The sequence below is a fragment of the Eubalaena glacialis genome, chromosome 1 (genome assembly GCF_028564815.1).
Source record: "Eubalaena glacialis isolate mEubGla1 chromosome 1, mEubGla1.1.hap2.+ XY, whole genome shotgun sequence".
In the NCBI taxonomy this organism is placed as follows: Eukaryota; Metazoa; Chordata; class Mammalia; order Artiodactyla; family Balaenidae; genus Eubalaena; species Eubalaena glacialis.
The window spans coordinates 1,689,739-1,978,096 of record NC_083716.1 but is presented as its reverse complement, the minus strand read 5'-3'; the positions used below and the strand labels follow the sequence as shown (position 1 = coordinate 1,978,096).

At 47.8% G+C, this 288,358-nt stretch overlaps 1 protein-coding gene across 1 annotated transcript; it reads right to left on the bottom strand.

The window, feature by feature from the left end:
* Positions 1-68,031: 68,031 nt before the first annotated feature.
* On the bottom strand, positions 68,032-258,825 carry TCERG1L (transcription elongation regulator 1 like). The gene is made up of 12 exons (XM_061191852.1): positions 258,456-258,825; positions 256,297-256,443; positions 255,361-255,541; positions 218,873-219,058; positions 132,868-132,959; positions 129,453-129,541; positions 118,700-118,854; positions 106,327-106,396; positions 87,450-87,585; positions 76,069-76,158; positions 72,029-72,147; positions 68,032-68,328 (listed from the first exon to the last, which is right to left on the bottom strand). Exons 1-12 carry the CDS (start codon positions 258,774-258,776, stop codon positions 68,172-68,174), a joined length of 1,743 nt encoding a protein of 580 aa, XP_061047835.1. The 5' UTR covers positions 258,777-258,825; the 3' UTR covers positions 68,032-68,171.
* Positions 258,826-288,358: the final 29,533 nt, after the last annotated feature.

The following is a 288,358-nucleotide window of genomic DNA, read 5'->3' as shown; positions in this document are numbered from 1 at the left end:
CCTGGGAATGACTTCAGTGCTTAAACACACAAGATTTCATGCAGACCATGCCTGTGGGTTTTTTATTAAGTCCTGGGAATGACTTCAGTGCTTAAACACACGGCGAGAATTTGAACTGGATTGTGATTCCCTGAGGGTATTTTGTTCATTTTTGAATGCTAGACCCTAACACAGGGATTAGTGCACAATTTCACACAAATCCATTTTGTGCATAGCTCAGACCAGTTAAAAGTCTTTTGTTTGCGTCGTTTGTGATGCCTTTTATTGCATCGTATGTCATCGAGCTGTTTTGTCTCCAGAAAGAGGCAGAGAGTATGGTCCCTTTAGGAAAGGACCCCTGCCTGCCTTCCTAGATGGAAAGGGCTCTCTGGCTGATGAACACTTGAAAAGATGCTCATCACCCGGGAATCAATGCAGGTGTGGAGAGCAGGGAGCGCCACAAGATTTCCTGTCCGTTTGCTGGGCGGGGCGGGCAGGGGGGTATTAATTAGTAAAATTACTTTGGGAAACTGTTTGACATTCTCTCCTAAAGTCAAATATTCATATGCCTTCTTCCACAGACATTTCACTCCTAGATAAATACCCAAGGGGAATTCCTGCCTATGGACACCTGGAGACACACGTTAGTATGTTCTTAGCAGCACTGTTGATATAGTAAAGCCCTGGAAATAAGTCAAGTGCCCATCAGTGTAAATGGATGGATAAAAACTGTGGTGTACTCAGCAAAGCATTTTCTAGAAATCAAAGTGAATAAACACAATAATACAACCTGATATGGCTTAATCTTAGCAATATAATATTAAGTGAACAATTAAATCCCTGAAGGTTACAGGCAAGAAAATAGCATTTTTTATAAAATTAAGAATAATGAACATTAAGAATAATGAATAATAAAATAAAACATGTAATTTAAAGAAAAATATGTAAATTGGAAAACAAAAGAATGATGAGTTTGGGATTGAAGATATTTACTTTGGATGGAAGGAGGCAAGGGAGGGGATGGATCCACCATAGGTTAGAGGTGGTTCCTTTTCTTTCTTTCTTTCCTTTTTTTTTTTTTTGGCAAGATCCTAATTTTTGTTTTTGACAGTGGATATGCTGGCACTTATAATATCATAAAAATAACTAAGTAAAATATAACTAAAGGAAAGAGCTACATGTTCTGATAAAAGGTTTCTCTCAGAGAGCCCTACTATGTGCAAGGCAGTACTTTAAGAAATAATGTAATATTTAATACCACAACTTTCTTATAAGGTAAATACTCTAAATTTCAAAGATACTATCTAAATTTCAAATCAGGAAACAAAGGCAGTTTCTAAACCCAGGCTGCCTAGAACACAGTCTAAGGCACATTTAAAAATTGCAGGCACAGCAAATTCATTGTTTTGAAGAACCACCTTGAAATAAAAAGTGTTTTTAGGAAAATAAAACCAGGCAAATTGACCACCCTCAAGCCCTGCTCTAGGGGATTCTAAGAGATGCACTTCAAGGGGAAGGACCACGCTCTCAGGAGGATGATCTGAGGGAGCAACAAGCCTGGTGAATGGGGTTAAATCTAAACAAAAACAGACTGTGTGAAAATAACGGATGCTCGGTTTCTGGCGGTAAAATGGGGGCAGGTGGTAAAGAGCCCAACAGGAAATGGGGAGCTGGGATCAGAGTTCAAGTGCTTTAGAGAATTTGTGTTTTTCCTGCAGAAGAGGGAACTATTGATTATCTAGTCTCTGTTCAGCCTACAGTGGACATTTCCAGGATAACCACGAAAGGACAGCACTGGAGCCTTGGGGAGGCTCTGGGGTGAGTGTCTCGGGGTAGGGGGGTTATGACGTGCGGGGTGGCGTGACGTCCAGAAAGGACAGCTGGGCATACGGAGGAGATCCCAGACAAGACTGGATTCCCTGTCTTTCAGCCATAGGTGGAGAGGGACAGTGGTGACCCTCCAGAAGGGCCTGCTTGGCTGGGCTCTGGGCGGGACCCGGGGCTGCAGTGTGCCCCTGGGCGAACCTAGCCCCTGCGCACCGACACTTCTAGCACAGGGAGCTCGCACCAGCACAAACATACTTTCAGCACCTCTAAGAGTGTTGTTTTTCTCACCTTAAGAATATAGCTGGTTTTTCTTTTCTAATATAATGGTAATTGTTGCCAGTTATTTTGAGCACAAACACCCGTCCCTCAGCTGTTCCACAGAGCTGGGCTGACGATCTGCTCTCATACCAACATACATCCAACCCGAATCCCTATTTCACTTCTGTGCGGCTTACTACTGTTTCAGAAAATGGAGTAGCTTTCATACTCTGAGAGTTTGTAAACTTCATGGACAAAGACTTTCTTTCCTTCTCTTAGCATTGTCAGCGGAAAATAAGGAAAGAGAACAATTTGACATAATAATTGTCTCTCGCAGACCATTAGCAACGACTCTGGAAAGGATTTTTGTTTTGCTTTTTACAATGAGAATTAGTCTTCTTTGGTTTTTGGACCCTGAAGTAGCATGTCAAACGCTCAGGTGACATCGCTCTGGGGAAAGTAAACCTCTTTTGTACTCAACCAAGAGCTAATCATCTTCTGTTATTTTCAGAATTAATTTTTCCCTAGAAATATTAATTATCTCTTCATGTATCAAGTTGTCAATACAAGTGATTCTAGGAGTCTCAGCTTGGGGGAAAAGAGAAACGGAGTCACATGAAAACAGAGTGAATTTTGTGTTTGGGTCAGTAAGACACGCTGAGACTGCAAACATCATGTGGGTGGATTTCTGGGAAATGTTTCCTTTGGTCAGAAGTGGTGCTTTTATCTTTGACCAGTACGATACTATCTATAGCAATTTTGTATAGTTGAGAACAGACTCTTTGCAGTAAAATGAGGATAACACTAGTAGTGTCTTAGACAGTTGTTCCTGAGATCAAATAATCTCCTGTGAATGGAAAAGTGGGTACATTTTAATTCTAAGTGTCTGGTTTAACTTTTTTGAAAATTTTGAACAGGGATCGTGCCTGCAGACACCTGAGCAGGCCTGAGAAAGGGGACGCGGCCGAGCCAGGCATAGGAGGAGTGAGGGGGCCCAGCGGGTGATCAGGGTCAGAGACAGAGGGCCCGCCTCTCCCAGGGCCGGGGGACGGTGGGAGGCTGAGCGCTGGCTCCCCACGCCCCCAGCCTGCAGAGGCCAGGCATCCGAGGGCCTCACAGGGGACTGAAGGGACTGAATCACCTCCCATGGCCCACCTTTGCTTTTGGTGGACCAGAGACCAGGAGCCGGTAAACACCTGCGTGTTGGTTTCCATTTATAAACTTCCTCCACCTCTTCCAAGGGCAGCGCTTAGGGCGAGGCCCCGCCGCATCGCAGCAGGATCGTCGCAAGAGCCCAGGGACCGAGGGCCAGGCTGGCCTGTGGGCTATCGAGGGGGAGTCAGAACGGAGTGAAGAGACGTGAGGTGATGAAACACTTGCACGAGACCCCAGCCACCCTGCAGGTCCTGTAGGGGCCCGTCCCGACCTTCGGCCCCGGACCTCCCACCCTGAGTCCACAGCCACTGAGAACAGGCCCTGTCCTGCTCTCCTTCAGGCATACCTGGGCCTGCACCGTTGTTTCTCCAGACTCACAGCCCCCGTCCCCCTGTAAACTCCACCAATCTTATGCCCTGGTTTCCAGATCCTTCTCAGCTGTCACTCCCTCTACACATGGCACCAAGAACCCGAGGTGGTGCCTTTCATGGTCTTCCCTGCAGGGAGGGAAGCCCGTGCCTACACCTGCTTAAATCTGGAGTCTGCTCTCCTCTGCGTGTCTGTGTCTGTGCCTGGAGGGGTAGGGGTGGAGGTAAACAGCCGGAGTCCATCCGTATTCCCCGGGAGGGAGGCTCAGGAGCAGAAGTCTTTTCCTGGGAAGAGCAGTGGTTGTGAATATTAGTAGGATTGGGAGAAGCTGGGAATCAGCAGAGAAGCCGTACAGGTCCTAGGACCGACGGCAACATGGGCTTGGCCACAGAGCAGGGGCCGGAGTGCTGAGACCAAAGGTGTGGTCCGTCAGGGCACTGACGTCAGCTCCCGTCCCCACACTAAATGCCCCTGTGCGAGAAGACCCAACATTAAGGCTCAATATTGCGTGCTGCCCTGGCATCTGAAATTGGGGGGCCTCGAACAGCTAATTGCTAGTGTCCCCTCTCATCTCCGCTCCCACCGATAAGGTCCCCTGGCCGAAACAGCCCTCCTTCTCAAACAAATTGAATACAGGCCCTGCCCATCCCTGGGTGGCGAGTCTTGGGTCCCTGCCATCCTGAAGAATTATCCAAGCAAGCCAATCACATCCTCCCTCAGGATCCAGGGCACCCGCCCTCTTGTCACTATAAAGCATCCTCTGGCAACCCCTGCTGGTTCACTTTGCTCCCCAGAGCACCTGCCCTATGACCCCGTGTGGCAAGCCGTGTCCTCTTTCCAGGAGCTGTGAGCACATTTGATGGATGAACTGTGCTGATCTCCTCTGTCTGGGGTCAGACGTGTGTCCGTCCATCCCCATAACCCTAAGGCAGAGGCTCCTCCCTCACCAAAGGGGTGAAGAGGAAGCAGTCAAAACAGCCACATGTGCAGCCCAGCCGGCACCCTCAGAGGGAGGCTGACCCAAGCCCGGGAGAACGGGAACCGCTTAAGCCCAGTACTTTGGAAAATGTCTGCTTGTCTTTCCCTGGCCTTGTTCTCCAATTGGATAACTGGGCGTTCATCACCTTCCCAATGTGGTTTCCCCAGGCACCTCCAACCGGTGACTGGGGCCCCTGCCCAGAACCCTGACCTGAGTCTGAGCCAGCGCACCTGCACCCAGACCTGCCCCGGGTTGCCCGCTGTCTGGCTTTCTGTCTGGGTGACACCTCTCTTAGAGTCGCAGTTGTCAAACTCTCCCTGCTGGGGACTGAAAGTTTATGTCCCTCCAAACTTCATATGTGGAAATCCTAACCCCCAAAGGTGGTGGCATTGGTAGGTGGACCTTTGGGAGGTGCTCAGGTCATGCGGGTGGAGCTCCCATGAATGTGATCAGTGCCCTTTTAAAAGAGGCTTCAGAGAGCTCCCTCACCCCTTCTACCATGCGAGGACCCAGGGAGAGGGTGTCAGCTACGAACCAGGAAGAGGGCCCTCGGCTGACCACGCTGGTGCCTAGATCTTGGACTTTCCAGCCTCTGGAACTGTGAGAAATAAAGTCATGTCATGTGTAAGCCACCCAGTCTGTGGCATTTTGTTATAGCAGCCCAAGCGAACTGGGACCCTACCCAAGCTGAGGCTTCTTCAGGCTTGTCACCACCCCGACTGGCTCTCACTGGCCATCTGCCTCCCTGGCCTCTGGAATCCACTCTTCCTCTGTGTTGGCAGTGCCTGCCCACTTCTGAGCCCTGGGACCATGCAGCTGGCTCACTGGATGCTTTTCCCAGGGCTTTGCCTGCACGTCGATGGCTGGCCCCACACCGTCTGCTCCTGCATCTCACGTTCCCAGTGATTCAGCACAGGATGAATCCAGAGCCTGGGAGCCACAGAGCCTGACAGCTCACGGTGGCTCTCGGGTCCCCGTGGGCAGAGTGGCCATTGCTAAGTGACCACGTGGGGTCAGTGTCTGCCCTCAGCTAGTCAGAGGGCGATTATTCCAATCCATTTTATTCCAAAAGCAAATGATACAATTCAGATTTCTTTTCATGTACAAAAATAATTTTATATCTTTAAATCACATAATCACTACTAATTGATTCTACAGGCTATTCTATTTTATAAATGGAGAAATTACTTTATACAAAAAAGCCAGGAAATATTCTAAAATGATATCAATTTGAATATTACTCATAAATGGTACAAAGTTTTTTAAAGTTCTTATTTTACAAATGTTAAGTGACATGGCCTATGAACATTTTTTTTTTAATTTTAAGGTTTTTACTGTCTAAAATTTAACAAATGTGTATTTTAAAAGGACCTTGTTTGGCTTTGGTTCAAGATAACACAGATGGCAAAGAAAGCCTGATGGTGGGTGAGGTTTCTTTGATTGAAAGCAGTGGAAACTCTCTATGATCATTTAAGAAAAAAGGAAACACATGGAATGATTCTGGTGGCTCATTGCGCTGGAGATGGTTAGACCCATGGGCCCCTGGAAGGAAGGAGAGCAGGCTGAGATTTCCTGCCATCTTTTCCAGGGCCGGGAGTCCTGTTGGCCTGACCGGGGTGACCCCTGCTCTAAGGGGTCACGGCCCCCAGTCAACAGACTCACCAAGACCACAGAGAATGTGTGGCTCAGCTCCCAGAGGAAAAGGAGAAGCTACGACCAAAGGGGGAAGGGAAGGGGTCCTGGGCAGATAAAACCCATGCATGCCCACGGATGGCAGATGTTTAGTGATGAGGAAAAAGTGGCCTAATTCGCAGCATTCAGACACAGGCACGTTGTCAATTTCAGATAAATGATCAATAACAGGTTAGGATTTAGTAGATGAATCATCCTTTTGTAAATTTAGAACATAATCATAGGATATTATGTTTAAAATATTTGTATTATAAAACACAGACTAAGCATAATTATAAAAATCATTTGGGATGGTGCATTTTTCTTAGTCGTTTGATAATTTTCTGAGATTGGATTCTCATACTCATCTCTAAATTGTTACCAGGACAATCTGCCATTTTGTAAGAGTAGAAGAAAAATTACAAAAGAATTCATCACGATGTTTACAAGCTGGGAGATAAATTTTGTGGGAATGTACCTAAAAGGATTCTTGGAGAAGAGTTCTTCTTGCGTTTGAATATTCATCTTATTCCATCGATAGGAATTTTCTTGGTGCCTCCCACATGCATTGGACTCAGGGGAATATTTTATATATTTATATCTATTTCTATGTCTAGTTATTGATCTACCTATCTGCCTGTCAACCATCTATCTATCCACCTCTCTGACGTCTGGGCTGACTACCTTTTGGCACCTGAGACATGTACATACAACTGACACATGTACTCCAACTACTGAGTCCATTCCAATCCAGGTGTGTATGAGATGGTCCCAAATGCAGGGGAAAAGGGAAACACTGTGAAAGTCATCAGGAAGCAGGCAGGTCTCTTTCACATGTGGCCGGAGCCCAGGTAGAGAACACCTAGGACTTGAAGGACTTGTGTGAGGACTTGGCCACACACAAGGGAGAAGGGAAAGTGTGAGGTGGGCGCAGCATGAGCTGAGGCTCCGGTGTGTGTGAGTAGAAGACGGGAAGGAAGCAGGTCTGGCTGAAGCCCTGGTTATATTTTGGAGTCCATGGGAGATAAGACAGTTTGCAAAGACCGAACACAAACATTTACCTCAAGAGCCCCCACTGCTCTGATGGACAGGTCCCAAAGAGAACAGAAACTTGCCAAGCGGAGGAATCTCCAGAAAAAGCTTTTGTTTTCAGAGATTCAGAACCTAGAAATGGGAAGAAGGGGAGCAGGAAGGGGGATCAAGGCAGGGCTGCCGTCCCTTGCCTCTGCAGGTACAGTGTCCCGGAGTCCAGATACCTGGTGGACATTGAGGGCCTCGCTGAAGGAAGGAGGGATGCCCTTCCTGTCCTGGTCCCCGTCCGTGCATCCCCTGGAAGAGTTTTACTCGTGCCTTTGTCGAGCAAAGTGTTAAAACAAACCATTGTTGGGTAAGTGCCAGCTTTCGGATCATACTTCTTCTTTCCCTCACCAAGGAATGCAATGTGAGCTCTTGCATTTTATAACGCACTCCAATTCTTTGCGTGTGTGGGATTGTAGATGTATTTGCTCTCTTCAGTTAAAAATCAATTTTACATGATACTTTTATTCTCAAAAGTCTTCTTTTTTTTAAAGTGAATAACTGCTCACCCTAACAAAAAATGATGAGCACCTTGGCTTTTCATTTGTTGTTTTAATCAGAAAAATGGTATCCAGTTTCCCATTACTGGTCCAGCCCACTTTTCTCATGAACAACAAAAACATGATGCACATTTTGCTCCATACTCTTTTTACAACACAGTATTATTTTTTTTGAGGAGTTTTCTACAATGGTCTGATTTTAAACCAGGAAGCAAAGTGGAGCTTTTGGTGGCTGCACTATTGGTGGCCATTGCTGTTGGGTTAGGGTGGCTGAGGAGAGAAACAGCGCCGACAGAAAAGACCAACTAAAATACATCACAAAAAAGTGCAACCCAGGGAAGTCTAGAAGGAAAAAAGCAAGGCACCAAAAACTGCAATGAATCTACCTCAGTAAAATCAGCTACAGATATTAAATATGCTTTACCCTCTGTCTTAATATAAAATGGTGCCCAGGAATAGCTAACTTAGTAATAACTCATATAAATGTGCGTATCACAATAGGTATGTACACAGATGTGTGTCTTCAGCAAAGAGAAAGAAATTGAACAAATAAGAAGTAATAGGCACTGTCTAAATTCTGCCAGGGGTTAGAACTCTGAAGCTGTGAATATTCATAAAATGAACCCCTCTTGTTGAAGTTCCCACTCAGACTGACAGTAAGCATAGCTTCCATTGCTAATAAATAAGTAAATGAGCTCTTCTTTCATTTTAATTCTGCTACTTCCGACCATGGAACCAATATTGTTGTTTCCTTTGATGCTGAATCTCTAACCCTATGAGGCTCAGCTTGGCTGCAAGTGTCATAGCCCATGGGGTCAGCAGTGTCCACATGAACACAGCCAGGGGTTCTCAGCGAGCAGTCTTACTTCCAGCACAGAGCTGAGCTCTGACTACTTCGAGCCAAAGGAAATTTTGAGCAGGAAATGAAGGAGCCACAGCACCTGCCCTAGACCGGGGAGCCCGGCTTGGGATCCCAGGCGGCCCTGAAGGCACCTGCAGGCTGGGTGAGGGACGCCACATGCTCTCCCAGCAGGAAGGGGTGGATGAGTGCCCCGGGACCTGATGACCATCTGCTAGGTCCCTCTCGTGTCCACTGTCAGAGGCTTGGGTGCGTGGGGTCTGTCTGGCTGAGGTAAGTTCCCTCTTGGGGGAGGGAGCCACTGCTACAGCCCTTTTAGCTGTCAGCTTTCCTGGTGGCAGGAACCACCAAGCAGAGACATCACTTTCACCAAGATTGCTCACACTGGGAGGGGCTGCAGCAGATTGGGAGCGCACAGTGAGGAAGGGACCATCCTTTTGGACCACCAGAAAGGAACAGGTATCCAGGTACGCTGTGTAGCTGGAGCACTGCAGAGAGCCTTCTCAAAGCTGATGGCAGCTAAAATACCCACTCGAATCTAAGAGCTTTTGAAGGTTTGCAAGTGTTAATAAACAAACCAAATATCGGACTCAATTTCAAGCCAGTGTCCTTTCTCTAAAAGACGGTGTTGCAGGCAGTCTCTAGGGCGCTCCTGTGATCCCGCCTCCTGGGGTCCACCCTGTGTGATCCCCGCCTGCAGGGCATGGGCAGAACTGTGACTTGCTCCTACCCACTGGAGTATAGCACGTGACAGGATGTGACCAATGCACGGCTGCAGTGACCGCCTGACACAGGCTCTCCCTTGCTGGCTTTGGAGAAAGAAGCTGCTGTTTTGTGAGCTGCTGTGGGGAGAGGGTCACATGGCACAGAGCAGAGGGCAGCCTCAGGCCATCAGCCAGCAAAAACTGAGGCCACAGTCCTGTAGCCACAGGACCTGAATACTGCTGATGAACACATGAGCTCAGAGATGCATCCTTCCCCAGTCAAGCCTCAGATGAGACCCCAGCCCTGGCAACACCTGACCTAGCCCCTCAGAAGACCCAACTGAGCTGTGCTGGGACCCCTGACCCCCCTGGAAATGAAAGGTGATTGTGTGTGCAGTTCTAAGCACTAAGGGTCTGGAAATGTAGTTACAGAGCAAGAGATAACATACAGCTGGTTAGTCATAACTCCCTGTGTTTCCTGTGGAAAACAAATAATCGTAGAACTGTAGGAGCTCCAGCACCCCTTACATCAACCACGCTTGGATGCTCAGGGCTTCCTAACCAGGTGGAGGTGAGGACCAGACCACATCGCCAGCCTGTGGCCCCCCAAACTCTGTGCCCCTGCCTGTGTGCCCCTCATCTTCTCTGAAAGCAGCTGGAAGTTGAGGTTTGGCAGTCTTACTGAGCATATTTGACATTTAGGAATAGACAGCACAGTCTGTAATCTCCTCTTGGTGTTTTTTGGCCTGTTGCCTATTATTTGTCAGCCCCAGTTGAAGATCAAATCTCTATGGGAGAAACAATTACAGACATAATGGCAGGGAAAAAAAAAAAAACCCAAAACCCTCCAAATGAAATATTTATCTGGCATCACTCATGTTTTTTAAGTTCTGCAGATCTTTTTCACAGTTGATAAACTGACCATTTTCTCAAACAAAATGGATACAAACAGGCTTTGAAGATAAAGTCGCAGCTGGAGCAGGTACGTTATTGTCAATGCTCCTTGGTCTGCTTCCCCCGCACCCCCTCAGCAGGAAGCAGCCTTGAATGAGGTGAGACAGACAAGGTCCGTTTGTCTGAGCCCCGAGCCAGGCACAACTTCAGGCTGTGTGAAGGTCATGAAGGTCAAAGCTCAGAATCCTGCCTCCTGGTTTAGAGAAGCACCTGCTTCACTTTTTTTTTTAAATTGTTTTTTGATCCCTGGGTTATGAATTAGGGTTAATTTGTAAGAAGTTTCCATCAATTTAAGTGAATAAATAAACAAGCAGGAGTTCTCAGCTTTCGGGGATCAGTGACCCCAAAGGGGAGAGTTGATGTCCCAAGGTCACAGCCCGTCCTGTCTCATCTGCAGTTGTGATGGACCAGGGCTGGGCCCTGAGGGCTGTCGGTGTGTCCCCCTAACCCCCTGCTGCACTTTGCTAAGGGCTGCAGCCCAAGTGCGTTAGCAAAGCCAAGAAGGAGATGACAGTGAGAAGCACGTTTGTCCAGCAGAGCCATTCCTGCCCTTCCTCCCAACCGTGAGCCCATTGCGGACGGCGGGCCAGCAGAACTGCTGTGTTGGGCTGCACTCCGTTATTTCTTGGTGATGGGCCCGCCCTGAGCTCGCTGCACTTGGGAAAAGGGCCCCGGGTCGCTGCTTTGTCATTTTTCAAACAGCGGCAGCTTCATATTTATCGGACAGGAGATAATGCTTCCTCACCGTTATCCTCCTGAGGTGTCACTGACAGGCGGGATCAGGTTCAGGAGGGACCCAGGAGATGCTGCTCTCAGACTCCCCGAGCATCTGCCCATGCGCTGTGTGTGCGCAACGTAAAAAGACTACGGTTTTTTGTCCCCCTAAGAAACAATTCTCGTTGCCCTGACATCCCTGTTGAGAATGCACGTTTGGACCAAAGGAGGCTTAAGAAACAGACTGTAACTATTCGAGTAGGACAAGGGCAGGGGAGGCTCGGGGAGGACGCCCAGGCCACGCGGCCCCTCAGCATAGGGACACAGAGGAGACAGCCGTGTGACATTGGCGGGGAGAGCAGAGTCATGCGGATGCTCTGCCAGCGTGGAGGCCGTCTAAGAACTCAGCCACCGTGAGAACCACTGGGACAGATACCTGGGTCTCTCTCCTCCCCCGGTGTCTCCTGCTGGGGTCTCCACGGCTGAACTCAGCTCTCCCTTGGACACCTCAGGCCCCGAGGCACAGGGACAGAGAAGGATGGAGAAGGGGGGTGGGTGGACCGGTGGAGACGCAGCAGGGCTGCAAGGCACCCTGCCGGCCTGCTGGCCTCTCTCTCTCCCTGTCGGCAGCACTCCCCAACAACCTGCCCCCCAGATGAAGCAAGCCAGCCCTGCCCCACCCCACTCTGCAAGAGCTTGGGCTCCCATAGACCACAGAGTTCATTCATGGCGGGCAGGACGTCGCCAGGCCTCTCTCTGGCTGCCTGCTCTGCCCACTGGACCGTCCACCCCAAGTGCTGTGAACTCATCATGTCGGGCTTTCCTCGTCCTGATCCTGCTGCCTGGACGCCCTCGCCTCTGAGAAGGGAAGGCGCCTTCCTACAGAGCACAGCTCAGTCCCCAACTCTGCTTCCGGGGCCAGTCCTCTGCAGACCCGCTCCGCCCCGGTGCTCCAGGATGTTCCTCTCACCGCCTGCGCGTGCAGGGCCCTAGGCCTGTCCAGGCGCAAGCTCCCTGGGCAGGGAGACACCACCCCTGTCTGTGCCCCTGCAGTGGGTTGGGGGCTGGGGGACTTGCCACATGGAGAGTCCCAGCAGACCGGGCTTCGTGGTGGGACGAGGGGATTGTCCCCTCCAAGGCCCTGTCCTCTCGCAGGGCAGGTATGGAATTGCCTTCCCCAGACAACGGGTATAACGCTGTCCTGAGTCTTGATGGGCTAGGAGTTCACCTGGGCAGGAGGGGCTTTCATCCATTCGGAACACACATGGCATGCTGACGCTTTCCTGCCACACAGGAAGCTCAGGCTCCAAGGCTCAGAGAGGGTGCTGGCCCAGTCAGCCTGTGCGCCCTGCATCCTGTGTGTCCGTCCGTCACCTCCGCCTGGGCAGGGTGGACGTCGGGTGTTGTTCGCACAGTGAGGCTGGCGTTGAGTCTGGGTGTTACCTATACAATGCAGGGGTGGAATCCCGGGGTCCTCAGGACCCACGTCCCATCCTCTTTTCAAGGCCGTGGCGGGTTCCATAACATGGCTCTCCAGAGCCCGCGTGGGGTGGTCTGAGGGGAACCCTTTATCCTGAGCTGCCCCATCAGCCAGAGCTGCCCCTCGGGTCACCCGTGTGCTGGAGATACTTGCTCTAGGAGAGTCTTTCTAAAGCCAGCACAAAAGGCCCATCTTGGAAGCATCCAGTTACCTATTCCCTGGGTTAGCCCCACCTTCTGTGGATACCCAGCTGTGCTGTGGATTCACAGATGCTCACACCCTCTTTCCTGCGTCCACAGGAAGAGGGGGAAGGTCCCCAGGCACAGCACAGGACCAGCTCGAGGGGAGGAGTGGGCCACTTAGAATCCAGGTGGGGGGCTGCCAGATCTGGGGTTGATCAAAGATGAAGTTGGACGAAGTCACCTTCCTTAAGAGACAGAAGGGAAGTTCACAGGAAGATAGCACGTGCATTCCACACAGTGACCAGGATGGAAGGACACCTCCCCAGGATAGCACAGCTTGGCCCCCAAGGAGCCAGGACAGCCAGGAGCCTGAGGCAGTGCCTTCCTGAATGCAGGCTGGAGGGGACAGAAGTTCATGACCCCCCAGGACAGGGCAGGATAGCAAGTATGCAGGGAAGATCAAAGGACGTGTCCCGGGGCTTCAAAGGGGAACGCACGGTGGGGTGTCCTCGCTGAGCTCTCTGAACGTGTCCATCAGCAGCCCTGGACGGGGTAGTCTGTCCTGCCCTGGACCCAGCTGCCCGGCCCTGGAGCTGGTGCATCGGTGGCCCGCTGCTGAGTGGGAGGGAAGGAGAGCTTGTTTTCCAGAAAGCGGTCACACGGCAGGAACCCCAAACACACCGCAGGAAGGTCAAGCTGGTGAATGGAACAAAGAAGGGGGGTCTCGTGGAGGAACGAGGGTGTCCAGCAGCCTTCCCTTTGCTGCCCCCTCACCCAAGGGAGTGAGCACCTGGGCCCTGGGTCACATGGAGGATGAGGCCCCACCCCAGGACGGCCCTCGGGTTGGTCCTTTCAGCTTTTCTGCACCAGGGCTGTCCATGTGCAGCCCCCGAAGACTCAGGATGGTGGCCTGGAGCCTGTCGGACGTGCAGGCACACAGGCAGTGCCTGACAACTCACTATCAGGGTCATGGGATGACGCGAATCTCCCAAATATAATTTTTTAAACTTGGCCCAAAATGCTGTCCATCTAACCCCATGTACCTGCCCCGCCCCAATCATTGCAGGGAAAGGATGGAATTAGCCGGCATTAGTGTCATATTAAAGACACAATCTTTTTAGCACATCAGGGAATCCATCCACCCAGGGCAATAAAACAGCAATTGCAGACTGGCCGTACCCTCCAGACACAGGTCTGCCTTAGAGAATGGGCCAGAGGGGCGGGGGCTTGCTGGAGGGCGGGAGGGAGACCTGACCTGGAAGGGCTGCTTCATCACCTCAAGGCATCAGAACAAAAGCCCAGGTGTGATCCAAGACCAGGTGGAGCTGGTCCTGGAGGAGACGCCTGCCCTGGATTTCACAGGGAGGGCTGTGATGCCCACTGAGATGAGACCGGGCCTCACCTGGAGGTGCGTGTCTGTCCCACGTGAGCTCCTGGAGGCCGGTAGTCCAGCCCTGGCACGCTGCGTGTGGCACAGGAATCGAGGCATTTCCCCTACACCCACCAGCAGAGAACTTCTCACTGCGGCACAGAGGGGGCCTGGGGAAGACGGCAGCTGCAGGTGCCGCGTTCACGTGGCTTCTTGGAAATTCTGAGATGGAGGCTGGGCTGGGAGCCTCGATTGGCTGGACAGACAAATTAGTCCCAGTTGGAATGTTTTCCCCAAAGAGACGCATTGTAGAAACTGGTTTGAGAGTCAAGTGCACCAATTTTGAGAGCCTGGGTAGGTAAGGAGGGCAAATTGGAGCTATCAGTGGGTTTCTCCTTTTGCATTTTAAGGGTGATAAACTGTAGAAAGGTGATTTCAGTGATAGTGCTTCAGAGCAGCATCCTGGCAAGGCTCTCAGGCCACCCGCCCCACAGAGCCGCCTGCACTGTGCAGGACACGCAGGTGTATGGGTTAGCGGGGCAAAGGCACATCCCTGGGACAGTCCTCAGGGCCAGGCTGGCGTCCACGGCCCTGTGGGATTTTCTGCACAGGCTAGCTGATGGGAAGCAGGGGCAGCCTGGACCAGCTCTTCTCTGGTCACCGTGCCTCTTGCCTGCAACCTACCTTGGTCCTGGTGGCCCTTCAAGGTCCTGGGCTGCAGGAACTGCACATCTGTCACTGCCCCACGCACACTACCCCCCCCCCCAAACACATGGGTCAAGAGTGTGGACTGGGGCTTTATAATAGGGTCACCACACGTCCTGCCTACAGGGACACTTCACTTTACGTCCATCGTGTCTCTGCAGTGACCCCCAGCCCCTGTTCTCTCTCTAAAGTGTTCTGGTCTGAACAACAGAACATAAGACTGCCCCATGAAGAACAAACAATTCGGCAGGGGAGTCTTTACTGGTCAGAATTCAGCATCCCGAGACTCTAGGGGAGACCCTGCCAGCTTGCCACCCTTCGGGGTCCAGCTCCTTGAAGAACCAAAAGTGCAGACACCACACGTGCTCGTCGCTGGGGTCCTCCCATGGGGGATGTGCCATCAGGACCCGGCGAGAGCACAGGCCAGGCCACACACAGCTGGAGGAGGACAAAGCTACTGAAAACTATCTCAAGAGTGACCATCTCTATTTTCTATATAGTGATGTGTATCTGTTAATCCCAAACTCCTAATTTATCCCCCCTTTCCCCTTTGGTAACCGTATGTTTGTTTTCTATGTCTGTGAGTGTGAGTCAATTTCTGTTTTGTAAATAAGTTCATTTAGGTCATTTTTTTTAGATTCCACATATAAGGGATATCATATGGTGTTTGTCCTTCTCCGCCTCTCTTATTTCACTTTGTATGATTATCTCTGGGTCCTACAACAGCAAGGACCTACTGTATAGCACGGGAACTATATTCAATAGCTTGTAATAACCTGTATAATGGGAAAGAATCTGAAAAAGAATATATATATATATATATATAAAAAACTGAATCACTTTGCTGTATACCTGAAACTAACACAACATTGTAAATCAACAATACTTCAATAAAAAATCTATTACTAAAAAATTTTTTTTAAAAAAGCTCCATTTACTTAGGCAGGCCACCTTTACTTTACCTTAAAAATGTTTTGTAATTTTCCTGTGTCTGACTTACACAACTGTTAGTTTTACTCTTTGATATAGGATGCTTCTTGATGCTAATGTAACTGGTATCATTTTTAAGAAAATGTGAGTTTATAATTTTATCTGTTATTACACAGTAACATATATTTATTTGTATATTGACCAGGTATCTAGAGACCTTGTTAAATTCATTTTCAATTCTATTTCAATAATATTTTGGATGTTCTATATACATAATAAGGTCATACGTGAATTATGACCATTTTCCTAAACCCCTATGCATATTCTTTCTTTTTTTTTTTGTTCCTTGCCGTATTGTTGAAGAGAGGACTTATCTCAACGTGGAGATAGTGGACATCCTCGTCCTGTTGCTGACCTCGTGAGCAAAACTCAATAGCTCCCTATTGAGTAGATTGTTTGTTAGAGATACATTTTTGTATATTTTTTAGTTGAGATCGAGCTTACATACAATACAGTGCACAGATATTAAGGATTCAGCCTCATTACGGTTTACATGTGTATATACTTTTGGAACCACCACTGCGTCAACCACCATTGAACATTCCAGTTGTCTCAGAAGGCTCAGGTGAGCCCCTTCCCATCCTCACCATGCCTCTGGCTTAGTGACTGAACCCAGCCGGTTCCTGATCTGTTCGATTCATCTGAAATGCGTGACCCAGAAAAGCCCCCTCTGGATGTGTCCTGGGTTAGCTCCTGTCCAGCAAGGACACTTAGCTGATGGGCTTCTACCTAATGCACACTTAGGAGGCCTTTCTCTGCTCTCTCGAATTTTGAGTTCCTAACTTCCCTATAATTCTTCTATCTATTTAAAAAGTTATAATACTTACTCAGCCATAAAAAGAAACGAAATTGAGTTATTTGTAGTGAAGTGGATGGACCTGGAGTCTGTCATACAGAGTGAAGTAAGTCAGAAAGAGAAAAACAAATACCGTATGCTAACGCATATATATGGAAGCTAAACAAAAAATGGTTCTGATGAACCTAGGGGCAGGACAGGAATAAAGACACACACATAGAGAATGGACTTGAGGACACGGGGAGGGGGAAGGATAAGTTGGGACGAAGTGACAGAGTAACGTTGACATATACACACTGCCAAATGTAAAATAGATAGCTAGTGGGAAGCAGCCACATAGCACAGGGAGATCAGCTCGGTGCTTTGTGTCCACCTAGAGGGGTGGGATAGGGAGGGTTGGAGGGAGATGCAAGATGGAGGGGATATGGGGATATATGTATACATACAGCTGATTCACTTTGTTATACAGCAGAAACTAACACACCACTGTAAAGCAATTATACTCCAATAAAGATGTTAAAAAAAAGTTATAGTACTTGAAGATTGATTTTTCATTTAATTCTTATTCGACGTAAATGGTGTTTGTTGCTATAGTCACATTTCCATTTTCCCTCTCCCCTCTAAGTAGTGACGATACTGTTTCCACGCTGATTGGGCTCCATATGACTGACATTGAATTAAATCAGGCGCTGGTGTGGCTAGCCAGGGAAGGTGAGGCCCACGGAGGCCAGAGGCCACCCCCAGCACCCCTCCCCCTTTGCAGCTGCAGAACAAATGTAGTTGATTCTGTGCTCATCTGTCTTCACCAGCACAGCTGCAATCTAAAAGTAATCAGAACTCTGACCTCACGGTGCAGGTTGCACTTTATAAGGCGAGGGGTTCCCCCCCTGAGCTGGTCACACGGACGCTCTGAAAGGTCACAGAAGGATCTCTGGTTGTTCTCAGAGACCTCCATGGCGAGCATGAGGGCCCCACGTGGTTTCTGAGGTTAGGGGTTTCTCCCCGGAAGGGAAGCGATACACAACATCACAGCGATACAGGACATCCCCAAACATGTTGGCTAGGGGGCCTCCCCCTCACCGGATCCCCTGGTTTTGCTCATGAGATGCAGGAAGAGGGTAAGTGTTACCAAGAGCAGCCTTGACTTAATATTTCCGTGTTCACGCCTCAAAGCCGCCCTCAGGGGCAGGTATTCTAAACCCCTTTGCAGAGGCACAGATGTGACCCTCCAAGGACGCACAGCTGGTGTGTGCCACTCTGGGCGCCGAACCAGGTGTGGGTGACCCCAGATTCACGCTTATCCCCTTCAGGGCACGACCTGCATGTGGGCAGCGGCTTCACCTGGATGACTCTCTCCCCTATAGAAGGCACCTGGGCACCTAGCGTCAGAGGGATGGAGGAAAGCCCACCGCAGAGGCACACCCAGACCCCGGAGGGAGCCCTGGGGCCGCCCGGCAAGTCCTGCAACTGCACCCAGGTCTGCAGCGCTGCAGAAGGAAGAGGGCCCCCGACGTCCCAGGAGCTGTGGTCTCACTGGGGAGATGGGAGGAACTTGAGTGAGAACTGAGCATGCGTCAGAACGAGGCTCTGCGGGAGGGTCCGGCTCTCCTGAGCACGTGTTGACCAGGAGGTGCTGCGCCCAGACCGTGCCGGACGTCGGGGTGAGCGCTGGGTGTGCACGAGGTCGCAGGGGGGCTCAGTCTCTCCTGGGGCACGTCCCGCAGCCGCAGGGTGGGAGCCCACAGGGAAGGCTTCTGTTGACACAGCCGGGGTCTGGGGCTGGAAAGAGGCCGGAGTGGGCAAGAGGAGAAATGGGAAGGACCCTCCAGACTGGAATGGGGGTGGGGGAGGGCAGAGGCTGGGCCCGGGGAGGGGGAGTGGGGGGTGGGCCTGGGATCCTTCTCCCGGTGATGGAACTCCCGTGGCTGTGGTGGTCCCCTCTGCTCCCTCAGATACAGCCAGCCACAGAAGAGGCGGTCAGGACGGGCAGAGCTGCTCCTCTTCCAGCGTCTCCCAAGGCCGCTGGCCACCCTGGTGAAGGCGCCCAGGCACGTTAAGCCAGCAGCAACCCACAGCTTCACCGTGCGGGACCCCAGCCCGAGACTCTACAGGCAGCCTCTTGGGAAACATGACTCAGAGGATGGACATCCGTCCGCAGTGCCCGGGAGGGAGGGGCTCTCAGAGCAGCGGAGCTGGGGGACCTGGCTGGGATCTGCTTCTCCGTGCAGAGACGGCCCAGGTTCCCTGGACCTGCGGTGGGTGACACGAACCAGTGGACACCGGAGGCTTGTGACAGGCAGAGGCAGCGGGGAGGCGGTGCCCAGCAGGCAGGTCAGGGCTCTTAGGTTTGAATGTTTTTATTAAGCTATGAAATATTTTTAAAACAAAGGAGCCCAGAGAATATCGTCATGAAAACATGGGACCCCTTCCCTGGCTGTAACAAATCTTAGCACTTCTGCATGACTTCTCCAGATTTTTAAGGTGTAAAACGTGGTGGATGCATTGGAGGCCCCGGCCCCTCCCCGAAGCCCCTTCCACTGTCTTCCTCGCCCCAGAGGCACCCCTGGTCCTGAGTTTGTCGTTTCAGTACCCGAGGGCTTTTAGATGTGGGTCATATCAGGTTTGCGCGAGGGCGCAGGCCAGGGCTGAGCGGGGCCACGTGAGCCTGCACCCAAGAGCCCTGCCACTTGGGTCCCTCGGGGGCCAGCCCCCCAGCACCACCCTGGGAGGAGTGGCTCCTTCAGTGCTTCCACGGAGGAGGTGCACCAACATGTGGCCATGTCGGGGTGCCCTGTGATTTCTGTGTAAATCCATAAGCAGTTTGCACGTCCTACAATTTTATGTAAATATCCTGCAGTCCTCCCTGCAACTGGCTTTGGAGATTTAGCCATCTTGACATCTGTGGCTCCTGGTTGCTTATTTAAACTGGTGTGTCATTGTGCATAGTTTAAGTCTACAGACTTTACCCGCCCATCTTCTTATTCATGGGAATTCAAAGAGTTTCAGCGTTTCATATCACAACACGCGTTCTGATACTCGTCCCCGTGTGCATATGTGGAGGACTTGGGGGGCATCTTCAACTTTACTAGTTTCTGTTAAATTGCTCTAAAACGTGGCTGTACAGTGCTCTCCTCCGTCAGTGTCTGAGCGTCACGCCGCTGGGTCATCCGAGCGGCTGAGTCCGATAGCTTCTCATTTCAATGTCCATTTCCCCAGTCGCCTAAGGCTCAGAAATGCACTGTATGTTTTTGGCCATTCGTGGTCCTTCATCTGTAAGTTATGGGTTTATGCATTGGGTTTTGCCTTTTATCTTATCGATTTATTGACCTTTATTTATCTTAGACATTGATTATATGCATTGCAAATACCTTCTCTGTCTGCACCTTGAGTTTCCATTCTGTTTATGGCATCCTCTCTTTTCAGAAACGTAAAACTTCAATGTTACCATATTTATCAGTCTTTTCTTCTACAATTTTTGTTTTGTGTATCTTATTTAAGAAATCTTTGCCTACCCCAGAGTCAAAGAGACTCTCCTAAAAGTTCTTCTAAAACCTTAAAAAAAAAGCCCTGTGTCTTTTACATCTCTGTTTCTGTTCTATTTCCGACACACAGAAATGTATTAAAATTATTTTTGAGCCTAGCTATGTTTCTCTGGCTTCCCTTTTCTGTACTGTATATGTCATTGATCTTCACTGGAAGCTGTGGAATGCATTGAATCGTAAACAGTGTCCCCTTTTGGTCAGAAGTCAGCTCTGATCCTCAAGGAGACAGCCAGGGTGGCAGGCGGGGTGGGAAGGATGCCTCCCCGTGACCTCATCGAGGGAGTCTTAAGTCTACAGGTAAAGTTTCCCTGACCTCTGTTCTCATTCCTGAGATCAGCAAAGCATTGTGGCATCTGCCAAAGTGGCTCATTTCTTCAGCGCGTTTCCTGGGTATTGAGTGTTTAGCTTTCCAGCTCGCTAATGCAATGGCCTCGACCTTTCTCTTGCTGGGGACCCAGGGCTCTGGCAGGATATAAGATTCCCTGTGACAACTTCTCCATCAGTTCTTCTCAGGCCCCACTTTCAAAGAAAGCCCCCAGGCAACAAGGGGGCTGGAGGGAGCCCCCAGCAGAAGGGCCCCATCCTCAGTGTTGGTCCACCGTAGTTCTGCAGCGGGGACCCTTTCTGCTGTTGACGCCCTGCCCTTCTGAAGCCACACCGATCCTGCACTCAGAGGCTGGTGCCTCTTCTCATAGACAAGCTCTGGTGCATCAGCTAAGCAGTGTGTGTGCGTGGAGCCATGGGTGTCACACCATGCTTGTCCCAGGAGTCTGTGTGTGACAGACGAGGCTGGTTTTGGGGGTGCTGGGTCCTCCCAGGCAAGGACTTGCCCAGCCCACCGAATTTTCTCTAAACTCCTTCCCCTCAAAGTGCACCAGTGTCATTTCCCATTGGGAAGTCTTGTTTCTTATCACACATGAACTCAGGAAGACGGGAATGACGAGGGACAGCTGGCATAGCTTTGGGGGCAAAGGTGGCCTCGTCTTCAAAGGCAAAATCAGATGCAGCCAAGGTCCTGGCTCCAGACATCCCTGGGGTCACCTCTCCTGCACTGGTGGACACGTCACCCTTATACGTCAACATCGAGCAGATTCGAGGCTTTGGTGGTCATGGCTGTTCGGTCTGACCTGCTTTCCTTCCAACGGGGACCCCCACTCCTCATTCCATGATGTCTTTCCCAAGTGCCCCCTGCCCAGCAATGCCCCCCATCTCCCCTTCCTACCACTTCAACACCCATCAAACTCGATACCCTCCTCCCTTGACAGCCGTCATTCCTGTCAAAGCATCACGATGATTATGTTTCTTGTTATGGCCCATCTCCCCATTAGAGGGTAAACTTTGCAAAGGCAGGCATGCTGCCTCTTGTCTGTTTTGCGCCCACACTGTCACCAGTGCCTAGAACATGCCAGCCACGGGAGGCACTGTTCTAGAACCTTTGAGTTACATACAAGGATGTTCTTCGGATGGGCCCCACGGCTCAGCACGACTCCAGTTTGTCTAAGAAGAGGTGACAGATCCAAACCGGCCTTTCAGAGCTCTTCTGGGGAGCCCAGGGAAGCTCCCTCTCCCTTACGGATCACAATCTGTAAGGACAGAGGCTTTGGGCTGCCGCCACCATCTTCCCCTCTACACGGAGAAAGCCCATCTCTGGCAGAAGCGCTCAGAGACAGCTTGAGAAGAGGCGCAGAACTGAGGGGTGAAGAATAAAAAGGAGGAAGAGAGAGATCAATGACATCACCTGAGCCCTAGGATCCAGCTGTTCCTGAAGCTGCCCTTCGAATGACAAGTTCCGTGTGTCAATCAATTCGCCTCTTGGCTGGGGATTCCGTCACTTGCAACTTTTGATGTACTGGATATTACAATGTGCCAGACTTGGGCCCACACTAGAGAGCTAACGGACCCCCACCCCCCAAAAGCATCTGAGAAATACAGAGCTTTGAGAAACGCCCACATCCGTGCTAAAGGAATGAGAGGTCAATTTCAGCCAGACCTCTGCCCCTCCAGGAGGGCACTCAAGGCTTCCCAGGTGCCTGGTCCCTGGGCTTCCCCCTTTAATCCATAAAGCTCCATGTATGGGACATGCCCTAACTCAGGTCTCTGTGCAGGAAGGTCCGATGTGAAACCTACCTGCCAGCCTCCAGACCTTCCCCGCTCCTCTTTCGTGTCACATAACCCCGACTGGGTTCAGACAGCTCTATGCTCAGCCTGGAGGCTAAATCAGGGTCTGCCCGTGTTGATCCTGCCACCTGCTGCCTCTTTACCTGAGATGGGTCTGGGATGGCGTACAGCCCAGCTCTGGCAAATGAGAAGCAGAAGTCTGCTAATCAATATTTTTTAACATATAGACTTAAAATTTGAAATCCCTTAAGACTGACAAGATGCAGCAATCCCACGGTGAGTTCCTGAAGCCCCTTCCCCCAGTCTCCCCCAGTAGTGGCGTCTTGCATAATCAGGTGCCTTGTCAAAAGCAGGAAATCGGCCTCAGTACCATTCAGTTGATTCAAATATAGTTCTTGTCCGGACTCATCAGTTTTTCATGGACTCTCTCTTGTTTTACGTGTTTGGCATATAGTCCTATGGAAACTTAGCATATACACAGATTCAAGTTACCATCGGTACCACCAGGATGCAGGACTGGTCCAGCACGACCTGAACAGTCATGAGTCATGTCCTCCCTCATGCTAAGCCCTGGCCACCATGTTTGTTCTCCATCACTATAGCTTTGCCACTTCTAGGATACCATAAAAATGGAGTTGGATGGCGTGGAACCATTTGAGCCTGGCTTTTGTCACTCAGCATGATGCCCTTGAGGTCCATTCAGTTATTGTGTGCCTTTTTACGGCTGACTCGTATTCCATCCTATGGACCCACCACAGTTGATTTATTCATTCAGTTCCTGAAGAGCATTTGGGTTGTTTCCAGTTTGGGGAGATTACAAATTAAACTACTATGAATATTTGTGAACAAGTTTTTGTATGAACATAAATTTTCATTTCTCCAGGATAAATACCCAGGAGTGTGATTGCTGGGTCATAAAGTAATGTCTGTTTAACGTCATAGGTAACTGCCACTTTTCAGAATGGATGTGCCATTTTGCATTCCCACCAGCAATATATGAGGATTCCAGTTGTTCTGTATTCTTGTCAGCACTTGCTATTATCAGTATTTTTATTTTATCCATCCTAATAGGTGTGCATAATTTTTTCATCCTAGAGCTAATTTCTGTATTATTCATGATTAATAATGGTAAACATATTTTCATGTGCTTATTTGTGATCTAATTCTCTAAAGAAGGGACAGCTATGAATCTTTGGTCAAGTGTCTGCTCAAATATTTTGCCAACTTTCTAATTAGATGGTCTGATTTCTCCTCACTGAGTTCAGAGTATCCTTAATATATTCCAGATACAAATCTTTTCAGATATGTGGTTTGAAAATATTTTCTCTAAGTCTATGGCTTATTTTTTCATTCTTTTATCATGAGCTTTCATAGGGCAAACATTTTTAATTTTGATGAAGTTCAGTTTATCAATATTTTAAATGGATTTTGCCTTTGGAATCATACCTAGTAAGCCCTTGCTTCAGAACAGGTCAAGAAAATTTTCTCTTATATTTTCTTCTAAAATTTGTACAGTTTTCCATTTTACATTCAGATCTATGATCCATTTTGAGTTTATTTTTGTGTAAGATATGAGGTACTAGCTGCTTTTCAGAAAGATTTACCTCACTGATATATTATAGAACTACCACTAGATGGCCCTTCACCACCTCCCTTTCTTTGCCAGTTTTGGATATTATTATGAAGATGTGATGGCAGGAACTGTGGCAGCTATTTGGGTATCATGAAGTGAAATGATTTAGGATGAGAAATAACATGACAAGAATGGGAGTAAAAGTACCAAAAAAGTCACCAAACCAAACTTGGGGCCTGATACCTTCAGACTTCTTGTTCAGTAAATGTCTTTATAATTTGAGACATTGTTTGGGCTTTCTTTAACTTGTAGTTTAGTGCATCCTAACAGATGCCCCATCCTGGTCAATGAGGTGTCTGGTATAGATGGATTAGTCATCACCTTTTAGTCCAAAAGTCCATATTCATAAGCCCAACAGAGAATGGAGGAAACTTCTTTCATGCCTGTCCCAACAAAGCTGAGGGGGCAGTCAGTCCCAGCCTGAGCTGTAGAAGTGCTCAGGAGGTCTGTTTTTGCCTGGTCGATGGTGAACCAATGAAAAAAGCGGATTCTGAGTTTGTAACAATCGATCATGAACCTGATCCCACCCAACATAGGATGGAGACAGGACACAGTGGGAGCTGTGCTGCAACAGAGGGGCACAGAGTCCCCACCTGGGCAACAGTGACAAACCAGACAGCCAGGGCCGTCACCAGGCAGCACTCCTTCTGGGCACAGCTGAATTCAACTGTGCCCAGCTGGGCTTTGTAGTAAAGTTCTTCACCCACCCTTCTTGGGACCAGGACTGTGGCCAACCCTGGATCATGTGGGTGTCCTGCCAGCTACAAAACCCATCAAACAGTGTAGGCTACCCAGAGACACTCCTGCAGGAATCTCCACCTACATCTTTTTTTTTTTTTTTTTTTTTCCACCTACATCTTTTATGAGCATATTTATAATGGATTTTGAAAGCATCCAACATTAGCGCTGTCTGTAAACCAGGCTGCGGCTCCAGAGTTCACAGCGTGGTTAATTGTGGCTAACAGGAAAATAGGGGACATATGCCAATATTTATGCAAATAGCAAGGCTGCCCGGGGCGTGTGCCCTGGGGACATCTGCTCAGCATGGCCATCTTCCAAAGATACAGGCCCTGCTTTCACAGGGCAATTTAGATTACTTTGCAGACTGGATGGAAATAAATTTTGAATATTAATGCCAATGGTGTCAAAGGTTCATAATCAGACTCTGTGGCCCTAATTTTAGACCCAGTAGTGTGTCTGTGGGAGAGAAGAAGTTGGGAGTGTCTACGGCCATCATGGGAGTGGTGGGAGAGGCGGTTAATAGCTCAGCTGTTCAGCATTCTGGCATCAGGAGAACTTGGTATGAGCACTGAGATGTGAGGATCTCAAATGCTTAAGATGCAATCTAAGAAATCCCCCAGACACCCAGACTTTATAAAATCTGCATAGCTACTGGCCCAGGTCTGGTCCCCCAGAAGCAGCACTGGGGATGGGAATGCATGGTCCATTGATGTGTTGTGGGGTTGGCCCTGAGGATGCCGGTGAAGGAAGAGGGTGGGGCTGGGGACAGCTAAGCAAGGGTGGGTCTTGGCTGGAGACTGGTTTCATTCTGAACTGTGGAATCTCCCAGGAGAGCAATGAAACTCCTTGCCATCGTCCCATTCAGGGCCCTGGAAGCCTCTTTCAAATCAGGAAAGAGATGGAGGGGAAACTTTCTCCCTTCTCTCCCCGTCATACATTCATTCGTCTGCCCGATGGTGATTTCATTCAGACGTGCTGGGTGATGTCCATCCCGTAAATATGCCTCCACCTCTGCCTTCGAGGAGGCTTGGAGGACGTGCTGGCTCCAGATGGTCAGAGGTGGAGTGGGCAGCAGGGAGCAAGTGGAGGGAAACTTATAGTCTAAGTAACGATAGCAATTCCTCATGTGTCCTGATGGGGGCGCAGCAAAGGAGTTTAGATAAGGGTGTGGAGACCACGAAGGCACCTGCCTGGTGGCCATGTTCCTCCTTTCCCTGGAAAGCATCCCTTGTGGACCAGAGCGCATTTCCTGACCACTGGAGCTCTGATGGGCTTCTCAATCATTCCCAAAGCAGCGCTCCGGGAAGCCATCACGGGTCACTCGGGGTGGGCAGGCGACTTGGACTCTATTTGCCTCGGCTAATCTAGTCCACAGGGAGATACTGAGGCGTTTTGATTAGGGGAATAATCTGAGTGATGCTTTCGTAAGACTAACCAGGCAGGAGAGATGAAGGAGCATAGAGACCAGGACCACAGACTGTTGGCTTTGACGGTCATCCTAGTAAGGGGTGAGGACTGCTAGGAAGTGGGTGGGTGCAGCAGTCAGTGCGATGGGAGTGGAGCAGTGCCTGCGTGGGTGGTTGTGGAGGGGGCCATGCTCTTGCCTTTGATGGAGGAGGAGGCTTCCAGGGGGTCCTCTACCCACAGCCTGCCCAGGAGAGCAGGATCTGAGATTCGGAAGCAAAGACTGCTGGGGGCAAGCACACTACCTAAATCCAGTCAACTGGGGCACCGCCTCTCCCCTTTCCTGATGGTGACAGGCAGGAGGGAAGGTGAGTCCCACTGCCACAGAATTGGCTCCCGGGCATTCTCAGGAATGTCCCCGCCCACACCCTCAGCCACTGTGCTCACTGGTGTGAAGCTGACAACTCACTGCCTGAGTAAAGGAGCCATCTCTTCTCCCCGAGAAAGGGCACGTGATGTGTAGAAAGACCATCAGTGGTTCTCCTTTCCGGGAGCCGGGGCTGCAACACTCACCGCAAGCTTCCTGTCCCCTGTCCACAGTGCTGTCCCAGGAACTGAGCGCGGCGAGGCCAGGCGTGGAGGCACCCCAGTGTCTGCAGGTGCACCTGTGCAGTTCCCAGGCTGTCTGTCGTAGGCTGGTCACTGTGTCCAAGGTCATTGGCGGGGCTCGTTTGTCTTAAGCAGAGCCACAAAACACTCGTTGTCAGGAGCCTTGCTGGACACTTGCCGGACACAGGCTGTGCCTTCCCGAGGACCTGGGCACCCTGGGGTCACACGTCTGTAGGAAGATGCTGATGCTTCTGGGACAAGGGAGTTCCTCCTGCTATTGCACGATGAGGCAGCTGCTGCCAGGGAAGAGACGCTCATGCTCCCGGGCGTTTTGTTAGCGCAAGTGAGGGACAGGACCGGGTGGCCCGCATCTGCACCTGCCTCGTCATCCCCAGGGACCTGTTCCCTGTAACATGGGCCAGTAAAGTACAACAAGAAGCTCAGGCCTTCTCCTTCTCCCTCTCTCTCTCCCCCAACCCCTACCCCTCCCTCCCTCCCTCCCTCCCCCCCACTTTCTTGCAGTCACCATGGCAACTTGAGCAGATGTTTTCATCTCTCTCCTTCACTCCGCCAGAGCACTTGGGTGGGTGCAGCTGAACTTCTGATCACTGATCTTTAATACTGCACTAATTATAGCCACAGAAATCAGGCCACAGGGGCAGGAGCCTACTGTGAGCCGGGCCTGCGGCTGGCGCCCTGACCCACGATGTCCTTGGATCCACGCCAGTAACCAGGCTCCAGAAAGGCTTCTTGTGCAGACCCTTGGTCCTGTGGCTGGTGCGTCAGCCCCCTCCAGGTGAGTGAGGACCCCCGCAGAGCCTGGGGAGCCGATCTGAGTCCAGATCAGGCCAGGGCACTGCAATGAGGAAGGCAGGAGGGTTCTCCCACAGCCCCGCTGAGGTCTCTTCCAGCCAAGATCATGCTGTTGGTCTACGTGGAACTCAGCCGCAAGCACCTCCAGTGTGAGGGGATGGGCTACCTCATCCTTCCTTTGGCATCTCATTAGAGGGAGAGGGAGACAGAAAGAGAGAAGGAGGAGGAGGGGGAGAGGGAGGGGGAGGAGGAGGGGGAGGGGAAGGAGGAGGGGGAGGGGAGGGAGGAGAAGAGAGAAAGGCGGGCAGTTCTTGTTCAATTTTTCCACCTTTAAGCATCTTGATCTGGCATCCTGGGGGTACAGCTTGTAAATGAGAACTTTCTCCACTAGAAAAATACTACAAAACAACTATTAAATAAGGGGAGCAGGTACCATTCATACCTTAACATATGACTAGAAAAATAGAGCAAATTTTCTAATTTTTGAGACAAATATGCATTTTGCATCTGCTCTCTGCCTGGCAAGTGTAGGTTCACTCTGGAGGGAAATAGTGACCAAAAAAGGTGTGGTTTCCCCAGCACTTCCTCCACTTTTGTATTATCTAAATTCTAGCATAGGGACAGAATTTAATCATAAAATATACATTAAACAAAGTAGTCATCTGATAAAATTATGCAGAGGAGCATGGATTTGCTATAACATTTCTTTTCCTATTCATGTTTTTCATGTGAAACACCCAATCAGTCACGGATTAGTTCCAAGGTGTTATGAAACCCAAATAAATCTGTTTTTTTTCCTACTTGCTTTAAGGCCCATCTCAGCCTAGTTCCACCTCTGAAAGAAATACATTTGCCTCTAGAAGCCTTAAAGTGCACATGAGTATTCAAGGAAGGAGTTCTTTGGGGGGCTGTACCGAAAAATGACATCGTGTAACTCAGAGCAAGATTTCTGCCTGATCCCCACACCATTAATCTCCTCACAGTGCCCCCAAAACCCCTTTCACAAGAAACTTGCCTCTAAATAACACTCCCCCTCGCTCGCTTCCCTCCTTGCTACTCCCCTTTCTCGCCACCACCAGGAACGCTTAAGACAAGAGTTTGGACCCTGTCATAACTGCAGTGGACCTTCCTTCTGCCTCCGAGAATCTCGTGGGGGAAGAGACAGAATTTAGGAGCTCAGAGACCACTCTGCCAGGCTGTCACACCTGGAGGGGGAACAGCATTGGCGAGGTGGGCCTCCAGGGCGGCCCCCATGGATGGATGCCATGTGCCTGGTCCCCCTGGTCAGGGGCAGAAGGCCACGCTGAGAGTGCTGTCACTGCACCCTGGACACAAGCACTGACCGTCCCCAGGCACGGCGGCCTTGTCCATATGGAGCCTCCACTTTCCTGGCCGAGCCGGGGGCCAGGGGACCATCCTGGGGAGCAGTGGCCAGGGAGATTGAGAGCCGGCCAGCAGTGCAGGGGGGAAGAGGAAGATACAGGATTACAGAGGAAAGAAGCTGTGAGAACAAAGGCTTGGGCGGGAAGTGGCTGCGTGGGCTGGGAGGGTGTTAACCACGGGCGGGGAGGAGCTTGCGATGCTGTGAGCACTGTTTGGAAGGGGCAGTGGGATGAGGGATAACTAGATGCTGGGCTTCGGGGGAAGGACGGGCTAGCCAGGTCTCTGGCTCAGGAAAGCGGGACCCCGGAAGCCATGGTTAGTTCCAGCGGGGGACAGAGAAAGTGGAGTGAGTCTCAAAGGAAAAGAGGTGGGAGACTTTCGAACACCTGAGTTTGAGAGGTTGTGAATGAAACTATGTAGATCGTCAGAAATTAGGGTCAAGAACAACAGGGTTGGGGTCTCATGAGTAAAAGATGGTATCTAAAGCCAAGACAGTGGATGAGCCTACAAGGGAAGCATTGTGATGGTGGCATGAGAGGAGGGACAGGGGAGAAGTCCTAGGCGGGCACGGGAGGAGAGACTCTGGGGAGGGTGAGAAGAACTTGCCAGAGATGTCGGAGCGGAAATGGGAGAATGTGGGGTTAAAGAAGCCAAGAGAAAACACCTTGAAAATTAAAGCATGGAGATGGTGCCAGCTTCCTCCAGAAGAGGGAGATGAAAGAGGGGAAACGTGCACTGGCTTTCCCACCGAGGCTGAAGCCCTCTTTCAGATGTCACACGTCGAGGGAAGAATGCGAGGTGAAGAGGCGAAGACCTAAAGCAAAAGCATTATTCTCCGTGATGCTTATTTCTGAAGGAAAAGAGTGTGTGGTGGGGAACCCTGGCTCTGGGCATGGATTCGAGAGAGAGATGTTTGACAAGAGACACAGCCATGCGAATGCCAAGGGGAGGACGCTCCTGGAGGAGACCTGGCAGAGATGCATGAAGAGCTCACCTGGAGGAGGGGCCCAGGTGGGAGGATGAGACAGGACCAGAGGGAGGGCGCCTCTGAAGCCCAGTGGATGGGAAGGAGCCAAGGAAGTTTCAGAGGCAGGAGAACCTGCAGGTTTGATGTCAGGACATTGCCGGGCTCCTGGAGCCCCATGAAACCTCCAAACTCTGGGTCCCCAGCTTGCTCCTCTCCTCCCAAAGCCCTGGGAGGGACCCTAGTGAAGTGTTCACATGTTCCTATATTTTTAATAAAATTTGTAAAATCTCTGCCACTCTGCCCCTCATGTGTGGTGGTGTTGGGTCAGATGTAGATATTTTTAGGATCCAACTAAGGAAGACTTAAGTTCAATAAGACATATTTATGGGTTTAGAGTTAGCGCCTGTCCTGGTGTAGGGGTGGCTTTGAGGAAGCATGACCTGCTCACCGTGGTGACTTCTCAGGTGTGGGGACATCAAGGTACAGGACCAGGCTTCTAGACAATGTGGACCTGGCTCATGGCACCCGCACTGGAAGAATATGGTTCACGAAGGAGGAAAAGGGCTGGAAATCTACAGAGCCAGAAGCTGGTCTGGGGGAAATTTTCCCAACCATCATCTGGGTAAAACTCTAAGAGGTGAATCAACTTTCATTAATACCTAGACAAAAGGGAAGTCTCTCTTGTCAGGTTAAACTCAATGACTGAGCACATACAATTGAAAACGTGTCATACACAAATGTGCCATAGATATATATTCTCTCTGGATGGATAGATAGGTGGATAGAATATATTCTCTCAGAATGTATATTCTGTATATTCTATGTCATATAGTTTCAATAAAAATAATTACATATATAATATATATGTCTATGTATATAGAGAGAGGTATATATAATTACTTTTGACTGAAATTGCATGGAATATAATTTATCAAAATTCCTATTCTATATGGCACACAATTACCAGGACTGCGTAAAGCCCCATTACCAACCCAGTTCACTGCTCTCATGCACTCACATAAACCCACCGGGGAAATATTTATATTCTCTGCTCAGATGACATGAACGTTTACATCAAAGAAGATAACATAAAACTCATACCGCATGAGTCCATCAGTGACAAACTAGTTAACAAGTGTTGACGACTCAGGGACTAATTGAGATTTAGCAGCTGCATAGGACACTCAAATGCCCTGAAGTATTAGGGTTCATATATGAAAGAAACCTGACGAGATTTTCCCACATTTGACTACAGTCCTAAAATGTGAACCACATTCCCAAGAAGTTGGGAAGCTGAAAGAAATTGTCTAAGCTATCAATTAAAAAGAAAAGAAGAAAAAAAGTTTGATCTACCATGCTAGAGGAAAGAACTGATTCATTTTACTATTCTACGTAGAAAATGTTTTGCAAAACCATGTTAAGAGTCATTGAAGAGTCCACAGTCAAATATGTAGTAAAAATAAAAAGGATCATATGAATGTCAGGCAGCTAATACATGTATGATGGCTTCTTTGTTGGGGGGAGGAAGTTTGTGATGTTTCTGGTATTTGTCATTATTTTCAGACTTTGTAATTTGTTGTGATTTCTCTCGTCATTATACATATGTATTTTTGTATCTAACTTATATTTGTCATTTCGTTGTCTTTCTCAAAGGTTTTTCTTTTTCCTCCCCATCAGCAGTGCCTGGCAGGTGACGGAGCAGCCAGGAAAGGACACCTCTCTTCCTAGGGAAGGACACGGGGCTCAGATAAAGTGACGCATTGCTGGTCCAGACCAGGTGGAGATGGACGTGAAGACGAGAAGGAAATGGTGGAGCAGAATAAGGCCCCGGGGCTGCTGGCCCTGATGAGGTCCAAGAGGGCTGCTGGGAACCAGGACATGCGATCCAGAATGACAGGCGCCAGGGCACATGTTAGTTTCAGGTCTCAGAGATGCCACCGTGCCACGGTGAAACTGGGTGCGGGGGCTGCAGTGTGTAGAGGTGACGGTAGCTGGAGGTGAGGACAAGGCACGAGGGCCAGGCATTCGGATGGCTCGTTCCCAAGGACCTAGGTCACTCTGGATGCAGGTGGGCATTCTGGCCCAGGAGAGCATCACCGTCCAAACACCGTCTTCAGGGCGACCAGGACAAGAACAGATAACAGATAAGGAAGAGGGAAGCTTTTCTCAAGAGAACACGAGCCTTGAAAGAAAAACAGAGCTTTGTGGTTCCTGCTTTGTGAAGAAAAATGGAGCATTACCTGGAAGGAAAATGAACATTCTCTCTCCTCCTCTGAACTTGGAGCAGCAGTTAACGATCACGGGAGATGCCTTTGGTGTTCAAGTCACATCCTCTCCACCCTGTTCCAATTTCAGCCACAGCAGCAGTGGATGGCACAGGCGCCATGCTAACAGCTGGGGCGCTTGCAGCTCAGACCACCCCCCTAAGCTCCCCTGAGCACCGCGGGGGAGGGGGGGGCGCCCAGAACTGGGGCTGCAGAGGAATGAGGCCTCAGTGTAGAGGGAAAGCTTGGCAGTACGCTCTGAAAGTGAAAGCCCAGCAGGCAGGGTGCTTTCAACACATACACAGGAACCAGCACTTTAGATCTGATCCCATTCTTGAGAAAAGATCAAAATCCAAATATCCCCCCTCCACTGTGGACATTGTGATGACATTGGAGATAATGCCCATCAATATATAACAAAGACTGCAGTAGCTGTTCTCACGGCACCCTGCCTTCATTTGCTCAAAAGTAAAGACACACCGCCACTTTACAGAAAAGTAGGAACGCTCCACGTTAAAAGGTAAATTCTCTTCTCTAAGAGTTTGCTTTTTATCTGCTTTATTGGAAAAAAACTGCCTCTTTGCTCAGTGAGCTAATGAAGGGTTTCCGCCCACCCACCTCCACTGCACAGTGTGTAATCCCTTTAGCATCACAAACGGGATAATGAGTCTACTCTTCCTCCAGGCTGCCCCCCACAGAGTTAATCTTCAGGATTGTCAACAGGAGGGGCACACTTCAGTGGGCCCAGCCGGTTGCAGGGGGAATGATGATTGGGGCCAATGACAATATTTTTCGATTACTCATCCTTTGTGCTTGGATGACTCAGGCTAAAGAGACCCCAGTGGGTGCTGCCCTGTGCTGTCTGGGTGCCTGGTCCCCGCTCTCCAGGGGTCCTGGTTCTTCTCCTAATCCCCCTCCTGGTCTGATTCTTCAAAGCAACACTTTACTGAACGATAGAAACGCTACCATACAATACAATACAGTTGTATTTTCCACGCAATGAGGCAAGCCACAAATATCACTTTTTAACATTTTTCTGAGGACTTCCCTGGTGGTCCAGTGGTTAAGACTCTGTGCTTCCACTGCAGGGGGCGTGGGTTCGATCCCTGGTCAAGGAACTAAGATCCCACATGCCGTGCGGCGCAACCAAAAAAAAAAAAAACCAAAACAACATTTTTCTAGCAGCCACATTTTAAAAAAAATGAAACAGGTGAAACTAATTTCAATAGTATTTTATTTAATCCAATATATCAAAAATATTATTGTTAAAACATGTAATCAATATAAAAATTGTTAATGAAACACTTCCCATTTTTTTCACACAAAGTCTTTGAACTCTAGCATGCATTTCGGACTTATAGCACGTCTCAATCTTGCTCAACTCCATTTCAAGGGATAAGTAGCCTCACAGGTCTAGGGCATCACTTGCCATAATCCTCTGTTCAAGAACTTCACTGACTTATTATTGCTTCTTCAGGGGTTCAGATTGTGGGTTGCAGAGTCAGATCACCTGGGCTAAATCCTGCTACACCTCCTCTTGGTGACCTTGGGCAAGCTGTTTCACATCTCCGAGACTTGGTTTCCTTATCCATAAAAATACCATAATACCAGTGTGTAGTTCATGGACCTCATGTGTCATGGCGTTTGTCTCATAGGAAGTGCTGAGTCTGGGCTCCCCAAGCCCGTTGGGCAAGACTGTGGGGCTGCTCCCCCTGCAGCCCTGGTTTTGAAAGCAACTCTTTTGCCCTTTTCTTGTTTGCCCATTCCTGTTCCCCTCTAACCTTAAAAGAACCTGATTACAGGAACGTGATCACTAGGCAATTTAACCTAACTCCTGACATGCTCCACTGAATGCGCACCATGCCTTACCTAACCTGTTGATTCTTTTCCTAGATTAAAAGAAGTAAGAATGAAGAATTAAGTAGTTAAAGAATGAATAGCTCTCTACCCCCAGCAAGCCCCCTTAGCAGTCCGGCAGGCAGACCACACAGGCAAGATAACATCTGAAGAAGGATCATGAGTCAGCCAGTCTGCATGGAAAATGATGCAGAATCCATCCTCCTGTCTCAATGATTTACTGAGATTCTTTCCCCTTTTTTCCTTTAAAAGCTGTCATGGCCAAGCAGAATCTTCACAGTTGGTATGGGACACAAGTCTGCCTTCTCCCCAGGTTTGCCAGCACCCTGAATAAAGCAACCTTTCCTTTCTACCAACACTTGCCTCTCGAGTATTGGCTTTTTGAGTGGCAAGTAGTCAAACCTGAGCTCGGTAACAGTTTGTGGATGTGTCTGAGGGTAGAGAATCCTGGACAGACCCTCATCCATCCCCCATCCCTAAACATCATCACAACCCTCCATGACTACCCCCCCCAACAACCCTTCCCCACCTTCTGGTCTCATTCCCCACCAACCTGGTCCTTTTCCTTCTGCCGCCTCCCCACTCCTCGGACTTTTCTCTAACCATAGTGAATTTACACAATTTCTCGTCCCATTAAGGAATTCACTGTGATACTGAAGCTGAGCCCCCTTAAGACCAAGTCCCTTGCTGAGTTTATGATTAACTTCCTTATCCAAAACTGTATTCCCTTTCTTGTCCTGCTTCTGTTTCCCTGAGGATTGAGGAGCAAAAGAAAAGGGGGGGGGGGTTGGAACCAAGCAGATCCCTGTGGGGCCTCCCAGGTACAAAGTCCCTCCTTGTCCCCTGTTTCTTGTTTGTAGAAAAAGGCATTAGTCTCCTAGGCCTTCCCTGAGTTCCAAAGAGCAGACTCCAGCACTTACTAATTAGAGAAGTACAGGAATGCAGAAACAAAGGAAAAGCAGTTAAGCCAGAAAAGTAACAACAGTAGTTCAGTGATAAAACAGAGTCTTATTTTTCCCTCAAGGGATATACATAACAATCTGACGCATATCTTTTGAGCACCAGCTGCCCATTCTCCTTGCTTGGCACCCTTCAATAAATGCTGTACTTTCCTTCACCACAACCCCATGTCAGGTTTGTGAAGGGTTGCCACCTTCTATATATTCCAAAGACTCTAGTGGATTTCATGTTAGTAATTACGAATCATTGAATGAATGGCGTGCATAGGGCTTGGAATAATGGTGCTTGTATTTATTGTTTAGGAAAAACGTTCTGGACCCGGCACTTTAGTCATCACTGAACACATGAATCCAAGCAGCTGCATCACTGGAGACAGAAATCATAGCTAGTGCAACACAGCAGAGCAGTACTTGTGCTAACTGTGTGGAGTGTGGAGTTAGTGCAGACCGCATAGGGCACAGCCCCCAGCAAGACTGTCCTCACTTCAGATGCCAACTGCAAGTTCAGGGGTCCCCAGGCCTCCTGAAATTCCAGCCAACTGGCTACAAACTTGAGGGTTTCATGACCCTCTCAGTTTCAATAATTCACTAGAATGACTCAGAGAACTCCAGAAAGTGGTATGCTTATGATTCAGTTTTATTATAGAGGATACAAATCAGGACCAGCCACATGAAGAGACTGCTGGGGAGGGACACAATTTTCTTTTGCCCTTCTAGGTTCTTCTGGCTGGTCTAATAAAGTGACATGAGACAGATTAACAGGAGAAAATCAAGCAAAAGTTTAATAACAGGTATGCATGGGAGAGACCCAGGAAGACTGAGTAACACCTCAAGATGGCACCTTAAGTACCATCTTCACACAGGACAGAAGAAGATATTGGGGGCTGTGGTTTGAGACTTCAAAGGGGAGAAGGGCAATTGACATGGAGAATAAAAAGCAAATTTTTGGTGTCTCATTGTCTCTCCAAGGCCCAGCAAACATTTGTTTACCAAACCTTTGCTTTTCCATGAATTACCTAGTTAGTATAAGCTCAGGTGTGGTCCCAGTGCCCACCATGAATAACAAAGACATCAACTCTTATGCTCATGAAATCCAAAGTGTTTAGAAGCTTCCTCCCAGCACATGGAGATAAAGGCTAGATGCATTATTTATTATGCACGTTAGTTATTCAAAATGCATTGGAAATAGAGTTCTTGTTACTGCCATTTCTAGTAAATCAAGAATTATTACGCTCTTAGTTCTCTCTAAAATTATGAAATAAAAGTTTTACATGGGCACACACATTTTATGTGCACTCACGGTATATTCCCAAAGTCTCTGGAAGAGCACAGCTCCCATAAGGTAATAGAAGGATAGAATGTTGTGCCACTTTATGCAGACAGAAATAACGAAAGGGCTGGAATTCACATATACAGATGTTTAAAACACAAAAATACAATTATTATGATATAGAAAATTCTGGTAATGGATAGATTTTTTGAGCCGAAGGATAATAATTTTCTTCAAATTGTGTAAATTGACATCTAGTGAGTGAGCATAGCATTACAGGTAAATAAAATTGTATTCCCATAAATTAATGGATAAGATGATGAGCCCTGTGGTCCTGTTACTATTTTTATTTTACTGTGACCATATCACAAGAAATGCAAAGTAGGAAAGAATTTGTAGAGCAAATCTTCAGTTTTTCCCCCAGAATTACTGCAGTTTAGAGTCTTATTTTTCTGTTAGGGTGGAAAGTTGAATTTAAAAAAAAAAAAAAACCCTCCAGAACTTAGAGGGTTCCTGGCAAGGGAGGAAATTTCAAACTTTATGACCCTTGATGATTTAATTAAACTGTGAAATTGTCTTTCTAAGTGCCTCCAGAACCTCCTTTATTTTTGTCCTAAGGCCTCTATCAAACCACTTCCAGTATAAAACACTAGTATTTGTGACATAGTTCTTCTCGATTTAGAACTTTTGCTTTCGAGAGAAAATAAGTAAGTCACTTTTCTGAGGTTCTGGTGAACTTTAGTTCCATTTTAAAGGAAGATTTTCTTGGTACATGAATATCCTTCAAAGGAAGAAAACAGGAGTTCTTTACCTAAGGTCTACTGGGGTACATACACCTTACTTGGAATTTTTACAAACTGCAATATCAAATGATCTCATCGGTTATTTGGTTTCATTTCTAAGCATGGGATGTGACCGGGCAGAATTATTGCAGGAAGGGGGACCCCTTCTAGGGCCCAAGAGTGGGCTCTTGTCTAACACTCGGAAATGAATTGTCTGAGGAGACACACGTGCCGATAAAGCAAGAGACTATTGGGAAGGGGCGCCTGGGCGGAGAGCAGCAGGGGTGAGGGAACCTGGGAGAACTGCTCTGCCACATGGCTTGCAGTCTCAGGGTTTATGGTGATGGGGTTAGTTTTCAGGTTGTCTCTGGCCAATCATCTTGCTTGGCCTGTATTTGGTCTGATTCAGGGTCCTTCCTGGGGGCACGAATATCTCTCATCCAAGAGGGACTCCAGCACGAGGGTTTTTGGGAGGTTGGCAGGACATATTATGGGCTGGCATCTCCGCCCTCTTGTGGCTCCTCCTGAATTCTCCCAGTTAGTTTTTGGTGGCGGCAGCATCATGGTCCTTATCAGACCTCCTGCTGTGAGACAAGTCATGCAAGTGGTTATCATTGTGCCTGGCCAAGGCAGTGGTTTCTTTCAACAATTCCCTAACAGAATCAGGTAAAATACCAATCCTTACCACCATGTTATAGCCTCTAATAATCTTTATGTCCAGCAGCCAGAATTTTTAAAACTGCTTTGTCATTATTGATTTTTTTTTAACATTTCTTTTAACATAATTGAGGTAAGCAAAGAAAGGAAAGCACAACAGAGAGAAAGTGTCCATGGAATTTACTTTTGTCTCTGAGTGGAGTGGGAGTCAAAGGGCACAGAGCTTCTTGTTAAGGTTGTTGGCAACTGACACACTTAGCAGTGATTTACTTCTGTGCATCTGCATAAGTACATTGGAGAATATGGATCATTTCAGAGGAGAATTACTCTTTTTGAAAAGACTGTAATTTAAGCAAAACTCAAACCGGCCCCAAGGCAAAAACCTTGCCTTGAAACACCCTGAAAGACTGCTCATTTCCTGCCGAGTAGAAAAAGCCGCATAAAAGTGGGGAGCCATGAAAAAAACCCTGGGTCCTGGAAGAAACTGGATTTGTAGCTTAGAGTGGAGGAAGGGAAGGGAAGCAGTGCCTCTGTTTAATGATGCAGCCCTTTCCAGAACTGCTGCCATTTCATGTGACACACCTGAGCGGGTGTCCCCTCCTCACGCACCCAGATGACTCCACTGGTACCTGCTTTCCACTGTGTCCACTTGTTACCAGACACAAGTTCACGTGCCCGACATACAGCGAGGCCAAACAAACTGAAACATCAGAGTTTGGAGCAGAGAAAGTTTTATTGCAAGGGCCAAGCAATGAGAACGGGTTGTTCATGGTCAAAAACCCTCACTCCGTGATGGCTTTGGGGGAAAAGCGTTTCTAGGCAAAATTTCAGGTGAGGGCTGCAGGGTGTGTGACTTTCTTTTGATTTTTTTTTTTTTTTTTTAGTGGTGAAGTAACAGGGCGGTGCGCCAAGGATCTTGTGCTCAGCCTGAAGTTAACCATCCTCAGCCCGGGTGCAGGCCTCAGTTCCTGCAGAAGAACTCAAAGATATTGTTATGTATATCCCTTGAGGTGGAACCAGGACCCTGCTTTAATTGTTGGACAACCATTTCTTGACTCTTCCTCCCTTGTTTCTGCATTCCCTCCCTTCTCTGATTAACAACTGTTTGAATCTGTCCCTTGGAACTCAGGGAAGCTCTAGGAGGCTGAATGATACCTATTTCCTACAAACAGGAAGTGGGGGACATGGAAAGGATTTGTACCCGGGAGGGTCCCACAGGGTCCTGCTTGGTTTCACACTCTGCCGTCGTGATCTGTATGCTGCCTGTCCTTGGCTTCCCTCTCCTGCTTCTTTTTTCAACTTCAAAGGATGTACATATCTTTGAAATTGTGGAAAGTTTTCATTCCAAGAGTAAGTTTGACTGTAATAAAAATCTTAGTATTCAATACACAGACAGAATGCCTTCTGTGTCTGGCAACCCATCTGGCTGTGCTGCTTTTGGTGTAGGAATAAGCGCCATGAGCCATCCTGTCTTTTCGCATCCGATATCAGATTACATGCCAACACTATCAATTATCTGGAAAATGCCTATGACCATGGATTTATCAAATTCATAAGAGACAGTCTTGAATTACTGCCTTTCAAGAGATTTTTGTCAAGAAATGGAAGTAGGATGTAAGATTTTTCTCCGCAGAAATCCTTTTGCTTTTCAATCCGTTCTTAAGTGCCCACTTGAACCTCATACATACACTTTGCTTTGCGGGAGAAGGGGAGCTGGCTCTGGGGACAGCTTGATGCGGGAGATGTAATTCACAGCTCGGCTCGCCTGGTGAATTCTGCTGACATATGGGCAAGGTAAGCAGTGTGATTAGAAGTCCCACCATCACCGCGTTAAGTGTGACTGCAAAGCTTTCCATGGAAGAGAGCCTTGTCCTGCTTCAGAAATTCAGGGCTGGGGCTTCCCTGGTGGCGCAGTGGTTGAGAATCTGCCTGCCGATGCAGGGGACACGGGTTCGAGCCCTGGTCTGGGAAGATCCCACATGCCGCGGAGCAACTAGGCCCGTGAGCCACAACTACTGAGCCTGCGCGTCTGGAGCCTGTGCTCCGCAACAAGAGAGGCCGCGACAGTGAGAGGCCCGCGCACCGCGATGAAGAGTGGCCCCCGCTCGCCGCAACTAGAGAAAACCCTCGCACAGAAACGAAGACCCAACACAGCCAAAAATAAATAAATAAACAAATTAATTAGTTAATTAATTAAAAAATTAAAAAAAAAAAAATTCAGGGCCGCCTCTCCCATATTTCTGCAGACAAAAGCCCAGAAGAAAATATCTTTCCATTTCTCTTTTAAAAGGAATCTAGGGCTTCTTCCAGCAAGATGGAGTAGATGAACTTTTCCCTGTGCATCCCACTAAGTCCACCACCACCCCAGATGCTGTGTATGTTATAGACACGGGAAGGCTGTGCCCTTGCAGGGAGCGTGGACTGGTGAGCCACCTCGGAGGTCAAAGATGACAGGTTGCCGTGTCCAAATGTCAGCTTCACTTTCAACTCACTTAAGTCCGTCTGTGGAAATCTTCTCATTGACTTTTTCTGTTATGCATTATTTAAGTGCACTTTTTTGTCTTACTGGTCTAACTAACATTTGTGTAAGGTATCTTACATAAACTGGAAATCAATTTTTGCATGAGGAAAAATGAAGGCTAAAAGATATTTCCTACAAAATGTGGTCATTTGTTTTTATTAAAGATAGTTGTCTCTGGTGCGATATACCACAACTGTATGCAAATTTCTATGAGCATGTGTTAGTAGAATGTAGCTTTTCTCACATTCACAGAGATCCATGATAATATATACATACATACATATATATATACATAGATAGATATATAGATAGATAGATAGATAGTGAAGAACCACTGAACTTCTAGACTTTAATAACCTGTAGAATTTCCTGGTAGGAATTACTTGCAGAGTGTAGTTTAGACCAAGGGTCCCCAACCCCTGGGCCTCGGCCTGTTAGGAACCGGGCCGCACAGCAGGAGGTGAGTAGTGGGCAAGCGAAGCTTCATCTGCCTCTCCCCATCCCTCCCCACCCCTCCCCATCCCTCCCCACCCCTCCCCACCCCTCCCCATCCCTCCCATTACAGCCTGAACTATCCCCCCCCACCCCACCCCAAGTCCATGGAAAAATTGTCTTCCACGAAACTGGTCCCTGGTGCCAAAAATGTTGGGGACCGCTGGGTTAGAGCATCTAAATATTATTTACTTAGGAAGGAAGATGAGAAAGAAGCTGCTGTCCTCAGGAAACAGAGACGCGATGCATTGGGTTCAGAGCAAGCTCACGCTCAGAGGCCCAGGTGGCCTTGATTGAAAGTGTCACTCAGCCCTCGCTGCTCTGCATCCCTGTTGCCTTTCAGAGAGAGGGTGCTCAGGTGTCCGAGACAATGACATCAGTCCCAGTCTAAAAATGACCCGCTATGGAATATCAAAACTGGAAATCTTTCACTCTGGGTGATAATCTCCCTCCCTTGAGTTTCAAGCAAGGGCCTTGGTTTCCTCAACTGTGACCCGAGCGGCAGATATGAGTTATTACTAAATCTCCCTGTGCTGATGCTTGGAGACCACGTGTTCCTGTATATGTTTGAAGCACCCTGTCGCTGGTTAAGCAGTATCACTTCTCGGCCCTCTGGGCCTCTACTGGCGTGGCTGTCTTTGGGTGGAGGGCTTAGGAGTGAGCTGAGGCAGTGTCGGGCTCAGGTTTAGATGATGCCACAGCAGCATTTCCTGAGTGTCTGGATCTTAAAACATAAGATGGGCTCGGCATAGGAAAAGAAAGTGCCAACTCCTGTGTGTCAGCAACACCACGTATGCCACCAGCTAGTGACCATGGGGTCATGCTCTCCTAGGGACCAGGGTGGACACCCACTATTCATCATAGGGATACTTTCACTGGAAGCCCATAGGGACGCCTGCGCATCCACACACAGACATCCCATCTCCCCACGAGGCTGTGCCAGTCTGGACAGTCCCACATCTACGTCCCCCTCTAGGGAGACACAGAGGCCTTTAGGATGTCTTCTCAGGCGGGATTCGGTGAGAGTCAGCATCCAGGAAAAAGCGAGCAGCCAGAGCAGGATTTAGGGTGGAGGCAGATGGTGGCGGGAAGTGCAAGTCTTCCCGAGGAAAGGACAAAGGAGCCCGTGGCTTAGCATCCAGCCACACAGCCCCGATCCCAGGGCACTCAGGGTGTCCTCTAACGCACATCACAGTGGCCTCTTTCTGAGCCCTGTGTTCCCACTCACGGAACAGCCTGAACCAGCCCATTTCTCCACCTGTGCTGCTTCCTCTGCCTGGAACCCCCTGGCCTGTTTCCTGTCCACCTGAAAAACTCCTACGTGCACCTCAAAACCCAGGTCAAGCATCACCTCGCTGACAAAGCTCTTCCTAGTTTCCCCAGTGCCTCACCACTTCCGGGTCATTCAGCTCACACGCTGTCTACATCAAAGAGCGTCCTTGAAGACAAATACCCCTGAGCAACTGAGTCTTACCCTGGATTCAGAGGGCCTCCAGGTGAGGGCTTCCAGGTAAGGGATGCCAGGTGAGGTTCTCCAGGTGAGGGCTTCCAGGTGAGGGCCTCCAGGTTAGGTTCTCCAGGTGAGGGCTTCCAAGTGAGGGCCTCCAGGTGAGGACCTCCAGGTGAGGGCATCCAGCAGCTGGGGCCTGACCCTTCTACAGGAGGGTCTTGTGGTATTCTCTGAATGAAGGGAGTTTAGCTGGAGGCCACTGTGCAGATTTCAGTGACCAAACACAGAGCAGCTGTGGCCAGCCAAGACAGTGACACCTGGGCTGGGGACAGTGATTTATGCCTTGGCAGCTGGAGGCAGACACGGGGAAATGCACAGCCTTGAGCCCACTCATTGGTTCAAACAGGGCCACCAGCCCTGCTTCCCAGGGTCAGGGTGGGAATCACAAATGTGGAAGTCCTGGCCTCTGTGGCTGGGCTCAGCCCCTCCTCTGATGGTCAGCTGAAGTGGGACAGAAGGCCATGGTGGGTCCTGAGGCACCCAGACAGGAGGGGACAAAACAGACTGGAAAATTAAGATCTATAAATGTGTAATGATGTACGATGAGGAGCTTCTTTAGTCAATAGAGAGCAGAATAGAATGATGTGATTTTTGCAGGAGGCTGACTAAGGCTGCAGATGGAGGTCCAGCCAAGAGGAGGAGTTGATTTACATGGTAACTTTGGGGTTTTGAAACTCAAGCACCCTAGCTCAGCTGCTAGAGCCCAATTCAGCTCTTTATGTAAAGGACTCTGGTTTTGTCATTATTATTATTTTTAGGAAGTGATACATACTTATAAGGAAGTATAAAGAAGAGACATGTTTTAAAGAAGAAATGTATTCTAAAGACCTATAATGCCATAACCCAGGGGTAAGCACTGTTAAATTCATCTGCATTTTCTGCTGGGCTTATGCACAGAGATTTACATAATTGGAATTATACTGCACGTGCAATTTTGTATCCTGATTTTTTTTCAGTTAATATTGTGTAGTAAAATCTTTTACATGTCGTTGACAATTTTCGAGAAGTATTTTCTTGGTGGTGTAATTATCTGTTGAGTGATCTAGCACAATTTAATTATTCCCTATGGTTGGACATAAGACTTTTGCATTTTTTCACTGTTATGGATAATATTAAGATGAGTACCTTTACAAAGAAGTCTTTGGTGGTCAATTTGACTGTTTCCTAAGATACTAAGAAAAGTAAAACAGATACTAAGAAAAGGAATCACTGGGTCAAATTTTGTGAGTCAAGAAAGAATGTGCCAGTTAATCCTTAAGTAGCAGAAGCAAGCTCACTGCACTCTTCCCTAACAGGTAATAACTATTGTCATTATTTTTAAACTTTTCTAATTTAGTAAGTAACAAATATCTCACTATTGTGATAAATGGTCTCTCACTAATCACCAGCAAATTTGAATAATTTTTAAGTTGGCTTATCAGTAATCTCCTTGTCAATAATCTACTCATTTCCTTCAACCACTTTTCAATTAAGGAAAACAAAAGACTTTATTAATTTCTCTTGAGTTTTTGTCACTTAGGAAATTGACTCTTTGTTTGGTATATTTGTAGAAATTCTCTTCCCTAACTCCTGCTCCCCAGGTTATAAATCATCTCGTGTGCTTTTCAAATAATGTTTTAAACATTTATTTAGTCCTATCCAGAAGAACATCCTCTTCTTGTGATTTCTTGTATTGTTTATCTACTTCAAACAAAAAAAGAAACAGCAAACAAGAAATTTCCACTCGTCCAGATATCAGGTAATAATCTCCTAAATTTCCTTCTTTTTCCCCACCCTCAGCGCTGTGTTTCTGCCTTTAGCTCCACATGGCTTTTGTTTTGTTATAATCGTGTAGTGTAAGAACCCTACGGCCCCCTTGTTTTTTTCAAGATAAGAAATGTCTTGGTAGATTACGCTGACTAATGCATCTCTCCCTGATGAGCAGCAACAATTCTCTAATTAAATATTAAGCCCTCAGACTCAGGTGGGTCCATCTGTGAAAAGTCTTTTCTGTTTCTCTGATCTCTCCATTCTTCCAAAAGCATCGCACTGTGCCAGTTCCTTCAGGCTTACAGCATCTGAAGACTTCTTCCAGAATGGCCCCAGCTCTTCTCACCTGCCGATTGTTCAAACACATTTCTCTGAATAACCGAGTGTAAGCAACTGTCCGATGGGCGCCTAAGAAAGGAGCGCTGCCCCTGCCCTTCATGGGAATTGCATTTTTACAATCCACCTGCAACCACAAGGGGGTGGAATGCTGGAAGCAAGCAGGCTCAAGGAACATCTAGTCCAACTCCTAAATCATACCCCACTCGAGGCCTGTGGCATTGCTGCCTGCCCCTGCCCTGGCCCCTGAGGGTCCCCATCCTTGGTGGCTCTCACGGTGACTCAGGGCTGCTGACCCCTCTGGGGCTTCCTCCACCCACAAGGACCTGAGCCCTCCAGAGCCACAGGGAGCAAGTCACTACTGCCCCCGTGAGGATGGTCCAGAGTCTATGGAACCAAGTTTGAAAACAGAGTTTACAGGGCGGGGCCTATCAGGATGCAGGCTCTCGGCGGTGGGGAGATTCTTTTGCTCCTTGGACCACTTAGGAGATGGATCCTGAAGTGATGCCTTCTAAGGACCAGACTTATGGTTTCTTCATTTAGACAGTGCATTGCATGAGTCTGGATAAGGAAGCTGGGCTGGGAAAATGTCATTTCTGATACAGAAGATAACAAGAGTGACTATAAGCCGATGAAGAAATTTGAGGAAATAACCTCGAAGGAGGCTGGAAGTGTGGATTTTCATCAGGAAACCTGGGGACACTTTTTGCAAAAGTCAGCCGTAAAATGTACACTTCACCTGTGTGCTGTCTTCCAGCAGGAATGCTAACATGATAAAATCCATGACTATTAGAAAGATAGGAAAAACTGTTAAAAAAATAGGAAAAGAGACTATGTTCTGCATACATCTTTAACTTAGTTCACAAAAGGAAAATTCAAGGTTGACCAGTGATCATTCAATGAATAAATTTTCTTGAGAGTTTTAAATACCAACATTCTGAGAGAAACACAGAAATAAGTAAGAGTGGTTCTCTGCCCTCATGTGTAAACAACTGAAAATAAAACAAGATTCCATTTTAAACTCTGTGGGGCAAGGACCGGGACTTACCTTCAGCCCGTGGTCCCCAATTCCTGGCACAGGCTACGTACTTGATAAGCGTTGTTGAAAGAGTAGGAAGCAGCCGTCCCGGCAACCTTCAGAGCTTGCTGTTGACGTGACTCTCCCACCTGTCATCTTGTTGGCGTCTCCAACAGTGAGTGGGGGATCATTCACTATTCCACAGCAGTTACTGAGGCAGGAGCCGACCACAGCTCGGCTCTGCGTCGACCTCTCAGCCCCACCAGTGCCCCTGCCCTCACCGCACATGCGCCAGGAACACTTGTGGTTGCGGGGCCGGCTCTCCTGGCATCCTCACCACGGATGAGGCGCCCTGGACTGTGGGAAGATCTGTTTGCTGATGACACACAGGAAGTGGGTATCTGGGTTGACACTTGGCTTTGTGGGGCCAGTAAGGACCAGGTGGTCCCCAGGGTCTGGAGTTCTAGCTCTGAACCTACGGAGCCTCAGAGTCACGCTTGGGACTCCAGCAAGGGGAGCCCCTGACAGGTGACCACTGTGGATCCTGCCCCATTCCCAGCCGGATCCCAAACACTCGGGGCTGTGTTACAGCAGCAGGGCCAGCACCTGCTCTGAGGAAGAGCTTTCCTCTCAGAGTTTTGTTGGATGGGAACAGTGGTCAGACATAGAGTGGTGCTTCCTGAAAGCTCCCTAGAAGCTCGGCCCCCAGAGCAGCCAGCACAGGATGAGTGCTATGGGGGTCATCTCTCAGTCACCTCCCACTCACACACAAGCACTTCTTCACGAACACTGGGGTCCAGAGCGGGGGAGCTTGCCATGAGATTAAAAACCAGCCTAGAGCACCGAACCGAGGAATTAACATAGCTTTTCTTTTCATTGAATTTACATCCTTTTTCTTTAATTGAGGTATGGTTGATTTATGATATTATATAAGTTTCACGTGTACAACATAGTGATTCACAATTTTTAAAGGTTATGTTCCATTTACAGTTATTATAAAATGTTAGCTATATTCCCTGCGTTGTACAATAGATCCTTGTTGCTTATTTATTTATTTTATTTTTTCTGTATTTTTTTTATTGAAGTATAGTGATTTACAATGTTGTGTTAGTTTCAGGTGTACAGCAAAGAGATTCAGTTATATATATATACTTTCTCAAATTCTTTTCTCATATAGGTTATTACAAAATATTGAGTATAGTTCCATGTGCTATACAGTAAATCCTTGTTGTTTATCCATTTTATATATAGCTTTTTAAAGAACTTAACCCCGACCCAACAATGCATTCAGCTGGCGCTCAAACTCAATGGGCACAATAGGTGTTCATCTAATGCCCGGTTTGCTTAGTGTTGAGGGAGGGTGCTGGCCGGGCTCAGTGCACACGGCCCTTTCCTCTCACAGGAAGTTCTCTCAGGAGCTGGGCCTCTCCCACCTGAGCATGTCTGGCTGCCATGGACAAGGGCCACCCTGCATGTGGGACACAGAAGCTGCGGTCTCTGCGCCTACAGTCTTTTATTCCTTTCTGCCGGTCGACCCAAGTCTTGAACGCACAGCTCCTGATCCATGATAGGTCTACGTCTCAGAGGTTGCACAGCAGGTGAAGCAGACACAGTGATCCCCGCTTGTTTTCACCCTGTAGTTTCCAAGGGCACAGTGCTTGGAGACAGCCCTGTGTGAAACTTCATGCTTGATTTGTGGCTTCTACAAATCCCAAGGCCAGTTCCTGATTAAAACAGCAACAACAAAGATGCTCCATTAGGTAGGAATTGATGGTAACAACCTTGACGTGATAAAGTATCCCTCAGTCCCAAAGCCAAGCTGTTTCCTAATAAGAAAACATGGTGAGACGCCGCATGCAGCATCTCCATGCCTGCTGGATGTTGCGCTGTTGCGCTGGAGGTGTCAGCCAGTGCAATCAGACAGGAGGAAAGAATAGAGGGGCAGGAAGAAGACCTCCTGTTTGCAGTGCAATCAGACAGGAGGAAAGAATAGAGGGGCAGGAAGAAGACCTCCTGTTTGCAGTGCAATCAGACAGGAGGAAAGAATAGAGGGGCAGGAAGAAGACCTCCTGTTTGCAGTGCAATCAGACAGGAGGAAAGAATAGAGGGGCAGGAAGAAGACCTCCTGTTTGCAGTGCAATCAGACAGGAGGAAAGAATAGAGGGGCAGGAAGAAGACCTCCGGTTTGCAGCTGTGTAAACATATCCTTAGAAAAGCCAGGAGGATCAAGGATAAAGCTAAATTTACTAAAGTAAAACTGAAACCTAGATGTACAAAAGCAAAGCAAATTCAGTGAAGTATCAGGATATAAAATTAACACAATAATAAATAGCTTCTGTGTGTACAAACAATGACCACATAGAGGGGATGGTGGATTAGAGAACACCATTTAAATAGAATAAAAAGAAAAAAAATACAAAAAATAAACTTAACGAAACTGTGAACTTATATGAGGAAATCTTTTAAGTACTTAAAAAAAAATAAAACTAGACTTGCCTGAATAGAAAGGCGTCTTCTCTTTTGGGGTGAGACTATTCAAAGTTGTGAAGATGCCAGGTCCCTCAGGTTAATGTATAAATTTCCTGCAATACCAATAAAAATACTAATGAGTTTATTTTTTCTGAAAACAAACAAATAGATTCTAAATTTCATATGGAAGCTAAAGCAAAAGATCTTTTAAAAAATTAAAAGAAGGACTTCCCTAGTGGCACAGTGGTTAAGAATCCACCTGCCAATGCAGGGGACAAGGGTTCGAGCCCTGGTCCGGGAAGATCCCACGTGCCGCAGAGCAACTAAGCCCGTGCACCACAACTACTGAGCTCGTGTGCTACAACTACTGAAGCCTGGGCGCCTAGAGCCCGTGCTCCGCAACAACAGAAGCCACCGCAATGAGAAGCCCGCGCACTGCAACGAAGAGTAGCCCCCGCTCGCCGCAACTAGAGAAAGCCCGCGTGCAGCAACGAAGACCCAACTCAGCCAAAAATAAATAAATAATTTTTTTTAAAAATTAAAAGAAGAGCAATGAAGGGAAACATTAGATATTAAAAATATGATAAAGCATCTATGATTAAAACAGTGTAATATTGGGACATGAATCAACAGACCAACAGATGAAAATAGAAATCTATAAATCAACATAATTATATATGGAAATTTAGTATATTTTAAAGTATATTTGACTATCTCTCCAATCTCTGGGGAGAATATAAATGTTGTTTAGTGATTTTAGGGACTTGACAGCCACTTGGAAAATTTGGCCATCCCTCTCATCTTTCATCATAACAGTTCAGATAGATCTGAAGATAAAAATAGATATATACAAACATTAGGGGAAAGCAGGGGTGAACTTCTTTGTAACCCAGAGATGAGAAAAGCTTTTCAATTTGGAACTCAAAATTTAGAAACAATAAAATGAAAGATTGATAAACACAACAGCATACTTTTAAAATTGTGTGGTACAAATCCCCATAAATGAATTCAGGAAAAGAGCAAACTGGGAAAACGTATTTACAGCTTTACTCATAAAGGAGAGTAATAAGTTAAAACAACGTGTTGATCCCATTTCTCACCTCTCAGATTAACACGAATTCATAAGTTTGACGACACTCCCCTTGGCAGGTAGGGGAAGGAAGGGCCCCTTCCCCAGTGATGGTTGGTGTACAGAATGCTACTTCCCTGTGATGGGGAACTAAACTAAATGTCTAAGAAAATGGCATAATCACACAATTTGGCCTCGGGGTGCACGTCTAGGAATCCCCTCAAAGATGAACTCACCTTTGCACACATTTACCAGGGCAGCGTTTTTCCCTCTGGGAATAGTGGAAGCATCCCGGGGATAGTCATGTGGACCACAGCACCTCCTGCTGGTGGGAAGTCAGGAAACCGGAGAAATGACCAGGGGCCTCTCTACGCTGAGAGGGCAGGACCTGTTTTACTATTACTTTTACTTTTTTAAAAAAATTAGAGTATAGTTAACTTACAATGTTGTGTTAGTTTCAGGTGTATAGCATCAGTTATATATATATATATTCTTTTTCAGATTCTTTCCCATTATGGGTTATTACAAAATATTGAGTAGAGTTCCCTGTGTTATACACTAGGTCCTTGTTGTTTATCTATTTTATATATAGTAGTTTGTTAATCCAAAACTCCTGATTTATCCCCCCCCACTTTGGTAACCATAAGTGTGTTTTCTATGTCTGTAAGTAAAAACAGAAACAAAAACAAAAAGTACAAAAAAAATGCACATAGTACACAATCACTTACTTTTTTACAAAAGGAAGCCCAGGAAGACTAAACTGTATGGTGTGGAAGGACACAGGGTGAAGGGGCAGGAATGGGTGTGAGGCTCCTCTGATTAATCTGTTTTATGATTTTAATTTTGAGCCATGTAAATATTTTCCATATTCAAGAAATGAAATTAGTTAAGAAAGAAAGAGGAAATAAAAGCAAGCCATAAAACTGAATTCAAACAGAACTACATGGACCCAAGTGTATATCAAGTTTATAACAAGAAACAAACAGGAAAATAATTCAAAGATCTTTTAAATAGTGCACTCTGTCTACCCTTAGTGGGATATACTTCGAGAACGAAAATAAAAAAGTTTTAAATTTTAGTTAGGTTTATTGTTGAAAGTGGCAATGACGTAGTAATTGTGAAATGATTTTGTGTGTACTGTAGGAGAGAGCAAATGAATGAGAGCTCTCACTGTGGCGGAAGGGAAATAAAACGCAGAACGACAGAGGGTGTAAGAGAAACCTGTGATGCTGGCTTTGAAATAGTAGTGTCGGTATAGCCTATGATCTTAAAGATATACATTCTTTAATTAAAAATATAAAAATAAAATTCCATGTACCTCTGCTGTAATTGTGTGTATATATGTGTGATGTGTGTGCCTATACGTGTATGTATATATAATCTCCTGTATCTGCCCAGTAAAAGGAATCAGCGTTCCTTGGAGCCTGGCAGAGGGAGAGTGGCACATGAACCCAGGACATCTCGTTGTCCCAGAAATAAGGCAGAGCCCGAAGCCAAAGGACTCCATGGCAAAAGGACGCAGATGCCTATTTCAAGGGCCTCCGACTGGCCACATCTGAAACCATTTGAGCATCAAAAAGAATACTGGTGATAAAGGGTGACAACGCATTGAAAAACCTATTTGTACAGATGACCATGAGAGAGGAAGAGGCAGAAAGGAATATTTCTCTTTACCAGTGTAACACACATGTCCCACTATTTTGCCGCCTGTGGTTCCCTAAGTGAAGGGTCGTGACCCTGGGAGGGAGGTGGCTGGAACCAGGCATCCATGCAGGCTCAGCCTCACCCACTGAGCGCACAGCACTGCAGAGCGCGTTTCCAAGGACACCTCCCAACTTGGGGACAGACAGCGGAGCAAGCGCCATCACGCGCCCCCTGACAGGAGGCAGGGGGAAGATGACATAGTCGAGTTCTGGGCGAAAATGCTGATTCCGAGGTTAACCATATGGGACAATCCGACAATCCCAAGGGCTGATGCTGATCTTCCAAAGAACCAAGGTCCTGAAAAATAAACAAAATACTGGGAAGCGAAGGGAGTTTTGGATTTTTAAATGTCCAAAGACAACTGACCACATCTAGTGAGTGAAATTGAATGTATCCTGGGGGAGGAAAAAGTCTGGCGTTTTTAGAAATAGGAAAAACTTGAATATGGGCCATGAGCTGATATTATTGCGTTAATGTCAAAACGCCTTAGGTGTGACAATGGCATTTTTGGCTAGGTGGGCAAGAGTCCTTATTCTTTGGAGACTCATGATGAAGCATTTAGGGGTAAAATGTCATGACGTCTTCAATTCACTTTCAAATAATTTAGAAAAAAGGTAAGTGTGTTTATAGAGGTGTATGTGTACGTATGTGTATACATATATAAAGAGAGAGCACAGATATGACAAACTGCTGAAAACTTATGAATCTGAAAAGTACAGCACTGTTTGTTTTACAATTTTTAATCTTTTTTTGTAGGTTTCAAAATTTTAAACTAGAAGCCAGGGAAAAAAGAATAATTCTATGTACACGAAGCTAGGTAATTTCTTTAATCACTAATATGAAAGGTGAGTCAGAGCTGATTCTGGCTGGAAAAGAAGGAATCCCTCAGAGAAGCAAGTATCTCAGGCCACCACCCGGCAGGGACCGGAATTGCCTCTGGCCCTTTGGGACACGGAGGAAGAGGGGCCTCTGGGCACAACGTGGCCGACGGCCGCATCCTCCTCCAGCCCTGGGCAGAGTGTCCTGGTCTCTGCCCTCCCATCCCTGGCTGGGTGGTTTGCCTTCAATGCCCAGAGGTTCCTCAAAAATACCCCCTTCCCTAAGCTGTATCCCTCTAAATATACACTTGTAAAATTGTTCAGCGCGAATCTACCTGCCCATGATTCCATTCATGCAACAGCTACATGATGTCCGATGTTTATGTGCTCACTACGAAATATTTTTATAGCAGAATAAAATTCATATTTCAAAAGGAAGTGATGCCTTTAATAATTTCTGTACCCAAATTATCTCACACTTGCATTTCCCAGCGTGTGTGGGTGTGTGGACACAGGGTGCACTGGGTCTTGTGTTGAATGGACACACATCCAGGGCTTTGCTCTCCCCGTTGTCAGGAAACCACAGGCCCTGCCTTGCTGCTGCCTGCCATCCAATCCTGCAGTCCAGGTGTGGACAGATCACCCACCACGTGGCACTCTTCTCCTTTCCATTCCATGCACACACAGACGCACACACACACACACACACACACGTGAGTCCTTGCTCCCCAGGTGCTCTCAACTCTGCGTTGCATGTTTAACCCTCATAGCTCAGACCGCGCAGCGGGGCCCTACGGCATCCATGCTTCCAAAGTGTGAGAGCTCAAAGCATCCCAGCCCAATGGGGCAGTGGTCCCTGCATCCTGGTGGCCCACACAGCTCGCGCTATCTCCACCGTGAGCACCCCTCCACCCAAGCTGGCCTGGCCTCCACTGCTGCCTGTCTGTCCAGGCTGAGCTCTGTAAATGTCGTCCAGGTAATTGAGAAAAGCAGAGTGAAATTGTTGGGTTGGGGTTCATGGCAACAGGCATGAGTGCCTGAGAGCCACAAGTCAGCAAGGACAGAAACGACCCTGACCCAGACGGAGAGACCCCGTGTGTGATGTTCCAGGGGAGGACCCACCTTAGAGCCCCGCTGGGCATGTGCTCTGGCCGTGGTCTCAGCCCCCAGGGACTCTGTTGGAGGGAAGGGTGTGGCATGTGTCCCTGCAACGCAAAAGGGGCTGCTGTGGCCCCTTGAGGACCAGCCCCAGGCTGTCTAGAACACGGCAGGAAAGAGCCCAGAAACACAGAAGTTTCCACCCAGAACCAGGCGGCTCTGCGGGGTCTGTGGGGCAGCCTCGGGGCTGTGCTCCTTCCTGCACATGACCCCATCTTCGGGTCGCTCCCCTTGGCTTCACTCCCTTCTCAAGCAGATCCCCGGCCCCTCCTCCAGATCTCCGCAGCCCACTCCTTTCCTGACGGCAAAGCGCCCCGAGCAGTCCCTTACAGAAGACCCTAGTCACAGGGAGAGTCCTCGCGTCACCTCCACGAAGGCTCCTGAAGCCAGAGGCGCACACGTGTCACCGTCACCGGCACTGTCCCTCCAGCCTCACAACTGCACACACGACCCTCCCTGCAGGGCTGCACCCGGGCAGGGTGTGTGGGCTCAGTGAAGGGCCTGGTTATGACGGGCGGACCTCAACCGGCCCTGGCTGCAGAGTAACTACCCTCCAATCCACTCAGAACACAAGCTTTTCTGTCCAGGGGTTTCGGGAGACATTCTTTTCCTGCGTTTCTGTATTGAGTCTGACCAAGAGAGTTCTCAATGCCTCTCTCGTAGAAAAGAAAGTCTTTTAGTTAATCAATAGTTTGTCTAACGACTCTGCTGAGACTATCAATAAACTTCTGAAGATGTAGATTTTGTCCTAATCTCATTATTGGGCCTTCATCACAAATTTCTATTTCGCGCAGCTGATTCTAAACTCAAGGAACAGCAGGAAGGTCGGCTGACCTTGAGCAGTGCGGGGCCAGGCCCTTGATGACCGAGGACCCAGCAGCACCTGAGAGACTGGGCCCACACGGACGAGTGGTTTCTGCACCTGCTGAAGCTTGTCTGCCCAGGAGAACCGGGCTGGCCACACCCAGATGTCACCTCCATGGAAACTGGTCTACACGGCACAACGCCGCCCAAACAACAAGTGCACACAAAACCGAAAATGAAAAGAAACATCAAACCAGCCAATGCACAGAGGACCCGGCGGGCCGAGCGGCTGGATTTCCGCGGGCCTAGGGAGGAGGTGGGCTTTGTTGGGAGGTGGACTTGGGCTGGTCATCCCTCGGCAGCACGAGGCGGGAGCAGGGGTCTGGGGGCCGGACTGTTTCTCTCTTTATGTCACCACCGCAGGGTCAGGGCCGTCTCCACTCTGGGCAGGGCTGACAGGGATGCTGATGCGGGGCTTGTGCCCGGGAGCCCTCCTCTGTCACCCCCTGACCCTAGGTGCTAACTCTGGAGTATGAAGTCTGGATCTGGAGGAGGAGGGGGCACCCAAAGGCCCAGCTATGGGGACTGGGGCTCCTGACGTGAGATTTGGGGTCCTGGGGCTCACTGCTTTCTCTCCACTCTTCTGCATGTTTGAAAAATTCCATCTTAACATTTTTTAAAGGCCGTAATTCATCCAGGTCAGCATCTCATCTAGGTCTGTCTGAGTGTTGCTCAGAAACAGGGAAGGGTGAAGGTTAGGACGTGTAAGGACTTCGCCTGTCATTCTTCTGGTGCCGAGTCAGCCCTCGTTCCCTCCTGGGACCTTGCTTTCCCCGTCCTGGTCTCCAGCCGTGCCTCCATCCAGTTCGGGCCATCACTGCTTGCCAAGAGGAGACGTGTTACTCACCATGTGGTCCCAGCCTCGCTGTCTCCTGGGTCCATCCGCTCCCGGGCTGAGCAACCCAGACGCGGCCAGAGCCTGCTGGAAAAGCAGCCCAGTCCTGGCCTGGGCCCCTCGGTCACCAGCGTGATCTGATCCGGCAGCGTCCCTTGCCTCCCTGTCTTTGCTCCCAAACAGCCTCTCGTGGTTTGGTGCGAGGACTGCTGAGAAGTGACTAATTCATGAAATATGCATAAAGGTAACGAGAGGCTCCACCAAGCTCAGAGCATTTCAGCAGGGCCTCTGCGGTGACCGCATTCACAGCCCGGGGATGCTGCCAGAGGCTGGGAGGCAGCACAGAACCTACAGAAGGAGGCTTGGAGATGATGGAATCCAAACCCTCACCTACGGGTGGAGAATTACAGTCTCACAGAGGAGGAGGGACTGATCGGCTTGTGCTGCTGGATGCCGCCCCCCCCCGCCCCGCCCCCGGCCAAGCCCGGACCAGGAGGAGGCGGTGCTGCTGGGGGGTGGGGGAGCACCCGCGAGGACACCGCTTCCCCCCCAGCCACGACCCCCCACCTGATCAGAGGCTCTTTAAAAAGCCACCCTGCACCTGGCCTGCTTTCTCAGCCTGTGGACGAAAGGAACAGTTAAATCCTAAATATTTTCATGTAAATTTGTCTTTAGACTTAATACTAAAACCACAAATGATCGTGGAATTGAACACATAGCTGAGAGGCTGATTTTTTTTCTGGAGATATTTTCATTATTTGATAAGGATATAAATGGATTTTAACTACCTCCCCAGATAGTTCTTTTTAAATGTTTTAATTTTAAGAGCTTCCTGGCTTCATATATTATATGGTACATAATCAGGTTACATATTCTCTATCCTAACTCTGCCTGAATAATAAGAAAATGGGATTATAATAATGCCTCTGCAGGGGCGATTAAATGCAGCAAGGCTGGTCTCCTCTCCATCTGAGCTGGGCGGGGGGGAGAATCTTTGTCCCCATATCCGCCATCTCCCTGACCTCCTCCGCCCCGCTTCCACTGTCCGCCTCCGCAGGCCCAGGGTCCTAGCCACGCCCAGTGCAGTCCAGACCCCAGGGTTCCTTCCCTGTGATAAGGACGTCTTGGAGGCCTAAGATATTGTGCATGTGGCATCGGCCGGGCCTGTCTTGTGCCAGCCACCTGCACGTGTGACCCCCTCGCCCTGCAGCCCTCACGAGACGGGAACCGCTATCTGGCAGCAGAAGAACCGAATTGCCTCTTCTGAGAGTTTACAGGGCCAGCCCTAGCTTGCTGGCTGCCCACCAGCCCTCGCTGACGCTCTGGCTCTATTCCAGACAACACTGAATGTGAGTCAGCCCTGGAGGGACCACGAGGTCGGGTGTGGGCTAGGTCTGTGGCTCTAGGTAAGTGACTTCTGTCTGAGCCTCAGAAGGCATAAGAAAGGACTCCTGAGAGCTGGGTGAGTGCGGGAGGGGAGGGGTTAAAAGGATTGATGGGGCTCTGGGCCCAGAGTTGTCATCACAGGAAGGTCTCTCTCCCTGGAGGTCACCTCCTGTCCTGACTGTGAGGGGGCCGTGTGGAATGGTGGCTGGACACCCAGGTCCTTGAGACAGCCAGCTGTGCTCCAGTCACTGCCCCAGTGCACACGGTCTCTCTTTGACTCAGTCTGCCCATCTATAAAATGGGGCGATAATCTTGACCAGCTCCTGGGTGCATGTGAGGATCACAGGAGTCTGCAGCGTGAAGCAGAGAAACGCCTGGCAGGGGGTCTGCACTGAGGACCTCAAGGGCCATTGTTGCCTTCAGCCCATAACACCCTGGACCTGGCTGTGCTAGGTCAGCACGGCCCCGTCTCACTTCTCCCTTGTCTCCACTGTGAGCCCTGGATGCAGGGGCTGGGTCTGCCCCTTCCATCCCCAGAACGTAACAGGCCCTGACACTTGGTGGGGATGCAGCATCTGTTTTGCCAAGTTGCCATGTGGGACCCAGTTGTCCCACCGTCCACAGCTAGAGATGAGGGCGGTGGCAGGATTCGGACAGCCGACAACCCCCTGGGCAAGGGGCTTCTCAAGTCGAGAACCCAGGGTTTGCTGACCTGACCTCATGGAAACCGTTCCGGCCGCCGGAGTTCATAGTCCCCTGAATTGGTACCAGGAACACTTTACGCTTTACTGCGAGCAGCCCTTCCCTTTGCCTCCCGGGCTATGCTGATGCGCTCATGGCGGACTCACTGGCTTCTTTATGGGCTGTTTCCATTTCTAAAATATGGTGTCAGTTGCCAAGTGATGATGCATGTGGCAAGAAATATTTATTATGTGCAGGACCGTAATAAATATTTCTTTTATATCCTAAATAAAACCTAAAACTCCTGAGCATTTTGTGGGCCTATTTTATGTCTTCCCATTATGGACTTTGCCCTGTGATTTAGCCAAAATTTAGTGGCCATGAACATGAGCTACCGTGGGGCTCCCCTGACCCCGGGCAGCTGTCAGCACTTGGTGCCCAGAGCAGGTTCCATCACCTTTGTCCTGAAGGGATACCCCTAGGGGGGCGGAAAGCAGGGGGACGTGGCTGAGAGGGACAGCTTTCAAAACACGGGAAGTGGCCTCTGATATGCTGATTCCTGCCTTCAGGAGCCATGGTTGGATCAGGATTTCTGTTTTCAGATCTCCGAGGGCAGTGCGTTGTGTAAAAGGTAAGAAAGGTGAAGACAGTATGTTTGCAAATACACCTGGATTCAGAGAGCGTCTCAGTGCTGTCGGTCAGACCTACAAAACATAGAGGGTGCTGGTGTGGGCCTCTGACTTGTGTATGGGGTGTGGGTATGGGCGGCAGAGTGGTGGAAGTTGGAAGGGGTGGAAGTGTGTGTCATTCCTCGACACGCTTGGCCAGAAGGTGATTTATCGTAAGAGGCGTGTGGGACGCCCACATTCTAAGGTTTCGCTGGCAGCATAGGAGGACGGGAACGGAGAGGTTCACCACGGACGATGTGGAGATGAATCCAGATGAATCCAGTAGCGTTGCCACCGACGCCACCACCCAGTTGGCCTGCAGCTGTAGGGGGTGTTTGTCCTCCCCTGGGAACCGTCGTCCCGTTTGTGGTCATGTTCTTAACTGTTATCCCCACGAGGTGGCAATCATCTCCCTACGACTGGTCCACGCAGGACCAAGACAGGGCCCCTAGAGGACGGCTCGCGGAAGAGAGTTCAGAGAACAGACATATCCAGGTGGGGCACAGGGGAACCCGGAAGCACTCACGGTCCCCAGCATCCTGCTGAGATGCTCACTCTAAAACAGCCTCTGAGGGGACGGACTGCCTAAGGACAGGTGAGTGGGCGACAGAAGGTGTAGGGACAGGGCGCTGTTTTGGTGCACACTTGTGCCCCAGGCGCTGTCATGGGGCTGTTCACACTCACACTGCACACGCGTGTACGCATATAGCCACATGCACACACCTCACACACGTGCACTCACTCACTGAGGAGGGAGCAGCGCGGCCTGCTAGCTCAGCGCCACTTCAGTGCTGGGACCTCCAGCACCGGCCGCCGGGCACACAGAGGCCTTGATGCCAGCTCTGCTCTCGAGGGCAACAAAGCCGCAGGGTTATTTCTCCTGATAACGCAATCAATCCTCCCGAAATGAAAATGTTTCTACGCCTTCTCGCCGCAGCTGGCGCCTCGACCCCCTCTGCCTTCTCTTAGACAATCCCCTCCTGCGAGGGGTGGTGGAGGCAGCGAGGATGGTTCCGGGACCGAGGGACGGACACGGAAGCAGGTGGAGAGGGTCCTCTTGCTCTGACCGGTGTCCACTGAGCCCGCTTCCTGTAGCTCACAAGGTCATAGCCCAGCAAAAGCAGAGAAACAAGAATCCAGACCAAAGGACAGGAGTCCCCCCACTTCAACAGAGACGTTGTTTTGGACCATCTGAGCCAGGCCTGCGTGAGCAGTGGATGGCAAGTAGGTGCCCATTTCACTGATGTGAACCTACCGGTGGAGATACTGCTTTAAAATCCCGCCTCTGGGTCCTCGCAGAAAAGACATGGTCTCACGTGGAAAAACCCTGCAAGGGAAGAAGCTGGCAGCGCGGTGAGCTGAGCACAGAGGCTGTGGGTCCCTGTCTCCTCCCGGCAGCTGGAGGCTGAGAAGGCCCTGGAGGAGCTGGTGTTTGGCTCTGGAGGAAAGAGACTCGGGCAGGGGTAGAGGAGGCGACACGGGCAGGTGTCCCCCAGGCTGGCAGGCCCACCGGGCACAGGTGCTCCAGGCCAGGGCACCTGGAGCCCAGGGTCCCCGTGAGAGCAGGTGAAGGGGCACATGTGCTGCTGGCCACCAGGCAGCAGGAGGGTCACCTGGGCTCTTCCCCTCAGCTCCGTGGCATTTCTGAAAACAAGGGACCTGCCGATATGTTACTCAATCCTTATTTCCCTTTCCTCCCGACCCCCGATCCACCGAAAATCGAAAAGTGACAAAGTTCAGTGTCCTCAGAGAACCAGCTGGGTGGCCTGCTGGAGCCCGCATCTGGGTCATCCCCACCAGGTGGGCGGGGGTCTCCTGACCTGAGTGTCCGGAACTCCCGGAGGATTGACGATATCCCCAGAGTCCACCGAAGGGGGCACGTGGAGGACTGGCCTGGACAGAAGGTTGGCAGATGGCTGGCTGAGGACTGACCATGAGGGCACAGCACCGCTGGCATGAGGCTCTACCTGCTGGGGGCAGTGCTCCTGGAGAACGTGGAGGAGGGCATTTGGAACAAAGAGGGAATGAGAATGGCACCTCCCAAGGAGATTCTCCATGAGCAGCGGCTGGAACTCGGCCGGGGGGCTGCTAGGGTCGCCGGGAGAGTGGTGCCTCCTGGGTACTGCATAGGACACCCTCTGCTGTTCTTGGGGTGACAAGGATATCCCAGATCATGCCAGCCTGGGAATAAAGCCAGGATCCTAGGGACAGGGGCAAAATGGAAAAATAGGGACCCTCTGGTTTAGGCCCAACCTGCTAATGCATGAGCACCCTTGTCACCCCCCCTCCACGAGATGATGTGGGCCATTTCCAAAGGTGTTGCTCTGGTTTCACAGCAGCTCCTGGGAGGGTCCGTCATCCAGCTGTGTTCGGGGTGCGTCCTGATGCCCTGGGTGGGATGGAGATGGAGTTGAATTTCGGCTGAGGGCTCGGCTTCTGCACACTCCCCGTTTTCAGGTTATTCTCTCAGTGTTCACAGCAAAACGCGCGTGCCGGGCTCTGAAGAGAATGAGTTGATAACGTCATCTGATTACAACTTTTCTGTGTCGGGGAGAGGTGTTACGGAGCCGGGGAGCAGCTGTGTTCATCTGTGGTTCGCAGGAGGAGGTCACCAGGTTGAGGGCATCTGGGTGAGGTGACTGGGCTGGGAGTAATTGATCATTTCAGGACGGTCTCGGCCGGCGCTGCCAATTCACAGCCACCTGACACAAACTGCATCTGAAAACCCGGCGCCTGTGCGCTGAGTGAACAGGGAGACGGCACAGCTAATTGGCTTTACTGTTTCTCTTACACGATAGCAGGGAGATGGAGGGAGCTGAGCAGCTGCCAGCTGGCGTCACCCAGGCCAGGGACACAGTGGATTTAAAGTCACCCCTTCCCTTTCCTGGGGTTAGAGGGCACTGACATCCCAGCCCCCGGGGCCTGAGCCTATGAGACCGAGGGCAGGGCAGGGACCGGATGAGAATGGTCCCGTGACTGGACCCAAATCAGACGTGAACTGGAATCAGGGTAAGGGCAGAGATGAGACGGGCTCTCGGCCAGTGACCAGCGAGGTCTGGCTCCGACGGGATGGAGGGCTCCGTGCTTCTGAAGAACAAGGGGGCGTGGGGCTTGGAAGACCTGGGAGAAAATGGGGCAAATACCAATGGTGCTGATTCAAGTACCGTCCAGGGTAGAGGTTGGGCGAAATGACCTTGAGGACCATGGGCGCCTGGGGGAGGCTGTCCCCTCACAGGGGCGAACGTGCGGCCCTCGCAGCCCTGTGGCTGACGCACCGCCTACAGCAGGTGCTCTCTGCTCCCACCACAACTGCCTCGTCCTCCCAAGAACCACGGCTCAGCAGGTCCACCCGCCCTGGGGTTTTGGTCTCACTGAGCCCTTGACCCGGGACCTGCCCCCTCCCGTGCCTGCCCAGCCCCATCTCCGCTCCCTGGGATGCTCCCCCTGACTATCTACACTGGGCACATGCCCCTGGACCTCTGTCCCAGCCACGACCCCTTTGTGACCCCACATACAGACCAGGTCATTCCTAGAGGGTGGGGTCACATCTCTTCGTTTCCTCGTTTCCTGCCTGGCACCTCCTAGAAGCTCACCAATATCTGTGGGTCAAATGAATGAATGAGACCATCCAACAATATGACCTTGCTGTCCATGGACACACATGTGACAGGCTTTGAAGAAGCCTCCCGGGCCATGTCGCTGACTCAGCCATTTGGTGTGTTTGCGCTGCATGCTTCCCCAGGAGGGGCCGGGCGCTGGGTCTTCCCTGGGCCTCAGGTGCATGAGACATGCCCTCGCGGGGTCACTGATGCTGGGACAGGATGTTGTGGGAAGTTCCCGGGGCTGATCTCGCCCCCCACCCCGCCTCTGAGCCTTTGCTGAGCTCTTCCCTCCCCCTCCACCCCTTCCCCTCCTCACGCTGCCCTGCGCTCTCCTGCAGCACCTACCTAGCTCTGCATTAACCGCTCCATCACGGGCTGACCCTCCTGCTGGCCCGGGAGCCGCTGCTGGGGTTTCCATCCCGCAGGGCCTGGTGCGAAGACACACAGTAAGCGTGAACGTCCCTGAGCAAAGCAAGGAAAGACCACTTCCGACCACAGTGGCCTGAGTCCTATATGCCCTGGTGGGGGGGGTCGGGGGTCAGGGAGGGTAGTGGTTTAGAGCACAGATTCCAGAGTCAGACCGGCTTCTGTGCAAGTCCTGCCCGCATCGCAGTCTAGGGGCCTTTGGGCAAATTGCTCACCCTTCCAGACCTGAGATTCTCCTGTGGACGGAGGAGGGTAACAGAACCCACTGCAGAGGCTGCTGAGAGGACCCGGGAGGCCCTCGGCCAGTGCCTGGCACGGAGCAGCGTTCGTGACATCAGCCACCATGATTGGTGTCTCCGTTACCTGCACATCAAGTGTGCTGGTCACTTGGAGCCAGGAGCTTGTCCCGGTTACCGAATCACTCTGAACCGCGGCGGCTCCGAGCACGGGCATGTCCCGTTTGGCTCACAGGCCTGCAGTTCGGGTGAGGCTGGTGTCTGCTCCCCCCAGGGTCAGCTGCTGCCTCTCTGAGGCCGGGAACCACGGGCATGGCCCCCAGCTGGGGCCGTGAGTGGGACACCCGCACTGGGCCTCTCAGAGGGGCCAGGGCTTCCGCACAGCACGGCGGCTCCCCGGAGCGGCGTCCCGGCCTGGAGGAGCTAGGAGAGGCGGCATCCTCTCCCCTCCTGGCCCGGGGAGCCTCAGCACAGCATCTGTCACTCCCTGCTGGTGCAGGCGGGTGCAGACTCCCACCCAGCTCCCACCTTGTTGGGAGTGTCAGGCAAGATGAGCAGGAGGGGTGCGAAGGGGGGCGTTCATTCTGGGCAAATGCGATTTGCCACAAAACTGCACCAGAGGGAAGTGTGTGAACTAAAAATGTCACTGCCGTATCAGTAAACAAAGGATGTTGCCGCCATCAAGCCATCACATGGCAGCCGCCCCACGGTGAGCCCAGAGGGAACTTGGGATAGAGGCAGGCTTTGTCGCCCACTCCCCACCTAGCTGTCAGCCCCTGCAGCCAGCGGTGCCCAGAGGAGACTCGGGGTGAGAAAGCACAGGACACCGGCCCCAGAGAGCCGAGGTGCCCATCAAAGGAACGATTTCAGTGAGCCCAGACTCCTGCACCTTCTCACACACAGAAAAGTGCTACATTCCTTAACTTGAGATGTCTGGTTTTCTTTATTTAACAGTCATCTTTTGGTGTTCTGACTAGCTGGTCTTTGTTGCAAAAATTCCTCTGTATCCTGGCTTCACCCTGACCTCTTCGGAGCAGCCCCTCAGAGCATCTGAGATGCTGTGTCCCGGGATTAAGTCCTCAGTTTTGTCCACCGAATAAAACATAACTCTCATCTTCTAGGCTGTGCATTATTTTCAGGCGACAAGAGGATGCTGCTGAGCCCTGTGTCTGGGAAAAGCACACCCAGGTCCTGGGAGAGGTCAGAGCGCCATGTTCTCCCACTTCTGCAAACAGCATGTATTCTCTTCATGGTCGTAAAAACATTCTTAAGTGTAACGCAATTTTTAAAGATTGTTTCTTGGGAAATAGAAAGTGGAGGTGGAGAATTATCACATGACAAAAATCTCTAACGTTCCATTTAAACAACCGTGTGCCCCACATTCCATGCTCCTGAGAGGCTGTCCGAGCCCCTCCCTCCTCTCGCTCGTGCCCACCCGCCCTCTTCTCTCCCCACATCGTCCCTCTGGCCCCCACCCCCCGGCTCTGCCTTTGGACCTTACAATTGTCTGTAAAGGCGAGCACGGTGGTTTTCTAAAGGCTTTCCTTTAAGCTTTCTTTCATAGCAGTGACCCCCTGCAAAATCATCGCTTTGTTATCTCGACAGTTGTTTCATGAATCATCAGGAGCCTTTAACCTAGTTGACACTTTAAATATTTTATGGGAAAAATATAAACAAAGCAAAGTTTACGTATTTGGGGGGAAAAAGACACAGGAACAACTTTCCCTCCTTATTGTTGATGCATTGTTTGAAGCCTATCATTCAAATGAAGCAACCAGATAATGAACAGTAAAGATAGTAAACATTTAGTAAGAAAACAAACACTCAGCAGATCAAGGACAAGAAATCTGTCACAGCTGTCAACAAGGAAAACAAGTGGGAAGGAATCCACTCGTGTTTATCATTCTTGCTCATGTCAGCAGACAGGTCAAACCTCCATTCTAATATCACTGCTCCGGGCCAGTAAGATCCAGGTCCAGGCCCCCTGCCCGCCTTCCAAGGACCCTCCCTGCGGGGCTGGGGACCCGAGGAGGGAGATCAAAGGGGCTGAGCTCTCCCAGGGACGTCTGCCCTGAGCGAGAGGTCCTAAGACGATGAGGAAGTGAGGGACATGGCATCACCAAGAAGGACTTGAAAACTGTCAGGTGGAGAGAGGAAGAGGGTCACTGCCGACCCAGGGACCACAGACAGGACCCCACCTGTGGGTGGTGTGTGGCAGGATAGCGGGGGAAGCACGGTCTGGAGGACAGGTTCTTGTCTGGGTGACACACGGGAAGAGAAGCAAAGGGAGGGGGTCAGGTTGAAATGCAGCAGGACCCTAGGGTCCTTCCCCCCTGACCCCATGTCCTCCACCTGCCTTTTGTCTGTGGAAAAACTTTAGCCAAAGAATAAGTTTAATCAGAGAAGTGAGAAAATGCAGAAACAAAGGTAAACAGTCCAACAAGACTAAATAATAACAGTTTAGTCATTAAGCAAAGTCAAGGACCTTTAGTTCCTCCTCAAGGGCTATAGATCATATTCTGAGCCATATCCCGTGAGCTGTCTTGTGATACTGAAACCTTCCACCCGCCAACTCCATGATGACCAGGCTGTAGCCATGACAGAAGCTGCCACAGTTCCGAGAACTGGCCTCAAGGAAATGGGAACAAACCGACCCTGGAACTGAAGATTCACTGTACCTAAAACAATCAAGAGGATGCTGGTCAGACCACCGATGACCTATTTCAAGATGACTGTCAGAGCTGTCTGGGCTGTTTCTGCATGGAGCCCCTTCCCTCCGCCTATAAAAGCTCTTGCCCCCTGATTGTCAGAGGCGGGGAGAGGGAGGGCTGGGGGGGGCCGGCCTTTGGACAGGAGTTCGCTCTGCAACCTCACCCCCGCCCCTGGTTACTGGCATCCAAAATAAAGCAAACTTTCCTTTCCACCAACTTGCCTCTTTTTTGGCTTTTGAGCGTCGAGCAGCCGGCCCCCACTTCCGGTTACAAGGGGACCAGGGGACCAGGACCAGAGCCACGTCGTCCCGAAGCTCTGGCCTCTGGGGCATGAAAGGAGGTTTAATCCAATGATCAACGACAGAAGGACCCACCTCTTCTTCTGATACTCATCTTTGTCCTTTGATTGGATTCGGTGTTAACTGATTGACATGCTCACAGTTTCCTGCTAAATTTTTTTTTAAGAGAAGACGCAGATGAGGTTTATGTTTTTTCTCTCCTTTTCACCCATTTCTCCCACCGCCACCCCTTGCCCCTGGCAACCACCCATCAGTGGTTAGTTTCCTACTAATTTTTAACAGCTGAGAAGTCACTACTGAGTTAACCTAATCTATGCTAGTGGCATTTAAAACGAAAGTGAAATGTGCAAAAATTAAAGGAACTTACCATTTAAAAGAAATCTTAGTCTATTGTATTTTTACGACTTAAATATATACAGAAGTCTAAAAAATGTTGATTACTTCTGGAGCCCTGAAAAGGAGCAAATATTTCAATTATAGTCCATGTACAAAGATAAACCAGCTTTTTTGAAACTTGCGTTTCTCCTTGAAGGCTTGTCTCATTAGACCCTAGCTGCCCTTTCCCCTCCTACAACATACTGATTTATAAGTGATAGGTGTGAATCTAGATGTAGATATAAAGACAATCATAGAGATGATCTGTCTATCCATCTACAACTTTAAACCATTTAATTTTCTTAGATTCAAAATCACGATTATGTGAACTAAAATGTAAGCTTCCAAATACTTGTGTGAAAAGCAAAAACGTCTAGAAATTTTCCTACAGGCCATCAGGCGCCTGTGTCTTTCTAAGCACTAAGATATGTATAATTTAAGCTTATAGGCAACATTCCTTTAGTGATTAACTTGTAGCAAAAGCAGTAGACTACAAAGGTTAAAGTAAAAGAAACAGATCCAATGTGGAGTCAGCTTTGTTCTCCCTGTTACAGTTTCAGCTCCAAGAGGAGTCGACATGGCCAGAATCCAAGCGTCTAACTGAGCAGAACCAAGGCGCTGGATTCTGCCCTTGGGCACCAGGCCCTCCAAACTTACCAAGCTGTGGGCAGTGGGGGTAAGAATTCCCTGCGTGGGTAACTGAGAGGGGCCCCTCCCCCCGCCCCCCCCACTGCAGTCGGCACGGGGAGACAACCCCACACCCCGGCCGCGGGTTCACCACCTCCTGTGAGAATCACCCAGCCTCACGGGGTCTGTCCCTCCGGTGGCATTGTGTCCACACCGTCAGCGGGCTGCCCAGCACTTCATCAAGCCAGCTGCTTCCGGGGGATAAGACCCATGGTCGCACCAGTGAATTTGGTGGGCAGGAGCCCATTGTTGCCTTGTTTCCGTTAAAACAAGTTCCGTGGTCAACAGGACGTCCTGTGGGAAGCCAGGACGATAGACAAGGCCTTCTGCAAGAGCGTAGACTGTGATGATGGTGGAAGCGCTTTGGGCAGGAAAGGAATCTATGTCTTAGGGATTCATTTCTTCACGAGGAGAAATTGCTGCCCCGCTAACAGCCAGAGGATCCACGTGATGTGCCTGGAAGGGCGCTGCAGAGGGGACTCAGAGCCACCTCTTGTGGCAACAGCGACACCACGGTGACAGCGATGTTGCTAAACTCACACACGCCCCCCCACCCCCAGCATTGCAGTCTCTCTGCAGGTTGGACCACGGAGCAGGGATCCAGAGGAGGACACGGCTGATGTCCCGCAGGACTGCCCACCTGGCCCACCTGGCGTTGAAAGCTCTTTGTGACGCTCGTGGGGCATCAGTACCCCCAGCTCTGTGGTGACCTCATCATCACCCATCACCCCAGCCACTGGCGCCGCATGAACCCCAGCCCAGAGCAGCGTGGATTCCTGCCTCGGGCCACCTCCCCCTTATGCAGCGGATGACGCAGTTTCCAGAATGGTTGCTTGGAACAGCCTCAAGCTCCCCACAGAGAGACTCTCCCTCCACTGGTGCTTTTGGGGTCTCTCCGGACCAGGGCTGCGAGGGGCAAACAGCAGCTCGTGGCTGGGGCCAGCGGCACGTGCGTTCGATCACTAACCCAGGCTGCACCTTCTAGGCGACGTGCAGGAGGCAGGAGGCAAAGCCGTACACAGGGAGAGGCATCCGGAGGGGGGCGTGGGTCCTCTTACGCCTCCAGGACGGCTCAGGCCCGGTCTCGGCTGTAGTCGTTCATTTTAAACGACGCTGTCATGCACATCTGGTGTTATGCTGGGGGATCAGACGGCAGTTCATGGAGGGCGACTCAGGCTGCAGACATCTGGTGTTCTGTGGTCAGGTGGTCAGCACCTCCCCACACCCCGGGCAAGAAGCAGGCAGCTGGCTTGGCAGATGGATGCTGCCAATGGCAGGAGAGAGCACTGGTTTCGTGCAAAGCCCCAGGGGTCCCCGGAAGCCCCTTACTGCAGCTCCCAAGGGCTGGGGAGCCATAGCCTCCCCTCCCAGACACCTTTCCTGGTGGTTCTAGACAGATTGCAGCTAATGAGACATGGCCACAGGGCGACCTTCCCCCAGAGGGTGGCTGACCAGCAGCTCCCGTCGGCTTCCTGGCAGTTCGCTCAGCCGGGCTGTGCCCTCTCTGGCCGTGTCTGGATCTCTGCGCTGGTGGGGAAGCTTGTCTGAGCTGGGGCAGGGCGTGGGGATGGCCGCTCCTTACCTCTGCTGTTCCCATGTTCTTCAGACCTGTCTCTACTCACAGCCCTCATCACCCCAGTTCCCTTTCTGTTCAGTTCCTCTCTTCACATTACAAGGGGATTTCTATCTCCTGATGGACCCTGTCTGATCTGGCAGTGGCATATGCATCTCAGGGTCCATCTCCTGCAGCGCTGATGGCCGCAGACGCCCAGCCCCACTGGGTGATGGTCTGAATCTGAGCCACGGCTCCGGAACCCACAGAGGTCACTGGCATAGAAGGTAACCAGTTAACAATACGGGTGTTAAGACCAGGGCGTACCCCGATAAAGAGAGAATCCCTCCTTGCCCAATTCCCTCCTAATATGTGTGGCAAAAAGTGTTCTTTTTTTGGGAACTGACTGATGAGAAAGAAGGTAGGTGGGGAGGAGGTGCCACTGTGAGCTAGGGACAAAGACAGGGTTAGTGACTCCATAAACCTGAAATCAGTGAACAGGTGTTCCATTGATTAGAATGCAATTAATTAGCTGGAGTTCTATCAAGTATGGTTCCACCCGGAACTCGTAATTTGAAAAGCAAGATTTCTATTTGAGTAGTACTTTCACAGCCCTTACGTGCAATCGTAAATATTTTTATGAATCTTTCCAAATAGAGTATCTTTAGCTGAAACACAGTTTTGTAGCTTAAGATTGTGTTGGAAGTCTAAGCCACAAAAATACACTGGTTTAAAATATTTATTAATTCAAAAAAATTTTCAATTTTTTATACAAAGATGGTGAGAAAAATCTCATGCAAACTCTGGGCATACAAGAAAAATAACTTAAATATTAATAGGATGATTTTGTACAAAATAATTCTCTTTTAAGTAGGACCTCCCACAGAAAGCACAGCCCCCTTCTCCAGGCCCGATGTCCCTGGAGGGGGATGGGGCGATCGCCCTTTGACCTGTAGGTGGTCCATGGTCCATGTGTCCGACGGTCACAGGCGTCACTATGATGATGAACAGCCTACACTACTACTCAGAAAACTAGACCCAGGGACCCGAGCCGGGACGTCCCAACACCACAGAACTCCTGAAGGATGGAAGGAACTCATGAAGAATTTCAGAAAAGTTTCAGATAATCAGCTCGACTCATGAAAACACCTTGAGATGGTTAGGGATGGTGTCTGTTTCTGCTGAGGTACAAACCTGCAGCAGATTTAGAATCCGTCTATATTACAAGTAATTTGCATAATTAAAGCAATTAAGGGAGCAACATATCACGGCAATTAGAAATGCATCAAACTCAGAAAGTTGTACCAAAGGGAGCTTCAATATGAAACAATAACCCTCTGAGAACGAAGCCCACGGCCCCTGGGGCTCCCGACCCGGCTGTGTGGGCGGCCGCCGCCCAGGCCTCCGCCACACTCAGCCTGATGGCATTTGCTCACACTCATCTCATTTTCCGGAGCCTGAGTCTGTTTTCCTTGTCCCGCTTCTTGAGAATAAGGATGAATTGGTTGAAAAAATGCTCCTGGTCCTTCCGTTTTTGGACGAGTCGAAATCTCTGATCCCGGCCGTACTTCTCAGCAAACTCCTTAAATGTGGTCCTGAAAGACCAAAAGCATCCTGAGACCCCTTCCTGGAGGAGAGCGGGCCCTGGTGCTCTGAGTACCTCCTGCCCGAGCTCAGGGTGGGGAGCTCCCTCTTCCAGGCCTGGGAGCAGGACCCTCGGCAGGAGGGCAGCAGGAGGACAGGCAGAAGGAACAGCGCTGGGCCTCCGACGCCACCTGCCTGCTCCCCTCACTGGCTGTCATTCCCCACTGGGCCCGGCAGGGGCCTGAGCCACGTAACTCACACACTTGCCCATCTCTGCATCCAACCGGCCTCTGGGCATGAGCCTGGCCTCACCTGCCTCCTGGGCCTGGTGTCACTGCGAGCTTCTCACTGCCCGCCCCCATCACTGCTCCGGCCACACAGGTGTTCTGTCCCCTTCTCTCACTGGGCTCCAACTTGCCATGGTCTTTGCGTATGCTGTTCCCTCTGCCTGGCACACCCTTCCCTCATTTCTTCACTCATCATGTAAAGCCCTCTCCTCATTAGATGTCAGCACCAGCCTGTCTTCCTCAGGGAAACTCGCCTTATCTACGGGTCAGAGAACTGGGTAGCATCTTGAGGAACCACAATTGTGCAATGTTACTCGCCCCTCCCTGCTCGAGTAGAAGTGTGTTACCTGCGTTGTTTTCTATGGAGCATCTCGACTGTCTAAGCCCAGTGGCCGGCATGTGCTCAGCACCCAAATACTGACTGAATCCATGATTGCCCGGCCAGGGAGTCCCCTGTAAGAAACTCAGTGGCACCAGCCAGGCCAGGCCAGAGCGGGTGGGGCAGCTCAAAGGGCAGAAGAAGTGGACGTGGCTTTGCAGACAAATGGAACCTTTGCCAGCATCGGGCCCCCACGGCTTCCTCGTCTCCCAGGCCGGAGCTTGAAGCCAGTGGTTGGGACAGCTCCAGGCAGTGGAGTGGGGGCGCGGGAGGGGAGGGCGGAGGAGAGAGTTCCTGCAGATGTGTCGCCTGCCTTCTGCTTGCAGAGAGCTGGGGCCGCCCGCCTTCTGCTTGCAGAGAGCTGGGGCTGCAGCTGCAGGAGGGGCCCAAGGTGAGGGAGAAGCGTGCTCGCCCTGTGCCCGGGGGAGGCCTCTTGCTCCTCTTATTTCTCTTTGTGGAGAAATTTATATATCATTGCAGACATTTAATTGTTGCATTAAGTTATTATAACTTAATGGTTCTTGTTTTATACGTGAATAACAAGATTATACAGACATGGCTGTTAGGAGACAAGATGAATAATTAGTAAACCCATCCTCACTGTTGTCACTAAACGATGAGTCTCATTCCTTCCTCACCAAGCACTGCTCTCCTCCCTGCACACGCCGGGATTCCACTTGCTAGACACTTCCCGAGGAGAGAAAACTCTTCTCTCTGGTTTTCAACTTTCTCCGTTCGTTCTTTCCTTCTTTTCCTCCCTCCCTCCCTTCCTTCCTTCCATGATTTCACAGTTGCCATGAGGTGTGACTAACACACACTTATTTGAGCTTCCATCACCGATCTTCTTGGGAAAAGTAAGATGCTGAGAGACACAGGGGGCTTGTTATTCTGGTCGCGTGTCTAGGGGGAGCCTGAGCATCTTCAATCAGGGGCTGGGCGGAGCCCCTTCTAGAGAGGTCCTATTCTGGGCACCTCTGAAAAGAAGTGTCCCTGAAAAGAAAAAAGAAAACTCCGACCCTTTAGCCGTGCCCAAGGGGACAGCCTGGCTTACTGCTGACCCTGGTGGACCGTCCAGTGAGCCTGGGGAAGTCCTCTGAGTCACCTGCACTGCGTCTCCCTTTCCCCTGGGGACGTGGCCACCCGCAGTTGAAGGAGGTGGCCGCTGTGGCCAGAGCACCAGTCCGCCAGCCCACGGGGAGGTCCCCGGAGGCTCCTCTCCCCTCTCCAAGACCCCGAGAGCCGGGCAGGGCTGGGATCTGGCCCTGGACTATCCCCACGGCTAGCATCAGAGCCAGGATGACTGGAGGCGGGGCCGAGGGTACTCAGGACGCCTGCGCTGAGCCCGCCTGCGCAATGGCAGGAAGAGAATGTAAAGAAGATCTGAAAAGGGTTTTGAAATGTTGCAGAATTAGCTACCTTTGAAATAAAAACTAGTTTTATAATTATAAAAGTAATATATGCCCAGCGTACATTTCTAAAAAATAGCAGGCAATTAAATCTAATTTCAAAGAGTAACTTCATTTCTACCACTGATTTTCCTTCTCTGTGTGTGTAATCTTGTTCGATATTGCTGAATACATTCTGAATATCTCTCCTTTGCCTTCATAACATATTCATGGCAGGGGGACTAGGTTGGCTATTGTTAACATTTTACCAATGGATGGCCAGAGACGATTAGCTGTCTTCACCGACGGCACCAGTGGTAATGATGGGAGCTCTCCAGGACCTGCCAGGCGCCATGTGTCTTGCCTACATGAAGCCCCACACACCATCCTCCTAGTGGCCCATGAGGCAGGGCAGCTACACCCCCTCAGATCAAGACACCTGAGCTGTGAAGGTCCAGTGCCTGACCCTGCGGCGGGGGCCAAGGATGGGCAGGGCTGCTGTGCACTGAGGCAGGGACTCTAGATCCAAGCCCCCCCTCCCACCCAGGGTCACCAGCTGGGGGGACAGAGCAAAGCCATGGCTAGAACCCAGAGTTCTCATAGAAAATCACAATTTACAAATCATCAGACCCACATTTGCTTTCCTAGGTTAGCATTTGGTGATGGGGATAATTCATGCGAATTTTTTTCCCATTCAGAAATTACCTATCCTTTAAATAGGCGAAGAAGTTTTCTGAGGCCTATGTAACCAACACTAAATTATATTATCCAGTTATTGGCCAATGAATTAACCAATTATTGATCAAAATGTAGATGCCTACATCTGCATAGAAGGCAAACATCATTCATTCATTAAAATGAATTAATGTTCATTTAAATATGATTTACTTATGCATTATTAAAAATGCATGATGTCAGCATTATTATAAAAAGTATAATGTGTAAATGTCCATTTAAAAATAATGTCCCAATTTAAAATGAAAATACATCAAAATCAATCATTTTTCACTCATAAAAGTTATAGTTGTATAATTAAGTAGTTCTTGTGCATTAATTTTTAAATGTCAATTAAAGTTAATTTTAAAGTCGAGTTCAGCTTATGTATTTTTCTAGTTTCTAACATCGTTTTCATATTAGTTTGTTTTATTTCATGGGAATAATGCCTGATTATCTTAGGTGAGGTTGACAGCCAAGTTCACTCGGGCCCTTTGCTGGTGTGTAGTGTCTTCACTTCACACTCTGGACAGCTGCCCAGGCGTGTGGAACCCAGGGGCTGGCGGGGTTTATTTTGCTGTTGCTGTGTATCGTTTGTTTTGCATTTGTATTCCTCCATCATTAGATCAGGGGAATTAGGCCCCATCTCACGAGGGCTGACCTATTGATGAGTTATTTTGGCCTTGGAGTCAGGGCTGCTGACCTGTGGAAAACCACCACGTAAGGTGGACAGAGCTGCCGGGGTGCCTTTGGTTAGCAAGCAGGGCTGGGAGGTTTGTTCACAGCCGGCACAGGGGAGAAGGGCTTCCCGCTCCAAAATTACATGTTTGATGTCTATGGAACATAGGTCACATGATTTAACCCAAACTGACTTTAAAAGACCCCTTACAAAATTTGGTAAATTTCCAGCCCCAGAAATCGCCTGGCCTTAACTCACTTTCCATACCTGGGTGAGAGTTTAGATTCCTCTAGAAGTTTTTTGAATTCTTCTTTGGCTAGCAGCAATTTGCTTTTCTTTTCCTTGTATTCTTCTTTTATTCTTGTCTTGACAAACTGTTCAAATATCTTAAGACACACACAAAAGAGAACTATTACAAGAATGCATATCAGAAATGAACTCTTGTGCTTCAAACACCACGCAAAAACACAGCAAGAATCTGAGATGAGCCTGTCTTTTTCACAGTTGCTGGAGCTACAAACTAGAGCCTTTAATCTGGCCTCTCCATGAAAACAAGTGTCTGGACAATTACGCCTGCTCTCCCACGAGGCCAATGTGCTTCTCCACGTCCAGGCACCATCTGGGCATCAAACAATGAGTCAGCCTGCTTAGAAATCCTGGGTATGAGTGGGCGGCCATCTCCAGAGGTGCGGTGGGAGCGGTGGACAGTCTGGAAATCCCAGCCCCAGTGCTCCGGAATTTCTTGCTTTGGAACCTCTTGAGCAGCACTTACCTGCATGCGTTGTCTCACCGACTTTCACATCCTGGCCAGCAGTACCATGACACATGAGAGTACGTACTTTGTTCTAGTAATCCCTATGGCAATGTAACTGGCATTTGAGTCTCCAAAATGACTTTGAACTTGTGAAAAGAAAGTCAGCCCAGCATCTCTGGTTTCCCACACTCTAGTCTTCAAGAAGACCCACTTGTGAACAAGGGTCTGGTTCCCCAGGGGCTCCTGTGGACAAGGTGAGTCTCTCCTGGGTGTCATGGAAACACCCAGTGAGGAAACCTGACCACCAGGCACTGCACTCCCACTCCCCAGCTTGATGAGAATGGGCTTTGAAGGCTACCTCAACAGGAAAACCAGCCCCTTAGCCTAAAGGATATGGAAATTGTCTGGTAGGCAAATCCATCCAAGACCCTGGAAAGGTTTCGTGTGGGTACTGGCAGCCGACATAACAAAATGCCACCAGGGAATCCTTCTTTGCGGTAGACCATAGTGTGAACCTCCCTTGCTTGGATTAAGACCGCTCATTGTTCTAATATCAGAAAATCGTCATTTGTAGACTAAAGCCAAAGGGAGGTGGAGACAGCTGTTTCATTCCCAAAGCTCTCCAAGCCTCAAGAACGTTAAAAGGAGAATAAACTGGAGAAAATTTAGACATGTGTACGAACGTAGATAAAAAGATCAACAAAAAGCCCACATCTGGTCCTATTAGGCCAATAAATAGCAGTTCTGCACCAACCCAATCAGTGGCCACTGCAGATACTGGAATCTGAGCCAAGAGCTCAGGGAATCTCCCGCCCTCCTGCCAAGGACATGGAACCAGGAAGCGGCGACTTGGCCGAAACCCCATCACTCCCCTGCAGAATGGGTCTCCCGGCTCTGCCTGATGGTTTCAGATTCCGTTTCAGTCACGGCCAGCCTTTACAGGAGTATAAATACAAAACGCTACCCGCCTCCTGAAGAATCATCAGCAAAATGAAATATTCAAGAGCAGGTTAGACGGAGAGCGTGCATATATATTTAAGTGAGAATATGATTGGCTTATTTCACCTTCAAGGCAAGTGGTAATGTAAACTCTCCAGTTCTTTTATAATTTAAGCTAATAAAAAAGGTAAATGTAGGGTTATTATCCAAATAAAAGCGTGTGGGTCCATCATTAGTCGGAGTTTTGCTCTATTAATTTTAAATCTGGATAGAAACCCTGGCTGGTGGTGGGGTCAGAGCTGGTGAGAAAGACCTCCTTCTCTCTCTGCCTGGAACCATTTATCCCTCTAATCAGATTTTGCTCTCTCCTCTGCCTTTGCTCTGCTGCTTTATTTATGCTGCTATAATTTAAAGTAACAGGGTTTTTTTCCCCTCCTCTTTAACAAATTACACCAGTTTTATTCAAAATGGGGCATGACTTTTTAAAAGAGAGACCATTGGCCATTATCTTGTCATGGCGTGTTCTAGTGAAATAAGATGGAACACTCTGTGTTACCATAGAAACAGGTCTGAAGAGCGCTCCCAGGACCCCTACTCTCTGTTTCGGCTCATTCACATCTCCTCTGCAGACCCCGTGGAAGGATGGATGCAATGCATACACCATGAGCCTCGGCTTTTCCCACGAATGCTGTGACAGCAGGTCCCACACAGAGTCCATGTTTGGTGCTTGCCAGCCCAATTCATTCATAAATAGGACTGTGTTTTCTGAATGGGGCCCAAATATTGTTTCCTTCATCAGTTCAGCTTCCGCCCCGTGCTTCTTAGAAACTGCAACACTGTCGATTTGCTGGGGTGGGGTTTCTCTTACGATGCAGGCATTTAATCTGAGGCCTCTCTGGTGCTGAAGTGCATCAGCTACGGGGAACCTGCTTCCTCCTCCTCCTCGTGGGGCTCTGGGACCACGCTGTGGTATGAACACAGGCCTGATGTTTCCTCTGCGTGATTTCACAGGGGCGTCTGAGGGCCCCCAACCAAACGGCGGAGTCTGGCTGTGAGCTGACCTTCTAGTCTGATCTGTCTGCCCCGAGAGCACCCTGGCAGTCACGGCCCCTCCCTGTCAGCGCCTGTCTCTCTCACCGGGGTTGTGGGCGTCCAGCCCTCCTGCTCCCGTGGGTGAGTCCTGTGCCATGACCACCCCCCAGACACCCGGAGGGCAGGAGACCCTGCCCTGCCCAAGAGCCTGGTCCATTCCGGGCAAACAGCGCCCTGAGCTCCCTGATGTCTGAGAGACGGGGCTTAAGCATTGAATCATCAGCTCGGCTTTTCTTGGGGGTGTGGTGGGAAGGGTCTTACTTCTTCACTTCTTCAACTTCCTTTAAAGGGCCTGATGGCCTCTAAAACCACCCATGGACTAGAGATGGGATAGCACTGATCACGACAGTCAGTGAGGCAGAGTCTACAGCTGTGCTGATCGTTACCTGTTACGGTTTAAAGTGATCTTGTCGCCAAAATAAACGGGCTTCTCTCTGGTCACAGCTGGAGAGCTGAACTTTGTGATTTGTAATAGGGCAACAAACGGGTGAGATATTACCAATGATTAAAATCACCGAGTTTCCTTGGCTGTGGGGAAAATAGATATAAAACACCCAAACACAAAGCGAGGCCCTGCCCGCTTGGCCTGCATTGAGCCCCTTGGTCTACACCTAAGGGAACTTCACGAGTTGATGACAGAATTGAAAATAAAATTGCACTTTCCATCCTCTTGGGCCGGGCTTTCCCAGACCCTACTGTCTGAAATCAGATGGATGCCGCCAGGGCCGTGACATCGGAGGTGAGATGACCCTCGAGGGCTTGTGTCTCCAGTGATGGCGCCTGGTCACCCACTTTCCACATGCATCTGCTGTGCACTCAGAGGGCAGAGGGAGGGAGACGCACGATTGGGGCGGGAACCAGAGATGCAGACGCAGAATCTGAGTCCTTCTGGAATTTATCTCGGGGCCCTTCTTGGATGTGCTCCAGGAGCCACCAGATCCTGGCAGGGCTGTGAAAGCTCAAGCGTCCCCACCGGTCAGCACAGCCCGTCCCTCTGTCTGTCTGCTTAATCTGGGAGACAGTTCTGGCTCCGTGACTTGACTTGTCAACAAGCCAGGGCGGACCCCTGTCAAGTGTCCATTTAAAATGACCTCCAGGCCAGCTATCTCTAATCCATTCTTGCTTTTCTGGGGACCCACTTTCTAGAAAAGTCCATCCTTTACTTTTGCTACTATTGTTCCCTGGACCGTCTCCTATTTCACTTTAATTATCTCAGATCTTAAGTCTTTTTAATACAGCCATCCAGGATGTGGTTAATGTTCCCCAGAGCTGAGTTTTCACCTCTGTATCTGTCTCACGGGGTCATGACCAGGCGGTTCGCTAACAGCAGGTACCAGGGTGGCCTCCCTCTGCGCCCGTAGCTCTTCCCATTCACGAGCTCACAGGCCAGCACTCAATTCTCATGGCTCCCCCACTGACACAGCAAAGATGACAGGCACCTGCTCGTCCGCAGAGATCTCGGGTGGAGCACCGCTTTAACTCCGTGTCCTCGAGTCCATCACCACACCTCCTACCACCTTACCTGTTTCCGCTCCTCGGAGTTCAGCAGGAGATAGCGCGGATCAAACACGATTTTATGTAATTCTTTCTCCCAGGTAGAAAACGCTGACACCTGAAGAAAGATAGTCAATAGAGTTGCTTTTAGCATCTCATGCTGAGCCTGGAGACACGCTGAAATGATCAATGGTGAGAAACAGCACTAAGGAACCAGGGGTTCAGGGATGTAGCATCGTTTAAAAGTGTTCAACTTGTCAAACTTTTAAGAAAATCAATATTTAGAGCATTTGAAAATCTAATTTCTAGACTCACGACACTATTTCCTCCCTGGATATCTTCCAGAGCCATGCATCCTGATCTAAAACCCCAATTATGCCTGTGAAGCTGGGACATTCTGAAATGTCACATTGTGAAAGGAGATATTTGTAAAAATTTTCAGGACACCGCAGGTCGTAACAGAGGAGAGTGTTTTAGAAATAATCAGAGTTTGGCACAATTTTAATTGATTTTTAATCAACATTTAAACCTTTTTTAGATAGGTAACCTTTTTAAACAAACTACCCTACTGTCTAATAGTTTTAGATTTACAGAAAACTTGCAAAAATATTATGAAGCTAACGTCTACCCCATACCCAGTTTCCTATATTGCTGACATCTTAATGTTAGTATGCTAGATGTGTCTACACTATTATTAACAGGAGTCCACACCTTACTCAGGTTTCTTTAGTTTTTGCCTAATTTTTTTTTCTGTCCCAGGATTCCACGCAGGACACCACATCACATGTAGTCTCATGTCTCCTCGGGCTCCTCTGGGCTGTACAGTTTCTCACTCTCCTTGGTTTCCATGACCTTGATAGTTCTGAGGAGTACTGGTCAGGTATTTTGTGAGATGTACCTCTGCTGGGATTTGTCTCAGTTTTTCTCTTGGTTCGACCAGGGCTGTGGGTTTGGGGAGGAAGACCCCAGAAAATGTGCCCTTCTTGTCCCAGCCTATCAAGGTCCATACTGTCAACGTAACTTATCAGAGCTGATGTTGACCTTGATTGACCAGCTGAGGTCTTTCTTCTATGAATTTATTCTTTTTCCCCTATCCCATGCTGTCCTCTTTGGAGGGAAGTCACAATGTATAGCCCACACTTAAGGGGTCCGGCTCCACCTCCTGAGATGGGAGTATCTGTATAAATTCCTTGGCATTCTTCTGGATGGGATATTTGTCCATTCTCTCACATTTACTTATTTGTTCAATCATTTGTTTATATCAATATAGACTCATGGATATTTATTTCATACTTTGGGTTATAATCTAACATGATTATTGATTTGCTCCTGGTTTGGCTGTCATGGTTGGCTCCTGTGTCCCTGGGACGTACCCCATCATTTTGTTTTCTGGGCCCTTCAAGATGCTCCAGGGTCATCTCATATCGCTCCTACCTTGGCCCTAGAATCAGCATTCTCCAAGAAGCCCTGGTCCCTCTTATTGGAGATCCAGGTGCCAGGTGAGCTCATTGCTGCTGGGATGTTGTTGATCCAGACTCTCTCAGCTGATGGAGCAGTGAAACATTTAAGTCATCCAAAAATAATGTATTCATTTAAAAGCATTGACCAAATATTGACTGTGCCTTAGGCCCCATGCTGGGTGCTGAGGGTTCAGAGAAAATAAGTCAAGGCCACTGACATCAGGAGGCCCACGGTCCAGGGTGAGGCAGAAAGCTAACTCAGGATCTCCTGGGGGGCATTAGTGTCCTTCCGGAGACATGCCCAGGAGCCAAGGGGACACAGAGAAGGGCCTGGGGAGAAGTTGTCTCGAACACTGGCTGTGCTGGAACCGGGCCCATGAAGGGCCTGGGAGGTGCTCACGAGGAGCTGTCTGTGGAGCGAAGGCCAGGCTCCAGGAACTGTGGGGAATGTGGAGATGACAAGGGCGGAACATGGCTGGGATGAAGGAGGCCATGCGGGGCTGGGAAGAGGCAGGAGAGACGGGCAGAGCAGATGCGCGGGACACTCCCAGACCCACTTAGGAACCAGGGCCTTGTCTGGAGAGCAACGGGAGAAGAAGAGCCAGACGTGATGTGTATCTAGGAGCCTGGGCAGGGGAGGGACTCCCGGGACGTGGGGAGGTGAAGCCAATGGGCAGTTTACAAAAACAAGATCCCTTCACATTCTGACTTTTGAGCAGGTTAAAACATTTCTGGTAGAGATATTATTTCAATAGGAATTGTGCTTTGCTTGGTGCACCATAACATAATGATTTTTCAAAATTGACAATTCCTATCTTCAATCATAAAAATTAAAGCCCTTTTTAATACTCATGAGCTCTTTTATCAGGCAGGGTGACCCAAACTCCACCCAGGGATTTTTTTCAGTTGACTAAAAACATGGTGAAATTTTGACACATTACAGGGATTGGGGGTAGGGTATCTGGAAAAGCATCAGGGAAGAGTGATTTCTCTATTTTTTGAGAGCTGACACTTGACCACGTGAGCATTAGGGTGGATATGGAGAGAAGGAAAGGCCAACTTCAATACAGCCCAATCAGATGGACGTCCATCCACCATGTAGGGACCTGTAAAGCCCTCCAAGGTCCTAGTTTTATAAGGAAGGCCAACGATTATTAGGAATTGGTGTCACATAACTGACTCCACCAGTTTGTTGAGAAGTTTTGGAGTTCTAGATGTATAATAAACTACATTTTAAAAAATTAATATATTGTCCTTGCCTCCAGAGGAATTTACAATCTGTATACAAGGCAAGATGAGCCATCTCCCCAATGACTGTAATTTGTGATAAAACAGACATCGTCACATAACCTGACAGCCACACTAACAGATGCTTTTGAAGTTCAGAGGAGGGTGGCAGTTCTGGACAGAGGGGCAGCCCGGGCGTGGGACCTGTGACAGAGGCTGGAGCAGAAGGGAAGTCTGGACAGTCGAGTGTGAAACGGGGCCCGTCACTGCCTGCGGGCAGGCACAACCTTGTCTGTGAGACAGACTCTTGCCAAAGAAGGACCCTGATGACTGTCGTTCCCTCGACTGAGACTCATTCTTGATGGAAGCCCAGTCTCCCTGGACCTGTGTCCCCACGGTCACGTTGTCTGGTAGGTTCATTCCATGGGGCAGGGGCTGAGGCCTCCCTTTTCTTGCTGGAGGCCTGCAGGGAGCCATTCTCCACTCCCAGGGGTCCCCAAGTTCTCCACGGTGGGCCCTCCACAATAGGTTGGCTTCCTTAAAGCTGGTGGGAGAATCTCTATATATGAGACCCAATCTTACATAACATGGTGTCACACCGACATGGGGGCGACCCCCCATCCTATATGGAGTCCTGCCCACTCTCAAGAGAGGGGGTTATTCAAGATGTGTGCCCCGGGGTGGAAGTCTTGGGGCCACCCTAGAACTCTGCCCACACAGCAGGTCCCCAAGACAAATGCACGTTCTTGCCTCTAACTTGGCCTTCGTTTCTCAGCAGTGATCTCCATCCCGCGTCTGCCTAACAGTCCTTGGAATCTTTGACATTTTACATGTGATTTGGTCCAGGATAGTGGAATTCTTCAGCCAATTTTAGACCCTTTCCTGCAGAAGTCCCGTCCTTCCCTGCAGCCTGACCATGTTGTGTAGTGATTCCGGCTCCCTTCCTGGGCCATGTTCTGTGATGTATACATCATCTCCTGACAGTTGGCAACGTATTCCTTCTCAGGGTGCTGACACCAGGTAACTCCGTGCCGTGGGTGAAGGTCAGCACTACTTGTCTTGCTGAGAGTGTGTTTGGACACTGTCCTGGCCCATGCCGCTGGCCTCTGGTTAGCACTCATGCACATCTTTATTTAAGCCCCCACTGGAACATCACCCTCTATGGGCTGGGAATCGGGAGACGTGGGCAGCGGGTCCCTTGAGCTGTGCTGGAGGCCAGCCTCCTGCAGTCTTGTGCTTCTCCTGCTGGCAGACTCCCCTCTGATTCATCTTCAGTGTCTGAATTGTGTTCCCTGCCATTTCTACAACAGAAGACACCAGAGCTGGTGGTTCGAAACACAGGCACAGAGAAGCAGCGGCAGCGTGGACCGGCCAGGGCGCAGTTCCCAAACCTGGACAGATGCCGCCATAAAGTGGAAACTGTCAGCAGGCGTCCACCCCCGGCAGTGGTCTGAGGCTGCCGCCTGGCTGGCTGACATGTGGGCATCCCACGTGGCACTGTTTGCACCTACAGGTGTCACTGCTGGAGGGATGACAGTTCCAGCGAGGCTGCAGATCAAAGGGGAGACACTGGTACCCTCTCTGTGGCCACATAAACCAGGCCCTTCCTGTCATAGTTGTTCTCAAGGTTCCCCCAGAAAAATAACCTTGTTTTAAAACCCCAAAGAATCGTGCCAGCACAAGTAGCAAAATGACGACCTCATCCTTGTCGCCTTTGGGGGTGGTCATCTCGTGCCTGGACGACCACAGTGGCCTCCTGATGGCTCCCCATCCCCCAGTGTCATTTTCCCTTGACCCGCAGCCCCCATCTTTCCAAGAGCCCTCAGACCAACGGGTCGGCCACTCGGCCAGCACCCAGGGCTCTCAGGTCTGGTCTCAGCTGTCCACCCAGCGTCCTGTCCAGCTGAGCGGCCCTGAGCGTCCCCCACCAGCGAGGGTCCCCGACGGTGCCCACGCCGGGCGGCTGACCCCTCCACCCCCTCCACCCGCGGGGCACGGCAGGGTGACGCCCTCTCGGAAGCCACCACGAGGTGACCCTTCCCCGGATAACACCGGCTCCAACCTCAGCCCCACCTTCACGGAAACCTCTCCGAAGGCCAAGGAGTGGGCCCTGCGTTGCTCCTGGGGAAAGGGACCCCGTTAAGTAACGTACTCAGAGAGCGTTGGGTTAAGGCTAAAAAGCAAGATAATAACACAAGTCCCGTGGGTGCCACGGGGCCACGGCTGTCCCCTCGGGGTCCTGCCCCCAGGCTGGGCACCCAAAGGAGGCAGGCATGCTTCGTCTCCGAAATCAAAGGCTGTTTTGAGTGCTTGTCAAGCCTTGGGTCACAGAAAAGGCCAGGAGCCGAAGGACGAGAGGAAGGCACCCGTCTGCCTGTCTGTCTGCCTGCACGTGCTGGTCGGACCCTCGGCTGGCATCCTCTCTCCCCTTGCTATCACCTCTGGTCTCTCCTGGTCTCAGGGAAATGGACCAAGGCCTCAGCTGGGAGGTGCGAAGGCCTCTCTCACCTGGGAAGGGGAGAAGCAGGTGTGGGAGCTCTGAGGGGGCACGAGGCCACTGCGGGGTTGGGGGGGGACCTGACATGCTGAGCCATGCAGGAGGCCCAGTGGCCCCTGAAGACGGTCCCTGAATCTCCCTCCAGCCTGAGCCCACTGCCCTCTGCTTCCAGGGGCCGGAGATCGTGGCCATGGCCCCTCTGTGCATTTGCCCAAGTTTGCCCTCCTGGCTTCTCTACCTCCAGCCCCCACCCTCACCCCAACACCACCTCCCTCCGTCGGCGCTCACCCCACCCCTCCCAAGCCCAGACCTACTCCCTGCCCACTACCTCTCCCTCCGGGGCCACCCTTCCTGAGCGCCCAGACCCCGCCGCCCTGACACCGCGGGTCACGTGTGAGGATGTGCCCAGCATCCTCTGGTCCTCTGTTCTGTCCTCCACGCCGCCTGCAGGCTCCGCTGATGACAGATGGCGTGTTGCTTGTAATTAGCACTCACGCCATTACCCTCTTTATCCAATTTCCTGGAACGCACAGCTGTGTCTTCTATTTCTGGCTCTGGAGCTCCTGACAATTAAAGGAGGCTTGAGGTGGACACAGCACAGGATGAAGTGAGCAGGCTGTGCTCCTGGCTCACCCTGGACGGGAGGCGGTGTCATCTCCGGGACCATCTAGAAGCAGCCGCGCGAAGGGAGCTTGGGTGACGGCGGCACATTTGGGAGGTGATGCCAGGCATGCAGGACACTGACACGTGGAGGGAGAAGAACCAAGGATGGTGCATAAATGGGCAGGTGGCCCCTGGGAACCGTGGAGACTCATGTAGAACACGCTGGAATCTGCCTGCAATTTGTCCCACCGAAGGCGGGGAAGCGGAGGTTTACCTCCTGCTCCCACCCTCCCTGGTGGAGCGCTGCCACTGGAGATGCTCAATCCCTAAATTTAGAGGGGGGAGTGGTCGGCATGTGGAAGGTTCCCCTGAGCCCAGGTGAGCCAGGTGACCCACAGGTGATCCAGAAGTGAGAAAGGGGCTGCGTGCTTCCCCCAAACTCTGGGACATGTCGATGCCTACCCTCAACTCCTAGTGCTCATGGTATTTTGCCAATTTTGGCTCTTTTTTTGGTATTTTGATTGATAAATAAAATTTTGCGCTGTTATTCCACCGTATCTCAGCTAATTTTACTTACTTTTCTTTCACATTAGGGATAGTTATAACCCCTTTCTAGGCATTAGAGTGGGTGGTCCACAACTCCCCCAAGGTCATCTTCATGATTAGACAGTGATCTACTCACTAACAGAGAGGTGACCACAGTAATATCTGCAGAGCTGAATCGCCAAAGGCCATGGCAGTTAACTCAGGAAAGAAAAACCACAGCATAAAAACCAAGAGAAAACCCAAATCAAAGGAAAAGAAGAATGAGATTCAAAAAATAATAAATAGTAAATATTTATACTTCTTACTATTCAGTGCTGGTGGAGCACGCTGGTCAAACACCGCTGGGAGAATACATTGTAAGAAAACGACTTTTTCCAAAACAATTTGGTAATACAGGTCAAATGCTGACAGCGTGTAGGAAACAATCCTACACACAAAAAAACCAACATTAATGCATCGATATGGTCATCAGAGTATTATTTAAACTAGCAAAACTGGGCAATAAACTAAATAAATGAAAAAAGGGATTTTTGAACTGACAATGAATTGACTACCATACCCTCATCAAAAATGTTCCCAAAGGTTTATAGTAATATTTTAAAAATGGGTAAAAGGAGAAAACAGTATACAAATGTATAAGTTAGGTTGAACCTTATGAAATTGACTATATTAAAAAACTTTGGTTCAACCATGTTCAACTACAGTTCAATCTTGGTTATACTATATAATACAAATGTTTATTTTTGCTATTTCTTTAAAATCTGTTTCTAGAAAGAAAGACTGGAAGGAAATGTACCCACTGATGATAATAATTGGTGTAGGGCTTCAGGTGATTTTTTTCTTATTTCTATTCTTTGTATTTTGCAATTTTCCTATAATGAGCATGTGTTCTTTTGAGAACACGATTTTATTTTATTAGTTGTATGTGCCTGGTGAGACTTTGAAGAGCTGCCATCGGAACACGAAGCGGATAAGCTTCCCAAGGAGCAAAGATTCACCTCATGGAAGAGACCCTGCAGGTGTCCACAACTCACGAGCTACAGCTCAGGCACCTCACCACCAGAGCCATCTCACCTGTGATGTGTACCTGCACCTGAGGGCGACTGAAACCCTTCCCCACATGTCTTGGCCCAAGTGCCGCTACAGCCCCGGGCAACACCACTTACGCATCTGAGTGAAGGAGCACCGGCCATCCCCCACGAGGGAGGGGGTCTTCCTGCCACATGGGAGAAGATGCAGCTTCCCTGATGGTGGGAGGACACCTGTAAAGAGCCTCTCCTTCATTTGGACCAACTTTGCACCAAAAACCTCATGGTGGACGCCTGTCTTAGTGCAGAGAGAGACCACTGTGGCTGGGCTGGCGAGGGCCTGCGGCCTGTGAGTTCCGTATTTCAACAGAGACTCGGACCCAAGTCCAGGGATCTCAGCTGCAGAGCTGGCCACTGTGCCAGTCAGTCTCCCCAAGGCTGCCCGCTGCTGGGAAGCTGGCTGGGGGTCACCCACAGAGGGATCCTGGAGTGCCTGAATCAAGGTCCAGGGTGATGGAAGAGTCCTTCTTTCTCGGCGCCTGGGAAAGCCACTTCCAAGGGATACTTTGCAGAAGGAAGACACCTTCGATAAAATGTCTCTAATGCATTTATCTAAATAGACAGGGTTAAATTAATCCTCTGCTACTCAATGAATCCTGCCCCTTTATAGACCAAAGTTTAAAAAAAGCCCTACTGTGGTTTATACTAGTGAAACAATATAAAAACAAAAACTTCCACTTACATATTTCAAAACCACAAAACCGAAGGCCCCTTCCCCAAGCCATAATCCCCATGGAATGCCCCAAACCATATGCCCTTTTTAAACTACTAGAAATCCACACACCTAGTGCCATCATTCTATAAGCACACGAGTTTCTGAGCTGAAGCACTGAACGAATGCAATAAAAAAACTTATTAATCACCCAACCTATGAAAAACGTGACCTTTCTCGGCCGCATTTTTAAGCAACTGGAAATCTGCTGGGCTTAGCTATCAACTCCTCTTGAGCATGAGTAACTCATAAAATCTGCTGGCACACTTTATAAAGTCCAGAAGTCATAAATGCTGGCTTTGCTTTACGACATCAGCAGTGCATTCAGGTTGGCCTTTTCTCTTCATGAGCAGCATACGGGCTTCTTCTGAAACCCTTGTAAGATAGGGGTCTAGGCTTCACCCCAGTCTCTCTCCAGAGAAAACCCAGAGCACTGGAGTTGGTGCCTCCCATTCCCAGGGTGTTTTTGCTGAGGCTCATGCATGAGTACCTAAGAATCAAAGGCTGAATGGAATCACCCACCTCAACGAGACAAGAACACACTGAAAACCTCCTGAGTAAAACTGCTCAGCTCAGGCCACTGGGATACATTCAGAGACTCACATCCTTGGGAAGGAGAGGGCGGAGTCTCCGGCAGCCCTGATCTCGCACGTGGGTTAGTCTGATGTTGTGCTGGTAAGATGCGCCTGGTTGGTTTCCAAAACAAAGAGGTGGAAAACTTGGACACTGATGAGATGAACGCTGCATCTATTTCTCAAATGCTCACAATGCCATCACGTCTCACGGAGGACGGGCCATGTCTCCCAGTTAACTCCACTGGGACAGACTGGCTGGGTCCATTCAGATACTCGGAATTATGACTATTTCTGCACTGTCCTTGCAATCAGAAGAGGTGTGGCAGCACAACTCAGGAGTATCCCTCCCAGTGGGTTTGCAGAAGAGAATCTTATTCTCAGTGGCTCCGAGGGGAGAGGAGCTGCTTTATCACATTCACGTGAGCGATGCCATAAGCCCTGTCGTGCAGATGCCTTGGGGCCACGAGTGGCGGAGAAGGAAACAGAAACAGCAGCTGCTCCAGGAGATAAACCCCCTTATCCAGGCTCATGGGCCCACTCTGGGATCAGTGCTGGGCCGGCCCGGGGCACGTGCAGCAAGACCAGAGCTCGGACACGAAGGGAGTCCTGGGAAATCATCGAGTGCCTCCTGGGAGCCAGGCCCTGGGAACTCAACGGCGCGTTGGAGAGTCCCGCGTCTCCAGGAGCTGCGAGCCAGCCCGGTGACTTGGTGATGTGGAAGGGACACAGAGCAGCCGTGTGGCATCATGTGTCAGCTGGGGAGACAGGGAGGCGAGGGAGGGAGGGCCTCCCAGGGAAGGGACCCCGTGCCAAGAGTGGAAGGTGGGTGAGGGGGCTGTGAGACAGCTGAGGGCAGCCACCAGGGATGGTGACCGGTGGTGACACTGGGTACAAGCCTCCAGGACGAGGAGGACACTGACAGCCACGGAATAAGCAACCCCGTCGAGTGGCAGTGACGACATCTAAATGGAGTCAAAGCCCTGTTGGCAGAATCCTCCCGGGGTGGCTGGAGAAGGGAACGCGGGCACTGGACCCATTTCTCTGCTGTAGGAACAGAGGGGCTGGACGGCCAGAGCTCAGCGCTCAGGCCTGTGTTCCTGGCCTCCTCTCCTTAGCCAGGTAGTGACACTGGCTTTGTCTGCACGTCTTTGCTGTTGAAGTGGGAAGGCTGAGAATGGGGTGAGGGTTGAGCAATGGGCGAAGGGAGAGGTCGGCCGGAGCCCTTTCCCAACTGCCACGTGGAGTCTTCGGTGGGTCGGGCAGGGAGCCCACACCACACACACAAACACACACACACAAGCATGTACACTCACAGGCGCACACACACACAGACACACCTCTCACAAGAGAGTCAGTTGTTTCAAGGCTATTTCATCCTGCAGGATTTGTTTAATCAAATCATCTCTATGTCTTGGTAAAAAAAAAAAGGAAAGTTGCATGGGGAGGGAGTCTTTCTTAAAAAATAAAATTTTAGCCTAGTAAATATAGTTTTTAAAATTATGTCTTTTTACAAAAACACGTCCTCCCTCTACACCAGGGACCACTCCAGTGTGCGTGTGAGTTCACGGCCTTCCCATTTTGCACTTCTGGGTTACTCGGCATATATGTGAATATAGGCTTAATCCATTGCATCGCAGTTTTAAGCTCACAAGCCTACTTTTCCTTCCAGGTCCTTGCGCCAAGGGCTGTATTTTATTTTTGTGTGAGTCTCTAGATAGATAGAGCAATGCATGCATTAAAATTCATGGTGCAGAGGAAAAGAGGTCTCCCATGGAAGGTGCCTGAGATAATCTCTTTCTTACTCCTAATTCTTAAGCGCTGGCACCGTTTAAGTTTCCCTGTAGCCCCAGGGCCTCACCCTGCCCAGGTGCCAGCACTGCTCAGACCCCCTGCTCTGGGGGAGAGGAGGTCTCCCCAGGCTGCCCCCCACCTCAGTTCCCAGCTGCACCTGCTCTGGGAGAGGCCGCGCAGGAAGCAGCCTTGGGTGGGTGCTGACTGCAGAGGGAATTTGCTTTTGAATTCCCAAGGCCATTTACAGTGTTCATTATAATTATCATTACACACCGGTTCCTATTACTGCCTTCTGCGTTCGGTCTCATTTTATGAAGAAATCCAACTGGGCTAAACTATTGTATCGGGCTCATTTTATACCCAAAAGCCAAAACAGGAAATAAAAGTCATTGGAAGGAGATTCAATTATAAACTGTTTTTTCCTCCTCAATTCAAAATGAGATTCAGAAGTCAACTACAATTAAGACATCCCAGGTGTACGAAAACCGTTGGGTTGATCCAGAGGTGTACGAGTCCCTCCCCAAGTGAAGAGGAGGGCTCGTACCTCTGGGGGTGTGCATCCCGGAAGCCAGCTGGGCTCCAGCAGGAAGGCCATCAACACAGACCAGTCATTTTTCCACATGGCCCCGGGGACCGTCCCTTCCAGGTGACCCACACCTGTTCACCTCTCAGCCGCTTCCTTGGACAGGTGGCGACAGCTACCCCACGATGCATCACACCCTTCCAAGCCTCCTTTCCCTTTTAGGACAAGAAGCAGGATCCATTTCCCTTTGCTTTGGCCTCACATCACGTGGCCCCTGAATGTCAGGCAGCGTGACTGCGGGCTCGGTGAGGAAGGGGAGGGGTCTTGGGCTGGGGGACAGTAGCTCAGCCACTCCCACTGAGGAGCGCTATCATGTGGCATCCTTACCCCTCTCTCCAGGAGCATGTCTCGGAAGTGGGTCACCCGCTCCTCCAGGGGGAGAAGGATCTGGGGCGGCGGCGTCTTGGCATCCGTGTCTTTTCTCTCTGCCTCCTCGGGCCTGGGACTCACATGGCCTTCCGTCCTTCAGGGCACAAGACACAGAGAGTCAAACGTGATCTTGGAGACCCAACTGCTTCTCACTGCAAGCTTTCAAAGGCCTCTGGGTAACCCTGTAAGGGGCAAAGATTCTTTGGACACATTGCAAAGCCTGGAACAGTCAGCCCAGCAAAGCAGAGATTTTGCTCTCGGGATGCAAACAGCTTTGCTGCCTTTGGGGCGGAAAGTTGAGACTGAAGCCCTAACAGGATGGACACTCTTGGGAGGGAAGGCAGCGGTGGGAGCCTGAGGGCCGAGGGCACCCCGCTGGGCCACCAGAAAGGAAGCTGTGAGTCCCTCACCGTTTCACCACCAGAGACTGGTCGTCACCCGAGGGAACGGAGCGAGCCTGTCACTTGAACCAGGCGGTGGAGCTTCAACCTGGTTCCGCTTTTGTTTTTAGATACTGCTTCATTTCGGATAAATGCATGGAAGACATTTATGGGGAGACTATTCTATCAACACTCAGGGGACAGAAAACATTGTCCCGACGTCTAACCTGCAAGGGAGATTTCAGTGACAGCGGGGAGACGGGATGCCACCTGGGCGATCTGCACAGGGACGGGGACAGCTGGGCAACGTGAGCCCAGAGACGGTCCGTCCCCCTCCACAGGGGTGGCCGCAGCCACGGCCCGGACACAAGGGGCAGGGAGGAGGAGGGCCCAGCGTGGGCCCAGGGCAGGGGCCAGGCAGGGCGGCTGGGAGGAAGGAGAGAGCCTGCTTTTACGAAGTACCAGCTCGGCAACTTGCATCATTTTATTTAACTGGCCATTTGATAGATCTCTTTATGGTTCTGCACCTTCTTCTGAAAGCATCTGGAAACCTCCTTCTAAAGCACCTTGACATTTGCTGCTGGAAGAAATCATCTGGCCAAATGCAGACGCGGTTACCCCCACTCCTGTCCCTCCTGCTCCCCAGCCTGGGAGTGGGGTCTGCCCAGCCCCACCCCCGGTCTCCTCCCAGGCAGCCTGTTCTCAGCCATGATGCACAGACCGGACCTCCACCGCCTAGAGAGCAGCCTTGCTTAGACACCCAGACCCCTCTGCGGGGCCTCCTCTCGGCCTAGCCCTGCTCCCCCAGGACCAGGGCCCTCGGGCAGTGACTTCAACAGGCTGGTGCAAACCTGATCCTGAGGCCACCTTTCTGATATGCGCTCAGGTCAAGTGAGGATGTCAAACCTAAAGAGCAGCCCGCTGGGAAGCACTGGGACTTAGTGTCTCTTGCATCCGGGACAGCGTCCTAAGTGCTTGGAGGTCCAGAACAGCAGGGCACACACACTTCAAAAGCCTGGCACTTCCCTCCCTCTTTGCAAAACCAACCTCAACCGGGGAATTGCAGGGTTGAAGGCGCTCACGCCACGCACATCCGGGTTTTCTGATGTAGGTCAAGATCAGGGCTCTGGCCCGGGTGGTTTGTTCCTGGGGGACTTTGGCAGTGTCTGGAGACATCTGTGGTTGTCACCACTGGGAAGGTGCTCCGGCACATAGGAACAGAGGCCAGTGATGCACAGGAAGATCTGGGCACATCTGCACTCCCGCGTTTCGGGAGAAGGAGACGGACCGTTCAGGTCATACAGTCACTTAACGGCTCAACCAGGGCAGCCCCACCTCCTGACGCCCACCAAATCTGCAGCTTTTCCACCTCTGTCCAGGGTGCTGTGAAAATATGCAGGCTACCAATTTGGGGACATGATGAGAACGTGGTATACCATGTGCTACGTCTAACAAGGGTTTTCACGCATCAGGGTTATAACGCGGATTAATCAAACCTCATACAAAGTGTGCAAAGAAAAAAACCTGCTCGCTCAGCCCATTAGGGAATCTTATTTATAGACCAACTATTGCAGGAGAACTTACATTCTTCGCTTCTTGTGCAATTATGCGGAATTTTGAAAAAAGAAAATTACCAGTGGATTTGCCATTGAATCACACTCCGAAGGGTATAATTAGGATTTCTTTGTAATAAATTTTCATTAGTTAAAAATAGAAGTGTGGAAACAAGCCTCGCATTGTTGTAACTTGAAATAAGATTAATAGGAACGTTGTGAGAGTGGCAATGATCACGGATTACAGCTTATTCCACAAAATATTGTGTTCAGAACCACTGGGCACCTTCCAGACTGCAAAGCTATCGGTTCAATTAGAACTAGTCAAAAGTAAATGAAAACTTGTTAAATATATTTTCAATATTCTTATGGCTGAAAAATTTTGGTACAAAAAGTAAATTCTGGGGGGAGCTTCAAGATGGCGGAAGAGTAAGACGTGGAGATCACCTTCCTCCCCACAAATACATCAGAAATACATCTACATGTGGAACAACTCCTACAGAAAAACCTACTGAACGCTGGCAGAAGACCTCAGACCTCCCAAAAGGCAAGGAACTCTCCACGTACCTGGGTAGGGCAAAAGAAAACAGAAATAACAGAGACAAAAGAATAGGGACGGGACCTGCACCAGTGGGAGGGAGCCGTGAAGGAGGAAAGGTGTCCACACACTAGGAGCCCCTTCGCGGGCGGAGACTGCGGGTGGCGGAGGGGGGAAGCTTGGGAGCCACGGAGGAGAGCGCAGCCACAGGGGTGCGGAGGGCAAAGCGGAGAGACTCCCGCACAGGGGAGCGGCGCCGAGCAGCACTCACCAGCCCGAGAGGCTTGTCTGCTCAGCCGCCGGGGCGGGCGGGGGCTGGGAGCTGAGGCTCGGGCTTCGGTCGGATCGCAGGGAGAGGACGGGTTGGCGGCGTGAACACAGCCTGAAGGGGGCTAGTGCGCCACAGCTAGTGGGAGGGAGTCCGGGAAAAGGTCTGCAGCTGCTAAAGAGGCAAGAGACCTTTTCTTGCCTCTTTGTTTCGCGGCGTGCAAGGAGAGGGGATTCAGAGCGCCGCCTAAACGAGCTCCAGAGACGGGCGCGAGCCGCGGCCATCAGCGCGGACCCCAGAGACGGGCATGAGACGCTAAGGCTGCTGCTGCCGCCACCAAGAAGCCTGTGGGCGAGCACAGGTCACTCTCCACACCGCCCCTCCCGGGAGCCGGTGCAGCCCGCCACGGCCAGGCTCCCGTGATCCGGGGACAACTTCCCCGGGAGAGCGCACGGCGCGCCTCGGGCTGCTGCAACGTCACGCCGGCTTCTGCCGCCGCAGGCTCGCCCCGCCTCCTCCGTACCGCTCCCTCCCCCCGGCCTGACTGAGCCGGAGCCCCCGAATCAGCTGCTCCTTTAACCCCGTTCTGTCTGGGCGGGGAACAGACGCCCTCAGGGGACCTACATGCAGAGGCGGGTCCAAATCCAAAGCTGAACCCCGGGAGCTGTGCGAACAGAGAAGAGAAAGGGAAATCTCTCCCAGCAGCCTCAGAAGCAGCGGATTAAAGCTCCACAAACAACTTGATGTACCTGCATCTGTGGAATACCTGAATAGACAACGAATCATCCCAAATTGAGGAGGTGGACTTTGGGAGCAACGATATATATATATTTTCCCCCTTTTCTCTTTTTGTGAGTGTGTATGTGTATGCTTCTGTGTGTGATTTTGTCTGTATAGCTTTGCTTTTACCATTTGTCCTAGGGTTCTGTCTGTCCATTTTTCTTTTCTTTTTTTTTAGTATAGTTTTTAGTGCTTGTTATCATTGGTGGATTTCTTTTTTGGTATAGTTGCTCTCTTCTTTCTTTCTTTCTTTTTTTTTTTATTACTTTTTAATTTTCTTTTAATAATTATTTTTTATTTTACAAACTTTATTTCATTTTATTTTATTTTATTTTACTTTATTTTATTTTATCTTCTTCTTTCTTTCTTTCTTTTTTTCTCCCTTTTATTCTGAGCCATGTGGATGACAGGCTCTTGGTGCTCCAGCCAGGCGTCAGGGCTGTGCCTCTGAGGTGGGAGAGCCAAGTTCAGGACACTGGTCCATAAGAGACTTCCCAGCTCCACGTAATATTGAACGGCAAAAATCTCCCAGAGATCTCCATCTCAACGCCGAGACCCAGCTCCACTCAACGACCAGCAAGCTACAGTGCTGGACACCCTATGCCAAACAACAAGCAAGACAGGAACACAACCCCACCCATTAGCAGAGAGGCTGACTAAAATCATAATAAGGTCACAGACACCCCAAAACACACCACCAGACATGGACCTGCCCACCAGAAAGACAAGATCCAGCCTCATCCACCAGAACACAGGCACTAGTCCCCTGCACCAGGAAGCCTACACAACCCACGGAACCAACCTTAGCCACTGGGGGCAGACACCAAAAACAATGGGAACTACGAACCTGCAGCCTGCAAAAAGGAGACCCCAAACACAGTAAGTCAAGCAAAATGAGAAGACAGAGAAACACACAGCAGATGAAGGAGCAAGGTAAAAACCCACCAGACCTAACAAATGAAGAGGAAATAGGCAGTCTACCTGAAAAAGAATTCAGAATAATGGTAGTAAACATGATCCAAAATCTTGGAAATAGAATGGAGAAAATACAAGAAACGTTTAACAAGGACATAGAAGAACTAAAGAGCAAACAAACAATGATGAACAACACAAATGAAATTAAAAATTCTCTAGAAGGGATCAATAGCAGAAAAACTGAGGCAGAAGAACGGATAAGTGACCTGGAAGATAAAATAGTGGAAATAACTACTGCAGAGCAGAATAAAGAAAAAAAAATGAAAAGAATTGAGGACAGTCTCAGAGACCTCTGGGACAACATTAAACGCACCAACATTCGAATTATAGGGGTCCCAGAAGAAGAAGAGAAAAAGAAAGGGACTGAGAAAATATTTGAAGAGATTATAGTTAAAAACTTCCCTAATATGGGAAAGGAAATAGTTAATCAAGTCCAGGAAGCACAGAGAGTGCCATACAGGATAAGTCCAAGGAGAAACATGCCAAGACACATATTAATCAAACTATCAAAAATTAAATACAAAGAAAAAATATTAAAAGCAGCAAGGGAAAAACAGCAAATAACATACAAGGGAATCCCCATAAGGTTAACAGCTGATCTTTCAGCAGAAACTCTGCAAGCCAGAAGGGAGTGCAAGGACATATTTAAAGTGATGAAAGGGAAAAACCTACAACCAAGATTACTCTACCCAGCAAGGATCTCATTCAGATTTGATGGAGAAATTAAAACCTTTACAGACAAGCAAAAGCTAAGAGAATTCAGCACCACCAAACCAGCTTTACAACAAATGCTAAAGGAACTTCTCTAGGCAGGAAACACAAGAGAAGGAAAAGACCTACAATAACAAACCCAAAACAATTAAGGAAATGGTAATAGGAACATACATATCGATAAGTGGATTAAATGTAAATGGATTAAATGCTCCAACCAAAAGACATAGACTGGCTGAATGGATACAAAAACAAGACCCGTATATAAGCTGTCTACAAGAGACCCACTTCAGACCTAGGGACACAGACAGACTGAAAGTGAGGGGATGGAAAAAGATATTCCATGCAAATGGAAATCAAAAGAAAGCTGGAGTAGCAATTCTCATATCAAACAAAATAGACTTTAAAACAAAGACTATTACAAGAGACAAAGAAGGACACTACATAATGATCAAGGGATCAATCCAAGAAGAAGATGTAACAATTGTAAATATTTATGCACCCAACATAGGAGCACCTCAATACATAAGGCAAATACTAACAGCCATAAAAGGGGAAATCGACAGTAACACAATCATAGTAGGGGACTTTAACACCCCACTTTCACCAATGGACAGATCATCCAAAATGAAAATAAATAAGGAAACACAAGCTTTAAATGACGCATTAAACAAGATGGACTTAACTGATATTTAGAGGACATTCCATCCAAAAACAACAGAATACACTTTATTCTCAAGTGCTCATGGAACATTCTCCATGAGAGATTACTACAAGTAACTCTATGCCAATAAAATGGACAACCTGGAAGAAATGGACAAATTCTTAGAAATGCACAACCTTCCGAGACTGAACCAGGAAGAAATAGAAAGTATGAACAGACCAATCACAAGCACTGAAATTGAAACTGTGATTAAAAATCTTCCAACAAACAAAAGCCCAAGACCAGATGGCTTCACAGGCGAATTCTATCAAACATTTAGAGAAGAGCTAACACCTATCCTTCTCAAACTCCTCCAAAACATAGCAGAGGGAGGAACACTCCCAAACTCATTCTACGAGGCCACCATCACCCTGATACCAAAACCAGACAAAGATGTCACAAAGAAAGAAAACTACAGGCCAATATCACTGATGAATATAGATGCAAAAATCCTTAACAAAATACTAGCAAACAGAATCCAACAGCACATTAAAAGGATCATACACCATGATCAAGTGGGGTTTATCCCAGGAATGCAAGGATTCTTCAATATATGCATATCAATCAATGTGATACACCATATTAACAAATTGAAGGAGAAAAACCATATGATCATCTCAATAGATGCACAGAAATCTTTTGACAAAATTGAACGCCCATTTATGATAAAAACCCTCCAGAAAGTAGGCATAGAGGGAACTTACCTCAACATAATAAAGGCCATATATGACAAACCCACAGCCAACATTGTCCTCAATGGTGAAAAACTGAAACCATTTCCACTAAGATCAGGAACAAGACAAGGTTGCCCACTCTCACCACTATTATTCAACATAGTTTTGGAAGTTTAAGCCACAGCAATCAGAGAAGAAAAAGAAATAAAAGGAATCCAAATTGGAAAAGAAGAAGTAAAGCTGTCACTGTTTGCAGATGACATGATACTATACATAGAGAATCCTAAAACTACCACCAGAAAACTGCTAGAGCTAATTAATGAATTTGGTAAAGTTGCAGGATACAAAATTAATGCACAGAAATCTCTTGCATTCCTATACATTAATGATGAAAAATCTGAAAGTGAAATTAAGAAAACACTCCCATTTACCATTGCAACAAAAAGAATAAAATACCTAGGAATAAACCTACCTAAGGAGGCAAAAGACCTGTATGCAGAAAATTATAAGACACTGATGAAAGAAATTAAAGATGATACAAATAGATGGAGAGATATACCATGTTCTTGGATTGGAAGAATCAACATTGTGAAAATGACTATACTACCCAAAGCAATCTACAGATTAATTGCAATCCCTATCAAACTATCACTGGCATTTTTACAGAACCAGAACAAAAAATTTCACAATTTGTATGGAAACACAAAAGACCCCGAATGGCCAAAGAAATCTTGAGAAAGAAAAACGGAGCTGGAGGAATCAGGCTCCCTGACTTCAGACTCTACTACAAAGTTACAGTAATCAAGACAATATGGTACTGGCACAAAAACAGAAATATAGATCAATGGAACAGGATAGAAAGCCCAGAGATAAACCTACGCACATATGGTCACCTTATCTTTGATAAAGGAGGCAAGAATATACAATGGAGAAAAGACAACCTCTTCAATAAGTGGTGCTGGGAAAACTGGACAGCTACATGTAAAAAAATGAAATTAGAACACTCCCTAACACCACACACAAAAATAGACTCAAACTGGATTAAAGACCTAAATGTAAGGCCAGACACTATCAAACTCATTAAACACATGAGTTGTTTATTTCAGGAATTTTCCACTTAATATTTTTGGACCTCGTTTGACCACAGATTAGCTGAAACTGCAGAAAGCAAACTCTCAGGTAAGGGGGGACAACTGTATACACATGTGTCGTTATCCCATCACCCAGATGGGCGGGAGCTCAGAGTACAGAGCGGAATGCATCAGGTCCAAACGTCAACTGGGGCAAACTGCAGATCTTCACGTCCTCATGTGGGGCATCAACAGTGCCCATCTTGTAAGGTCGTTGTGAGAATTCAATGAAGTAATCCAGGTCACTCCCTCAGGGCAACCCCTCACTCAGCGGGTGTCTCCCTCCCTCCCTTCCTCCCTCCCTCCCTCTTTCCCTCTCTTCTTCCCTTTCTTCCTTCCTTCCCTCTCTCCTTCTTCCTTCTGTCCTTCCCTCCTTCCTTTCCTCCTAACACTATACTTTGAGAGACTTTGAAGAAATAGAAGGCTTTTGATTTGACCATGGCCTGAATGCAGAACTTGAGATGCGAAGAGAAATAAATGCCAACTCAGGCTGAGATGGGCGACTGCAGCCCTGGTGATTCCATCTTCCGTAAAGACAATGCTGACATCTGAGCAGCACCTGGTTCTGGAGAAAAAACCAAGTGTGGCTGGTGGGGTTGAAGACACTTCCCAGGTGGGGATGTCTTGCTGCAAAACCTGGGGCAAATGATGGGAGCGCTCTGGACCTTTTTTTTTTTTTGGTAAAACAGATAGTTTGGACAGGATGATCTTTACACGTCTCCAAGCTCTGCAGTTCTGTGATGCAAATGTGATCCTGTTCTTTAGTCCTGTTGAAATATTTAAACATCTTGATTCTGCCATCAATTTATTAGCTCTGTCTCCCAATTTTGCAGTTCCTATAAATGTGGTAAGCAAGCCTCCTGCCTCTTTGTCCAATCCATGCTTTCCTGCTGGTGATGAGTGGGGGCAGGGCGGCCACCACGCCAAGAGGTCTGGGTGGCCCTGGTCTGCCTCCTGCACAGTCTGTGTCTGCTCGTGCCATGGCCACCGTCTGGGGTCCCTGCTGGTGGCCGGCCCAAGGTGGCCTCCGAGGCTGTGCAGCCCCAGGTAAGGAGGGCCACTGAGTGACTTGGGTTTTGTGCAAACCCACACTCCCTTCCTCCCTGCCCCGGGTCTCCAGAGATAGGTGCGAGCTACCTGCCGGAGGTGGCCGCGACCCCCCACTGGCCCTTGACCCGGCTCTCGCAGGTGTTATGTGGCCCTGTCTTTAGAGTTTGTCGGCTAAAGCTGAGAGGACTCCCCAGCAGTTAGAGGTCCTCAGGCACGTCACTGGAGCCCGTGTGGTCACCTCATCTGGCGACTCACGCTGCTGGCCTCAGAGTGCCAACACTGTCCCCCAACAGGTGACAAGTCACACTGGCCGGCATCCGGTTCCCACTGCCCCTGTTGCCCCGGTTTCTAGTTGCACCTGCAAGGTCACCACATGCTCAGCCCTGAGGATGGGCCGGGGTGCCCTCAGGCTGAGGATTTGGGGTGCGTCTCACAGAGGCTACTTCATCGCTTACATCACAACAACAAATAAGCCAAAACCGACCTCCTGCCTCTACTTGCTGCTTCCAGTGTTGTTTTGGGGGACATTGGAGGAAACGTAAGAGCCCAGTCACGTCCATCACAGGACACAGGACTCTAAGATGTTCTAGTCCTAAGATTTAAGACAAAACAAACCTCATGATGCGAAATAAAGCAAAGGCAGAGGGATGCTTTTCTATCTATCCCAGTCCTCACACAAAAGCAGATGGACCTGTTAGACTAAGAGAACAAGAAGCCTGCAGACAATGTCCTCCCAGACTAAGGGGTGAGGCATCCCAAGAGCTTACGCTGTGAGCGGGCGAAGCCAGACCATGGCACCAACGGACTCAGGGCGTTGGCGGCTGCCCAGGGAAGCAGAGGGGTGGCAGAGGCCTGTGCCAGGGCCCTGAGCCCCATGACCCTTTGATGTCCCCAGATGGAGGGGCAGCCACTGGGCTGTGGCTGCTAATGGGGGGGCACTGAAGCTGGAGGGGGCTTCCGAGCTCCAAACTGCGAAGGGGCCAAGGTGACCCACGGGGGTTAGACAAGAATAAAACCAGGGATAAACACAGAGAAACTGACATGGGCGTCATCTAAACTAGAAAAGACACCTAGGAAAGGGGAGAGGAGACCCTGGGAAAAGTGAGGGAGCACATGGGACAGACCCCCAAACACAGGGCACGTTCACACAGTATGACAACAAGAGAGGAGGGGCCTCAGGGCCCAGACACCAGCAAGGTCATCCCAGATCACCCTCTTTCTGTCACCATTCCAATGAACCTGGAACCACAGTGATGGGTACCATCTCACCCCACACCAAGTCAGCAAGAGAACAATGAGAATAACACAGAGTAAACACCCGCAAGGCAGAAGAGGCAGGAAGACAGCACGAGACTCTGATGAAATTTTAACGGACTCTGAAAATGAGCTAAAGTTTTCAAAGAAAATGGTGGATGCTAGAAAATAGCAGCACATATCAGATAGACAAATTCAGGGGAGAAAAAGGATATTGGACCAAAGAAAGATTTGAAAAGACATCTCAGAGATCCAAGAAATTAGAAATAAAAAAGGAAAAAAAACTTTAGAAATGAAGAATAAACCAGAAGTTGCACAAACTTGAGTAGAATAAATGCCACACAGGTAATGCCACACAGGTAACGCCACACAGGTAATGCCACACAGGTAACGCCACACAGGTAATGCCACACAGGTAATGCCACACAGGTAATGCCTTAAGCCTAACAGAAGGTGAGGAGAGGAAAATCAAAAAACAACAAGAAAATACATAAGAAGGATGCAAAACAAAGTGACACAGCAGAAGGGCAAAGGAGAACCAAACAGTATACTTGGAGTTGCCAATGCAGAAACTCAAAGCAATGAAATAGAACAAATACTAAAATGTAATTCAAAAAAATACCTTTATATAGAAAAGATGCACACCTACACTTTGAAAAGGTACATATCATACCTGGGACAATTACCCAAGAATCACCAAGATAGAGACATACTCTGTCATTTAAAGGCTAAAATTAAAAACAGAGATGGATTGAAACACATCAACTATGTGTAAATCTAGGGATTCATAATAAATTTGTCATCATTGGAGGATGCTGCTAGAGAGCTGACACAATATTTTGAAAATCAGTATTAAAGGGAAGGAATCAAGCATTTACCTTGCTTTTTCTATTTGAACTATACCTCAGTGGAACCAAATGGTTTATGAAGGTATGTTTTTCTTTATAAAAGTCGTTAAGGTAATAAATGCAAATGAAATAATATAATTAAAATATCAGCATGAAAATGTCCTTCTAGAAATAAAGGATCTGGGCAAGTCACCTGCTCACATCACAAAAGACAGACTACCAGACATCACATGCCTCTCGATAGAAGGAACGTAACACTACCATGAAGAATTCTTCCCCAGACAGTAATCAAACTTGAACTGACACAGCCTCCTGATCTGACTAGAGAGTTACAGAACTTACCAGAGCCAGGAGAACCAGTTAAAGCACACCACGGAGATTCAATGCTACCAGTGGGTCAAGGTCCAGACTATGGGAAACTCCACAGTTGAGAAGAAATTCTGATTTCTTTAAACACAAATGAAAAAAAAAAAAAAAAAGCTGGGGCAGAAGGAAGGAAACTTACAGATTAAAATAGATTTAGGAGAGAGCCACAGAGGGCTATGTACAAACTTAATTTAGATCTTGATTTGAAAAATAAAATTGTAAAATAAAATAAAACCGTCAAGGAAATTTGAACAATGTCTGGGAGGCTATTTGATAATAGAAAGGAATTATTATTTGTTGTTTATTTTTTAGGTGTGACTGTGGTTGCATTAAAAAATCCTTATTGTTTAGTTATGTGCTCTGATATATTTACAAATGAAATTTATATGATAGCTGGGGTTTGTTTCAAAATAACCTGAGCTGAGGGGGCAGGAGAACTAAAGATGAACATTGGCCTTGAGATAGTTGCTGAAGCTGGGAAATGTGGGATATTTAACCTGGGGGTTAAATATCCTGTTCCATTTTTTATATCGAAACTTTTCATATTAAAAAGTTAAAAGGGACTTCTCCGGTGGTCCACTGCCGAGGGCCCGGGTTTGATCCCTGGTCGGGGAACTAAGAGCCCATGAGCCATGCAGCACGGCCAAAAAAAAAAAAAAAAAAAGTTAAAAATGGGCAAATCAACTCTGACCTCTTCACTGGGCATATTGAGCCATTTTCACTGTGTTGGGACTTTTCCAGCACCATGTCTGACAGTGGAATAAACTCATAGCCGCTCTCTGTCTCCCCTCCCATCATATTCAGATCTCTTTGCCTTACTAGAAGTCATCTCAGCTGGGCCTTTTGAATTTGCCTGAGCTGCCTCTTCCCCCGGCGCTCATTTCTCTGTGGCCTCTCCCTGTGCTGACAGCAAATCTCTCACCCTCCTCCATCCTCTTCAGGACCAGCCTCCGTCCCCATCACTGGGGCAGCAAACGTCACGCTGAGCACGCTTTCCAGCAGAAGGCGTCTCAAGATTGAACAGAGTTACACCATTAATTACCACCAATAGAGCTCAAATACGTGGAGATACGACGGAAGACTCTCAGATGACTGCACAGTTAGACCTCCAAGGGGCGGTACAGAATGGGCCAAAATTCTTGATAACCAGTCTTGGGAAGAGGATGGTGGGTCGATGTGAGATGTACTCCCCGCCTGGCGATGTCTCTCTGTGTCCCTGCGATGAGGTGCAACAAACCTCTGGCAAACCATAATCACAAAATAAATAAGGATTAACTCGATCACACGGAAGGATTGCTGAAGACAGACCCGCCATCTGCAAGGAGGCACATCTCCTCCAATGCCCTCTTCCTAGAGTCCTCTGTTCCCTTGAGAAATCTGTCAAAATCCTACTTAAGACTCAACTGACACGTCACCTCCCCGATTGCCTGATGTCCCCATGGCCTTGTCGAAGTCCCCGAACTGCTGTATCACGGATACAACACTGGCCGGGATGCAATAGCTCCGGTGTTGATGGGAATCTCAGAGACCTGACCCCTGGGCCGTCGCTGCCCAGGGCAGGAACTCAAATCAAACAGCAGCTACTGCTCCAAACATGCAGAGACCCAGGCTTGTCCACCCAGAGACCCTAAGGAAAAGCCAGGGGCCCAGGGAGGCATGGGAATCAGGCAGCGTGCCCGGCCCCAGTGCAGGGGCGGCAGAAGGTCCCCGTGCCCAGGGGGAGGGGCTACAGCTCAGCCATATTCTCATGAGATCACCAGATTGTCAGTTCAAAAAGAAAGGGCCAGAAAGGGGAGTAGCGACATGGTGGGACATGGGGCAGGAGACAGAGATATTTCTGCAACTACGAGCTGGCAGCAGGGTGCTTCCAGCCAAGGAGATGGTGCGATTCCCGGGGTACTGCATCGCAGTACTCTCGCCGGGAAGAGCACATCTCACTGTGATCACCTGACACGCCATTAACACACCCTTTCTCCTGGGCTAGAGCATCTAGGGACATGGAACGGCACCTAACTGACCTGTATCCCCTGGTCCCCCACCCCCCCCCCCACACGATGGGTGGCAATAGACCTGTGTTCAATGCTTGTCCGAGAGAGAGGACGTGGTAGATGGGGGAGGGGCAGGAGTGGTTATAATCTGGGAATGCGGTCGTTTATTTTTTCCTCCATCTGCTTTGCCTGCCTTCCCGGGGCCATGACCTTTCATGGAAGGGCCAAGCCTCCTTCTTCCGCAATCAGTTGGCAGGTGATGTGAGCCTCACACTGTTCCTGAAAGTCTCCATCCCACCAGGGAGAAGGGGGCCTTGGGAAGCTCCCAGATGTGTCCCGTCTGGACCAGACTGGGAACCTGGCATACAATACACTGCATACAGCAGGCACTTAGCATCTGATAAATTACTGGTCAGAACCTCAGGGTTGGAGACGAAACAAGGTCTTCTGTCTTTCCATCTGGGAGTGGCTTGGTGCCACTCCGTGGGCAGGGGAAAGACCTGCCTGTGGGTGGGCGCCATGCTGGATTAGATGGTCATCAGGGGCTGGGAAGGCCCCCAGGTCCCCAGCAAATGCTGGACATTTGGGCATGCTCTCAACTGCTGAATGAAGCCTCAAAGAAGAAGATTCCACAACAGGCCCCTCCCTTATGCAAGGGAGGACAGACCTATGATGGATTCATCTCAGAGGTCACGTGCCTGCTGCCAGCAAGCAAGGGCCCCAGGAACGCCCGGCCAGGTCTCCTTCGTATTGGTATGTGAGGATACGTGATACGTGGTAACAGCTGAAGGCCAAGTGCTACTGAACAACAGGGCCAAAGGCAGTGAAAGGCAGGCTGACTTGTCTGAAAAAGAACCAGTGAAGACACTCTAAGGTCAGGGGCTCTAGAACCGATTCTAGGTTGGCCCCCTAGTGGTCAGATTTCAGATTTATCTCCATGTGGGTGAAAAGTTTCATGGAAACTGGAAAGAGAACTTGGCCTATTCACCCAAACTCTAGGAAACAACACCTGCCATAGTACACGAGGGCGTGATGCACAGGTCTCAGGATTAATGCTGATATCTGGTCTCCCTTCTCAGAAATTCATGTTTTATAATCCTTTTTGGAGAGAAAATAAATGCCAGGTAATATTTATGCTTCAATCTGAAAGGACAAATTAAAATCCCATGACAAATGACTGTGCACACAGTCTTCTCATGGGCAGGTATCAATGAGGCGTCCATCCCAGGTAGGATGCCCTAATGACACAGGGCACAGACTCCGTACGGTTTACAAAACCGCAGGTTTCTATAGAAACTAAAATCATGAACTATGTACAGAGACTAACTTACAAGGCAAGTGGATGTAAATAATTCATTTTCCATGCATGTCCAAGGCCACAAAGAGACGCACACTGCCCCATCTTATGAAGAAATCCAGACTCCCGGCACTGGCATTGGAGTGTAGATCATTCTCTTGTTATCTTGGGACACATCAAAGATGTAATTTTATAGCAATCTTAATTTGGATTCACATACTTTCTAGCATTACCTTAGAGCATTTCAGAGGAGCCATGCTCTTACTTTCTCGATAGCTAATTTTTCTGGGATTCTGGAAGTCATGTATATGGAAGTGAAAGAGCTGGTCTCACGGTTCATGTGAGGACAGGGCCCAGCATGCTGGCCCCTCCTTGCTGCCCACACTCACTGACCATCCTTTGCCTTTGCACCTCGGGTGGCGGCAGCAGCTGTCTGACTGTGAACAGAGTGTTTCCTTTCCTCTCTCACAGTTGACTCTCTCTAGGTGTGGGCTTGATCTGGGGACAGGCTCAGGGGTGGCAGCTACAAAACCTCCAGACACTAGATTGTTTGGTCTTGTCCTGTCTTTTGGATGGTGGTGTTCTTTTTTTGTCCTAGACAGATGCCCCCTGCCCCAGGTGGCCCCCAGGTGGGATGCAGAATTGCAGGTGGATGGATCATAGCCTCACAGCTCTGCGAGGGCACCTCGGTGTCACGGATGGGCATGGGGGCTGGGGACTACCTCCTCAGGCTGCCCCCAAATCCTTAAAGATGCATCCTGGTCCAGGGGACATGCTTTCAGTGTCACTTGGTCACCTTGGTTTGTCAAGAGGAGAGTAATGGAGGGCATATTTGGGGAAAGCAGAAAAATGCCACAAGGGCACTTCTTGCTAATTCCATGCTCTTGTGTCTCCAGCCATGGCTGTATATGAGTCCATGGAATCACCGACTGTAGAAGGTCAACTTTACCACTTACATCCAAGGCCATCAACGGGACTTCCCCAAAGTTTACGAGCTACCACAATAAACAATGTTCCAAGCCAAGAGATTTCTTTCGGTCACTTACCGTAAAAGGCTTCTGTACCAAATGGCCTAGAAACATAAATACATTTCCAAAGCCGTGGGGCCGATGATATTTAAAAACTCAAAAAAGTAACCGCACCCTGTCACGCTACAGAAAACCACTAGTTTAGCAGGAATCCCCTGGCTCGGCAACTGGCAAAAACTGGCACCTCGTGAAGGGGCTGGAAGCCGTACGTACCACTGACAGTTTCTTTACTAACGGGTTTTGTAAAGAGTGATAATTTCACTCTGGCTTTTAAACCAAATGACATACTTCTGCTGAATCCTTCAAATAATTCAACTCAATGATTTGAAATAAATTCTAAATTCTTTAAGTAGACAGCACATTTGAAAAGCAGGTCTGAACTATAAACAACCTACACATCAGAAACCAGCCGAACCCCTGGGCACTGCACACAAAGGGGAGATGCAAACAATCAATTTTCCAGTCCCAGGGAAGACGCACTATCGTGCATCACAAACACACTCCATTAAACAGTAAATAACAAGCCATCTGAAACAGCGCTTACCAGGTAGCTGAAAATATTTGGGTAATTTGAAAGCTTGTCATTGTGACATATTTCTCTTCCCAGGGAATTTTAGGAAAAGTTATCATTTGGACCTGAATCATATGCACAACTGATTTAATCCCATCTGTGTAAGAATGTTCAAAATGTATATGAACTGGGCCAGGGTGTGAAAAAGATGCAGGGAGCAGAGAGCAGCGTCCAAAATGTGCCTCGTAGTTTAGAGGCCAGGATATGGCCGCTGAAGAGTCATAATTTGCAGAAGCACTTAAGTGCTTTTTGATGTGAAAAATTACACTATGTATACGAAAGGGAAGGTCAAAATGGACTGATTTGGGCAGGTTCTCTGGAGCCTGGCCTCTTACTAGTTATGCAGCGTCTGCTAAATACAAGTGCCCAGAAGCAGCTGGAAGCTTGAGGAGTCCTTGGGCTTACTGACAACAACCTTCCCCAAAAGGACAAAAATGCCAAGATGATGCTGGGGTCCATACACCCGAGTGAAGAGCTCTGAGCAAGGGGCACGCAGGCCCAGGCTGGGAGGAAGCTTTGGAAAAAGCCACACGAGGGTGAAGCTTCCCCTAGACTGGGCGCAGTTTGCAAAGTGGCTCAGAAGTGAATGACCAGGACTCATGGAACGTTCCAGACCCTGAGTGCAGCCCCCCAACTTCCGCTGAAGCCTTTTCCTCCTGGATCTCAGTGGCGGAACAGAGTGACCCAGGGACCGAGGCCTGAAGCATGGCCGGAGCCAGGTGCCTGGGCACCTGAGGGCCAAGGGGGCTTGGAATCATATGATGGCCAAAAGCTTCATGCAAACACCCGTGTTGGTTTCAAAGTCAGTGCTGAGTCATGGAAGAAGTCTTTCAGATGATGAAAGCCGAGACTAATGCTTTGACATTATTTAAATGCCAAGTGTTCAGAGTTTGGGGCCAGTCCCACGGGAAAACGAATAAAACTGGGTGATATAGGCAGACATCCCCACTCCTTTGGAGCCAGCTGAGACCTCCCTCCTGCACGAGTTCAAAATGCATCCAGTAATGGCGAGATTGCTGTTTCTCTTGTGCCTCAGGGGGCTCATCTTGTTTTTAAAATTATATACATTTATCCAAAGATCACAGAGACTGGCTTAGCTGACAACCAGGGTGTGAACACAACAATAAAGAGATGATGCTTGATTTCCTTTCCTGGAGCCCTTGGTCCCCAATGAAGACACTTGGTGTCCATCCTCTGTGGCCCACGCAAGTGTCCTTTGACCCCAAAAGTGACTGTCTAAGCAGAGGATATGGGGGAGCAGGAAAACAGAGGCCTGTGCGATTGGGTGGGAGGTGCCTTGCTCCAGCGCCGCAGGGAGCCCCCGGTCCCGCCAAACTGCTGCCCCAGGTCGCCTTCACCCGTGGAAGGAGAACCCACCCTCCACCCAGACTGCCTTCCTGTCTTGGGAAGGACACTGCTTACCCTTCCCTGCATTGTTTCCAGAAAGTTCTGTGGGGTCTGCTTGGTACCAGTTAAAATAACAACATACCTGGGCCCTGGTCAGCAAAATAGTTTTGTGAGGGGTGCACAGTGGAAAAAGGTGTTGAAATAAAAGGAATAATGTACCCACTTAGGACTAATTCTGTAGGCTTGTGTCACCACAGGCACCCTGACCCCTGGCTGCCAGCCCTGCCTCCACTCTCTCTCTCCCTTCCTCTCCCACTATCTTTCACCAGGATGCCACAGGGCAAGGATGGAAGAGGTGAGAACGGGCACAGGTTCTGAGTCAAGATTGCATTTTCCTTCATCACTGCAAACATTTGTTACTGCAAAAGTACTTCTTCTAAGGCACATTTTTTTAAAGAGAAAATACGCACAGTGCAAACATCCTGACAGCTGCTCAGGGATTCCTGCCGCAGGCCTGGGGTGACTCATGATGGGGGCTGATAAATGGGCACCCGGTACAGGACTGAATGCCCTGCTAGGCTGGGATGAGGGCCATTCCCGCCGGGACATCGGAACCACGTTGGCTCAGGAAGCGGCCTCGTGGGTCCTTTTTAGATTCGCCTTCATCCTTCCCTGCCTCGTGCCTCCCACCTCCCCCTTCTGCGAACTTGGACACACAGACCCCTAATTTCACCCCTTTACGCAGAACTCAGTAGGAAAGGGACCACAGACCGGGCCTTCCAGGAGGGCCAAAGCGGGAACAACCGTTCCCTGCCCCCGGCTTGAAAGGAAGGGCGGATTTCCCTCCTTCCTGTGCTGTGGCCACAACCAAATCATAACAAGCAAACTTGGATGGAGAACTTATTCTCCTGGTGCCACAGGAAGTCACACGGGCAACATCTCACTAGGGCGTCACCCACTTTGCAGATGAGAAGTCTGATGTAGGAGTGAAATTACTTTGCCCAAAGTCACTAAGCGAGCAAGACAGAGAGCTGGACCTCCAACCCAGGGCTGCCAGACGCACAACCCACCCACCCCCACCCAGCGCACAGCACCACCTTCACCTCGGTGCTCTCTCCACTCCTCAGGGCCCCAAAAGCAAGGCTAGGGGTGAACGTGGCCCCGGGGAGGCCAGGGGAGGGGAGACGACATCCAGTGTAGACCCGGGGCACCCAGAGCTGGTTCTGCTAAGACAGACCTGGGACCTCCCGCCCTCTGTTTAGGGGTTGGATCCATTCTTGGCTCAGTCAATAGAGTCAAAGTGATCCCTTGTCTTTCTCCACCACCTAATCATCCCTCGAAGAAAGACGCACAGGAAAGGGTGTGGCCACCTACCGATTCCTCTTGGTTTTCACGTGTGGGTCTTCCCTGCCATCTTCGGAACGTGATCCATCGCCCGGCTTGGCTGAAAGAAAGCCAAGTTCGCCTGTTAGCACGGAGCCTGTGGCTTTGACAAGCCGTCGGGAAGCACCACTTTCAAGCAGACTCATCTCGAAATTGAGAAAACAGACTTCCCTTAAAGATGGACCTCAAATCCTGTAACTACGCTCTCAGGGTGCGCTCCTTTCATATTTCAGCAGAAGAGAAATCTGATGTGCTTTGGTGCAGAGAAGTCATCTCTAGCTGCTGGCCGTGTAGAGGCTGCTGGACCTTCCAGAAGGGCTGGAGGAGGAAGGGGCGTCCACCTGACCCCGCCCCTCACAGGACTTAGGCCCTGGACCAGCCCTGCTAGCCACGCTGCCTTCACCTTCTTGTGCTTGAGCCACAGACCCGGACTCCCCGCTTTGTCTCCTGCAATGAACAACCCAATTTCTCCTGCATGCGGCGTGCCCACCACCGCTGTCTACATGTCTGCTTTCTAAAAGCCAAATTGATTTTGAAGTCAGGTCCCCTACTTACATCCTGAAGAGGTTGGCCCTATAAATGTTTGATGAGCTTTCGGAATGAAAAAGTAAAAAGGTGCTTCGGTGTTTCATATCTGTCTCCAAAAGGAAAGAGGAAAAATGAGTATAAAGATGGTTCTAGAGCATCATTGTTTCGGTGCTGACAGGTTGAATGATGTCCAAACACTCCCTGGCATCACAACTGCCTCCTTGCCTGCTTTTTATTCTGTGTCTGTCATCCCCAAGAAACCACTTTCTCATAACCACGTCCTGTGTGGGCACAGGTGCAGGGTTCTGGGCTCTGCAGTGCGTGCCCCATGTCCTCACCCGCTGCCCCCATCCCCCAGGACTGCTTGAACCCATGTGCTTCCTGAGAAGGCTCTGTAATGAGCTCATAACGAATGTGAAGCTTATGGGAAAAAATATGAATTTCCACGACTGCGAAGCCCTCCACACCTTTTCTTTTTATAAAACCTGACAATTCTCCATACGCGCTGTTTGAAATCCCAGTAATGCCTCCTGCTCCAGCTCCAACCCCCATCTACTCTCAGGCTTGCTTTCAGCGCACAGTGTGGGGCTGCAGCGAGCTGAGGGGGGGGGTTCTGGAGGCGCCCAGCTCGTCCAGACCACCCTGCACCTTGGTTCTGGTGGCCTCTTCCCACCGACGGCCCGTCCACAGCAGGTCCTGCCCAGTACAGCATTGTGGGACCAGTGAGCGCTCCCTCGGTGAGAGCCCAAGCCCAGGTGGGCCTTTCAGGGCTCTCCAGTGGGGCCCTCCCCACCTTGGCTCCAGTGACACGTGGGGCTGGATGATGGGGGGTCCCGTGCACCTAGGGTATTGAGCAGCATCCCTGGTCTCTGACCCCCAGATGCCCGGCGCCCCTCCCAGGACTGACAACCACAGATGTCTCCAGTAATTGCCAAATGTCCCCCAAGGGACAGAGCCTCACCCCACCCCCTGCCCCTGATGAGAACCAGTGGTCTAGAGAGAGACCTTTGCGGTGACCGAGCTGACGGGGCGGGGACGGGCTTTCTTCTTCACTCCCATACTCTCTCCCCACGCGCCCATACATGGCTCCGACAGTCAATCCCCTCTCTGCTATGACCCCAGAAGGCACACTTACCTCCCCTGCTCCTGCCCGGCTCTCCACCTCCATGCCCCACGGGCCCCTCATCTCAGCACATTCAACCTGGATCTACCCTCGCTCCCACTCTCCCGTCTCAGCCTCCAGATCCACCAACACCCCTCCACGTAGGAGCTGGGACTCTCCCTTACGGTGCCACTCCTGGCCCCACTGGCTCTGGCTGGGTTTTGAAGAAGGAGTGGGTTGTGTTTGTCTGCTTGTCCTTCAGGTGGATACGCAGACATCAACATCAAGACATTTAATAAGGTGTAGACGAGGCAGACCCTTCCCCACACCCCGCACAGGACACACTTGGGGAGACCAAAGGCAGGACAGGAAAACTGAAGAAATAATGTTTTTAAATGAGGTCACACAATTATAAAGATGTTGGTTATTTTCTAGAGTGTTTTTGTTCATTTTGAAGAATTCTATCATGAGTGAAGTTTCCTGATCAAGATTCAAAATTCAGAAGTCATAAAGGAAAACACAAATTTGACTGCCTTTAAAAATACAAGACCAAAGGAACGTCAGGAAAAACGGTGGAATAGGGGACTCTCGGGTCCGTCCCTCCACCAAAACAGCTGCTGAACTGGAAAAGTGACTGGAGTCAAGTATTTGAGAACTCTGGAACCTTCAACATCAAGGGCAGTGCTGGCTGGGGGGAGAGGCTGCTGTCCTTCAGCTGACCTCAGAGATAATGGAACAGAAACTTCAGTTTGGGGACTGAAAGTGACAAGGAATACACACATAAAAACTAGTTTGGAGGGACTTCCCTGGTGGTCCAGTGGCTAAGACTCTGCACTCCCAATGCAGGGGGTCCGGATTTGATCCCTGATCAGGGAACTAGAGCCCGCATGCCGCAACTAAGACCCAGTGCAGCCAAATAAATAAATAAATATTTTAACAAACTAGTTTGGAAAAGTCACAAATGGACGGCTCCAACCCTCAACAAGCAGGAATCAGAAATCCTTGAGGAGCGGGAGAATCGCATTTCCAGTGTTGCCCCACCGTCACACTCAGAAAGTCCAGATCTCAATAAAAAGCTACAAAGCATACAAAGAAATAAGAAAGTATGGTCCATTCACATGAAAAAAAAAGAATTTGACAGCAGCCATCTCTGAAAAAGCCCAAGTACCAAAATTCACTCAAAATGGATGAAAGAGCTAAACTTAAGAGCTAAAACTATGCAAATCTCAGACAAAAATGTAGGGGGTAAAAGCCATGATGCTGGATTTGAAAAAGGTCTCTTAAATGTGACACCAAAACACTGGCAATAAAAGAAAAAAAATAGATAAATTGGACTTAATAAAAATTTTTAAATTTCTTGCATAAAAGGACACTATCAACAGAGTGAAAAAGCAAACCACAGAATGGGAACCACATTTGCAAATTAAATATCTGATAAGGGATTCATATTCATAATATATATAAAACCCCTACAACTCAGCAACAACAACTAAAACAAAAACAGCCCAGTTACAAATGGGCAAAGACTTAAATGGACCTTTCTCCAAAGAAGACATGCAAAAAGCCCATGAAAAGGTACTCAACACGTAGTCATTAGGGAAATGAAATCAAAACCGCAATGAGGTACCACTTCACACACTCTGATAGTAATAAAATAATAATAATAAGAATTTTAAAAAGGAAGACAAGTGTTGGCAAATAATATGGAGAAAGACGTGGAACCCGTGTGCACTGCTGGTGGGAATGCAAGATGGGGCAGCTGCTGTGGTAAAAGGTTTGACTGCTACTCTAAGAGTTAAACATAGAATTACCATGTAAGCCAGAAATTCTACTCCTAGGTATGCACCAAAAAGAACTGAAAACAAGGATTCAGATATTTGTATGCCAATGTTCATACCAGCATTATTCACAACAGCAAAAAAGTGGAAACAACCCAAGAGTCCATCAACAGGTGAATCAATAAATGAAATGTGGTTTATCCCTACAATGGAATACTATTCAGCTGTAAAAAGGAATGAAGCATTGACACATGCTATAACATGGATGGACCTTGAAAACTTTATGCTAAGTGAAATAAGCCAGACACAAATGGACAAATATTGCATGATTCCACTTACATGAGGCATATAGAACAGGCTAATCTATAGATATGGGAAGTAGAATAGAGGTTACCAGGGGAATTATCAATAAATGGTTACAGAGTTTCTGTTTTGGGGGAGGAAAAAGATGGGAAATAATGGTGATGGTTACATAATACTGTGAAGGTATTATTGATAAATGTCTCTGAACTGTGCACCTAAAAATGGTTAAAAAGGCAAACTTCATGTTATGCATGTTTTACCACAATAAGAAAAAAATTCAAGATCAATTAGTTTTATGGAAAAAAAATCAAAAGAAAAATATTGGAATCACACTATAGACAAAATATTGATCTCCTTGATTTACAAGATTCTGTATAATTCAATAAGGAAGACAAACACACACTTCACAGGAGTACAGAGCAAAACAAATGGCCAATCAACCAGTTGAAAGGTTCAATTTCACTCACAATTAAAGAAATGCCAACTGCCACAATGAATGGGTCTAAAAACTTAAGATTGGATGATCTACAGTGCTTATGAGAATAGGCAGAATCTATTAGTGGGCATGTGAACTGGTTGATCTTTTTGGAGGACGATTTAGCAATATCTGTCAAAATAAAATGCATGTACCTTTTGACCTGGCAATTCCAGTAATATGAATTTATACAAGGAAAGTACTCGTAAAAATGCTCCTAAGATAAATATATGTGTACAAAGGTGTTCATATCAGCATTCTGTGTGTGCATGAACAAACAGATGACCTAGAAGTCCACCAACTGGAAAGAGTCATGGGTATCCAGCCGAGAGAGAGGGGAGAGCGAGAAAGAGAGAGGAGAGATGGGCTATGGGGGGAGAGGGGCTCAGAACACGGGGAGCCGGAAAGATACCCACAATGGTGAAAAGCAGAAAGTGCAGCGTGTCAATTCCTCAGCTGTTCTACTAAAAATATATGCAATACATACTCACAAACATCTACCTATTTTCAAAATTTATTGTTTTATGCCTTTAACTGGCAAGGAAAGTCATGTACATTTTTTAAAAAAGGCACTGAGCATACAGTGAGGCTGGAGCAGGTGGTCAAGGTTCTTCTGAGTCTGTGAGGCAAATGTCTTCCCTTGGGCAAGTGGAGGTGATGACCCCTAGTATGCTCGGTCCCCTCTCTCAGAAGGGAAGGCACAATGTCTGGTTAAACTTGCTGGAGAACTGCAGGAGTGGATTTGTTGGGGGAGGGCATGTTTGCATTCAGAGGAGAACCCTGGTATGCGGCATACACCTGTGCCCCAGGCAGATGCGACTTGGAAAAGTCCAGGGCTGTAGTTGCCCCCGGGGATCTAGGAACAGTGGTGCTCTGGCCTGTGAATTGCGCGGAATCCGAAGTTCACTCCTTAATGGCAGGTGCTGGTCACCAAGGCTGGGGTCGCGTCCATCACCTGAGCGGGCTCCACTCCTCAGCTTCCAGACTCACTAGCTTTATCCAGGGGAGCCGTACGCCCTAAACGCAGATGAGCTTTCACCTTAACACATGTGAGCAAAGCACGTGACCTGAGATCTCAGGGAAGTTCTAGGGGCGTCTGCAAACATCTGCCTGAAAAGACTGACAGCGGGTTAAATAGCCTTGATATTCAAGAAACGCACGGGCTGCTCAGCAGAACAAGACCTCAAAGTTTCTCCACCCCTGGAAATGCTCACAGCCCACAAGGAGTGCTGGCCCGAGATGGGGCCGTCGTATCAGTGGGATGGCCCCTCCGGCCAAAGTTCGGTCCTTTCACCGGGGTGTCTGCAAACAAGGCAGTTTGGGAACCTAGCAGACAAAGTGATGCGGTGCTTCCGTCCCGGCCTCTGCGAGTCATCAACCCCTCGTGGGTCGTCTGCCCAATGAGGCAGCACTGAGCTGAAACCTTCGTCAGCTCCTGAGACTGTGACCTGGGAACCCTGCCAAGAGAATGTGTGCTCTGCCCACCTGGAATGTTTGGGGAAAACGGCCCTGGGTGGAAGCCTGGCTGGGCCATCCGAGCTCTACCTGCACAACGGCTGCCCTCATTCCTGGGCCAGGAGGGCAGGGCATTTGAAGCACTAAGTTCTGGGGGAAACTGCTTTGAAAAATGCTGTTCCTGTCTCACCTATTTAACAGTCCTGGGTCTTGAAGGCACAGAGACAGGACATAACCCTTTATCGGCACTAATTCAGGGTGGCATCCAGAAACCTGGATGAGCCCTGGCCCTGCCCGTCCAGCAAACTGAAGGTGAGTATTACAGAGCATCGTAAAGACCCCACGGTGCCTGCACGTCCGGCTCCTCCCTTCCCATCACAGGCTGCCTGGTAAATTCTGTCAATAAGTGATTCTCTGGAGGGATGACCTGTCTCCACTCACCTCCCTTACTTGTGGTCCTGTTACAGGGACTGACCAGTGTGGGCACCGATGCTGATAATGGCGTTAACAAGCCACCTGGTTCATTCGTTGTGCAAAGAGGAGGCGTAGGAGAGGCTGCCAGGTGGCGTCGGGCTGTGGATGCAACACGGGTCCCGGGTGATGGTCAGGGTTCCTCCCAAACAGCCGGGGCAGGTGACTTCTGCATGGGGAGAGCCCCTTTCATCCACCTGAGTCCTCGCGGATGAACAACGAGGCACATCTTTGCCACTTTGGAGAACACCCAGCACCTGTGTTTTCAGCAGTCCTGGGTCTTTTGGAGTTCCGGGCACCTGGTCCCACTGTGAGGTGGAGATCAATGCACCGTCCCTGGGCAAACAATGCTTGGGAACGTGACCCGTTCACAAGTCCTAGCTGGGTTTACTCACAGGGATGGTTTCATGTCCTCCTTGGTGAAATGCATGTCATTGTCAATGTACATTTGTCTTGAATATAAACGACTGAAATGTTTACAGAGCAATTGAAGCCAAGTGACTTCCTGCCACGTGGAAGCGCCAGGCTCCCTGCACCTGACTGTCCTGTGTCAGGCACAGGGAGCAAAATGATTTCCAGAAACTCCTTTTTTTTTTTTTTTTTAAATAGAAACTCCTTTTTATCGTATGCTCATAAGATGCCTGGCGAGGCCGCCCCTCCTTAGATCTGGAGTCAGACCCTCCAGGGTGCAAACCCTGGTCCCCCACTGGATAGAAGTGTGACCTTGAGCATGTCAGTTGATCTCCTTTCTTTAATTCCCTCTTCTGTAAAACAGGTATAAAGATGATGGATTGCAGAATAATGGCCTCCAAAGATGTCCACATCCTGATCCCTGGAACCTGTGAGTATATTAGGTTGCGAGGCAAGGGGGATGAAGGTTCCTAACCAGTCGACCTTCAGACGGGTGGTGAGCCTAAGACATCCAGATGGGCCCACTGTCATCACAAGGACCCTGAAAAGCGGAAGAGGGAGGCGGAAGAGTCAGCCAGAGAAAGAGCTGAAGATGCATTGCTGCTGCTTTGGAGCGGGTGGGCAGGGCCATGGAGCCCAGGAAACCAGGTGGTCTCTTGAAGCTGGAAGAGGCAGGGAACGAGTTCTCTCCTAGTGCCTCCGGAAAGAATGCAGTTCCGACAACACCAGTGAGACATAAGCTGGGCTTCTGAGCTCCAGGACTGGAAGGTAATAAATTGGTGTTGGTTTAAGCCCCTAAGTTTGTGATGATGTGTTACAGCAGCAAAAGGAAGCTGATATGGATGGCGCCCACCTCCTGCGGCTGCGGTGAGCATGAGGAAACAAGCGCCCCTTTTTCCCTCCAGGGTTCCCTCCCCCTTCCCCCCTCAGCACTTCTCGCCCCCCCCAACGCCCCCCCCCCAGCCCCCCTTCCTGTCCGCCTCATCCACTGGGAGGCACCCGAGGGAGACAAAAGGCAGGAGAGAGAGGCTGGGAGATAGTCCTCCTCATCTCTGCCCCTGCCTCCTGTCTCCCCCACCCCAGAGGATGGGCCCCCAGGCGTTTTATCCGATCACCCTCTGATACATCCCCCCGGACTGCACCAAACCCTCCCAGCAGAAGGGACGGAACCCGCTGTGGACGGTGAAGGTGACCAGGCAGCAGGTGCCCAGCCAGACTGCCGGAAGATTTCTACCTCGGACAAAAAAAGAGGGTGCCTGCCATTTCAGTCAACAAAGAATGTTTGTTTGATGGCTAACAAGCCATCAGCCATGGCAGCTGTCCTGATGGTGAGCCCTGAGGGGACTTCAGGATGGAGAAAAGCAGGGTACTGGCCCTAGATAGTTGAGATGCGTATCTAAGGAATGGTTTCAATGAGCCCAGACTCTTGGATCTTCCCACAGAAAAGCACTGGAATCATTAACTTGAGATGTCTGGTTTTTATGATTAGCTGTAATCTTTGATGTTCCATTAAATGTTTTTTTTTTTTTCTTCCTCAACAAAAACTCCTACATATCCTGGCTCTTCCCTGACCTCTTCGGAACAGCTCGTGATCTGAGAGGCTGTCTCCCTGGCTTATAGTCCTCTGTAGGTCCCCGAATAAAACTAACTCACAACTTTTAGTTTTCCTTCAGTCTACACTACCCATTGCTCAGAAGAGAGGTCTTTGGTGCTGCAGGTAAATACAATGGAAGAATTGAGCCTCTAAGAGATTTGAGAAATGCTGAAGCTGGCGGAAAAACACACATGAGCATGGTACCCTCCACACTGAAGTGCTTGTAGCAGCCCCGAGAACATCAGGACATAGAACGGATGTGGGGTGAAGGCTGGTACTTCTCATTTCACGTTAGTTCAACAGGCATTTATTCCCAACTAACAGTGTGTCTGCTAGAGACATAAAAAAATCTGGATGTGCTGCAAGATAATTAGGAAATAATTCAGGCCTTCATCTGAACCTCTCAGCAATGAAAACAGAATGGAAAAAAGGGGACTTTTCCCTTATCTGCTGAATGATGAACCGCTTAGCACTTGGGCATCTCTGTATCCTTTTCCCCGTAGTTGTCTGACACTCTTAGCTCCCCCTTCCACAGCTGACATTCCTAGTACACACACACACACACAAACACACACACACACACCCCTTCAAACCTACTAGCAGTTCAATGTGGCAGCGATTTTGTCAAATTCATTTATTTCATTTGCCTATTGAAAAATAATCAATATCAACTGGAATGTTTAATGCTTCCATTTCAGGCGAGAAACAGGCTTTAATATTCAAATCTATAATGACTCATACTTGAACAAAATGTGAAAAACAAAATTATACACTGAGAACAATCTCTTCTAGAGCTGGTTCTTATAATAATTAGGGTCAAATCACTGGATGAGTCACGATGGATGACCAGCCAGGGAAAAACGCCCCTTGCTGGTGGCCTGAGGTCATCAACTCTGCCTGCTCACTGCTAATTAGTCCTCCAGAAATATTTCCTGTCCTGTTTCGCAGCAAACAGAACAATTGGGGTGAGTGGCTCTTAGGAAATTAGAAGTAATGCATTTAAATGCCAATTCTACTCTGCAACAGCAAGTTGAGAATTGAGGTCATTTGCATATCTTTAAGATTCAGGTTAAAATACACTGGTTTAAGGCAGTGTCTTCCTCTTTTTATAAGAGTAAGTAAGGTTAAAGCTCATTTTGTAACTGCTTGTAAGTTTATAATCACCCATCTATCTAGATAGAGTAGTTAAGGGGCTGCCATTATAAAGGTGGCAGACAAAATGACTTGATATGTTAAATCTATGAGAATCAGGTATTTCCGGTTGTGTTTGTTAGATTTAAGGTTCTATTCTCCACCTTTTTAAGTGTAAAATGAGATTCAGGTCAGCAGAGTGAAATGGAGCCATGATCTATGACCCAGATAATTCAGGTCCTTGTTGCAATTAATTATACAAGGAGGCCATTGGACCAACATCTAAGCCAGTAGAAGCCTCAAGGTTACAAATCAATGGAAACGCTAAGGAGGACCAGTCTTGGCAGCTGGCTGGGCTTTACCTGTCGCCCATCAGGTAATTTCCTTTCTCTGCCTCTGTGCCTTCACTAGGTCAGCCTGCCCAGGCTCTAACCACTTCCAGTTTGGTGCTGCGGGATTGGAATCGATTTTTGCTCAAATGAACTCTTCGCTTTTCTAATATGCCTGTTACTCTTTTAACGCTGTCTTCCACGTACAGTCCTCACAAGCCTCAAAAGGGCAGAAGACCCAGTGGGGGACTCTGCAGACCCCTCTCTGCTCTCGCAGCCCTGACTCGACTTGGTCCAGAGGAGAGAAACAGGCCAACAACTGTATACTGACTGCTAATGAGTGCCTTCCTTTCTCATTCCTTCCAGGCCTTGGGAAAAAAAAAGAAACAGCACCCAATTATCTCCAAGAATGATAGCTGAAGAAAGGAGCAAGGAATCTGCCTGCATTGTTTGCGTCTACCAAGAAAATAAACATCATGGCTATGACAAACTGCACCCGACTGTCCTTGAGGGGTTTGTAGGTCTCAGGACACCCCCTCCCAGGGTGTGCTGTTCTCTCTTGCCCCAGAGTGAGGGCCTTGGGACATGGCTGTCTGTGAGGGGTTTTTGGTTCAAGCCTCCATTCAGCATGCAAAGCATCCCTTTTAAAAATGGATGCCACTTAATCAAAGGAGGAAGCAAAATCACAAACCCAATTCTTACTGTCCCTGAGCACAGCTCAGTGTTACAGACTCAGCTGGATGTGCACCTAGAACGTTCCTTTTTCTCCACATCAGCTGACCTGAGTTGACTCCCGGCAGCGGGTGGGGTGGCGGGCACGGGGATGTACTCTTTATCTTAAGTGAGGGGGACTATTAACCGTGTCAATCTCTCCATCCTAGCAAACTGCTACCAGCTTTGCAAGAGCAATCTTTCCCATGTCTCTTAGCACTGATAAAAATGTTAAAACTTTTATGATACCTTTTCCTAAGTTTCCATTCAAATACCTCTGGCTCTGACTAAACATGGGGGCTGGTCTCTGTCATCTGTGTTAGCCCCACCTGAGGCAGAATCAAAACTATCACTGCAAACCCAATAAAACACCCACAAAAATAAAACAAACACTTCTTCAAGGGGTCAAGATCCTATTTCCTGGCCTTTCAGCCAAGCTCTGCGGGTCAGTCAGGGAGAACTGCTGATCTCAAGTTTCCCCAGTGAAGCCAGTACTATTTTAACCCCCGTGCTCAGGGAGTGGGCCTTTGCCAACACAGCAGCTGATTAAAAATGTATGAGATCTAATCGGAAAGGATCCTTTCTGAAAATGTTAAGTGCTCTCCTCTGACTCTTGGGGAAACGAGATTTGCTGGGGCATCATCGGGAACAGTTACCACTCTGCAAGCATCCGATTCCTCTATAGCTGAGAAGAATCCTTCTCCTCTCCACATGCACTTCCACTGAAATCAAGCATCCCTTCAAATAAAGAACGGATGGATTTCATACAAAGCTCTGAAGTGGGTGTGTGAGGGGGAAGGGTTACGTGCTCCCATTCGTGACATGTGGTCTCAAGGGGCGTTCCTATGACATTTGGAACAAAAACTAAATGCTGGAGAAAAAAAAAAAAAGGAATTAGTACATCAAAATGACCACCATGGATGAGCTTGAAAGGTGAGACTTTTCTGCATTTTCTAAAATGTTTAACCAGTACACACTAATTTGATAGTAGAAAACAGATTTTAAAAGCAAAAAAAAAAAAAAAAAAAAGTTAAATGCAGGCTAATGTCTGTGCTGGAAAGGAAGTTTTGAGTGGCTGACAGATGAGAGGGCTTCCCCAGGTTAGTAACTTTATGTGAAAAAAAAGTCATTAGAGAAATGCAAATCAAAACTACAATGAGGTATCACCTCGCACCGGTTAGAATGGGCATCATCAGAAAATCTACAAACAACAAATGCTGGAGAGGGTGCGGAGAGAAGGGAGCCCTCCTGCACTGTTGGTGGGAATGTACACTGATACAGCCACTATGGAGAACAGTATGGAGGTTCCTTAAAAAACTAAAAATAGAATTACCATATGACCCAGCAATCGCACTACTGGGCATATACCCAGAGAAAACCATAATTCAAAAAGACACATGCACCCCAATGTTCACTGCAGCACTATTTACAATAGCCAGGTCATGGAAGCAACCTAAAGGTCCATCGACAGACGAATGGATAAAGAAGATGTGGCACATATATACAACGGAATATTAGTCAGCCACAAAAAGGAATGAAATTGGGTCATTTGTAGAGATGTAGATGGACCTAGAGACTGTCATACAGAGTGAAGTAAGTCAGAAAGAGAAAAACAAATATTGTATTTTAATGCATTTATGTGGAATCTAGAAAAATGGTACAGATGAACCGGTTTGCAAGGCACAAATAGAGACACAGATGTAGAGAACAAACATATGGACACCAAGGGGGGAAAGCGGGGGCAGGGGGTGGGATGAACTGGGAGATTGGGATTGACATATATACACTAACATGTATAAAATAGATAACTAATAAGAACCTGCTGTATACAAAATAAATAAATTAAATTAAATTAAAAAAAAAAAAGAAAGCCAGAGCCGTCCCCTTGGAAGGATCAGTGTTTCTGCAGAAAGCGCCATAAAAACTTAATGACTAAATTCTGAAACAGGGAACACGATTCCTTCAAAATCAATTGCCAACATAACCAGGAAAATTGTGCTTTCCTTTCATGCTCATTGGGAATGTACAGTTTAGACCCTTATAAAACTGGGTTCACAGGGCCCGTCTCTTAGTTACTTGTTGCCGCCTCCAGCTTGCGCTTGTGGGGAGGGTCTTCGATGATCCTGTTGAGGTCCCCGCGGTTTCTCAAGTCCATCGGCTTCTCCCAGACAGACAGCTGCATTGTCGGGTTGAAGAAGAAAACCCGGTCATCGCCCGTCCAGACCACACACCTGTGTGAATCGAGAAACTCCTCTTAGTTTCCCTCAAAGACCCTTGGCATGAGCCCTAACTCAAAAAGCCCTTCAGGGCTGAAATCCACACATTTGCAAAGGTTATTTACGCAAAGTATGAATGACAGTAGCAATGTCTGGCTTTTAGGGTGATTTACAGATATTTCTCACATGTTGTCTGTCTCATTTGATTCACAGGCAGACATTGTCCTCACCTTCGTTTTACCGGTAAGGACACCAAAGTTCAGAGAAGTGAGAGGCTTAACTGGACCCCAGGAGGTCTGAGCTCTTCCTGTAGGCCAGCTCTCTCCTTTTAGCGGAATTCCTGCTCTGGCCCTGGATCCAGGGACCGAGTAACATGGAGCGCGGTGCCCGGTAAACCTCCCCGACTGGGCGCCGCCCATGCGGCAGGGTTCACAGGCCCTGGAGGCCCACACAGGCCTGCAGCTCACCCCTCTCCAGCAGAGAACTAGCACATGGGCTGCTTGAATTAGCAGCCTCAGCCTCAGCTCAGTCCTGGTTTGTTTTTAGAAGAGCAAGGATTTAAGCTTTGTGTTTTCACATGTAGGATTCTAAAATCTCCGAAAGGAATAGTATGCAATTTTAAGACCTCTTATCTGTGAAAGGTTATCAGGGAGGAGAAAAAGATTACAAAGGAAAAATAGTGAAGAAAAGAAAAACAAAAGAAAGGAAAAGCTTCCTTCCTAAGGAATATGTCTGTAACGTGGGAATGCACACAGAAATTCGGATTTGGCCTCAATGTATCCCAACAAACAAGGCCAGTTAAGGCCACCAGACTGGCCTCTGGCTGTGTCCTGTGACCAGTCTTGTGATGGTGCAGAGAAATGAGCTCTGTACCTGTTTCTGGTCTGGGCCTTCCAGAAGATTCCTCTTGGGCAAGAGGAATCCTCTCCCCTTCCTGGACCTCAGCTTCCCCCAGTGACCTCTGAGGGCCCTGAAAGCTCCAGGACTCTCCTCGGGCTCCTCAGAAGCTGCGGGAATGGGCAGGACAAGTCCACGTGACCTGAAACCCTCTGATCTTTGATTTCTCTCTGGCGGGAGACTGATCAGGGACACCTCTGGGCAGTGCCTGGGCTCCCGGCAACCGGCTCCGGCCTTACCAGACAGACACACATGGGTGTCTGCCCTCTCTCTGGATCTGAGCCAGCACAAGCCACTCTGCTTCCCACAGAGAAAATCATTTCCACCCTTGAATCTCCATGCTCAGCCCAGCCGGCCACTTCCCATAGGCCGGACAGAGGGTTCAGGGGCTGAGCCTCATGTTAGGGAAACTCTGTACAGACCAGGTCCCTTTGTAGAAATGACCTTGAGTTGGTCTGTCTGATTTACTACCTGGCCAGGCCAGGTTCATGGGAGCGGTGGACCGAATAATGGCCCCAAAGAGGTCCACATCTGACTCCCTAGAACCTCTGAATGTTACCTTACATAGCAAAAGAGACCTTGCAGATGTGATTGTTAGTATCTTGAGATGGGGAGAGTAGCCTGGACTGTCCAGGTGGGTTCAGTGTCATCAGAGGGTCCTCATAAGAGAAGGGGGGGGGTCCGAGTCAGAGAAGGTGTGAGGACAGAAGCAGAAGACAGACAGACAGGCAGACACACGCACACACCTGGGGTGGGTGGGTAGGGGGAGAGAGAGATTGGAAGATGCTCCACTGCTGGCCTTGAAGTCAGAGGAAGGGGCTAAGGAATGCCGATGCTTCTAGAAGCCGGAAAGGCCTGGAACAGATTGTCGCCTGGAGTTTCCGGAGGGAACCAGCCCTGCCCACACCTGGATTCAGCTCCGTGGGGTCCGTGTTGGATTCTGACCTCCAGAGCAATGAGATGACAGATTTGTGGGGATGAAGTCTCTGAGTCTGTGGTAGACTACCCAGCACGCTTCACCCTTGGCCCCTCTCCATCCTGGGTGCCAGCATCCGGGCCTGCATCCCTCCAGCAGGGACCCAGACTCCAGCACTGTGCCCACAGCATTGGCCCCTGCTGGCCTGGTCAGCCAGGTGGAAGGCCACGACCCGCCTCTTCGGTGGACGCACCCTCCAGCTCTAGACCTGCCCTTGACCTTCAGGTGATCTTGAGAGCCACCCTCACCCTCTGTGGGCTTTGTTCCATCATCTGCACAGGCGGGGGTTGGAATGGAGATTCGTGTTGCTCTGACATGCTCACCGCTGTGGGAAAATTCAGGCAAGACGTGAGGGTCCCGCCTTTATTAGACGCTGGGTGGCTCATGGGCCCACAGGGGCTGGAAGTCGAGGGGCAACGCTGGCAAACTGGGCAAGATCCCTGCCTATGGATTGGATCCGCCCCAGCCCCAGAGAGCCCAGGCAGGGGACAGGTAACCTCTCGGGGCCTGGAGGAAGCTGCGTGCCTTTTGGTGCAGAACTCAGCTGGCATAGGACGTTTTTATTGAGTATAAAGCTGCAGATAATTATGCTGTGCTGTAGATTATGTACAATTCCGCCACTGAGTGAGCTCTCAAACAGGATTCTGGGCTAGCAGGGACCAGACCATAAACCCTGCTGGGGACTGTGGCCCCTTCCCTCTCGGACATGGCTCCGGTGGGTGATGGAGAGCTTCCTGGTGGGTCTGGGAGCTGCGCTCTTGGCAACACTGAGCACATGTTAGCTTCTGGGGACCATGGGGCAGGGTTGGGGGCGGTTGTCTGTTGTGAACGCAGGCTGTTTCCAGCTTCAACTGGATGAGAATGCAGGTGATGTCAAGTAAGAGGCAAGCAGACCAACAGCAGCACAGGGGTGATGGCAGGTCCCACCCGGGCACCTCCCTCCCTGTTGAGCGCATCAAATCAGGTTTGTCTGGGGCACAAAAGCAGCCAGTCACCTGCCCACGTGCAGGCTTCTGGAGCCTTCTTTGGCTGGGCTGTGGCTGGAAAGATTGCTCCAAGACCAAAGCTCCTGGCAGCCACCAGGGTACGTTTGTAACAGTCTGGCTTGAATTTTTTTTTTTTTCATGACGTTTGACTTCACTTGGCCTGAGTGAAAACTTCTAGAAGCATCTTTGGCTCCCTGCATCCCTGTCTATACACTTAAAAATTTAAGAGCTGCTGTGTGGACCCCAGGACCCCTGACCTCACTTGTAGGACAACGAAGTTCTGCAGCTGATACACCTGACAGGTACCGCTGTCCTGGCAGGAAGTCATCCTGTCCCCACCACCCATACACACACAAACACGCGCACACCAGAGATCTGGGCTTCACAGCCCAGCCCCCAGCAGCCTCATGCCCACAGCCGACTGGTCTATTCCCTCCTCTAAGAGTCACAGAGGGGAGCTGGGGACTGGGGGTGGGCACCCAGGAGCCCAAGGGCGTGGAGACCTGCCCTCCAGGACGGCTCTGTCTCTCTGTGTCTCAACACCTCAGACAGTGAATTCACTCTCCTGGGCCTCAGTGCCCTCATTCTTACAAGATGAGTGGACGAGGCTGTAGCCCCAGGTGATTTCTTAAATCCCCTCTGACTTGTATTCTAGCTTCTATTCTTTTCCCTTAATTTTCCAGTTCAGTCCAGGGCCCCAGTCATGGTCAGGTCAGTGCCCTCCCCGTGGATCAACCTTACGGGCAGGCGCACCCACCCCCAGCTCCCTGAGCTGGTCTGCCCTGGGCTCCGGATAATCGTGCTCAGTGGGTCACGGCCTCACCTGGAGACCATGCCCACCCCGGGGCAGCCTCCCCTAACAGCCAGGGGGTGAAAGCCTGGGACAAATCCAGGTGTTCATGGCCCAAGGCACCCAAGGCGTGGCCTCCAGCTGAGACCACATCCTCGCTTAGCCCAGCCCCCTCCTGCCCTGCGTCCCCACTGCCCCCTCCCTGGAAATCACTCCTCAGGTAACTGGTAACTCACAGGCACCCAGAGCACTGTCCCGGGTGTTGCTTCTGGGGACCCTGACTCAGGACAGACCCCAAAGGTGAGGAAGGACTAAGTATTCAGGAAGACCTTCCGAAAGCAAGGCAGCAGGTGATGTCTGGGACGGGCCACCCTCCCCCACCACCTCCCTCTTCCCTAAAGACCTGCACTCTGGGTTTTCAAAGATGAGACCTGGTCCCACCAAACACGGCCCCGCCATCGCTGCAGCAGCTGAGGGACCCGGGGAGTGACGTGCTTGCTGAGAAGGCGCAGTCAACTAGGATCTGCCGACGTGGGCAAGTCCGGGGCGTGTGACTCCGTCCCACAGGGGACAGGGTATTTCGGCGAGAATTACTGAGGAGCTGGCAGCCTCGGACGCAGAGGCAGGGAGGTGGTCATGCATCCATGGGCGCAGAGAGAGCAGCCCCGGGCCAACCCCCCAAAGGCTGCGAGAGACCAGCCTCAGCACACGCCAGCCCTCCCACTGGCTCTGGGGGGCGTCCTGAGGTCCTGGAGCCGGGGGCCTGCCGGACATGAGAAGGTTCTGGTCGGCGGGGGGCAGGGCCTGGGTAATAAGAAGCAGCTGGGAGTAGGTGAGTGAAGGTGTCCCGGCCCCTGGCTGCGGGGAATGGGCCCCGTCCTGTGCTGCTGGGGGGTGAAGAGCAACAGGGTTTCAGCTTTCAGCCCAGGCAGATGCGGACAGATGTCACCTCCACCTGATGCTGGGCTGAGGGCAGACGGCTCACCTGGGCAGGTGTCCTTCCCCGAAGAATCGGATACACTCAGACACAGGGAAACATGGGCTCCAAAAAGTCCCCCTGACACGAGGCCCCAGATGTTCTTTATCAGGTGGACACAGTTCAGTATCTCAGTTTCCTGGGTACCTGCCCCTCTGGCTCCAAGCCTGGCTATTAAGAAAGAAGCTTTCCATTGGGGGATTGACTTGGGCCAATTCTCTCTCGATGCTGGTTGGGTCTGTGCTGTACCTTTGTTGCCTCGGGGATGCACTGACTCTGTAAGCGCCCGGGGCTGCGTCCACGGATGCCCACACCACACCTTCATAGCGGGGAAGAGCCAGTGCCCAGGACCACAGTGTAGGACACATTCACAACCTCCTGCTTTCATCACCCACTGAGCCTCTCCAGCGAGGGAAGAGTGGAGCTAATTAGGGACTTAATAGGGGATTATTACCTGGGAGATAGAGGAGTGGCAACAATTAGCACGGCATATGTTCATATCTAGGCTACAAAAAACCCAGTTCCTGTGCAGTAGGGACACGTGTGGGACTGAAGCAAAGAGCTGGTGGCCAGGTAAATAAACATGATTCCCCAAGAGAAATCTGCTTATCCACTTGTTACGGTTGGTCTCAACTAGACCAAGCCAGCTGTGACATGCAAAATTAATTTTATGTATCGTTTTATGCACATTTTAAGTAATATGTATACGTTCCTCTGCTTTAATCACGCTGTATAATTTCTGGATGGTTGCCATATTCCCTCTTCTCTTTATCTGTCCGCAGATCCCAGAGGACATAATTAGTGCACCAGAGTTAGTTAGGCCTGGTACAAAGCATCCATACTTAGCAGCCCTATTATATGAAGATCTGGATTTTAGCAAATGGAAACGGGGATTGCTGGTTTGTCGTACAAAAGGATCCCCGCAGTCACCTTCACATTGCAAATCCAGATGTTTATGGGTTCTGCAAGATGGAAGTCATCTTTGCTTCTCTCTCCAAGCATCCATCTCAGCCCAGTGGGGAGAGGGGTACATGCCTTGCCACCCCCGATAAAGACACACGTAGGTCCCTCTCTCCACCTGTTGCTTGCCCCCAAGTGCCCTGTCCCAGGAGGAGTGTCCCATCGGCAGGACATTCACTGGGTCACATCCCCAGGGCTGAGGTCTCTGAACTGAAAAGGCAGCACCTCTGTGTCCTTTGCTCTCTGGTCCTCTCCTCATTCTGCCCACCTTTGTTCCTGGGAAGGGGCTGACCTGGAAGGACTGAGCAGCCCCGGCTTCACGGGGCAGGTTGGGTGAGGCACACTGGGGCCCGCAGACACGAAGATTCGAGGGAAAGAGTAGAAACCTCGCTCCCACTCTCCCTCCTGGGATATTGTGATTTATGCTCAGACATGTATATTTGGTCCCCGTCCCCGTTTCTGCACAGAGCTCCTAAACTCTTCCCAAGTGAGGAGGGAGGAGGGATGGAGGTGGAAGGAGCGTCTTCTTACTCACATCCCAGGCTCCTTCCTCCACGCCCGAGGTTATGTCAGTGAGGGACTCTGGGAAGGTCCCTAAGGAAGGGGGCTGGTGGCCAGGGGACCAAGCCTGTGATTAGAAGGTGGGAAATTTCTGTCCCCTCCCCAACCTCTGGGGAGGGGAGAGGGGCTGGAGGTTGAGTCAGTCACCACCGATCAATGATTTAATCAATCATGCCTATGGAATGAAGCCCCCCTAAAACCCCACAAGCACTGAGAGCTTCCAGGTTGGGGAACATGTGACACTTGGGGAGTATGATGCCTGGAGGGGCCATGGAAGCCCTGAGCCCCTTCCTCTTACCTCACCCTGCGCAGCTCGTCCATCTGGCTGTTCCCCAGTTGTACCCTTTTATAACCACCGATGACCTAGTAAGTAGACGGTCTTCCTGAGCTCTGTGAGTCGCTCTAGCGAATTAACTGAGCACAGAAGGAGGTGCTTCGAATCTTGATTTATAGCCGGTCGGTCAGAAGCACAGGCGACAACCTGGACCTTCACTCGGCATCTGAAGAGGGGGTACAGTCTTGTGGGTCTGAGCCCTGAACGTGGGGTCTGACAGTGTCAGGTGGGCTGACCTGCGGGACACCCAGCCGGTGCTGCAGAACCACTCCATGTGGATGGACCTCACAACCTGTGTCAGGAGTGAGGTCAAGGCTTAGGGGGGTCTTGAGAGCAGAGGACACACCGGCGCGTTTTTGTTCATCCTCTAAGCCTGGTCTCCAGCTCGGGCACCTCCGGCTGCCGCGCCCACCGACACCAATGTGCGTTTAGTGACCCGATAACCTGCCGGCTGGAGATGAGGGCAGTGGCCAGACACAGGAACGCCTCGCGTGTACCGGGGAAGCACCCGCGGGTCCTCAGCTCCCAGCTTGGGACACGGGCGCCTGGAAGGGCCCCAAGACCCTGGCAGCGTGGGAGTTGCCTGGAGGCGGGGATCCACCTGTGCCCCTGAAGGCCCCACTTGCTTTAACTTCTTTGTGAAGCTCCTGAAAGATGCTGCCTGGCAGCCCTCAGTCATTGACCGTGAACTTATGGTCCCATTTTCAAGTGGTGGAGACAGGGGACAGCACAGAAGCATCAGGCAGCCCTGCGGAGAGCGTGACCCCCACAGGAGGCTTGTTCTCACATCTCGTCCAGGACCCCAGGCCATCTTCACAGAACAAACGCCTTCCGGGCGGCTCCATCTCGACTACAGGCCAGGGCGTCCAGGAGAATCCGCCTTTGGGGACAGTAACAGTGTTTCCTCCTCTGCTGTCACATCAACCAGCCGCTGCCCTCAACCAGGCAGAGAATGTGCCGGGGACCCGCTGCAGAGTCCAGCTTCCTCAACCCGGGGGTCTCTCACTGCAGGGAGGTTTGAGCGCTGGCTTCCCTGCCAGCCTAAGAGGGCAAGATGGGGGTCGGCTGGGCGGGAGCGGGCCCGGAGTTTGACCGGCTGGGGACTTCCATGGAGAGGACGCACCACCAAGGGAAGAACCCAGTGACTTCGGACATGGAGAGGCACTCCGGGCGCTCGGCCATGAGAAGTAGAGACCCACTCGGTGGAGACAGCCGAGCTCCCCCGCGGCCCTGCCCACTCCTCTGGTCACTGCAGCCTCTGACAGCGCCTGGGGACCCGCCGGGATCCCTGGACTCACGTCTTACAGACCCAGTCACCTCCCCCAGTCTCCCCAGTGCACTGTCGTGTGGACGCCCCACTGTGAATCCCTGCTTACCAGAGAGTTAAAGGCAGCGGGTCCCTGGCACGTTCTCGGTCTGGGTGAGGGCTTCCTTACACACGTGGGCGAACTCAAGCTTCCTGGCCTGCGATGGCCGGCGGGGACGGCCGGTGGAGGAGCCAGCGTCTTGGCCTCCCGCACCTCCAGGAGGTCTCTCTGTCCTTCGCCTCCTGAGGACCTGGTTGACCCCAGGCGCAGACTGACGACTAGCCCACTCCCTGGACGGGGTCGTGGTGGGTGACCCGAGCTCACTGGGTGCAACAGGTGCAGCCCCCAGGGCGGAAGAGCTCTTCCCAGAGGCAGATTGCGGTCACACAGGGTGTGTCCTCACCAAGGCTTACGTGGGTGCAACACCAAGGTTAAGGACGCGTCGGACCACGCTGCACACAGCCTCCCCCAGTTGAGAGGGAGGGAGGCTGCAGGAGAAGCCGGTCTGGTGCTGCCCCTACGCCCCCCTGCTCCCTGCAAGGTCCAGGTCCCTCTTCCACTTTTCAGGGGATGCCCAGACCCAGCCTCCCAGGAGTGGGGTTTTTTATACACCGGCACCCTTTACCCCGGGCTGCTCAGTGAGGCCAGGCAGCCTCGCTCAGCTGGGACTGAGTCAGGAAGGCAGGGAAATAGGGGAGCAGAGGTGGGAAAGATGCCCAGGTCCAGCCGGCCGGCCTAATTCCCCCTCAGAAAGCACACCACGGCCTCGTCTCAAAGTCCGGACCGCGGCCTGGACACGCATGCCCTGCGGCACGACTTCCTCGTGCAGTGTGACAGCCTGAGCCACCAGCCTCCCTGTCCTGTGAGTCAGGAGAGGATGGCTCCCTCCATGGCTGCCACTCGGGCTGGAAGCCTGATGAATAATTCAAGGCAAAGGACCCACACAGAGGGGGAGGGGCAGCCGAGGACGGTGTGACTTCAGGATCCCAGGAAGCATTTTGTGCTGTAACACAGTATTATGGAGGAATCGAAACCACAGCTTCCACAGTTAGAAGCTTCTAGGGCCCAAGGTCATGTCTTCTCCCCAGTTATAATCCCCAAGGGCAGCATCACGTACACAGTAACAGGGCCACGCACCCGCGCTGAATTTATCCTCACCCCCAGTACGATTTGCGGCAAAGTGCGGTTGCCTTAGAAACACACGTGAGGAGTCCGGTTACAGAAGACCCCAAACAGCCTTCGTGGCGTCATAAAAAATAAATGGTTTAATTTTGTTTTGTCCCCCATTCGGTTCCTGGCACCAAGCTCCTAAAGCCCTTGGAATTAGCTAAGTGATTGAGCATCTTTTTTACTCATAAGGAGCCCCTCTGAGCACACTCGAGTTTGCGCCCACGCCCCATGCGGTGACCCTTGGGGGACGGCGCTGGGCCCGGAAGGACCCGCTACGTGATGAGAGGCTTGGTTTGTGGCCTCACCTCACGCTCTCCAGGAGGGGAGAGGGCGTGTCTAGTAATGAGACGTCCATAAAACCACCTTCAGGTCAGAGAGGTTGAACGTGGTGACCACATTGGTGTCCTGGGAGGGTGATGCCCCCAAGAGGGAATGGGGGCCCCGAGACCCCTCCCACACCTTGCCCTGTGCCTCTCTTCCACCTGGCTGTCCCTGTGTTGTGTCCTTATAATAAAACCGCTATCATAAGTAAATCACTCTTCTAAGTTCTGTGAGTCGCTCTAGCAAATTCTCAAACTGAAGGGAGGTTGTGGGAAGCCCTGAGTTCGCAATCAGCTGGGCAGAGATGCCGGCAGCCGGCTGGGTCTGAAGGAAGAGGGGTGGGACTGAGCTCTCAGCCTGTGGGGTTTTGGCTAACCCAGGAATTGGTGTCAGAAACCAACTGAATTGCAGGCCACTCTGTAGGCGTTGGAAACGCTGTGTCACTAAGTGTTAGCATAGGGAGCCCCGACCCGTGAGGCCTCCCCAGGGTGCCAAGCATTTTAGCTGAAGGCAGAGGGCGGGAGGCCCCCGGGTGCCGGCGACACCGACCATTGACCGGCCAGAGGAGCGGGTGCCCTGTCTGTCCAGTTAAGAGCACAGGTTCTCGCCGTGAGCAGGTGACCAGGGCAGGGCCGCAGGGCAGGACAGGTGCCGGAAATCACTCAGGACACCATGCAGGGCGAATGCCACGGCCGGGGACCACGGTCGGCTGCTGCTGCCGCCCTGATGATACATTAAGCGATGCCAATGGTTCTACTTCTGTTCTCTAAATTAGCTGTTCCTTCTGACTGTATCCTGCAATCTAATCTTCAGGTTTTAAAACTAATTTTACTATAATAACCTTTTTTTCTGCTTCCAAATTACTCCATTATAAAAGGACATTTAAAAAAATCAAAGTCAGTGGCTCCCTCGTGGAGGGCGCTTTGAGTGTGGCGTACTCAAAGATCAGGAATCCTCACAGGGCAGCTGCAGAGAGCCAGACACATCTTTAATTAACATCTATTCAGTTACGCTTTTTTTGGAGTAGAGGGAAAGGCCTTTGAAGCTCAAGGTGTGCTGCCGTTTCTTCAGACACTGCCTTTCACTGATATATATGCAACAACATTACTATTTTAATACATATTTGCAAATATATTCGAGCAGGGTAACTTATCACTTAAATGCTATTTTTCCGCAGAAGGTGACAACAGTGTGAAGCGCTACCTGCCAGGAGTTGCAAATTAATTTTTTAAAACAGCATTACCGATGGAGTATGCATTTCTCTTTCGTGACAACAAGCAAATGCTGGATCAGACAGGGCTCTTTCCCACAGCTCCCAGCCTCCGGGCATCTTACCAGGGGGATCCGGGCACCGGGGTGGAGGCCACGGGTCTCGTGCCTTTGGCCGCACTGTCTTCGCCTGTCACTAGGATCGATGGAGCCTCCTTTCAGTAGAGAGAGAAGGAGAGCACTTAAAAAAAAAAAATTTAAACAGTCCTCTTCAATTACAGGCAACCGAGTAAAGAATAACAAGTCTCCTGCAGACAGACCTGCCCACAGTGGCTATTAGATAATGACCTGCTCAGTAGAGCCAGCTAATGGGACCCGGCAGTCACGTGAGAATTTAGAAGTAATGGCACCACTGACCGTGTTGAGTGACTCAGACTAAGGCTTCCCTCTAATTATCTCAAATTGGCTCAGCTGCCTGCTTTTGTAGAAGCAGACACAGGCGGTGGTGGCTGAGAGTTTGCTTCTGGATGCCTTAGTGTCTTGGGGGCAGAAATTCCCACTGGATTTGTCTCTGGAGATGGGCTGACCCAGGGGCTGGAGTTACTCTACCGCCAAACACTGCCTTCAGTGGCAGGGAACCTTGGAGCGGTGAGGGTCCCAGGTGCGGCTGGGCTGGCCCGTCTGGTCCCTTGAAGGCAGGGGAAGTGACAAGCCTGTGTCCTTGCAGTGTTCCCTTGCTCCAGTGACTCCCCCCACCTCCTTCTAGAGCATCCATGTGAGGGCCGAGTTCAGGGCGTGTTCTACATTGTGCAGGTGACTGTGGTTCACAGTTGGGTTTGAAAATCACTCTGTCTCTGTCTTCATGTAGAAAATAAAGAATGTTTGAATATGACATCACCCAGAAGAAAATGAAGATTATTCCCTAAAGTTAAAAAAAAAAACAAAACCTATGGCTGGGACACTTGATCATTGTTCATTATGGACAGAATCTGGAGAGAAACAAAAGTTGTTTGAGATTAGAAAACATGGGCAATTATGACGCCAACATAAACATGGATCCAAGATTCAGATTAACTTATTTAGCTGCACTGATGTACGACATGTATCAGATTTTCTTAAACAAAGGGAAACAGAACCAAACTCCTACAGGTGGAACTGAAAAATCACCATGAGGAATTTTTTTTTTAAAAGTCAGTGCCATCTCAATTTTGGAGCAGCTATAAGAAAGAAATGAAACCATAGTGAGCACAATAAATTCTCGTGGTGAGGAAATACTTTTTTTTTCTTCTACCAGCGTTTCCATGGTTTTAATCTCAAATTTAGAATAGTATAATAAGGACTGTGTTCTCTTTCACAAAATCAGGTGAGATTAAAAGATACCAGTGCATTATTCAAAGCAGCGACCAGGTTCTGAGTTGAGAATTAATTTAATTGTCAGGAGCAATTAAAGCTCTAGATTCGTTTAAAAAGAAATTAAATGTCATCCTAAAATTTGAGGATCTGTTTCTACCATCGTCAGTGTCAGTGCTTTACGAGGTAGTGTGGGTGAGGAAACGGTTAGCCATTTGTGGGAATGATTCAAAGTCAAGGACGCCAACGCTGCCACGCCCCACGTGGGCACCGCTGCCAGGCCGGCTGCACAAGGACAGGGCAGTTGCACCAAAAGCCCACAGGCTTGTTCCAGGGCCCCCGAGGGCCATACTGGGACCAGTACTCATTCCCACCGTCCCAACCTCCTTTGAAACAGAATCGTTAGCAAGGAAAGTGTTACTTTATGAGAGCGCTGAAACATCAAATTCAAATATAAAGTGAAAAGATCACCAAGGGTCTATAAGGGTAGGAAAAACCCCCAAACAAGTCACGTGAACTCCGGCAAAACCACAGGCAACGGAGTGAACCTGCCTCCTGCTCACTCGGGAGTAGGGCCCACGACAGCAGGAGAGAACGGCCAGTGCCAGCAGAGCCAGGCAGAGGACGGACGGGAAGGGCCGGGATGAAAAGATCATCTGGACCAGGTCCAGCGCGGCCTCTGGGCAAGGACCACGGGGAACCGCATCAATTAAAGGTTAGACAGGTAAGATCCATGACATGAGGGGTGATCTCTTTCACGCCTGTCCATCCTGGTGTCTTACTGGGGTCTTCCTGGGGCCCTTCATTCACTGTGACGTATAATTACACTGACTAAATGATTTGTAATTTACGTAATTATCCCTAAGTTCATAAGTTGAAGAACAATCTTTTTGTAGAATTTTGGGGTAGTAGAAAATGTCTTTGTTTCCTATGAGAATATAACATAACTGGGAGTATTCAGAAACAGTTGTGTTAGAAATACATGTGTATATCAAGACCAGAGTTTACATTACTAATCCAATTAGAAAAACGAGGAGAGATTTTCATTATGAAGCTAATTGAAGAATGAAACCTAATGAGAGGCCTCTGAGTAGTAGATTTCCCCCACTAATTATTCAAGTAAATACGGTGGGACATGATTTCTGATGGGGACTAACACTTAAATTTGGCAAAGCTGGGGCTCTCTTGGTAATTCTCACTAATTACCAAGGTCGTCTTCTTGAGATGCACGCTGGTTATGATTTCCTGTTGGTGGTAAAAATGGCTAATCATGGAATAAAACTCCCCTTCCACACTGAAGTCATAAAAGTGAATTAGAGGCACAGAGCCCAGAGATAAAGAAAGTAGTTAAAACAGAAGAAAGACGATCTGTTTAATAAATATGTAATTCTGACACAGATGTTAATCTCTTACAGAGAAATCCTACATCAGGGAGCAACAGTTTAATTTACACTAGCGTTCGTGATCCATTTATACCATTTAGCATCGGCACTAATGATGGGGAGGAAGGCGTGGACCACAGCTGAGTGTGCCCAGGGATGTCACTAACGGGGAGCTGGCAGGACAACCGCGGGAATGGGGACGTAACAGGCTGAGGCAGAGACACACCTGGTAACAGCAAAGGAAGAGAGAATGTTCACACGACACTGGGGCAGACCAGAGGCCAGCAGTGTATCTGACAGATCAGAGCAAGTCAAGAGCCATTTGTGACTTCAAAAGCAGCAATAAAAGCTGATCTCTTGGGTTATCCGTGGGAAGAGAAATGCACCCAACACCTTCACAGTCTATAAAATGCCGTTTGGTAAACGAGCAAAGGGAAGAACCTGAGATTCTAATGTGTTCAGAAAACACAAACGTGCTGGTTTTCCTATAACAGTGAAACCAAACGCAGACCGCAGCCTCGCCTGAGGGGCGTCCAACTGCATAGCCTGGCTGCCCGCGTGCCCGTGCCTGCTGAGATGTGAGGACGGCGGACCCAGACCAGGAAGGGAAGGCCAGGCTGCTTCTGCCCGGCTCCCAGATGCACCTTCCCTTCCTCAGGGCTCTGGAGCTGTCCTGCTGGATCCGGCCCTGTTCCACACAGGGGACCGCAAAGCACCACTGCCGAGAGCCAGGTGGGAAAACAGGGGCAAAGGCCGTGCGGGCCCCGCAGCCCCCAGCCCAGGGTTTCCCGTCTTCACAGCCCACTGACCTTGGCTGGTCTGTCCCCCGCCGGGCTCTTCGTCTCCCCGTGCAGCATCAGGGCCGGAGGGCAGGGTGCCCGGCTGTGCTCTCTGCTTTTATCTGCGGGGCCAAAACAACTGTCGTTAGCATCCGTTTGTCCTGTCAGTTTGTAAAACTGAACAAGGACAAACAGTGGCTTGGAGAATTCGGAGTGGCGGTGCACACGGTGCATCCCACGGGAAGCTGTGCCGACTGTGGTGCTGACCACGCCTCCGCTGCGACCTCATGGCGAGGTCCTGGCAACCCCATCTGAGCCTGCACAGTGCTATCCACGGAGCACTTGGCCACGCACGCATCCTGGACCAGGCCACGTGGGTCACGATGGACGGCACTCAGGTCTCCCTGACAGGGGGGCCAACGCGGGCAGCAGGGCCAGGCTTCCGTAGGCTTCAACAGCCAGTGGCCGTGATGGGCCACCCTGAGCTCTGTCCCAACAGGGGCTGGGGGTCCATGCTGGCCAGACTTCCCGTTACCGTTGTTTGCCCATCATTGAAGTGGACCCTGGCCCCCATGGGTGGCCTGCACAGTGCTTTGACTGTGTAGACAGTGACTGTCTGGGAGGAGGGAGGGGAAAGTGGCAACAACCTGACTCCAGATATGAAAACAGACTTAGGCTTCATCTTATTCAGAGACGTTGCATAGCCTCAGACGTCTGCGGGCAGTGACGGACAGCAAGATTAACTGCGGTGTTAGGACCAAGGATTAGTAGAAACACCAAGCCACCTAAACACACCAGCCTCACAAATAGGTAAATTCACCAAGGAGACCCTGGAAGGGTCTGGAAGGGATTGCTTGACCTGGAGCTCCTGTCTGTGCAACACAGTTGAGAAGGTCCCAGGGTCTCTCCTTCCCAGGGGAAGGGAGGAAAGAAGGATTGAGCATCGCTCTGTGTGTGTGTGTGTCTGTGTGTTCTCATGAGTGTGCATGTGTGTGCATGTGTGTGCATGCTTGGGCTTGGCTCCCACTGGGGGCCCGGCCATGGTGCCACGGTGGGCATCGGTACCTGGCACCCTAGTGGCTGCAGAGCCAGGTCCAGGCTGCAGGGCAGCCGCCCCAGAGCCTGGATGAGGAAGCAGGCACCCCACTAACAACTGTACATCAGAGATGCAGCAGTGCCCCGGGGCCAGCTCTGGACTTGGACCAAAAGTCCAGTCCCCACAGAGGTGCTGCGTCTGGACGAGGCAGAAGCACGCGGGAGCCAGCCCTGAGGCCCCGCCTCCACCTGTCACGGACATGGATGGACGGACAGAGGTGGTTATGACCACAGCCAGGCTTGCTGTCACTCTGAAGAGTGGCCTGGCCTGCAGGCTCTCCCCAGGGGCCAGCTGGCTGGTCCTGGCTGTTAAAGGGACCTTAGCTCAGGCTGGTGGCAAACAGACCGAGCATGGACCCCAGACCTTGCAGCTTCCGACTGCCCTCACATCTCCAAACCGCGTGCGTCTGGAGCCTGGAATGCACATCCCCTTCACACGGGGGTGGTCAGTGCCGACCACTGGGCTCCCGGGCAGCTGTGACCACCACCCAGAGGCTTGCCTCGGGCCTGGCAACACCATGTACAGGGCCATTTCACCATTGGCCTTGGGGAAGGAACTGTAAACCAAACCTCAGTCAACAAACCACACCCCAGCCTCGAGGGCAGTGGAGCTACTTTATCATCCCTCACGGGGACCAGCAGAGCCCCTGGGCCACATTAGCGTTTCCAGAACCTGTAAGAATGACCCCCCATAGCCTGGCTTCTTGTCAAGGTGCAGAGGGCTGTGCGGGGCCAGGACGGCTCCATACCGGGCACTCCTGTCCCCGCCCCCTTCCTGTGTGTGCAAAACAGGCCAGCGCGTCACACCGTCTACAAGAGACAGAGGAGCCGATAGATGGGGAGGATTTAGGGAAACGGTAACTTGCTCGGTGACACTGAGGCTCTGCTTGAAAAAACAGAGGCAGAGACAAGTGTGGCCCAGAGAACAGACACCCCAGGAGAGGGGGCTTCGTCATGCGATCATGCGACTGCATCCCTCGCGTCTTACGCTGTGTGTGGGACAGCACGTCCCCAAGTCAACCACGCGGGCCTCACGGACGTCCATGTCAGACCACCCTCTCCAAGCTTCCTCCCGTGGCTGCCTGCTCCTCTCCTTTACTCGGAGACCCTTCGTGAGGAGGAGACCCAATGCTCTAACCCCCCGGCAGCCCCCAGCAACAAGATTTTCCTCGTCTGGTAGACAGAGCCATAAAGCAAAGGTGGATGGTTCCACTGAGTCAACAGTAGATTCTCTGACACCCTGTTCCCGCTCGTCCTGCAGAGCCCGGCGTGTCACGAGGTCTAGAGCCGGGGACCCCCGTCTGGGCTTCAGCTCAGGGCCTGATCCCACCAGCCACCAACTCCGTGCCAGACGGGAACGGGGGTTTGCCAGAGGGCATCCGTGGGGCAGTCCTGGAACCCAGCCCTTCCCGCCACTACAGCTGAGGAACAGGATGGGCGGCTGGTGCCCAAGGTGGGCAGAGGGGGTTTGCAAGGATGCCTGGGTGTGGGCAGCCTTAGCAAGAGGTCTACACCGGCCAGAAAAGCGCAAGGGCCTGGGCCGGGGTGGGGGGAACACTGAGGAGACAGCCACGGAGGGTGGTGTCTGAAGAGGCCACCAGAGCAGCTCTTATGAGAAAGAGAGGCCGGGGACACAGAGACACTGCCTTGCCCAGGAGACCAAGGCTGCAGAACCTCCCCAGAGCCGCCCGCAGGACCTGGGACCCTCGACCCCTGCTCTGTGAAGGAGGCCAGAGAACAAAAAAGAAGCTGAACTCCCCCCGCTCCCACCTCCCAGCAAGGCCCAGGGAAGGGGGAGAAAAGCTTGAACTTGCAATGAAGTGGAAGGGTCTGGGTTATGACCCTGGGCTCTACTTTCTAATTGCTGGACCGAGACCTGAGCTGTGACCAGAAATGAGCAGCTTTCCACCACCTGAGCACACGGTGTGGGCTCCTTCCCAGTCCGCACGGGCCGTGCCCGGAGGGAGGGGCCGTGTGCCAATGCGGGGGCTCCACACAGAAAGCAAAGCAATCGGGCGTCCCTGGAAACGTGAGGATCTTCTCACCTCATGCAAATAATACACGTTGTGAAAAAAGTGTGAGGAAACTGACCGCAAGGCCCTGTGCTCATCATAACGCAATTCTCAATGAGGGTAGTCTTGCTTGCGTGTATTCCCTCGTTATTCTGAGAAAATATATTAATTTTTTTCCCTTTATTGAAAACACTTCATCTTTGTAAAAATCAGCTCTTCAAATCTGGCATTTGGGCTCCATGCACGGCGTTGCTCGCCATGACGGCTTCTTTGCAAAGATGGTCCTGATCGTCACGCTAAAGGCCCTCACGGCACACGCGTCCCCCAGAGCGCCTGTGACGATGTTGAGCCTCGCCCTGCACGGCTTCCTTAAGAGCCGGCCCCTCCTGCAGCCGTGGCTCGCGCAGCCTTGCTGCTGGGCTGAGCCGGGGCACCCAGATCCCTCTCGTAACAGCCTGGGTCTCCACGTTCGTCCTGGAAGAGCCGATGCTACGTCTCCCCGAGGGCCGCTCCGGGGCCCACTCTGACCTGCTTAACCACGCGTGCTTTGGGCCTCTCCACAAACCCAGATGAAGCTGCCATCACATGCTCCCTTGGGTGTCAAAGAGAACTAGTTTGTGGAGGAGAAGCAACAAGTCTGAAGGCCTGGTGCTGAAGTGCTTACGGGCGTGCATGACGCCTTTCCACCCTGTGAGGGGGGGCAGGATGGTCAGATCTTTTGGGGCGGTTGGTCTATTGATCAAGCCCAGCCCTGAGAGGGGAAGAGCTCTCAGATAGTTTGCTTTTCCTCCTGGCAGGGCTGAGCGACAAGGAGGCCCAGAAAGGTCGCATGGAAGCCGGGAAGAAGAAAGGGGGCCTGTGTGAAAACTGCCACACAATCCACTGAAAACACGTATTTGCTGCTTGTACAGAATCCAGCACAACCCTGGCTGTTTGTGGGGAGAAGTGGGGGGAAGTGGAGTGAGCAGTTAGACAGCACGTTCCCTCAAAATGCTGCAGGAGTTGGCAAGGGTGACGGGAGGGGATACACAACAGCCCTCGGAAGGTGAAGAGTTGGCATAACTTGTCCCGTGGAACAAAGGGGACAGAAAAGCCATGCTCCTTCTCATAGGCGAGACTTAGCTGTGGAAACGCCTAGCTCAGCGATCAATCAACCTCGTTTCCCTAAAAGAAGAGTGAGGTGGGCTTGCTGTGTCCTAATCTGAGGTCAGGGGTCCAGGTCAGCTTCCCAGCATGTCACTTCTTGGTCATTAGTCCCCATCTAAGCCACCTGTTCTCTTAGAGTCCCGGGGACGTGAAGACTCAAAGTTATCTGGTATCAGGCCTCAGACCAAAGATGGCTCATATACAATGGTAATGGGACAATAGCTATACACCCAGAACTATATTGAACAAAGCACTAGGATTGTTTTAAACATTTAAGAATTGCTTTCTTAATTATTAACATAAAGAACCACTGCAGACGAGTCAAAATTGTCTAACTTGTCAAAAAGATATGAAAACACGTCAGCATCTTTTAATTCAAAAGGTGACTCTGAAATTCAATCTCATTTTAATCCAATACATTTTGCCCTCCCTTGGTCTCAGTTTCCTCATCTATAAAATGGACCAATCTCCTAAGTGTCTTCCAATTCTGGGATTCTGAAAGTCAACAGGACATCTGGAACTGTTTGGGGTATATTCCCCCAAAATAGAAGATATAAGCAGTGAACCTGGAGGGTCAGAATAATCTTCTGGTTTCCTGCTGGGGAAGAAGGAAATGGATTAACCCCAAGGAAGAAGGCAGAAGAGACAGTTAACCTTTTCTATCCTGAAAACCAAGAGTGGCTTCTGACGAATTCGGAATTAGTGGGGAATCTCCTCTTAGACCAAGGGGACCCCTGATCCACAGATGGTCTGCACCACACGACCCTGACTGTGACCTCCTGGGGGAGCCCGTGAGGTTGGGGGGACAGCAGGATGACCTGAGTTCCCTGGTCACTGCAGACCATCGGCCACGATGGGAAGGCTGACAAAGCCAGCCCACACCACTAAACCCCACGTGCGCACAGGCCTCCGCCTGCAGAGACTGGAAGTGAACAGACGGGTCCCTGCCGGAGACTGTGCTCAGAAACAGAGGCTTCTCTCCAGTGACCCCCCAAGTCCTGGAGAAGCCTGTGTAGGAGATGGGGTGCTAGGGGCAATCCTGGAGTCTTGGGGTCCCATTTTCTGTGTTTGCCACGATCTAGTGACCCCACTTCCATATATGAATCTTCGCACCTCCAAGAACCAATAGCGTATCACCCACTTAAAGAAATGTCTTAAGGAGAAAAATGAATGGTATTTTAATCTTGAATACTGTCTCCTGTAAGTGCTGCCTTAAAATAATTTCTGCGATGCTTAAGCAAAGTGGAAACAATCACCTCATTTTACACCTAAGAAAACTAGACAAGGCCTTCTAGCCTCCACTGTAACTGAAGATCACTTTCAGGCAAATGGCAAATCATTTGTGAGTCCTCCTACATTTTTCATAGGCAGTGATTTCCCAGAGTTGACAAGCTGCAGAGAGAATTCATTTTCTACCGGTTTGTAACACCCTGGGCTTCCCTTTGCAGGAACAAAGGGTTTTAAAACACTCACATTAGAGGCCTTGAACTTGGCTTCCTCCACAAGAAAGGATCATAGCACTGCCACGTGGCTCCACCCCTGTAACACGGCTCCACCCCTGTAACCTGACTGTTGCCCACTCCTGCAAAGTGACCACACTACACGTAGCTTGTCTCCATCTCCTCGGGCCCAGCCAGGATCTCAGGCCAGGGCTTCCGGACCCTGCTGCTGGCCTGACTGACTTAACAAGGGTCTGATGTCACCTTTGCCCAGAAGGGCGGTGGAGATGATGGGCCATCCTCACCAGACTGTCCTAGAGCCTGAAGCACGCCGGTCCTCTCGTGAAGGCAGGCCGCATTAGATGACAGGGAGCCACATTAGAACGGAGATGCAGGAAACCTGCCCGCAGCACGGCGAGCTGTTGAACACTGATGGTCAGAGCACTCCTGCCCTGTTTTCATCAGGAGACACGGAGAAGGGCACAGTCACTGCCTCACCTGGACGTGGGGCTCCCAGAGCAGAGGAATGTCAGGGTCTGGGAGGGAAACTGGCTCCAGTGCTGTGCCAGCCCAGAGAGCTACTCCCAAGGCACCCGGGCACCGCAGCCCCCCAGGAGCAGGCCCAGAGGAAGCTGGCACCCAGGGACAGTGTGTATCCAGGGGATGCTCAAGAGGGTTGGCTGCCTAGTCCACACCCCTGACCTCAGTAAACATGTGTTCAGTGGATGAATGGATGAATGGATGCATGAGCTGCATGTGAGTCCTGTGCAATTTCAAACACATGTTCAAAGTTCTAATTATCATCCCCAAATAGGGATATCAGAGGCAAAAGAGACGCATTAAATGAGACAATTTCTATAAGAAAAGAAATTAAAAATATTCTGTGCACTTCGTCAGATGTATGGTGAGCCAACTCGGACCAGGAAAAGAGGAGAGGCTGGATGGAGAGATGGAGGTGGAGGTGGAGACTGGGAGGGAGAGGAAGAGGGAGATTCCTTAGACTACAAAACCATCATTTAAAACACTTCTCTCTGGTTCAGGTAGAGCATGTTGCAAAAGTGCAGCATTCAACCTTTTCCAAAAAGCAGAAATCCATTTCACAGTCCCAGGCTGAGTTATGTCAGCAACGCCCACCTTTCAAGGCAGCACAGGAATTACAGCTGCTGAAAGAGGGAAAACACCCGCCCATCACTCTACGTCGCCCTGGGGATGCCAGAGAGCACACACCTGGCAGTGCTTGTTCCACCAAAGTGGGTGTCACAAGAGTCACAGCTGGGCTTGTCATGGCGGTTACCCTGAGGACTTGAGCTGGCACCAGGGGCTCAGGTGCCCATCCACCTGAGAGGCCAGGGTGCACCCCCAACACACACAGGCACATGCTTACACGCAGACAGACGTACACACGCACGTACCCACACACACAGAAAAGACTACTATTTTGATGATTTTTCAACCATCGCAGAAGTTAAATGCATTATACAGAAATCCACTGCTTAGTTAGGTTACTCTCTGGTCCACCCATGTCAGAAAAGAATGGAAAAAAAGATGACATATGTGTGCAGGAAGTGTGATGACTTTTTCTACAGCTGACATCAAAAATAAGTTGTCTCTGTTATAAGAACTATATATACTATGCATTGCTTTCAAAACACGGACAGCATCTTTGAAAATTGTCCTACGGTCTATCATTTCCCCTCTTCTGACTCCGAGGGCACTCTGCCACCTCCTCTTGCTTGGGCGCTCACACCTGCAGGCACGTGACGGGCAGAGTGTGTGCTGTGCCCCCGCCTCCAGCAAGCCTCCCGCGGCCACAGCTAACAGCCACCTCCGGGGCTGGCACCGAGCAGCGGCATGGGACAAACGTCAGCTGGTGGGCAGGTGAAAGGCTGGAGGGCAGGCTCCCAGGACAGGACTCCCCACGATGCCCCCTGTACGCTCCCCCCATATCTCCCGTCTCCACCGACGTCTGACCGTTCTAGATCCAGACTCCAGTTTCTTTTCGTCTTGAATGACATTTGCACTCCCAGACTGTAGCCGTCCAGCCCCCAAGCCCCTCTGCTGTGGTCCTTTTCCCTCTAGTAACAGGGCCTGCATGGTGCCATTTTTTACCTAAGGGGCCTCTACCTTCCTGGACAGTTATTAAGTCTCTTCCTTCTCTTTGTTCTGAGGCTTTTTCAAGCTCCCTCATGTCCCTCGCGGAGCTTTAACAAACCGCGGCTTCCACAGGGGACTGAAGTCACGGGGGAGGGAGGTTCTGACCTCGTGTGGTCAAAATGGCAAAGCCAGACGCCTCCCCGCCCGGCAGGTGCAGACCTCAGCCCATCCCCGGGCCCCTCAGAGCTCTGCCTCAGAGCTGAAGTCTCCTCGGGAGGGCCGCCTGAGGAAGCTTCGTCCAGCCTCGGCACCCTGAGGTTGCCTGTTTTAATAGGATAATGAATTTAAAACAAGACAACGGCCAGCGTGATGCTCCCAGGAGCTTAGCAGTGAGATTCTCGTGGGCTGGTGCAAGGAATGAGAAAGCCCGCCGGATGAGGTCCTCGCAGTCGTTTAGGACAAGGATGACATGGTTGGGAGTTTGAAGGTCTCTCGTTCCATCAGCTGAGCTTCAACAAATGTAACGACGAGCATCTCATGACTCCTGAGAGCTCCTCCAAAGGCCTGAAGGAGGCCCCTCGGGGCTGAGCGTGATTCCAGGGTCTCACTCGACAGGCGGGGCTCCTCCACCCTCGGGGACAGGACCCCCAGCTCTTGCGAGCACTGGCCTTAAGGTAGAACCTGGTCGTGGGGACTCTCCCCCATCCCCCAGACGTGAGGGCTCCCCAACGCTGGGGCTCCGGGGGAAGCACACGACACGGGGCGGCCTCCCCCCGCCCCACCTCCCAGGTGTCTCCAGATCCCTCAGGACCCAGCATCTGCCTCAGTGTAAATGCTGCCAGGTTGACTGTCCAGTTTCCACACCTGCTGGCTCTCTCTTTTATCAAGTTAAAGAAGAGAATCAAGAGACAGGACTCCACTGTACACTCCAAAGAGCCCCAGATTAATTGTTTAATGAGAAAACACAGCAACTCCAAGAGAGAAGTGTTAACTCCTTCATTGGACTCAAGCATTTAGTAACTCGACATGATCCTTGATGCTGGTTTTGGTCCCTTGGGGACACGCTCCTGTATGGTCCCCACCGAGGGGGGCCTATGATTCTCTCTCCTGGGGACACCGGGTAAACATCCCTCCCTGGGGGACCTGTGTGGGCACCTGTCAACACATCCCCACCTGCCCTCCCTGCGGTGGGAAGGGTGAGTGGGGCCTCGTCACAGAGTGGATGGGTGGGGTCCCCAGGCCACCGGGGTAGGAGCTACACCCGTGAGCAGCCCCGGGGGAGAACCTCTCTGTTTCCTTTCCTGGGTCCTGGTGACAGCCCATGCTGTGCTTAAGGGCAGGACTGGCTCCAGTTAAAAATATACAAACATCAAATTGGTATCATTTAAGTTAATTTTTAAACTTTCTTCTCTATTCGATAATGCACTAAGCAGAGGTGTCAAGACACCGCTGTTTAAAGCGCTGGGATGTGAAGAGCTCAGCCTGTCCTGTCCCACAGGCCACTGGGCCCCCCCGGGTTCCCCTGGGTGTCAACCTCACAGCAGCCAGGAGGCCAAGCCAGCCTAGCCCCAGGAACCTGGGAAGTTCAGGCAAAGCCCAACCACCAGTAAGACCACCATGGAGGGCTGGGAGACGGGGGCTTCCAGCAACTTCTTCAAATCCAAGGTCACTAAAGCAAGGATCACAGATTTTTATTTGATTTGGGTTTTGAGGTTAATGGAAAGGTTACTAATTTCTGATCTACAGCAGACGAATAGAACCTGCACCGGCACGTCACAGTGATGGAAACAGTGCCCACACAGCGATGGTTTTGTCACACTGCTGATCAGGGCGGGTCCTTCCGTGAGAGGGGGCCCACGTACCCTGATTCCCCAGAAGCCACTTCTGATCTGACCGCAGAGGGGTGACTGCCAGTAGGTTCAGTAGTCACCACATTCTTGTTTCTGCACCTGGTGACAGCAGTGCTCCAAAAGGCTCACGACAGTTTCTTCATTTTTTGGTCAAAACATGTGGCAGGTATGGCCCTGCTCTAATGTGGCATGAGGTACAAGGTGGGTAGAGGGAAAAGAAAGGCACGTGAGGACTTGAGGACATGGGGAGGGGGAAGGGTAAGCTGCGATGAAGTGAGAGAGTGGCATGGACATACATACACTACCAAATGTAAAATAGATAGCTAGTGGGAAGCAGCCACATAGCACAGGGAGATCAGCTCGGTGCTTTGTGACCACCTAGAGGGGTGGGATAGGGAGGGTGGGAGGGAGACGCAAGAGGGAGGGGATATGGGGATATATGTGTACGTATAGCTGATTCACTTTGTTATACAGCAGAAACTAACACAACAATGTAAAGCACTTACACTCCAATAAAGATGCTTAAAAAAAAAAAAAAAAAAGGCACGTGAAGCCAGGTGAGCTGCAGGCCTCAGGACCAACCAACCTTGCAGCCAGGGGCGCCTGGGAGTGGACAGGACAGGTCCCTCTGGAGCTGGCAGGTGAATCTACAGGTGGAGGGAGGGTCCAAAGATGGATAGGGGTTGGGACAAGGGGGCGGGAACAACTTATGGAGACAAGGAATAGCAAGTTCCAGAGCTGAGACCCACATCCGGGATAGGACTCGGACCACAGGTGCCAGGGTAGGTGACAGAAGGCAGGGCCCAGTGGGGAGATGAGGCCACTCAGGCCAGCGAAAGAGCAGCCATCCCCCTTCCTTCCGCCCATGTGGATATGACAAGGAGCAATGAAAGCTAAAAATACGAGGACAATGGCATATGAAATTGTCAATATAAATAATGTTATACATACTACATTATACATAGTATATTATAGAGTGCTTTATACATGTAACAAAATAATTAAATTTTATTTTCACACTGAAGATTTTTTCAAGGCTACTAGCTACTGTTACTATTATTTCATAGAAAAGGAATCTCAAGAGAGGCCTGTAGCAGTCTTAGGAGCCTTTTGACAATGCTAAAATTAAATGGTAGAGTCTTAGAGTTCAGATATCGTATTTAACACATTAGTTATCTTGGCATAAGTATTCATGGCCTCAGATTTTAAAACATTCTCAAAGTACATTTTTATATAACCTTTAGTTATATATGGAAGAGAAACGCATGATTAAATATATTCATATTCTAAATTACATCATTAGATTTTATTGAATAGGAACATTTATGTCAAAAAAAAAGAAATTCAATATTAAAGCAATTGTAATGTAAAAGGGAGATTTGTGAAACCCTTGTTGCTGGAATGGGAATTATGATCACTGAGCGTGTTCTATTATTAGCAATGTCCAGCCCCGTGAAGAGGAGGTGTGTGGCTGGGCCCTTGGGTTTGATGTGGCCGTTGGAGGGGATTCTCATCTTGAGGAACTTTAGGGCTCAGGACAGGGGGGCACAGCCTCCCCTCAACACACTGCCCACCAAGGAACTGAAGCAGCCGTCCCGAGTCTGAGGAATCTCCTGGGTCTGTGTGGTTGGGACATACCCTCTGGTTCTCCTGCCGGGGCTGGGCCCTCCCCCAGCAATGGGTCCCTGGCCTGGGAGGAGGGAGCTGCAGTGGGGTTCAGTTAGGGACCACCCTCTCCCTTCACCTGGTTTGGGAAGCTCAGGAACCAGGGAGTTTGGCACAGCAGCCACTGCATCCTGGGGGACCAGACTGGTGTTGGGCTCAGCACAGAGACTGGGGTTCGGAATCAGGCAGGCCTGGGAGTCTAAACCCAGCTTAGCCACTTACTAGGCCTGAAATATGGGGACAATCTCTCACCTCCTTTGAGTTTCAACTTTTCCAACAGAACAGGAAAAATAATACCTTAGTCAGCTCAGGCTGCTATAACAAAATACCATAGATGAGGTGGCTTAAACAACAGACATTTATTTCTCTAGACTCTTCTGGAGGCTGGAAGTCCAAGATCAGGGTGCTGGCACTGTGGGGTTTTGGTGAGAGATCTCTTCCTGGCCTACAGATGCCACCTTCTCCAAGAGTTTTCATATGACAGAGAGAGACTGCTCTGTGTCTCTCTTATAAGGGCACCAATCCCATCATAAGGGCCTCATCCACATGACCTCATCTAAACCTAATGACTTCCCAAAGGCTCCACATCCAAATCCTATCACATTGAGGGTTACGGCTTCGACATATGAATTTGAGGGGGTGGGCAGGAACATTCAGTCCATAGCAGGAACATTCAGTCCATAGCAGGAACATTCAGTCCATAGCAATACCACATGAAGATTCTGGCTGTGGACAGAGATACTGAGTATACTACAGAGCTGAGCACAATGTCTGCCAAGGCGGCTGCTCATGCAATGGGATCCTAGCAATAACTGGGGCAAAATCATCCTAAACTAGCCTCATCTACTGCACAGGGTCTGCCTGCCATTGAGCAGGCAGAGAGGACCCCAGCCTGGACGGAGACCCAGGAGGGGCCCTGTGAGTCAGGAGCAGAGGGGCTCCCTGCGTCCCTGCTCCCCACGTGTGCAAACTCAGCCCCAGGTCCAGTTATCTTCCATGCAAAATACAGCTTGTTCTTCTGGCCAGATCTTCAAAAAAATTGTAGTAGCAACTATTCTATCATGAAAATTTTAAGGGAAAGTTTGTCAGCCCTTTGCAAATACTATAGGAAAGACCATTTATTGCTCCCAAAGCATCATTGCTCATGTTAAGATGTAGCTGCAAATCAGAACACAGAAGTCAAAACCATTCTGGGGGACCCACCACCAGTCCCTACCATCAGGAAGCTTGCACAATCCTCTTAGAGAGCCTCATCCACCAGAGGGCAGACAGCACAAGCAAGAAGAACTACAATCCTGCAGCCTGTGGAAGGAAAACCACATTCACAGAAAGATAGACAAAATGAAAAGGCAGAATACTTTGTACCAGATGAAGGAACAAGATAAAACCCCAGAAAAACAACTAAATGAAGTGGAGATAGGCAAGCTTCCAGAAAAAGAATTCAGAATAATGATAATGAAGATGATCCAGGACCTCAGAAAAAGAATGGAGGCAAAGATTGAGAAGATGCAAGAAATGTTTTACAAAGACCTAGAAGAATTAAAGAACAAACAAACAGAGATGAACAATACAATAACTGAAATGAAAAATACACTAGAAGGAATCAAGCAGAATAACTGAGGCAGAAGAACGGATAACTGACCTGGAAGACAGAATGGTGGAATTTACTGCTGTGGAACAGAATAAAGAAAAAAGAATAAAAGAATGAAAAGAAATGAAGACAGCCTAAGAGACCTCTGGGACAACATTAAACACAACAACATTCACATTATAGGGGTCCCAGAAGGAGAAGAGAGAGAGAAAGGACACGAGAAAATATTTGAAGAGACTATAGTTGAAAACTTCCCAAACATGGGAAAGGAAATAGCCACCCAAGTCCAGGAAGTGCAGAGAGACCCAGGCAGGATAAATCCAAGGAGAAACACACCAAGACACATAGTAATCAAATTCACAAAAATTAAAGACAAAGAAAAATTATTGAAAGCAACAAGGGAAAAAATGACAAATAACATACAAGGGAGCTCCCATAAGGTTAACAGCTGATTTCTCAGCAGAAACTCTACAAGCCAGAAGGCAGTGGCATGATATATTTAAAGTGATGAAAGGGAAGAACCTACAACCAAGATTACTCTACCCGGCAATGATCTCATTCAGATTTGATGGAGAAATCAAAAGCTTTACAGACAAGCAAAAGCTAAGAGAATTCAGCACCACTAAACCAGCTCTGCAACAAATGCTAAGGGAACTTCTCTAAGTGGGAAACACAAGAGAAGAAAAGGACCTACAAAAACAAGCCCATAACAATTAAGAAAATGGTAATAGGAACATACATATTGATAATTACCTTAAACATGAATGGATTAAAGGCTCCAACCAAAAGACACAGGCTTGGTGAATGGATACAAAAACAAGATCCATATATATATACTGTCTATAAGAGACCCACTTCAGACCTAGGGACTGAAAGTGAGGGGATGGAAAAAGATATTCCATGCAAATGGAAATCAAAAAAACCTGGAGTAGCAATACTCATATCACATAAAATAGACTTTAAAATAAAGAATGTTACAGGAGACAAGGAAGGACACTACATAATGATCAAGGGATCAATCCAAGAAGAAGATATAACAATTATAAATATATATGCACTCAACATAGGAGCACCTCAATACATAAGGCAACTGCTAACAGCTATAAAAGAGGAAATCAACAGTAACACAATAATAGTGGGGGACCTTAACACCACACTTACACCAATGGACAGATCTTCCAGACAGAAAATTAATAAGGAAACACAAGCTTTAAATGAAACAATAGACTAGGTAGATTTAATTGATATTTATAGGACATTCCATCCAAAAACAGCAGGTTACACTTTCTTCTCAAGTGCACACAGAACATTCTCCAGGATAGATCACATCTTGGGTCATAAATCAGGCCTTGGTAAATTTAAGAAAATTGAAATCATATCAAGCATCTTTCTGACTACAACGCTATGAGATTAGAAATCAATTCCAGGGGAAAAAATGTAAAAAACACAAACACATGGAGGCTAAACAATATGTTATGAAATAACCAAGAGATCACTGAAGAAATCAAAGAGGAAATCAAAAAATACCTAGAGAAAAATTATAACGAAAACACGACGAACCAAAACCTATGGGATGCAGCAAAAGCAGTTCTAAGAGGGAAGTTTATAGCAATACAAGCCTATCTCAAGAAACAAGCAAAATCTCAAATAAACAATCTAACCTTACACCTGAAGGAACTAGAGAAAGAAGAACAAACAAAACTCAAATTTAGTAGAAGGAAAGAAATCATAAACATCAGAGCAGAAATAAATGAAATAGAAACAAAGAAAACAATAGCAAAGATCAATAAAACTAAAAGCTGGTTCTTTGAGAAGATAAACAAAATTGATAAACCTTTAGCTAGACTCATCAAGAAAAAGAGGGAGAGGACTCAAATTAATAAAATTAGAAATGAAAAAAGGAGAAGTCACAACAGACACCGCAGAAATACAAAGCATCATAAGAGACTACTACAAGCAACTCTATGCCAATAAAATGGACAGCCTGGAAGAAATGGACAAATTCTTAGAAAGGTATAACCTTCCAAGACTGATCCAGGAAGAAATAGAAAATATGAACAGACCAATCACAAGTAATGACATTGAAACTGTGATTAAAAATCTTCCTACAAACAAAAGTCCAGGACCTGATGGCTTCACAGATGAATTCTATCAAACATTTAGAGAAGAGCTAACACCCATCCTTCTCAAACTCTTCTAAAAAATTGCAGAAGAAGGAACACTCCCAAACTCATTCTATGAGGCCACCATCACCCTGATACCAAAACCAGACAAAGATACTACAAACAAAGGAAACTACAGACCAATATCACTGATGAATATAGGTGCAAAAATCCTCAACAAAATACTAGCAAACAGAATCCAACAACACATTAAAAGGATCATAAATTTGTATGGAGACACAAAAGACCCTGAATAGCCAAAGCAGTCTTGAGGGAATAAAACGGAGCTGGAGGAATCAGACTCCCTGACTTCAGACTATACTACAAAGCTACAATAATCAAGACAATATGGTACTGGCACAAAAACAGAAATATAGATCAATGGAACAGGATAGAGAGCCCAGAGATAAACTCATGCACGTATGGTCAACTAATCTATGACAAAGGAGGCAAGGATATACAATGGAGAAAAAACAGTCTCTTCAATAAGTAGTGCTGGAAAGCTGGACAGCTACATGTAAAAGTATTAAATTAGGACACTCCTTAACACCATACACAAAAATAAACTCAAAATGGATTAGAGACCTAAATGTAAGACCGGACACTATAAAACTCTTAGAGGAAAACATAGGAAGAACACTCTTTGACATAAATCACAGCAAGATTTTTTTTGATCCACCTCCTAGAGTAATGGAAATAGAAACAAAAATAAACAAATGGGACCTAATGAAACTTAAAACCTTTTGCAAAGCAAAGGAAACTACAAACAAGACGAAAAGACAACCCTCAGAATGGGAGAAAATATTTGCAAACGAATCAATGGACAAAGGATTAATCTCCAAAATATATAAACAGTTCATGCAGCTCAATATTAAAAAAACAAACAACCCAATCCAAAAATGGGCAGAAGACCTAAATAGACATTTCTCCAAAGAAGACATACAGATGGCCAAGAAGCACATGAAAAGCTGCTCAACATCACTAGTTATTAGAGAAATGCAAATCAAAACTACAATGAGGTATCACATCACACCAATTAGAATGGGCATCATCAGAAAATCTACAAACAACAAATGCTGGAGAGGGTGTGGAGAAAAGGGAACCCTCTTGCACTGTTGGTGGGAATGTAAATTGATACAGCCACTATGGAGAACAGTATTGAGGTTCCTTAAAAAACGAAAAATAGAACTACCATATGACCCAGCAATCCCACTACTAGGCATATACCCTGAGAAAACCATAATTCAAAAAGACACATGCTCATTGCAGCTCTGTTTACAATAGCCAGGACATGGAAGCAACCTAGGTGTCCATCATCGGATGAATGGATAAAGAAGATGTGGCACATATATACAATGGAATATTACTCATCCATAAAAAGAAATGAAATGGAGGTGTTTGTAATGAGGTGGATGGAGTTAGAGTCTGTCATACAGAGTGAAGTAAGTCAGAAAGAGAAAAACAAATACAGTATGCTAACACATATATATGGAATCTAAGGGAAAAAAAAAAAAAAAAAAAGAGGTCATGAAGAACCTAGTGGCAAGATGGGAATAAAGACACAGACCTACTAGAGAATGGACTTGAGGATATGGGGAGGGGGAGGGGTGAGATGTGACAGGGTGAGAGAGTGTCATGGACATATATACACTACCAAATGTAAAATAGATAACTAGTGGGAAGCAGCCGCATAGCACAGGGAGATCAGCTCGGTGCTTTGTGACCACCTAGAGGGGTGGGATAGGGAGGGTGGGAAGGAGGGAGATGCAAGAGGGAAGAGATATGGCAACATATGTATATGTGTAACTGATTCACTTTGTTGTAAAGCAGAAGCTAGCACACCATTGTAAAGCAATTATACTTCAATAAAGACGTTAAAAAAAAAAAAAAAAAAAAAAAAAGACACATGCACCCCAGTGTTCACTGCAGCACTATTTACAATAGCCAGGTCATGGAAGCAACCTAAATGCCCATTGACAGATGAATGGAAAAAGAAGATGTGGTACATATACACAATGGAATATTAGTCAGCGATAAAAAGGAACAAAATTGAGTCATCTGTAGAGACATGGATGGATCTAGAGACTGTCATACAAAGTGAAGTAAGTCAGAAAGAGAAAAACAAATATTGTATATTAACACATACATGTGGAACCTAGAAAAATGGTACAGATGAACTGGTTTGCAGGGCAGAAATAGAGAAAAACAAAAACAAAAACCGTTCTGATGCAGCAGTGAATCTAAGTGCATCTGTGTGCTGTGTGTGCTCTGTGTGTGTGTGTGTGTGTGTGTGCATTTCTAGGTTTTAAACCAAGTCATGCTGCTGAATATTCTAGACCCTTTCACAGGTCCCTGAGTCTCCGGTGTGAGTGGTCATAGGAAAAAAGGCCTGAAGACTTTTCTCATGCATCTTAACAAAGTTCATCTTGCATCGTCATTGTATAGACAAGAGGAGAGCACACAATGAGGGTCTATCAGCATAAAGACAGCGAGGTGCTTGGAGCCTCACTGGGTGGCTTTCTGTTCCCTACATCTAGCAGGAGGCCTGGCACCAGCGGGGCCTCATTAGGTATATATTTAATAGGAATAAACACCTATTTAAAATTTTTTTCTTAGATATAAATCATGATATGTGATAAATTCATCCTAACCTAACCCATTGGTGCGATTTAAATGAACAGATACTTACAAGGGTATATGCCCAATGCACAAAAGTGTCCTTATGTTTCTTAAAACTCTGCATGGCTAAGGCAAAAGGTGATTTGGAAAGAGCTATGCAGATTCCCTGCATACTCGATGTGGCAGCCACGGATTTATATACCCACCGCTTTAGCATTTGTAGGCTGGTTATTCTCCCAAGAACTCATACTGAGGCAGCTCTGACTTTCTGCAGACTAATCTATATGAACCTGCAGGCCTGGCTGAGATGATTTATTTTCACATTTAGATGTAATAAAATTAATAGTGCAGTTCTATGTCAGTTGATGAAATTAACTCAGACTTTTTTTGGGGGGGAGCCAACTTCTTTCAGTTATTTTCTTTATTTTCAAAAGGGAAGTTGTTTCAGTCATTTGATACAAATGGCTTTAATTAGTTTAAGGCAAACATAACCTTTAACAACAATACACGCTGGGGACTGCAGGTCTGTGTGCTACGGGAGAAAAAATGGTGCAGTGCTCACGAGTTGGTTTGTCATGGCTGCTGCATAATCCGATTTGGTTCGACGTCAGAGTCAACAACCCATCACCTGGGAGAATGATTCCTCTGTTGAGGCCATCAAGAAGCCAGCCCATTCCCGCACACAAACGTATTTTTATGACAAGTGCAGGTGCATGGAATGATGGGGAGGAGGAGATCCATTGCATCCATGTCCTGTCTATTCCGCTCGGTGCCACCCAAGACAGGGCTTGCACTGGCTGAGAGCATAGGCGACGTTTTCTAAGGGACTTGCATTTTTAATGACTAGCTCTTTTAAAGGTATTAAAAATTAAAAACAGTCAATCCTACACTTACCATGAAGCATCTGGTAAAAAGAGACCCTTTGTTTTGGAAATACTCAAATGAAAGTTCTTATCTTAGGTTTACCCTTCCCCAGTTCTATGGGGCTGGTTACCACCTGGGTCAGCTCTTTGTCAACTAGAATCAGAATTATTGGTCCAGAAATCAGCCCTTCTGTTGTAAATCTGACCTTGGACCTCTCATGCCCTTCAGTGGCACCCCTTCCTCCACAGGACAGAAGCCAATCCCTTCTTTCCTTGTCCTAGGACTTGTCAATCTTGTTCTCTAGGATGCCTGCTGCTCTGAACCCCTCCCCAGAATAAGCACAGGGTGCAGTATCATGTCCCCGCTGTGTCTGCAATGATTTCCTGCAAAGGCGGCTCAGGGCTCATCCTCTCCGACACAGTCGATGACTTTCCACGTTGAGCAGAGCATCCTTGCTCTGCCCTGTGCTCTGTCCTTTTCTTACCTCTTTACTGAAATTATTGGTCGATGCGTCTCTCCTGGAAGATAAACTCCATAAGGTAAGAGCCATGCACCTACACTGGCACTGGTGTTCAGCGGGGATTCTCTGACCCCTTTGGCCAAAGTCACCTCCCCACTTTGACTATTCCTTCTCTCTGCATCTGGTTGGGCTGGGCTGTTGGCTTTTCCACACTCCCTGTGTCTGTGCCTCTGCACTAGAGTTTTCTGTTTGCTGGAATTTGCTTCCCTCTCTGCCTGACAAAGTCCTTCCCTCCTCCACAATTGCCAGCACCACTGTTCCTTTCTTCTGCAAAGCCTGCACCCAGTGCCACTCGGAGTAAAGACCTCATGTCCTTCTGTGTTTTAAAATCTGTGATACATATTTCTATTCCCGCATATCACTTTTAAATGACTGATTTCATAGCTGTGAGCTCCTTGAAAACAGAAGGAGCTCTTTTTTTTTTAACACCTTTATTGGAGTATAATTGCTTTACAATGGTGTGTTAGTTTCTGCTTTATAACAAAGTGAATCAGCTATACATATACATATATCTCCATATCCTTCCCTCTTGCGTCTCCCTCCCACCCTCCTTATCCCACCCCTCTAGGTGGTCACAAAGCACCGAGCTGATCTCCCTGTGCTATGCAGCTGCTTCCCACTAGCTATTTTACATTTGGTAGTGTATATATGTCCATGCCACTCTCTCACTTCGTCCCAGCTTACCCTTCCCCCTCCCCGTGTCCTCAAGTCCATTCTCTACGTCTGCGTCTTTATTCCTGTCCTGCCCCTAGGTTCTTCAGAACCATTTTTTTTTTTATAGATTCCATATATATGTGTTAGCATACGGTATTTGCTTTTCTCTTTCTTACTTCACTCTGTATGACAGACTCTAGGTCCATCCACCTCACTACAAATAACTCAATTTCGTTTCTTTTTATGGCTGAGTAATATTCCATTGTATATATGTGCCACATCTTCTTTATCCATTCATCTGTCGATGGACACTTAGGTTGCTTCCATGTCCTGGCTATTGTAAATAGAGCTGCAATGAACATTGTGGTATGTGACTCTTTTTGAATTATGGTTTTCTCAGGGTATATGCCCAGTAGTGGGATTGCTGGGTCATATGGTAGTTCTATTTTTCGTTTTTTAAGGAACCTCAATACTGTTCTCCATAGTGGCTGTATCAATTTACATTCCCACCAACAGTGCAAGAGGGTTCCCTTTTCTCCACATCCTCTCCATGCCTTTTCATCTTTAAATCTACTTTAAATCAACTGTGAATGACACAAAGTAGGTGCTTAATAAGTGTTGAATGGTTGAATAAATGTGCACACAGATGGATGAATCTACCCCCGGAAGAGGTAAGTGCGCTTGTCAACTGTCCTCTCCCTTGTAGAGAGCAACCAAACGAAGAGGAACAAATCAGCAGACAAGCAAGAGACTGGATGCGATGTCTGGCAAGAGCCAAGGCAGCTGGTGTGGGGTTTCCACTCCAGAGCAAAGCCCTCTGCACCAGTCATCTAAGGAGCCCACTACCAAAGGGCAAGCTCCCAGCACACCCACACCCAACCTCAGGTGAGATCTGTCTACAGAGGCTCTGTGGGAACACAAGAGATCACAGCGGGAGCTCACTTTTCTACTGGTTGATTCTAAAGTGTGGATGGGCAGCCCAGGACTGCCGGACACCTGAGCAAGTCTGCCGTGTGAAAGAATAAGGTCAACTGTAAACACAGGGCAAAGAGTGACAGTGAATCTCAGATAACAGAGGAAAAGGCAAGACATCCCACCGAGGGTCTATTCATGTTTACATAGTGTCCTTAGAGGGACTGGAGAAGGTACTTTATCCATGAAACAAGAACAAAGTGCTATCAAAAAATAACAATCAGAAAACATAAATAAGCTCTAGGAAACTATATATATATATATATATATATATATATATATATATATATATATATATATCCTATTATATTTATATATACTTATGTTTATATCTCCCAAAGAGCACTTTCTTACTCTATAATGTATATAAATATATGTATATATTTATATTAACATATGTATATTAATATAGATATGGATATATATCATCCAAACAGAAAAATAATAAATAGAGGTTTGAAAGGCAATATCAAGTAAATATCCCCAACTAGAGAAGAATGTGATAAAGATTTTAAAAAGAGAGACATGAACTTGGACTTGGCAATGGATTCTTAGATATGACACCAAAAGCATGAGCAACAAAAGAAAAAAAGTAGATAAATTGCACTTCACCAAAATTGAAAACTTTTGTGTATCAAAGGACAATATCAAGAAAGTGAACTTGGAACTGATTTGCTTTCTCAACTTAGTCTGGAAGATCAGAAGAGAGTAGATGCACTGAATGATGAAATTCGTCAACTTCAGCAGGAAAACAGACAGTTGCTAAATGAAAGAATTAAGTTAGAAGGTATTATTACTCGAGTAGAGACTTACCTCAACGAGAATTTAAGAAAGCGCTTGGACCAAGTAGAACAGGAACTCAACGAACTGAGAGAGACAGAAGGGGGTACTGTTCTCACTGCTACAACCTCAGAACTTGAAGCCATCAATAAAAGAGTAAAAGATACCATGGCACGATCAGAAGATTTGGACTATTCCATTGATAAAACAGAAACTGGAATTAAGGAGTTGCAGAAAAGTATGGAGCGCTGGAAAAATATGGAAAAAGAACACATGGATGCTATAAATCATGACACTAAAGAACTAGAAAAGATGACAAATCGACAAGGCATGCTACTGAAGAAGAAAGAAGAGTGTATGAAGAAAATTCGAGAACTTGGATCACTTCCCCAGGAAGCATTTGAAAAATACCAAACACTGAGCCTCAAACAGTTGTTTCGAAAACTTGAACAGTGCAACACAGAATTGAAGAAGTACAGCCATGTTAACAAAAAAGCTTTAGATCAGTTTGTAAATTTCTCTGAGCAGAAAGAAAAGTTAATAAAGCGACAAGAAGAGTCGGATAGGGGGTACAAATCAATCATGGAACTGATGAATGTACTTGAACTTCGAAAATATGAAGCTATTCAGTTAACTTTCAAACAGGTATCCAAAAACTTCAGTGAAGTATTCCAGAAGTTGCTACCTGGTGGCAAAGCTACTTTGGTGATGAAGAAAGGAGATGTGGAAGGCAGTCAGTCTCAGGATGAAGGAGAAGGGAGTGGTGAAAGTGAGAGGGGCTCTGGGTCACAGAGCAGTGTTCCATCAGTTGACCAGTTCACTGGAGTTGGAATTAGGGTGTCATTTACAGGAAAACAAGGTGAAATGGGAGAAATGCAACAGCTTTCAGGTGGACAGAAATCCTTGGTAGCTCTTGCTCTGATTTTTGCCATTCAGAAATGTGACCCAGCTCCTTTTTACTTGTTTGATGAGATTGACCAGGCTCTGGATGCTCAGCACAGAAAAGCTGTGTCAGATATGATTATGGAACTTGCTGTACATGCTCAATTTATTACAACTACTTTTAGGCCTGAACTGCTTGAGTCAGCTGACAAATTCTATGGTGTAAAGTTCAGAAATAAGGTTAGTCATATTGATGTGATCACAGCAGAGATGACCAAAGACTTTGTAGAAGATGATACCACTCATGGTTAATTGGAAAATACTTCCCATTGGTTTGGAAGATGTGTATAGTAATATGATCCTCATACCCAGGAACTGTAAATTTAAACCTAAATATCTGGTCATTATTAATAGTTTTCAGACTTAGAGCATATATAGCCCTTTTATATTTCTGTCATTGTATTTTATAACATGCTCTTACATTTCTACTTATAGTTTAAGAATTTTATTTCCCACACAACTTTTTGTAAAGTGTCCTCCTACTTTAAATATTTTAAAATGAGCTAAATAGTCTTTCCTAATTATTTTATCAATTATATTGCCTCTTTTTTATAGCTTCAATTAAATAATTGGTTTTATGACTAAAAAAAAAAAAAAAAAAAAAAGAAAGTGAAGAGACAACTTGCAGAATGGCAGAAAATATTTCCAAATCAGGTATCTGATAAAGGTTTAGGATCCAAAATATATAAAGAACTCTTGCAACTTAACAAGAAAAAGACAACCCAATTTAAAAATAAGCAACAACTTAACTAGCTATTTCTCCAAAGAAGATACATAAAAGGCCAACAAGCACATGGAGAGATACTCTACATTATTAGTTCCTAGGGAGATGCAAATCCAAACCACGGCTAGAGACCACATCACACCCACTAGAGACCACATCACACCCACTAGAGACCACATCACACACACTAGAATGATAACAATAAAAAAAGGAAGGTAAGTGTTGGTCAGGATATGGAGAAACTGGAATCTCTGTACATTACTGGTGGGAATGTAAAATGGTGTAGATGCTGTGGAAAACAGTTTGGTGGTTCCTCAAAAAGTTAAACATAAATCAACATAAGACCTGGAAATTCCACTCCTAGGTGTGAAATTTTCTCAAAAAATTGAAAACAGGTACTCAACAGATACTTACAGACAAATGTTCATAGCAGCTCTATTCATAATAGCCAAAAGGTGGAAATAACACAGAAGTCTTATCAATGGATGGCTGGATAAACAAAAAGTGGTCTATCCATACAATGGAATATTATTCAGGCATAAACAATAATGAAGTACTGACACCTGCTGCAACATGGTTGAACTTTAAATAGTATGCTACATGAAAGAAGCCAGACACAAAAGGTCACCTTATGTGATTTCATTTATATGGAATATCCAGATTAGGTAAATCCATAGGACAGGTCATAGCTTGGTAGCTTTGTGGGGCTGAGGGAGGGAGGAGTGGGGAGGATTGACTAATTAATGGATGAGGGGTCTTCTTTTGGGTGATGAAATGGTTTTGGAACTAGATAGAAGTCGTGGTTGCACATTTTGTGAATGCACCAAATACCACTAAATTGTTCACTTTTAAACTGTTAATTTTATGTTATGTGAATTTTACTTCATTCAAAAGAAAAAAGAGAAAATGTAAGAAACAAGGAGACATAGAGAATTAATCCAGGAAGTTGAACATCCAATTAATAGAAGGCCCAGAAAGAGAGCAGAGAGTGACAGGGGAGGGTTTCTGAAAGCTTCAGATTTAATGGCTACAGAGTTACATCTGGATACATCAAAGAGACATTTTGGAGCACCAGTGATAAGGATCAATCTAGAAAGTTCCAGAAAGAAAAAGAAAACCTATTTTCCTACAAAAGGATGAGGACAGATTGCAGGTAGCCGAGCGTTAAACGTGGTCGATAGGAAGACCCTTGTCCTTGTGCATCAGGTTTGAGGACAGGCAGAATGGCCTCAGCACAGAAGCTTCTAGACCTGGGTCTGCCCCTCTACACTGGGCATCGCACACACCACTGAGATGCCCTCAACATCCTTGTTGCTCATTGGCTGGTTTTTGCCTTTTCTCACCAGTCTCACCGGGATGAAGGTAATACTTCTGTTTACCCCACAGAACGGCTGTTAGCCTAATGCAAGGTGATATTTATGCAAGAGTTTTGAAGAGCTGGAAGCTGGGGATGAGAGAGGCATCTGGGGGAGCCGCCACTGGCTATCTAATCCCCAACCCACACTGCCAGCTGTAGGTCAGTGGCCTTTCACCCCACAAGGGTCCTTTCCCACCCAGCCCACTCCCTCACTCCCTCCAGCACACAGCTCTGGCCCTGTGACCAGAGGCAAGTCCACCAGAGCTGACACACGCAGTGGCTCCAATGGTAACAGAGAAGCATAGGCTGAAAGCTGGACGAAGGACAGAGTCTTGAGATACCAAAGACAGTGACCTCGGTGACGGCAGGGCACCTGGGTCAAGTTCACTGTCACCGCCACCCTGACCCCAGCTCTGGGGCAGGAGGGTCTTTTGGAGGAGGGGGTGATTCACGGAGGATCAGGTATTTACTAGGGCTGTGTGACCTCGGAGTCAGGGTCCACGCTAACCCACAGCTGTCCCGGACCCTCCCGTCGTCCAGGACACGACAATGGACGTCCAAGAGGCCCAGCAGGGAGCATCCCACCTGGCGCTCCACTCTGCCGATGGTCAACCCGGTGGCCTCACTCAGGACTGCCCGGTCCCTCCCTGTGCTCCTCGTAAGGAGGGCAGGTTCGCAGGAGGCAGCCAATCTCTCCTGCACTGTGTCCTTAACTCCGAGACGGAAAGCCAGAGGCTGAGGTATGTGCCCCTGTGGCCGGAGTGTCCTCGGTCTTCCTCAGGTCCTCAGTTTCCCAACTTCCCGCCGGCCCCCCTCCCTATCCCTCACCCACAAAACTGCCCTAAATGGTGGTGTCTGGGTCACTTGGGAACTCTCACGCAGGCCCGTGCCGTGCTCCCCTGCGACACGCTCTGTCCCCTGCTTTGGGGGACTCAAGGTGAACAGGTCAAAAGAAGGAAAGGACCACATGGTCTCCCGCAGAAGGGGTGTCCCGCACAGCCTATACGGTCAGCACGAGCCCCACACCTTCTCAGCCTGCCTCCTGCCTAATGGATGGAAGGGGGTCCATTTGGAGGTGAATTAAGTGTGCGCTCTGCATCCCAGGATGCGGCTCCTCTCCTGAAAGGCAGCCTATCCTTCGTCCTCAGCACACACTGCGCTGGGAAACCGCAGACGCCCCCAGCGCCCGCCTCGGTGCAATTAGAGCCAGGAGCACACAGCTTTTGACAAGAAAATGGAGGGCTTGGCTGTCGTGGCGGTTAATTGGGGGTGTTATTTATGTGTTTTGAATGCTTGTGATGTTCCCTGGCTGTTTCTGATGCAATTAGTTTCATTGACGGCCAGGATTACGAGGTGAAATAGTGGGAATCAAAGTACCGCCTGATACAATACAATAAAAATTAGTAGGCTCTGCTGATTTCTATGCAGAACACCTAGAAAATGGGTTTCAAAGTTTTTACAGGGAGATAAAATCTCCCTCTTGCCTACACAATTACTTTATCTACTTTGGAAATATATAGGCCGCAGTCAGGGAGAAATGAGCTTCTGAAATAAGAGGCAAACATAAACGAAAATAATTTTCCTGGTAAGGCAGCTCCAACATCTAATTAGCGTGGCAAAAACAGCTAAATTTCTACATTTCACTTACTTCTACATTCAGTAATGGGCACATAATTAACATGAATTCAGGACAATTATTACAGAAAAATTCAAACGATGTCTCACACAAACATTTCAGTGGTTTGACTTTGGATTTTTTGCATGTGTAAGTAGGACGGGACTCTTCTTTTTAAATCAATTAAAATTTTTATAGATATACGACTGTGTCTTTGGGATCCAGGTGAATAAAGCACACACTGACCTTCTGAGCAGCTCAAGATACCCATTTCATGGATGCACCAGCGTTTGTTTTCTCTAGTCTTTTGTTGTAACATGCAGCCCTGCACACACCCACCCGGCACCAGGGAGTTTACTGAAGCTCAGTCCCCTTAGGGGAGTAGCTGGGTAGAAGCTACACGTACTTGTGATTTTGATAACGTGGCCAAACTGACCATCTCATCTTTAATTGTAATGAATGACTGAGCCTCCCACCTGGAGGTGAGTCCCTGGCTTCCTGCGTCCTGGCCTCACAATGGGACATTCATGACCTGTGCCAACCTGAGGAATGAAAATGCAGGTCTTAATAGAGATTCACCTAACTTTCACTCCTCCATTCAACAAATACTTTTTGAGAACTTACTGTGTCCCCGGCACTGTCCTTGGCCTGGAAGAGCACAGAACAGATAAATTCCCTGCCCCGTGGAACTCACATCCTGATGGTGGCAGACAGGGTATCATTACGATCGAGTCGGAACTCACATCCTGATGGTGGCAGACAGGGTATTATTACGATCGAGTCCGAGTACCTTCCCTAGGCTGACAACGTTGCTGTGCTGTGCCTCCTCTTCCGTGACCTACACACTCGCGCTTCTGCTCTTTTCCCTTTTGGGTTGTGGTTCTATTGTCTTAAAGAGTTAAGGGCCCTTCTGTCTAGGATAAGAATGGCAAAATACTGTTTTCCTTCTGACTTTCCTTGTGATTATGGTTTCTACGCCCCCAGTTTTTTAAGGGGTTAAATTTACCATTCTTTTCTTTTAGAGCTTCCGGGTTTTTGTTGTCTTGGGGAAGACCTGCCTCACTCCAAAAGTTGGTAATAATTCTCCCGTGATTTTTCTCTGGGAGTTTCACGGTTTCATTCTGCATGCCATTGTTAGGTCCATCTGGACTTTGTTCAGGTGAAGGTGTGAGGTGTGGATACACCTCTGTAATTCACCAGGTGGCTTCCCTGTTTCCTCAACACCATCACCCTGACAATCCATTTCACCCCTTGATTTGAAATGCCTTCTCATCATACACTAATTGCCCGCAGGGACCTGAGTCTATCCCTGGACCTATATGCACATATTTAGATACAGGCAGACCTCGTTTGTTTTATTGCACTTTGCTTCATTGTGCTTCGAAGGTGTGGTGTTTTTTTTACAAATTGAAGGTTGTGGCAACCTTGCACTGTCAGACGATAATTAGCATTTTTTATAACGGAAGTATTTTTAAATTAAGGTATTTCCACTGTTTTTTTAGACATAATACTATTGCACACTTAATAAACTGAAGTATAGTGTAAACATAACTTTTCTGTGCACTGGGAAACCAAAACATCTGTGTGACTGGCTTTATTGCTGTATTTGCTTTATTGCAATGGCCTGGAACCAAACTCGCAAAATCTCTGAGGTGTGCATGTACTGTCCATATATTTTTGCATACACACACATGCGTGCACACATGCTATTTTAAGATGGTAAAATTCGGCTGATGATACACATGTTACTAAATCCAACCCACCAAGGTTTTTACCATTCCATTTCTTGAGGTCCCTGACGGAGGCAGACAGCCCTGGAGAGCCAGCCCTCCTGGTGTCTGCAGAATTCACCTTCGAGACAATGGCCCAGGCTGCGTTTCAAGGTCAAGTGCTTGGGACTTGTTCTGACAAGTGCGGGTAACAGAGGTGAAATGGCGATTAGCAAACCCACGCGGGAGCCTGATGTTGTGAGCACCGTGTCCGAATCACAGCCTGTTTGTCCTCACCTGGCAGGTGGGCGTGCCGTCTTCCTTACATGTGGGTGCACATTTCAGTTCAGAAACAAGTGCTGACGGACAGAAGGGCACCTCACCAAATCCCTCATCTCAAAGGCTTAGAACATCGTGAGTATAACCAGACCGGCCAACGAAATCAAACTGAAATTGAAACAAGGAACTCCCCTAATTTCAAGGTTGATTAGCATTGGGAATCCCTTCCTGAAATGGACCACAAGGAGGCTGACTTATTTCTAGAGAGGCTCCCCTGGACGGTCTTCTCAGCTCCCCTCCCTGAGGGCTGCCAGGGAGGGGCCCACAGGACCAAGACAGAGCCCCGCCTGCCCCTGGGTGCCTGGAGCGCCCATCAGCCGTGGGATGTGGTCCCCACACACCAGCCCTCTTTGTGGGCTTGGTTCTTCCCTTGGCCTGGGATGCTTCACTGTGGTTCCCCAAGCCTATTCTTTCCTCCTGCTCTATGCACCCTATGAGGGATGCCTGGCTCAAGCATCGCCCCTCTGCAGGGTCCCCCTGCACAGCCGGGGCAGTCAACTTTGCTTACGCCTCTCTCATCCCTCTGGCAGTGCAGAGGGGGCGAGCACAGCCGCTTGCGTCCCAGGCTCAACTGGACTGGGGGTCCTCGAAGAACCATGTCACGTGGGTACAGGAAGCCCGTCCCCAGAGCCTGGCCCGGGGCTGGTGCGCAGTGGACGCACTAAACCAGAAGGATGAAGGTCAGCCACCCTGACCACCGGCTGTGCCCCCATTTTCGTTAGCCCCACTGGGGTGCCAGCTGGTAAAGAGTCCAACATTCATGAAACTCAAGTTGTAGGGGACACAATAACAAGGGAAAATTAATGGAGAAATGAAAGTGATAAGATGTTCTGAATACAGTATAAATTAATAACAGACAAAGCAAGCTCACGACCAGTCCCTGGGTGGATGCCGGGGTGTCAGGGCTACAGCCTCTTGATAGCCTGCCCACCGGACAGCTTCAGTTTGCGGGTAACCTCTGTCTCCAGCAGCTGTGGGTACGAGGTGCTTTATGTCAGGGAAGAAAGTAACTTCCGCGCACTGTAAAGTGAGTCTCCATCTGTCCCAGCAGATGGAGATCTGACCTCTGCCCTGGAGACGGGACTTTCATAGGCTCAGCGCCATCTGCATACCTGGTGACAACACCCTCTGGTCACTACTCGTCCAAGCCTGGATGATCACTGTCTTCCTTGAACCCGAGACAGAGGTGCAGGCATGTGGCCTCTGTACAGTCACCCCCCACGTCTGCAGGCGTGCGGGCCCCTCCCAAGAGGAAGAGGAGGCAGGACGCTGGAGGCCTGGGTCACGGGCGCTGGTGTGGCTGGTGGCAACCACGCCTGAGGCTGGAGTAGTCCCTGCAGATGGCCGGATGTGTCGGGGACGTCTCCGCTCTCTGGGCTCGGAAGGGCCAGTCTCCACGGTCCTGAAAGTCTGTGAACACGGCCTGAGCCCCCGCCGGTGCAGACTTAGAGACAGGGCAGGAGGGGCCATGGGGGCAGGAGCCCACCTTCCCACCCCCAGGGTCACTGCCCAGAGTCTCAGCTTCTCTGCGGCCTGAACGGATTCACTTTGCCTGGCCAGACTGGCTGGGATGCCACCACCGAGCAATTTTTAGAATTAATAAACATCCTAAAGACAAGCACCAATCACTTCTACTAACATCACGTAGCAGTTATTCACCTCTTAGTATAAGTGGGTAAATTTGTGTTGTTGATACCAGCGATACTAAGAGAAGAGGAAGAACTTTTTAGAGTAGGAGGTACTAAGGAAGGGCCCTGACTTGGTCCTAAAAGGGAGATAGAATGAGGGAACTGGGCAACAGGACAGCAAAAGAGTCGGGGCTTCTCCAGGGAAGCAGAAGGGCAATAAGAAGCTGCCGATGGGAGCACAGCCCAGTTGGGAGACCCACCCACACACGCCTCCCCTTGCTGCACACGGCGCTTCCCTCCCGGTCCTTCAGCATCGGGGACCAGATGTCTCATCACAGCTTTCAGTGGGGACCCAACTCGGTTCCCTCTTCCTAAGCATCACCCAAGTGTTTCCTTCTCCCTCTATTTTTCTCTGACACTAACCGCAGAACGTTTGTCAAGGATCAAAATGCAAAATGAAGCAAAAAAGAAAACTATCCATAATCCAGTATTAAGAGACAATAACTAAACCCTAGTGAATATTCTGTTTACATTCTAACCTTTACCGACAAACACACCAACCCAGTTGAGATGATTCAGGGTAGAAGGCTCATGTAGATGCTGGGCCCTCATTAAGAAAAATAACATAAAAGTATATGTAATGTATATATATCACCAAATATTATATATATGTATCACCAAATCCAGAAAAATAACATAATATTTACATCAACTCCCTTTCATTTTTCTAAAATTATTTTTGCTCCTACATCTTCAGGCTGCATCCTTGTCAAATGCTTCTTCATGTGATCATTTTGTAACATCATTGCATCACTCTATAGAAGAATAGAAATGTAATTCCATTTTCCTGTAGTCTCACTGGTAACAGTCGCCACACCTAAAGCTGTTTCCACACATGCGGCAGACATGCTGGGCGGGTGCAGCGTCCCTGCCCAAAGGCACAAGCATTCAGGTAAATTCTGTTTTGTGGCATTACCGTCATTGTACATGCTGTGTTATAAAATATAACTGGACCAAAGAGGACTCGTATTTGACCGGCTGTTGTTGAGAAATGAATCCTCATCTCACAGTTTCTATGTCATACAGTTTCTATGTCACTGTATTTTGGTCTTCAAGGTACATTGCTAAGTAAAAAGCCAGAAATACACGCACTATACAACACCACGCTAGTTTAAAAAAATACTTCATGTTTTTAAGAATACATGTGAATGCCGTAAGGAGTAGGAAATATTTGATTATCACACCAAATTGCTAATAGAAGTCTCCTTTATGAGAAGAATAAGGTTGAGAGGAGCGGAATCTACACACTTCTAAATTGTTTCCATTTCTTAAATAGAATATATTCACAATTTATTGTTTAATTAGAAAAAATGTAAACATTTAAATAATTAAGTTTCTAGCCTACAGAGACACACATCTCAGCTTAAAATTGCCTGGTGACTTATGTTAATCAGTCTCCATCCTAAGTGGCAGTTTGGGGTGAAGAGGCTTCCTCTGATTCCTGGATGATGAGAGGTGGGAGGCGGGGGCAAAGACCCTGCGGACGCGCGTCTGTCTGCTTGGTTTATCACAACACCGCTGGGAGCGCCACTTCTAAACTCAAGAACCACTGAGAACAGCCCTTGAAGAGTGTGAATGACTGTGACAGCTTCTCAAGGAGCGGTGACTGCATCTACGAATGACGCCTGAGCCCCATCGCCAGCCTCAGAGCTCCGCGCACTGCATTCCCTGAGCGCAGCCGTGTGGGAGGAGGGTCTGCCTTACGACTTTCAACGTGTTCCACGGTGACGCCCACGGGGGCTCAGCTCTTCGGACCAGCTTATCTCGGTGAAGGACGGCGTGTTTAGTGAGGTTGATGACGAAGCAGTCCCCAAGACTGCTCTTTTGTCTTAAGACAAACCGTTCCCGGTGGAATACCCAAGTTGGCGCCAGGCACGCATAGATGTTCTCACCTTAAGAAAATGCAGTCTAGGCCTTGTTAGCTCTGCCACGAAAATGTCCCTCTGTGTCAACCCACTCAGGTTGGAGATTAGTCATCCCGTGTAAGAACCAATGACTCAGGGCCATGGTCCCTTCCTTTGGGGGTCCTGCCATCCCCAGAGTCTCAGAGGAGTTAGAATGAAAGTTAGGTGGGGGACAAGAGTGGAGAAGGCAGGTCCTGTTCTTGGCCACCGTGCCGGGGAGCTGGCCTCGCCACTCTGCTCAGTCTCCCGGTCTGTGGTCCACCACCGGTCACCTCAACTCAGGGCAGCAGGGAAATGCAGTCCTGAGCCAGCAGCCACGTTCCAGCTACAACCCTGCACCTGGCAGGGGGAGCAACCTTGAGTGGATGGCTAGTGTCTCGGCACAGCACAGCTGGCACGGAGAGGGGGACATTAAGTCACAGGCCAAGAAGTGGGCTGGTGTCACGGGCTCCACCTCTCAGGTCTCCACAGATCACCAAGGCTCCTGGGTCTCGGCATCGCTGGTAACCCTTCAGGGCTCCCCCGTCAGGGTCCTCATGTAGGCCCCCTTGAGCATCCAGGATGGGGGTCCAGGGCATCAACCTCATGCCCTCAACTCACTTGGTGGCTTCAAGGGGTACGGAGGTGCACTGTTGTAGAACACCGGCTCACCCAAGGATAAAGCGGGTATTTTTGTAGGAGACAATGGATTATACTGTTTGCTCTTAATTACTGTCATTTTAATTGGGTCATTTGGCCTTTGGGTGTGCTGCCACCCAGCGTGGATTCCATTACGTCGTAGAAATAAGTGGAATATTTTGATGAAGTAGGCCGTGGGCGTGTAGCTAAGGATATCCAGCCATACTGGGCTCCTCTGTTGAATGTCATTCACGTCCAATGTCACGGCACCTTCATGAGCTGCCAGCGCTGTTACCAGGCCTCCAACAATAAAAGGTGCTTGGGCCGCAGGTGTGCGCCACCCTCTGTGCAGTGGGAAGGGTCCCGCCGGGCCCTGGCTGGGAGGGGCTGGGTCAGCCTGCCTGGTGGGGTCTGCTCCCTCCCACCTACGACAAGCTTTCTCTTCTCTGTGGCCTGTGCAAACTGAGCGTATTCTGGGTGGAAGTGAAGGGGGTGGCCAGGGAGGGGTTCCAGGAGAGAACGTTGACCATGAACCAGAGCCACCACTGGCAGGTTCCGAAAACCCTGCCAAGTGGCTCGTCCTCGTCACCTCCATATGCACGACTGAGAAATGGGGTGAGAGGGTCAGACCCGCCCCAGGCGCTAGCAAACACCTGTCCAGCCCTTTCCAAAGGGAGGAGTCCTATCAGACGGCAGCAGAGCTCACAGCTGACCATCCTTTTAGATCTGTGGGTGGAAGGATGGGGTGAACCAAATGCACGTGTCCTCAAGTTGAAGGACTTTGGTGGAACATTCTTCCTCTGGAGGATACAACAAACCAATCAACCTGCAGTGTTTTCAGAGCAGAAGCCTTCAGGGAGAGGCCCCTCTTTTTTTTTTAATTGGGGTATAGTTGTTTTACAATGCTGTATTAGTTTCTACTGTACAGCGAAGTGAAGTTCCCTGTGCTATACAGCACGTTCTCATTAGTTATTTATTTTATACATATTAGTGTATATATGTCCATCGTAATCTCCCGATTCATCCCACCCTCCCCTTGTCCCCGCCCTTGTGGGGTGTATTTTCCATCAGCCCTTTGCAACCGGCCTGCAAGGCCAGTGGGTTGCCTGGGGACCAGACCTGTGAGAGCCTGGACCTCAAAGGGTCTCTGCATAGATAAAGCAGTGCAGACAGACTTGAAGATGCAGCAAGACTTGGGGAGTCGGGGGAAGATGTCTAAGGCGGGGGGTGGTCACGATGTCCTGTGCTGTGTCATATGCATCACACATCCCCCTAATTTTTCCAAAAAATGTCACATTGCCCAGTGTATTAGTGTCCTGGGGTTGCCAAAATAAATTACCACAAACTGGTTTAAACAGAAATTTATTATCTCACAGTCCGGAGGCCAGAAGTCCTAAGTCAAGGTGTCGGCAGGGCTGAGATCCCTCTGAGGACCTAGGGGAGGGTCCTTCCTGCCCCTTCCAGCTCCTGGTGGCTCCAGGCGTCCTTGTCTTATGGCCCCATCACCCCCATCTCTGCCTCTGTCTTCACATGGCCTTAGTCCCTAGGTTTCTGTGTGTCCCTCCTTTTCATGTAACGACACCAGTCCTTACATTGGGCTTACGGTCCATCCTAAGTCCAAGATGATCTCAAAATCCTTAACTAATGATATTACAAAGACCCTCTTTCCAAATTAAGTTCCATTCTGAGCTTCCTGGTAGACATGAATTTGTGGGAGGGGACGCTATCCAACCCTGTACACCTTCTGAAATAGATTTCTTCCTAGAAGAGGTTACAAGGATGGTTCCCGCTTCCAAGTCGGTATAAGTTGAAACCATCAAGGGGTTTGCACAGGAATGAAAACACTGAGATATTCAAAGGTGTAAACGTTACTTGGTCCTTTGTACTAAGAAGGGATCTGGGGAATAATGCCGCCCACTTCCCGGACTCCAGGGTCAGGTTCCCGGGAGGCCAGGGCTCAGCCTGCCTATATTCGGGATCCAGACTCCGTCTCTGTCTCTGGGACTGACCCCCCAACCCTGCCCCTTTGCTTGTCCTGGGGCGGCTCTGAGAACCCAGCCGAGTCACGTCAACTGGCTCATTTTGTTAGCAGACCCACCCTCCCTCAATCCAATCTCATCACACCTGCTTTATTGCCTTTTGTGCCTGATAAGCGATTCCCGTAAAAAGGGAAAGAAAATGTTCATCTTAGTGCTTTATCCTTTCATCCCAACAGATCTCTTTCGTGGGAAGCTGCATAATTAAAAAGGGAAGGAAGGTCTCATTGTGCAGCATAAATTAGACGCATCCTGGCTACTGGCTGTGTCACTGACTTCTAAAATGTGAAGCAATGAAATCTAATCAGGTTTTCAATTTCTCCTAATGTCAAAAAATGGCAATAAAATCAAAAAGTGAGAGAAAAAGGGGGAAGGAGAGAGACTCGGGAACAGCGTCCGCCCGGAAACGACATCAGGTGTGAATTATTCCCACGATGATTTCTCTGCAGAATTGCCTCATTCCTGCCTCTCTCTCACACTGAAATGCTTTCACAGGCTGAAATTTTATTTGGAAAAAAATAAAGACTTCCTCCTAAGTGGCCCAGCTGCAGGGGGCACTGCTTCCTGGGACCGCGGCACCTCGCCCCCGACCCAGGGGCCTCCTCGCTGAGGACACCGGCCCTTCAGGCCCAGCATTGCAGGGACTTGACCACTTCTAACATGCAGTGCCCAAGGGGGCCAGAGGCAGAGGGAGCCCCAGACACAGCGTCCGGCACGTGGCCGACGGCGTAGGGCCCAGGTGACAGCTCCCTTCCCATGCGCCCCACCCTGGAGCCTCTGCGGGGTCTGCAGAGCCCTGGGGATCTCTGCAGGGGCAGAGATGGATGGATGTTGCGGACCCCCACACCTGCCCTTAGGATTCCCCGGTCTGGAGAACCAGCTGGCAGCTCTGCATTCTAGAACAAAAAAGCACAGACGGCACCTAAACAGCGCCTTGGGCACCAACCGGCCTCACAAGAGAGGGGCCTCACAGGAAGGGCTGAGGGGTCCCGCCAGAACGGCTGGGCTGGTGACCAGGATCCATGACCCCGAGGGCTGAGGCGGCAAGGAGCAGCAGAGGGTCCTCCAGTGGACACAGGCTGCCGGTTCGGACGTGGTACGTGGAGAGAGAACAGCCTCAGGGAGCTCGGACCCTGCCTCCGCGGCCCTCTGACAACTGGGACGGGCGGGACCGGGCTTCAGGACACGACAAAAGGCAGAGTAGTGGACCTTTCGTGCGCGTACCAGCGTTTGTGGAGGCCAGCTGTGAGCCAGGCGGTGGGGCTCGTGGTCCCTGACAGGGACCCGCGTGGCTGAGCTCATGGCCAGTGGGGAGAGTGGCTGTATCCCCAGCGAGTGACCGCGATGGGAGCCAGAGAGTCATGAGAAAGTGCCCCCTGCTCCTGGAGCCTGGAGGGAGGGCTGAGATCAACGAGGGCCGGAGGGGAGCCTGGGGCGGCCCCGGGGCACAGACCTCCCTCCCGGGAAGCAGCTCAAGGCCTGGGTTCACTGCGCAGAGGATTAGGAAGGTGGGGAGAGCATGGGGTGCATCCAGGCAAGGCGTGGGGCATTGTAGGGTTTGGGACAATCACTTCGCTCCCAGGGAGGCCAGGAAGGGCCGGGGAGCAGACGGTCCTCCAGACCCTCTCCTAACCGCGGAGAGGTCTACGCGGCACCCGTGGCTGGCGCCTTCCTCAGCGCTCGGCCTCAGACCCGATCCAGGGATCTTCCAGGGCTGCTGTGTCCCTGTCTGTGACTCTCGGACTGGGCGCTCCACACATGCTGGCCGTCGGCAGAGCCCAGAGAAAGCTGCACGCTTATTCGTGGGGAGGTCACCCCCCTCTGATCCCAACACCTGGGACCCCACTTCAACCTCTGCTCCAGGCAGGGTGATGCCAGCTTCCCCGAGGAAGGAAGGTTCTGTTGGAGACATAGTGATGTCACCTGTGCTTTCCAAACCAGCTGAAATCGGCAGAAGGGTGGCGCGTGGAGAGGGGGCTGCTGCTGACCGAGGCCGAGCTGCCAGGAGGGGCCCAGGCACAGTGCCAACTCAGTCCCTCCACCAGAAGCCGGGCACAAAGTGCCCCCTTCCACTCAGCCTGGGGCATTCTCTCGCCTCAGTCGCATCCATTTTGTCCTGTCCTGGCTGCAAGCAGTGGGCAAGGAAGAGCCGCATGGGGGTTAAGAACGCGGACTGGCAAAAACTAAAAATGGAGAGAAGGGTCATGCAGATTGGGAACGTGCATCCCCAGCCTGGACGCGAGCACCGCCCCTGCAGACGCAGGGCACCCCCGGCGACCATCCTCGGACACAGACTCGGCAGGCCCAGGGGCAGCCAGCTGTGAAAAACCAAGGTTCCCGAGTGGGTCTTTGGCAGGGTGGCATTGACGGAAGGAAGAAAGAGGGCACCAGTATCAGCTGGGGACAGGCTTGACCTCCGAATGAGAGCCCCCCCCCAGGCCAGGCAGCTTCAGGGCTGAGGCAGGAGGAGCAGGGCTGGGAGACCCCCAGGGGCCTGAACTGCCCCGCAGGCCAGCCCACCCCTCCCACCTGGGCTGTCCCACCTTTTTCTCTTGGGTACCGGTGGTCTGTTTAGCCTCCATGGATCACAGGGCCAAGCTAACAACTTCTCCTGGAGTCCCTGGTCTGGAACGCACCTTTCTGAGCACACCAGCCAACCCAGAGTCTACACCACTCCCAACCTGCCTCCACAGCAGCCCTATCTCCCCTGCTGAAGGAGGCCACCCTCACCCAAAGCCCACCGAGACCATTCAACCCACCAGTCCTGAGCCCTCTCCCTGCCCCTCCTGCTCTCTCCTGAGGAGCCACCATGAAGCCTCTGGACTTGGCAACAAATCCTTTCAGTGGCACTTGTCTCTCCATGTGGTCACAAGTCATCTCTATGAATTAAATCCCAGACACAATGTTAACCAGCCTCACCCAAGCCCGCAGGACCCCGAGGACTGCAAGAGGACAGGCCTGAACTTCATCAGCCACCATCGCCCCGTCATCTGAGTCACACTGGCTGCAATGCCCAGGAGGGTCAGCAAGCCTGGCCTTCCTCCACTGACCTCCTCTGCGGCCCAGTCCAACACCCCTCCACCATGAAACGTCCCCAAACCCAGTGCCCCTCCCCCAAGGGATCCCCTAATCCAGTGCCCCTTCTGCAGGGAGGATCTCCAGATTACTTGAATTGCAAAAGCTCTCTGCCTGAGCTGTGACAGCGGCGTCACCTGAGTTGCCCTGGCCGCCATGCCTGGGAGGGTCCACGGTCCTGGACTTCCCCAGCTTGGCTCCCCCATTCCGGCCACGTCCAGAAGCACCAGCGCAGTAGAGATGATGCGCTCCAGCCTGGGCTCTGAGCGGACCTCTGTGGAGGTGACGTCTTAGCAGGCAGAGTTTCGTGGTCAGAGTCAAATATAAACAGCACTGATGTCTGGGTGCTGTGTCATCTGTCCCCCGCCTGACCACAGGGAAACACTGTCTGCCTGCAGCAGACCTCCCCTTCTCAGCCCATCCTTAACAGATACGAGAAAATCCGGGAAACCATGAATCATTTACGTACAAACGCAAACTTAGTTCATGGATAATTTCCAGTGTAACAGTAAGGGAAGTGTTTACCTGCATACTGCAATTATGATTAAAAATAGCAGTTTTGTTTAAAAATCATTAAGAAATCACTATTAGAGCTTGAAGGAATGGACATTTTTATATGCACATGGCATGATGAATACAATAATTCTATTATCACACATGTAAATGTTCTAGATAAATGTACTTAGCAATATGAAATAAATAATCCCTACCACTTGTGAGACCTGCCAACCTTCTCTGAACAATCATTCAAATTCTGGCAGCTAAACACCCCTATCTGTCTCCCCCGCATAATGACCGGCACCACAGAACAGCATTACAATAATCACTATATTTTATAATTATTTAAATACTTATTAAAATAAGTTATGAAATAAAACATTTTAAATTATCTAAATAAATATAAGTATTGATTTTAAGCTGAAAGAATACTTTATGTTTTTAATATTAATTTTCAGAAATAACTGCTTTATAAATATCATTGTTTAATATATCAGAATCTTAATGATACGTCAGCCCAAATAGCTATATTTCGAATATATTGTGTACCTACAAATGCAGCATTCATGGATCAGACTGTACGATGAAGATACCATAATTTCACTGGGCTGGTCAGGTCATACCAACAAAAGTGAGAATTTTGAAATCTAGAAAAATACTTTTCTTTTCCTAGTTTTCAAAAAGGTATTTTTGTAACAAATATCCATGAGATAAAGATTAGCAGGAGAAATATAAAAGCCCTGATCTGAAATTCAGTATAATACACTTTCACGCATCCTGACACCCTCTCTCTCTCATTATAGCCATAATTTCAAGAACGCTGGGGGCTGTTCTTGTGCCCATTTTGCAGATGCAGACACTGATGCTGGAGGGACGCATTTTCCCCAAGGGCTCCAGCTTTGTAAGAAGTGTCAGCTCACAGGCCGACACCAGCACCTCCTGGTTCCTCGCCAACCCCCAGCCCTGATCGCACCCCAAGCAGGGCTGAGAACCTGCCCTCCTCGCTTTAGCCCCTGCTCTCACCTGGGCCACCTCTGAACGGGACCCCTCTGCAAAGCCGCTTCTGGCAGGGAGACAGCAAAATGGGAAATGCCAAGGGGGAAACAGGAGAAAGAAGATCATTTGGGGAAACTAGGGGGTGTGCATCCAGGCTGTGCCTCTTACAGGTGGTGTGGCTTTGCTGAGCCATTTAAACCTGGCGACTCTGACACTGAGGACACTAGGAACATGCTTAGCCCCGGGAGCATTACAGGATGAAATTCTGGGTCAGGAGGAGCCCAGCAGGTCTGTCCTAGGGCCACATCCCCCTCTCCCTCTCCCTCCTGGTGCCCACCCCCTCACCCACATCTTAGTATTCCTTCTTCCGGCTTTGCTAACCACCCCAGCAGGCCCAGGTTACAAACATATTTTTCTCATTAGTAAAATTAAATCTGCAGTCGATAATTCATTTTCCGAAAATTAACTTGGGAGCAACAATACCCAGCTCCCTATGTAAAATCAAGTAGGCACTTCAAGCCTGGGAAACACCAAGCCATTATTTCACGTTCTTCCTGTTTTCTCATTTTCCTCCAGTAAAGATTTACAATTTCCACGAGGAGCTGCCACACACTTTAATGTTTTAATCAAAATAAAATGTCTGGAGACTCTGCATTCAATCTCGCCTTCGGACTCAGTCCCACTTGGGGACCTGCTGATGCTTGTTTCGGACTCTGCCTGCAGCGCGTGCATCTGTGCTCTGAGGTCGGCAGCAAAGGGTAGTGCAGCAGGGCAGGGAAGACTGTCCGGGGATGCCGTGTGGGTGGTGCAGTGCGGTCAGGCCCAGTGTGGCCCAGGGCTCGATGCCAGAGGCACCACAGCCCTCCAGCTGCAAGCACAAAAACTAGGACAGCCTGGTGGGGACAAGGGCCATCCTGGGCCCTCAGGCCCACAGCAGGTAGGACTAAAATTAGACCAGATGCCCCAAATCAGGACAGTGCCTGGGCACCTGAACGTGCAGGTACCCACGGCTCTGTCCTACCCCACCATCGCCCCAGGAGATGATGAAGGGCTTCCTGCTGCAATTCCTTTCCTGGTGTTCTGGACCCAGCCTGTGATGGGGCCCTGCCCTTAAACACAGCACTTCTACCAACACTGACATACATCATCCACCACTGCCACCATTGCTACCAGCTCCACCACCACCACCACCATCATCACCATCATCACCACTACCATGACCACCATCATCACCACCATGGCAGCTGCCATCACCATCTTCACTATAACTGCTCACACTTTTGGAGCTTTACGTGGTACAAGGCCCTGCATTAATTATCCTCACTTGTAGCATTTAATTTAATTCTTCCCTCTACCCTCTGCACTATAAATATCCACATTTTATAGTAAAGAATCTGAGGAACAGAGAGGTAAAGTAACTTTCCTAAGATCAAACAGCTTTTACATGATAAAGCTTAATTTTGAACCCTAGACCTCTGACTCTAGGACCATGGTGGCTAAGCCCTAAACCATTCGTTAGGGTCCCCGACACTGTCCAGTGCTAACCAGTTTCATTCTCCTCATCTCTGGGCCAGACGTCTCTTTTCTAGTACCAGACCATGATTGATGGGAAGGTGAGGCTGCCACCCCCGACTCCCCATTGACCTGTGGCCTGGACTCCCATCCAGGTCCCACTCCTGGGCATCCCTCAACCCTTGCTCGTGTTGCTGTGTCCTGGAACTGAGCTGGAGGTGTCATGGTCCTCTGGACAGTGGCTGGTTTCCCTGCAGGGAGAGCAGAATCAGCGAGCCAGTTCTAAATGCCCACCTCACCTCATGCATCTATTCCCTGGAGCCTCCTGAGTCTCCCTGAGCTCTGCCATGCACATTTGACTATCACTCCATGTGGTTCCCAGGGAGCAACCCCTGGCCAGAGACTGAGCACGGAGCCACAGGATCGGGGGTTCCAGGGCGAAAGAAGGGAGTGCATTGGACACTGACACAGGCCGGCCTCCGCCTGGAAGTCAAGGCACCCAGAGGAGAGAGCCCATCCGCCATCAAGGCCCTGCAGGGGATGGCATCCCGGAAGGAGAGTGTAGATGGGCAGCACAAAAGACAGGTTCCCATGGAGTGTCCCCTTTACATGGCCTAGCCCCTCTCCCTCCCTCCCTCCCTCCTTCTCTCTCTGTCTATCTCCCTGCCCCATCTGCTCTGCTTATCTATGGACCCATATACATAAGACTGGGAAGCAGGTACCTCCGCCACAACCTGCCACATCCCATCAGCAAAAGGAGACAGTTTTAGAATGAAATCAGACAACATGCAAAGTGATACAGAGAACCACAATAATTGTTTGCATGTGGACAAGTTAAAACCCACTCTTGGAAAAGCTTATGACGTTTTGAGGGTCCATCAATCCAAAGTCACCAGGTGTTCTCGGAAAGCTCCTTCCCCCTTCTGCTGAGTGCCTCAGTGAAGTCCTCCTGCACTTTGAAGTTAGTAACTGAAGAGCAGGGGCTCTCAAACTGAGGAAACAGCCCCCAAGTCTGGAGGGGTGGTGGGGGCTTCATGGACCATCTTCCATGTTTCAGAGAGCACAACCTTCACCCATGAGGATCCTGGGGCGACAGTGTACAGGTGAAGTGAAAGAGCTCAGCACACTGACAAAAATGGTGAACTCTCCGAAAGAGAAATTAAGGAAACAATCCCATTTACAATCACATCAAAAAGAATAAAATGCCTAGGAATCAACCTACCTAAATGAGGTACAAGACCTGTATTCAGAAAACTATGACACTGGTGAGAGAAATTGAAGATGACACAAACAGATGAAAAGATATACCATGTTCTTGGATTGGAAGAATCAATATTGTTAAAATAATCATACTACCCAAGGCAATCTACAGAGTCAATGCAATCCCTATCATAATACCAATTTTTCACAGAAATAGAACAAATAATTTTAAAATTTGTATGGAAACACTAAAGACCCCAAATAGCCAAAACAATCTTGAGAAAGAACAGAGCTGGAGGAATCATGCGCCCTGACTTCAGACCACACTACAAAGCTACAGTCATCAAAACAGTACGGTACAGCCACAAAAACAGACACATAGATCAATGGAACAGAATAGAGAGCCCAGAAATAAACACTTATGGTCCACTTATCTATAACAAAGGAGGCAAGAATATACAGTGGAGAAAATACAGTCTCTTCAATAAGTGGTGCTGGGAAAACTGGACAGCTGCCTGTAAAAGAATGAAATTAGAACATTCTCTAACACCACATACAAAAATAAACTCAAAATGGATTAAAAACCTAAATGTAAGACCAGATACTATAAAACTCCTAGAGGAAAACAGGCAGAACACTCTATGACATAAATTGCAGCTATATATATATATATATTTGATCTGTCTCCTAAGGCAAAGGAAACAATAGCAAAAATAAACAAATTGGACCTAATTAAACTTAAAAGCTTTTGCACAGCAAAAGAAACCATCGACAAAATGAAAAGACAATCTATGGGATGGGAGAAAATATTTGCAAATGATATGACCGATAAGGGGTTGATATCCAAAATATATAAACAGCTCATACAACTCAACAACAAAAAAACAAAAACCCAATTAAAAAATGGTCAGAAGACCTGAATAGACATTTTTCCAAAGAAGACATACGGATGGCCAACAGGCAGATGAAAAGATGTTGATTCAAATTAGAACCATTAATATCTAATTCAAATTGGATAAGGAACTATGACTTTGATGCAGTTTATTTTGCAGGCAAAATCCTTTAAAACAAGAATCCATGGTGTGGAGAAGTGCAGCATAATGGGAGACCCGTGGGTGGTAGAAAGTTGCAGGGCCCAGGACTCAGGTGCTAGATTTGATAGAACCTCATAAATTGCCATGACGTGTTACACCTTGGGGCACAGTGACACCTTCATTCACCTCCCAGACCCGTGGAAGAAAAGCCAGGCTGCAGCCCAAGTTCCAGCCAAAGGTGGAAATTTGTAAGAAAGATTTTAAGTGGCTTCTTTCATGCATACAATGTACGTTATTAACATTTAGAGCTTCGAACTGCCCTAATGCTGCTCTAACTGCTCAGCCATGTCACAGGAATTGTCCGAGCGGAGGAAGATGACTCTGGGATGTGGACTCAGGCCTCAGGGTGGGCTCTGCCCCAGGAAGTGCCAGAGAGCTGGCTACCTGGCCATTCACCCATAGGCACCTCCTGGACACCCAGTGGCTGGAAGCACCTATTTCTCTGATTGAAAGGATTATGCCAGAACTGTAAAGCATCCAAGTCATCAAATAGACAGAAATGTCCATAGCATTAGTCCTGGGGAAATTCCTCTTTGTGCTACTGCTGAGAGGGTATACAACCATTCATAGATTTTCTTATTTTTTCCCAGGTTATGAAGCAACAACAGATGATAAGACACGGTAAGTCTAAGGCTTTGTGCAGACATGTACACGAACACACTTAGGGCCATGCATTCTTTCTGTGGAACCTGGTGCTGCCTGGGGAAGCACAGGGAGGGGACTCCATGGAGAAACCACTCTGGCCCTCTGGCTGTGTGGCCCCAGGAGAGAGGCACAACCTCTCTGTGCCTCAGCATCTGTATCTGGGGAGAGGATCATAGCAGCACCTACCAGTGCCTTCCCCAAGGGCTTGCAAGGTGAGCAAGATAAATGCTGTTACTACGATTATTACTCTCGTGGGATTATTAAAAGTTTCACCAGAGAAGCCTAGATTATTTTAGGGGAGCACTTTAGCATCCTGAGTTGGCTTAGAGAGAATTGTATTTCTGGGCTGGAAGCTTACGTTTGTACCCACTGCTAAAATCTCCCAGCTAAATTTAATTCTTGGTTTGGCTCTCACTCTAGCAAAACTCAAAGACACAACACACAAAGGCTTTGAGACACAAGGTGCAGTGAGCCACATTACCCTCATCTCTCAGGTGGACAAGAGACCGTCTCATCCCCTGAGTGATGCACTGAGGTGCGGGCAAGGTCAGCCAAGCTGTGTCTGCTTCCCTGTCCTCTCTCTCTGCCTGCTCACACCATCTTAACTCAGACTCAGAGACCAGGCAAGAAAGCCGTCCCCCTCCCCATTGCCCTCAGACCCATGGCACAGTTTATTTTGCAAGGTCTTATAGAAAAGATCTTGAAAATCCTCCTCAATGTCCACATCCATGACCTGATATTGAGTATCCCAAATGCATGATGGGAAACTCATTCATCCAGCCAAATGCATGATGGGAACTTTCATTCATTTAGAAATGGCACCTGTAAGATGATAATTATGAGACCTTACCTAATGAACCCATAATTAAATTTAGCATGCAAAAAGGAAGGGAAAATAAAAGAGGCGAGGTTCCAGGTGATTTGACAAATGTGTGTAGATAATTCTTTGAAGGGTCTCTGGGTCCCTCTAATTTGCACATATAGAAGTCTGCTTTTCCAAGATTCTTAATTACACCTGAAACTACTAAATTAGGCCTGTTGTTTACTGATGGCTAATAAAACAACTAATTAACTTGTGAATGCTATGAGTAACCACAGATGCAAATAAAAGCTCATTTTACAATAAGATGAAAATTGCTAAGGCGTGAGTAGTTAGGACAGTTTAAGAGGATATGGTGCAGGCCCTGGGTGACACACGCTATGATAGCTGACAAAGGTGCCCCTGCGGGGCTGTGTCCCTGGAGCACTCTTTATAGAAAGGTTCCAAATACACCCTCCCCATAGCCCATTGTTAGACCTTCAGTGCTTGTTGGATCTGCAGACTTTAATCACTAATCAGCCCCCAAATGCCCCTGTCCACTCCTGCGAGGCAGGCAGCCCAGAAAACCATTTCCTAATCGGCCTCAATCAGAGGCGGCATCAGCAATGGGGGGTGTGGAGCGGCTGCAGCCCCCTAGAGTCCAGGCGGGGCCCCTCCTGTGGCTGGTGCAGTCCAGACACCCCGGAATGTCTTGCATTTCAGGGTGGGAGAAAGTATCACCCAGACTCTATAGAATCAGCACCTGCATTTCGATCTTCCCCGAGATGCTGGGAGGGCTGGAAATCCAGGACATTTCTACAGAAATTCAAACACTGAAAACAGATATAATTGGAGCCATAGCTCATATTATAAAATAATCCTTCACTAGGACCAGCCATTTGTGAACTTCTATAAGGTACTTAAACATGATTCTGTTCTTCAAATTCCTAGTAAACTATCAGAGAGCAGCTAAGAGCTCAGACTCCGGGAGCCCTGCAGACTAAGTCAGGTTCTGGCTCAGCTGGCCGCCCTCTGTCTGTCCAGCCAGGCTGTGTCTCAGTCCCTTTCTGCAGATGTAGACAATCCCCAGAGCTGTGTCCAGTGCTGCTGGGGAGGTTCAATGAACTTATTTAAGCAAAGCACTTACAAGGGCATCTGGATCAAGGTAAGCCCTGAACAAATGTGATTGCTGTATCCTGCTCTCTGCTTTGTTTGCTGAACAAATGCCTGATTCAAAGACCGATCTACACGTGAACGTGAGAACTTAGGTCAGCAGAAGCTTAGGGCTACTGATGTGCTGAGCTCCAGAGACAAAAAGGGGGAAAACCGGACACCTGCCCCACAAGAGGCTGGGATGCTTAGCGGGAGGACTGTGCATTCCCGGGTCCTGAGAAGCCCTCCCAGGTACCGGTCTGTCCTACAGTGGGGATGCTGTGAATCAGTTTAACCCAGCAGAGGTTCCCTGTGTGTCAGAATGGGGACGGGCTTTCAACGTAAAACAAACAAAATGAAACAAAACTCAGTGACTCTGTTGACTGAAGAACTGGGCATTTTTTGTGTGAATTCCCAGCTCCTTGCAGATACCTGCAGGCTTCCTGGCATCCCCTGCACGTGGCTCTGAGGTCCTGCCAAGTGAAGGGTGGGGTTCTGAGGGGCCGGGGCTCACGTCTGAGCCAGCTCGGCTGGTCCTGAGCTCCCACGTGAAGCTGATTCACCAGACCCCAGGGTCCCTTCCCATCTTCAGTTACCCCTCAGTGGGTAACTGTGGGACCATCAGTGTCAAGAGACATTTGGGCAAAGCCAGGTGGGTTATTGGAGTAGCTCTGCTGTCCCAGATGGACCTAGATCACTTCCAAAGTCACCAGGTTGTCCTCCACAAAGACACAAGCACGTGCTCTGCTGCCCTGGTGCATTCCAGCCGCACTGAAAATTCACAGAGTGGCCAGAGTCCCCTGCTTCCCAGACAGCCCTTGTCCCTTAGAGAAGTATAGTATGTCCTCTGCATCTTTCAGACCCTGACCCGGATGCCGCCTCCAGGAGCTGCCCGTCCTCCTCCCGCCTGGCAGAGCCCCGGCCGCACTCTTGGAGGACCAGACCACTCTCAGACGTATGCGCACACAGGGGCTGGTTGGTGGACTTCTGGTCTGAGCCGTCCCCGCCAGCAACAGGCTGCCTGGACACTTCCTTCTCTCCCAGGTGACCCCTGTGCTGGTCATGGAGCCCGGCACACAGTAGGTGCTCAATAAATATTTGTTGGGGGCTGAATGGCCCTTGGCCCAAGACCAGTCAGCAGCCCATGGCCTCCGACCCTAAGCTACACGGGGTGTGGTGCTCAGGCCCCTGGGCGGCTTCCTCGCTGCTCTCCGTCCACATCCCCAAATCCCCCGGGAAAGCTTTCCCAGCAGGCCCCCCCAGGAGTCTCTGGGGCACAAAGTCCACCGATGGGCAGGCACCCCAAGGCCACGGCCATGGGAGTTAAGGCTCATCTACCTGCATCTCCCATTTATGCCACACTAAGTGATTTAAACCAGAGTTGTCACCACAAAACAGCTACCTAACAACTGGAAGGCAAAATTAAAGTCGATTGTTACCATAAATGCTGTGGTTGAAAGACCGCCCTCTGCCGCCCTAGGACCCTCCTGGGGGGTGGGCTGAACCCCAGCCCTGGTGGAGCTCTGCCTGCTTGGCAGGTCCCTGGCACCCAGCACAGAGCAGCGTGCGGGACACACACACCCACACACACACCACGCACGTGCACAGACAGAGACACTGTCTAGATTCTGCCATCCTGCCTTTGTAACCTGGAAAATGTGCCCGGGTCTCATCCCACTGAGATGCTGGCGAAATAAAAACAAAACCCAGAACAGAACCCAGCGGTGCCAGCGACGCCTTGGAGCCCTCCATCCCTTTCACACGCAACCCCTGGCTCCCCAGACCCACTGTACATGTTTTACATCATGAGCCAGAGCACGGACTTCGGCTCTGGACTCACCACCTCGGAGTTCTTCCATAAGCTACCTGGGCTGTGGCTTCCTCTCCTGGAAAATGGAGGTAAGACCAGCACCTTCCCCGGCTTGTTTTGAGGGTCACAGGAGGTAAGGTGTATAAAGAGTGCGCATCACGGACTAAGTGCTTAATAGGTGCTGAATTAATACTTGGCTAAGTAAGTGCCGAATAAAATGCTCGGTGCTCTGTAAGCGTGATTTTACAGTACTGGCTGATGCCCTGTCTTTCCTAGACTTGCTCAACACCCCAGGCATGGACCAAACAGGGGGACCGTTCCCTTTGGCCTGGACTGATCGGAGAATGAACAGAGAGGACACTTTGACTGACAGCCTCCACTCTGCAGACACCAGAAAACTGACCCCAGAACACAAGTGTGGGTGGGCAGGTCACACGTCAGCAGGTCACCTCAGATGCAGAGCAGCTTCTGTCTCCAGGTAACAGGTGAGGATAGAGATCCTGGTCTCCGAAGGAAAGAAGGAAGTAAATTAAAAAGTGTTTTTCTCTCCATGACTGAGACCCAACGTCCCACCTAATTCTCCGGAAAGTTTTCAGCTCAAGGAAAGTGCTGATTCCAATGTTCATCAACTGATTTTAGAGAAAGAACACATTCAGAATTTTCAAACCTATGCCTTTTAGAGACATTTTGAGCAGAATGCATCTTAAAATTTTATCAAGGAAATCATCTCTTTATTAGCAGCAAATTTCATTGGTAATGCCAATTGTATATTTCTATGCATTTAATTTATAAAGATTCCTAAAGGAGATATTTCCTGTGAATTAAAAAATTTAACCACACTTCTTCTTTTATGCTACACTAGTCTAGTTGTGTATATACAAACACAGTTTTTATGCTGAGAAACATGCTGTTATGCGTTAGGGAGGAGATTCAGTTCTGAGATGGTAACACCAGTACATAGAACCGAGGGGCTTTCCTCTCAATGTCAACTTCTACAGAAACCGCCAAGAGGTGCCGTGAGGAGAAATCCTCCAGGGAGAGAGCAGGGAAGGCAGTGGAGAAAGACCCTGCCCAGGAGAAAAGAGCACCATCCCCAGAAACCCACCTCCTCCTCCAAGCAGCAGCAGGCAGCCCGCGAAAGACGGGGTCTTCCAACCAGGTCTCCAAGTGGGAGATTTCCAAAAGGTATATAACAGGCATACAGCATCCAAAAGTAGTACACTCTTAAAATATGCCAAACAGGTTAAAAATCACATGTGCTTTTATTGTTCATTAAAAACAGATTTGAGAACTTCCCTGGTGGCGCAGTGGTTAAGAATCCGCCTGCTAATTCAGGGGACACGGGTTCGAACCCTGGCCCAGGAAGATCCCACATGCCGCAGAGCAACTAGGCCCGCGCACCACAGCTACTGAGCCTGCGCTCTAGAGCCTGAGTGCCGCAACTACTGAGCCAGCGAGCCACAACAACTGAAGTCTGCGCCTAGAGCCCGTGCTCTGCAACAAGAGAAGCCACCGCAATGAGAAGCCGGCGCACCACAAAGAAGAGTAGCCCCTGCTTGCCACACTAGAGAAAGCCCGCACGCAGCAACGAAGACCCAATGCAGCCAAAAATAAAGAAATAAAATAAAATATTAAAAAAAAAAAACCCACAGATTTGAGCTCTTTGCAAAATGAACTTGGTACCATTTTTTACAGCCAGGCAAGTCCCCAGGCTGCCACTAAACACAGACCCCAGGATGCGTCATCCTCAGACAGGAGGCAGCGTGGCCAGTCTCTGCTGCACTGACATCGTCCAGGAAGCAGTGGGGGTCCCTCTGCGGACTGCTGGCCCCGTCTCGCACAAGAGCCTGTGCGGCCACCCACCTACAGTGACCTCAACCTGCGGTGAATGGAGGAGCCCAGCTGCGGTCACAGGGCGCTCCCTTCCACCCGGGTCCTCCCAGGCCCCCAAGTCCTAGTCCTCAGAGAACACGGAAACCCACTGAGTCCCTCAAAGCCCTGGGAGCAGTCCACATTCTGCAGCAACCCAAACCCGGCTACCTTCCTCCGTCTGGAGCTCAACTGTGTAACGCGTGATGCGGTAAAAATGAAACAGTCACAGGTCCCAGGCCGCTGAGGTGCTGTCTCTCTGCAGGTGCTGGTTTTATCCTGGCAAACACGACGACTCATTCAAAGATGCCTCCTCCGGACCCCGAGTGTCCCACCTCTGACAAACGCTTCAGAACTATTCACACAGGGTGTTTTTGTTTGGACAGCGATGGCTATATTTGGACATGCTCTGCTTACTATTCATGCGTGAATTCGTGCTGCTCCAATGGCCCATGAGTCTGAAAAATGCGTGGGCTCCTTTACGCAAAATTCAGCATTCTGAGAAAGATGCGTATCTCTATTGGCAGACGGGAGACTCACTGTAATTCCTCCATCTAAATCAGGAGGCAACCACAGGGTGTGTGTGTGGCCAAGGTACTAAGTTTCCTGATGAGAGAGGAGAAAGTTTGAGGTTTTCAGATGGTTTGTTCAGTGCAGTGGATCTTTACAAAGTGAAGCTCCGTGAAACAATCAAGATGTGGCCTGACTGTTTGGGACCGTCCCTCTCAGGAGAGGACATCACGCACACAGCCATTGGCATGGCGTCTCTCACGTGGGCATTCTCGCCTGGTCCCCTCCTGCCCCCTCTCACATGTGGGCAGGGTCCTTCCCAATTCAGAGCCTTCTGGGAGGTCATGAGAGGAGCCCTGGGGTCCCGTCAGCCGGGGCCAGTGGCTATGCCCAGTCTGATCACCTGCCCTCCCTGTCCTCTGTCACTGACCTTGGGGCAGAATTCCATCCTTGGTGATGACCTGTCCCCAGCCCCCTCCCTGGGGCCACAGAGCATGCAAGCGTAGTTCTTAATTCCCCATGAATCAACTAGGAGGGGCGGGGACCCAAAAGTTCCCAATCAGCTGCGCGTCTAAGGGAGCAGAGACCATACATGATTTGTGCACTTCGTCAGAGCTGCGTTTCACCATTTCCCTCGGTCAAGTTCCCCACTGTTAACTAATGGCTCCACAACAGGCCTTCGCAGCCACGGGCCTCAGAGATGCCCCAGTGGGCAGTGGGGCAGAGGATCAGCCGAGCCTCGTCCCACTCAGCACAGGAAGACCCGCCAGAGGCCCACCGCCAGGTGCCTGGGGCCATCTCGCCTCTCTGCTCCCCTGGGCTTCGCCCCTCAGGGCTCCCCCGGGCTTCGCCCCTCAGGGCTCCCCCATTACCGCAGCTGGGCTTGTGTTCTGCCCCTGGGAGGGTGAAGTGACACCACTGTGCTTTATTCAAGTATTCTTTGAAGACCACCTTTTTCTGTGTCTTCAATTGCTCTCTGTTGACTCTTAGAATATAAATAGATCCCAAAGTCTTTACCCTAAAAACCAATAACTACAAAAATTAAACAAAGTGTGTGTGCACACTCACACAGGGTCACACAGCACTCCGACACAGAGGCTACACACACACACACACACACTTTGACCCAGTTGGGGTCCAGTTACTGCTTGGTCAGCTTTCTTATTCTAGGGCACTTTCCTGAAACATCAGACTCTATTCTGAGTCCGTGTCCTGCCCCCTTTAACCCCCGCCCCAGCCAGTGACAAGATAATCAGATAAACTTTGCTCTTACTGCAGTGACTTTACAGACAAAGGTCGCAGGGTCTACCCTGGCTCTGCCCACATGGCTGCTCTGAGACCGGATGCTGGTGACGGGCGTCCTGGGGAAGCATCGCTGGGACCCGTCGGCCTGCAGGTCTGGTTCAGCTCTCGGGTCAGGGTCAGGGTCACCCCCTCACCGAGCCCCTCCAACACCCGGCGTTGCCCAAGGGTCCTCCTGGCTACTCTGTCCCGAGTCCCTCCCCCAGATCTCCCAGATAAAACGTAAGAAAACACCAATAATCTGTGCAAATAACCAAAAAAAAAAAAAGCAAGTCTGGCAAGTTTCAATCTTCATAAAATCACTGTTTCTACGCTAATGAGAGCACTGCTGCTTTAGGAATTCTGAATACAGTGATAAGCAGAAAGTGTTTTCTGATCATTGGAGACAGTAATAATAATTTGGAGATCACATGGCAATGACAACATGGTTTATAACAATAAGAATAACCCACATCACTCTGCAGTGTGTCTGTCCCGCACCAAGTCTTGGTCCGGGCACTTTTGCTTATTAATGCCATCAGCATGTCACTGAGGGGAAATCTGCTCATCCCATTTCACAGGTGGGAACCAGGAGGTGCTGAGGGCACAGCCCTTGCTCAGGATCCAAGCTTGCAGCAGTGGGATTCCAACTCGCTCCCCTTGGACGAGCGCCTTCCTGCTGCCTCAGGCATCTTAGCAGCTTAGCAGAGGACAGCCAAACTGCTACAGGCTGATGAAGCTTCCTCTGTGAGGGACCACGTACCCCAGACACGAGCATCCAACAGCGAAGCCCAGAGACAGTGACCTGGCCGAGCTGCTCAGACCGGAAACTATAGCCCGAATCGTCAATAATGATCTAAGAAGACTGGCACCTGATCTAAGAACAAGCACATTCAGAACGGGGCGGGTGGGGGGGGGTTGGGGTCGGGGAGAACACAGGCCGTCCTCATTTTCCTCATTTTCTTAACGAAAGGACTCCAAGGACACCAGCTCAGAGCCCTGCCCTTGTGACACTCCCACTTGTTTTTATTCCAGACAAGGATATACTTTGATTAATTTCAAGACCCAGTTGCCATTTAATGCTGACATCCAAAGCAACACATCAGAAGGAAACCCCCAAATCTCACAACCAGTACAGAAGTGGTCCCCCCAGAGTACTGGAATATGGACCCCCTGAAATGCAGATGAAGAAAAATTCCCATGTCGCTGCACATCCCTGGATATCACACACCATCCCTCACATAAGCAGTGCTCTTATTTGTGTGTGTAACGATACCCAAAGTTAGGCTACAATAAGTGTTCTCGGCTGCATGAATGCAGATTCAAAATTAGTGACTTTGTTTTAAATCATTTTAATGAGATGAAATGACTTAAAGGACACACACTTCAGTGTCACAAACTCCAGACTCCAAATATGAATGTCCCTTAAGCACCTAACTTGCCCTATATTTCTCCACTCAGAAGAATTCTAGTCAGTCGTAGAAACAGGTGACCACCTTTCAAAGAACAGTGGAGAATCCAGAAAATGATTGGGTTTTCAAGTTTTCCTTCAGAGCCGTAAAAATTAAGATTAGAGCCAGGGAAATCAGCATTCAGGAGGAGCAGTTTTTTCTGCTTCGCAGCCGAGGAACCGAAGCATGGTCTTATTAAGCAGACAACTAAAGCAACAGCTGGTGTGAAAGAGAGAAAAATACATCCGCAAATTCAATTTCAAGGCATTCAAGGTAAATTAGCCACATAGTAAATACACGTAATCAAAAATAATTATCGCTTATAAGTTTAAAAGCCCAAGCAATGAAAACTAGGTTCATTTTGAACAAGAGGAATCCTGTTTTTGCCTCAGGGCTTATGGACAGAGAAAATGTTGTATTTTAATGTTTGTGCAAAATTTGGAAGGAACTGAGGTTTCCTGCTTCAAAATAAAAGCACAGAAACCAAACAAAGACCGGAATGCGGGACATTCTTACACCTGCTGGCCTCTGTGTCAGCTCCCAGCTGCGGGAGGTCGCTGCTCCAGGCCAGGGGGGCTCCAGGGGCAGGAGGAAGTGCCTCCCACTCTCTCCCCGGCGCTCACCTGCTCCCTCCGGTGTGTCCCCTGCCTCTGGCCTCCTCACCACAGCAAGGTTGGCGGCCCCAGGAGAGAGCCACAGCCCATCAGAGGCCTGCTGTCCAGAACTTTCCATGGCAGTGGCCACGGGTCTCAGGCAGGGAGATTTCCTTTAGTGAGGAGTCACCACCAGGTGTGAGCCGCCAGCACCTGTCCCCATGGAGGGCTCCCATCTCTGTGCCCGGGCAGGTGGTCTAGGGAAAGACTGCCCCCATTTCTCAGCCTCCCGGGCTGCACTCAGAGCTGGGAAACTGAGGAACAGAATGCACTTGGGGGTCATGAGGTATGGGCAGCGATGGAGGTTACTTTAACCTTTGTATTCTATTGCTTTTGTTGCAAGTTAAGAATGTGAAATATATATTCTCAAGGCTTTGACCTTTAAAGGTATAACACTTTTCCATTCACACAGAGATAAAAAGTTGCAGAACAGAGAATAACATTTGTCTTGTTGGAGGTTTACAGGAACATCATGACCTGACCTACGCAGACAGCTGCAAGAACAAAGGATTCTAGCACCAAGAAGTCTGCGGCAACCAACCACACCCCCTCTCCTTTTAGTATAAAAGAGGACTAATTCTAACTTGAGGAAGATGGTTCTTTGGGACACTAGTCCACCATCTTCTCAGTTTGCTGGATTTCTGAATAAAGTCACTATTCCTTGTCCCAACGACTTGTCTCGCGATTCCTTGACCTGTCGCGCATCAAGCAGCTCGAGCTCGGGACTCAGTTACAAAACCTCCTCCATAGCCCCTCTCCCACCACCCTTGTCTTAGCCTCCCTGCTGGCCCCTGAGTGCATCAGACTCACTCCTGACTTAGGTCTCCATGGTGGCTGTCCCCTCTGCTGGAATGGTCTTCCCCCGCTGAGTCATGCAGCTGAACCCCTCACCTCTTTCCAGCTTTGCCCGAAAGGTCATCTCCCCAGTGAGCCTACCTGCCCCCCATTTAAACTGTGACGGTCCCTCTGCGCCCCTTTCTTCCTCTTCTTTTCTGCCGGTCTGTTTTCCGTAAAGCTATCACTTTCCAACATTCCATATAATCCCCTAACATACTTTATCTTTTGTTTATCATTTGCTTCGCCTGCTGCAGTGTACACCCCTCAAGGGCAGAGATTTTTATTTTGTTTCTCAAGGTTTTCCAGGTACCCAAAACAGTCCTGTGCACATAGGTGCTTAATGAGTATTTATTGAAATGAGTGAATGAATAAAGGAAAATAAGTTAATGCATCCACTAATTTAATATTTACTTGCATTGTACCTGATGAACTAAAATTGCAGATGGATAATTTGAGGGACATAAATAAAATTCCACCATTTTGTGTAGTACTTTAAAAGGGTACTGATGTTTTCCAAAAGGAAGCGTTACATCTCTCAGGTGTACCTGAAGTGGGTGTGCCTGGTGGTCTGTGGCAGTAGGTGTTTTTCATTACTTGCAGAACTGTGTTCTTGGCAAGGCCAGGGGCCACGCCACTTAGCCCCATGTCCTCTGTGCTGACGTGAAGCAGATGGGCAGTAAATAAATCTCTGCTGAACGAACAGAGGATTGAAAGTGTGACCATGTCTTGCTTGGCCGAGCCTATATCCGGGCAGAGACCGAGGGGTTCCCACATCTCCCTTTCAGAGAGTTTTCAGGGATATGACGAAGCACCGAGAGCAAAATATTTCACAGCCTTAACGCAAATGGCGGGGTTGGGGCAGTTTCATGGTTTATTTTGAGACACTGAAACAAGCCAGTGACTTTAGGCAGGTCTGGAGAATGTGGCTGGGATTCCTAATGGCCAGACCTGTGCTCGCACCTGCAGTGACTGGGGAGCCGTCCACGCTCTTTGCTTGAGCAGCTGGTCAAGGGGTCAGCTGGTACAAGAATGTCAATCTCACAGTTCCACCGGCCAAATCGCTTCTCTTCTAAATACTCCCCTGCAGGTGGAAAGCGGCTGCACCCAGTGACACCCAACAGTTTGCAAGTTTCAATGCTCTTTCACCACACGTACTGATAATTGAGTTGTATTTGCTCATATTCATGTGCTCTTTGATTAGGTATTTTATCCATTTTTGAATTAGAGTATTAGGTACAGCCCTCCCACCCCCAAAGTCTTAATTTAGAGCATTCCTAACTCAAGCATGGTGAAATAAATGACTTTATCTTCATCAAAATACTTTTTTGTGTTTTGGAAAATCATGGAACTATTGGTGACATTGGGGTCTGCCCGATTCCTGCTGCCCTCCCAGCCCCCCACTGCAGCCACCCCGACCCGGGCCTGGGCCAGCCTTGCCCTTCTGTCTGGCGCTGCCCCATGGCGGAAACTTGGGGTGCATCTCTGTGTGCTGTCCAGTTTGCAGGGCCACCTCATTAAGGAATCTTCACTGGGGCACAATTAACACTGGTTGTTCCCTGGCTCTGATCTTTTGAAACATTTCTGAGAAGGTACACAGCTTTCACCCTAAAAGAAGGTCTGATGGAGCAAGCCAGCACCAAATGGGGGGCAGGGGCTCTCCCCTGAGACCACCCGAAGCCCAGCACGCGCAGAAGCTCGCACACAGGGCGGCATCAGTGCTGGGTGGCGAGGCCAGCGAGTGGGCACCCCATGAAACATCGGGAAGAAGCCTCATCCGGGGAGAGGCTTCCTGGAAACTGCGCGTGTGTCCGTGCCGAGCCTCTCTCCGTGTTCATCTCCACCGCTGGGTCATTCGAGTGTCCCAACACTCCGTGGGAAATAGGAAATGATGCCTGCACTTGTGATCCTGCAGCATCCGTGCAAGCGATGAGAACCAGGGCCCGACCAGAAGTACACGCCTGGGAGTCTGGTGGTGATTGCTCTAGAAGCGCCAGGGCCACCGGCTGGAAACAGGCCCCCGGATGGCCCAACCCTCTTGCCATCACGAAGGCTGGGCTGAAGGAAAGGAGGGCTGGCTGCAGCCTCCACCCGGCACTGCAGGGCCCAGGGCCTCTCTGCCCGCAGAGACCGCGCCCTGGGGTGGAGGGGGGCGAGGAGCTATTTTTCCTGGTCACGAGGGCGTCCCTGGCCCACACCACGCACCAGCGCACAGGCCGGCTGCCCCGGGACCCCTTGCCCGCCACGCACTTGAGCTCCGAGAACATAAAAGCAAAGGCCCCAAGGAGCGTGTGTGCCCCTGCATCTGCTTCCGGGCAAGCCGAGCCCTCTTCCCAAAGGACAGGCCATGGGGGCCGCAGGACCCACGCAGCTGGGACCCAGTGCAGCTCGGAGCCGAGCTGGGACAGGCCTGCGCTCTCACCAGAGACACAAGTCATATCTGCAGCCCCCTTTCTGCAATGTAATTCCACGCCTTCACTTGAATGCAGCCTTTATCAGACATTAAAATAAACGAACAGCAGTCCCTAAATTGTTTTCTGATATGGAAACCAAAGATAGGCAGATAGAGGTACAGCCGCCAAAGACATGTACGGGGCACCCAGAATAAAACCGAGAATTAAATGTCAATGTATATCTTATCTCCCCAAAATAAAATCATGTCAAACAAAGAATATGTTCCCTTTGTTATCTGTTTATTTATTACCTCAAAAGAAATCTTTTCACAGATTTTGACAAGTGGTCAAATAGCGGAAACAACTTTGTTAATAATCAGATATCTTTCCCGAACGTCACAATCCACAGTTTCTATTTGTAGGGACTGCCCAACGCCTGTGCCGTTCAGAGCCCAGCTGCTGAGACACAGAGTAATGAGAGGTCAGCGGATCAGCAGAAAGCAGAGGGGTTCTTAGGGGATTGACCTCAAAGCCCTCGACGCCAGGCACGCCGGCGAGAAATTGCTTCCTGCACTGTGGAAATCTAGCCGCTTGACTTTCACCCAGGCTCCTGCAGAAAGGGGGTTGTGGCTGCTTCCTAATCGGCAGAGACCCTGCACCAGCTCGGCTCAGAACCAAGACCCCTCCAGGGTCCTCACGGTCCCCTACAATGCGGGGGGGGAGGTCATAAAGTGCCCAGAAAACAGGATTGCGATCCCAGCCGGTCGGGCACAGGTCGGGTGGGGTCAGAAAATGCAACCCTGGGGTTGGGGAAAGAGTCCTTCCCCTGGACCACTCTCGCTGCCCGTCCCTGTGATGGGAGGTGACCCTGGATCTTAGAATGCCGTCCCTGGAAGCCCAGGAACACCATGTCACCCCCCGACTTTAATTCTGTGCAGAGACATGGCCTTGTTTGGGGGACACAGTGACCTGCCATGCCAGTCCTGGGCACAGAAGCTGCTGGGACCAGAGGCAGTGCCCTGGCCATGTGGCCGCACGGCTGTGTCCTCCCTCTGGCTGCAGGCGTTTTGTTATCAGCACGGGAGTTAGGGATGTTTTTCTCGTGCCCAGTGCTGTCCCCTTCATTCATTTACTGAGTACATTTAGGGGCTGATTTATTGTGTTTACTATCTGCCTCCTCTTGCTACCCTGGCAGCTTCCTGAGAGCAGAGAGTTTTGCCTTTTTCATAGACTGACAACCTCAAGCACCCGACACAATCCCTGGCAGCAGTAAGACCTCGAGGAGTATCTGCTGAATGAATGAATGAATGAATGATGGTCTATTCCTGAGACCAGGTGTGGAGATGTGACAATGACCACCAACGCAGTCCCCACCCGGATGGAGTTGAGTCTCGTGGGAGGACATGAATCCAATGTTCTCAAGGACTAACGCCCATCCTGATGCCTCGAGGTTATGGAGAGGTGCCTGTGCCTGCTGCCCAGCCCTCCCGAAATACAAGCACCAAGAGGATGAAGCGATGAGAGGAGGGGGAGCCGGGGGCTCTACCAGGGGGAGTCCACAGGTTTCAGGGAGGTGAGGGGCAGAGGCAGCCAAGGCCTCAGGCCCCGGGGCGGGGGAGGCAGGGGCATCGGGTAATGTGGCTGAAACCTGAGAGGCTCTGGCCGTGCTGCTCCAGCGCAGAGGAGACCCTAGCCTCAAATAGGAAGGAAGAACCGAGCATGGGAGGGAAACAGGAAGAGACCCAGCAGTGAGGGCAGATAAGGTGGGGAGCTGAGCAGAGCTGACAGTGAAGCAGGATGAGTGGCCGCATCCAGGGCGGGCGGGGCAGAGACGCGACATGAGCCACGGGACCAGGAAGACGCGCTTAGAGGACGCGAAAAGGTGCTCTGACGCACAGACAGACATTTAAAAAAATTCAATAGATTTGGGAAACAAAGACAAGGAAGTCTCCCAAAATGTGGAAAAGAAGTCAAAGAGGCAGAAAACATGAGAAAGAAGAAGAAGAGACCAAGGGGAACAATCCAGGACAGCCAGCAGCCCAGTGATAGGGACCCAGAAACAAAGCACACACGTGGAGGGGGGAAATTACGTAGAACAGATCATTTATGTTATACTATATATCATACGCATTTTATACTACATGTTATACAATATACTATGTTATACTATATGTAGTATATAAGCTGTAAATATAGCATAAAGATGTAACATATACTATATATTAACAGCATGTGTGAATATGTGTGTGTGTGTGTATGTATAAATGGAAGAGAATTTCCCAGAGCTAAAGAATATGAATCTTTGTATTGAAAAAATTCATAGAATTTTCCATGAAATTATTATTTTTAAAATGTGTAGATATCCTTAGGAAATCACTACACGTCAAAGAGAAATGTGACACCGTTACCACTGTATTTTTTCACAAAGAAAACACAAGTCACCTATAAAGTAACACCAACTGGAACACGTCTTTCCCTTTGAGAGTTCAGAATTTAGGTGATATTAGAGGAATGTCTTTAAAATTTCTAGGGAAAAACAATTCAAGCAAATGTATAATTCGACAACCTATCAATCAAGTTTGAAGGCAAATGAGAATTTTAAGCATCAAAGACATCAGAAGTATTTTGTATTGGGACGTTATTTCAGGATATCCTCCGGGAAAGGGTGGCCGTGGACGAGGAAAGAAGTTCTGAATTTGAGAAATCGAGGCTCGGAGCCAGCAGAGCAGTGACATGGGGCTCTAGCATCCCAGCCCCGAGGGAACTGCCAGGAGGATGTGAATCACAGAGATAGATGCTCTGAGGAAGGAAGGGCCCGGGGGAAAAAGAAGAGGAACAGAATAGAAAAGTACAGTGAGCAATTTGAAAAAGATATTGGCAACATGTGAGAGAAAAGAAACGAGGAATGGCAGGACAGCCAACCAAAGACGTAAGAAAGCCATGGCTTTACCTGGCATAATTTTAAGCAATTAGAGGTGCGTCACACATCTGTCTGGCTCTGATGATAACGCGTAGTCCCAAGTGGGGTGGAGGGGGGCTCTCCGGAACAGCATCTACTTAATTATAACATTGAAAATGTATTTATTTATCTACTTATTTATTAACTTGTAGAACCAGTCTATGAATGAATCCAGAAAATCTCCATGGTTCCTGTAGAATATAATAATTAGCACCCTTGACCAGGTAAAAGTGTAGCTGACCCGAGGTTAGCAATGGGAAGGCTGGCAGGGAAATGGGGAGGCTGAAACCCTCATGTTATGAAAAAGAGAGTCACCATGTTAGGGAAGAAACTCGCCATCTTATGGAAGAAGAATTGGAAGTTTAAGTGTTTTATTTACCTATAATTTAGTGAAAGAGTATTTAGTTTGGAATATCTAAGACAGTATAAGCATCATGGTGTGGGACTGTGTAAGTGAACTCACTTCTTGAGAGGCAGTGGCAGTAGACAGCAGACTCCTGTTTGCTCACACCTCCCTGTGTCCAAGCCCCTTGGATGTGCACACACCCCAGCCCTCACCTTGACCATCAGACCTGCATCGCTAATGGGACAGGAGCAAATGTGACACAAGCAGAGACTCGAAAACTGCCCGCCAGTGAGGTTTTCCCCTTCTTGCTGCTCCTAGCATCCTGCAACCTCCACGTGGAAAATGCGGTCTCAGAGTGGAGGGGCACGTGGCCCATCCCCCTTCCTCCCAGCTGAAACCAACCGACAGGCGTGTGGTTAATACCACCCTGGATAAGCCACCACTGGGCAAAATGGCAGCTGACAGTGATGCATGAGGGACCGGCCGGGCGCAACAGAAGAACCACCCAGCTGAGCGCGGCCCCAAGTGCTGACCCAGGGCATCGTGAGCTAAATCAACAGCAGCTGTCTTCAGCCACTAGGTTTTGGGGTAGTTTATTATGTAGCCGTAGGTGACTGTCACAGAAAGTGGTATGGAAAGAGCCACCAAAGCAAAAACCTGAAAAGCGTGGCATTTACATCAGGACCGGTCGGAAAGTAGATGCCGGATCCTGTTATGTAGCATTGAAACCATCAGCAAGGCCATGGCCTGTGGTCATTTGGAAGATGGAAAATACACTCAGGGACCTGAGTCACTGACCTTGGAAGATGATTTGCAGGCCAAAGGCTGCAAGTGCCAGACAGCCCATTGTCTGCGGGTGATGAGACGTGAGAGGAGGACAAGCTAAAGGAAGAATTGTGCGGTTTGCGAGTGGGATTGAGAGGGGCTATGACCTGCTGAGCTGGAAAAAGCACTCTTTCTCATTCCCAGGCCCCCAGCTGGTAAGTGATCTTCAAAGTGAAGTGAAGCCTCTGCCAAAGGCCAAAGAAAAGAAGTTACACTTAAACACTTAACACTTACCACTTAAACACTCTGGTAATAAGACCTCTGAACGATTTAGGGCGATGCCTTGCGGCTAGATAAAGAGGCTTCCAAGCAATCTTGCAGGTGCAATCCTACAGAAGCCTAACTCTGTAATTGTTGACAGGTCTATCTTAACAATACACGTGGGTGCGGCTTTTGTTGAATCTGACGCATGGAAAACCCACAGAGTTTTTGAGTGTTGTACCAGCAGAAGAACCACCTGCCTGAACCCAGTCCAAATTGCTGACCCACAAAATCGTGAGTTAAATGAGTGGTCATTCTTTTAAGCCGCTACACGGGCTGTTTGGTTAGTCATCGAAAGCTCACTTTTCCGTTACGCAGCCGGAGATGACCCACAAAATTCTTCATCTTTCATATGACATCAATAGCCATTGTCTAAAACTGAGAAATCAAGAAATAAAAATATCAACAGTCTAGTTACAGTGGAAAAGTTAACTGACAAAAATACAAAACTGAAAAGTAGCAGCCACAGAAAGAAGCTGCCTCTGGGGTGGGGCAGGAGGTGGGTGAGGTCCTGGGGCAGGAGACCCTCACTCTTCATCTTGGTCTTCTGTCCCCATGTGCACAGAGGCATAAGTAAAAATACACGTGAGAAACCTATGAAATTAGAGCCACAGATGAGAAGTGCTGGATGCATCAGGCCATATAGCGGGCACATGCTTTATCTGGGAGTTTGGGCACATGTCCATGAGAAAGGGAGATGTGGGTTCAAATCGGGCAGCCCCAGGGACTGAACTGTGTAAAGTGGGAGGGGTGGTTTGGGGGTGCCTGAGGGAGGCAGCCTGCAAAGGTTATTTAAGGTGTGATGGGTAAAGGATACAAGTGTGATGTCACCAAGATTTACAAAAAGGGGGCTGGAGGTGCAATTAAAATTAAAGTTTGCCTGGAGAGCAGCCAGCAGCCAGCTCACTCACGATGTTGTGTCCCCTACCAGCCCAGCCGCGACTTCAGTGTCAGGGTGTCCCAGTGTGGTGGGACATCCTTGATGGGTTCTGGTCAAGACGACTGGCTGGGGAGGGCTTCCTCCAGCTCATGGCCATTGAAATCATGGAGCAATCTGAATTTTCTTTCCCTCTGGACAGAGTCATCTGTGTGACCACAATAGCACCATAGACTAAACAGCCCAGGTGTCCCCAGCCCAGCTCAGCTGCTGCCTAGACTACTGACGTCGTTCCCCTTGCAGGTTGGGGGAACCACGAAAGACCTGGCACATTTCCGATCTCACAAGCTCACCTGGGGCCAGGTGTCTTCCTGGCCCGGACACTCTGGCTTTGGGGCAGCAGCCCGAGAGCAGGAGGACCTGAGGAGATTACAGGAAGACGCAGGTCCTGCAGGGGACCCAGGAGAGAGAAACCCCATTCAGGGCCGTTGTGGCGACGCCTGGAAAAAGCCATGTTCCAGCCCCAGAGACAGAGATACACTGGCGGCATCACTGTCAACCATGCCCAGACCCTAGGTAGGCTCACTGGAAATGAGCCTGACTTCAGTCCCATCCTCCCCATTGGAGAGATCAGGATTCCTTGGTGACAGATCTGCACTGACGAAAGGCCAGCAGGACCTCACGCTTTCTCGAAAGGGCCTCATTGGTATTTCTGCCACTGGCGTGCGGAGCAGGGCGCCACGACCCACAACACACTGGAAAAAGTGTCGGTGAAACATAATTACAGAGGCAAGTGAAAGGAGGCTGCAGGAGCGATATTAACTCCAGCATTTAATCCATTGGGCAGTGCTGCCAGCTTAACCTCTTCGGAATTCTTTGAGTTCGTCTATGATTAATTGTTTTTGGAAGTAACTGCCAACATCATAGCTTGTTAATAGGTTTAAAATAATAAATGAAAACAAACACTGTGAGAGGTGTACGTCGGCTTTAGCTTCCTAACTGTCCGCAGTAGTTTCCCTTGTAAAGCGCATCCCCTTCCTCCCGAGGCCTCCTCCTGCATCTGCATCCTCTCCCCACAAAGGCGCGGCTCTCCTAGTGCGGGAACAGGAGGTGCGCGAAGTCAGCGGCTCATGACCCTCCCAGAAAACCACGCGCGGTTCTCCGGGGTCCAGACCAGAGGTGGGGCCGCCCAAAGCTGCCAGAGTGATTTGTTCTGGTTAACAGTTAGTACCAAGTCCTCACACAGAGCTGGTCCAAGGTCTGCGTTGGCGGCGGGGATACGGTGGGCGCTGCATACACTTAGGAAATGTGCGTGGGCTGTTTTAATCTGAGCAGGATGTCCTGTGCCATGGGGATGATGGGGACTTGGAAGGCTGGGCTAGAAGCCCGGCCTGGGCGGCAGAGGCCTCTATGGGGGGCAGATGTGCGGGCGGAGGGGCTCTGACAGTCACTATCTCCCATGAAGATGGAGCGCCTCCAGGCTGAGGTTGTCGCCCCCAGGATCACTGCTGGGGGGCGAGGCTGTGACCACCGTGCAGCACGTTCATCCCGCCACGGTGCTGTTGGCCACCCTGGGTGCTGGGCTGGGCCGGGGCAGGAGGGAGGGTCACGCTTCATCCGGGCCCTCACAGGCTCACAGTTTGGTGACAATGGACAACGAGGGACGGGCACAGTGCTGAGCAGAGCACACGCAACCCACGTGCACTCGGGGAGGCTCTCTGGGGCGACACCAGCTGAGCGTTCAAGGCTGAGCAAGTGTCGGCCGGGACCACCACGGAGAGAAGCCTGGGGGTTCCGAGAGATGCAGTGAACGCTGGGCCTGGAGAGAAGAGCCAGCACGGTGGGCGGGCTGCAGAGGGAGCAGAGGCCGGGTGGGGACAGGTCCGCAGGCCAGGCCAGGACCTGATGCTGGGTGTGCAGGGCGGGGACCACACGGCTGGGGCGGCTCTCCGGCTGCAGTGTACACCTGGCCGTGGAAAGAGTGGGCAAGCCGGTCGGAAGGAGCCAAGGGGCTTTACCAGTGGCACAAAGGATGGTGGAGCAAAGGGAAAGCTGGGGGGCCATGAAACTCCCCTCCACGCCCTCATCTGCCTTCATGCATCAGTTGGTATCCCGAGTTATACTCTCCAAGGACAGAGTCACCAGTACTCTGTGTTCAAACATAAACGCAGACCCCTTCCCTGACATCCTTGGCACCCAGCGCTCAGGAGCCTGGGCTCAAAGAATTCCCAAGTTCACGCGTGTGCAAAGATGCAGACACGTGAGTTCATTCAACACTGAACATGGATAAAACAACACCATCTCAGGTAGGGATGGAAACATGAATTATGCATGTGCACAGCCATGAGAGCACACACCCACCCCACACATATCCACACCACACCACACACACCACACACACAGCAACTGGCACATTTTCACTAGAAGCAGCACCTAATGCCACATGACTCAAACCTGCCTTATGCTGGGCTGGAGCAAAGCGTCTATGTGCGTAATTTATTTCAATTAATTACTAGAAATTATTATGTATTTGAGTATATGCGTTAGCTGTTCTTGTGCACGGTTATCACATTTTGCGACGTGTGCACACAGATCTGTGTGTCCACAGGGCACGTGTTTATCCCCTGCTCCCTCCAGGGGTCCCTCCCTTAAATGACCTCACGCACCCATAGCCCTGACGGACGAGCCCCATGGGGCATGGAAACAAGACAGGGTTTCTGAGGCAGAGGAATTTACAACTTGATAAGAAGGACAAGATAGGACAAGATGGGACAAAAGTGATGAGAAGAAGCACGAGTGAGTAAAACTCCTCCCGGACGAGAGCACATCAGGGAGATTTTAGGACAGATCCTCTTGGACTTTTCTCCCCACGTCCATCCTGGACGGATCCCCAAGCCTCGTCCGTGCACTGTTTCCCTAATGGCTCCCAAATCTGCCCCTTAAAGCTCCCTCTCTCCACTGCCCACCAGCACCAGCACTGGTCACCTGGCCTCCAGCCTCGGCCTAAATCACACCCACACACAGCACGCACACTCACATGTCATCTCACACCCTGGGACACACAAGCACACACACGTTTGCACACAATTGTAAATCTTATGTGAGTCACTGAGCAAACCAGAGGAAACATTATGGATTCTGGAGAGAAATGCCAGGTCCTCTGACCCCTATAATCTTTGAAATGAGTAGGACAGATGAACACAGTTCCTGGTTCTGGCTCACACGTGGAATGAGTGTGAGGTTTCCCACCTGAAGGGTTACTGATGCGGAGGCTATGGAGACGCATCCCCCAGCCACACCCTCATCCTCGGAGCAGGAGCCACGACCCTGAGCATCTAGGGGCCCGGCTTCCTCCACAGCTCCATGGGGCCTGCCCTCCCTCAAGAGACAGGAACATTCCAGAAGGGCTGAAGGAGGGGGCAGACCTGCAGACACAGGGATTTAGAGCCCGGGGGACAGGCGGCTGCCAGGAGGGGCTGGAATCCATCCCTTCTTCAGGCGGTGCTGTCAGCCGTGTCCGGGCAGTGCTGGGCCGGAAGGGGGCTCCCTGTGGACGGACGCCCCGCCTCTGCTCGGCTGGAACCTCACCCAGCCTGCCTCTGCTCTCCCCTACTGAGAAGGACACGGCGCCTCTTGCCTGTTCTCTGGGGAACAATGGGAGCTACCGACCGTCCCGACCACAGCCCGCAGCCTCACCGCCAAAGTCCAGTCCAGGGCACTGGGGAGGGCAGGGCGTTACAGACACAGGAGGGAAAGGCTCTTTGGATTTAAAAAAAGAGGGAAATAAACAGCAGCTGTGGTAAGCTCAGCCCCTCCCGCAGGCAAAGCCTGTGCGTTTCCAGATTTCACTCCTTCTTGAAGTCAATGAAGGATCTCCAGAAGGTTTTAGCCGGGACCGTTAGCTACAAGCAAAGCTAGACTAGAGGCCACCTCCCCATGTTACTCTACAGAAAAGGGACATAGGGAACGCTCCATAAATGTGCATAAAAACGCTAAAATAAGTTTCTGTGCCATTGGGAAAACAATAAAGTCAATTTCAGGTCACAGGTTTACCAGTTACTTAAATGTGCCCGAGGATGTGTGTCTGCTGACCAGCGTGCACATCTGGTCCAGATACGCACTCTGGTTACAGGTCCCCTTAGCAGCGCTCCTGGTCTCGCCTGTAACAGGTAAGGACTCATTCCAAGAGAAGGGCCCCGGGAGGCCCTGCCGGCCACAGCGCCCCCTGTCTTCACTGCACAGGAGCGGACACTGCCAGAGAGGTCAGCATCCGCCTCCCGCTGACGGGATCCGGGCACTGCCCAGGCCTGACATTCCACTGCCTTTGAGTCCTCTCCCCCATCCCTCATCCCTCCATCCAGCTGACCCACAGCCTCTCCTCCTGAACCTCCACCCCTCCATCCCAGCGCCCAGGGGACCCTTCCCCGATGGCGAGGGGCCGGAACCTCAGGTGGCCAGACCAACACAGCGGGGCAGCTAGGATCCCACCTCTCAGGGCCTGAGCGCCCCTTTCTAAAGGACCCCGGCCTCAGGTGTAACAACGGCTACAATCATCCAGATCTGCAAAGCTACCAGGAAAGGGCTGGAAGTGACCTGAATACGTATTTAAATAGAAAATCATGGAAATTAATGGGCTTGACAGACCACTCCTGCTCTCCCTCCAGGAGGGATGTTTAACCACTGGGATCTGAAGTGGTTTTCACATGTCACTTTATTCCAGAAGGACGCACTGCAACTCCCCGCGAAGCTGCACACGGCGGGGGGTGGGGGGGGTGGGGGGGTGGGGGGGAGGGGAGTGAAATGGGGTTGTGTGTATATTTGTTTTTCTATTACACCTTTATTAAGATATAATTCACATACCGTACAATTCACCCACTGAAAGTGTCCAAGACAGTGGTTTTCGCTAGATTCACAGAATGGCAACCACCACCACAAACCATTTCAGAATATTTTGTCACCATCCCCCCCCCCAACCAAAGAAACCCCGGGCCCACTAGCAATCACTCTCCTTTTCCACCCAGGCCTCCTCATCCCACCCCTCACCCTAGGCAACCACTAATCTCCTTTCTGTCTCTATGGATTTGCCTATTCTGCACATTTCATATAAATGGAATCATACAATGCATGGTTTTTGTGACTGGCTTCTTTCATTTAATGTAATGTTTTCAAAGTTCATCCATGTTGTAGCCTGTGTCAGTGCATCATTTCTTTGTATTGCTAACTAATATTCCATTGTTGGATCCACTACATTTAATTTCCCCATTCATCAGCTGATGAACATCTGGGTTTTCCCACTTTGGGGCTATTATGAATAGCGCTGCTGTGAACATTTGTGTACGGTTTTGTGCGGACATGTGCCTTCATGTCTCTTGAGTATATACCTAGAAGCAGAACTGCTGAGCCTTACGGTTAGTCTATGTTTAACCATTTAAGGACTTGCCCGGCTGATTTCCAGAGTGGCTGCACCACTTTGCATTCCCACCAGCAGCGTATGAGGGTCCCAACTTCTCCACATTTTCACCAACACTTGTCCATCTTTTTATTTTAGCCAAGAAGTGAGTAAGAAGTGGTGTTTCACTGTGGTTTTGATTTGCCCTTCTTGACGACTAATGTTGTTGAGCGTCTTTTCACGTGTTGATTGGCCATTTGTATGTCTTCTCTGGAGAAACATCTATCAGATCCTTTGCTTATTTATTAATTGGGTTATTTATCTTGCATATATCCTTTTATAAGTCCAAATGAATCTTTAACAAATGTCATGACTCTATGACATGTGGCAAATGACAGCTACACACACATAATGAACGCACATCGGATGGCGTGGGTAGTAAACACAAGCTCCTCTCTGTTAGACCAGGGCCTCCTACCAACGTCTACACAGCCTCTCCAGGAACAAGGGCACAGTCTCGGTGACCACAAAACTACTACCAAAGGATGCCCAAAGAGCCACAAGTGTCCCTGCCTCCCGCCCCCAGCCGTTGCCCCTTACATACCCTCCACTTTCATACCCTACATCCCCTTTCTTTTATTTTTCCCCAGTGGCTGCCTTGAGAAAAAATGAGTAGAATAAAAATTATAGCTTATTTGTTGGAATTATAAGGACGCTTGGGCACAGTCTGAGATCTGTTCAGTGTGAGGTGGTTACTAAACATACAAGTAGGAATGTCGTGTGGACTTCTGGACACGCGCGTCTGGAACTGGGCGGGTAACGCTGTAGAGGTGACAATGTAGCCATGAGACTGGGCGATTTCACTGGAAGTTGTACCCATCAACTCAGGCGGCTTTGTTGGAGAAGCTGAGTGGAGACTGTGAAGGAATGAACACAGGTTGGCTCCGTATTTGGAGGATGGGGGGTGGCCAGAGACACACAGCACAGACACGGGGAGGTGCACCCAGGAAAGTGGGGTAACCAGGCTCATGGTGACCTGGTGGCAAATCCAACAAGGGCGTGTCAAGGAGGAGAGAGTGATTAACTCCGTCAAATGCCATAAAGGTCAGTAACAGGAGGACAGAGAATGCACCATGTGAATTTAGGAAAATCCAAGTTGTTGGTGACGTCTATAAGAGCAGTTTCAGTGGAGTGGAGAAGCCAAGACCTGCTTGGATTGAGCTCAGAAGAAAATAGGAAGACAGAAATTATACCCAGGAATAGGCGGCTTACTTGGAGGAAGGTTGTTTAAGGAAAGAGAGACGCAGGCTGGTGCTACAGGAAGAAGCAGGGTCAGGAAAAACTCCGGATCTGCCTTCCCAGGACAGCCCTGCTCAGATGGCCCCTGTGTGATGAAGGGCGTTTCCATTCGCTCAGTTGCTCAGGACAAATCTTCGATGCCACCCTTGACTCCATCTTTCTCGCACATCCACAAACATTCGGCAGCTAGTCTGCTGAGTGGACCTTTAATTCGGACCCCAACTCAGACCACTCCCCAGCCCCCACCATGATCTGCTTGGTCCAACCTCTAGCATCTCACACTCGTGTCACCTCGGTAGCCCCCTCCCTGCTTGGCTGTCCAAAACAGAATAAACTAACCCGATAACGACTGCACAAGACCCTTAAATACACTACAAAGGCCCAACAGGGTTGATGCAAGAGCATTAAACCAGGAAGATATTCACAAAAGGCTGCACCTGGCATCCTGGCTGTGGTCTGCCCTGACCTTGGAAGGTGCCAGGCTCCTGCATCCCTGCACCGGGGCGCATGGACCCTGCTCTGTGGTCTCATGGCTCAGTAGAGCCGGGAGCATCTCAGGGATGACCTCACTCTGGCGTCTCATTTCACCGCTGACCAAAGCAATGCCAGAGAGAGAAGTGGACGGACCCCTTAGATTTCAGAGCCCTTTCGAACGGGATCCCCAGGCTGAAATCTCTTTCTGCCAAGATCTTTAACATCACGGCGCTCTTTTGCCACGGGGCTCTTCCTGGCTCCACACACACTCCAGATCCCCACTGCCGCCCACTGCGGGGCTGGGACTTGGACCTCCGTAGACCCCTGCTTTCACGGTGGTTCTGTTGGTGTTTTCTTCTTATGTCCACAGGCACCTCTTTATTCAACGGGCACTCACTGAACACCCACCGCGTGCTGGATGGTTCCATGGGCTGAGCCCACTCCTGGCACCCATCACTCAGCATAGCCGCAGCTGCTGCCTCACCTGGCTCCTGTGTCTGCCTGGCCACTGCCACCGCCCCGTCACCCAGAAAGAGAGCTGTCCTAAAGGTCAAGAGAAGCCTGGGGGAGCCCTGAAGAACGGCCTGGAGTCTGTGGGCCTCCTTCCCCGGCCAACATCTCAATTCACTGTGAACCAAGGGAGTCCCTTTCACTGTTTACACACAGGATGGCATGCAGGCCCCACAGCCACACTGGGTAAGAAATGTCACAGCTGTGAGAACAGTCCACAGGTCTTCATGACCTCACACTTCATCTTTGGTTGTTATGACCTTTAGAGAGGTCAGGTCACAAAACCAAGCAAGCCGCATCCCTCCTTGCATCCCTGGGAGCTTGGCTCTCAGAGGGTCCACAGTCCACAGGCTGCCCCGCCACACTCCAGAAGCCCTCACCTTCCCATGAGGCCAAAGGCCTCCTCCTGCGACCACGAGGACTGACTCTCTCTGCCTCAGGGCTGTGTCTGATGGGGGGCGGTTTTGGCCTTGGTGTGGGGTGAGCAGAAATGCCAGGAAATTTGAGCCATCCGGAGCTGCCCTCAACCAAACGCAGGCAGACGTTGATGGGAAAGAGCCTAGCTTCTTGCCTCCTTGCTAGAAGAACGTGGTAGACCCCCTGCTGCCTTGTTGCTTTCCTATCACTCTCCCCCTCCTCCACCCATGCTCACATAAAATCTCCACCCCAGAGTCTTCTTCTGGGGCCACCCAACCTGAGACAGCCCTCCAGGTCCTGTGTACCTGGGCCGGCTCCTCGCATAACGACCAGCCCCCAAAGGGAGGGATGCAGTGGGCGCTGACCTGGTCTGATCCTGCTCAGGACATGTGGGGTGGCTGGTTGATCTTTTGACTGGGGAACGGGACGACTGAATCTATTTAAGAAAATTCAGATTTTTTCTACTCACTTTGCCCCTGCAGCGTCCATGATCCTAAGTAGATCTGAGCAGGTTGTCCCTGCCACCTTAGCGAATGCAACATCCCAATTAAAAAACAGAAAAACAAAGGGAAGACAGCCCGCTCGGGAAAGCCATCTTCCAGGCTCACAGAGCATTTAAACGTCAGTGCCACTGACAGCGGGCTCTGCGGGCTCCAGGGCATGGTTTAAAGCCCAGCGTCTGGAAGTCCCAGACGAGAGGGGTCCTTTTCAGCACAAGAAGCACGTTCTGGGGCTTCCCTGGTGGCGCAGCGGTTGAGAATCTGCCTGCCAATGCGGGGGACACGGGTTCGAGCCCTGGTCTGGGAAGATCCCACATGCCGCGGAGCAGCTGGGCCCGTGAGCCACAATTACTGAGCCTGCGCGTCTGGAGCCTGTGCTCCGCAACAAGAGAGGCCGCGATAGTGAGAGGCCCGCGCACCGCGATGAAGAGTGGCCCCCGCTCGCCGCAACTAGGGAAAGCCCTCGCACAGAAATGAAGACCCAACACAGCCATAAATAAATAAATAAAAATTAAAAAAAATAAAAAGAAGCACGTTCTGTTCTTTTGGTTACTATCACAGTTTCAGTGTTTTCTTGAAAAGCCTCAGATGTACGTGTTTTCCGTCCATGTGTGTAAATTAGCAAACTACATACATATATCTGCTGTCAGAACTCGGGGAGCATGAGTCCCTGCTGGCTCTCCTGGCGCGTCCTGACCTTGGCCCCCGCCCGCGTGCGCACACCGGTGGCTGCTTTAGGCGACAGCTAGCGGAAGCCGAGCCCTCCTCCCTTTCAGATCTTGCAGGACAATGAGAGCAGCTGGGGACCTGGGAGCAGACAGTCCTGTACAGCGCTCATAGAATAATTCAGACACTGCTCTCCTCCTGAGAGAGCTGCGCTCACAGAAATCAGCTCACACCTGCCCGAATGCCCAGACTGGACCCCGTGGGCAAGCACTGCCCCTGGGCCTGTGGTTTAACCACATGCTTGACCACGAGGGCTGCCAGCCGACCTGACCAGAGTGGAGAGCAGGAAGCTTTCCCAGGCTGGGCGTGGTGGAGAGGGCGGCGTGGGGTCTGGACCATTTTGTCAGCTCTTTTCTAGACGATCAGGAACTGTTTCTCTGTCCTGAAGCGATGGGATCGCCTTCGCCTCATCTCCTGGGATCCAGACCTCCCTGGCTCTGAGGTTCCACCTGCCCAGCCTTCCCTGCACCCCTCACCCCTTGGGACCAGTGGGACGTAAACACCTGGCACCTGGCCGGTCCAGGCTCCTCTCCAGCCCACACTTGAGTGCACGGTGATAGGTTATCCTGGGCGACTTCCCAGCCCCAGTCAAGGGAAGCCCCCAGATGTGGGTCATTTGTGAGCACTGTGGGCCTTCTCGGGCTCTGTGCCTTTAACTCTCTTTTATGTTGAACGGCCCAGAGCGTTGCTGTTTCCTCTCCAGCAGAAAGCAAATGAGATGTAGCCGATGCCTCCTTCTGCGGCCAGAGGTGGGATCACAAGTACCACGTCTCCCCAGTGAGGCTGAGCAGCTGTGTGCAGGGAAACACAATAATACCTTTAGGAGGAAATGTACCGGATGATGACTGTTTCTTTCTTCAGTCAGTAGGACTGTACTTACACAGCGGAGAACAGGAAAAAACATGTTCTCTACATGTTGTATAAACAAGGAGGGGGCTATTCTACAAAGCGATTTAGTTGTAACAATCCAGCCTAACTTGACCGATGGAAGTCACTGCATGTCCTCTAGTGGCCGAGCCTCCCATCTGGGAAATATCCTCAGAGCTGGTTTAAGTGCTGAGCGGGGAAAGAGCCAGCCCCGCGGCCCGGCCCCGTGGACGTTCAGCGTGGGGAGATGAAGCGCACTCTCGTGAACAGCTTGGCTGTCACTTAAGTGGCAGGTGAGACAAGGACAGGACAGGAGGTTGAACGCTGGAAAGGTTTTGCTGGACCGAAGGGGTCAAGGCAGTCACCACGGACAAGGTCAGCTCTCAACTGGACTTCCAGTGAGAGGCCAGGATGTGAACAGAGCAAGAGGAAAGACCATGGAAGCAGGGCCAGATGGGAGCCCAGCAGTGAGCATGCAGGTGGTCGTTCTAACATCCTGTCCTGACTCCTTTCTGAGGGTCCTCCCAGGAGCATCCTTTTCATATCCCTTTTCTCATGAAGGTGGGCCTGTAGCCCGTCCCTGGATGGGCCCAACCTGCGCTGAGACAAGGTGCCAGGGGGAGCCTGGGACCCAGCACAAAGCGGGGGCTCCGTGCCACCCCCCCCCATCAGTCCTCCCAAATGGAAAAACGTCCTGTGCATCCGATCTTGAGAAGTCTCATCCCAAGAACCCTGGGAGCTCAGGAGACACACGGGTGGTGAACTGAATCTTGGACGTCGGTCATAACCTAGGTTCGAGCACAGCCATTCTTAAATACATCAGGGAAGGGGAGGCGAGTGGTGAAAGCCAGCGTTGCCCAGGGTCTGCTTCAAAGCAGCGCCCTCCCCTCTCCACTCCCTGCAGTGGCTGACAGGTACGGCTGTTAGTTGACTTCTTAAGGAAATGAGGAGCTCGTAGGCTGTTGGCTAAGTAAGTTCGCTCTCCTAACTATCGGCGTCTATAAACTGCAAGCCACCGAGAGCATATTTCAACGGGGCGCGCCTTCCTCAGCTAAAGTCTCCTAAGCACTCACTCCTCTCTCGCGTGGCCCAGCATCACAGGCAGCACGGACACAGACCCTGTGCTGGTGTCCTCGCCCTTCCTTGGCTGTTCTCCACAGCTGCAGCTGCCAGAGGACTGGACGCCTTGAGGACGCTTCAAGCAGCCCCCCGTGGGCCCCGGAAGTTTAAGCACCAGGAGCAAAATGCCAGCTCCCCCCCTGACTTGGGCCAGTGAATAAACACCGATCCCGCACTCCCGCAAGGCAGAGCCCTCGGTGTGTGTGGCCCTGATCTTACTGACACACCAAAAGCGTCAATTCGGGAATTAAGACCAAAGCAGCGGGGCCCGAAGATGCTCCCAGGTGCTTCCTGGACCACGGCCTCCAGTGAGTGCACGTCCAGCACCTCATCCCCTCCTGCATCCTCAACTAGATGCCACGGATACTGTTTCCAACGGCGCTGTTATCACAGATCAAATGAGACAGCCCAGCCCAGGAGGGGGCGGCTGCTCTCGTTACAGGGAACTCGCCAAGACCAGGCTCTGACTTGTGGCTGTAGCAATGGGACCTAACGTGGCAACCAAGGATGCTCTCTTAAAGGATGCTCTCCATTAAAGCAACAACTGTCAGGGCTCCTTCCTCCTTCCTCCGTCCGCAGACCAATCTATCTTCTCAGTCTTTCTAGGGTCTCTTCTAAAAACGCCCACCCGCTGGAAGAGCCCAGGCCCGTTCCAGGGATCAGACCACATGCATCACGTGTGTGTGTGGCCTGGCCGCCCTCTCTGCCTGGGCTGGTCACAGAGCTGAATTTGGTCAACGTCCCTATAGCACCAGCAGCCCAGCCAAAGCCTCAGTCATCAGGTCATGGGTTCTAGCTCAGTGGCTCTACGGCTCAATGTGAACTGTGGCTAGCGGGAGGGATCGATGGTGGGAGGGGTTGATGGTGACGCCTACGAAAGAAAGGCAAGGCCCTCAGGAAACGCGGCTGAGTACCAGGTTCGCTCTGCACTTCTTGGCTTTGGAACTTAGGTAAGGAGGTCTTTAATCACCTCCCACTCTGTCCCCCAGTTTAAAGAATGGGATCAGCTGCATGGGATCCATGCAAACTTTCAGGGTGAAAATCTGGGGTTTCAGGACACACCAGTCTTCAAGGATGTAGCAACTGGGGGCTGGCCGCTCCTTTGAAGTCCTTCACAAAGCAGCCTGGTTTTCTGCTGGGCATCCTGACTGGACGTCCCGATCGACGCCAGGATGGACAGCAACGTCAGCAGCCAGGTTCTGCGGCCGTGAGCGCCGCCGAGGAGCCCTGGCGTGTGGATGGTTGCCCCAGTTCCCACCTTGTCTGTGAGGACTGACTGGGCTGGGGCGGGGGTGCTGAACGAACACCTTCAAGCAGGCCCACCCCCTCCTCTCTCTCATCGAGAACACAGGGAGCAGACGTCCTCCTGCAGCAGAGGCAAGGGGAGACCGTTTGGCCCCAAGCACTGACCTTGGCCCTGAACTCATGGTGAATAAGACACAGAGGCCCCTGCCATCCTGGATCTCACATCCGGGGATGGGGGAGGGCAGCAGAGAGAAACAAGCCAGGAACAGACACTGAGATGATTCCAGACAATGAGAAATGCTACCAAGGAAGTAAACAGGTGATGAGAGGGAGTTGATTCCCAAGGGTCCTTAGGATGAGAAAGTAGGGGTGCGTCTCAGCTGGGCCTGAACGGTGAAGGAGGGCCTCTAAGGCTGGGCAGTGGCCAGTGCAAAGGCCCCGAGGCAGCCAGGCTGGGTGTGCTCGAGGCTCGGTGGGAGAAGGGAGAGTGGTACCAACAGCAGCAAGAGCACAGGCTGGGGCCACAAAAGGGGGTTCCAGAGACTCTGGGGAGAAGTCTGCAGTTTGTTCTAAGCTCCAAAGGAGACAATCAATGGGAGTCTTAAGCAGGGGCAGGCTTGGCCTGCTGTACATTTTTGAGACGGGAACTCTGGCCCCTGTAGGAAACAGTGGCTGATAAGGGTGAGTGGAAGCAGAGAGATTTTGTGCAGCACCCTCAGTCAAGAGATGGTTTCGGTTTGGACGAGGAAGTTGGACTTGGGATGCAGATTAGGAGGGAAGCCAGCGCTGATGGGTGGATGTGAGGTTATCAGGCAGAAGGAGGAACCAAGGATGACCTCGGGGTGTTGGGTGCAGACTGGGGTGCTACTTATGAATGAGAGAGTGCTAGTGGAAGAGGGGTTTTACCCAGAAGCCTACAGGAGAAACCAGTTGTTTTGCATTGTTTCATAAGCAGGACCATGGGTAGGAAATCAATACTGCTTTTAGAGAAGAGTGCAGCTTGAGGTATCCATCAGAAAGTGCATGTGTCCAGTGGGAAACTGGGTCTATCAACCTAGCACTCAAGGGAGAAACAGGGACTGACATAAAGTCGGGATTAGTTACTACCTGGGATAAGAACACTCGGGACACCAGAGAGGGAGGGTCCTGCGCACCCCAGACTCTACAGATCTGTGCAAAGACCCCCCCACACCCCAAACCTGGAAGGACTATCAGAAGGAGAGGAAAGTGCTTCCAAAGGGAAAGAGGGGGCAACTGTTCCTGACATTTCAGGAAACAGTCCAGATGCCACCAGTAGCGGAATGGAGGATGCATTGCGTGGATTCATACAAACCAACAAATGCTATGCCACAGTGAATGCGACTGCATTACAACTACAAGCCTCAGTGGGGACTTTACAAAAAAAACAATACATCATTTTGAGCAAAGAAGGCAATCACGGAAGAATGCATGAACTATGATGACATTTATGTAAAATTCAAAAAGCGCCTAAACTATGAAATATATTGTTTAGCAATAATGCTTATATGTAAACGTATTTCTCAAAAACAGCACAGCAACGATTGGCACCTACTTGGGAGAGTAATTATTGCTGGGGAGGGCTGAGGCTCCCAGGAGCGCTAGGGGTACAGAAACATCCATTTCTTGGGCTCAGTGGGAGGTACTTGGGGTCTACTGTATCAGCGTTCTTTATACTTGGCATAGACATAGACATGCTTTTGTGTGCGTGCTGGGTTGCCAATTTTTCTTTTCAAAGAAAGAGTGAATTGGAGCTAACGGTGCAAACGAAGAATGCAGCTCAAGTGACAGCAGTTCCTCACGGAGGTTGCAGCAGACAGGTCACAGGAGGACTTTTCTAGAGGGACAACCTTAAACAAGCTGACTTGCTGATAGGAAGGGTTCACAGCTGGATCTCCATTTAGACACTTCTGCACCCAGCACAGCTCAAACGCGTTAACACCTGCTTGACTGACTATTTGTATCTTGCATCCACAGTATGAGTTCACTTGTGGATAACAAACTATACAAAGTCCTTTTTTGTTTGTTTAAATCCAATAATTTTTCTACTAAAAGCAGCTCATTCTCTCCATTAGAAACACATATGTCTTTCTCACAAGCCAGCTGAGTCTCAGGCACTCTGGGGTATAAGTAATTACGTTGCAGCAGTATTTTTGTCTCTACAAATCTCCAAAATGTTAATATGTATTGTGACATTTTTTATTACAGTGGAGGAGGAAACAATTCCTGGATAACAAGAGAAAAGGCTGCATCCCCAAATGGCCGGGTTACTGTGGTTACAGAGCCCATTTCAGCATCCTTGGATTCCGCTAATGGGATGAGTGGACAGCCCCACAGAGGCTGCATGGAGAGTCTGCCTTGTTATGTAGCCTGGTTGGTAAGTTCCTGACTGAAAAAAGAATCGTCACTTCCCAGCTGTTCTGTGGCAGGACAAAATGTTAAATTTAGACCATTAAATTGTTCTGGAAGCAAAAGAACAGGTGGTAAATGGCTTCCAAGGCAGATGGTACTTTTTAATAGTTGTATTTGCTAGTCACTTGCTGTACTGGAGACCACAGCTCTCACTCATGTTTTACCTTTTTCACTTCAATGCTTATGAAATGGTGGGCTAAGTTTTGAAAATAGCTGCCATCATTCTTAAAAAAGAATCACTTCGTTTATTTCATCAAAGAGGGGCAGACGCCGGAGTTGCCTGGTGCTTGTATCCTCCTGAATGTGGGCTCCTGCTTCCCACTTGCCTGTAACATTGAGGGGGCAGGTGAGGGAGTGCAGGTCCGGAGGGCTCCAGCCTGGAGAGTGCCAGGAAGGCAGTTCCGTTCCCTAGGGCAAATGCTTCTGCACGCCTTCCGTTCCCCCCAGATAAACTCCACCTTCACCTTAAAAACTAAGAAATAGACAGGATACAAGATATGCTTTCCCCCCGAAAGTGTTCCTTCTATAACTTGAAATTCCAAGGCTTCAAGGAATAGATGGGAATGAGGCAAAGTGCATTAGCTGAGACCTGCGGGGGGGAAACGAAGAGAGCAGCCCACCCCCGCCCCCGTATGCTCATCCTCCTTCAACCGCCGGCTCCCAGCCCACGTCTGAATGCCCAGACCTCTCCTGGTAAACACTCTGCTCTGCCCACGCTTCCCTCTGCCGTGCCCCTGACTCAGGAGCAAGCATGAGAGAAACAGCGTTAGAGATTACGTGAATACGTGGAATCAGCTGGATTCATCCTTTGGATGGCCAATACAGAGAATGGACCTTAGGTTCGGGAAACCACCCGGAGCCGCTGCAGGCTGGGCAGGGACAGGGCGACAGGGCCCGCCAGCGGGTGACTCACAGGCGGGGAAGGGGCAGGCGAGTGAACAGACGGCCATGAGCATGAGGCCAGTGGGAGGCCCCGGTGTGCACGGGCTCCTGCGGAAGTGCAGCAGCAAGGACTAGCTTGGCTGCACATGCTGGCGACACTCCGGAAGAGAAAACCCACTTTCCGATTGAATTTGGAAGTGGTCAAGGGGTTTGTATGTATGTATGTATTTATTTATTTATTTGCCTTTCTTCAGGTTTTTTTTATTTTTTATTTTTCATGTTATTTATTTTTTTTACAGCAGGTTCTCATTAGTTATCCATTTTATACATATTAGCGTATACATGTCAATCCCAATCTCCCAATTCATCACACCACCACCCCATCCCCCCGCCACTTTCCCCCCTTGGTGTCCATATGTTTATTCTCTACATCTGTGTCTCTATGTCTGCCCTGCAAACCGGTTCATCTGTACCATTTTTCTAGGTTCCACATATATGCGTTAATATACGATATTTGTTTTCCTCTTTCTGACTTACTTCACTCTGTATGATAGTCTCTAGATCCACCCACGTCGCTACAAATGACCCAATTTCATTCTTTTTTATGGCTGAGTACTATTCCATTGTATATATGTGCCACATCTTCTTTATCCATTTATCGGTCGATGGACACTTAGGCTGCTTCCATGTCCTGGCTATTGTAAATAGAGCTGCAGTGAACATTGGGGTGCATGTGTCTTTTTGAATTATGGTTTTCTCTGGGTATACGCCCAGTAGTGGGATTGCTGGGTCATATGGTAATTCTAGTTTTAGTTTTTTAAGGAACCTCCATACTGTTCTCCATAGTGGCTGTATCAATTTACATTCCCACCAACAGTGCAAGAGGGTTCCCTTTTCTCCACACCCTCTCCAGCATTTGTTGCTTGTAGATTTTCTGATGATGCCCATTCTAATTGGTGTGAGGTGATACCTCACTGTAGTTTTGATTTGCATTTCTCTAATAACTAGTGATGTTGAGCAGCTTTTCATGTGCTTCTTGGCCATCTGTATGTCTTCTTTGGAGAAATGTCTATTTAGGTCTTCTGCCCATTTTTGGATTGGGTTGCTTGTTTTTTTAATATTGAGCTGCATGAGCTGTTTATATATTTTGGAGATTAATCCTTTGTCCATTGATTCATTTGCAAATATTTTCTCCCATTCTGAGGGTTGTCTTTTCGTCTTGTTTGTAGTTTCCTTTGCTTTGCAAAAGGTTTTAAGTTTCATTAGGTCCCATTTGTTTATTTTTGTTTTTATTTCCATTACTCTAGGAGGTGGATCAAAAAAGATCTTGCTGTGATTTATGTCAAAGAGTGTTCTTCCTATGTTTTCCTCTAAGAGTTTTATAGTGTCTGGTCTGTTGATTTCTCAGCAGAAACTCTACAAGCCAGAAGGGAGTGACATGACATATTTAAAGTGATGAAAGGGAAGAACCTACAACTAAGATTACTCTACCTGGCAAGGATCTCATTCAGATTCGATGGAGAAATCAAAAGCTTTACAGACAAGCAAAAGCTAAGAGAATTCAGCACCACCAAACCAGCTCTACAACAAATGCTAAGGGAACTTCTCTAAGTGGGAAACACAAGAGAAGAAAAGGACCTACAAAAACAAGCCCATAAAAATTAAGAAAATGATAATAGGAACATACATATTGATAATTACCTTAAACATGAATGGATTAAAGGCTCCAACCAAAACACACAGGCTCGGTGAATGGATACAAAAACAAGACCCATATATATGCTGTCTACAAGAGCATAGGGACACTTCAAACCTAGGGACACATACAGGCTGATAGTGAGGGGATGGAAAAAGATATTCCATGCAAATGGAAATCAAGAGAAAGCTGGAGTAGCAATACTCATATAAGATAAAATAAACTTTAAAATAAAGAATGTTACAAGAGACAAGGAAGGACACTACATAACGATCAAGGGATCAATCCAAGAAGAAGATATAACAATTATAAATATATATGCACCCAACATAGGAGCACCTCAATACATAAGGCAACTGCTAACAGCTATAAAAGAGGAAATCAACAGTAACACAATAATAGTGGGGGACATTAACACCTCACTTACACCAATGGACAGACCATCCAGACAGAAAATTAATAAGGAAACACAAGCTTTAAATGACACAATAGACTGGGTAGATTTAATTGATATTTATAGGACATTCCACCCAAAAACAGCAGATTTCACTTTCTTCTCAAGTGCGCAGGGAACATTCTCCAGATAGATCACATCCTGGGTCACAAATCAAGCCTCAGTAAATTTAAGAAAATTGAAATAATATCAAGCATCTTTTCTGACCACAACGCTATGAGATTAGAAATCAATTACAGGGCAAAAAACGTAAAAAACACGAACACATGGAGACTAAACAATACGTTACTAAATAACCAAGAGATCACTGAAGAAATCAAAGAGGAAATCAGTAAATACCTAGAGACAAATGACAATGAAAACACGATAATCCAAAACCTATGAGATGCAGCAAAAGCAGTTCTAAGAGGGAAGTTTATAGCAATACAATCCTACCTCAAGAAACAACAAACATTTCAAATAAACAATCTAACCTTACACCTAAAGCAATTAGAGAAAGAAGAACAAAAAACCCCCCAAAGTTAGCAGAAGGAAAGAAATCATAAAGATCAGATCAGAAATAAATGAAAAAGAAATGAAGGAAGCGATAGCAAAGTTCAATAAAACTAAAAGCTGTTTCTTTGAGAAGATAAACAAAATTGATAAACCATTAGCCAGACTCATCAAGAAAAAAAGGGAGAAGACACAAATCAGTAGAATTAGAAACGAAAAAGGAGAAGTAACAACTGACACTGCAGAAATACAAAGGATCGTGAGAGATTACCAGAAGCAACTAAATGCCAATAAAATGGACAACCTGGAAGAAATGGACAAATTCTTAGAAATGCACAACCTTCCGAGACTGAACCAGGAAGAAATAGAAAATATGAACAGACCAATCACAAGCACTGAAATTGAAACTGTGATTAAAAATCTTCCAACAAACAAAAGCCCAGGACCAGATGGCTTCACAGGCGAATTCTCTCAAACATTTAGAGAAGAGCTAACACCCATCCTCCTCAAACTCTTCCAAAACAATTGCAGAGGGAGGAACACTCCCAAACTCATTCTACGAGGCCACCGTCACCCTGATACCAAAACCAGACAAAGACACTACAAAAAAAGAAAGTTACAGACCAATAACACTGTTGAATATAGATGCAAAAATCCTCAACAAAATACTAGCAAACAGAATTGAACAACACATTAAAAGGATCATACAGCATGATCAAGTGGGATTTATCCCAGGGATGCAAGGATTCTTCAATATACGCAAATCAATCAATGTGAGACACCATATTAACAACTGAAGAATAAAAACCACATGATCATCTCAATAGATGCAGAGAAAGCTTTAGACAAAATTCAACACCCATTTATGATAAAAACCCTCCAGAAAGTGGGCATAGAGGGAACTTTCCTCAACATAATAAAGGCCATATACGACAAACCCACAGCAAACATCATTTCAATGGTGAACAACTGAAAGCATTTCCTCTAAGATCAGGAACAAGACAAGGTTGCCCACTCTCACCAGTATTATTCAACATAGTTTTGGAAGTTCTAGCCACAGCAATCAGAGAAGAAAAAAAATAAAAGGAATCCAAATCGGAAAAGAAGAAGTAAAACTGTCACCGTTTGTGTATGACATGATACTATACATAGAGAATCTTAAAGATGCCACCAGAAAACTACTAGAGCTAATGAATGAATTTGGTAAAGTAGCAGGATACAAAATTAATGCAGAAAAATTGCTTGCATTCCTATACGCTAATGATGAAAAATCTGAAAGAGAAATTAAGGAAGCACTCCCATTTACCACTGCAACAAAAAGAATAAAATACCTAGGAATAAACCTACCTAGGGAGACAAAAGACCTGTATGCAGAAAACTATAAGACACTGATGAAAAAAATTAAAGATGATACAAACAGATGGAGAGATATACCATGTTCTTGGATTGGAAGAATCAATATTGTGAAAATGACTATACTACCCAAAGCAATCTACAGATTCAATGCAATCCCTATCAAACTACCAGTGGTATTTTTTACAGAGCTAGAACAAAAAATCTTAAAATTTGTATGGAGACACAAAAGACCCTGAAGAGCCAAAGCAGTCTTGAGGGAAAAAAACAGAGCTGGAGGAATCAGACTCCCTGACTTCAGACTATACTACAAAGCTACAGTAATCAATACAATATGGTACTGGCACAAAAACAGAAATATAGATCAATGGAACAGGATAGAAAGCCCAGAGATAAATCCACGCACCTATGGTCAACTAATCTATGACAAAGGAGGCAAGGATATACAACGGAGAAAAGACAGCCTCTTCAATAAGTGGTGCTGGGAAAACTGGACAGCTACATGTAAAAGAATGAAATTAGAACACTCCATAACACCATACACAAAAATAAACTCAAAATGGATTAAATTCCTAAATGTAAGGCCAGACACTATCAAACTCTTAGAGGAAAACATAGGCAGAATACTCTATGACATAAATCACAGCAAGATCCTTTTTGACCCACCTCCTAGAGAAATGGAAATAAAAACAAAAATAAACAAATGGGACTTTCTAGTGTATTTTTCATTTCAGTTATTGTATTGTTCATTTCTGTTTATTTGTTCTTTAATTCTTCTGGGTCTTTTTTAAACATTTCTTGCATCTTCTCGATCTTTGCCTCCATTCTTTTTCTGAGGTCCTGGATCATCTTCACTATCATTATTCTGAATTCTTTTTTCTGGAAGGTTGCCTATCTCTACTTCATTTAGTTGTTTTTCTGGGGTTTTATCTTGTTCCTTCATCTGGTACATAGCCCTCTGCCTTTTCATCTTGTCTATCTTTCTGTGAATGTGGCTTTTGTTCCACAGGCTGCAGGATTGTAGTTCTTCTTGCTTCTGCTGTCTGCCCTCTGGTGGATGAGGCTATCTAAGAGGCTTGTGCAAGTTTCCTGATGGGAGGGACTGGTGGTGGGTAGAGCTGGCTGTTGCTCTGGTGGGCAGAGCTCAGTAAAACTTTAACCCGCTTGTCTGCTGATGGGTGGGGCTGGGTTCCCTCCCTGTTGGTTGTTTGGCCTGAGGCGACCCAACACTAGAGCTTACCGGGGCTCTTTGGTGGGGCTAATGGCGGACTGTGGGAGGGCTCACACCAAGGAGTACTTCCCAGAACTTCTGCTGCTAGTGTCCTTGTCCTCACAGTGAGACACAGCCACCCCCCGCCTCTGCAGGAGACCCTCCAACACTAACAGGTAGGTCTGGTTCAGTCTCCCCTGGGGTCACTGCTCCTTCCCCTGGGTCCCGATGCACACGCTACTTTGTGTGTGCCCTCCAAGAGTGGAGTCTCTGTTTCCCTCAGTCCTGTCGAAGTCCTGCAATCAAATCCCAGTAGCCTTCAAAGTGTGATTCTCTAGGAATTCCTCCTCCCGTTGCCAGACCCCCAGGTTGGGAAGCCTGACGTGGGGCTCAGAACCTTCACTCCAGTGGGTGAACTTCTGTGGTATAAGTGTTCTCCAGTTTGTGAGTCACCCACCCAGCAGTTATGGGATTTGATTTTATTGTGATTGCGCCCCTCCTACCATCTCATTGTGGCTTCTCCTTTGTCTTTGGATGTGGGGTATCTTTTTTGGTGAGTTCCCGTGTCTTCCTGTCGATGATTGTTCAGCAGTTAGTTGTTATTCCAGTGCCCTCACAAGAGGGAGTGAGATCACGTCCTTCTACTCTGCCACCTTGAACCAATCTCCTTCAAGGGGTTTTTTAAATAGGGTGTCTTACTCGAAATCCTAAATCTTGTTAAAGGCCTATGATTCAGCCACTCTCATGGCTGATCTTCTTTCCAGCACAGAGCCTTCTTCCTTTTGGGTCCTACAGTTACTGGACCAGAACTTCTTCTTCATACACCAGTCCTGGTTTCCACGGTTTAGGTGGACATCTAGAACACGAACTAGGGTTTCTTGATGGAGGCCCTACTAACATTTGGGGCCAGATAATCCTTTACCACAGGTGCTGTCCTTTGCTGTCAGATGTGTAGCAGAATCCCTGGTCTCTATCCTCTAGATCCCAGTAGCAACCACCAAGTTTCAATGACCAAAAAATGTCTCTGGTCACTGGCGAGTATCTGCTGGGGACAAAACTGCCCCCAGTTGAGAACCATAAAGCTAAACCACATAGGGCTTCTAAGGTTATCTGGCTTTTATCACCAAGCTTAGGGTGTAAATAAAATAGTTCAACTCATTTATCTAAAATGGGAATTATTATCTTCTGAATAGAAGCAGGATTATTCATCTGTAGATAAATTAAAGTTCACGTGCTTTTATAAAATCAGTTTGAATATGGAGCAAACTTCCCAGAGAGGTGCGTTTTTCTGGGCCTGTGAAATCTCTTTTTCTGTCGATGCCATTCTATCCCCTTGGCCCCCCTCCCTCCACCAGCCCTCCTTTCTCCTATCCCCATCCCTCCTCCACTCCATTTCCAGGGGGGTTAGGGATTTCCGAGCAGAATACCTGGACCTCCACTGAGAATCAGGACAGTCCACTCTTCAATCTCACTGGTTCTCATTCCATGGGGCTACTGACAGGGGTTAAAAAAACCCAGCTCTGATGGACAAACTGTCTGCCCTCAGTCTCCTTCAAGGCTTGGTTTTCAAAAAGTATTCAAGGGAAATTCTGAGAAGGTTTTCATCAGGGACCTGGCCAGTCTCTCTCAAATGCCTTCTTCTAACATCAAGAGGAGAGCCAGGACAACCCTTCTAGGTGGGTAGGTGGTCCTCCCTGCCAGAGAACCACTTACAGGGGCAGCCCTGGCAGTACCATATCCAACACTGGGATTGGCCAAAGAGCTCAGGGACCGCCCACTGGGCTGGGGTCATTGGTCCAGACCCGCAGCCCCAGTTTCAACCCCTGTAGTGATTGGGGTTTTCAGATCAAAGGGACCAACGCCAGCAAGACAAAGGCCATTTCAAAAGCCACCTGTTAAGTAGGGCCCCTTCATCTTCTGACCACCCACTTCGGCAGTTTTGTACACGATAGATCACACGGAGGTTGTCTTTTTCTAACTGAATGCACATTATGGCAGATTTGATTATAGAGCCTTATAAAATGCCAACATGGAAAGACGCCTAATGATTATGTCACTTGATAAATCATGTAAGAGACATGAAGAGTGAAGCCGCCCCTGGGGTACACAGGGTTTGGTTTTGGGTTCTTTCTAAGATTAATTTGCTCAGAAAATAGTAAGTCATCCTTAATAAATGCCAGTGGACTGATGGATTTTAAAACCAGAATCTTGACACAGCTGTAAATTATGTTCCACACAGGAGATTATCCATGTGTTTTATTTATTTTCCCCGTCACACCCTAACTGCATGTTCACTAACACGCTGAAATAGAAATAAGATTTTGTTCTTGAGAATACCACATTCTATTGACCAACTAATTTATCAGGTCAACATAGAAACACAGAAGCCAAGGTCCAGTGTTGAGAAGACCACATCAGATTTACTAGAAACACGACCAGAAAACCAAAAACACTCCCCAAACCGGAAAGTAATGAAACCAGGTTAATCTATTTCTACCATGAAAAAAAGATATGTATCTCACAATCTAGAGATGTTTCTATCACTGATAACCTAGCAATTAATGACATAATGCTAGTATACAATTCTAGGGTTAACTCTAGTATAGAATTAATATTATAATTCCACAGAATTTCTATCCAAGTCTTACTGTATCATGTGAAAAACTAAAACTCAAGTAATAGTCCTGGCTCCCAAGACTCCAGTACTTACTAAAGGTCATTCCAAGTCAACGCTGTTTTTGCAACATTTAAGGACGGACCCAAACATGCACTCACCAGGACAGCTGGGACACGTGGAGTGCTGGTGACAGTTAGCAGATGTGCGCGTACAGCTGAGAACACGTTTGGACAACAGAGTTGCAACCAATCCAGGACCAGGCCTTCCGCATCTCACCCTGCATCTCAGCATCGCTCACAACACCAGAATGTCTGCCAGCCCCGCCCCGCGGACTTAGAATAGTGCACCCGCTGCACGGATGAACTCCAAACCTTGGTGGCTACCCTGTCTCTTCCTCAGCCACAGGCTTCGGTGGACCTCTGCACCGGTTCCGCCGTGGTGGGGAGGACCCCACCCCATGTGTTCAGAGCAGGCCCAGCGGGCCAGTCCAGGAGGGCTGGCTCGGTGAGGGCCCCATGCGAGTCTGAGTTTTGTACTTTTTTGTGTTTTATTAACTCAGATGCTTAACTGTTTTCCATCATGTTGCCTTGGCTTTTCTCCAAGCCCCACATAAGAAAATTAGAAATTTCTCCGTCATATGCATCACTCCCCATGAAGAGTTAGTAAAGGAATGTCTCATTTCTTCAAACAGAAACTTTACACTTTGCTTTATGGCAGAAAATGCCCGGGTTGACTAACATGACCTTGGCCAAGGGAACTGAGGTCCGTTTGCGTGATCTGAGGATGAGCCCTCCCCTGACGCCCCCAGCACGAGAACGCAGGAAACCATGAATCCGGGGGACGGCAGGTCCCTGCCTTGGTCTCCACGCTGTGCACTCCGAACCAGCCCAAGGCTCTGAGAGACCAGGCTGTGTACTTACCAGAGAAGGGTGTGGTCCGCAGGGGTATTTTGATGGGCGCCAGGGTCAGGAAGTGGCAGGGCTGCACGCTGGAGGGGGACGGGCCCCCAAGTCCCTCGGGGTCCATGGAGACCATGGTGGCGGTGGCAGTGGTGATGGCAAAGGTGGGGCCGCTGCCGACAGGCTTGAGGCTGTTGTGATGACCACCTGCAGGGGGGGACAGGGAGGTCAGCACAGGATGCCCGGTGTCCCCTGGAGACGATGCCATTTCATCATGCAACATACGAGCAGCCAGAAAACAAGGGCGTGGTAACCCCCTTTCTTGGAAGCCCGTGCCCTGGGCCACTGTCCCCGAAATAAGTGTGATGAGCGCTTTACCCACCCGAATGTCACCTGTGCACAGAGCTGTGTGCCCTCACAAGGCTCACAGTCACCAGGGGACACTCCTGCCTTAAAGAGAAGTACTTTGCTGCAGCTCACAATACAACGCTCAGTAAACAAAGCCGATTACACAGTCATTTCCACTTCCACACTATGCAGTCGTTTCCACTCCCACACTATGCGGTCGTTTCCACTCCCACACTATGCAGTCGTTCGGTCAACAAATTTCATTTGGTCAATTAGATGCCAAGCATGTTCTAGCTCTTAGGGACAGAGCCACACGTCTCTCACTTTAAATCAAAAGGGCACGCTCACTCCCAGATCCTTGAATTTCTCTTTATTTCTGTTTTTCTGTATTTTCCAAATGTCCTATGATGGGCATTTACAGATTTTTAAAATGTAATTTAATTTTTTATAGAGCAGGTTGAGGGTTACAGAAAAACTGAGCGGAAAGTACAGAGAATTCCCACCTATTCCCCCACACCTGGTTTCCCCTCTTACCGCCCTTTTGGGTTGGGTGCTACGTTTGTTACCATTAACGCATAAACCAACACTGATACATTATTATCACCCAAAGTCCATAGTTTACATTAGGGTCCACTGTTTACGTTGTACATTCTATGAGTTTCGCCAAATGCAAAACTAAACATCCCGTGTGCTCTGCCTTTTCATCTCCACAAGCTAGAAATGATTGAGCTCAGTGAGGAAGGCATGTCGAAAGCTGAGACAGGCTGACAGTGAGGCCTCTTGGACCATTAGCCAAGTTGTGAATGCAAAGGGAAAGTTCTTGGAGGAAATTAAAAGTGCTACTCCAGTGAATACACGAATGATAAGAAAGAGAAACGGCCTTATTGCTGATGTGGAGAAAATCTGAGTGGTCTGGATAGAAGAACAAACCAGCCACAACATTCCCTTAAGCCAAAGCCTAATCCAGAGCCAGTCCCCAGCTCTCTTCAATTCTATGAAGGCTGAGAGACGTTAGGAAGCTGCAGAAGAAAAGTTTGAAGTTAGCAGAGGTCGGTTCATGAGGCTTAAGGAAAGAAGCCATCTCATAACACAAAAGTGCAAGGTGAAGCTGCAAGTGCTGACGTAGAAGCTGCAGCAAGTTATCCACAAGATCTAGCTCAGATCATTAGTGATTTTCAGTATGGATTAAACAACCTTCTATTGGAAGAAGATGCCATCTAGGACTCTTATAGCTAGAGAGGAGAAGTCAATGCCTGGCTTCAAAGCTTCAAAGGACAGGCTGACTCTCTTGTTCGGGGCTAATGCAGCTGGTGACTTTAAGCTGAAGCCAATGTTCATTTACCATTCTGAAAATCCCAGGGCCCTTAAGAATTATGCTAAATCTACTCTGTCTGTGTGTATAAATGGAAAAACAAAGCCTGGATGACAGCACATCTGTTTACAACATGGTTTACTGAACATTTTAAGCCCACTGTTGAGATCTACTTCTCAGAAAAAAAAGATTCCTTTCAGAATATGATTGCTCATTGACAATGCACCTGGTCACCCAGGAGCTCTAATGGAGATGGAGAGGAGATTAATGTCGTTTTTGTGGTAACACACATCCATTCTACAGCCCATGGATCAAGGAGTTATTTTGACTTTCAAGCCTTATTATTTAAGAAACACATCTCATAAGGCTATAGCTGCCAGAGATAGTAATTCCTCTGGTGGATTTAAGCAAAGTAAATTGAAAGCCTTCTGGAAAGGACTCATCCTTCAAAGTGCCATTAAGAGTACTTGTGATTGGTGAGAAGGGATCAAAACATCAACCTTAGCAGGAGTTTGGAAGAAGATGGTTCCAACCCTCATGGGTGACTTTGAGGGGTTCACACTTCAGTGGAAGAAGTTACTGTAGATGTGGTGGAAATAGCAAGAGAACTAGAATTCAAAGTGGAGCCAAAGATGTGAGTGAATTGCTGCAATTTCACAATAAAAATTTTAATGGATGAGGAAGGAGTTGCTTAGGGATGAGCAAAGAAAGTGGTTCCTTGAGATGGAATCTACTCCTGGTGAAGATGCTATAAAGATTATTGAAATGAAGACAAAGGATAAAGAATATTACATAAACTTAGCTGAGAAAGCAGTGAAAGGGTTTGAGAGGATTGACTCCAATTTCGAAAGAAGTTCTACTGTGGGTAAAATGCTATCAAACGGCATTGCATGCTACTGAGAAATCATGCTTGAAAGGAAGTCAACTGATGCGTCAGATTCACTGCTGTCTTATTTTAAGAAATTGCTGCAGCCTCCCCAGCCTTCAGCGACCACCACCCTGACCAGTCAACAGCCGTCAACATCGAGGCAACGCCCTCCAGCAAAAAGATTACAACCCGCTGAAGTCTCAGATTGTGTGGGCATTTTTAGCAATAAGGTATTTTTAGTTAAGGTATGTACATTGTTTTACACATTATGCTATTGTACACTTAATAGACTGTAGTGTAGTGTAAACACAACGTTTATATGCACTTGGAAACCAAAAAAATTGCTTTATTGCCATATTCCTTTTACTGCAGTGGTCTGGAACCAAACCAGCAATATCTCAGCGGTGTGCCTGTACGTACTTAAAGTTCCTTTGTGTCTTTTCATGGCAAGATAGCTCATTTCTTTTTATTACCGAGTAATATTTCATTGTCTGGATGTACCACAGTTTACCCATTCACCTATGGAAGGACATATTGGTTGCTTCCAAGTATTTATGGTTATGAATAAAATTGCTATCAACATTTGTGTGCATGTTTTTGTTTGTACGTGAGTTCTCAGCTCATTAGGGTAAATACCAAGGAGTGTGACTGCTGGGTCACATGGTAAGACTACCTTTCGCTTTGTAAGAAACTTCCAGACTGTCTCTCAAAGTGGCTGCACCGTTCTGCATCCCCACCAGCCATGAAGGAGTTCCTGTTGCTCCACATCCTCACCGGCACTTGGTGTCAATGTCCTGGATTTTAGACATTCTCGCAGGTGTGTAGTGGTGTCTCATTGTTGTCACATGCAGATTTTTTTTTTTTTTTTAAATTATTATTTATTTATTTATTTATTTTTGGCTGTGTTGGGTCTTCGTTTCTGTGCGAGGGCTTCCTCTAGTTGCGGCAAGTGGGGGCCACTCTTCATCGCGGTGCGCGGGCCTCTCTTGTTGCGGAGCACAGGCTCCAGACGCGCAGGCTCAGTAGTTGTGGCTCACGGGCCCAGTCGCTCCGCGGCATGTGGGATCCTCCCAGACCAGGGCTCGAACCCGTGCTCCCCGCATTGGCAGGCAGACTCCCAACCACTGCGCCACCAGGGAAGCCCACATGCAGATTTAAAGTCAGCAAAATACCCACACTACGCAATATATATTGTCTTAATTAACAATAAAAACACATTATAGAAAAGGTATAAAATGGAGCAAATAAGCATCTAAAAATGTCCCTATGGTCCCCAGCTGAACACTGTTGATCGTCTGTCATGCAGCTAACCAGAAGTTTCCAGAGGCATGGTCTGGCTGTAGCGGTGATGGACCACCAGTACACTGCACACACTGCTCTTCCACTTCTCCTGTCATTAAGTGGCCTTCCCAAGTCCAGTTATTAATCAGAGACTAGTATTCCAGGCAGGGGAACCGCCACACAAATCTGCCATGCTCACTTAACCAGCCCCCATCATAATAGGTGTTGCCTATTATAAATAAACATGACATAAACAACTGTGTGCACAAAGGTTAATTTCTGCATTTATTGCCCATTCCAGGATGGTTGTTCAGGGCCAAACAGGGTGAGCGTTTTGAGTGTGCATGTGTCAGTTTAATGAGGCAATTCTGTGAAAGTCCGCACACTATGAAGCTGTACACAAATATTTCTTTGTAAATTCAGCTTCCCTCCTTCAAGATTCCTTTATTTATATTATTTTACCACAGGTGTTTCCAATGCAATTTAACCTCTTGTTGGCCCTGTTCAGAGACAGACCCATTGGTGTGACAGAGGGCTTCAAAGAACTGCGATTCTCAAAGCCAAGTTCAATGACCTCAGTGATAGGCTACCTGATGAATTTGTTGAATGAACTTGATCTCCTGTTCAAAACGAAGATGACCCTTCAGCAAAGAATGAGAAAGTAACAACAGTGACTTAAAAGAAACAGTGCCACGGCAAGAGCATTTTACAGATGGAAGTGTGGGAACAGTTTTATCATCGCATGACTTTGCTGTCAGAAATGATAAGTCAACCAAAAAGGAAAAAAAAAATAAGTAAACCTTATCTGCCTCTTTAAAAAAAGACCCTGGAAAGATAGTTTTTAACCTGCTTTGCATCCATCTGGGTCCATATAAAAATGCACCACTCACCAGTTAGGTCACAAAATCGACTGCATAATATCAGTGGAGATAAAAAGTTAATAACCAATGTCGACAAAATTACTGTCATAATTGGTGGATGAGATGAGATGGAAAGAAGGGGTCTTATCACTGCCAAGCTCCCACCAGCTTCAGGCCTTGCGCAGGTGCGTTGTGTGTTGATATTAGACCCAGGCACCTGGTGTGGGAGCAGGATCTGGCTCCCAACCTCCAGGACACAGACAGCACAGATGAGCTCAACCCTGGCCGGCAGGTGGGAGAGGTAACGCGCAAAGCGGGAGGAGGGGCTCAGGAACCTCCACTGACCAGTGGTAACCCCCGAGCCCCATCTGCAGTGCCGCGTGGGCGGGAGCTGCTGGCAACTTCCTGCTTCCCACTCCATCCCCCCGCCCCCAGCTCAGGCATTTATGGAGCATCTCCACCTGCCAGATGGCACACAGCTCGGCCAGGAAGACGCTACCGTAGGAAACACTGCTGCAAACAGATAATCACCCGCCAGGAGGCAGGCGGGGCCGATGGGCCCTGGGACGCCAGCTGCTCCCAGAGAGATGCCTCTTGAGCTGAGTCGTGGAAGCTGAGCAGGCACTCAATAAACTGTGTCGACTGATAAGTAATTATCATAACTTGCTTTCCCCAAAGGACTGCAGAGAATCCCTTAGTTGAGTAAATAAACTGAGATAAGAGGCCCAGCCAAAAAAACCTGCTAAGCCAGCTAAGAGATAAGCCACAAATGCAATCCCATCAGCATCACTAATAAAAATCAATGTTTTAGGCAAAACAGTAATTAACTGTGTGCTTCTCTGCAGGCAGGTAGCTGCGGGGGGGCTGCAGCCTTCCCGCCCTGTGCTGCCCCTTCCGTCATGGCCACCTCCCTCCAGATCCCTCTCTGATGGCCCAACTTGCAAAGGGGCTTTGTTTGCATTTTTAGTCTGAGTGACCCCAGGATAGCTGGATGAAGGAGAACTTCTGCGGTCCCTGTTTGTCGCCGGAGAGCAGGCCTCAGTGAGGTTCAGGAGGCTCACAGGAGCCCTGGAGAAAGCTGGCACCGACTTAAGGCCAGGCGTGTCTGCCCGAGTCCCTCTGCAGGGCTGGCACTGGGGCCCCACCTGGCCGAACGCGTGCCCCATCCCAGCTAGACTCCTGGGCGGGCTGGAGCGTCTGGAGGACTTTCTCCTTTGTGCCACCAGAGGCCACCCTGCTGCCCACACAGGGGCCTTCGGTCACTGACACACTGATAGACTCACAGGAGAGGGCGGGCAGGCTCTGCGCGGCCACCTGTGCTCACAGGCACCCTGACCACTGACCTCTCCCGGTACCTGTCTCCAAAACTGGAACCCAGCCAGCAGCTGGATGTGCTTTTCCCAGGATTCAACAGAAAAAAAGGAAGAGAAAGGCTGGTGGCCCTGGACGGCGGGACAGGCAGGGGCTCTCACCATCCGGCCTCAGGCTGAGATGCTAACTGGGGACTGTGCAGGTTCAGGGGTGTCCACTCAGGCTGGACAGTCTGGTCTGTTCCTGTTCCCTTGGGTTTTCTCTTCCTCTTAGGCCTGCGCTGGAACAGAGCTGCTCTCAGCCCCAGGTTCTCTGCCACTGGCCACATTCCCCAGAGGAAAAAGGGGAGGGCAGGGCTGGAGACAACATTTACCGCATCCCTACTGGAGGAACACTCGGTGTGGAAGGCCTGCTCTGGCATCAGAGGAGCCCCAGAATTATAACCACTAGCGGGCTGCAGAGTAGAAAAGATGCTAGACATTTAGCTTCCAAATCTTTACAAAAGAGCAGGATGAAGGCCTCGCCTGTAGCATCTGACATTGAGGACACCACGTAGAGAGGAAGATCTTTATCTTGGGATGCAGAGGGTATGGAGGAAACACCAGGATGGCGGCAGGTCTTCCGATGAAGAGGAACCTCACCTGATACACAGGAGATGCTGTGCTCTCCTCTCAGCCATGTCCTCAAAACAGCAAATAGTCATCGGCTAATTTAGTTTATTATGTCCGTTTAGCATATGATTCAGCTCTGGTGGAATCATTCAGGCGGTGTATCTGCCAACTTGAAATTATTTCTGCAAACAGGACCGGTCAGGGGGTGACTTCAGGCAGTGGTCCCTATGTGGAGGCTTCGCCAGGAGGAGGGTCTGGGGTCTCTGGCAGCACGTGAGGCTTTGACAACAGGCAGAGGGGAGGGAGGGGGGACAGAGTCAAGAGCACAGGCTCTTCCTTCCTCCCCTGTGCTCGGAGGGCGTCATGTCCCTGTGCCCTGACCCCCAGCTCTGGGGAGTAAGGAAATCTGTCAGCGCTTACCTGGCTCCTTTTAGGAAGAGCAGTGGCGGACCTTGGTGTCTAAGTGACAAGCCAGCGCCCAGCTCCTGCACACGTGTTTGATTTTGCTTGCCTTTCCTGGTGTTTGCTATTCCGGCAGTTTTCTGAAGGAGACATCCAGTTCCTGGTTTTGGTAAAGTTTTCCATGTTCCGAGGAAGCAAACCCGTAAGCTGGGCTGGATGGTCACCCAAGCTCCAAGGCCGCTCTCACCTTGCCCAACAAAGTATCTGTTTCGTGATCGGCTCTGGCGGGTTGTGAGCTGCTCAAGACACGCACCACATTTGTCTTTTCTGCCACCCCGGCACCTAGGCAGCACGCCGGTGCTGACGGAGTGTCTGTCTGCCAAGAATACCCATGGGTAGCGGGTGGGCGACCCTGGCAACCTGCACTCACAGCTCACTGACATCGCCCTGCTCCTTCTCCCAGACTGTGCCCTCCCTCGGAGCCTTTGTAACCGGCAAGCTGGATGGGGGGGCTCTCCCCTCCCCCTGCCAGAACCGCCAGCCCCCCATACCATGGAGCAAGCACAAACCCCTTCCCAGGCGACACCTCTCATCTCCCCCCAACACCCCCGTTACATGCTGACCCACAAGTAACAGAGTCTCATACCTTGCTGCCTCCTGCCCCGGAGGGAGGGCTCTGACAATGCCCTTTGACCCAAGAGCCCCCTTTCTGTGTCCCCTTTTGACACAATCACCTATGTGTGCATCTGCCTCCCCCAGGGGACCCAGAGAGCTACAGCGCTCAGCTGGTGGCCTAGGTCAACCGCGATGTGAGCCTGGGCATAAGGGGGTGAGCGGTTGCCTGGAAACCCCTCTTCTCCATCTTTTCAGGAAATAGGAAAATGATGTCAGGATGTGTCCCTAAGTAAGAGTCAGCGGTGAGGGGGATACGTATGCCCAGTTTGCTGTGAGGAATGCCCCAGGAGAAGTAAAACTCTCTGTTTGAATCTCCCGTTTCCCACTGTTTGGATGCTAGAACAGCAGTGTGTTGGTTTGGCGTGTCATACAAAAGTGACAGCCCTCGGAAGTTTCGCCCCTCATTTCCCCTGCTGGGCTGTGACTGCACCTACCTCATGGTCCTGGACCTGGAAGCACTGGAAAGGGAAGACTGGGAAACAGCATTTCTAGAAGGACCCACGTCTTCACTTTCTAAAGCATCGTTCAGTTCCTAAAATGACGCTCAGCACAGAGTCCAACCTGTGGACCGACGGAGCATCACACCACCACCTCTCAGGGTGACGCCCGCTCACGGGAGACGCGCCAGCGTGGCCAGAGCTGACACTGGATCACCGATCAGAACCCGGTGCCTCCCTGCCCCCCAACAGGAACCAACGTAAATCTTTACGTCTCGGGGTCTGGAGACGAAGAAAGGAAGCTACACGGAGAGAAAAACAAAAACCAGATGGAACCAGCTGGGACCAAGACGGTGATGAATCTGACCTCCCCCAGACCCCGGGTCTCATGCTAGGCTGATTTTACTACATTAGCGACTAAATGACACACCCAGCGGAATGATGCCATGACTGGAAGTCGGGGAGTGGAAGCCCTGCCCTTCCCCGGAGACTAACGCATGGGCCTCCCCATCTTCAGCCTCACCCCTCCTCCCTTTGTCTTGACTCTAAAATCAAACCCCTCCCCACGTGGGCAAGAAGTCGACCTGTGAACCAAGTCCCTGCTTCTCCATTCTTTGGCCACTGAATAAAGCTGGCGCTGCAGCCATCTCAGCTTCGGTTTCATTATTTGGCTACACAAATCTGAAGGGGAAAAGAACCTTTTTCCTCCAAGGCAAATGGTCCAGCCGGGCTAGGGGTTATCCATACAACTTAATTCGGTAACACAAGCCCGGCTCCCAAATGCACATGTTCATTTCTGCTAAACCCATCTCGGCTGCCTCCCCTCATTTCAGACATTTGGAAGATGACTTTCCCGTACAAATCCTCTTCATCTACCCACAGAGCCCCCTCTTGGTTCTTCTTGATGTGCAGGCATGTCTGGCACAGAACTGCTCTGCAAAGGGTGGATTTCAGTCTGGCTGTTTCACTTAAAACTACACCAGGAACCAGCCCTTCCCAAGGAGGCACTGCAGCTATTTGACTCATTTTACTCCAGCTTTGTCTGCACATCCGTACACATCTTCAGCTACGCCCCAGCACTGGGACACCCCAGTGACCCCTGATACATCTAGTCTGTGGGCACCGACCCTGAAGACCCCATGGTGGTGCTCGGAGCCCCCCACCCCAGGACTGATGAGCCCTCCAGGTCCTCGTCCCCGACCATAGGATGAAAGGTGCTCCCGGCCCTGAAGCTGGCACTGAATCCCAGCCGGGATTCGTCTGGCCCCTTCCCCTCCCAGCCTTGGGGACCCTCTCAGCCGGGTCCCCTCCCACAGAGCAGAGAAGCAGATGGCATGGCTTTGATGTGTGTCTCTGTCGGGGACACTGATGACACAAGCACCAACGGTGTGCTGGACCCACTTGGTCACTGTGAACCAGCACCCACCCCCACTGGACAGAAGTCCATGCACCTCAGCCGAGTCACCCCTCGGGAGGGGCATGCATCGCCCAGGGGAGGGTGGGGTGGGGGTTGGACCAGCCCTCCCCCTCCGCCCCCCATGGCAGACGGTGCCAGTCAAGGACATATGAGTTACCTAATGCTAAGAGGGGGAAAATTCACTTAGCTTTGTGCATCAGCTTAGAAATACTAATTTATTGTTATTTTTATGACTTCATGTAACTTGGTACACAATAATTTGAATATTCACTTTATTAAAACTAGAGATTAATTACACTGCCCCGAAGAACAAATTGCCACTAATACTGGGTAATCTAAACGTCCTGATTGCCGTAATGAACTGAGTCAGTGAAGAAGAGGGGAAGACAGCAGCGTAGGAACTATCTTCATGAGGAAACAATGGACCGGCTGACACTAACATCTAAGGAGCCCCGGCAGCATCGCCTCCCGCTCTGGGCCCACACCTGCTCTGGAATCCCAGGTCCATTGCAGAAGGAGTGGGGTGTGCAGTTCAGGGGCCTGGGGTGGGAAGGGGCTGGGACAGGGCCGTGCACTCTGGCCAAGCAGACCCCAGGGCTGGACCCCAGGGGCTGGACCCCAGGGGCTGGACCCCAGGGCTGGGCCCCAAGGCGGGCTCAGCAGAGCACCTGCCCCTCCCACAGACACACTTTCTACCAGAACACCCAGACCACACGCTCATGAACTCCTGGAGGGCAGGACTGTGCTCATGGGACACATCCAGGTACCAGGTATACAGCAGGTGCTTAACAAATCCACATCAACCAAGTGGCTCCCAGGCAACATTTGTCTCCTGAAGGATTCATCCCGTAAGGGGTTTCCTGGGTTCAGTAGGTCCAAGCAGATTCTCCAGCCTCTGAGTTTACTCTTAGCAGGGTCACCCTCGGGGGTCCGGCCACACCTGTCCCATGGAGGGTCCCAGGGTGCACGTGGCTGTCCCCAAAAAGAGTGTCATTTTCTATGGAACGCAGTGGCATTGGCAAAAACGTAAACTTCTGCCTTGAAATAAACGCGTTTCCCCGTGAAAGCTGCAGCAGATGGATTCTATCCCTCACAGGCAGCCCGAGGTTTTGTTGACCTTCAAACAGGACACAATCCCGTCTGTCTGCACAACAACACAAGTCGTGGGAAGGGCTTCTGCGAGGCGTTTACCAAAACCGTGCTGTTCATCACCAGGCAGCTGTTTTCCAACCACTTCATTATGCTCAACGCACACGATTTACACTCACCTCTTAGCTGTCTCGTAACATCCCGTGGCAGTAATAAAGCACGGGAAATGATACTCAGCTTGCGTCTTTCTCTTCGGAGACACATTTAGACAGCGACGCAATCAACCAGCTGACGATTTTTAGGAATCTTCCTGCTTGACGGTGTCTCTCCTCATTATGAAATTAAGAAGACTGACAGCCTCGTAATGGGGACACCAAACCCGCCTTTCCCTTCAGCACCTGCCAAGGGCGGGTTCCGCCCCGAGCCCCACTCGGGTAACGGTGTGCGGACCATCACAGGACTCGTTGGGGCGGCGAAAGGGGTTTTAATGGGTCACGTCCACACTGACATCTCCGCTCCTCAAAACCCAAACTCTCTCCCAGGAAACAGCCACTGGATCAGGGCTCCACACATAACCCCAGTGAAGATGCCCGGTGTTTGAGAACAGGAATGTCTAAGACAGGAATTTTCAGAAACATGTTCTCATCATATGTAGCTGCTGCTAAAATGTGCTGCACTGAATCCATGTTTCAGCAACTAGGGTGCAACTGTGCCTGTCCTTGTGGAACTGATGCCCTAAGTGAGATGAGTATTTGAGTTTGCAGAATCAAAGCATCCATCGGTGGGGATGGGTTGGGGGGTGATATCCCTGCTGACACAGCTACAGGAGGGAACAGAATTCTCCCCTCACACGCAGACCCGGCCCAGGGAGCCTGGGGCGGGCTCAGAACTGCCAGTTCCGGCAGCCCACGTGGGTCTGGTTCGACACTGCCCTCCCGGAAACTGGCCCAGCCTCCCCGTAGAACGAGTGTCCCCCAGGGCAGGTGAGGACAGTTACCTGCTCCACAGCGGCCTGTGAGGGTTCGGTGAGGTCATCCCCGCGCACAGCAAGGCCCTTATAAAGTGTCTGCACGTAGTTCATGTTCAAAGAAAAACTCGTCATTTTTCTTACAATTTTAAGGCATTCTACACATGTGCTGACTTTACAAAGGGACAGAGGAAGGGAAGGGGGAAGAAAGAAAAAAGGAAGGCAGCAGTTGGCAGGCAGGCAGGAGAGTAATTGTTTGCTGCAATATATTCACCTGTAACTGTCATTCCTGCCAATAACTTCCAGGGATCCTGTCACACCTAGATTTCTTATGGCCTAAAGCATCCCAGGAAAGGCCAAAGAAAAGTCATACCATCAGAGCTGAGAGCAAAGTGAAGGGTCCCTGGGAGAAGTGACACTGGTGAGACAGACTTATGTTGCACGTTTACTGTGCCCAACGCAAAGAGAAGACTGTGGCCACGTTAGCCTGGAATCCATGGACGTTCCAAGCAAAGGAGATAGAAAATCAAGATGGACCTGGAGGAACGCCGGCCATCCAGCATCCCCGAGAGGATGGTCATGCTTCAACAGATCCACCCCGACCGTGACAGGGAAACAGTCCATAAATAGTCCGAAGGCATAAAACATGGATGCGTTCACGGCTGCAGCGGGTCTCAGGTGTGGCCGTGACACCCAACGCAAACGCGTCCAAACCCACTTCCAGCCCCGCCTCCGCCTTCCATCGCCCTGGTGAAGCCACCCTCTCAGGCGGTGTTTCCTCCTTCCATCGGGAATTCCCACTGGGAATTCCTTGATGAGAGAGTCTCCCTTTGTAATGGAGCCGAGCAGAGCCAGCCTGCATCCTTAACACTAAGCTACCCATGACATCGGTGCCTCTGGGAAGATACACACGCACCTGTCTCCTTCGTGTGGAAACAGCCACATGTTTACCTGCGTAGCCTTCGAGAGGCACCTGTGGCAGGCTCAGAACGGGCAGCGGTGGGACTTGTCACCAGAGGCTCTGCGGCCAGAGGCACCCTGAGTCAGGGCTCCTGGGCCCTGTCTTTTCGCATCCCTCCAGCATACAGAAAAGGTTCGTCATCCACGGAATCCTGTGGCCCTGCCCTTCCTCTTGTGTCTCAACATTGATATCTTGGCCTTCAGCGTCCATCACAAGGTTTCAGTTATAAAGTCCCCGTGGTCCTCTGAGGACTCCTTTTCGCTCATCCGTCAAAGTCCATACGCCTCTTAGGATCTCAAGGGCAACAATCTACCACCAACAGTCACTAGCCTTCTTCCTTCTATTGCAAATGGTAAAACCCCATTCTCTGCATCCCACATTGCATCCAATCTTCCTTTTCCTGAATCAACGGACATTTGTGAGTGTCCATCACATGCACGGTCTCGCAGTAATGCCTCTGACGAGTGCCCTGCATTGCCTGCATGGCATGAGGAAATCTACAAGTGGGTTTGTCTCTCTATCACAGGGAATGGATACACATAGGCTAATTAGTTCAGAAGAGATTCAAGGTTCATTTCCAATGTAAAAAATCCACTCTACTGAGGATAATACTGCCTGAAATGAATACTTATTTTCCTTAAAGATTGAATAATACGTTGTTTATATAAACGGCATTTGAGTTGATGCCAGAGGAACAAGGAAACTGCAAGTAAAACTCAAGACCACCAGGTCATTATCACAAGAAAAAATGCAAGGCTTGATTATTGGGAAACACTCATATTTCTATTCTTGCCAAAGGCAGATAGATCTGCCTTAAGCTGATGAGGCTTGAGCTCCAGGGTCTTCATTCATACAAACTCTACCAAGGCTCCAGCCCTAATTCCGACTAGTGATTTCGTATTCTTTTCCTTAAAGAGGGCAGAGAGTTTTATAAATGTCATGGTCCAAAACACCTGGTCTGCCCCTGCTTACCACCTTCAAAACCTAAAGGTAAATACTGCTGGATACAAATGTAAAACCATTCTTCTACAAAGGCACTTAGAAAGATTTTACCCAAATCTTCATCTCCTAAACCTCATGTGATAGCTAGACACTGAGATCTTAAGCTTTCATGCGTCTCAGAATTCTAACTGAAGTCACATTTACATGCATTCAAGAAATACCGTTATGACAAAGATGGCCATGACATGCAGGGAGTTTTAGGAACACACATTATTTTTTGTGATTCCTGATGCAGTTTTTTTTGAAGACTTGTAGTGTTGGTGATATTTGGAAGCAGAAGGGAACTGATTCTTCATTACAGACACCAGGGACAGTAGCCCCAAGGGTCACACCTGAAAGACTAGGTCTCCCTATCTGAAAACTTCCCACTAAGAGTATTTTAGTCTAGTAATACAACAAGTGAGACACTAAAATATTAACACAATAAGCTGGGCTGTAAGACCTAGGGAAGCAGAAGTTTTAATCGGTTTTATTTACTGCACTATCCACCAGCACATATGCCAGCGCATGGTCCATGGTAGGGCTCAATCCATATTTGTGGTATTGATTATTGATTTAATATTTGCCATGTTCTTGTTAGAGACAAGACACTTCACCAGGCGCTGGAGGTTCAGTAGTAAATTAGACAGACAAGGCTACTGCCCTGTTAAGAACACATATTCTTACCTGAATGACATTGACACTGAATGCTTAAAGGAAGAAAATCATGGTAGGGGAAGCTGAATATTTAATTTTCATCAAAACATTATTTCTCACCATTTATTTCTTATAGGCCTTGAACCTAACTTTTGACTGAAATAAAGTCCTGGTGATCATCTGTAACTCAAGAGAAATCTAAGAACCTATCTATCTAGCTCTTTTCCTGGCTATCAGACCACAAGGGTATGTAATCTGAGAAAAAATGTATACTCTGATGAATATTTCTTATTACACAATTCTAGAGATAAGTGGGTACGGGCCACTGGGCTGACCAGTCTTTTCAGTCATCTCTAAATTACGATAACAAAACGTAACCACTGGCGAACTAGGAATGGAATGAGCTTTCCTAAGCTCGAGGAAAGGTAGTTAATAAAATCTACAATCCATGTCATTGATAGAGGGAAGTATTAGCAGCATCCCTTGGAAACGGGAACTGCAGAGTCCCTACTGTCACTCCTGCATTAGATGCTGCACCGAAAGTCCTAGACAGCAAACGTAAAAGCGGAATTTTAAAAGTGAAATTAAAGAGCTCGAGAGTAGAAGGAAAGAAACAAATCCTTTTCCTGTTCATCAACTCTTCTGTGGTTCTGCAAGGCAGCCTTGCATCCTTTAAAGCAAGTGAAAGACTCTGACAATTTAGATTAAGATGCCTGTAAGAAGTCTCAGAAAGCATTATAAACAAATGATGCCAAAGTGCCTACAAAATATTTACAGACAGTGAAAACTTGGAAATCGTTTTCTCTGGCTTCTGATGTTAAGTATATTCTGCCTCATCTGCTGGATTTTGAAATATTCATTCAAGATGACATTTACTGGGCTTCCCTGGTGGCGCAGTGGTTGGGAGTCTGCCTGCCAATGCAGGGGACACGGGTTCGAGCCCTGGTCTAGGAGGATCCCACATGCCGCGGAGCAACCAAGCCCGTGGGCCACAACTACTGAGCCTGCGCGTCTGGAGCCTGTGCCCCGCAACAGGAGAGGCCGCGACAGTGAGAGGCCCGCGCACCGCGATGAAGAGTGGCCCCCGCTCGCCGCAACTAGAGAAAGCCCTCGCACAGAAACGAAGACCCAGCACAGCCAAAAATAAATAAATAAATATATAAAAGATGACATTTACTAATTTATGCTATTATTGAGAAGTATATATTAAAATATTAAATCACAGTAGAATGCAAAACTGTGTTACAATAGTGCATCATGTATGGCAAAGCACCGATACACTAGCAATGTTTGTAAATATTTAGTGGAGTTGAAGCGGAGCAGGACCCTATGGTCCTTCCCCCCCCATGTCCTCAGCCTGCCTTTTGCCTGTGGAAAAAATTTACCCAAAGAATAAGTTTAATCAGAGAAGTGAGAAAATGCAGAAACAGAGGAAAACAGTCAAAGGAGACCAAATCGTAATAGTTTAGTCATTAAGCATAGTCAAGGACCTTTAGTTCCTCCTTAAGGGCTATAGATCATATTCTGAGCCGTATCCTGTGAGCTGTCTTGTAGATACTGAAACCCCCGCCAGGTGGAGGAAGTTAACTACATGATGACCAGGCTGGAGCCATGACATAAGCTGCCACAATTCCAAGAACTGGCCTCAAGAAAATGGGAACAAACCTACCCTGGAACTGAAGACTCACTGTACCTAAAACAATCAAGATGATGCTGGTCTGGAACTGAAGACTCACTGTACCTAAAACAATCAAGATGATGCTGGTCTGGAACTGAAGATTCACTGTACCTAAAACAATCAAGATGATGCTGGTCTGGAACTGAAGACTCACTGCACCTAAAACAATCAAGATGATGCTGGTCTGGAACTGAAGACTCACTGTACCTAAAACAATCAAGATGATGCTGGTCTGGACCTGAAGACTCACTGCACCTAAAACAATCAAGATGATGCTGGTCTGGAACTGAAGACTCACTGTACCTAAAACAATCAAGATGATGCTGGTCTGGAACTGAAGATTCACTGTACCTAAAACAATCAAGATGATGCTGGTCAGACCCCCGATGACCAATTTCAAGACGACCACCAGAGCTGACTGTATTGCTTCTGCATGTAGCCCCCTTCCTCTGTCTATAAAAGCTCTTACCCACTGGTTGTCACGGGGGGAGTCGGCCTTTGGACAGGCATCCCCCCGCCCCAGTTGCCAGCATCCAAAATAGTTTTCTCAGGAACTGGAGGGAGGCCTGAGTACACTAGCTGGGTGGAGGACAGACACTAAATTGGCCACCGCAAGGCTGAAGTGCCCTTGAGGGTTTCCTGTTACCTCTAAGAGTCAAACACATTTGCATCTTCCCCTGAAATATCTGTTTTTCCATGATAGGAAAGTAGAGTGTCTCCCCCAACTTCCTAAGTAAAATTGGGGACCTGAAAGGTTTATCTGTTTATCCTTTTCCTCCAGAAATCACGAGGCATGGGGTCACCCCCCCACCCCCAGTCTGAGGGCTGAGGCAGAGGGACAGCGGGGACATCATAGTTTGACTTGCTAGTAAGTCGGGCTGATCCCCGACTAGGAGTGATTAGTCTATTTACACTTTACTCCTCCACACCCACACCTGCGCCAGCATCTGGACGTACGATCTCAGGTGAAGTCAGACCGGATCGTTCAGGATGGGCGCTCTGTGGGGACACCGCTGTGCTGCCACCTGCGCTGGACCCCAAGGCACCACGGGGTAGTTCCAAGGAGGAAATGAGAGACCTCTGCCCAGCATTCTTCCAGATGTCTAACGCTGCGGCTGTAAGATGGAGAACTCCTCCTTACCCAGATATGATGAGTGGCTAAAAACAAATCAAGCTTTGCCTCAGCGGGGCTGTTTCTTTGTGGAAACAGCAACTCCAAGATGGACACAACTCCATTACAGTGCTGTCAGAGTCACACGGCTGATGAGAGGCTCAAACAGCACCGAATATTCTCATTTTCAATGGCATGAAGAAGAAAGAAGTATTTTCATGTATTTTATGGCATTCTGTATTATACTCTGTAAGTAAATTCTGTATAACCTAAGTAATGCATGCTCATTAAAAATGAAAAATAAAAGATATTACATCCAGCATCCAGAAATAACCATTATGAACATTTTCGGATGTTTCCTTCCGTCTTTTATCAGCATGTGTGTGAATTGTGTGTGTACAATGCTCTCAAAACTGGTACCATCCTGTTCATTCGTGTTGTAACCTGCTTTTAAAAATTTACTAAAACAAAAGCATTCTTTTGTCTAAATAATCTTCCGAACGTGATTCTACTAATGGTTGAAGACTGTTCATTTTTATTGCTATGTTGTAACTCACTTAACCAGTTATTTAGTCATGGACATTTGAGATTTTATTTTTCCTTTTGGCATTATAAATTATGAGGTGCTGAATCACTGTGCATACGTATTTGTTCTTCCTTTAACTTGCCATAGAAGGAGAACCACTGAGTGAAATTATATTAATTTTCTCAGAGGAAAATGGAAGCCAACTTCCATGACCCAGTACACACTACATTTAATACCATGTACGAATGGGTGTACATTCTATTGCACCATTGCAAACACCAAGGAGCACCAAGGCTTTTTGAAAGTCTGTGCTAATTTAATAGGGGAGTATTATATTTGGTGGTTTAAATTTGCATTACCTGAATTACTTGTGAGTAAGCCATATATTGCATAATGACCATTTATAATTATTCTGTGAGTCATCTGTTTATGTCTGTCTTTTATTATGGTATTAGAATATTGTTCTATATAACAATTCTCTTAAAACTCATTGTGTTAATCTATATGTAGATTAGTATGTCAGTACCACATTTTAAAAAAATGATGTAACTTTAGAATAATAAGTTGGGGACTTCCCTGGTGGTGCAGTGGTTAAGAATCCACCTGCCAATGCAGGGGACATGGGTTCGAGCCCTGGTCCAGGAAGATCCCACATGCCTCAGAGCAACTAAGCCCGTGGGCCACAACTACTGAGCCCACATGCCACAACTACTGAAGCCCGTGCATCTAGAGCACGTGCTCTGCAACAAAGAGAAGCCACCACAATGAGAAGCCTGCACACCACAACGAAGAGTGGTCCCCGCTCGCTGCAACTAGAGAAAGCCCACGCGCAGCAACGAAGACCCAATGCAGCCAAAAATAAATAAATAAATAAATAAATAAATAAATAAATAAATAAATAAATAGAATAATAAGTTAAATCCCTCATAGATTTTTTTAAAGTATATATTTGTTCACCTCATGCGTATTTCCATGATCAACAATTTTAAATGATTTTCTCATGTTCCAAAAAGTAATATAATTAGCATTATATTATATCCATAAATTAATTTGAGAAGAATTGATATGATCACAATGTTCCATTTTCCTATCCAAGCTCACAGTGAGTCTCTCCAGTTGAAAAATATCAAAGTCAGCAAATTCTTTGTTTTCTTTTTTAGGTTTCATTCATAGTGAAGGCTCTGATCTGTATACCTGTGTTGACAGTGTGCCCAGGAACTTTATGCATTGCCCATGCTGTGTGAAGAGAGGCTCATCCCTGCTGCTATATTTAAATAACTATTAATATGTAGGGACTATGTTGTCTTTTGCATGTTTATATTTTATCAATCCATTTTGATGAACCGGCTGTTTAATTCTGAGAGTTTTTAAGTTGAATTTTGTGAGTTTTCAAAATACAAAAAAGTATATAAACCTCAAGTGGTATTTCTGTTTCATTTCTTATTGCACTGGCTGGAACTTCCAGAAAACAGTCAAAGTGAAGAAAAAATAGTGACTGATTCTCATGGGAATGGCAATGATGCTTGCCACATGATATGGCAGTTTCTAGATAAATATTATGTATCATGTTAAGGAATTACAGTTCAGTTTTTACTTTCCTGATTTTTTAATGGCTGTTTACTTTTATCAAACGATACATCTTCCTGTAGTCTAATGAAATGAACACACGGCCATGATGTTGTTGCCAATGCCTTTCTTATTATGACACAATTTCTGCAATCATGAAATGTACTCCACTTAACCTTGGCAGATGTTAATGTCACTATACAGTTGAACTTTCAATAATACTTTTAGGATTTGTACAGCTAACTTTACAACTGAGATCTGCCCATAAAATATATTTGCTTCTTCTTTTCTCCTATTTTTGAAAAACATGGGTAAAATGGGTAACCAACCTCATAATCTATATTAATGCCTCACCGTTTTCTATGTTCTGAAAAAAACTGTGTATCAGGAGAAGATTCTCCTTGGAGTTTGAGAGATTTTACCCATAAAATCCGTGGAGTGTCAGGGTGTAGAGGGGACTCAGGCTAAGAGAAAATGTGAGGATAAGGTCCCCACGCACTTGCCCAGGTAGAAGAGGGAGGAGACCTGTGGGCGTGTATACGGGTTGCTCCATCGTGATTCAAGTTGAAAAGCTGCCAGAAATCAGTTCATCTAATTGTTAAAAAGCTGCTGATATCAAGCAGAGATGTCTCCATTTAATGTGTTTCTTTTTTTCTGATCATGGGAGGGGAGATTTTAATCAATTTAATTCATTTCCGTTTTTGAAACTATAAATGTTTGCCTTTATTTTTTATCATTTGCTTCCTCAGATTTTCCTTAGTTTTCGCTAAGGAAACTTTTCTAATGCCTTGATTTAAGCTGATTTATGCTGTGCATATGCTTTCATAGTTCACATATCATTTCTGGCTCTACATTTGCCTTGTAGTACTGTTGGCTACATATTATGACTTCTAATATGGGCACATCACGTTTGGTTATTTTATAAAAGGTTTATTTTGTAATATTGATTTCTGTCTCGTTCATTTATTTTGGGGGGAGTCTTTTAACTTCAAGGCTGCTGGGCATCTCTTTATAGCTTATTTTAAGGTTTCAGTTTTGTTGCACTGTGGCAGGTATATGAAATCTATAAAATCACTCTTCGTAATTTCTTGAAGTGTCCTTCATGATATTACTTTTTACTCTTTTTTTCTTTAATTTTCATTATGAAAGTTTTCAACAGTAATATAATAGAGAATAATATAATGAACCCCACGTCCCATCACCCACCCTCCACAATTATCAGCTCATGACTGGGCTTGTTTCATCTTCACACCTGCACTCCTAGCACCCACACCTGGATTACTGATAAAACATAACAGATTTTATTTCAGCTGTATATGTTTCTGCAGGCATCTCTAAAATATACAGGTTCTTTTTAAAAGCATGAGCGTAGAACTCTAACAACACCTACAAATTAACAAAATTAATCATTTCTTGGGCTTCCCTGGTGGCGCAGTGGTTAAGAATCCGCCTGCCAATGCAGGGGACATGGGTTCGAGCCCTGGTCCGGGAAGATCCCACATGCCGCGGAGCAACTAAGTCCGTGCGCCACAACTACTGAGCCTGCGCTCTAGAGCCCGCGAGCCACAACTACTGAGCCCGTGTGCCACAACTACTGAAGTCCATGTGCCCTAGAGCCCATGATCCTCAACAAGAGAAGCCACTGCAATAAGAAGCCCACGCACTGCAACAAAGAGTAGCCCCCGCTCGCCACAACTAGAGAAAGCCCGAGCCCAGCAACGAAGACCCAAGGCAGCCAAAAATAAATAAATAAAATACATAAATTTAAACAATCATTTCTTTAAATTGTTAAACACTTAGTCAACTGTTCCAGTTTCTCCTGTTGTCTCACAATTTTTTGTATGCCTTGTTCAAACAAGGGTCAAATAAAATCCACACATTTTACTGGGTATGTCTCTTTAAGTCTCTCTTATTCTAAAAGTTGGGTGCATTCAGGTGTAATTTATCTACAGTGGAATTCATTCTCTTTGTGTACAGTTCTCTGAATTTCTGCAAGGGCAGTCATGTAACCACCACCACAATCAGATAACTGTCCACAACCCCAAAACCTGCCCTCTGCCCCTTTGTGGTCAGTACCCTCCTCCCACCAATCCCTGGAAACCACTGATCTGTGTTTGGTCTTATAGTTTTTCTTTTCCTAGAACATCATGAAAAGGGAATCATCTATGATACAAATGTTTGACTCTGGGTTCTTCCACTCAGCATGATCTATTGGGATTCAATCATGTTGCCGCGTGTATTAGAAGTCCATTCCTGGTGGTTTCTGTTGTGGTCCATTGTTTGGATGTGCCCGAGTTTGTCAATCCATGCAATAGTTAATGGCTATTTGGACTGTTCCCAGGTTTTGTTACTCATAAAGCCATTATAAACATTTGTGTATAGGCTTTTGTGTGGAAACATCTCTTTATTACTCTTGGGTAAATACCTAGGAGTGAGATTTCTGGGTATAGAATATATAGCCCTTCCAGTAGGTGTGTAGGGACTCTTCATTCTGGATTTTATTTGTGTTTCCCTAATGATAGATAACATTGAGCATATTTTCATGTGCTCATTTGACATCATATATCTTTGTTGGTGATGTGTCTGATCACATATTTTGCTGGGTTATTTGTTTTCCTATTATTGATTTATAAGAGTTCTTTGTATATTATGGATATCAATTCTTTATTAGATATATGCTTTGCAAATATTTTCTCCCAGTATGTGGCTTTTCTTTTCATTTTATTAGAAGTCATTTCAAAGAGCAACAGTACTTAATTTTGATGAAATCCAATTATCAATGCATTTTATTCTATGGTTCATCTTTTGATGTCATATCTAAAGAAATTTTGCCTAAATCAAGGTCAGAAAATTTTCTTTTATGTTTTCTTTGAGAAGTTCTAGGACTTTGGTTTTAAAATCAGATTTATAAGCTATTTTGAGTTAATTTTTATATATGATACAAGGTATTTATCAAGGTTTGTTTATTTTAAAGATGAATGTTCAACTGTTCCAAAACCATTTATTGTAAAGGTAAGTTTTTCTCTACTGAATGCTTTGGCACCTTTGTAAAAAAATCAGTTGACCATGTATGTGTGTGTCTATTTCTGAAGGGTCTATGATCGTGTCCTACTGATCTCTGTTCCTCCGATTTTGCCAGTTCCACAAAGCCTTCATTCTTCTAGCTTTATCATAAGCATTCAAATCTGTTCCATATGAGACCTCCACATTTGCTGTTCATTTTCAACACTGCTGTGGCCATTCTACTTCCTTTGGCTTTCCATATCAGTTATAGAATTAGCTTGTTAATTTCTGTGAAACTGGGATTTTGTTTGGGATTACACAGAATTTATAGATTAATTTGGAGAGCACTGACATCTTAACATTATTGAGTCTTCCAGCCCATTAATACAAAATATCACTCCATATATTAATGTCTTTGATTTCTCCACTCAATGTTTTGTAGTTTTCAGGATTCATATTTTGTTAGATTAATCCATGAATATTTTCTGGTTTTAGTGCTTTAGTGACACTGCTATTTATTTTAATGTCTAGTTGTTCATTACTGGTCATACAGGGATACAATTGAATTTTCACACTGACCTTGCATCCTGCAACCTTGCTAAATTCACTTATTGGTACTAGCAGCTTCTGGTAGACTCTTTGAGATGGTTGATATGGAAACAATTTTGTCTGCATGTAGAGACAGCTTTATTCCTTCCTTTCCAATCTGTATGCTTTTCATTTGTTTTTTCTTTTCTTTTTGCCTTATTGCATTGGTTAGGACTTCAAGTATAATTTTGCAAAGAAGTGGTGGAAGCACAAACCCTTGCCTGGTTCTCCATCTTAGAGAGAAAACATCAGGTGTTCACTGTTACATACAATGTTAGATATGGTTCTTTCATAGATGTCCTTTGTCAGTGTAATATTGAGGTATGGCCCTTGAATATCCAGTTTGCTGAAGTTTTTGGGTTTTTTATCATAAAAGAATATTGTATTTTTGTCAAATTCTTTTTCTGCATCTATTGACATGATCATGTGATTTTTATCTTTCATTCTATTAATATGCTATATCACATTTATTGATTTGGATATGTTGAACCAACCTTGCATCATAGGGATAAATCCCACTTGATTGTGGTGTATGATCCCTTCAATGTGCTGTTGAATTTGGTTTGCTAATATTTTTTGAAAATTTATTTTTTAATATAGGCATTTTAGTGCTATAAGTTTCCATCTGAACACTGTTGGAGCTATGCTCTGTGATAATATTTTTAATATTGATTTTCATTTTTATTCAATTCAAAATATTTTGTAATTCTCTTTGTCACTTCCTTTTTGGCCCATGGGTTATTTGGGAGTATTTTTTTAAATTTCCAGATATTTGGCAATTTTTCTGGATATTTTTTCTGTTATTGGTTTCTAATTTAGTTATACTGTGACTGGAGAACAAATTGTGTATATTTTTAATTATTTAAAATTTGTTGACTTTTTTGTGGCTTAGAATAAGGTCTGTATTGCTGAATGTTCCATATATACAAAAAAAATGTGTTATATTATTGTTAGGTAGAGTATTCTATAAATGTCAATTTAATCAAGTTACTGGATAGTATTGTGTAAATTCTGTAAATCCTTATTGATATTCTGCCTTCTTGCTCTATTAATTTCTGGGAGATGTGTTGAAATTTCCAAACATAATTATGAATTTGTCCATTTCTTTTTTAAGTTTGATTAGTTTTTGTTCACGTATGTTGAAGTTCTTTTGCTAGATGCACACACGTTTAGAACTGTTATGCCTTCTTGGTATGTATTTAATTATGAATTTTTAGTTATGGAGTGTCCCTTCTTATTCCTGCAATACTTCTTGTTCTAAATTCTAATTTACCTAATATTAATACAGTACTCCAGTTTTCTTCTGATTTGCATGCTGTATCTTTTCCATGTTTTTACTTTTATCTACTCTAGGTTTTTATATTAAAAATGAGTTTCTTGTGGACATAATATATATAAGGATGAAAATCTTTCCTTTTAATTATAAAGTTTACACCTTTATATTTCTTTATTTCTTTACTTTGGCTTAGTTCTATTTTTATTGAAGTATAGTTAATTTACAATGTTGTGGTAGTTTCAAGTGTACAGCAAAGTGATTCAGTTATACAGATATGTATATATTCTTTTTCAGCTTCTTTTCCATTATAGGTTATTACAAGATATTGAGTATAGTTCTCTGGGCTATACAGTAGATCCTTGTTGTTTATTTTATATATAGCAGTGTGTATATGTTAATCCCAAACTCCTAATTTATCTCTCCCCCCATCCCCACTATCACCTTTGGTAACCATAAGTTTGTTTTCTAAGTCTGTGTGTCTATTTCTGTTTTGTAAATAAGTTCATTTGTATCTTTTTTTTAGATTCCAAATATAAGTGAAATCATATATTATTTGTCTTTCTCCATCTGACTTACTTAATATGATAATCTCTAGGCCCATCCACATTGCTGTAAATGTCATTATTTTTCTTTTTTATGACTAACATTCCATTGTATATATGTACCCCATCTTCTTTATCCATTCTTCTGTCCATAGACATTCAGGTTGCTTCCATGTCTTAGCTATTGTAAATAGTGCTGCTATGAACATTGGGGTGCATGTATCTTTTTGAATTAGAGTTTTTTCCAGACGTATGCCCAAGTGTGGGATTGCAAGATCATAGAGTAACTCTATTTCCAGTTTTTTAAGGACCCTCCACACTGTTGTCCATAGTGGCTGCACCAATTTACATCTCCACCACCAGTGTAGGAGGGTTCCTTTTGCTCCATACCCTCTCCAGAATTTATTATTTGTAGACATTTTAATGATGGCCATTCTGACTGGCATGAGCTGATACCTCATTGTAGTTTTGATATACATTTCTCTAATAATTAGTGATATTGAGCATCTTTTCATATGCCTGTTGGCCATCTGTATGTCTTCTTTGGAGAAATGTCTATTTAGATCTTTTGCCCATTTTTTTATTGGGTTGTTTGTTTTTTGATATTAAGCTGTATGAGCTGTTTGTATATTTTGAAAATTAATCTGTTGGTAGCATCGTTAGCAAATATTTTCTCCTAGTCTGTAAGTTGTCGTTTTGTTTTGTCTATGGTTTCCTTTGCTATGCAAAAGCTTTTAAGCTTAATTAGGTCCCATTTGTTTAATTTTGTTTTTATTTCCATTACTCTAGTAGATGGATCCAAAAATATATTGCTGCAATTTATGTCAAAGAGTGTTCTGCCTATGTTTTCCTCTAGGAGTTTTATAATATCCAGTCTTACATTTAGGTCTTTAATCCATTTTGAATTTATTTTTGAAAATGGTGTTAAAGAATGTTCTAATTTCATTCTTTTACACGTAGCTGCCTGGTTTTCCCAGCACCACTTATTGAAGAGACTGTCTTTTCTCCATTGTATATTCTTGCATCCTTTGTCATAGATTAATTGACCATAAGTGTGTGGGTTTATTTCTGGGCTCTCTACCCTGTTCCATTGATCTATGTGTTTGTTTTTGTGCTAGTACCACACTGTTTTGATTACTGTAGCTTTTTATCAATAGTATAAAGTCAGGGAGCGTGATTCCTCTAGCTCCATTCTTCTTTCTCAAGATTGTTTTGGCTATTCAGGGTCTTTGTGTTGCCATACAAATTAAAAATTTTTTTGTTCTAGTTCTGTGAAAAATGCCACTGGTAATTTGATAGGGATTGTACTGAATCTGTAGATTTCCTTGAGTAGTATGGTCATTTTAACAATATTGATTCTTCTAATCCAAGAACATGGTATAGCTTTCCATCTGTTTGTGTCACCTTCAATTTCTTTCATCAGCATCTTACAGTTTTTGGAGTACAGGTCTTTTGCCTCCTTAGGTAGGTTTATTTCTAAGTATTTTATTCTTTTTGATGCAAAGGTGAATGGGATTGTTTCTTTAATTTCTCTTTCTGATATTTTATGGTTAGTATATAGAAATACAACAGATTTCTGTACATGAATTTTGTATCCAACAACTTTACCAAATTTGTTGATGAGCTCTAATAGTTTTCTGGTAGCATATTTAGGATTTTCTATGTATCTGCAAACAATGACAGTGTTACTTCTTCTTTTTCCAATTTGGATTCCTTTTATTTCTTTTTCTTCTCTGATTGCTGTGGCTAGGACTTCCAAAACTATGTTGAATAAAAGTGGCAAGAGTGGGCATCCTTCTCTTGTTCCTGATCTTATAGGAAATGCTTTCAGCTTTTCACAATTGAGTATAATGTTACCTGTGGGTTTGTAATATGTAGCCTTTATTATGTTGAGGTATGTTCCCTCTACGCCGACTTTCTGAAGAATTTTTATCATAAATAGATGTTGAATTTTATCAAAAGCTTTTTCTGCATCTACCGAGACGATCGTATGGTTTTTATTCTTTAATTCATTAATGTGGTGTATCACATTGATTGATTTGCAGATATTGAAAAATCCTTGCATCCCTGGGATAAATCCCACTTGATCATGGTGTATGATCCTTTAACACATTATTGACCAAGGGAGTTTTCCAGAAACTAATGCCTGTGGCGATAATACGTCTCCAGTCAATAATGTTAATGTATTATTTGAGTCAGTGGGCTAGTATTTTGTTGAGGATTTTTGCATCTATGTTCGTCAGTGATATTGGCCTGTAATATTCTTTTTTTGTGATATCTTTGTCTGGTTTTGGTGTCAGGATGATGGTGGTCTCATAGAATGAGTTCAGAAATATTCCTTCCTTTGCAATTTTTTTTGAATAGTTTCAGAAGGACAGGTGTTAACTCTTCTCTAAATGTTTAGTAGAATTCACCTGTGAAGTTAACTGGTCCTGGACTTCTGTTTTTTGGGAGTTTTAAAATTACTGATTCAATTCTGGTACTGGTAATTGATCTGTTCGTATTTTCTATTCCTTCCTCATTCACTCTTGGGAGATTCTACCTTTCTAAGAATTTGTCTATTTCTTCTAGGTTGTCCATTTTATTGGTGTATAGTTGCTCATAGTAGTCTCTTATGATCCTTTGTATTTCTGCAGTGTTGGTTGTAACTTCTTTTTCATTTCTGATTTTATTGATTTGGGCCCTCTCCCTTTTTTTCTTGATGAGTCTGGCTAAAGGTTTATCAATTTTGTTTATCTTTTCAAAGACCAAGCTTTTAGTTTCATTGATATTTTCTACTGCTTTTTAAGTCTCTGTTTCATTTATTTCTGCTCTGATTTATGATTTATTTATTTAATTTAAGATTTATCATAAATCTTTATGATTTATTTTCTTTTATTAGTTTTGGGTTTTGTTTGTTCTTCTTTCTCTGGTTGCTTTAGGCATAAGGTTAGGTTGTTTATTTGATATTTTTCTTAGTTTCTGAGGTAAGCTTGTATTGCTATAAACTTCCCTTTTAGAATTGCTTTTGCTGCATCCCATAGGTTTTGGATCATCATGTTTTCATTTTCATTTGTTTCTAGGTATTTTTTGATTTCCTCTCTCTTTTTTTCAGTGATCCATTGGTTTTCAGTAGCATATTGTTTAGCCTCCATGTGTTTGCATTTTTTTGCAGTCTTTTCTCTTATAATTGATTTCTAGCCTCATAGCATTGTGGTCAGAAAAGACACTTGATATGATTTCAGTTTTCTTAAATTTACCAAGGCTTGCTTTGTGACCCAGCATGTGATCTATCCTGGAGAATGTTCCATGTGAACTTGAAAAGAAGGTTTATTCTGCTGCTTTCAGATGGAATGTTTTATAAATATAAATTAAGTCTATCTGGTCTAATGTGTCATTTTAAGGCCTGTGTTTCCTTATTGATTTTCTGTCTGGATGATCTGTCCATTGATGAAAGTGGGTGTTAAAGTCCCCCCCTATTATTGTGTTACTGTTGATTTCTCCTTTTATGTCTGTTAACATTTGCCTTATATATTTAGGTGTTCCTACATTGGGTGCATGTATATTTAAAATTGTTATATCTTCTTCTTGGATTGATCCTTTGATCATTCTGTAGTGTCCTTCTTTGTCTCCTGCTACAGTTTTTATTTTACAGTCAATTTTGTCTGAAAAAGTATTGCTACTTCAGCTTTCTTTTGATTTTCATTTGTGTGGACAGCCTTTTTCCATCCTCTCACTTTCAGTCTGTATGTGACTCTACACCTTTTTATTTAAATATACCATATTGTAGTTATTATTTTTTAAATTATTTACTTCTTCTGTGCTTTGATCTTTTGTTCTCTTTTTCTGACTGAATTTGGGTTGAGTATTTGTTATGATTCCAATTTTATTGTTTATTGTTAATCTATTGTTTTATTAGTTATAACTCTTTAATTCTTAAGTGGTTGCTATATGTTTTACAATATGTATTTTAATTAATTAGAGTTCACCTTCAAATAATATCACACCACGTAATGTATGATGAGAGCCTTGAAGTTATATCCTTCCAATTCCTTCCTCCCATCCTTTGTGATCCTTGACATTGTTTTGATTTCACATATGCTATATGCACATACTACATCACTCACCATTACTTATCCTTATACAGTTAATTATCTTTTGGAGCAATTAAAAACAAGGCAAAATATATATTTTACCTTAATGTACTCTTTATTTCTTTGTACAGATGCAAGTTTCTATTATATTAGTTCTGCTTGATAAGCTTCTTCATAATTTCTTGAACTGCAGGTCTACCGACAATTAATTCTTTTCAGTTTTAGTTTGGGAAAAATCTTCATTTCACCTTAGTTTTTGATAATTGTTTTTGCTTTGTATAAAGTTCTTGACTGAGATCTTTTTAGTTCAGTCTTTTAAAGATGTCACTTTGTTGCTCTGGGGTTTGTATAGATTCTGACAATACAACTCCTGCAATTTTAAATTTTTGTTACTATCTGTGTAATGTGTCTTTATTTCCCTGTTTGTCTTCAAGATTTTCTCTTAACCTTTGAAACAGAAGTTTGAATATGTTTTGCCTCATTTTCAGTCTTGGGGTTTTCTAAGTCTCTTGGATCCATGTTTTGATAACTTTTATTAATTGTTTATTACCTTTGGTCACTGTGACTTCAAATGTTTTTTTCCCCCTCATTTTCTCTCCTCCTGAAACTTCAATTATATGTATGTTAAACCATTTGATATTATCTCATAGCTCTGGGAAAGTATGCTCCATTTTTTCACTGTTTTCTCTTTGTGTTACAATTTTAGTAGTTTCTGTTGACCTAACTTTAAATTCATTCATACTTTCCTTGGCTGTATCACATCTATTCATGAGTCCACCAAAGTAATTCTTCATTTCTGATACCACGTTTTATTTTTTCTAGTATTTCAGTTTGGCTTTCTTATCTTTTCCATATCTCTGATGAAATTCTCTATCTTTTCATGCATGTTGCCCTCCTTTTCCATTAGACTCATTAATATAGTAATCATAGTTATTTCAAAGTCCCTGTCTGAAAGTTCCAAAATATGTCATCTTAGGATCTGGTTCTGTTGCTTACTTTATCTCTTGACAATGGTTTATCATTTTTTGCTTTGTGTGTCTTGTAACTTTTTAATTCAATGCCAGACATCATGATTAGAACAATAGAGAATGAGGTAATTAGGATTTACTCCTGGAAATGGGCACACCCTTTCTTCTGTCAAGCTGAATGAGATGTGTCAATGTATTCAGGTGTTGACCTGGATTTGAATTTTGTTGCCACAGTTTCCTACCATGCCCTAGAGGCTTCAAAATCCTTTAACGATGCCTTTTTCTTAGAGTAAGTTCTAGGGTGTCTGATAGTCTTAATATTTGTGTCCCCCTTAACTTTCAGCCATCCCCATATTCCTGCATCACAGAAAAGGGTCACTCTCCATGCCCGGTCCCTGCACCAGTGGTAGATGGCTGTTGCTTTTACTCATATTTGTAAGGCTGGCTATAGAGCAGGATGTCTTGCCCTGTGTCAGTCTTAAATAACCTTGTTTTCTGGGCTTCCAGCATGAGAGTTTCCTAGTGTTTCAGCTTCTTTTAACTATATGAGGGATTTTGAAATAATTTGTATCCTCAGATTTCTCAATTCTCCTCTTCCCAATTTTACCAACATAATTTGAGGTTACGTGTTCAGATTATAATTATTCTTTTCAGCTTCAGTTTGGGGGAAAAAAGTTGCTTAGAAATTTTCAGTCATTCCTGTAACCAAATTAATGAATGTTTACATATATTCTATGTTATTGACAAAAATTGTTGACGATTATAGATAGTTTGAAACCTGACTTCCTCATTCTTAGCTCTTGCTTTTGATTAATTTCTCATTTAGTGGAGGAAACTGAAGAGAAAAAAAAAATTTTATGATATAAGTTTTTCCCGAATTTTTCATAGTCTATAAAAGAATTCTAAAGTGATAATATTGTCATAATTTGAAAATTAAGGGAAACATAAAGCTTAAATCTGTTTCTTTAAAAATCTTACTGGTAATTGCTTGAGAAAATAGGATCAGTATGAACATATTCCAAATCACCATATAAAACAAAAATAAACAAAATCAAACAAAACATACATGGCACAGCAAAAGAATAAAAACAGACTAAAATAAAGAAATAACAAAACACTATAAAAAACAGGATATAATAATATGACAGAAGAAATATAAAAACAGGAATTCAAATATAGGTACGCTAAACTCCATTCTTAAAAGGCAAAAGAAGAGACTGTGCCTTTAAATGACTGACCTAAGCTTAAAACAAAAGACAAGGTAAACACTGATAAGCAAGATAAAATAGAAATGTAGAGTGACAGCAACATTAACTTGAGACAAAGTAGAACTTGAGGTAAGAACATTAGACGTGAAAAAAGTCTATCCATTTGTTGTTTGAGAAGGTCTTTTCCTTGCTTATGCGTATGGATGCCTTTCTTGTTGGGCATATATTACTTTGATCACAAACGTTTTTCCTCCTAATTCTCTAAAGTTTTCCCCATTAGGTGATCACATCTAGTGCTGTACATTGATCTGAAGCTGTGCCCACTTCTGTGTTCCTGGAAGGAGTGGCTCTCCCATTCGTAAACTCCACTAGGATACAGTGAGCAAGGTATATGGCATGGCCACATTTAATATGTCTGCCACATTGTATTTGTTTTTCAAGGAGATCAAATCAACATCGATGTGTTGTTTGCTCTCTATCCCACTGTCACCTTCTCATGATTACCATCCCTTTGTTCACTGCCACAGCTACACATGCTTGAGAATCCGTCTATGTTGTTTGCCATCATCCAGTTCAAACCGTCTTGCCATGTGATTTCATGCCTCCGCCAGCTCGCTTTCAATTTTTCTTTTATTGCTTTTCTATAAAGCTCTTTTGTTCATATTAAGGTAAACTGAAAGGTGATTTATGCAAAATGCTTACAAGCTCCTGTGCAAAAGCTGTTTCCCAGATTTGTCTTTCTTCTGCATCTTTTGAGTAAACAAATCTTTCATGAAGCAGAACAGTTTCTGTTGTCCCACCTCATCTTCCACTTTCCCTCCCTCTCTCTCTAGTCATCTTTGAATGGCACAGCCAGTATTTTTTTTCCAACAAGATATGGGTAGAATCAGGCTCTTTGATCTCCAGCCAAAAGGCAATGTGATATAGACAACTTTTAGACAAATCTCCAGTTTCCAGCAAACTATAATGCCATGTGTCCTTACTGGACAGAAGCTGAGTAAATTATTCTCCTGCTTGATACTCTGAATCTAAGTACTTGTATTTCTTAATAGCTTGAAGGACTCTGAAGTTCTTATTTTTAGAAGTGAAGAACAGGGATGCTTTGAAAAGCACGATTTCCACGCTGGCCCTACTCCCACCTCTACTTGTGATAAACCTCATATCCTTAGAAGCAATGCAAGCCCATTTCTCCCTGGGATGAAGAGGGACTTAGCACTGCATGGGAGAAGGGAGATGTTGAGATTGGAGACAAAGTGATGGGGTCTTGTCCTAAGTGCAGAGACTCCTGAAGAGGAGGGGGTGCCTGTGTCCTCATGCGTTCTCGCCTTTCCTGCATCAACCTCTGAGGACTGGGAATGAATGAGTCCCAGCTTATTTCTCAGTTCAACCCATTCACACTGTAATTAGGGACAATTCCTTAAAAAGCCACTAAATTATTCACTGGAGACTTTAGTTTCCAGTACAGTTGTAACTTTGCATATTTTTGGACGCTTGTATTTATTTTTCGGTGAGAAGACTCGGCCCTTTCTTTGTCTGCTCTGCTTCCTGAGGACAAATTTACACTTTCCTGAAGAAACCATGGCTCCCAAGCTGAAGAATGATGGAACATCCCAGGACACTCTGGAGAGCGCCCAGGACTTACAACACAGGTCCCGTGGGATAATGGGATTCATCTTGCACGAAGTGGCCCTGAGCTGGGCCACCACTGCCGCATCCCACCACCCACTCTCCTCCTTGGTTTAGGCTGCTTGGCTGCTTGTCATCACCTGATGAAACATTTGTCATGAGTTTGTGACTTTACATGTTCTACTCCTCCATTCCCTCTCCTGCCCTGGTCAAGTTCTGCTGATCTTTGTGGTGTGTGTCAGGTACATCATCCCCTGGAGACCTTCCCTGATGACCCTCCCGAGACCCTCCTTGGACGTCTGCAGCGAGCCCCTAGGACGGCAGTACTGGGTAATGATCTACAGAGCGCACTTCCCCAGGAGAACATGAGCTGCGAGGGCGCCTAGCAGAGCCCACGTCTGCACCGCCTGCAGGGGAGGGAGCTCCTCTGATGAATGCAGGTGGGAACACGACTGACCTTCACGCTTCTAAGTGGCCAACAGGCTTTCTTCAGGTCTGAGTATAACGGCAAATCATTACCTCTATCGTCAACATAAGTGAGTCTAGTATATATCAAAAATAAAGTCCTTCAAAACATTTATTAAATTTTAGATGAGTTACCCAAATTCGTTCAAGTTGTGCTAATATTATATGAGACCCTGCTGCAGTGCAGTTACTTCTTAACCAACCAGAGATCAGGAGGGGAGCAATATTAACATGAGCCTCAGAGGTCACCCACCCGACGTCCCTGCCCATCACACCTTCTAACTCAGTTCAACAGACCACATGCTTATTGAAACAAAACCACTTTCTAGTGTCACATCATTGGAGCTCATGGTACGTAATGCCACTGTCAAGAACGATTATTACACAAATGTACTATCCATCCAAGAAAGGAGAATGTGAAGAGCCTGTTTAACGTGAGGCGAGTCGGTCAGAATGGCCGTCGTCAAAACTCTACAAACAACAAATGCTGGAGAGGGTGCGGAGAGAAGGGAGCCCTCCTGCACTGTTGGTGGGAATGTACACTGATACAGCCACTATGGAGAACAGTATGGAGGTTCCTTAAAAAACTAAAAATAGAACTACCATACGACCCAGCAAGCCCACTACTGGGCATATACTCTGAGAAAACCATAATTCAAAAAGACACATGCACCCCAATGTTCATTGCAGCACTATTTACAATAGCCAGGACATGCAAGCAACCTAAGTGTCCATCAACAGATGAATGGATAAAGAAGATGTGGCACATATATACAATGGAATATTACTCAGCCATAAAAAGAGATGAAATTGAGTTATTTGTAGTGAGGTGGATGGACTTAGAGTCTGTCATACAGAGTGAAGTAAGTCAGAAAGTGAAAAACAAATGCCGTATGCTAACACATATATATGGAATCTAAAAAAAACCAAAAATGGTTCTCATGAACCTAGGGGCAGGATAGGAATAAAGATGCAGATGTAGAGAATGGACTTGAGGACAAGGGAAGGGGGAAGGGTAAGCTGGGACTAAGTGAGAGAGTAGCATGGACATATATACACTACCAAATGTAAAACAGATAGCTAGTGGGAAGCAGCCGCATAGCACAGGGAGATCAGCTCGGTGCTTTGTGACCACATAGAGGGGTAGGATAGGGAGGGTGGGAGGGAGACGCAAAAGGGAGGGGATATGGTGATATACGTATGCATATAGGTGATTCACTTTGTTATACAGCAGCAATTAACACAACATTGTAAAGCAATTATACTCCAATAAAGATGTTAAAAAAATCTAAAAAATAAATTAAATTAAATTAAAAAATAAAATGAGGTGAGTCTGACTCCCTCTCCTGGTTCTCCTGGAGTTCTAATAGTGCTTCATTGATTAACTGAAAGGGGATCAATAAAATATATCTAAGATTCTAAGGCCATTTGCTTCTAAATATAACAATTTACAAGATGGATCAACTTAAAATATCAATCATATAATATATTCATACATTATATATTAATATAGTGTATATAAATATTTATATTTATAAATGCATAACTTTATATAATGTAAATCAATATAATATTTAAATTTATCAATTTATAGCAAGAAATAAGATTTAATAGCAATTATAACAATAACTTTTAACAACATATCCGAAAATTTACATGTAAAATGTTTTAATGAGGCTATATTTTCTCATTAATTACATTAAAATTGAAACAGTGTATCTTAACTTTTAACTGACTGGGAGCTGACCCTACCTTCCACCTTTACTTGCTCCCCCTTCCAGGTTCTCGGTTAAGCAGTTAGTAACATATAAACAACACCCTAAATGTGTTCTTTGGACTAACGGTCATTTAATACATGTTTCCAGAATAGTAATTTCTAAGAATCTGAAATGTATCAAAAAATCAAAATTTTCATGAAACAGTTCAGAAACCCCATCTCAGAACAAACGCATTTGACTGTCAGTAAAATACCTCTGAGCACAGATACATTATTCTCCAGAAGAGAAGTAAAGCGTGTTATATTCTTATGGTTCATGAGTCCAAAAAAAAAAAAAAAATCCAAGGAAGAATAAAAGCAGAAATTTGACAAATGTTAGATGGGGCAGACAGTTATTCTATGATCGACCATGTTAGTAAGAAATATTATTTTATTTTGTCCTTTAAAAAGGCTTAGTCAAAAAATCAAAAGGTAAAATTAACATGAATATGCTTTAAGTATGAAATAGGTGCCACACAATGGCAAGTAAAAATGTCCATATGATATAAAAGCTATGATAATTTGCCATAAGCTTCTTCATCAAAATTGGTAGTTAGCATGTTCACAGTATGGGTTTCCTAAGAGGACAGAGGTATAATGCAAATGTCTACATGATATTAAAGAGTGAGCTGACAGGAGGAAAGGTCACTCAAAGCTTTTGTTGGAACAGTTAAACTAATTTCACTGTTTTTTCAACTAAATGTACTGATTATTTTGGTGACAGCATTGCCAGCGTATTAGGAAAGTAGAATATTATCCTTTCATATACTGAAAAAGACGTCTAAAGCCCTGGAATACCATATATTACATGTTATCTGATCACCTTTTGTCATCATTCAATTAAAAAGGATATGTGATCATCTTAGTGTAAAATGTTTATAAGTGTATGTATGTATGATGCTTATTCAGATTTTAACAACTCAGTAATAGATGATTACAAGGACAGAAGGCAAGTTTCAGTCAAGAATCATTAAGGCCTATGAAAAAACCCAAGAGTTGAGTGTTCTTCCTGACTTATTACTAAACAGGACACATAGCAAATTATAATACAGAAGGTAGAAAGAGAAGGAAATAAATATGTCTCCTAAACCAGCACTGAACTATCCACAGATACGTGTCCTTATTACTAAATTTTAGAGCTACATATTGGGACAATCTTGGTAGGTAGGAAATTACAAGGAAGATAATATAATTCTGCAGTCATAAAATATTCCGTAATGGAAGATGTTGCAAGATAACTTGGGCATGAGCAACATTTGCTTCTGTAATATGATCATATATTAAAGGTGATTTTAAAAATCAATTAAAAAATTCATAAGATGATTTTATTCTCTTGTTACTATATAGGTTTATTATACCGTCTTTCAACCAGGGATTATTTCATGGGAGTCTGTTCCAGGACAAATGTTCTTTCAGGTCACGAGACTCCAAAGAGAGAACAAAATCCATCTTCCAAACAGCACACATTTATAGACCATCGCCAGTGTCACCCCATATTCGTGAAGGCGAAATGTATAAAAATCTTACATGTGCCCGTGTCCTGCGGACCAGGGAGCTATGCACCTCACCCCCGATAAAGAACATTTTTTAAATGAGTTGCCTGATCCATTAGGGCTCCTACTAAGAGCTATCAGCAGAAGATTTGGTCCAATTCTAAAAACAGAGCACCAAAAATATGATTCTGTACAAATCCCCTCAGCCATCTCTTTGCCTTAAAACAGATTCCATTCTCCAAAAACACAGTGAATAATCTACCCCAAACTCAATTTCATTATGAAAAGGAATCATGCCCATGAAAAAAGAAATTATATTTTACTGAAAGAATTTGAAAGAATTGTTCCATTAAAGTGGCAAACATAGTTTTCATACCCAAAGCTAATTTGTAGCTACAGCAAGCAAACAAACAAAAAACAACCACACATTTTTACAGCTATTTGGGCACCAACCTGGGATAGGCTGAGGTGCTAACACCACTGTGGGAAGCGGCCTAGAGGCAGGAGCTGGCCTGGAGAGAGACACGGCTACTTGATTTGCCAACAGTTGAGGCTTCTCATGCCCGTGGAACAATCTTGATTCCTCAGGATATATCCATGTTGAGTCCAGAGCAAAGGAATTATTAAACAAGATCTGTCCAAAGAGAAAGCAAGCATGACATTTAAGACCATGCACATAATAAAAGCTTAAGACTGTAAAATACTTGTCTTACATTGACTATTGGAGATTCTATGCATGGAGATTCTATAAAGCCACTATCTTAAAACCTGAAGATCCACGGGGCTCTGATACCAATCACCTTCTAGTCAAGTCTTGTGGGCTGGTCTTCAGCTATTGACTTGGTTAGTTCATCCCAGCAGCCAGTTAACAGATACAGAATCACCCCAGTGAGATAAGCAGTGGCTTGTAGAACAAGTCACTGTACTACTTTCTATTGGTTTTCAGGTAAACAAAGCGTAGCCAGTATATCTGAATTCAAAAGCCAAGATAAACCATCAGAAAGATGAACACTCAAAGCAATAATACCAAGGAAAACTTACTTTTAAAATGTACACTTGAGTTATATAAGGTTTAAGGCTAGATTCTGAACAATAGTTATGGATTTAAAAACTGAACAATTCAAAAAGTAGATTCTGATTCAGAAGTAGCAATTTTATATTATCCTATGGAATCCAAATATTTTCAGCTAAAACAAAATCCCCCACCACCACCATCTACTGGTGCTTTTGAACAGACCAATCTTATTCTGAAAAGACTTCTCTCCAGATCTAGATGGTTGATCTATTGCAATTAGAAACTAGAAATACACAGTGATTTCTGTTACGGAAATACCCAACAACTTAAAAATTAATAGCCCATTTATCCAATCAGACTAGCTGCATTTTTACCTTACAATTAGGTATCCTTTTGTCTATCCAACTTTTCCCAATGGGAAGTGGAAGAGAAGATGGGCAGACATGTGGGAAAATGGGCACCAATTCCACAGTGGAAGAGGGGGACAGTCCAATCGATGGAGAATGACCACCACACAGCCACTGAAACCCAAGAAAAGAGAAGGGTGTGCTCATTAGCCTATATCAATCAACTCTACTTTGTACCAATAGATGCTGGGATAGCTGCTCTAAAAGGGAATTTTAAAATGCATGTATTTGATTATGAGAAAAATCTCCTTTTTCCCAGTCCAAAAAAAACCCCACAAATATTCCAAAATTCTAAAAATTTATAAAAATTTTCACATCTGAATCATCACAATGCATTTACAACACTGCTTTCTATAATATTAAGAAAGAACTTCTAAGCACAAAACCATGAGAACATGGTAAGAAATGGATTTCTGCCCTGAGAACATGAGAAACCACAATGGAAAGGTGAAATGCTGGGTATTCCTTTTATAATTCTTGAATTCTTTTTATAAGCAAGCAGAGAGCTATATTTTATGATATTCTTTTCCATATAACATTTTATATTAATTTATCATTTTAAAAACAGGCACAAGTAATATTTTCAAAATAAGAGGTTAAGATCAAAGTTTCCCAAGGTTCGCAAATGCAAATATATTCCAAGGCAAAGAAAACATAAATGAGCTTATCACATAACTGAAGATCCCAATGCACAGAATAAAATAGCAAACGTTGAAAGGGGGCAAACAATTTAGAAGACAGTCTCTCTAATTAAATTAACTGAATCTTTATCAGTGGAGAATAAGATCATTGTTCAATGGTATGGAATACTTCAATACGTATTTGTTTTAAAATCATAAAAGCATTTTTGAATTTCCTGTTATGTGAAAATGTTCTTCTGGTTTAAATAGTTATTTAACAGAAAATATGGTAGCACAAAATATTTTAAAGATTAATACTAAATTTGGGGAGATTTTTTGTTTTAAATTTACACAAGAAAAAAAAAAGCATTTTCTATACAGAAAAGAAAAAAAATGTAGTTCCTTGACATCATATACCTCTAGTGGTAGCACTCGGATATGACAACCCCTTCGAAATATCAAAAAAGCTACCAACGCTTATTCAAAAAAAACCCCAACATGAACTGCATCACACATCAAAGTACCATATCCAGTACCACATATGTGATGTATCATTACGTGTAAAGACCAGTTTAGGAAGAGTTAACAACATCTTTTAGAAAAGCTCACAATATAATATTGGAATTAAATTAATTATGTGGTGTATTCTAACATCCACTCGTTTGAATATGCTAATTAGGACAGTCATTGGAATAAAATACATGTTATTCTCTGATTTAAATGCATCTGCCTAGTCAGATAGCGAACAATGGATCTTGCCAAAACCAGCTTCCCTTGCTCTGTTACACCATTAATCAAAGGCACAGTCACTTCTTTTTAATTCCAGGTTTTAAACGCCAAACTCTTCTAAAGTGCAATATGACACTAGGTAATTTGGTGGACTCAGGCAGACCTAGGGTGGGAGTGGAAATCACCGGTAGCATTTCTCAGTATTAAAGGCAGGATTTCCCTGCAAGCTTCCATTGGTTTGAATTTTCTCAAGCATTGTCCTGAGTCTATTTTCAAATGAAAAAAAAAAAAAACTAGATCAGAATCAGAAATAGCTATTGATTCCCAGCTTGCTTTCCAAGCCTGGCAGAGACTGTAAAAGTATTAACTTCTATTCGGTAAGTCGGCCACAGTTCGCAGCAGCAACGCCGGGCTCCGGAGGCGGTACTTAAGCACCGCGCTCTGGACAACGACCCCGGCCCGGGCGAAAGTTGTGGCCAAGGCGGTCCCAACTCTGGGCTTGGGGTGCGGGTCTCCAAACCGCTCGGCTGAGAGACCGGGAAGACATACTGCAAAAACTGCCTTGAGGCAGAACGGGACGTCGAAGCATGAACTTTGTTGCCGAGGCATGGCTGCCAGGCTGCGCCGTGATGGGCTGGGGAGCCGAGGACCACCGCGGGAGGAAAGAGCGCAAGCCACAGGGCCGGAGCCGCCAGAGCGGGGCGAGGGCCGCGCCCAGGGGCCAGGGGGGAAGCCGGCGACCCCGAACCCGGGGCCGGGGGCCGGGGGACACGTTACCTGCCCGTTGAGCAAGGGGTAGTGGTGCACAGCTGCGGCGGCGGCGTGGTCTGGCGCAGAGGGCAGCGGCAGCAACGGCAGCCAGCCGGGCAGCCCCGGGAGCAGCGGGGCGGCGGAGGGCTGGGCCGAAGCAAGCAGCCCTGGCGGGGGCGCGACCCCGGCGCCCAGCCGGAGCAGCCCGGCCGAGCCGGGGACCATCCAAACCCAGGGCGGCGGCGGCGGGTCTGCATTCATCGGCCAGAGGAGAGGCTGCCGCCGCCGAGGCTGCTGCGGCTGCTGCAGCTGCCGCCGCCGCCGCTGGAGCCTGGCGCCCACCAGCATCCTACATCCCCGCGCGGGCGGCGGCTGCGGGCGCGGCGGGGGCGGCGGGCGCCAGAGGCACGGGCCGGCGGCGGCGCGGGCTCCGGAGCGAACTCACTTGGTTCCGCTGCGCGGCCGCACGCTCCGCCCCTGCCCCGCGCCGGGAGCCCCTCCTCCTCCTCCTCTGCTAGCGCTGCCGCCCGCGCCGCCGCCGCCCCCCAGGCCCGGCCCCGGCTCGCAGCGTCCCCGGGTTCCGGGCTCCGGCCAGCACTCACCCCGGGACCCCCGCGGCAGCGGGGGAGGGGGCGGGGAGCAGGCGGAGGCGCGGGGCGCAGAGGGCGCGCCTAGCCGGGCTCCCGCGGAGCTCAGGTTCAGCCGCTGGAGGCCGCCGGCTCTCGCGGACGGAGCGCACGCCGGGGAAGGCGCACCCGGCCAGGCCGGGAGACGGGGTCCACCAGCAGCAGCGAGCCGAGGCCAAGGTGGCGGCGCCTGAGCCAGGCACGTCCAACCGCCGGGCGGTGCTGGGGGCGCCATCGGGGACCGCGCGCGGGCCGCTCTCTGTCTGGCTTAACCTGGGTCGAGGGCGGAGGGTCCCCAGGGGATGCTGCCTGCAGCCCCCGACGCCCAGCGGGCACCGATTGCCACTGGAGACGGGTAGATTTCTCTCCCTGGAGAATCTGCGAAACACTTTCCTAAGACCCCAGCGGGTCCTCTGCCCCGGCGGCCCCTACCCCACGCCCCACTAGTTCAGGCGCCACACTCCAGGCGGGTCGCCTCCGGGCCTTTGCACGGGACATCCGGTTGCCGCTGGGATTGCCCACTGTGAACTGGTCCTGGATTCTACCGGGCCCAGAATTGTGCTCCCCCTTTACCCACCGCACGCGGCCTCTGCAGTGCAACCTGGGCTGCCTGAGGCCAAAGACCACCCCTCCTGCGAGGACCCTCGCTCGGCCTGCACAGCGGAGCCTGGTTCCGCGCGGGTCACACGCAGTCGCCGCCAGGCGGCGCGCGCCCCGGCTGACCTCCCTCCTGCGGCAGGCCCCGGTCCCGCGCGGTATCTCCTTATGATGCCGGGGCTCTGAGACCCCGCCCAGCTCTGGGCTGTTCGTCGCCGAGAGCTGGTTGGAGACTTCCACGTGCTAATGAACTGCTTAGGTCGCTACGCCGGAGAAACCCCACCACAGTCAACAGCGCAAGCACAGTGTTTCTTAGGAGCATTTGGTGAAGGGCCTTCCTGCCGCCCAAAGCAGAAGGAAGGTATTATGAAGCATGCTTTTAAGAGTTTGTATGAAAAGCCCACGCTGACCTGGGCAGGAGAGCATGCACCCACCCAGGTACACCACAGACACACCTGGGACTCTCCAAACATGGGCTCTCCTCACCTCTGGACTGATCCGTCGACCTCCCTCCTGAGATAAACTAAAGCACCAGAGTGCTTTCAGTTTGCTTCTAGGGTTGTTTCCTCATTCTTCTAATTTGCTTATTTCCTCCTGGCCTGGCATGATTTCTTTTAGATCCTGGCATATGCTAATTTACATAGCTGGCATCTCCATGTTTTCCTCCAGGCAAACCATTTTTCAATTAGCAAGTTTATCTCTCTCTTTGATGCAAAAGTCCTGGCAAGATTTTGTTTTTTCTCACCTACAGTCAGAAAGCTCTGCAGATTAGAAGACTGTTACTATTCAGCTTAAGCCCTTAATTCATGCGCATATATTTGTATGTGCACACACTCATGATGTGTGTCTTGATCTTGGTGGCCACAGCCAGACTAAGGAATTGGGGCAGGTGTCTTTGGGCAGGCTAAGGTGGACCCCTTAAAGGGTCCTGTTTGAATGGGAGTTATTCATCCCTTCTCCATTGTTTGGAGGCTGGCAGTGCCCGGCTTGCATGCTGCTCTCAGCAAAAGCAAGGGCAATGTGCACAGAACCCACACTCCCAGGAAACAGGGTTTAGCCATGATCTGGGGGTGCTTCAGCAGGTGCTTTGGGGGGAGTCTCACCCGTTCCCACACAGCCCGGTCCTTGAAGTGGTTCTGCTAAAGTATGCTTTTGTCAACTGGTTGTATTTATTCCCTCCCTGGGCTTTCCAGTGCCCTGAGCACAGGATGCCTTGGGCAGCTGATCGGCTCTGAACAAGAGCTGGGAAATTACAAGTATGTTCATTCAAAGAACCTCAAAGTAGCCCAAACTCCTTTGCTGCTTCCTGCCATGGGCTTGACTGTATTCATTTATTACAGCGTTTTGAACCCCTTTCCCTACCATGCTGTGCTCTGAATTCTGGGAACACAGCAGAGGACAACAGAGATGCAGAGCGATGTTCACTAATTAATTAATTGATATGACAGGGGAACCCGGAGATGGACTTATCCCCTATTTCTGGCTCTTGTTTCAATCACATGCATCTCAAGGTTTCCCCCACACACCCCACTCAACCCAGGAACAACCAGAAGCCCCCTTTCCTTTGGGTACTCTCTTTCCAATGGGTATTTAAGAGGACTCTTTGAAAGCAGGAAGACTTGTTCTCCATGAGGACCAGAAATCAGGGGATCCCCCATCTGTGCGTGGAGGCTCCATGCCAGGTAGACCCGTGCCGCTGGTGGGCAGGTGTGCTAACCTATCAGTGCCCCCAGGGGGTCAGCCCTGGGCTGGCACCCCATAAACTCAGGCCCTTTATCTCCCTATAAAAATCAGTGACAAATTCTCCTTGTAATGAGTTTTATACACAATCTAGTCTCAAGTTCTCCTAACCAATAAAAACAATCTTAATTCTGTCTGTATTATTCAGGCAAAACCAGCAGAAATTTCCAGCTAATCTGTGACAGACTGAAGAAAGACGAGATCCACAGCACGAGAAAAGTGTGAATTATCCTCATATGCTAATGAGTTCCGAATTGTTTATCACCATTTTGGAAAAAAGAATGTTGGGTGTTAGGGAGAGATGGATGAAGTAAGAGTTTGCAGCTTGTAGAAGGATTTTTTTCCAAGTTTTTTTTTTTTTTTACTCTTTTTCTAAGTAAAATATAAGAGAAACTCCCACCTCAAAAGAAAGAGAGAGAGAAGCATGAAGATGCCTTCTCCAGGCCTGCCGAGTTAAAATAATCCCCAGAGCAATGGGGCAGGCAGGAGTGGGGACGTGTGGGGCGGAGAACTCAGGTGTTGCCTCAGCAGCGGCCCTGTCCCGCCCACCAGCTCACACGGCCAGGACATCTTTCCAAAACCAATGCTGATCCGACTGGGTCCTTCCCTGCTGAAGACTCACCAACTGTGCTATGATGAGGCCCTGGATGAAAGCCACGAAAGCGAACCACCGCCTCGGAGACTGGCATCTTCAGGAGGAGGAATTGGTGATTTGATATCTGAGTTGGTGTGGGCTGACAAGGAGCGGGTGTAAGAGTGATTTCCAAAGTTCTGCCAAACTCGGGAGTCTGCAGCTGGGCATCCCTTCCCAGAGATGAGGAGCCTTTGGGGACGAGCCGCAGAGAGGAGAGGTTGCTCCAGACAGGACGACTTGGAAGGCTCCGAGGGACACCTGGAAAGATCCTTCCATGTCACGGTTGTCTGGAGTCAGGAGCAAAGTCTTGGATGAAGACATGGAACTGGAATTAGCACAAGAATGGAGAGGGGTAGCCTTCCGCGGTGGTGGCTGAGATCGGAGATGTGGATGGGGTCACCCCAGGCGAGCACAGAGCGGGAGAGGAGAGGCCGTCAGGGGGTCCCTGTAATGGGGAGTGAAGCTCTCTAGGAAACAACGGAGGGGAACCGAGGCAGGTGGTAGCACGAAACCACCCTGGACGGGCAGGAGCGTGCGCGTTTGTTAAAGGGTATTATTATTGTTTTTATTATAAATGTGGTATTGCAGAATATCTGGAAAATATAGAAAAGCATCATGAATCAAACCCACTCAGGAAAAAGGAATATGCACCTTTTGTTGACCTCCCCTCCATAGTATTTTTGTCTTCTCATCTCTCTCTCTCTATAGCATGGTAATATATATTGTATATATATTACATATAGTAATATGTGTATAGCATATATTATAGCATCTTATCGTATTACATTTTATATTAAATTGCATTTTATAATAAATAGTTTTAAACCTTATTTTTCACTCAGCATCATAGCATGAGCGGTTCCCCACATTGTTGAAAATACCTAGAGGAACCCCGAACAACAGCCAAGCAGAAAGCTCACGGAGGACGTGTAGGAGTGGAGGTGAGTCTGCCCTGAGTGGGAGTCAGTAGCCGACGTGGGACAGCAGCGCACCCTACTCCGCAGCCTGTCCATTTTGTAGCCATAAAGAACCACCCATCTACCCACCCAACTTCCCACCATCCATCCATCTAAGTCGTAGGTAAAATGTCGCAAACACTGGAGTGCATAGACGCCGTGTGGGGCACAGTGAAGACCTTGACAACCAGTCACCCCGGGCAGTTATTGAGGGATGCTCAGGACAAGGCAGAGGCCCCCCTCCCTGCGTCCAGACCCGCCGCCCTCCGTGGAGCACTTCCCAAGATCCACACTGATCTCGGGTCGGCTCAGTAGAGGCCCTGGATGGCAGGAACCGCGTGCTCTCCCCTCTCCTCTCCACAACAGCTGAGTGTCCAGTGACTAGAACAGAATACTCTTCATGCTGGATTGAAACCCCAGCCTGGGATCATTACTGAGCCCCCAGTGGGTGCAAAGACAGGCCAGCTGTCTGACCACGTCCCATCCAACAGACAATAACCCAGCCAGGGCTTTGCAGGTTGTGTCCTGCATAAGGGTGCCCAGCCAGGAGAGGGACTGGGGTCCAGCCAGGCACAGGAATGTGTCCACCCAGAGAGACAGCTTCCTGAGACCCACACCAAGACAGCCTGGGCTCTGGAGAATGATGGTGAGGAAGACAGATGTCCCCCATGAAGCTTAGAGTCTGGGAGATGGTGACAACCCCAAACAGGTGACCACAAAGAGCAGTGGCCCTGCTTATCCTGGTGCCCCGGGTCCAGAGAGCCAATGGTGGGAGAGGGCCTGGCCCAGCATCCTCGCTGAGGTCACCCCACCTCTGCTCCTGGTCCCCTCCTGGGCCCTTTCCTTTCCCAGGGCTCTCTGGTGACCCCAGCTGATGGGGGAGGGGACAGAGGCCTTTAATCTTATCAGAACATGATTTACGGGCACTTAGACATGGAGGGACAGGGAGACCTTTGGTGCCATGCATTCTCACAAGCCACACGATTCATCGGCCTTATTCTCGGCACACACATCTGGTGGCATGATTTGTGGGGTCTGGAGACATGAAATCATTTGCGTTTTCTCTACAGAGCCTGACCAGACAGCTAGAAAGCCGCCATGATGTGTGCTAAGTAGGGCTTTTGCCAGTCAGAAAACACCCAAACTTCCTATTTGGACACAAACATTTGTGCTTGTGTATAGTTTTATTTTATCTTGTCAAAGCATGCTGATCTCACACCAGATGAAGCCAGTGTGTCAACCCTGCTCCAATCTGTCCCACATAAAGCGCTCGTTCCCTGGATTCCTTAACTGGAGCGGAGAAGGGGGCGGGAATTCCCACCACCCGTGTCCCTGTGAAGGGCACACTTGGCTGTCACTCTGCTTAATTATACTGTGGCCAGGCCACACGCTGACACGTAAGAGGGGCCACAACTGGGAAACATGTTACAACAGCCCTGCTAATTGGAAATAATTCAGGAGGAGAAGCAGCTTGGTCTGAACTGGGAAAGAATGTAGCTTATCAAGTGTGTTTTTAACACAGTCTTACTGTTTGGAGGCGTAACCGGGAGCACGAGGCAACAGGAGGTCGGGGAAGCCCCACTGTGCCGGACTCGAGCAGCTGAGATGCCTCAGCAATTAGCGCCCTGAGAGGCTCCCTCTGCCTTCTCAGGCTAATCAGCCTCCTCTGTACAAGGCTATACTTTGCAGTTCCAACCAGGTTCAAATTAGCACCAACTCCAAAGTACAGGGCCTGAATTCATGACATAGTCCAGAACACGTTTCTTTAGAGGCGCCAGGAGAACAAGATTCCTGGGGAGAGGATGGTCCTCACCGTTCCCAGTAGCAGAGCTGACCGGAATGCTGAGCATCGCAGCACCCCTCCCCTGCCTGTGAGCAGCATCCAAGCCACCAGGATGCCAGGCCTGCCACGCAGGCTCGCTAGGCAAGGTGGCCGTCCACGTCTGGATCCGACCCGCGGTGTGAGCCGTGTGCCGGCCCTCAGAGCGCTGAGAAGGGTGGAAGTGGGGTCCTTCAGCAGACCGGTCACCAGCGGTTGGTCATGCTCAGCCAGGGTGACGCGTCCATCCTTGACCTCATACGTGTTCACACGCTTCCCTTCACGTTGGCAGGGTACAGCCGGGCAGCTGTTCTCTACAAGTCTTTGATTTCACCAGCAGCATGCTTTCCTGAGAGGTGACAGCTCTGAACCCAGCGAGCATAATCCTTCAAATCCAAATTCTCTAACCTCAACGGTGAGTTATATCTCAACAGAAGAAAAGATGGAGATGCCTAAAGTGCTCTCTGCACCGCTGACTGTCTTAATAGTTTTCACCTTGATAAAATATTCTTAGGGTAAGAAAAAAATACAATTTCACAGAAGATAGTGTGTGTGTTTTCTTCCCTGAACTGTTAACTTAAATAATTCTATGCATTCAGCACATTCTGCCACTTAACCTTTTCTCCAACTCATTAATAAATATATTGAAATAGACTTGCTTTGGGACCAATCTCTGGGGCATCCAACTTCTGACCTTTTTCTATGTTCAGAACTATACAGGGCAAAAGTTTTGATTATTTAAGGAGCTAAGTAGTAAAATAGAGGTGCATACATGAAACCGGGGGGGGCCCCAGGAGTGAGGTTTTCATGGGGACACTGGTGGAAGGACAGCTGGGCCATCTTGCTGCTCAACAACCTGTTCTGTGAGCTTCCCAGAGTGACCAGGAGATCAGACAGGGCAGGATGACTCAGCAAAATGGCAGCCTTTTCCCTGCATGCAAGCCATTCCGTAGGATGTCTGTAAGTGGTTGGGGGGCAGAGACCCCACGGCCCAGCCTCCAAGCCCTATCAGGCAGTTCATAAGGATTCTGTCTCTCCTACCCCTGGCACCTGCTGGCCAAGTCTCTGACATCCCTGGGCCTCAGCTGTCCATATGTGAGACAGATTTGGATCAAGCCAGTGTTAACACACAGTGTGGGATCTCTGAGCTCAGTCTGTGATCCATGTGTCCTGAGTGGCTGCGTGCTTCTGGACAAGTCCTGCCACCTTTGTAGGCTCAGTTTCCCCCAATGGAAGCTAGAGGTAAGTCACATCAACTTAGCAGGGATCCAATGGAGGCAAAGCGAGGGAGACCATCTGGGGATGTTTGCCAGCCGAACCACTGAGTAGGATGTCGCTGGGGTTCATAAGGGTCAGTAAAGTACACGTGCACCATTTTCACCTCTCGTCTCTGTCCAGCAGCATGTATGCCGCTCCTCAGCCACTTCGTCAGGGCTGTGTCCCCACTGCCTGGAACACAGTAGCTCAAGGAGAGGTAAGGTGTCTTAGTCCATCAGCTGCTACAACAGAATATCATAGACTCGGCTTGTACAACAAACCTTTACTTTCCATAGGTCTGGAGGCTGGTGCCGTCAGATTCCGTGTCCGGTGAGGAACTGCTTTCTGGTCCACAGATGGCTGTCTTCTCGCTGTGTCCTCACATGGCCGAGGGCAGAAGGAAAGCAAGCTCTCTTGGGATTCTTATAAGGACACGAATCCCCTCACAGGGGCTCCTCTTCCATGAGCTCATCATCCCATCATCTCCCAGAGGCCCTACTTCCAAACACCAGTACATTAGGGGCTAGGCTTTCAACCTGTGATTTTAGGGAGGCACACAAATTTCGATAACAGCATGTGTGTGCAAAAGTTTCTGAACTCCATCCCAAAATAAAACAAAATGTGCAAAAGCCCAAAGAACTTGTGCTGTTGAGGGACATTCCTACTATGAGATGGTGATCGTACAGCAGACTTTCTGTGCTCCCAACCGGCAAAACTGGCTCAGGGCCTCGCCCACCCCTGGGCACCTGAACTCTGGGAGTCCCGCTCACTGCCTGGGGTCCATTGGCTAGGTACCGGGCCAGCCAGACATGGCCACCCTCTTGGGCCTTGGATGCCTCAGAAGGGATACTTCCTCAGCACAGAGAAAAAGGCAAATACCGTACAATACAATACAACACAATACGACACATAGGATAAAACAGCCTTGAAGGAGGGAAGCAGGTAAATCATCCCAGACCCCATGCTGTTCATTTCAAGATGAGAGCTCCTTTCGCGCGACCAGACACAGATTTGTGCATTCCAGAACCAAGCCCAGGCCGGGCCCCCAGACCCTTCTGGATGCTGCCGTGGCCTCCGCTTCGTGGGAGAGGAGACACCCACGACGCTGGATGGGGGGACTGCAGGAGCCTGGGGAGCTGTGCGCTCCTTACCAAGTCCCCGCTGCGGCCCTGGGTGCCTGAGGCCCCTCCAGTAGCTGAGGCAAGGCCAGCATCCTGGTCCCTGGGCAGCTGGTCCAGTGCTCTTCCTTCGATCAACAAGGCCAGGACGAATTACAGATGGACAGACTTGTCTGGGGAGGAAAGAGGGCGCCCTCGGGGCCGTCACCCTGAAAGGCCCAGCCCGGCCGGACCCAGACCCGCCCTGAGCCTGGCGGGGCCCCGGGAGCCCGGCCCAGCTGTGCGGTTCTACCCAGTGGCGCCTGCCCTCCCCCAGCCTCTCCTCTCCACCCTCTCTTTCTCTGACCAGGGTGACTGTTTGAATCTGTGAAGGCTAAATGTTCACCTGAATTGACAGCCTGGCTGCCTCAGCCCTGCTGCCTGGAGGAGGCTGAGTGGGCCTCTCCCCTGGAGCTGCTGCCTCTGCCCGAGGCCGTCTGCGCAAACCCAGAAAGCCAGCGCTGGGGAGCAAGCCGTGTCCTCAGCCCGGTGCAGCAGTGTCACCTTTTCTGATTTTAATATACAATTTTGTACCGCCCGGGTGTGGGCACCGCACAGGGGTTCGCTCAGGGAGCCTCTGACCTTCACGGGGACGTGCCCGGGGCGTGGTGGGCCGGGGGCACAGGTCAGCTCAGTGACCGGGGCTGAGCCAAGGAGCGGGTCTGAGCCCCAGGGTGGCCGGCTCTCCCCAAGGCCCGCTGCCTCGCTGATGGTCAGAGCCCCCCACCTCCCCGAATTTTCCCCTCTCCTCTTCCCAAACAGCCCTCGGAGGCTCCCTGCGGCCCCTGCTCCAGTCCCACTCCCCCAGCTGCCGCGGAGAAGCTGCACGCGGGCCCCTGGCCCCCACGCCCTGTCCGAGGGCCATCTGTCACCCCCTCATCCTCCTGCTTCAGGTCGAGCAGCTGCAGGTGCCCCTTGACAGTGACAGTGACTCTCCCCAGGGGGTGGGGAGGAAGGAGGGCACTCGCTGGGGGTCCCGAGTCATCTGGACGCCCCCTGCCCGGAGCACAGGAATCTCTAGACTGTAAGCCGCGTGCTGTGTGCTCTTGGAACCAGGAACATAACAGACCAGCACTCATCCGTACACTCGGCAAATGAAATGTGTCTTGAACAGAGTTTCTAGTACGAAACATTTTTTTAAAAGTATGATTAAAACTTAAAAAAAAAAAAAAAGACAGGGCTGAATTGGGAAAAAAAGAAAAGGTAGAGAGATTCCTAGAAGCTAAAAATGACAAGAGAACCCAAAATGGAAACATGATTAAGCTGAATCCGTCATCTGACCTGGACATTTGCTGCCCCCGGTAACCAAGTGCCCCTGCTTTCTTGTGCTGCCGCTGTGGGCAGCAGGCTGCCTGCGAGACTCCCAGGCGGGTCTGGGTCTGGCTGGGCTGGGCCTTTCGGGGTGACGGCCCTGAGGGCGCCCTCTTTCCTCCCCAGACAAGTCTGTCCATCTGTAATTCGTCCTGGTCTTGTTGATAGAAGAAAGAGCCCTGGACCAGCTGTCCAGGAACCACGCAGCCACCAGGAAGACTGTCCTGCAAACAGAGATGGTCAGAAACTCGCTCTTTCTGCATCGGATTCCAGCTGGTGGGTGGAGGATGCCTCCTTGGATAATTTATAGCTACGGACTGTCCCACATGAAACAAAAACATATTTGAAGTGGTCCCTGATGGGAGGTGGCCCCAGGCACCTGGCAGTAAGGAATACAAACCCTCTCGAGGAAGACGTAGTAAATGCAGTCCCCAGAGACATGTCACAGAAGACGATCAAAGGGACATCGCAAAGTAAGAAGCACAGGAGGAAAGAGGCGATGGAGGTTTGCGGGAAAAGATTAAAACAGGAGCATCAGACCCCAAAAGATGAAGAGTGTTAGAATTATAAGACATGGAATATAAAATAGGTGTGCTTGACATCTTCAAATAACATTTAAATATTTTAGTGAGCTCTTCCAAAATATTTTAAAATAATGCACTAAAGTTGCCTCTAAAAAATAAGAGATAATAAAAGACAGCTAGGTGAATTTGTAAATTAATTTAATAAACCTTTTAGAAATGAAAAACACAGTGTTTGAAGTTTAAAACACAGCATGTGGATTAAAAAGCAGATCAGACAGAGCTGAAGAGATAAATGAATGAGAGGAGGAAGGAATCTCCCAGAAAACACCACAGTGAGAAAGCACCGGATGATGTGAAAGTGATGAGAGGAAACATGGAGGACAAAGTGAAAGGGCTAACGTGTGTCTAGTAAGAGTTCCCGGAAGTGAGGAAAGAGAAAAAGAAGAGAGGAGAGACACGATATTCAGAGATGATGGCCAAATATTTTCCAGAGTGTACAGAAATCACAAGTCCCTGGTTTCTGGAAGTGTGACAGACCCCAGCTCATCCCCCGTGTGCTCTGAAGCAGACTTGAGTGTGTGACCACCACAAAGGAAGCCCAGGGACAAGCTCTGAGTGGCTCATTGGAAGCCAGGGTTCGTGGCCAGCAGCACCGACGGAGCAGTTTCTGGAGTCATGATGCAGGAAGTAACACGCACAGTATTAAACCACAGAGGCGAGAGACGCGGGCTGGTCCAGGCACACAGGCCCCCAGGGCCACGCACTGCGAGTCACAACAGCACTGCCATCTTTTTCTCCAGTTGGGAAACAAGAAATTGGCCAGGAATGGTGCCCTTGGCAACAAATAACAAAGAGCAGATTCCTGGACCTGAACAGGAAGAGATGGTGTCTCCCAACGACCAAGCATCTTCACGTACACTGATTGGAGAATAAAGCCACGTCTCTGTCCATTGTTCTAAGTCTTCCTGGATAAATCATGATACCTCAAATGGACCCATGGGTTTCTAATATATATTTAATTTAAATTAGTTTTATAGATAGTACCCCACATAAAATACTTGCCCAGGGCCCCACAAACACTAGGGACAGCCCTGGCTACAAACACTAGCTGAAAGAAAGTTGATTTAGGTACACTGATATCGAAGTATACTTTAAAACAAGGAACATTATTAGAGATTGAAGAGAAGCGGCATATAATGACATAAGAAGATAATTCCGTTCCAAATGTATATGTACCTAATAACATAACCTCAAAATATAAAAAATAATTATCAGCAGAATTTTTAAGTAGACAAAATGAGTAAACACACCGGGAAATTTTAACACTTGCCTCTTAGTAACCAATAGACCAGCTCGACAAATACAGAAATCAGCAAGTGTATAGAAAAAATTTAAAAGGTGATAACAAAATTCACCTTTTTTGATAAATACAGAACACGGTACCCAACATCCGTGGAATGCAAAAACAAGGGCAAAATAAAAACTTGTGAAAACTGATAAAAACGGGGAGTGCTTACTTCAATGGCCTCTCGCTAAAGGGAGTTACAATGAGGTTCTAGAGAAAGAAGGTAAATGATGCCAGGAGGAAGGTCAGGGGCGCCCCCAGCAAGACTGAGCAGAGTAAGTGTTACAGTAAAGGTGCGGGCAGGACATACACCTGCATCAACCCAGCCATACTTGGTGGGGGTAAAAATTAAGTTAGAACTACCTCACTGCACAGAAATAGCGTGTAAATCTGGGGTGAAGTAAAGATATTTATTAAATTTTAACTTTAAGTTAAATATGCATGCTAGAATTTCTAGAGCAAATACTAAAAGAATAAAAAGAGAGTTTGGCAAGTTTTGAAAGATCAATATATAAAAGTTATTTGCATTTTCATAATAAATGCAAGTGGAACATATAATTTAAAATTATGTAGTATTTAAAATAGTAACAAAAATGATGAGATTCCTAACAGTAATCCAACAACGAAAAATGTATAGTTTCTTTATGGCTGAAATTGTATAACTTTCTTGAGATATTTATTTTTAAAAAAAAATTTAAAAATGGATAGACCATATATATGGATAGGAAGACTCAATATTTTAAAGCTGTCAATTCTTCCCAAAGTGATGTATAATTTTAATGCAAACAAAATAATCAAAGGTGAGGGTATATACATACTTTATATATACTTGATATGCTAATTCTAAAATAGATATACAAGTGTAAAAAGCAAGAATAGCCAAGGCGTGACAAACTGTTCAATAGGGAAAACTGTTCAAAAGTCTTTTCAAACAATGGTGTTGAAACTACTGGATAAAAGTATGAAACACAACACAAGAAAACAAGTATTGGACCCCTACCTTTTATACTCCATAAAACTTGATGCAAGATGTGTCATAGAACTAAAAGTAAAATCCAAAAGTATTAAGGCTTTTTAGAAGAAAACATGTTTGAAAATCTTCCCAACCTCAGAGCTGACAAGAATATAAGAGGATGCAGAAAGCATGAAATATAAAAGAAACAATGGATAAATTAGTTTCCATCAAAATTTAAAACTTTTGCTCTTCAAAAGACACCACCAGGGGCTTCCCTGGTGGCACAGTGGTTGAGAATCTGCCTGCCAATGCAGGGGACACGGGTTCGAGCTCTGGTCTGGGAAGATCCCAGATGCCGCGGAGCAACTAGGTCCGTGAGCCACAATTACTGAGCCTGCGCGTCTGGAGCCTGTGCTCCGCAACAAGAGAGGCCGCGATAGTGAGAGGCCTGCGCACCGCGATGAAGAGTGGCCCCCGCTCGCCGCAACTAGAGAAAGCCCTCGCACAGAAACGAAGACCCAACACAGCCTAAATAAATAAATAAAAAAAAAAAAAAAAAAAAAAGACACCACCAGGAACATGAAAGCACAATCCACAAACTGGTAGAAAAAAAATTCATAACATGTATATCTGACAAAGGAATCCAGAATATATACAGAATATCCATTATATATAAAGAACTTCCACACATCAACAACAAAGAAATAACAATCCAGTAAGAAAAGACCTGAATAGTCATTTCACAAAATCAGATATACAAATGACTGATGCAAATTAAATATTAATATGCTCATGAAAATTGGCTGAATGTCATTAATTACCAGGGAAAATGCAAATTAACACCCAATGGAGATATCATGTCACACCTCCCCAGGATGGCTAAAATCAACAAAGAAACCAACAAACAAAACTGACCAATTGACCGTACGAAACACCATGAGGCTGTGAAGTAACCAGAACTCATGCGTTACAGAGAAGAATTTTACTGGTCGTTCCCCACTTTGGGAGTCCATTTGCCATGTGACCTACAGTCTCACTCTGAGCTGCGTACCTGAGATACATGAAGACATAGGTCTGCAACAGGCTCGTCCAAATTGTCTTAGCAGACTTAGTCATAACTGCCCCAAATTGGAAACACCCCAAATGTCCATCAATAGGAAAATGGAAAAACAAATTGTGGCTTATTCAGATAATGGATTGCCACTCAGCAATAAAATAGTATGTTATTGATACCTACAAGATTGATTAGTACCAAAAAAAGATACATGGAATGAAAGAAACCAGACAAAAGAGAACACAAACTTAATAAGTCCATATTTTATAAAATCCAAGAACAGGAAAAATTATGTATAGCAACAGAAATTAGGACAGAGGTTGCTATGGAGGTAGAGACTGACTTGAAGGGGACCCAGAGGAACCTTCTGGGATGATGGGGGAGTCCTGTATCTTGAGTGGATGGGGTTACATGGGTGTGAACATTGATCAAAACTCATCAAATTTTACACTCAAGATCTATGTGTTTCACTCTATGTAAGTTTGTCTCATAAAAGCATAAGTATTATAAATGACTCCTAGGGAGGGTAAGTTTTATTATATGGAACCGCTTGTTTTATGCTTTTAAAAATTAAACTTTCTATTTGAGATAATTGTCGATTCACATGCAATTGTAAGAAATAATACAGAGATCATGTGTACTTTCACCCAGCTTCCTCCAATGATAACATTTTGCAAAACTATAGAACATCATCACAACCAGGACACTGACAGAGATACAGTCAAGAAACAGGACATTTCCACCATCCCAAGGACCCCCGATGCCGCCCAGTTACAGCCACATCCACTTCAGTGCTATTCTGGCTCTTCCTCAACTCCTGGCAAACACTAATCTATTCTCCATTCCTATAATTTTGTCATTTCAGGAATGTTATGTAAGTGGAATCATGTGGCATGTAGCCTTTATGGTTGTTCTTTGTCACTCAGTGTAATTCTCTGGAAGTCTGCCCAGGTTGATGTATGTGTCAGGAGTTTGTTCTTTACAGTTAAATAGTATTTCATGGTGTGGATGCATCACAATTTCTTTAGCCGTTTATCCATGGAAGGCCATCAGGATTGTTTTCGTGTTTGCCTGTTATGAATAAAGCATCCATAAACATTCATACATAGGCTTTTGTATAAACATGTTCGCATTTCCCTGGGATAAATATCCAGCAATGCAGTTTCTGGGTCATGTGATAGTTTAGCTTTTTAAGACACTGTCAAGTTGTTTTCCAGAGTACCTTCACCATTTTACGTTCCTGTACGAGAAATCCAGTTTCTCCTCAACCTCACCAGCACTTGGTGCTGTCACTTTAAAATAAAATTGTCCATCCTGATAGGTGTATAGTTGGTGGCTTAAATTTGCAGTTCCCTAATCGGTGATACTTTTGAATTTCTTTCACGTCCTGATTTTCCATCTGTATATCCTCTTTGGTCAAATGTCTCCTCATATCTTTGCCCATTTTCTAATGGGATTGTTTGGTTTTTTTTAACATTGAGTTATGAGTGTTCTGTGTAACTTTAGTAACTTTAGCCTCTCCCCAGTGAGTACCAGTAGCAACCTTCCAAGTCATAGTTATCAAAAAATGCCCCCAGACATTGCCATTGAGGGGAAACATCCCTCCACCCAACACTGAGAACCAATGTCACAGAATAAGAAAATAGCAAAAGAAAGGAGAGCCTTGAAGCCATGTCCATAGACCCATCATCAAGATGACCACAGCAGAACCATTCTGTGGAAACTCTGGAACAGGTCCAGTAGTTATCAAATACGCCTACACATCAACACGTATGTGACCTGGAGCAACGTGGACCACTTGGTAACCGTCTCTTAAAACTTGGCTTCCTCCCTCCCTGACTGAAGTCCCATCTCTCTATGTCCACCCCGTGAGACACCAAGTGGAGGTTAGCAAACAGGACCCTAAATCTTCCCGTTGCTAATTTTAATGACAAGGTGGGCATGACCTTGCACTATGACCTAAGTCTGCACCGTCCCGGTGGTTGTCCACGTTTTCCTGGTTTCGTTTTAACCAGGACGACTCAGGCTACGGTGCTTCCATTCGCCATGGTGAAGACCTTCCCCCGACTGATGAAGCATCCTGCTCTAAAGGAGGATCCAGCTTTGGTCCTCTTATTCTTCTGCTGTGTTGATACACAGAACGCCTCCACTCTCAGGGAACAGCCGGCAGCATCCCTGCTGAAGAGGAAGGGGCCTCTCTTGAATGACATCCCCAAAGGAGAACTCCTTATTCAGATACATTAAGGAAAAACATAAAGCCACAAGCAGCCACCAAAGATATCACACCCGTTATTCATTCGAACTTGACCTTCCATAGGGAAAAGCATTAAAAAGTCATATTTAGCGATTGATGAGTTGCACTGTAAGAATGATTCCACTTTTACTATCAGGTGGCAAGATGGTTTTAAATAACATCACCCATGCTGTTGTGGACGCCCCCTGGGAGCCTGCTTCATGACGGGCCTATGAATAAAAGATGCCAAAGCAGGCACTCTTCCCTGGGCTCGGCAGAAGCTGCAGGGGGGCGGTGGTGGGAGGTGAGATGGGGCCTCACGCTGGAAGCCTGAGCATCTTCCTAACACCAGGAACGAAGCAGCCACCCACCTGTTCAACCTCAGAGGTGTGTCTGTTGCCCTGAAGACCCCCAGAGCATCCCCTCGCTGTGGAAGGAAGCTTCTTTCACATCCAAGTCCTCCTGATGGAAATGATGGTGTGTCCCGCAGGTTCCTCCTGGCGGGCTGAGCCCAGGGAGCAGCAGGGGAGCTGCAGGACGGAACCCCCTAAGAAGGATGATGAAATTCTCAGGGAGGCTCAGTGGAGAAACATGTTGTGTGGTCACACAGGTACAAACCTTCCTTGGAAGTCACGGAGGGGAAGAATAGGTTTGAAGCCAGCCGTGTGCTCCACTGAGATTTCTGGGGCCAGAGTTTCCTCTTCTGCTCTTCTTCTAGAGGCTTCTTCCCTGGGACAAGACTTTCTCCCTAGAGGCAGACACTGCTGTGAGAGTGAAGCCAGGAACCTACACCAAAGGCACACAGAGGGCAAGGCTCAACAAAGGAGGGCGATCCGGCCCAGAAGTCAGAGGAGAAAGAGGAGGGCAGCGTAGCCCTTACAGGGAGAAACCGGGTGGAGCCTGGGTGGCCACTGGGGCATCCCGAAGGGCGATTTCTCCATCCCGCCGACCTGGGCAGGGCTCTCCTCTCCTGGAATGTGTTGTCCCATCTATGTTAACCCTCCCCTCTCTCCAAGTCCACCTCAAAGTCACTTCTGTGTGGGCCTGGCACGTCTAAGCAGGACTAGTCACCACCTTTTCCACGATCACGTAGTGTTGGCACAAGTGGCCATGAAACACTTGTAGTGTTGGTCATCTCTTCCCAAACTGGAAGACCTTCAAGTCCCCAGGACCCAGTGCAGAGCTTGACATACAGCAGACATTCCACCAATACGTTGCAGATTAATGGGAGGACGAGAGAATGTATGAATGAAAGGATTTTATGCTGTCAACATCACCTATGGAATACGTGACTAGTGATGCAATCAGCTTGTTAAATGCACAGCCCTACCACCTCCAAACATTGTTATATATAAACAAGCAAACAAGAAGATGCAAAATCTCTAAAAAATAAATAAATACCTTCAACAAACAAGTAATATAAAATGGCACTGTTCCTCTTTTAATCTGTCAGTCTATACACAAAACCCTTTCTAGCAAACATAAGTTGGCTTTGTTGCAACAATAATATCAAGTACCCAGACAGGCAATTTCAAAACCGAAAGGTATCCCTGCTCTGGGTATCAGGTGGGAAAGCTCAAAGGATCGGAGACCTACCCACCCAGCTGCACCGCCAGCACCAAGCAAAACCCACACTCCCTCAGCTGATGGGGAAGGAATCTTATTTCATGCCAAGGACAGACTTTTTCTGAGGCATTAATTGCCATCAGCCCACACACTATTTCATCATTTCTCACAAATTGCCAGGAAAGGGTTGCCATGTGAAACCTCAGCATCAGAGGACATTTGGTAAGCGGATCGCTAGAAGTTATGTAGAATATTTTAGGGGGGGGCAGATGGTGGGAGGCAGACACTGAAATATGTTATGTGTACCTATTTTCCACATCATCCTAACAGCTACTTCTGTCACCCAGGGACCAACTCCACCTTGGCAAAAGGCACACCAGTTTCAGTGCTTCCAAAGCAACTTGCTTCACCCCCTCATTTATGCTTCAGTTTATGAACTTGTTTTTTTCTCTTTTCTTCCTATATCTTTCCATAGGGAAGGTGCCTGGTCCAATGCCTCCGTTTACCTCCACTTATGTTCTTTTGATTTTTAATTTTAATTTTTAAAAACTATGGTAAAATACACAAAACATAACCTTTGTCATCTCAAACATTTTAAAGTGTACAGTTCGGAGGCATTTAGTGTACTCACATTGTTGTGCAACCATCACCAATGTTCCTCTCTAGAACATTTTTCATCCTGCAAAACTGAAACTCTCTGCCCTTTAAACGACAAATCCCATTTCCCCTCCCCCCACCCCAGCCTCTGGAAACAACCATCTACTTTCTGTCTCTATGACTCTGACTACTCTAGGACCCTCACAGAAGTGGAATCCTACAGCATTTGCCCTTTTGTGACTGGCTTATTCTACTTACATAACGTTCTCAAGGTCAATCCGTGTTGTAGCCTGTGTCAGAATTTCTGCTCTTTTTAAGGCTGAATGATGTCCCATTGTGTATATAGACTACATTTCGTTTATCCATCATCCATGGTCAACACTTGAATTGCCTCCACTTTTGGCTAATTGTGAATAATGTTGCTATGAACGTAAATGTACAAATATCTCTTTGAGACCCTGTGTTCAATTCTTTTGGGGATATACCCAGAAGTGGAATTGCTGGACGATACGGTAGGTCTACTTCTAGTTTTTTGAGGAACCATCATATTGTTTTCCATCGTGGCTGCACCATTTTATTCCCACCAACGGGGCACAAGGGTTCCAATTTCTTCACATCTTTACCAACACTTCCTATTTTCTGTTTCATTTTGTTTGGCTTTTCAATGGTTGCCAGCTTAGTGGGTGTGAGATGGTAACTCGGTGTGGTTAGATTTGTGTTCCCCTAATGACTAGTGATGTTCTGCATCTTCTCATGTGCTCATTGGACATTTGCATATCTTCTTTGGAGAAATGTGCTTTCATGTCCTCTGTCCATTGTTTGGTGAGGTTGTTTTTTCTTGTTGAATTGTAGGAGTTCCTTATACATTCTGGATATTAACCCCTCATCAGACACATGACTTGCGAATATTTTCTCCTATTCTGTGGGCTGCCCTTTCACTCTGTGGATTCTGTCCTTTGTCGCATGGAAGATTTCGTTGTGATGTAGGCCAGTTTCCCTATTTTTCTTTTGTTGCAGCCTCCCTTCCTTTTCGCAACCTCTTAGCTGTCTTTGCTGTCACCCTCTCCTTCATCCTCAGCGAGCTGGTGATCTCCAGGAAGCCTTGGGCTTTCGGGACAACACGTGATTTGGAGTCTGACTGTCAGGGTTAAAATCCTAGTTCAAATGCTTTCTGAGTGGCATTTAACACCTGCAACTCTGTCTTCTCTGGGAAACAGGACAGACACCCTAACGTTTACCTTAGAACGTTGTAATGACAATGCCAGGCCAGGGTAAATGTTCCTTCTCAGCAAAGTTCTTTGCATCCTGTTTCCAGGAGCACATGGGCTGGGTCTTTACAGTCACAGAGGCCCCATAGACATGCTATGTTCAGTAAACATTGGGTAAACAGGGAATCCTGTGCCCTGCCCCCATTTCACATTCTGTACTGATGCCTTAGGGTCCCCTTTCTTTTATTCTCTGGCCCCACTCCATTTATACATAGGACAGGTGATTTTCTCTATAAGTGCACCTGATAGAAATACTTCACAGTTAAGATAATCCTAAGAAATAAAATCGCATGTACTTTTCTACCAACAGTTTAGATTAGGTTCATATAACTAGTAGCAAAAACAAACATCTATCTGCTTTGTCCACCTATTTTGTTTAAGCATTAATGTTTGGGGTTTTCTTTCTTATGTGTAGAAGTGCTGAGGGCAGCCATCCAGGGCCAGGGCTCTGCTCCCAGATAACTTTGGGAATGAGCCCTCTGGGTATGTCCCAGATGGTCCCACATAGAGCTCCAGCTAAAGGATAAGCAGAATGAGAAAGGGCAAAAGAAAAGTCAACAGGTGCATGCCAGCTGGTCTTTAAGGAAGGTTCCAAAGACTGTCATCTCCACTGAGAGCCTATGGTGCACTATTTAGTCACATTGCCATACCTACTGGCAAGGGATTCTGGGAAATTCAATGTTTGGACTTGAGGGGAGGGTGTCTCAGCTGAAAATTTTATTACTCTGCAGGAAGGAAAAAGGGTGTTTGTTAGATAACAACCAGCAATCTTAGCCATGGAGAACATCCTATGGGATTTTACACTTTGCAAAAAATACAAATCTACAGTGAGCTGTGTTCATGGTTTCAGAGCAGACTCGCGTGGACAATCACACACATAGGATGAACTACAGGAGACACAAGAATATCCCTTTGGGAGATACCACACTCTACACTTCATGGTTAATTGCCTAAGTCTGCATCCTGACTCGTCAGCTGCATGACCTTGAGCAATGTCCTTGAGCTCTCTGGGCCTGGCACGCTGCAGGCATCCGCGTTCAATGTGCACATCACACTGCCACTGGGGTCATATTTTTGTCTTATACACCAAGTGAAACAGAGACTAAGAAGACCACCTCGCTGGTCATGCACATGTGCTGAGAGGGAAACAGCTTGCTTTGTGCTGGTGGGGGCCAGTAGAAGCGGCCTCCTGAAGCTCCAACACCCAGTGCTTTTGTTGGTTGATCGTCTCAAGATAAAAAAGAATGAAATCATGCCATTTGCAGCAATGTGGATGGACCCAGAGATTATCACACTAAGTGAAGTAAGCCAGAAAGAGAAAGACAAATACCATATGATATCACCTATATGTGAGATCTAAAATATGACACAAATGAACTTATTTACTAGTTAGAAGCAGACTTACAGATATAGAGAACAAACTTATGGTTACCATAGGGGAAAAGGGGTGGCGGAGGGATAAATTAGGAGTATGGGATTAACAGATACACACCACTATATATAAAATAGATAAACAACAAAGATTTACTGTGCAGTACAGGGAACTATATTCAATATCTTTTAATAACCTATAATGACAAATAATCTGAAATATATGTATAAAATATATATTCAACTGAATCATTTTGCTGTACACTTGAACCTAACCCAACATTGTAAATTAACTATACTTCACTTTTTTAAAAAGCCTCCTTTCCACTCACACCTTTTTGAAAGTGAACTTTTATTTGATGATGTCCCTGACCTGTGAGCACCAGCAGGTCCTCCGCAGAGGTTCCCAGGTGCCGCCATAAATTCATCCACTTAGGGACCAGGGATTGCTATTTAGTCACACAGCCAATACACCGTTCTCTTGATGTCGTTGATTCTCCTAGAACTTTGGGAAATATATGGCATTTCTCCAGTTAAAGTTCTTGGATAGGTGAATTTGCTCTAGGAAAACACTATTTTGGTTTTGCTTCTTTAGTTTCTTTTTTTTTAACTTAAATTTTAACGAAATATATTTTATGTGCAATAAATACATCCATTTTAAATATCTTTACAAATGCAAACACCAATGTGACCACCACCACAATCAAGATCTAGGACATGCCCATCACCCCCAAAATTTTCCTTGAATTCCATTCTAAAAGCCCACCCCAGGCTCTAGGCAAACACTGACCTGCTTAGTGTTCTATTGGTAAGATTTGCATGTCCCAAAATTTCACATAAAAGCAGTTTTGCAATATTCACATATTTTTATCTGATGCTTTTGCTCAGCACAATGTTCTGGGATTCATGAATATTTTTATGAGGATGATCGATACATCCCTTTTTATTACTACTCAGTGCTCCATTATGTAAAGATACCCAGATTCTGTTATCAATTCACTAGTGGGTGGACTTTTTGGTTGTTTCCAGTTTGGGGTTTAATGAGTGAAACTGCTCTAAACCTTTGTGTACGGTCGTTGTATGGATGTATGTTTTCATTTCTCTTCAGTAAATATACGAGTGGAATTTCTGGGTTATGTATATGTTTCTGGAATTTCTGGAAAGTGTATGTTTAACTTTATAATGAACTGCCAAACTTTTCCAAAATGGTTGTACCTTATTTAATCTCCAGAAGTATAGAAAGTTTTAGTTGCTTCTTATTTTCTCCTAAAATTATTATTTTTAAATTTTATCCATGCCAGTCCTTCCCCACTGGAGCTTTATTTTGCCTTTTGGTGATTACTAATGATATTGAGCATCTTTTCACGGACTTATTGGTCATTCATGTGTATTTCTTTGTCAAACGTCCCCTAAAATATTTTGCTGAGGTTTTAATATAAAATTTGAAATCAATTCCACTGATATTTAACTTACGTAGAATAAAATGCACTCATTTAAAGTGTATAGTTCAATATGCATAACCTAATACTTTCTTTGTTGAAGTGTCTGTGCAAATCTTCGTCCCATTTTTTATTGGAGTGTTTATCTTCTTCTTATTGAGTTGTATGAGTTTTTTATGTTTGGGGTACAGGTCTAAGATTCAGCAATTTTTCTTGAATAAATGCTTCTCAGATTGTCGCAAGTCTATGGTTAATTTGCAAGGTCCTGAAAAAAATTGATGTTGATGGTTCTTTAGTGTTCTTACTGCCTGTATGGAGTAGTGGATTTCCAGAGGTCCTACCCATTTTGGAAGTGTTTTCTGAAAAGACTGTTCTCCACTGAATTACCTTGACATTATATTCTGTTCATTTGCTCTGTTGATCTACCCTCATGCAAACTGGACATTTTCTTGATTAAGAGAAAGTCTCGGAATAAGATAGTGTGATCACATGACACTTAAAAATAACCAGAAGAGCCAAAATAATTTCAAAAAGGAACAAAATCAGAGAACTTATAAATGAATTTAGCAAGGTCAGTGTATACAAGGTCAACAGTTTATTTTAGATGCCCTCGAGCAGAGTGAGGAAATTCCCTTCTATTCACAGTTCGTTGTGAATTTATTTCTTGTTCCTCAGGGATGGATGTTGGGTTCTGTCAAATGTGTTTTCCACATATATTAAGGTCACTTTTTTATTATTCTTATAATATGGTAAATTAAACTGATTGATTTTTAATGTAAAATCTCTCTTGCATTCTGAGAATAATCACCATTTGATAATAATATATTTTTTTATATATTGCTTGATTTGAATTGCTAATATTTAGCTAAGCATTTTTACATCTATATTCATGAGGAATATAGCTTACTTTTCTTGTAATTTTTTTTCATAAATGACTTGGGAAGTGCCCCCCCTCTTTTATTTTCTGAGGGAGCCTAGGTAATATTGGTATGGCACCTTTTCTAAACATGAGAAAATTCACCATTAATGCCATCTGGGTTTGCAGTTTCCTCTGTGAGTAGGTTTTAAATATAAATTCAATTACATTACTAGATAAGATATATTTATTTTGTATCATTCGTGGTACATTATTGTTTTTCAAGGAATTTGCCAATTTCATTGATCTTTTCATGTTTATTGAAATATAGTTGTTCTTACTAACCACTTATTATTCTATCAACGTCTGTAGGATCTATAGTGAAATCACCTCTTTCACTCCTGGTATCAATAACTTGTATTTTTTCTGTTTCTTAAGATAAGTCTAAGTAGAGAGTCATCAATTTTATTGATACTTTAAACTGTCACTTTCCATTTATTTCCTGTCTTTTTTGTCCATTTTAAAATTTTCATTTATTTTTTTCTCTTATCTTTATTATTTCCTTTCTTCTACATACTCTGGGTTTATAGAATACCTCTTTCTCCCAGCTTCTTAGTGTAGCTTTTGATTAATTTTAAAACTTTCTTCTTCTCTGATATAAGAATTTAAATCTCTATGTCAGCTTTACCTGTATCCCACAAATTTTAAGACACTGTTTTTTACATTAAGCTTAAAATATTTTTATATTTTCGAGATTTTTTTGATTTCTTGTTTGTTCAGAGAAGATAACCCTTGTGACTTCAATCCTTTTAAATTTATTTTGATTTGTTTTGGCCCTGCATATATTCTGTCTTGGTGATGTTTCATGTGTACTTGAAAAGAAAGGTGTTTTTTACTATTGTTGGGTGCAGTGTTCAATGAACACAATATTTATCTGGCTGAAAGCATTGTACAAGTCTTCTATGTCCTTACTGATTTTATGTCTACTTGTTCTTAGATAACTGAGAGAGGAGCTGAGAAATATCTAACTATAATTATTGATTTCTCTATTTCTCCATTGAATTCAGTATTTATTCTTAGAGACTTTGTTATTGGGTGCATGCACATTTAGGACTACTGTGTCTTCTTGATGAATTGATCCATTTATCATTGTAAAAGTTTGTTATTTATTTCCTGTGATATACCCTCTTTCTGAAAACTTTGACTAGTAATTATATAGCCACTCTGTAAATTATAAAGCCACTTAATGACTTACTATCACTAATATTAATGTGGCAGAATTTGTCATCTTTCTATTTTTTAAATGTTTCTCCCTTTTTACGTTTAAAGTACATTTCATGAACACAGCATATAACTGTGCTGCACCTTTTTCCAGTCTAATGATTTCTGCCTTCTCATTTTAATTTAGACCATTTATATTCAGTGTACTTATTGATACGGTTAGGTTGAAGGCCACCATTTTGTTATTTCTTTTCTATTTGTCCCATCTGTTCCTCTTTAACTTTTTTTCACTTTGCTTTTTTTTCACCATTCTTTTGGATTGATTGAGAAAATTTGGTATTTGTTTTTTCTCTCCCACCAGCTTATTAGCAAAACCTCCTTGTTTGCTTTTTACTAGAAGCTGTAGGAAATATGCATAATTAAAATGACAACCAGCCTTTACTGATCTACACATTCTCATTTAATGTAAGAAACTTAGACCAGTATATTTCAGTTTTCACTTTTACTTTCATGTTATCTTCATTCATTTCACTCCATTACATGTTATGAACTCTACCATATATTGTTGTTTTCCCTTATGTCTTTGATGAATGATCTGGTGCTAAATAAGGCCACCTTCCTTTGATTGGCCAAACATCTTCCAGCTCTGTGTGAGGTGTGAGAATTGTTCATTTTACAGCCATGCAGGAGCTAGTTTTTCACTAATTTTATAGAGTTCCACATTGTGCCTGTGCATCGATATTCAGCCAAATATACAGCGGGGATCCCACGAAAATTTCTGGAGCTCCTTTTCTGTATAGCTCCTTCCTCTCTGGTAAACTGCTCTGTGAATTCCGGCCACAGCAGCCTTGTTAAACCCTGTGTCCTCAGCTCAGCAAGATCGTCATGCACCACTTGGGTTCGACTTCTTGTGCCATAGTCTGGAAAATGCTTCCAGGGAGAAAGGGGAGGGCAGCATAGGGCTCACTAATCTGTTTACCTCCTCTCAGGGACTGCAATCTCAGGCTGCCAGTTAATGACAGACTCCAAAATATTGTTTTATATATTTTGGTAAGTTTTCTAGATAATGGAGTGAAGATGAGTCTATATAAGCTAATCTATCATGGATGGAAGTGGAATAGGAATCATATTATGTTATTTTATACTTTTCTTCACCACATTCTAGTTTTATTTAAATGCATTTATATTTACAATAACCTATTATTTCTAACCATTATATACATTGTTTTTAAAATCATACTCTACTTTTTTTGCATGCTGTCTTTCACAAAGTTTTATTTATATAATCTTGCCTTTATTTTTAAATTTTCCCTAAAACCTGGTCTTCTGTGCTCATGTTTTTAAGCAACTGGTCTTGGCATCTATAGCCCTCACCACCTCTTGTCATCCTGTCATTCTATGGAAGTCCTTAAGGAAAAAGACAAGGTAAGTTTTGTCTTAACTACGTAAGACATGTAACAGACACACACCTTATCTACTCACAGCTTCTAAAATATCCATTTTCAGTGAATACAGGTGTTCTAACGGTTGCTCATTACAGATAGTCAACACAAATCTCACATTGTACTAAAACTTCTTCATACAAATGCTTCCTTTAAAATTATCTTTTACTTGTTCTCTGTCTTTAAAATAAACTTATACTGATGGAAAATATTTGTAAGCATTCAGACACCCAAAGAAGAAAATGAAATTCAACCCTAATTTCACAATAACCTAGAGATAATTACTGTTAATTTTGGGGGTATTATTTCTTTTTTTCACTCCAAGTGTATCATGGGAAGATGTTGGTTGTCTACCCAACTGCCATTATTCCTCTGTTCACAATCTTTGCTGGCAGAATTCTTGACCTTGTTCAGATATCAGGTGGCAATGTGCTCAGGAAACATGGCTCCTTCCCACCATAAGAAAGTGAGTGTTAGATTTGTCTTGTCCATTCCCCTAACCAGAAATAAATTTTGGCATGGACATATTGAACCATGGTCAATAAAATGCAGGCTTGTAAGGGCTGGTCTAATAGGGACTTGGTTAAAAGAGGAGAGTTAAAAGAAGAAAATATATTTTATATTTTACAGATATGTAAAATATATGAGAGAGAGAGATAGCTGTGTGAGTTTGTGTCACTGGCAATCATCTTGTGGGCAGCAAGAGGGACCAACCTGAGGATGGGACCATGATAGTAAGACTGACAGTTTGGAAAGATGCAAGTGCCAAGTGCTTAAAAGTGTAACATACTAATTCTAGGGCCATCTATGTCCAAATGTCTTGTTATAGAGGATAATAAACTTCTTATTGTATAAGACACTCTAAGTCACATAATGTAACTTGCATCTGAAAGCATACACCCTGATACACAAATTTTATGGGACTATGATAAAAGTCATTATGTAATTTTGTAACGTGAGTTTTATTTATACCATCATTATCTTTCCAAGTCACTAAACATTTCTTACAAACATGATTTTAAACAGCCTCTTAATAATCCACGTTATGAGTGTTCCATATGCCTATATGTTGAATATTTAGGTTTCCCAATTTTTCTGACGTGCACAGTACTGCATGACTGTCTTTTGTGTATAAATCTTTGTCTTTAGATTGTAGAAAACCAAAAGGTACCCACCCTATTAAAATTCCTGATACGTATTGCTAGGTCATGGTGTAGGAGTGTGGTCAGTTCATCTCATGTTCTCACGGAGTGTTATCATTTTGAAATCCTTAGAATCTGGTTGGCAACAAGAAATCTCTTTTTGTAGTTTTAATTTACATATATTGGATTCCTACTGAGGTTGAGTCATTTTTAAAAAGATGTATATTTGCTAGTGCCCATATGTATGTCCCCTATTGTGAATTATTGGCCCTTGCTCATTTTTCCATAGGACAAATGTCTTTCCCTTATCTGAACTCTGCCTGAGAAGGTTACCCCATGGTTTTTTCTCCTTCTCATACTTCGAGGCCTAAATCAAATATCTTCACCTAGGAAGCATTTTATTACCTCTGTGGCATTTCTGATCCCACGCCTCACTCTCCTCCCATAGCTCGTTGCATATCTGGATTACACCACTGCATATTCTTTCTTATGCTTTTCTTGAAGACAGAAATGCTATTTCATCTGCTCACACACAACTGGCCCTCAATAAATGCTGCCTGGATGAAGAAATGAAGGAATGAATGAATGAGTTTGTGCCGCTGCCCTGCTGGTGCTGAGCTCCTGCAGGGGCAGAGATACCTGTTTCTTCATCCTGGGAGATGCTGAGGAAACTGGCCATCGTTCTAGTGTAGCAAGTTTGAGGAAAAATGGGGAGACTGGCCTTAGGCAAGGCGGGAGGCAGAAACAAGGACCAAAAGAATCTCAAAGAGGGTAGCTGGAAAGCTGACAGTGGCTGCTTTTCAAGTTCAGCCGGAAGACATCCTGGGAGTCAGGACTGCATCACCTCCCCCAGCAAAGCACGGTCAGGTGAGCTTAGAGGGGAGGAGGTGATGGGACACATTGGTGAGACTCTGTCATCCCGCTGGTCTTCCTGGTCCTGCAGACGCTGTATCTGGGGCAGGCACTGCAGCCCAGGGTCCACAGAACCCCATTCCTGGGGTTGCCAGATAACGTGTTTGAAAGGAACCAGGGCACAGGTTCCCCCTGAGAATTCAGACACCCCAAAGCTTCACCTCAGGGCCTCCCCTCTTCTCCTGATGAATTTCCTGAAGGAGCCACATGCTCTGGGGTGCTGGCTCTACAGGAATTTCGCCTTTGTGCCCCTATGTCCATGAAAAATGTTCATTTGCTCTTTCTCTCCCTCCTCTATTTTGATTATGGAAAAGCAAGATTACTGTGATATTTTTCTTAATTCTGAGAAGTACTTTTAAATGTCAACCAAATGAAAGGAAGAGTGAACATTGGATGACACAAGGTGCAGTATATTTCACATAATGGAGGTTTCACACAAGGTCAATAGTCTATGTAAATTTTCCTCATTAAAATAGAGTCATTTTTATGTTTTCCTTTAGCACTGAATAGTTAAAAGAAAGCTGTTTTAAATTGCTGGCTTGTCTCATTTTCAAGAGTTATTGATGTCATACAGGGTGAAGCAAGTCAGAAAGAGAAAAACAAATATCGTATATTAATGCATATATGTGGAATCTAGAAAAATGGTACAGATGAACCGGTTTGCAGGGCAGAAATAGAGACACAGATGTAGAGGACAAACGTATGGACACCAAGGGGGGAAAGTGGCGGGGCGATGGGGTGGTGGTGGGAGATTGGGATTGACATATATACATATATACATTAATATGTATAAAATAGATAACTAATGAGAACCTGCTGTATAAAAAATAAATTTTTAAAAAAGAGTAATTGAGATCCTGAAATAACAGGATGAAATCTTTTTAAAAAATGTTTACAGAAATGAACTTTTTCTATAGCTCAAATAATAGGAAGTCAGTGTCTATTTCTGTTTCAGATTTTTGTTGAATTTAATTCCACCAATCCCCTTCTTCTTTGGTTCATCACTGTCCAAATGCATCATTTTACCTTTTTAGTATTGATTATTATATCACCGTGCTGTAAAAGCTTGTCAAATCATGCAGCTGCATTTATGGTGAGATTAGACACTCCATTTCAGAAAGAAAAACCAGGCTCTGCCTTCCCTGTACTCGTGACTGTGATTCATTCTTTCCCTGGAAGTACAGTTGGCTCTCAGGAAGGTGCCAGTCTCATTTCGTGAAAGGAGGCACGTCCATCCTTTGGCTGTTCTTTCCCCATAAAGTACTTGGTGTGATCATTCAAACCACAAAATGGAAAAGAGGAGTTCTCTAATCACCACAAGGGAATCTACACAGAAATATATGGCAGGCAGCCCCTGTCCCCTTCTGCAATAAGCAGTGTCCTCCAACCTCCGTCCTAGGCAGGTGGATGACTCAGGTGCCCTCACAGGCAGGTCTTTCCCATCCCAGCTCCTCTGGCCTTGATCAGCACCTGGCTCCCTTGGGAGAGGCACCCTGGGCCTGGTTTGCAGCTGTCAGTTCCGAAGTGTATCAGTTATCTTCTGCCACAGGACCCACTGTGTAACAAAGGACCCCCATACTCAGTGGTGTAAAACAATAAACAGGGGCTTCCCTGGTGGCGCAGTGGTTGGGAACCTGCCTGCCGATGCAGGGGACGCGGGTTCGTGCCCTGGTCTGGGAGGATCCCACATGCCGCGGAGCTACTGGGCCCGTGAGCCACAACTGCTGAGCCTGCGTGTCTGGAGCCTGTGCTCCGCAACGGGAGAGGCCGCGATAGTGAGAGGCCCGCGCACCGCGATGAAGAGTGGCCCCCGCTTGCCGCAACTGGAGAAAGCCCTCGCACAGAAACGAAGACCCAACACAGCCATAAATAAATAAATAATAATTTAAAAAAAAACAAAAAAAAAAA

What these genes read in the sequence shown, in the direction of transcription:
- TCERG1L (XM_061191852.1), bottom strand. Translation starts at nt 258,776, where the DNA reads ATGCTGGTGGGCGCCAGGCTCCAGCGGCGGCGGCGGCAGCTGCAGCAG. An exon ending in AGCACCTCAGCCTATCCCAG is followed by an intron (nt 219,059 to 255,360) that starts GTTGGTGCCCAA and finishes CCCCCCCTGCAG; the next exon opens with GTGGTCATCACAACAGCCTC. An exon ending in GTGAAAACCAAGAGGAATCG is followed by an intron (nt 87,586 to 106,326) that starts GTAGGTGGCCAC and finishes TGTGCCCTGAAG; the next exon opens with GACGGAAGGCCATGTGAGTC.